The sequence below is a fragment of the Schistocerca nitens genome, chromosome 9 (genome assembly GCF_023898315.1).
Source record: "Schistocerca nitens isolate TAMUIC-IGC-003100 chromosome 9, iqSchNite1.1, whole genome shotgun sequence".
Classification (NCBI taxonomy): domain Eukaryota; kingdom Metazoa; phylum Arthropoda; class Insecta; order Orthoptera; family Acrididae; genus Schistocerca; species Schistocerca nitens.
In genome coordinates, this window is record NC_064622.1 from 248,938,742 (window position 1) to 249,227,099 (window position 288,358).

Here is a 288,358-nt window from a genome sequence, read left to right on the forward strand (position 1 = left end):
AGAGAGCGCCACTACTGCCAGCTAAATAAAAGATTCAAACTATGGAAGGCACTAACTACTGATAGGCATAGTTAGCAAATGAAAGATTTTAATAGAGAACAAACAATGTATTTAGCTTAATAGTCATAATATATATAACAGTTCATGACATCCAGTCTTACAAATTTCAAAACTCCGCCATCTCTCTCCCCACATCCACCAATGCTGGCGGCTCACCTCCAACTGCGCAACGCTACGCACTGTTAACATCCAGCTGCCCAACACTACAATGGCGAGTATTACAACAATGGCGACCAGCTACAGACTGCACACAGCACAGCCAGTGATTTTCATACAGAGCGCTACGTGGCGGCGGCGTTACCAATATAAGAACCTAAACAGCCTACTTACAAGGTAAGATTTTTCAATTTATTCAGCACTGCTGACGTCCTAAATTTACCAGTTTAAATTCACAGTCATTATTGAAAGGTTATAAGTGAGCGACAATTTTATTGAGAGGTTAGTCACATTGTATTATTGGTAGGTTACGGAATTTATCTGATGGTAGGTTAGGCTAAATGTCAATGTTATGGTTATATTTTTTATTGCTGGGAGGTTTCGGAACTTTTACTGTTGAGAGGTTACACAAAATGTGAATATTATTTATATTATTTTATTTTGTGAGGAGGTTACAACCTGCACCAAGGCGGCCAATGACGCCAATGACGCCAAACGCTCATTTCCATTTTTTCTTACACCCTTTTTAATCCGAACACTTCGTTGTTGGTTTCTAAGGCTTATTGTTCCATCTTGTACATATTGTATATTAGCCGTCTTTCATCATATATTACACTTGTTTGTTTCTGATTATTATGAAAATCTTGTACCACTTTGCATATGTCAAACGTTTCTTCTCCTTCAACAAATCCTCTGAATGTGTCTTGATTTTTTGTTAAGGCTTTTTTCCATTATCAGGTGGGACGTCATTACTGTCTCTCTAGTGCCTTTAACTTTCCTAAAACCAAAATGACCGTCACCCACCAGAATGTCAACTTTCTTTTCCATTCTACTATGTATTTCTCTTGTGAGTAAGTTTCATGGATAAGTTTTTAAGACGATTGTTCGATAGTTTTTACATTTACCTGCCCTTCATATCTTCTGGATTGTATGGATGACATTTTTCCGAAAGCCGGACGCTATATCTCCAATCTGATACATTCTACCCACCAACTTGAATAGTCGTTTGGGTGCCATCTCTCCCAATTATTTCAGAAATTCCGAAGGTGCGTTATTTATACCTTTCGCCTTATTTGAACGCAAGACTTTCTAACCTCTGTTAAACTCTGAGTATAACCTTGAATCATGTGTAATCACATCGACTGCCAGTTCTTCTAATATCATATCATCAGGCAGTTCCTCTCTCTTCTAGAGGCCATGAAGTGGACTTTTTCCACTTATCAGTTCTCTTCTCTGCGCTCAACAGTTGAATTCCACTTGCAATTTTAATGGAATCCGCTATTATGGAGTCTTACTGTTTATTAGTCCTACATCGACAGAAAGTCCATATGCCTACTAATAATTTTTTAAGGCTGTACTGTGTACCAAAAAAAAAAAAAAATACTGGTTGGATAGGGCTCTACATCTTGTATAAAATGAAGAATGTCAAGCAGTAGAGAATAAATGCTATAAACGAGCTGTTATACCATTTATGCAGAGCATAGATCTTAAATTACAGCTACAGCACGGTTGTTGTAGTATTAGTAATAAGTAAGTCTCTGTAAAAGAATGTTTTAGTAGAATGTGCAATTCTCGTTAGTACGTAAACACCCACTTACGAGTTAACACGATAAGAAACGCATTTCGCCATCTGAGTTGAGCAAGTGAGCGAGCTCAGGCCTATCCTCGTGAAGTACGCGCCGCGGCTTGTCTTTCTCGTAGGCCTTGTTCAACATTCTCTCGTCTCCCTTATTGTCTGCCTGCTTCTCCCGTGTATTTCGTTTGGTGATCGCTGTTATAACCTGTGAGGTACTATCGATAGTTGAAATTCTTTCATCGCGATATCTCGAAAAACATTCTTGCAATAAACGATACTTTTCTCGATTACTGTCTGTGTCAGCAATCGAAACAGATGAACGTTAGCGCCAAATGTTTCGGTTTGTGCTAACTTCTTGGTTTTCCGTAATACCTACTGCGATGTATTCGAGTATACAGTATTTTCATTTGGTTTTTTAACGAATGGGTTTTCGTTATGTGCTCTCTCCGTGAAAATGAAGATGTGAAAACTCCACGAAGCAAGAAAATGAAGTACTTGTGTGTTTACTTGAAGAAATGGGAGGAACAATATTCTTGGTTAAATCCCAAATCGAGCTTACTGTGTGCTATGTAAGCGTGACTTAAGCATCGCTCATGGTGGTAAAGCTGACTGCAGCCAACCTTCTTCTAGAGAACTACATAATCGGAACGAAAGAGACGTAAAGGCGAATTCAAATTTGTTTATTATTTTGGTAACACCAGTAAGGACATGAAAAACGTTGCAGGTGCGCTAGCAACAATTTTTCATACAGTCAAGCATAATATCAGCTACAGAAGTATGGATTGTGCAAATAAATTATCGAATGACATTTTTCATGACTATAATTTGGCCAATATGATGTCATGTGGTCGATCTAAGGCAGAAGCAATTGTGAAAAACGTTTTGGTACCGAGAAGTTTTCAGACGTTCACTGGTGTGTTAAAAAAGATCCAGCTAAATCAAGTCACTTTTTTTCTATTGCAACTGATGCTTCGAACCACAAAAACAGAAAGATGTTTCCTATTGTTGTAAGATATTTTGATGCTGAAAGCGGATTAAAAAATAGACTTCTGGACTTCATTGAACAGGCTAATGAGGCAGCTAATGCCGTTCACAGTCTGATCAATTCTTCATTGAGTTTACATAATTTAGATGTAAAGTACATCACTGCATACTGTGCCTATAATGCAAATGTGAATTATGGGAAGCACAATTCTGTATTGAAACTGCTTAGAGAAAACATTTGGGGAAAGCAAATTGCTCAAATCACTTGCTACATAATGCCACAAAACATGCTTGTGATGCTTTAGATTTAGGTACTGAAATGCTTGTTATGAAAATATGTGGCCATTTCTCTGTATCTGCAAAGAGAATAGAAGAGTTGCAAACATTCTTCAATTTTGTTGATGCTGAGTGGCTAGAAATTGTTCGGCATGTTTCTACCTGTTGGCTTTCGTTAACATCTGCTGTGGACAGAGTTATGCAGAACTGGTTACTAATTAAGACTTATTTCAAGAGTTTGGATGAAGAACCAAAAAATATTAACAAAGTTTTTTTTGTGAAGAAGATCCAGATCTTTCCCAGCATAGGTGCTTTACTTGTTCAGTCTTGAAAAATTTTTGAAACTTTAAATTTGTGCATCATGGAGTGCTATGAACTGATGAAAGATGTGTGTAATAAGATTCAGCAAAGGATTAAAGACAGTTTTTTTGGTTCTGCGACTGAACATTTATTGAACAGTTTAAGTCCATCCATGGAAAAATGTGTCAAAGATGATATTATTAACTTCTACCATTGCTTAAATAATTACATTACAAAAAATTTGATGTATCAAATGCAAATCCAGTTCACTGTCTTGTACCACTAAAGTTGGAAACTCAACTTTCTTTCAGAGAGTTACAAGCCATAGTTAAAGAATTTGCTCTTGATTTTGTAAATGAGGATGCTCTGTATGAGGTGAAAACAGGAGCAACAGCAGAAAGTTGGGTAAAAATTTTTAAAGGTTTAAAATTCAAACAAATTGTTGTCCCAAACCTTAGCAAAATCATAGGCTTTGTATTAAGCATTCCAGGATAAAATGCTCACACAGAAAGAGTTTTTTCTCTAATGAACAATAAGTGGACAGATCAAAGAAACAGCTGCAGCTTAGAACTTATTAAGGCAGAGCTTATGATTGAAATTAATTTTGATTATAACTGCAAAGAGTTTTTAAATTTGCTCAGGAAGATAAAAAACTGAAGAGTTGTGCTGCTTCTGTAAATAAGTATTGTTAATTTGTTACATCTTACTGTGGTTATTTTTTAGCATTTTATGCCACGGAAAAAATAAATTGTTTTGTTTAAATTTCTTTTTGATTGCAAGGACCAAAAAATGAGTGGATCCTTGTAGGTGTGAAACATAATAGAAAACATAACAAACATACTTAGAACACATCTGTGTAACACATTTTCAGTGCACTTTTAATATATTGAATTTACTCCACAAATGAGTCTTATTAATTTCATGGCACTCTTAAAAACCTACCCTCAGCTTGAAGAGCTACCCCAAAAATGATATATGAGTAAAAGTAAGCAAAGTATGTCTTACATTTTTATGTTTACATCCCCATTGTCATCCAGTTCAAGGAAATGCGTATAATTGAGTAGCTGAAATTCGCTATGACTAAAGCTCCTATATAATCATGGTCAGATTGTGGTCATTTCCCTTAAACCCGTGATGAAAAGTTGTTCGCCCTACTGTTATTACAACATAATTATTGTGCTTCGTAATACATGGACTGCAAGTAAGGGAACGCGTTATAACAGTTCTGCCAACAGCCGAAGAGGCCGCGCACCATATGCCGCCTTGGTCTGCCACAAACTGGGTAGGCCGCTCACCTCTTACCTCCCGGGTCATCTTCGCATCGGAGTACTATGCGGTCGCGTCCCCATTCTTCATTAGTGATTCTGCACAGTCCTTGAGACCAGATTCCGTACAAAAACGTATACCACTACAGTACTAAACACAATGCATAAAACCCTCTCCATCATAGCATTACACGTAGAAATTTATGCACGGAGTAATTTGATCACATACAAAATAAACTGTTCCTAAATATCATTATGGATATAAGTGCCTCTTGTCTGAATTGATTATTACTGGTATATGTACCTTTACCTACTATACTCGTAATGTAATTGACCGTCAGTTCCTCTTATAGTAACACCATCTTATTTTGTAAATGTTTATTTTATACGTGATGTGATTAGTACAAGGTTAGTGAATTTGTTAACTGGTTAGTATTAATCTACATCTCCTGTTCATGTCATTCCTCAAGACCTATCAACCTTGAGTATTTACGGATCCACCATATACAGTTAGTAACATAAATCATGCAACTAATACTGTGAAATTAAGAAGGTCAACGTCCATGATTGCTGTGTACAAGCTCACGTGTGCCCTTGAGCCAACGTATTTTGTCTGTGCGTGACGTAAATGTCTACTCCTCCTTCCCATTCTGTTCCGTTTTTGCAAGTGCTTCCCAGAAAAATGCGTTATCTGCGACAAAAAATCTCACAACACATAAAAAACTTCTTGCAACACACAAAATCCGTCAACTGTCCATCGCTATTAGAATCTTAGCTGAAGTGGATCAGAGTTGCTCACTATGTTATTCTGCATACCAAATTATATACGTACCTCTCTAAAAGTGTACTCACTTTTTTTTACTTAACTTACCCTTATTATTTAATAATCCAGCGTGTCCAATAGTTTACGTCTGTCATCCCTCTTTTTCTCATAATTTGTCATCTATTGTACCTTCTTACTCTGTTGAATGCTGTCAAACAACAAAAGACCTATGACTCAATCGTCATTTATTATCTCACGTAATACCCACGTATATTACACTTTATCTGATTGCACGCTCACAGACTCTTGGAATGGCGCACTTATCCAACGAAGAACTGGCCGCTCTACTAGACATTGCATCCTACAGAGATGTGCTCAGTGCCAACGTCCATGTCATAGTCTCTGCCAGAATCGAGCAGCATGCTCTTTCCTTCCCCTCCAAGTCAACGTGACCACCAATCTTTTTTCAAGCACTCTGTGTCCACCAACAGAGCAGCAGAAATCACCCGAAGAAAATTTCTTCCACCTGCCCCCTTCTCTAAACATTTTACCACTATGTGATGTAGCCTCATGACATTACTTGTATTTTTACCAAACGGTGTTTTTAGCTCCCAGCATCTAGTCTTGTTTTCCATGTTCTGAGAAAGTTAGAAACTCTGCCTGAGACTCGTTCCTAACTCTGCAACCTCTTCATGATTTTTGCAGAATGCTGAGAATATCTGCTGAAAGCATTCTTATGAACAAGCCAGAGTGTTGATCGTCTGCTGATACAAGTTTTTTTCTCCCACCCACAACTCTGTCTCCCGGTCGGAGTGGAAAAATGCAATGTAGCCAAAGCAGCGATAAGCTGGGTGTTGCCTGGCGATGCAGCTTTCACTCTGACAAGACGATTCCTAAAGAATACGTTGGAGCTACCGAATATTATGTAGGGTCTGCTATGACATCATAAGATACAAGGGCGACCTGAAAAGTAGTGCCTTCGAATTTATGGGAGAGCTTTATAAATAAAAGGAACATTATTAACATTCGACATCCTTTCTTTCATGTATACATAATTACAACCTTCTGCTGCTAGAAAGTTCCTAATTGTTGGGTGTAACATGGCAGTGTGTTATGTAACCAAATCGGTGAGTGGTGAGAAGCAGTGAGCTGCTATCAAATTTCGTATTTGAACCAAAAAATGGTTCAATTGGCTCTAAGCACTATGGGACTTAACTTCTGAGGTCATCAGTCCCCTAGAACTTAGAACTACTTAAACTTAACTAACCTAAGGACATCACACACATCCATGCTCAAGGCAAGATTCGAACCTGCAACCGTAGCGGTCGCGCGGTTCCAGACTATAGCACCTAGAACCGCTCGGCCACTCCGGCCGGCCGTATTTGAACAGTTCGTCCACACTTGGTCACCCTCTTCTACAGCATGACAATACCAGCCGCACACGAACGCAGCGACATCGGCAACAATCGAGTGCCTCGGGTTCACTGTCCCCAATCATCCTCCATACAGTCGCGATATGCGGCCATCAGAATTTCATATGTTTCCAGAACGTTAAGAATATCTTTCAGGACTTCATTTTAAAATTGTTCAAATGGCTCTGAGCACTATGGGACTTAACATATGAGGTTATCAGTCTCCTACAACTTAGAACTACTTAAACCTAACTAACCTAAGGACATCACACACATCCATGCCCGAGGCAGGATCCGAATCTGCGACCGTAGCGGTCACGCGGTTCCAGACTGAAGCGCCTAGTACCGCTCGGCCACTTCACTTTAATAATTATGAAGCTGTTCAAGCAGAGGTGAAGTAATGGCAATGCCAACAGAGTTAAAAATTCTATTGGGACAGTTTCAATGAGTTGGTCTCTCATTGGGAGTAATATGTTCATCTTCAGGGTGTCTATGTTGAGGAATAAATACACACATCAAAAAAAGGTCTTGCATCACCTCGGTTCCGACAGTTGCGGAACTTGTACAGAAAACTGGAATAAAGATCAACATAAGCACCATGTCCGCCCTTTTTATTGCCCATGAAAACCATACATTGCATGTTGTACCAACACACAGCAAGATCCTCACAGGTGGTGGTCCAGACTGCTGTACACACCGCTACCTCTAATACCCAGTAGCACGTTCTCATGCGTTGATGCATGCCTGTATTCGCCGTGGCATAGTATCCACAAATTGATCAAGGCACTGTTGGTACAGATTGTTCCACTCCTCGACGGCGATTCGTCGTAGATCCCTCAGAGTGGTTGGTGGGTCACGTTGTCCATAAACAGCCCTTTTCAACCTATCCCAGGCATGATCGATAGGGTTCAGGTGTCGAGAACATGCTGGCCACTCCAGTCGAGCGATGTCGTAACCCTGAAGGAAGTCATTCACAAGATGTGCACAATGGGGGCGCGAATTGTCGTCCATGAAGACGAATACCTCGCCAATATGCTGCCGATATGGTTACACTATCGGTCAGAGGATGGCATTCACGTATCGTAAAGCCGTTACGGTGCCTTCCATGACCAGCAGCGGCGTACGTCGGCCCCATATAATGCCACCCCTTAACAGCAGAGAACCTCCACCTTGCTGTACTCTCTGGACAGTGTGTCTAAGGCGTTCAGCCTGAGCAGGTTGCCTTCAAACGCGTCTCCTACGATTGTCTGGTTGAAGGTAAATGCGACCCTCATTGGTGATGAGAATGTGATGCCAATTCTCAGTAGTCCATTCGGCATGTTTTTGGGCACATCTGTACCGCGCTGCATGGTTGTCGTGGTTGCAAAGATGATCCTCGCCATGGACGTCGGAAGTGAAGTTGCGCATCAAGCAGCCTATTGCGCACAGTTTGAGTCGTAACACGACGTACTGTGGCTGCACAAAAAACATTATTCAACATGGTGGCGTTGCTGTCAGGGTTCCTCCGAGCCATAATCCGCAGGTAGCGGTCATTCACTGCAGTAGCCCTTGGGCGGCCTGAGCGAGGCACATCAATGTCATCGACAGTTCCTGTCTCTTTGTTTCTCCTCCATGTCCGAACAACATCGCTTTGGTCCACTCCGAGGTGCCTGGACACTTCCCTTGTTGAGGGCTCTTTCTGGGACAAAGTAGCAATGCGGACGCGATCAAACCGCGGTATTGACCGTCTAGTCATGGTTGAACTACAGACAACATGAGCTGTGTACCTCCTTCCTGATGGAATGAATGGAACTGATCGGCTGTCGGACCCCTCCGTCTAATAGGCGCTGCTCATGCATGGTTGTTTACATCTTTTGGTTCAAATGGTTCAAACGGCTCTGAGCACTATGGGACTTAACATCTATGGTCATCAGTCCCCTAGAACTTAGAACTACTTAAACCTAACTAACGTAAGGACGGCACACAACACCCAGTCATCACGAAGCAGAGAAAATCCCTGACCCCACCGGGAATCGAACCCGGGCGTGGGAAGCGAGAACGCTACCGCACGACCACGAGCTGCGGACATCTTTTGGGGGTTTAGTGACATCTGTGAACAGTCAAAGGGACTGTGTCTATGATACAATATCCACAGTCAACGTCTATCTTCAGGAGTTCTGGGAACTGGGGTGATGCAAAACTTTTTTTGGTGTGTGTATATATACATAAAGAATAAAGATGTAGATTGTAAATAACGTTTGTTTTAATTAAAAGGCTTTATGAGTTTTCATGTAAAAAATTCAGAGGCATTACTTTTCAGCAAGCCCTCAGAACAATAATTCAACCACGCACTGTAACGTCCATCAATATTTACCGCCATTTTTGCGGAATATAATATGATATCATTAATTTACACACATACACACAGGTAGGTCGAAGCGTCTTACCTTGTAAATTATGATAATTCCTGCTGGTTACATTTCCTCAGTCGGTAATTCTGATACATGTTGTGGCAACCACAATAGTTTTTTTATGCAACATAATGTAGATTGTCTCACGTAGATGCCCACTTATACTGTGTGACAATTTAGAAACAGAGGAGATGTTTGACCGTTGAACATTACACATATGACTGAGAAATACGGAAGTAATACACGCCATCGTTGTGCGAAAATATGACATACATTGTACAGTACAAAATCACCATAACAGGTGAGACTCGCCGTGGTTGCACTCTAACAAGTAGTGCTAATAATGGTGGTAATGCAAATTCAATGCCTGGGAACAGTTGCTGCACATCATACAGCCCACTACTGTGCCAATACTCGTGGTGTCCATACGCTGACTGTATTTGCTAACCCCATAACTGAGGTATCTGCTGTGACTGTGGTGGTACTGAAATACTCTGATAAATCTTAAAGACCATCTGTGGACTGCTGTTGCTGTGATGACACAGACCGTTGTACTCTTATGCCATGGGAGTGATCTAGTCCAGCGTTGCAGCTACTACTAGGTCAGGCACCTGTTGAGCTGCTGGAAAAAAGAACGTAGGTGATATGCCCTGCTTAACCGGCAGGAAAGGACAGATAGAATAAATTGTGGAAAGGGGCCAAAATAAGGGGCTGTCAGTTACACTCGAACATACAACTTTATTATTTGATCAAACATTACAAGAGCCCAATAAAAATTTTTTAACATACAGTTTTAATCCTTGAGACTTAATTACCGGCTGAAAAAAAAATGGTTCAAATGGCTCTGAGCACTATGGGACTCAACATCTTAGGTCATAAGTCCCCTAGAACTTAGAACTACTTAAACCTAACTAACCTAAGGACAGCACACACACCCATGCCCGAGGCAGGATTCGAACCTGCGACCGTAGCAGTCCCGCGTTACCGGCTGAAAGTCACTTTAATTTAAAAACGGCTGAAGGCTAATAACTTAAAATGCAAGCATAATCAGAAATTTAAAAGGAAAGCTTTATCTTAAAACAGTTCCTTAGTTAGGCTGAAGTAAACAAGTTAAATTCACATCGGCTTAAGGCCGAAGACTTAAAAATTCAAATTTTTTTAAAAAATGCCACAGGGCTTACGTGAAACAGTACTTTAAACTAGGCTGAAGGCCTTAAGAGTAAAACAACTCTTATTTAAAACACAAAACCCGCTAGAAGCCATACAAGTACCAACAACAAGAACAATTTTTTAAAAAAGGCAGTCCACTCAAGGGCGCCCAGATGTTCGAGAGTCGGCCTGTAATTCAAACACTAATGCTCGCTTACGTGAGACAGGCAGTCGGGCCAACCATTCACGATCCGACGACAACCCAACCGACTGACAGTCAGCGGACCCACCGACAAGACAAATTCCACTTCACCAGACCAGGGCGCAACAGGGAGTTCAACGGAACAACATAGAAGATATTGGCGCCCACAACCACTCATACACGGAGCAGTCAAACTACACACCGTGCGCCCGCATCTCGTGGTCGTGCGGTAGCGTTCTCGCTTCCCACGCCCGGGTCCCCGGGTTCGATTCCCGGCGGGGTCAGGGATTTTCTCTGCCTCGTGATGGCTGGGTGTTGTGTGACGTCCTTAGGTTAGTTAGGTTTAAGTAGTTCTAAGTTCTAGGGGACTGATGACCATAGATGTTAAGTCCCATAGTGCTCAGAGCCATTTGAACCATTTTTACACACCGTGCTGGACAGCAACAACACGATGAGGAAACTACACTGCCTAAAATTTACGTCAATTCCCAGGGCAGGTAACCGGAACGATAACGGCCATAAGGCAGAAGATTCCACTGGTGCACTTCAATTCAAATAACCAAATACAGTGAAACTCCATCGGAGGGTGGCTAGAATTTTCCAACTTAAAAACCTTGTTGTTGCTCGTGGGAATATCCCAGCAGCCGACAACGAACTCCAAACGACACAATGTGAACAGTTTCGACTTACTGGAAGGTTAAATCAAAACTCAAATTTCGTGTCCAGGGTTGGTGAGCCACGGACCTCGTAGCAATGGGAACAACGCCACACACTCCGACACCGCGTAGAGACCGCCAGCGGGCCCCGGCCAAACTACGTCCCGCCAAGAATTCCCCACTGCTCTACGCCAACCGACCGACTCCTCACACAGAGCACCGATGTAGAACTAATATAACTGAGCAGTCGACATCACAAGCTACACACAGTTTCACGAACACTTGCACGAAGGACTAAACAATACTAACGGCAGCGACTGTGCAATAACAAGGACGAATTACGCGTCGGCACATGCAGGAATCCCGTAAGGGATCACCGGCCAACATACACGTCGTCTGACAAGACGACCGACCGACAACCAACCAAAGTGGTCCGCGCTCAAGTGATACGTATCGGCAACCGTCGTGCGAGTTATGGCTGTCCGGACCTCACTGCAGCCGCGCCCCGACTGAACTGCCGTGTCGTAAGTCAAACACTGCCAGGTCCGAACTGCATTGCTAGCGCCTCCCAACTCACTGGCAGATGCGAACTAACTCGGAACACACTTCAACTGGGAAGTAATAGCAGGCAGCAAAGATAATAAGCCAGGGCTTATATCTATAAGCGCCGCTGCTGCCGCTCACGGGCAGGCAAGGCGGCAACTCAGTGACACCAGTAATTGAAATTAACATAACGAGGTGGTAGCATAGTAAAAACAGGATATCAAATGAGATATGGCACGAACACGAGCCACGCACGGCTCAGTAGGTATAATCGAATATATCAATAAATTAATAACGCTAATAATAATGTAATAATAATAACAACATGAGTAAATACGTACAGACAGCCTTCTCCTACTTTTTGCAGGCAGTGGCCGATCTCTGCCGATGGCACTTCCTGACAGTCCTTTCGCCACAGGGTATAGACCTCGAGTGATCCCTACTGTGCGAGAGCAGCGTGATAGAACAACTCCTGCTCCCCTGCCCTCCCAAACTCTCCCTTCCCCACTGCTCCCTGCCCTCTCCCTCTCCTTGTAACCTTGTGCATAATCTGCCGTCTAGAACTGCTACTAGGTAAGGTGTATTTGATGTATGGGTGAACGCTAGCGGGCCTGGGGCTCGGGTCAGGCCGCAGCGGATGCTCCGGGCCAGCCGGGGGTGAGACAAGGAGCACGTGACCGGAAACAGGGAAAAATCTCTAAGCTGGGGAACTTAGGCGGCTGTTACTCGCCTTTATGCAGGAGATTCTCCAAGAAAGGGTGGAGTGTCAGATTATCTTAAAGATGACTAAGTTACAGCTCTCTGTGATTCAACAATAACTCACATCAAATATTAATGCAAATCTGAATACATCTGCGATCTCAGAAAAGTGAGGCGCATCCAATAACACAACAACATCTCAATACCTTCGAAAATACAGAAGTTAAGATCTCACACCAAATAAACATTTTCGCAGTAACCCTTTGAATTAACTTTTAATCAGTTCTTGTGATTTCAACAAACGTTCTCTCCGACGATAGCACTGCACGAGTGTTATCAGCTCTGAAAGCTACTTATTTGTACCTATTTCATTTATTGACTTACGATGTCTTTTATATATTTTTCATGACGTAAACGTTTGTCAGAATGTTGTATTCCCCATATTTACACAGAAAATGAACACAGCATCAATACCTCACATTTTTCCGTACCTGTGTTCTTATTCAATGAGCAGTACACTATTTTACCAGTAGCTTTATTCAGATGGTAATTGCAAATGCTATTAAAAAAGTGTGCTAATTTAAAACTGGTCAGTCGCATGTATTAGCGGACATCACGATTTAAAATAGATCCAAAAAACGCTTTGTAGTGGGACGCGAAATTGAAGCGTCACCCCTCCACCAGTGTCAGCCCAGTTTGCAGGTGAATATAAGTTTAATTTAGTGTTTTGTTTATGTATTTTGTAATATTTGTAATGTTTGTGAATTATCTAATGTTTTGCATTTATTTTTATGTTTCATGTACGGAGAGGGCGGCGCAACGAACGGAGACAGCATCTTCACTGCCGGGACCAGAGAGAAAATTGCTGGCCACTATACGTCGCGGGTCGACAGCCAAAGAGCAACAGAAGATCCTGAAACCGAGTTGTTGCGTCGTGCTTCTAAAAACTGAAAAAATAAGAATTTGTAATGTTTCTACAACAATGACGTCATAGAAAGTTTAATCATGTTGTAAATGTTCAGTCCTATCTTGTCAAGGCTCAGGTTCACGTCTATATGTCGTATATAGGAAGATAATAAACTAGTGTATACTACAAAAGTTTAAATACGTGTTTCGAGAATTTATTTATGAAGAATTATATTAAGGAAGAAGGATGACTGATTTATTTGACAAGATTATTAATTTTTGACAACATGACAACATTCATCGCGAGTTTGAGTCTTAAAAGTTTGTTCAATGTGGTTTTAATATTTATTAAAGGAGATAACTTGCATTAATATAATTTCTGAGAAGAAACAAACGACATCTAATTTGAAAAAAGTTTGCGCAAACCAATTGGACTGAGTGACGTAATTCTGCGCATACGACTCAAATGTTGATGTTTTAATTACAGTTTCGTTCAAGAACCATTCAGAGACAACTTTAAAAAGAATTTAAATAATTTTGAAGTGTTTTGTAACTGACGTAGGGGACGAAGTCTGCACATGGTCAAATGTCAAAAGAAAATCATTTATACAAAACTTACGTCGTTACACTACAGCTCCTTTAGCGATGATTTGTAAACATTTAATGTGAGGGCACTTGCTCAAGAATACTGGCTTATTTATTTATGAACCAACTATTACTTACGTTTATTGTAAATGATCTGAATCTAACCGAATATTTATAACATTTCTTTTGTTTAAATATTGTTATAATATATTAGTTTAGTGCGGGAAAGTGATAAATAAGAGTCATATCACGTATGTAGAACCTGCGAATGATGTCTTTTTGGTGGGGACGACTTTCAGTTAACGAGAGTTGGACTGTTGAGGAACATTGTTGGTTGGTTGATTTGGGAGAGGGGACCAAACTGCGAGGTCATAGGTCTTATTGGATTAGGGAAGGATGGGGAACGAAATCGGCCATGCCCTTTCAAAGAAACCATCCCAGCATTTGCCTGAAGCCGTTAAGGGAAATCACGGTGAGCTATGGCTGGCTCATGCTATGCACTGGATTAAATCTTCGTTGCGATTCTGTGTTTAGTCTCCCACGGTTATCACGATTATGCTGTTATCCTCTCCTTCCGCGGGTGGCAGCAGAGGTGTGTATCGATAATCGTACCTTGGACTATCTTTGACCTGGCGTTCATAGTTTCCGGCTGGGCGGTGTGCGACCAGTCGGTCGGTTGGCATGGAGCAGCGAGGAATTCTCAGCAGGACGTAGTTCGGCCGGGACCGCTGACGGTCTCGATGCAGTGTCAGATTGTGTGGGGCTGTTCCCATTGCTACGAGATCCATGGCTCACCGACCTTGGTCACGAAAGTTGAGTTTTGATTTAATCTACCAGCAGGTCAAAACTGTTCACATTGTGTCGTTTGGATTTCGTTGTCGGCTGTTGGGATATTCCCGCGAGCAACAACGTGGTTTTCAAGTTGGAAAATTCTAGCTACTCTCCGGCGGAGTTTCACTGTATTTGGTTATTTGAATTGAAATATACCTGTGGAATCTTGTGCCTTGTGGCCGTTAACGTCCCGGTTATCTGCCCTGGCCGTTGACGTAAATTCAGGCAGTGTAGTTTCTTCATCGTGTTGTTTCTGTGCAGCACGATGTGTAGTTTTACAGCTCCATGTATGATTGGTTGTGGGCGCCAATATCTTCTACCTTTCCGTTGAACTCCCTGCTGTGCCCTGGTCGGGTGAAGTAGAAGTTATCTTGTCGGTGGGTCCGTTGACTTTGAGTCAGTTGGGTTGTAGTCAGATCGTGAATGGTTGGCCCGACTGCCTGTCTCACCTAAGCGAGCGTTAGTGTTTGAATTCCAGGCCGACCCTCGAACATTTGAGCGCCCTTGGGAATACTGCCTTTATTTGTTCTTGTTGTTTGTACTTGTATGGCTTCTAGCCGATTTTTTAAAATTAAGGTTGTTTTGCCCTTAAGGCGTAAGATTCTTTAGGCCTTCAGCCTAATTCAAAGAACTGTTTCACGTAAGACCTTTGGCATTTAAAGGTTTTAATGTTGTTGAATTTTAATTGTTGGGCCTTCAGCTGATTTTGAGTTTCAGTTGTTTTGCTCTTGAGGCCCTTAGCCTAAATTAAAGAACTGTTTCACGTAAGGCCTTTTGCATTTAAAAAAAAATTAATGTTATGGAGTTTTAAGTGTTAGGCTTTAAGCGGATTTGAATTTAACTTGTTTGATCTTGAAGTGTGTGATTCTTTGGGCCTTCAGCCTAACTAAAGAACTGTTTTAAGATAAGACTTTGCCTTTTAAATTTGTTTTGGTTGAGTTTTGCCTAATGAAGAACTGTTTTACGTAAGACCTTAGTTTTCTTTAAATTAATATTGTTTAGCCTTAAGTGTTAGGCTTTCAGCCGATTTTGAATTCAAATTGTTTGCTCAGAAAATCTCTGATTCTTTAGGCCTTCAGCCTAAATAAAGAACTGGTGTAAGATAAGGCTTGCCTTTTAAATTTCTGTTTATGTTTGCTTTTTAAGTTATTGGCCTTAAACCGTTTTTAAATTTAAGTGGCTTTCAGCCGGTAATTAAGTCCCAAAGATTAAAGCTGTGTGTTTAAAAAAAAAAGGTTTTTTGCGCTCTTGTAATGTTTGATCAAATAATAAAATTGTATGTTCGAGTGTAACTGACAGCGCTTATTTTGGCTCCTTTCCACAATTTAAACTACCTGCCCTGTCCTGCGGGTTTAGTAGGGCGTTTCACAAGGAAAACCTGAATCAGGATGCCTGGACGCGGGTTTGAATCGTTGTTCCCACGAATGTGAGTCCAGTGTGCTAATCGGTGCGGAACATGCTTAAGTCAAGTGGGGACCGGGACTTCTCTAGTGAAGGGCTAAAGAGAGCGATTGTGGACACTTTTACGCACGTTCTCGAAGAAGGCAGACCTGCATGTGGTAACGAGTAGTATTCTGGGCGCTAAACGGCCGCTATCATCAGGGACTTTACATTTCGAGAAGCCTAAATGTGCTGCAGAGTAGGACTGTATTTCCGCTTCATTTACGGAACTGAGAATAGGCAGAGTAAGAGTTACTATTCTTTGCGTGGCATATGTTAATTTGTGAACCACCGTGTTGAACTCTGAACTTTTTGAACTGGTGAATGTTCGTGTATTGTGATTACGAAATGGACTTAGTTTTCATGTATCTTTGATGACTATTTAGTTTGGGGATTCCACTAGCTTTTTCATAACGCTGTCAACGTAGCATTACTGCATTTCATAAGAGTTGGTTGGTTGTTTTGGGGAAGGATGGTTCAAATGGCTCTGAGCACTATGGGACTCAACTTCTGAGGTCATTAGTCCCCTAGAACTTAGAACTAGTTAAACCTAAGGACATCACAAACATCCATGCCCGAGGCAGGATTCGAACCTGCGACCGTAGCGGTCTTGCGGTTCCAGACTGCAGCGCCTTTAACCGCACGGCCACTTCGGCCGGCATTTGGGGAAGGAGACGAGACAGCGAGATCATCGGTCTCATCGGTCTCATCGGATTAGGGAAGGACGGGGAAGGAAGTCGGCCGTGGCCTTTGAAAGGAACCATCCCGGCATTTGCCTGGAGCGATTTAGGGAAATCATGGAAAACCTAAATCAGGATGGCCGGACGCGGGATTGAACCGTCGTCCTCCCGAATGCGAGTCCAGTGTCTAACCACTGCGCCACCTCGCTTGGTTTTGATAAGAGTATTTTCTGTCAGTATTTTAACCGACTAGCATAGGACGGCTTACCATTTATTTGAGATGTCCTTTCTTGAATAAACATTATTTAACAAAAATCTGTCAGCCGCATGAATTGCAGACATTAGAGTAGAACCCTTGTTATTAACCATTAATCTTTCATTTTGCTGGCAGCTGTGGCCGTGCGGTTCTAGGCGCTTCAGTCCGGAACCGCGCTGCTGCTACAGTCGCAGGTTCGAATCCTGCCTCGGGCATGGATGAGTGTGAAGTCCTTAGGTTAGTTAGGTTTAAGTAGTTCTAAGTTCTAGGGGACTGATGATCTCAGATGTTGGGTCCCATAGTGCTTAGAGCCATTTGAACCATCTTTCATTTTGTATTTCTGTGTAATTTATTAACTCGCAGTTCTAGCGAATGCATAGACTATTTGACTGCAGGATCGCAGCCACAGGCTACTATCTGCAGCGAGTTAGCTGCGGGGCCTGAAAGCAGACGTGTGCGGCTGGACCCTATGACAACAAGAAAAGGAGCTACTCTTTTTCAATCAGAGCCACGCACAGCCTAAGACCTAACGTGTGAGCAATATCACGCAAACTCTCAACTGATTCACTCGTGTGGGATGCTGTTTAGGAGAGAAACTACACCTACAGTAACCGTTAGGTATCGTCACATCCTTGGGCGTGACCTTGAATATCACATCCACAATTGCACCATGGGTAATACGCCATTGGGTGTAGAAGTGCTGACTGATGCAGAGTCAGCGTTTTTGGCCAGAACCAACAGTGCTTATCTCCTTTCAGCAGATTGTTCGCCGTAAGTCGTCTACGAAATCGGGACAAATTACCGAAAACGGTGCGTCATTCTTCATTTTGATGTTGTAATCTGCCGCACACCACTACAAACAAGTGATATTCCGATAGACAAAAGCATGGGCGTAATTATGCAATATTATCAAATATTGACCGATTTATATAAACATATATATGTATTGTGTAAAGTCTGAAGAATAGTTTGACGTAATTCTATTTTATGACACCACATTGCATAGTGTGTTAACTTTTAAGTAGTAAGGTAGAAGTCGGAAAAATCGGACGGTAGGTGCTTTTTTTATTTTTATTTTTTTAAATTTTTTCCATGAAATCAGCCAACCTTACAGCTGGCAAAACGCTGTATGGGGTCGCCGCTTTTGTCTGCTGTTATTTGTTGTACTATTCTTATTTCCTTTTCTTGTGGTCAGTACACTTAATTGTTGCAGTCAGGGTCTTTCTTACACATGTCAGTACAGTATTTAAGCGATGTTTATCTTCAAGCAAGGCTCCTGCTTCCACATAAGCATGACGCACAGGTTAAGATGCCTGTCTTCAGAGGCAGACAGGGTTTACTCCCGTCCCCATTCCGCCCCACGATCATCTAACCATCGTCACCCTGTGGCGATTTTGTGGAGGCCGGGTTTACTTTGTGCGCTCCCCGTAACCCCCCTGGCAGTTTACCAATTTGCAGGTAGCACACTGTACAATTCAGTTTTATGTAGAAGCTCGTATCCGTTATAATCTGCTGTACATTGTTACTCGTTTGCGTCATTATATTATCGATAAAGATTACTTACTTTACATCGTAACACACTTCGCCTAGAAATCGTTGGTTGACATACCTTCAGATCAGAAGACGTAGGTCGATCAGCAAAACAGTCGAACAACCTGAATACCCCCAAATTCCAATAGCTGTTTGTTTGAATGAAGGTTATTATCTAGATGAGACAGTGCTAATTTTGCGATCGTGTTTAACATTCCTTTCATGCATCATTGAATGTTTGATCTAACCAGATACACCAGTGTTCATATCCTTGTTCACCAAATGTTTCAGTGCTAAGTTTCCAGATACCACCACTAATCACAACTTAGACTGGACTTTCACAAGCACTGTGTCGCGACGTTTTACTGTTTCGCACAGAACTATGAAGTACAAATGTAACGTACTGCGCACAGATAGGCGGAAACAATAATTATTGTATGATTACACAATTCCAGAATAATTACTGGAAGACCGTTTGCGAAAGTTTGTTCAACACAGTGTTGTAAACTTTTCAATTATATAATTCGATGCCTTTTACTTTTTAATGTGTTGTAAAATAATTTCAATCGATTTAGAAACATTCCGCAGAAGTCAATACCTGTGTTCGCTCTGTAACTAACTGGTAGTACTGCAGTTCGAGCTGTAGAGTACAGTCACATAGAATATGATGACAGTTTGTAACGTTTTATGTGGATTCATTCCTGATGTAATTGTGGAATATGAAGTCTGCTTTTATCTGTTTAAAGTAAAATAACCTGATAATTGCAATGTATAATATGTAATAACAAACAGGTGCTTGATAATGACTTATTGTGGAAATCAGGTAATCACACGATTTACTTTTACTTCGCAGCTTACTATGGTTGATATCTTTTGTAAGAAGACAATATGTCATTCATTTTGGAGAGATATCATCAAGCGTACTTCGGGTGTGTCCCAAGAGTTCTGATACCCCTGCCAGTACACACCGTCTACTGCAAATTCTTTGCTTTCATTATTCTGGAAGGAGGTAGTACAGCCTAAAACAAGGAAAACTGTCTAGTAAACATGGGCTTTAAAATGCATATCTCAGGAGCTATGTGCACTAGAAGAGTTTCACAGTAGAACAGAAGAGATGCTATTCAGGTAAGCATTTTAGAGCCCATGGTTACTGACAATTTTTCTAACCGTCTCCCAAATATAGAAGGCAAAGAATGTGCAGTAGAAGAGATATCAAAACGATTTTAGCTTATAGCTTGCAACTTGACCGTCTCCGGACCAGGGTCACTTACGTCAATGGATACATTAACCCCTCTCCATCGTTCGTGAAAGTTTATAACACCGTCGTGGAACCACCCTGTGTATAAATGATTTACTAGATAACCTCGGAAATTCCACGGGGCTGTTCGCGGGATGCTATGCACCGAAAAGTCGCAACGCTGGAAAATTGTAGCGAAGAGGAGGAAGCTTTGCAGAGGGTCGACGCATAGTGCAGCGACCGGTCGTTGCCCTCATCACAAGCAAGCGTAACGTACTGTGCATAAACACAGGTAGACCGAAATACTCACTGTTGTATGGTTATGTGTAAGGAGCGTTTCTAACGGCAACGATTTCATAAAAATCCACACAAATGGGGCAGTTCGACCGATTCTTGAATATTGCTCTTCAGTCTGCGATCCGCGTAAGGCAGAAATGACAAAGGAAATAAAGAAAATCCAAAGAAGAGCCGCGCGTTTCATCTCACGTTCGTTAACCAAGCGCGGATGTGTTACGAAGATGCGCACTACATATCAATAACAAATGATTACGCGTAATATAAACTTAATACAAAATAGTTTAATTTGCTTTTTTTCTGGATACCTCGCTCATTAGTTGCATCTCAAAAGAGTAAAAAATCACCAGAAATATTTTACTCAATTTACATTATTTCCAGTTTTACACAAGTTTTGAAAGTTATTTTGAATTCTTTTCTTTTAGCCCATTTTTTGCCACTCCAGTACGATTTTGAGCATGTTTGTACAGGCTTGAAGTGCCCATCATACAGAAAGAGCACGTCATGAAAATTTGTTGGCAAAAAATGATGACTAGAGACGCAGGTTGGGTGACCTCGAAACCATTTAATGATCCTAGAACCCTAGGTACGGTATGTATTTCCTATGTCTGTTAAAATTACATTTACGCCTGAGACCAGATATTACGCATATATTTCACGTGCATAAGTAAGGTAACTTTGAACCTCTGGATCTCGGTAACGGATAACGATATCGAAAAAAGTTTCAAGACTGGCCGAGAACAGCGTCTTAAGAACACACGGTAAAAGCTTCGACGTTTGCCATGAACAGAAATCATAGATGTGGTCAACCCCACAAATGGTACTTTTAGTAATAAAAAATCATAGTTTTTCGGGGTTTTCTCAGGAACCACCCACGACGAAACTGTGCTTTTAAAATCCGCCGAAGAGTCACCCCAGGTCTCATCTAATGCAAAAGAACCAACTGATTTGCTCAGTTTACCTGGACTGGAGGAATTGCGCAATGTTTAAATTTTGACCATGTGCTATAGGATAGCTACAGTATGTACACTCTTCCAATTGATATAGAAATGGTCTCTTGTTCAAAAGAACTCGAGTTATGACCCCCTAAAAAATCGCATTTTCGGGCGTGGCTTTTTGGAATAGTAATGGTATCGTCCACTGTTGTACACTGATCGATAAGTTGAACTTTGTTCCGACGTTCTGATCAGTACGTATCGCCTTTCGTTTACGGCTGCCAGCAACTTCTGCTATCTAGTACTATGGCGACGTCTAGTGTTGTGCGTGTCAATGGAAAATAAATAACGTAAATAGTGTTTGAATATAAGCGTTTGCAAAACGTGCTTTCTGGAAATCTTTTTTATTCCATGTCGTAATTTTTGTAATAGCTACTGATTAACTGTACGCATGGGTAAAGGTCGACAGCCTTCCGAGCCGATACCAGAATATCCTTACCCTCAAGTCCTCTTTGCCCGTGGCGCTGAATATCTTTTCCTTTTTCCCTACCTTGGAAACATAGATCGACGCTCAACTTTGGAAAATCGAAACCTGATTTTTATGGCTGAGAGTGGAGAGGGGGGAAACTGTATGGCTGAACAGGTGTGTTGCGCCACCTAAAATTAAGCAATGTTCCCGCAAAAGTGCAGGCACAGTGGAGACAAAAGCTTATGGGGGAAAAACATGAAACAAAGACGGATTTAGATCTTACTTTCTTCTGCCTACAAGAATAAACCTTTCCCTTGAATCGTGACTGTAAACACACTCCGTTTGTCACACAATCTTTGACGGTGTTATTTCGTCCAAGCGCTTTCATAAATAAACGACTACTGCCGAACAGACGTCTATCGCTAACACGGTATATGTGACAGCAGTTCAAAAATGGTTCAAATGGCTCGAAGCGCTATGAAACTTAACATCTGAGGTCATCAGTCCCCTAGACTTAGAACTACTTAAACCTAACTAACCTAAGGACATCACACACATCCATGCCCAAGGCAGGATTCTAACCTGCGACCGTAGTAGCAGCGCAATTCCGGACTGAAGCGCCTAGAACCGCTCGGCCACAGCGGCCGGCTGTCACAGCAGTCCATTTGGTCCATCTCATCTGCCACCTACATAACTCGATCATGTCGGAGCTCTTACTGCTTCTTTGCTATAGGATTGTAGAGTCTCAAAAGTCGGTGAGCCAGTGCTGAAGCAATTAATATCCTGTTTGACCGAATGCTTCCGACTTTTTCCGAGTGAGGAGTGGAGCGACTCTGTTGAGAAAGTTGAGAGGGTTGAAGGGTATGTCAATTCACTTGTACGTCCAACCAGTACTTTGGCTTCTTCCAAGTTCCACATGATACGATCTGCTGTGTAAATAAAAAAATAATTCAAGACTATGTCTGATGTGGTTGTGCCACTATAGACAGCTATACTTTCATAATCTAAGTTGAATCCTCGTGTAAACAAACGTATGCTCTGTCACTGGCGAGTGGCTGCATTGCTCAACCATCTGGACCGCTGGAAGTAAAACTCACCTGCGTGTTAGATTTGAGTAAACAGGCAGCTCGGTTGCAGTGTTTAATTCTTTTAATTATTTTTTATGAAGCGTTACACTTTTATTTAGGCGTCTTTATTAGAAAATCTTCGGGTTGGCCAAATAAATCTTCTGATTGGCTGATATTTGGTAGATAGGTACATGGTAAATGCCCCTTATCAAGGCTTTAAAAAAACTGGGCGGTGTCATTATGACATGCGGTGCAGTCCAATGTAAACCATTAGGGATCAGGCCTACAGTAAAGCTTTACATCATGAACATGCATGAAGTGTCGTGCATATTCTGAAGGCACTACACCACCTCCATGTTTATGATACAAAGCTTTACCGTAGATCTGATCCATTTTTAAAGCCTTGACAAGGGGCATTTTCTTGTTGGGATATGTTACGCGCGGTATCCCATGAACCCATCGCATCCAAATTGTTGGTGCTCGTATGGCACCTGCTTTCATAACCAAGGGAAACGCAAATTTATACCGCATACAGGGAAAACGGAAAAAGATCATCTGCTAAGTCAAAACACGGACAAAAGTGTGTGTTGAGTGATGGTGACAAACGGTCATTGAAGAGATATGTGAGAAAAATAAGGGGACGAGAGCTGTAAAATTCACTGCAAAAGTAAATGTAGGAGCTCTATAAGCTGGGAATTGCAAGGGAAAGCAGGAATTCCAAAACCACACATCGGTGATGCAAATGCACGTAACGAGAAAACATGGTCCCAACACCAGGACTACGGAGCAGTGGAAGAAAATCATTTGGTCGCATGAGTCTTGTTTCAATATGTTTCCAGCTTCTGGCCGAGATCACGTCCCCAGAGTGAAACACATCGATGGTTCGATGAGAATTTGGCAAGTCTTATCGTTGTGGTATTCCATGGGCCCCATTGTTACTCTGCAGGGTTTCATTACTGCCAAGTATTATGTGATCATTTTGGCTGACCAAATCTGTCCCATGGTATAATATTTATTCCCCAATAGCGATGCTGTGTTCCAAGACGACAGGGCCCCTGTTTACGCAGTTTGTGTCGTCCAGGACTGGTTTTGTGACCACAAGAATGAATTATCGCACCTCCCCTACCCACCTCAGTCACCGTCCGCCCCGATAAATGAGTGGTCAGCTTGACGGATTGTCGTCCTACGGGCCCGGGTTCGATTCCCGGCTGGGTCGTGGATTTTCTCTGCTCAGGGACTGGGTGTTGTGCTGTCTTAATCATTTCATCCCCATACGGCGCGCAAGTCGCCAATGTGGATTCGAATGTAATAAGGTCTTCCTGCACCGAGGCGGCTGGAACTGCCCCGCAAGGGGCCTCCCGGCCTATGACTTCAAACGCTCAAGTTCCATTTTTACCTCAGTCAGCAGGTCTCAGTATCATTGAGTCTTTGTGGTCTGCTTTTGAGTGAAAGCTGCGTGATCGCTATCCGTCTACCTGAAGGAGAAACTGTTTTGCAGGAAGAAGATTCCATTGAAAACCATACAGGACCTGTATTTATTCATTCCAAAGCGACTGGAAGCTGTTTCGAATGCCAACGCGTTTCCTACACCGTATTAGGGATGGTAACGTGTTGTACCTGTGGTATTTCCGTGTTTTTGATGGCCCTCTGTAATTGTACGCGACTGTACACGAGAAGGAGAAAATGTTTGAATTAGAGTGGTTCAAGTATTTTACAGAACAGGTAATACTGAATACGAAATACAAATAATTGCACCACTTCATTTCAGTTTAATTTCTTATCAGAAAACGCTTAAATAAAATCTCTGCTCTCTTCTTGAAAAATTTTCAGCTGGTTTTGATACGATATTTAACAGAGGTACTGTTACGGTGGATCTAGTTGTGTAACAGCTGTTTTCAAGTTCCAAGTGAAAGTGCTGACGAAGAGCATTGCGGGGATTCGCATTTAGATATTTGGAAGATTTTGTTTTCAAGGTATGGGCTAACAGATGCTTTGCCAAACTTCAAAACAGCTGGCTTGCATTGACTTTGCGTAGTCATACGTTACTGGGTTTTTGAAATTTATTCATGTGGGACACTAGGCAACAGTATTTCATGAAAGCACTGCTTATTTGTTCAGTTTCACAATTTGGTTGTAACTCATGGATGTTAATGTGAATATATGATTATTTTTTATGCATTTTGTAAGTGTATGGCTATGCAAAGTTACGTGGTCCGTCGAAGGGCTCTTGCATGTAATGCATCAGATTTTGTATCAGTATCTGCAGAATGTTTATTCAGTATTCATATAATTTCCGACTCTTACGATGTTGTTTTTCACATCTCTGATTTTTCTTCAAATCTTCAGAAGTGCCAAATTAAGAATTTCGTTCACAAGAAAATTACGTCCGGTCTCATTATATCCAAAGACGAAAGGTAACCAACTGTCTTTAGTAGAGAGAATACTCTTACTTTTGAGGCATATTTCTGCAGTGTCAAAAACGCCGCTATTTAGTTAACTTTTTTTTGAATCAACAGTTTTCTGACTGGTATGATGCAGCCCGCCACGAATTCCTCTCCAGTGCCAACCTCTTCATCTCAGATTAGCACTTGCAACCTACGTCCTCAATTATTTGCTGGATGTATTCCAGAGACTGGAATTCCTCTGCAATTTTTACCCTCTACAGCTTCCTCTAGTACCTTGGGAGTAATTTCCGGATGTCTTAACAAATGTTCTATCATCCTGTGCTTCTCCTTGTCAGTGTCATTCACATATTCTTTTCTCTCTGATTCTGCGGAGAATGGTTCAAATGGCTCTCAACACTATGGGACTTAACTTCTCAAGTCATCAGCCCCCTAGAACTGAGAACTACTTAAACCTAACTAACCGATGCCCGAGGCAGGATGCGAACCTGCGACCGTAGTAGTCGCGCGGTTCCAGACTGTAGCGCCTTAACCGCTCGGCCACCAAGGCCGGCTTCTGCGGAGAACCTCATCATTCGTTACCTTATCAGTCTACCTAATTTTCAACATTCGTCTGTAGCATCACATCTCAAATGCTTCGATTCTCTTCTGTTAAAGTTTTCACATTGCTCATGTTTCACTACCGTACATTGCTGTGCTCCAAAGGGAACGGTGATGGACCTTAGGAACAGAAGAGACTGGAACAGCACATTACGTCCACATGCTAACACATTTTTATTGGTCTTTTTCACTGACGCACATGTACATTACCATGAGGGGTGAGGTACACGTACATACGTGGTTTCCGTTTTCAATTACGGAGTGGAATAGAGTGTGTCCCGACATGTCAGGCCAATTGATGTTCAATGTGGTGGCCATCATTTGCTGCACACAATTGCAATCTCTGGCGTAATGAATGTCGTACACGTCGCAGTACGTCTGGTGTAATGTCGCCGCAGGCTGCCACAATACGTTGTTTCATATCCTCTGGGGTTGTAGGCACATCACGGTACACATTCTCCTTTAACGTACCCCACAGAAAGAAGTCCAGAGGTGTAAGATCAGGAGAACGGGCTGGCCAATTTATACGTCCTCCACGTCCTATGAAACGCCCGTCGAACATCCTGTCAAGGGTCAGCCTAGTGTTAATTGCGGAATGTGCAGGTGCACCATCATGCTGATACCACATACGTCGACGCGTTTTCAGTGGGACATTTTCGAGCAACGTTGGCAGATCATTCTATAGAAACGCGATGTATGTTGCAGCTGTTTGGGCCCCTGCAATGAAGTGCAATTGTGTGCAGCAATTGATGGCCACCACATTGAACATCTATTGGCCTGACATGTCGGGACACACTCTATTCCACTCCGTAATTCAAAACGGAAACCACGTGTGTACGTGTACCTCACCCCTCATGATAATGTACATGTGCGTCAGTGAAAAAGACCAATAAAAATGTGTTAGCATGTGGACGTAATGTGCTGTTCCAATCTCTTCTGTACCTAAGGTCCATCACCGTTCCCTTTGGATCCCTACGTAATTCGGTGCTCTCCGATACACACGATCGAACAGCGGAGGAGTGGTACTCAAGCGTCAACTTTAGGTTACAATATCTCCAGATGTAATTAACATTTTACAATGCAACAAACGGCACTGATTACGTATTTGTTTATATGTTCAGATGTGCTAACAAAACTAACGTGGTTCCATTTTAAAAAACGTAGGTTTGTGTTAAAAAACATACTTCCGTGCATTTTTTTATGGTTTGTATTAACCAATTACACTAGCCTCTCCCCACGTTCGGTCTGTGGAATCGGTTCGTCAGTATTTGATGTGGTTTACGAAATATATTCAGCGGTAATGTTAGGTGACTCACCCTGTATATTACCCGTCTCTCCCTATAGTTTACCCCAATTTTTCTCATCATTCCGAAAACCTTGTACCATTTTACATTGTCGACCGCTTTTTCCAGGTCGACAAATCCTATGAACGTATCTTGATTTTACTTTAGTCTTGCTTCCATTATCAACCGCAAACTCAGAATTGCCTTTCTCGTGCTTTTATCTTTTCTAAAGGCAAACTGACCGTCATCTAGCACATCCTCAATTTTCTTTTCCATTCTTCTGTACATTATTCTTGGCAGCAACTTGGATGTATGAGCTGTTAAGCTGATTGTGCGATAATTCTCGAACTTGTCAACTCTTGCAGTCTTCGGAATGGAGTGGATGTTATTTTTCCGAAAGTCAGATGTACGTCGCCCGACTCTTACATTCTACACATCAACGTACATAGTCGAATTGTAGTCACTTCTCCCAATGATTTTAAAAATTCAGATGGAATTTTATATCCCATCCTGCTTGTTTGATCTTAAGTTCTGTAAAGCTCACTTAAATTCTGATTCTAATACTGGATTCCCTATCTCTTCTAAATCTACATCTGTTTCTTCTTGTATCATGTCAGACAAATCTTCCCCCCCCCCCCCCCACCATCACAGAGGCCTGAAAAGTACTTTCCACCTATCCGCTCTCTCCTCTTCATTTAACAGTGGAATTCCCATCGTACTTTCAATGTTACTGCCCTTGCTTATAATTTCATCAAAGGTCGTTTTGACTTTCCTACATCATGAGTCAGTCCTTCCGACACTCATTTCTTTTCATATTTCTTCACATTTTATGTGCAAATATTTCGTCTTAGTTTCACTACCATTCCTATATATATTTTTTTCATTCCTCAGCGACTTGTAATTCTGTATTCCTGAATTTCCCTGAACATTTTTGTTTTTCCCTTCTTCATCGCTCAAGTGAACTATTTCTTCTGTTTTCTGTTACCCATGGTTTCTTCGCAGTTACCTTCTTTGTACTTATGTTTTTCTTTCCAATTCCTGTGGTTGCCCTTTTCAGAGATGTCCATTCCTCCTCAATTTTCTGCCTACTGATCTCTCAAACTACAGCCTACTCTTCATCACTACTACATTGATCTGAGTCTATATCTGCTCCTTACAATCCGGTATCTGATTCTGAAATCTCTCCCTGACCATGATGCAATCTAATTGAAACTTTCCCGTATCACCTGGCCTTTTCCATGTATACCTCCTTCTCTTGTGATTATTGAATATAGCATTCGATATTACTAGCTTAAATTTATTACAAAACTCAGTCTTCCACCTCTCTCGTTTCATGTCCCAACCCCACATTCTTCTGTAACCTATTCTTCTTCCCCTACAATTGCATTCCATTCCCCCATGATGATTAGATTTTCATATCCCTTTCCACGTCACCACAATGACCCCTACTATATCTAGATTGAGCCTTTGCGTTTCCCTTTTCAGATTTTCTAGCTTCCCTACCACATTCAAGTTTGACATTCTACACCCCGACTCACGGAACGTTATGCTTTCGTTAGTTATTCAATCTTTTCCTCATGGTTACCTCCACCTTGGCTGTCTCCTCTGAGATCCGAATAGGGGAATATTCCGGAATCTTTTGCCAATGGGGAGTTCACCATAACACGTTTTCAATTCCGGGCCACATGTCACGTATATACAAGTTATGTGTCTTTAATGCAGTGATTTCCGTTGCCTTCTGCGTCCTGATGCCGTAGATCATTGCCGATTCTTCCACCTTTAGAGGCAGATTCCCACCCCAAGGACAAGAGAGTGCCCTGAATCTCTGTCCGCTCCTCCACCCTTTTGACAAGGCCTTTGGCAGAATGAAGGTGAATCCTTATGTCAGAAGTCTTCGGCCGCCAATGCTGATTATTAATCAAAATTTAAGCAGTGGTAGTTTTCGGACCCAGGACCCAGGACGTTTTGATTACTAATCAAAAAGCTAAGCTTTTCTTCTCCCTTAGATCTCTTCCACTTCAGGCGTTGGCTCCTATCAGCCATAGTACCCTCCAAAACCTTTGAAAGGTAAAAACAAAAACAAAGCTAGTGCAACCGTCGATGGTTGTTTGTCACCACTTCAGTCTCCACCCACAAACAAAAATTATATTCGCCTCTGAATGTTTTATTAAAAATAGAAAAGGATAAAGGAAAGGGTACAATACTTGTATTATATTTTTTCTTTTTTGTTTTCATGTTTTTATTTGAAATTTTTAATCGTTTTTTTTTTTTCAATCTTCTTCCGGTGGTGTCCACAGCAGCCAGACTTCGGGATGTCTAGGGCGTCTTCTCGTTCAGCGTGGGTGAAACTCCCTATAATTACCGTTGATGTCTCTCATCAGTCCATCATGTGCTATATCTCAATGTCTTCTCACACCTGGTACACCTCAGTGGCCTGGAGGGCGCGTAAACCACGTCCCCAAGTAATTTGCAAAGACAGAACCTTAAGACACCTTGTGTCGTAAAACCGTGTAGTAAATCGTTAAATAGTGCCAAAATTCTAACAACCCGGCAAGGCCCTCATTAATAAAACATGACAGTGCCATACCCTTAACCCACGCCGTGGCGTCATGACGAGTAGCAGGGTTGTTAGTGACATCAGGATGGATCAGTTCGGTGGGCTCAACGGACTGAAAGTGTCCGTCGCAGCAACAACGCCAACATCCGCCGTGTGAGGAGCCAACAGTTGGCAGCCATACCACAAAACCGAAACGGTGCATGACAGTGTCGACAGCGCCGCGTCTGGGGCAGAGAGGATCTTCGGCAAGATGTACGAGGGCGGTTCAGAAAGTAACCTCCGATTGGTCACAGTGCGGGTTGTGGGGGGAGTAGCGACGCCATCTGTGCGTTCACGCACTCAACAGGTCAGTCGGCATCAAGCCGTGGTCGAGTGAACGTCGTACCTGCGCTAGTTTACTTTTTGTGGCAGTTTGAAATGTGTGCTGCAATAGAAAACCCCGCCAAATGTGAAGTGCGTGCTGTCATAAGGTTTTTTACAGCCAAAGGATATTCTGCAGCAGCTATTCATCGTGAGCTTTGTGCTGTGTACGGACCAAGAGTTATGAGTGAAGGAGTTGTCCGTGAATGGGTACGTTTATTTAAAAGTGGACGAGAAAACGTTCATGATGAAGAGAGGAGTGGTAGACCATCATTGGTGACTGACGAACTCGTTCAGACAGTTGATGCAAAAGTTCGTGAAAATCGACGTTTCTCAATGTCGGAGTTGTCTACTGGTTTTCCACAGATTTCTAAGACTCTCTTGTACGAGATAGTGACAGCAAGATTGGGTTACCGTAAGTTCTGTGCACGATGGGTGCCCAAAATTCTTACCGACCACCACAAAACTCAAAGAATGGCCTCTGCATTAGACTTTCTGTCACGTTATGAGGACGAAGGAGAACCATTGTTAAACAGAATCGTAACCGGTGACGAAACCTGGATTAAGAACGTGAACCCTGAGACAAAAGAACAATCAAAGATGTGGGCACATTCAAATTCGCCTACCAAACCAAGAAAAGCCTCGCAAGATTTTTCTGCCAGATAACTGATGGCAACGGTGTTTTGGGATGCCAAAGGGGTGTTGGTTGAATTCATGGAACGTGGTACGACCATTAATCAAGACGTGTACTGTGAAACAATAAAAAAGTTACGACGGGCTATACAGAACAAACGCCGTGGTATGCTGACTTCCGGTATCGTTTTTTTGCACGATAACGCCCGTCCTCACTCTGCTCGCAGAACAACGGCCCTTCTTGAGTCCTTCAAGTGGGACGTTATCAACCATCCACCTTACAGCCCAGACCTGGCGCCAAGTGATTATCACCTCTTCATGCATTTGAAGAAATGGCTCGGGTCACAGCGGTTTGATGACGACGAAGAGCTCAAAGATGCGGTCACAGGCTGGCTCCAGGCACAAGCGGGTGATTTTTATGCAGAAGGAATTTCAAAGCTTGTGAAGAGATACGATAAGTGCCTCAATCGCTATGGAGACTATGTAGAAAAATAGTGCAAAGATGTAGTTGTAAGATGTATATATTAAAATATTTTTATTTAACTTGGTGTATTTTTTTAAATCAACCGGAGGTTACTTTCTGAACGGCCCTCATATAACGTATAAACGTGGTCGGGTGGTGAATATTTCAGTCGTTATCACATACCACAGTGCCCTCACCACGGTAGTAGTAGGGAACTGGCGGTCTTGGTGCAATTTTGATATCAAATTGATATGAAAATTAATTAAATTGATCAATTAATCACCCCACAACCGTCCACCCCCACCCCCCACCAATCCCACTCCCCCCCCCCTGGATAACGCCACCTGTTTTCTCAATTGCACATGTGCCCCAGTCCCCTCCTCCCACTCACCCACCTCCACTCCCCTTACCCCCAACTTAACCTATTGGTGGGAATTTCGAATTTTGGCAGCAATTTCGAATTTTTTCGGGTATTTCTTTGTTCCAGGGCTGTGCTGACAACCCACCCTACCTCCTACCCGCAGAAAGCCCAAGTGTACCTCCCTAACACAATTAAACCACCAGAGGAGAATGGAAATGATGGGAAATTGCAATTGACTGTGCCCTTTCCGGGGCTCTAAGCCTGATTCTACTGGGTGGAAAGCCCAAGTGCACTCCCTAACACATGAAAACTGTCCAGATGTGGGAGAGGAAAGTTAGGTTAGTGTACTTTATTTACTTTTGGTCAGAAAACTGACGCAAAGATCGATAGTAGTTACTAATTAATCACAAAGATCGGGCCTAATTACACAACTATATTTATATAGCGTTAAACAAGGATGGCATAAGAGCGCAATAAAACTCAAAAACTGATGGTACCATACAACTGGTGTTATCTTGCTGGGAAAAAATTTCGCAATACCACTCGAAACTAGCGACAGACACACTCAAACATTACTCCACACCTACAAGCTGGCGGGAAAAAGGCAGGGGTGTAAGGCTATCTTTATTCTTTTTGGTGGGAAATACGTTCAAATGACAAGATGCTGGTGTTGGACAGAGGAGTTTAAAAATTGTATTACCTGTAAGCATACAGTGTCTACGCTGTTTGATGTTAGAGTTCGCTACAGATACCTGCTCCAAAACCATCTTGCAGCCCAAGTAATCGAAGTCAATATACGATACCACAACTGATGGAAAAGAAATGCGTCACAGTTCTAATTACACTTCGAATTGTCGTGAACAAACCAGCAGTCTTAATGAACGGGTCATAATGCAGCACTTGTAGTGGGGGAAAATCGTCATTCTAAAAGACTACAGAATGCGGAGGGGGTGGTAGCTGAATGTGCGTTCTTCTCGATGTACAATCACAAACTGACGAAGACCAAGGCATTTTCACTTCCCCTCAAGCCTTCCTCTTCCCCCCCCCCCCACCCATCTCTACGAGCATCTCGCGTCCGCACTACCACCATCTAAGCCACTCGACTCTCAACCATCTGGGGGCCACCTTAAGGCAATGCTCCAACGCCTGCACCTAATCAACTAAACACTAGAAGATAAAAGTACGACCGCCTCAAGTGCCACTTGTTTGTCTAAAATATAGCGACAGAGCCACCACATGCCGCCCCCCCCCCCCCTCGGACAAAGAGCGGCTGTGTCAGACGACAAGCACAGCAGACATGCTCCTCTCTCCCCTCACCCACAGCACCCACCATTCGGCGATGGAAAACAATTGTATTTGATGTCAACGCATCTATAATCAAGCATCTATTAAAAAAAAGCAAATCACATTGGCGACCATAATAAATGTCCTTGTTACACTAATACAGGTAAAGTGCATGTTCGTTCAGTTTTATCAGCAAAATCGGTATAGTTTTTACGTTCGACTGCAGTCGTATCACATTTTTTTGTGACCTCCAGCGAAGTGTATCGCCACCAATCACAAACGATCAGCAGAGACTTGCCCACCCTGTGTAAAATCAGGAAAAAAACTTAAACTATTTTGATGTGAATACTACCGATCACCGCAGAATGTCTTCTTTATTTCGAGACCATCATTGGAGTAAAGAAGAAGCGAGAATTTAAAATCCAAAGAAAAAAGTCTATATTAAGCAATTTCTTCCAGCTTGTTGAACAAATTACACGACCCGAGAATGTCTCTCGTGTTCAGTGTCTGTAAATAAACTGTCACGCAGGTGTGTATAACGATTGGCACACATGTCGCAAATAAATAAACACATTCATTTAACGTTTGACAGCAAGCAGCTGTAATTCAAGAGAACGTAGCTGTTTTGTACACCATTACAGGTTCACCTTTACCCATGCGATGCGGTATCATACCAGCGCTTACGAAACAACTCGTGAGAGGCTGTCTCGCCTTTTATAGGTGGGAGATTGAAATTTTGTTGAAAGATACTACCGCAACGAAAAAAAAAAAAAGAAAAGAAACCCTTGTCGACAACCATTTCGTGGCGCCCTAGCAATCTCTTCCACTTGCCAGGTGGCACGTCACTGATATCAGTTTGATAGGCTAATTAATTAAATTGATCAGCCGCGCGGGATTAGCCGAGCGGTCTCGGGCGCTTCAGTCGTGGACTGTGCGGCTGGTCCCGTCGGAGGTTCGAGTCCTCCCTCGGGCATGGGTGTGTGTGTTTGTCCTTAGGATAATTTAGGTAGAGTAGTGTGTAAGCTTAGGGACTGATGACCTTAGCAGTTAAGTCCCATAAGATTTCACACACATTTGAACATTTAATTAAATTGATCATGAGACACTTTGTATAGCGAGTAACCTTTTTTTTTTTTTCCAGCAGTCGGATTACACTCGCCAAGTAGAACAAAGAATCCATGGAGGGAACATGATGTTCCTTTTGAGGGATACCATTGAGAGATGGCATTTGAAGCTGACTATAGAGGGATTCTACAGCCCAAAACATACATTTTGCATCAGAACTATGCTACGAAAACGCGATCATAACGTCTATGTTACAGCCACCCTGCATAAAAAGCGGTCTTGAGTCTACAGGCATAGACTTCCCTCCTGTTTCGACACAGTCCTCTAGACGAACGAAGATTTAGGCGACGTACTCCATTCCCTTGCCGCATCTTGGGCATAAAATCGAGTCTTAAGTTTCATAATTACAGTGATTCTACGTTAGCAACAGGTGTTTGTGAGGTACTACAATCTTCGTGCAGACATCTCCTTGACAGATGTCCTGTTTACGGGGTTAGTGGTGGAATGACGTGTAATTTCACATGTCAAACACCGCTGCTATGCGTTTGTCCCTTTCTTTGTAAGAGATATTCCCCGTTACTAACGATAATTTTATACAGGACTAATGTGAGCGTAGTACAATTTCTGAACCGTGATCGGATGTGAATAGTGGTGGGCTGTACACCTCTGGAAAGCTATATTGTACGTGTATCCCAAGAAATAGATGTTTTAAGGAAGTAGTTTAAAAAAAAATGGTTCAAATGGCTCTGAGCACTATGGGACTCAACATCTGTGGTCATAAGTCCCCTAGAACTTAGAACTACTTAAGCCTAACTAACCTAAGTACATCACGCACATCCATGCGCGAGGCAGGATTCGAACCTGCGACCGTAGCGGTCGCGCGGTTCCGGACTGAGCGCCTAGAACCGCTAGACCACCGCGGCCTGCAGTAGTTTTTCATTTTATAGTTTATCACCATAGTCTATCGTAGGGAAACCTGCTAGGATAATGTATGTCATGCGCTGGAAATATATGTCTGTCACTGGGATAGTAACAGCGTTACATCCCATACGACTAATAGGTCGGAAAACGCAGCGATAACATTATAGCGTGTTTTAACTGCAGAACATTGTAGCCTGAGGAGTACATGTGTTTATGTTCTCTCTTACCAATACCTTCTTGGCACTGTCCCCAGACACTAGAACAATACTTTAGAATTGCTAACGCAGTTGATTTACGTAAAACGCAGCAAATTCCGTCCCTCTGGAGCTCCAAGATGCATAAAACCACCCGTTTCTTGTTCTTAACCGTCTGTTATATCAACACAAAAGTTTCATATCTATTGTACAGCAATAAGGGGTGCTGACTTCCTCGACATTCGCGCATCTGGAGGAATCTTGTGCTCTTGGATAGGTGCTGGACAGCAGTGACAGCCTCAGTTCACACTGTTCCCACACAAAACGTGGAATCTAGCGGTCTACTTCTGGTCAGCTGCAGGGAGTGTTGGTCAAAGACAATGCGAGGAGATTTTTCGGTCTCTAACTTTATCCTAAGAATGCGAGAATGCTCTGTGACTCCCATCCACATGGAGAAAGATCGTAAGTTATGCACTATGGTCGAAGTGCTTGAGATATGTAGGTCGCTGTCTGGTATACTTTGGTGCATATGTTCGAGAATTAATAATGAATGAACAGAGTCATCTACTTACATGCGTGATGGTACACGCAAAGTAGCGGAGGGGCTGTTAGCAATTATACAGAAACTGATAAGCATGCTGCCACGTCATTGATCGGTGTTCAAATTACGATAAAATTTCTGAAATTAATCGCACTAGCAACTATGATGCTTATTATTACAGTACATCTATTGAGGCGATCACATAGACTAAGCTGCAGGGAGGAGCAGTTACAAGATGTTGAGGGACTGTCTAAAAACAACGCTGGAGTTCTTGGGTATGGGATCCTTAGCAGACAGGTTCGAAAAACAAAAGGATGACTCGTTTCGAGATACGAGAGTGGCACGAATATGATTCACCAGCGGCTGCAATCATTAAAAGACCTATCTACTGGATTCAATGCAGATATGTGGTTGAATGGATAAACTTGATTCCAAATTGCATTTCTACCTGAAAGCGTAACACTTTCAGCGACTCGTGTGTATGCCTGTAGACTCACGGCCGCTTTTTATGCAGGGTGACTGTAACATAGGTGTTTTGATCGCGTTTTAATAGCGCAGTTCTTACGCGAAATGTATGTTGTGGGCTGTATAATCCCTCTGTAGTCAGCTTCAAATGTCATTTCTCAATAGTGTTCCTCGAAAGGAACATCATGTTCCCTCCATGGATTCCCTGTTGTCCTACTTGGCGAGTGTAATCCAACTGCTGAAAAAAAAATCATAAATTACTCGCCCTACATAGTCACTCCCATGATCAATTTAATTAATTAGCCTAATAAATTGGTATCAGTGACGTTCCACCTGGCGGATGGCACAGGTCGGCCGAAGTGGCCGTGCGGTTCTAGGCGCTGCAGTCTGGAACCGCGAGACAGCTACGGTCGCAGGTTCGAATCCTGCCTCGGGGCATGGGTGTGTGTGATGTCCTTAGGTTAGTTAGGTTTAACTAGTTCTAAGTTCTAGGGGACTAATGACCTCAGCAGTTGAGTCCCATAGTGCTCAGAGCCATTTTTCGGATGGCACAGATGCCTGGGGCACCGCGGAATGATTCTTGACAAACATTCCTTTTTTATCCGTTGCAGTGATATACACTCCTGGAAATGGAAAAAAGAACACATTGACACCGGTGTGTCAGACCCACCATACTTGCTCCGGACACTGCGAGAGGGCTGTACAAGCAATGATCACACGCACGGCACAGCGGACACACCAGGAACCGCGGTGTTGGCCGTCGAATGGCGCTAGCTGCGCAGCATTTGTGCACCGCCGCCGTCAGTGTCAGCCAGTTTGCCGTGGCATACGGAGCTCCATCGCAGTCTTTAACACTGGTAGCATGCCGCGACACCGTGGACGTGAACCGTATGTGCAGTTGACGGACTTTGAGCGAGGGCGTGTAGTGGGCATGCGGGAGGCCGGGTGGACGTACCGCCGAATTGCTCAACACGTGGGGCGTGAGGTCTCCACAGTACATCGATGTTGTCGCCAGTGGTCGGCGGAAGGTGCACGTGCCCGTCGACCTGGGACCGGACCGTAGCGACGCACGGATGCACGCCAAGACCGTAGGATCCTACGCAGTGCCGTAGGGGACCGCACCGCCACTTCCCAGCAAATTAGGGACACTGTTGCTCCTGGGGTATCGTCGAGGACCATTCGCAACCGTCTCCATGAAGCTGGGCTACGGTCCCGCACACCGTTAGGCCGTCTTCCACTCACGCCCCAACATCGTGCAGCCCGCCTCCAGTGGTGTCGCGACAGGCGTGAATGGAGGGACGAATGGAGACGTGTCGTCTTCAGCGATGAGAGTCGCTTCTGCCTTGGTGCCAATGATGGTCGTATGCGTGTTTGGCGCCGTGCAGGTGAGCGCCACAATCAGGACTGCATACGACCTAGGCACACAGGGCCAACACCCGGCATCATGGTGTGGGGAGCGATCTCCTACACTGGCCGTACACCACTGGTGATCGTCGAGGGGACACTGAATAGTGCACGGTACATCCAAACCGTCATCGAACCCATCGTTCTATCATTCCTAGACCGGCAAGGGAACTTGCTGTTCCAACAGGACAATGCACGTCCGCATGTATCCCGTGCCACCCAACGTGCTCTAGAAGGTGTAAGTCAACTATCCTGGCCAGCAAGATCTCCGGATCTGTCCCCCATTGAGCATGTTTGGGACTGGATGAAGCGTCGTCTCACGCGGTCTGCACGTCCAGCACGAACGCTGGTCCAACTGAGGCGCCAGGTGGAATTGGTATGGCAAGCCGTTCCACAGGACTACATCCAGCATCTCTACGATCGTCTCCATGGGAAAATAGCAGCCTGCATTGATGCGAAAGGTGGATATACACTGTACTAGTGCCGACATTGTGCATGCTCTGTTGCCCGTGTCTAGGTGCCTGTGGTTCTGTCAGTGTGATCATGTGATGTATCTGACCCCAGGAATGTGTCAATAAAGTTTCCCCTTCCTGGGACAATGAATTCACGGTGTTCTTATTTCAATTTCCAGGAGTGTATTTTAACGAAATCTCCGACCTACACAAGGCGAGACAGGCTCTCAAGATTTGTTTTGTAAACGCTAATACCATACAGAATCGCACTGGTAAAACTGGACCGGTCATAGTGTACAAAACGGCTACGTGAAACGTCCCCTTAGAAAAATCAGTGAATTACTGTGCTGATAAACCCCTTACGTTATTTGATTTTCAAACAGCTCAGCAAAACTGGACGTACTCAGACATTTCTCTCCTTACTTATTCTGATCATCACTAAACTGACACACAATATTTTTAGTGCAACGCAATTTGACTCTCAATAATCCCTAAAAAAGAAAGGCCCTGACTAACAATAACCTATACCTTTCATGAATCACTTACCCCACAAAAATCTTCATTACTCGAACTACTGCAATACAGCGAGCGCCTATACTGCCAACTAAATAAAAGATTCTAACTACTGAAGTCGATAACTACTGATAAGCATAGTTATCAAATGAAAGATTTTGATAGAGGACAAACAATATATTTACCTTAATAGTGTTCAAAAGTCATTATATATATATATATATATATATATATATATATATATATATATATATATCAGTTCATGACATCCAGTCTTACAAATTTAGTCTCTCTGATGGACACACATCCAGATCATCCGCTCTCAAAACTCCACCATCTCTCTTCCCACATCCACCACTGCTGGCGGTTCACCTCCAACTACGCAACGATACACGCTGTTCACATCTAACTGCCCAACACTACAATGGCGAATATTCCAACAATACCTGCTAGCCACAGACTGCACACAGCACTGCCAGTGACTTTCATACGGAGCGCTAGGTGACGTTACCAACATAAAAATCTAAACAGCCTACTTACATAGCCCCCATGCGCCCCACAAAAAATTTTACAAATTGTTTTGGGCTGTGGCCAATAATGATTTGATAAAATTTTTCATAATTGCATTAACAAATAAAAGCAGATGCACACACTTATTGATGCACTGTTGGTCAAAAGCTAAAATTATTCTCATAAAGACAGTCCTGATAATTTATTACAATAGTGATTGCATTGCACAAAGTCCAACCAGAAAAAAAAATGCACACAAAAGTAGTGGATTTTCAAGCAGTCTTGAAGTAGTGTTGTCCTTCCTACGGAAAGACAATGCTGACTCTTGACATGCAGACAGGTAACGGGCCACAACAGAGCAAACCCACAGCAGAGTCAGTCGAAGTTGAAGAATATTGGTATGTAGGTCATCACAGAGCCGATCACTGCAGTTCTGTTAGAGATTACGGTATTGGTGGGCCACCAGAGGTGCAGACCCACTGCAGTCCCTGTAGAAATAATGCTATTGGTGGGCCATCAAAGATGGAGACCCACTGTAGTCCTTGTAGAGATGGCCAGCAGCCATCTCTTGCGACTGTGCAGGTGCACAATCACCATAGAAGAGTCTTGCAGACAATATAGCAAGTCAATAAACCGCCACTAGTGCACTCACAAAGTTCTTGGAATTGTCCTTAGAACCAGCAATGCTGTTAACCAGTCCCTTGCTGAATTATTAACACCCGTGCAAACACTAACAGTCCCAACTTCTCGCATACTGTGCATATACTATGACCAACATAAATGTGTGCAGTGAAATGAATGCTTACAAGTTACTTAATTTGATGAACTGGTGTCCATTACAATTTTATAACATAAGAATACAATTACAAAGATACAGAAAACATCATTAAAACATAATAATACAGACAACATTTGTAGTAATACAGGCTTTACAAAAGAATACAAATAGACATATACATCAGTGTTACAGGAATTATGACATAAGTAAATAAATAAAAGATCAGTATAGCTTTCGAAAATAGTGTCTAAACATCTTTACAAAGTAAATAACATATTATTAATGCAAATTATATCTGAGGATAACATTATTCCTCATCATAGTGAATGTATCTTAGTATTAGAAATATTCTACAACATAAATCTTATATGCTAAATACATAAAGACAGGAAAAACACAAATACTCAAGGGTACACAAACACAGAGCGGAATAACACAAAAGGAAAGGACAGGGTTCGTTTTCAGTGTAACATTTGGTACTGCAGTCCAACCCAAAACTTCATTCCATAGATCTTTCCTTTCATTTCAACATTTGCAGCTGCAAAAAAAAAAAAGAAAATCCTATCTAACCCTGCTGTCCCTAAACCCTACTGTTTTGTTCGTATCCTTTTTCAAAATAAATATTTCTCACTGAACAATACTCATTTCTGCCCAAATCTTTTTCACATAACTTCTCAATGAATTTTTTGCCTATTCTTCATAGTTAGTTTCTTATATATCTTAAGCTAACTTAAATCTACTGAGCTCAGATATATATACTAAGGGGAGAGATAATGCAGCAGCACGTAACAAATTAACACAAACAGCAATGACAAAAAAATGCAAATTGGCAAAGCAAGTAGCAGTATATCTAAATTAGCAAAGCAATTGCAATATTACAACTAATATAAGGCAATGTGCAGCAAACAAGAAAAATCAGTAGTAATACTCGCTTAACAGTGTAATACAAAGTGAAATTCAGTATTACTATGCCTGTCAATCAGCAGCAGCAAATGCAATAACTTATATCTAAACATGACAAACCCACAAGCAGAAAAAATAGTACACTAAAGACAACAGTGCAGATAAGGGAAATGTCTATTCACATCTTAATGTCTGTCATTAGAGTGGTGCACCACAACAACTTATTCTACAAAAACAATTACCAAGTACTTGAAAAGAAAACTATGTATTCAGTTACTGTTATTAGTCCCTTCTTATTGTTATTTCCTTTCCAAGTGCTCCTTTTTCGAAGAATGTGGATCCTAAAATTATTATTTAATAGATCTGTTGACAGAAAGTGTTCACATTAGCAAATGCCTTTAAATTTATTTTATAAAACCAATGCTGCAACACAGCTGGAAACCAGATATCAAATGAAATTAAAAACATCATTCAATAGCCATGTGGCATTTCATAAGACAGTAGAAATTCTCTCAATTCTCGCAGAAATACACTTGTCATAATCAGGTGTGCAGGTGTAAGAATATTTCCCATCAATTCATAAGCATTTCAGCAAGTAGTACAAAGTACGTGCTCCACAGTATAATCATATGTTTCGAAGTAATAGTGTGTCATATTTGCGATGTTTTCTATAAAGGAATGTCAATAGCGAGGTTAATAGCCTCTTTTTTCTCCACCTAATGGCTTTTTCTTCAGGCAGCTAGCGCATTTTGCCGCCCACAACGCATTACGTCAAGGTCACTTAGCTTTTTACCGAAATATTTATGACAGCAGTTTGCACCATAGTGACAATCTCACATAAAAAATTTCACATATCGAAAACTTACAGTAGAAATGCGTAGAAACGAAATCTTATGAAAAGCAGTGTTGTGATACATTCACACATGGACACACATATCATAACTCTTGAAGTACAATTATTGGTTTCAAACATCCTTTTTCACAAACCAGAGTCCCTAACCACTACTCATTATTCCTTACCGTACTACACATATACATATTCGTCGACACTTCTTCAATATTTCATCATAATAAATACATAGCATAATCAAATTCCTCATATAGCATCAGCTTATTGATCATAAACATGCCTCAACAGCATAATACACATCGTCGTCGTAATAATATCATAACACCTCAGTCAAATCTCAAAAACGTGGTAGCTTTCTGCAATAATTCCAAAACCTAAAAAAAATTCTCTGTTCATTTCAATAGTGTCATCTACCTCAAATGTACTTTAAAAATCATGATTCCATATCAAATGCATCATTCAAAGCCCTCATGGTATCACAATGGTTCCGAAAAAATATAAAGAGTTCACAAAGTACAGACAAAATACAATTTCATAAGTGTGAAGTTATCCAACTGTGTAATTACGTAAACATGTGTCACTGATGTAGTAAAAATACATGTTTGTCTCTCTCAGTTGAATGATCAGATAGCTGTGTAATTTATGTGTTAGAGAAATATGGTACCGATGTGTAATGTTGTATAAGCAAATACCATATTAGCTAGGGCTCCTAGAACTCGCTACACACTTAGTACACAAAGTAGGCGTGTACCCCCCTGAGGATTAATGTAATTATACCCTCAGGTGTTACAGATTACAGCAATAGAATGAAATATATCATGGAAAACCTTTGTATCTTTGTAATTCAAAAATCTTTAAAAATAAATGTTTTAAGTACAAAATTTATCACTCAAATACGTGTACTGCAGCGCTAAACTGTGCGTCTTGTTGTAAGATAATCTCTGTCATTACTTAAGGGTAAAAAAATGTGCCAAGTGTCGTAATTATCGTCGTCCATAAGCAAAGTTCTGTAGAAGTCAATATACTTACCTCGTAATAAACAAAAGCGAAATGCTATGGGTATAGATATATTTATTACGTACAATACTGTGATCAAGAAAGAATTATACTGTAATGTATTGTTGTGCTACAAAAAAGGCTGTCTTATTGTAGCTATATCACAAACGTTACTACTAAAACGTGTTTTCCTTTCCAGAAGAATTCATAAAAACTGGGCAGATATAAAACAGATACACCGCAAAAGCAGCAATGTAAACTATGTCACACATTAGTAGCGTCGTGATATAATCGTGTAGCTGTCAAATAAACTAACCACTGTGTCATCTGGTATCTCTCAGAAAGTACTTTAAATCCAGAATGTATTTCCAAGTAAACCAAAATGTTGCATTAAAATCTCATTAGCAGTAGCGGTAAATGTTCTAAGTATGTGAGCCTTATGGTCGTTACGTAATCGTGCAACTAACAACTAAGAATGTACACAAACAATAACACTGTGTCGTCTGTTCACTATAACAATGCATTCGTAATTACTGTCTAAATATGCTCCCTAGGTTCTAGACTGGTTAGTTAACTTCAAAACATTGTTGGATGTTAACAGTTTCTAAGTGTGACAAAGCATACTAGTAACGTGAAGTGAAAAATTTTATAGCAAAGACTAAGTTAAAAAGCAGATTATCTCTCAATAAATGGTTTTACATGTGAAATGTGGTGCAATCCTTTACTCTTCCTAGTACGCAGTTTCAACTTCAACGCAATTATCATGTGGTATACGTCGGTAAAGAATACAGGAATTTTTCTCAATCTTAGCGTCTATGTTATTTTTCTCTGAGCCAGCCGGCGCACGTGGCTGCCTGTGGTGAGAGTCATTGTCTGTCTCTTTGTCGGCGCGCGTCGTTACTGGGACTAGGAGACCTAACTTCTACAAATTCACCTTGTCGAGAGGGCCCTGCCCTGTTTGAATCCCGCCAGTTCTGATGAAATTCAGGTCTGCCGTTTTGTCGGTAGTTTACATTGTTTCTTTTTTGTCGGTCATGTGGTGGAGAATTTCTCCCTGAATCGTAACTGCGCGGTGGACCATTGCATCTGAAGATATTCTGTCTCCCATGATAATAATTATTTTGGTTCCCATATAGTCTGTTTCTCTGATTGTCGCTGTGATAGTCATTACGGCGGAGAGGTGATCTTTCCCTGTAATTATTACTATTCAGCCACTGGTTGTCATACGGGTGGTGTCTCTTTTGGTCACGATTTATGTTGTAACAGTAGCCTTGTCGCGTCCAGTTATTATTTCTGTCATCGTGGAATTATGACAGATGTGACCTGTAATTGTTGTGCTCCTGTTTTCGCGTTCTGCGATTGTCCAATTCTTGTAACAGTCCATGAAAAGCTTCAATATCGTCTTTGCAACGTCCTGCCAAAATAATATGTCGTAAATATTCAGGCAATTTTATTAAGCAAATGCGGATGAGTTCTGAGGAGCTGTATGGGTTTGAAAGATACTAATTCTTATGTTATATGTCTTCGAAATACACTCCTGGAAATGGAAAAAAGAACACATTGACACCGGTGTGTCAGACCGACCATACTTGCTCCGGACACTGCGAGAGGGCTGTACAAGCAATGATCACACGCACGGCACAGCGGACACACCAGGAACCGCGGTGTTGGCCGTCGAATGGCGCTAGCTGCGCGGCATTTGTGCACCGCCGCCGTCAGTGTCAGCCAGTTTGCCGTGGCATACGGAGCTCCATCGCAGTCTTTAACACTGGTAGCATGCCGCGACAGCGTGGACGTGAACCGTATGTGCAGTTGACGGACTTTGAGCGAGGGCGTATAGTGGGCATGCGGGAGGCCGGGTGGACGTACCGCCGAATTGCTCAACACGTGGGGCGTGAGGTCTCCACAGTACATCGATGTTGTCGCCAGTGGTCGGCGGAACGTGCACGTGCCCGTTGACCTGGGACCGGACCGCAGCGACGCACGGATGCACGCCAAGACCGTAGGATCCTACGCAGTGCCGTAGGGGACCGCACCGCCACTTCCCAGCAAATTAAGGACACTGTTGCTCCTGGGGTATCGACGAGGACCATTCGCAACCGTCTCCATGAAGCTGGGCTACGGTCCCGCACACCGTTAGGCCGTCTTCCGCTCACGCCCCAACATCGTGCAGCCCACCTCCAGTGGTGTCGCGACAGGCGTGAATGGAGGGACGAATGGAGACGTGTCGTCTTCAGCGATGAGAGTCGCTTCTGCCTTGGTGCCAATGATGGTCGTATGCGTGTTTGGCGCCGTGCAGGTGAGCGCCACAATCAGGACTGCATACGACCGAGGCACACAGGGCCAACACCCGGCATCATGGTGTGGGGAGCGATCTCCTACACTGGCCGTACACCACTGGTGATCGTCGAGGGAACACTGAATAGTGCACGGTACATCCAAACCGTCATCGAACCCATCGTTCTACCATTCCTAGACCGGCAAGGGAACTTGCTGTTCCAACAGGACAATGCACGTCCGCATGTATCCCGTGCCACCCTACGTGCTCTAGAAGGTGTAAGTCAACTACCCTGGCCAGCAAGATCTCCGGATCTGTCCCCCATTGAGCATGTTTGGGACTGGATGAATCGTCGTCTCACGCGGTCTGCACGTCCAGCACGAACGCTGGTCCAACTGAGGCGCCAGGTGGAAATGGCATGGCAAGCCGTTCCACAGGACTACATCCAGCATCTCTACGATCGTCTCCATGGGAGAATAGCAGCCTGCATTGCTGCGAAAGGTGGATATACACTGTACTAGTGCCGACATTGTGCATGCTCTGTTGCCTGTATCTATGTGCCTGTGGTTCTGTCAGTGTGATCATGTGATGTATCTGACCCCAGGAATGTGTCAATAAAGTTTCCCCTTCCTGGGACAATGAATTCACGGTGTTCTTATTTCAATTTCCAGGAGTGTATTTGACAAGACTGTAAATTCAGATTGTTCGAAATGTTTCATCATTATGATGCTATTTTTTACTCAGTCTTGAGCAGCTTGAGACCAATATGCTGAGAGAAAGGCATGATAAAATTTTCCTTCACTGTGACAATCGTGAATGACCGATTGCATTTTTACAGCTGGTTCATTCTCTAAGTAGCCACACACAAATTCAAACTTGTGCTCCAATGACCAGTTGGAAGGAAAACAATGAGAGAATTGATGAAGCCATGCTTGTCGATGAATCTCGTTGCCAGAATTCTTAAATGTTTTGAATTTACGTGTAGTAATGAACAGCTAATAGTCAAAATCATCATGTTGGCGAGTCGCAATCGGTCATTGTTACTTTGTTTCGGCGGTTCCATCTAAAAATTCAGTGCGCCTTGCCAATTTCTTTCATAATTTCAGAAATGCCGTGCATTATTATTTTGTGACTTTTCCGTATTTCTAAGAGCCTCCCCCCATGAACCATGGACCTTGCCGTTGGTGGGGAGGCTTGCGTGCCTCAACGATACAGATAGCCGTACCGTAGGTGCAACCACAACGGAGGGGTATCTGTTGAGAGGCCAGACAAATGTGTGGTTCCTGAAGAGGGACAGCAGCCTTTTCAGTAGTTATAGGGGCAACAGTCTGAATGATTGACTGATCTGGCCTTATAACACTAACCAAAACGGCCTTGCTGTTGTGGTACTTCGAACGGCTGACAGCAAGGGGAAACTACAGCCGTAATTTTTCCCGAGGGCATGCAGCTTTTCAGTATGGTTAAATGATGATGACGTCCTCTTGTGTAAAATATTCCGGAGGTAAAATAGTCCCCCATTCGGATCTCCAGGCGGGGACTACTCAAGAGGATGGCGTTATCAGGGGAAAGGAAACTTGCATTCTACAGTTCAGAGCGTGGAATGTCAGATCCCTTAATCGGGCAGGTAGGTTAGGAAATTTAAAACGGGAAATGAATTGTTTAAAGTCAGATATAGTGGGAATTAGTGAAGTTCGGTGGCAGGAGGAACAAGAGTTCTGGGCAGGTGAATACAGGGTTATAAATACAAAATCAAATAGGGGTAATGCAGGAGTAGGTTTAACAATGAATAAAAAAATAGTAGTGTGGGTAAGCTACTACAAACAGCATAGTGAACGTATTATAGTGGCCAAGATAGACACGAGGCCCATGCCTACTACAGTAGTACAAGTTTATATGTCAACTAGCTCTGCAGATGACGAAGAAATTGAAGAAATATATGATGAGATAAAAGAAATTTTTCAGGTGGTGAAGGGAGACGAAAATTTAATAGTCATAGGTGACTGGAATTCGAGAGTAGGAAAAGGGGGAGAAGGAAACATAGTAAGTGAATATGGATTGGGGTTAACAAATGAAAGAGGAAGCCGTCTAGTAGAATTTTGCACAGAGAAGAACTTAATCATAGCTAACACTTGGTTCAAGAATCATAAAAGAAGGTTGTATACATGGAAGAATCCTGGAGATACTAAAAGGTATCAGGTAGATTTTATAACGGTAAGACAGAGATTTAGGAACCAGGTTTTAAATTGTAGGACATTTCCAGGGGCAGCTGTGGACTCTGACCACAATCTATTGGTTATGAACTGTAGGTTAAAACTGAAGAAATTGCAAAATGGTGCGAATTTAAGGAGATGGGACCTGGATACACTGACTAAACCAGAGGTTGTACAGAGTTTCAAGGACAGCATAAGGGAACAATTGACAGGAATGGGGGAAAGAAATCAAGTAGAAGAAGAAAGGGTAGCTTTGAGGAAGGACATAGTGAAGGCAGCAGAGGATCAAGTAGGTAAAAAGGCGAGGGCTAGTAGAAATCCTTGGGTAACAGAAGAAATATTGAATTTAATTGATGAAAAAATGGTTCAAATGGCTCTGAGCACTATGGGACTCAACTGCTGTGGTCATAAGTCCCCTAGACCTAAGAACTACTTAAACCTAACTAACCTAAGGACAGCACACAACACCCAGCCATCACGAGGCAGAGAAAATCCCTGACCCCGCCGGGAATCGAACCCGGGAATCCGGGCGTGGGAAGCGAGAACGCTACCGCACGACCACGAGATGCGGGCAAATTGATGAAAGGAGAAAATATAAAAATGCAGTAAATGAAGCAGGCAAAAAGAAATACAAATGTCTCAAAAATGAGATTGACAGGAAGTGTAAACTGGCTAAGCAGGCATGGCTAGAGGACAAATGTAAGGATGTAGAGGCTTATCTCACTAGGGGTAAGATAGATACAGCCTACAGGAAAATTAAAGAGACCTTTGGAGAAAAGAGAGCCACTTGTATGAATATCAAGAGCTCAGATGGCAACCCAGTTCTAAGCAAAGAGGGAAAGCAGAAAGGTGGAAGGAGTATATAGAGTGTCTATACATGGGCGATGTACTTGAGGACAATATTATTGAATTGGAAGAGGATGTAGATGAAGATGAAATGGGAGATACGATACTGCGTGAAGAGTTTGACAGAGCACTAAAAGACCTGAGTCGAAACAAGGCCCCGGGAGTAGACAACATTCCATTAGAACTACTGATGGCCTTGGGAGAGCCAGTCCTGACTAAACTCTACCATCTGGTGAGCAAGATGTACAAGACATGTGAAATACCCTCAGACTTCAAGAAGAATATAATAATGCCAATCCCAAAGAAAGCAGGTGTTGACAGATGAGAAAATTCCAGAATGAGATTTTCACTCTGCAGCGGAGTGTGCGCTGATATGAAACTTCCTGGCAGATTAAAACTGTGTGCCCGACACACAGTTTTAATCTGCCAGGAAGTTTCGTATCAGCGCACACTCCGCTGCAGAGTGAAAATCTCATTCTGGAAACATCCCCCAGGCTGTGGCTAAGCCATGTCTCCGCAATATCCTTTCTTTCAGGAGTGCTAGTTCTGCTAGTTTCGCAGGAGAGCTTCTGTAAAGTTTGGAAGGTAGGAGACGAGGTACTGGCAGAAGTAAAGCTGTGAGTACCGAGCGTGAGTCGTGCTTCGGTAGCTCAGTTGGTAGAGCACTTGTCCGCGAAAGGCAAAGGTCCCGAGTTTGAGTCTCGGTCGGACACACAGTTTTAATCTGCCAGGAAGTTTCATATCAGTGCACACTCCGCTGCAGAGTGAAAATCTCATTCTGGAAACATACCCCAGGCTGTGGCTAAGCCATGTCTCCGCAGTATCCTTTCTTTCAGTAGTGCTAGTTCTGCTAGGTTCGCACGAGAGCTTCTGTAAAGTTTGGAAGGTAGGAGACGAGGTACTGGCAGAAGTAAAGCTGTGAGTACCGAGCGTGAGTCGTGCTTCGGTAGCTCAGTTGGTAGAGCACTTGCCCGCGAAACGCAAAGGTCCCGAGTTCGAGTCTCGGTCGGGCACACAGTTTTAATCTGCCTGGAAGTTTCATATCAGCGCACACTCCGCTGCAGAGTGATAATCTCATTCTGGAAACATCCCCCAGGCTGTGGCTAAGCCATGTGTCCGCAATATCCTTTCTTTCAGGAGTGCTAGTTCTGCTAGGTTCGCAGGAGAGCTTCTGTAAAGTTTGGAAGGTAGGACACGAGGTAGTGGCAGAAGTAAAGCTGTGAGTACCGAGCTTGAGTCGTGCTTCGGTAGCTCAGTTGGTAGAGCACTTGCCCGCGAAAGGCAAAGGTCCTGAGTTCGAGTCTCGGTCGGGCACACAGTTTTAATCTGCCAGGAAGTTTCGGATGTGAAAGTTACCGAACTATCAGTCAAATAAGCCACAGCGGCAAAATACTAACGCGACTTCTTTACAGACGAATGGAAAAACTGGTAGAAGCCGACCTCGGGGAAGATCAGTTTGCATTCCGTAGAAATGTTGGAACACGTGAGGCTGTACTGACCTTACGACGTATCTTAGAAGTAAGATTAAGGAAAGGCAAACCTACGTTTCTAGCATTTGTAGACTTAGAGAAAGCATTTGACAATGTTGACTGGAATACTCTCTCTCAAATTCTAAAGGTGGCAGGGGTAAAATACAGGGAGCGAAAGGCCATTTACAATTTGTACAGAAACCAGATGGCAGTTATAAGAGTCGAGGGGCATGAAAGGGAAGCAGTGGTTGGGAAGGGAGTGAGACAGGATTGTAGCCTCTCCCCGATGTTATTCAATCTGTATACTGAGCAAGCAGTAAAGGAAACAAAAAAAAGGGAGAAGAAATAAAAACTTTGAGGTTCGCCGATGACATTGTAATTCTGTCAGACACAGCAAAGGACTTGGAAGAGCAGTTGAACGGAATGGACAGTGTCTTCAAAGGAGGATATAAGATGAACATCAACAAAAGTAAAACGAGGATAATGGAATGTAGTCGAATTAAGTCGGGTGATGCTGAGGGAATTAGATTAGGAAATGAGACACTGAAAGTAGTAAAGGAGTTTTGCTATTTGGGGAGCAAAATAACTGATGATGGTCGAAGTAGCGAGGATATAAAATGAAGACTGGCAATGGCAAGGAAAGCGATTCTGACGAAGAGAAATTTGTTAACATCGAGTATAGATTTAAATGTCAGGAAGTCATTTCTGAAAGTATTTGTATGGAGTGTAGCCATGTATGGAAGTGAAACATGGACAATAAAGAGTTTGGACAAGAAGAGAATAGAAGCTTTCGAAATGTGGCGCTACAGAAGAATGTTGAAGATTAGGTGGGTTGATCACATAACTAATGAGGAGGTATTGAATAGGATTGGGGAGAAGAGAAGTTTGTGGCACAACTTGACTAGAAGAAGGGATCGGTTGGTAGGACATGTCCTGAGGAATCAAGGGATCACAAATTTAGCATAGGAGGGCAGTGTGGAGGGTAACAATCGTAGAGGGAGACCAAGAGATGAATAAACTAAGCAGATTCAGAAGGCTGTAGGTTGCAGTAGGTACTGGAAGATGAAGGAGCTTGCACAGGATAGATTAACATGGAGAGCTGCATCAAACCAGTCTCAGGACTGAAGACAACAACAACAAGAACAAGACCCTCTTCCCGTGTTGGAGCGTGAGTCTCCTCTGAAATATGTAATTCTTGTATTACCTGTGTCAACTGATCTTGTACTTCCCGGATTTCTCTTTAGTACTGTGTATTGATTTGATTTTGATTTTGTTCAAATTTTCTAATTTGTTCATACTATTCTGTGTCAGCGAAGGCTACGGGTCTTGTGTCATTCAGATCATCATCTACCTTTGTAGATAAGTTAGTGAACTGATCCGAAAGTTCGGCTACTTTCTCCGATAATGAACTGATTTCCTCGGTGTGTTTTTCTGAACCAAGTTTCAGAGTGTCCATTCGTGTTGAAATCGTATCTACTTTGTCGTTGAAGTTTTGCTGAGTTTTTGCAAGTTGCGTAACCGAATCGGTAGATGCAACTGAGTCAATTTTAGCTTGCAAGGTGTCGTGATTTTCATGTACAATAGTTTGCAGTTCTTTTATGGCTGCTTCGTGATTCTGTAATGCATTTTCATGACGCGAAATATAGGTTGAAAATGCTCACAAATTTGTGTTTTTACGTCAATGCAGACTTTTTGACATTTCGATTCGATTTTAAGTAACTCATCAGTTAAACCTTTGCGTGTTTGTTCAAGCATTTGTTCCATTGAGTCTAGCTTTTGAAGCTGTTGTGTTTCTCTGATTTTGTTCCATCGTGTCTAACAGTTGCTGTGTTTGTCTTTGATTTTGTTCCATTGTGTCTAACTTTTGAAGCTTTTGTCCCATTTGTTTCTGATTTTGTTCAAGCATTGTGTCTAACTTTTGTAGCCTTTGTCCCATTTGTTGCATTAACTGTAATAACAATGCACTGGTGTCTGAAACATGTTCCTCAGTGGTATTCGGCAGTGCAATTTGAACCGGCAATATTCGCATTTTGAAAAGCAGAAAATGTGTCTTGACTTATTTGAGAAAAGAGTGTGCACGCAAAACCTGAATCTACAGTATTTGTAGGATTGTGTCCTGTCATTTCGGAATCTTGAGGCGAGCTGTTGGAGACTGATCGATCGATAATGCTTCCCTGTTCACTAATTGTTTCACTGTCTACACCATTATTTGCAGCCCGCTCCATTTCTCTATGCACAATTACCAAATTACTACTTTGAACATTATTTAATTTATTACACGGTGGCGCTAACACACTGCTTTCGTCTTCACTGTCATTTCTCAGTTTACTTTGGAGCCTAGTATTAAGCTTTTCATACGCCATTTTTGTCACAATATTTCACACGATAACACAGAAAAGCACAATTTGAAGAGTAAAATAAGAAAACAGATTAACATAGCATTGAAAATAATACCTCGTTGCCGGCCGCGGTGGTCTCGCGGTTCTAGGCGCGCAGTCCGGAACCGTGCGACTGCTACGGTCGCAGTTTCGAATCCTGCCTCGGGCATGGATGTGTGTGATGTCCTTAGGCTAGTTAGGTTTAAGTAGTTCTAAGTTCTACGGGACTAATGCCCACAGCAGTTGAGTCCCATAGTGCTCAGAGCCATTTGAACCAATACCTCGTTAATTGCAAGCGCAGCTGCGAAATACTTGGTGCAAATGTACCAACTGTTTTACTGTGCAACAAGGAAAAACTACAACTACAACGGAAATTCTCTCTATAATTACGCGCTAGCAATAAACAATAGCTACACTAATTACACAAACTACAAGAAAAAATCAGAAGATTCCAGTGAGGTATCCTCTGCTAAGGGTCGACATATGAAACGTCCCCTTAGAAAAATCAGTGAATTACTGTGCTGATAAACCCCTTACGTTATTTGATTTTCAAACAGCTCAGCAAAACTGGACGTACTCAGACATTTCTCTCCTTACTTATTCTGATCATCACTAAACTGACACACAATATTTTTAGTGCAACGCAATTTGACTTTCAATAATCCCTACAAAAGAATGGTCCTGACTAACAATAAACTATACCTTTCATGATCACTTACCTCACAAAAATCTTCATTAATCGAACTACTGAAATACAGCGAGCGCCAATACTGCCAGCTAAATAAAAGATTCTAACTACTGAAGTCGCTAACTACTGATAGGCATATTTAGCAAATGAACGATTCTGATAGAGAACAAACAATGCATTTACCTTAATAGTGTTCAAAAGTCATTATATATATATATATATATATATATATATATATATATATATATATATATATATATATATATATATATATATCAGTTCATGACATCCAGTCTTACAAATTTAGTCTCTCTGATGGACACGCGTCCAGATCATCCGCTCTCAAAACTCCGCCATCTCTCTTCCCACATCCACCACTGCTGGCGGATCACCTCCAACTGCGCAACGCTAAGCGCTATTCACATCCAACTGCCCAACACTACAATGGCGAATATTCCAACAATGCCAACCAGCCACAGACTGCACACAGCACAGCCAGTGATTTTCATACAGAGCGCTAGGTGACGTTACCAACATAAAAACCTAAACAGCCTACTTACATACGTTCTCTAGAATTATAGCTTCGTTGTCAAACGTTAAATGAACATGTCTTTTTTGCGGCATGTGTGCCAATGGCGTGGAAGATTGTCTGAAATGTGTGTAATACATACATGCATTACAGTTTCTTTACAGACACTGAATGCGAGAGACACTCTCGGGTCGTGTAATTTGTTCAACAAGATGGACGAAATTGCTGAATACAATTTTTTTCCTTGTAGTTTAAATTCTCGTTTTTTCTTTACTCTGGTGACGATTTCGAAATAACGCAGGCATTATGTGGTGATCCGTAGCTCTCGCATAGCAATAGTCGAAGATTCATTTTCCCTAATTTTATGCAGAGTGGGCAAGTCTCTGGTGATCATTTGTGATCGGTGGCGGTACACTTCGATGGACATCACAAAATACTGAGATGCGGCTGCAGTCGAATTAAAAAACTATAACGATTTGCTCATAAAGCTAAAAGAAAATGGACTTTACCTATTTTCGTGGAAAGAGGACATTTATTATGGTCGCCAATGTGTTTTGCTTTTTTTTTTTAATAGATACTTGGTTATAGATGTGTTGACATCAAATACTGTTGTTCTCCATCGCCGAACGGTGGGGTGCTGTGAGTGAGGAGGGAGAGTAGCATGTCTGCTGTGGTTGTCGCCTGACACAGCCACTCTTTGCTTTGTTCGGTGGGGGGAGGGCCGGCGGCATGTGGTGGCCCTAGAGCTGAATTCGCGTATGAGCAGTGCCTTCCTCCCGCTTCTGGCTACTTGAAGCGTGGCTGTTTTGCCGTATGAGCAGTAGCAGCAAGTAGCCAGACTCTACCCGGAAAAATTTTTCCGGCGCGCCCAAGCTGCCAGATTCGCGCATGCGCAGAGAAAGCTGAGTTATTGTGGGGAGGGGGGGTGGTCCTTCCCCACATGACCCGTGTATATGTTTCGTGTCTTCGTAATATTGCTGGTCTCTTCGTTTACAGCTCCCACGTCAGATGAAATCAGAACAGATTTCTGTGGCCGGGAGCCATCAAGTGAATTAATATACATTCTCATAACCATGAAAGACCAAAATAAGTTAGTAGTTTAAATTTTCTGATTTTATATTCTTTCCTCGTTATTAGCAATCAACCACTAATAACTTAATGGCGCTATTTCTGTTTGTAGAGAAATTTGCTTCAATTATTTTTTTATGCTGAGACAGTTAGTTTATTTGAAACGAAGTGTTTCATTCCGCACTATTGGCTTCAACTACGTTCAATTTCAACTGCAAATTTTCATTTTCTGGACGAATGACATTATACCTTAATGAAGAACCAAACATGAGAATACAGTACTGGACCTCCAAGTAAATTGGTATCGTGAAAACGACATGAAAAGCTGATTATCAGGTACTTCAGAGTACATCTGGACCTAGAAATGTGCAATTAGAGCGGAACGAAGCATTTTAGTATGGGTTATGGAATTCCGATGCTGCTAGAGTAGTCTCTGATATCCTGTTCCTTTTATGACATTGTGAGATCCCTTAATCTACATACGTACGAACATACGTAGACATTTACTTGAAGCTAAGTGGGCAAATTTGGTCACTAGTTTTGAACTAAATATTTTGTTTCAGATATAATGACAGCTGTAGCAGAATTTTACAAATCTGCCTTCTGTGAAAGTGTTTTTCGATCACAATGCACTTGTCTAGTAATTCCTCTAGGCCTGAAGTTATTTCTAAATTTGTCTTTACGTCTTAAATTTACAGAATGCCATTCTATGCTAAATTTTAGACTGGCAGCATACCGTGTTTTATCGTTTTAACTCCCCACATGGCTTCATACTTACTCCTAGAGTAGAACATAGACTGTCAGTTGTACAGTTTCTTTGCTCACAGACAACCTTGTCAATTTTTTACACATTTTGAAATAGTCATGAAATGTATAGTCCTTTATTCCGGTGCAAGCTACACAAGAAACTGTTGCAATTTTTTAAATTTTTTTTGCAAGAAATTTATATTCCGTCCTACTAGCTTTTTGCACTGCTGTGTAGATGTAAACCTGTTGGAAATGCTACATAACTAAAAACAAAAAACATCTGTCAAAGTCACCCCATAGCAAAATGTTATGGTACTTCGAGCTGTGAAGTCTAATTTTGAAATGATATTTTGCCAAGAACTGCTTTCTTATTTGCATCCTTTATCTGGGTGGGATATGATAAAACAATTGCTCTAAGTAAAACTCCATAGGTCATCTCAACAACATGCCGCAGGGCTGCACATGGTCACGTGATGCCCCCCACGCTCGAAATTCTACCAGAAATGCGACGAAAAGCGTATGAGCAGAGCAAGCACCAAGCACGGGCTGTCTACGTCATCGTAGCTGCGCATGTGCAGTACAGCCTGTTGTCTGGCGCTATCTGGTAACTGCTCAAACGAACCTTCTGTCGCCTTAAGACGACCCTCAGATGATTGAAAGCCGAGTGCCTTAGAGGGTGGTAGTGGGGGCGCGAAATGCTCGACGGAGCATCGTAGAGGGGGTAAGGGAAGGCGTGAGGGGAAGTGAGAAGGCCTTGGTTTTCGTCAGTTTGTGATTGTACATCGAGAAAAACGCACACTCAACTACCACCCCTTCTGCGTTCTGCAGTCTTTTAGGACGACGATTTTCCCCCAGTACATGTGCTGAATTTTGACCCATTCTTAATGACTGCTGGTTTTTTCACGACAATTTCGAAATGTAATTAGAACTGTGACGCAATTCATTTCCATCAGTTATGGTAGTGTGTATTGGCTTCAATCAACTGGGGTGCAGGATTGTTTTTGAGCAGGTATGCGTAGCAAACGCCAACGACCTTTCCGTAGTGGTAACACCAGTTCCTGTCGGATCACCGATGTTAAGCACTGTTGGGCTGGGCTGGCACTCGAATGGGTGACCATCAAGTCTGCCTCGTGCGATTGGCAAATGGGTGCACTCAGCCCGTATGAGGCAAACTGAGGAGCTACTTCATTTAGAAGTAGCGACTCCAGTCTCGTAAACTGACATACTGTCGGGAGAGCAGTGTGCTGACCACATGCCCCTCCATATCCACATCCAGTGAAGCCTCTAGGCTGAGGATGGCACACGGCCAGTCAGTACTGTGTGGCCTTCATGGCCTGTCCAGACGGACTTTAGTTTAGTTTTAATCTGTAGCTAACTCGGACGTCAAACAGTGATAGACACTGTATGGTTACAGGTAATACCATTTATAAACTCCTCTCTGTCCAACAAGAGCATCTTGTCAGTTGAACGTATTTCCCACCAAAAAGAATATAGGTAGTACATTACACCCTTGCCTTTTTCCCGCCAGCTTGTAGGTGTAGGGTAAATTTTGAGTGTGTCTCTCGCTAATTTCGAGGGGTATTACGAAATTTTGCTCACCAGGATAACACCAGTTGTGTGGTATCGTCCGTTTTTGAGCTGTATTGCGCTTTTATGCCATCCTTGTGTAGCGCTCTTCATATAATTGTGTAATTAGGTCCGATCTTTGTGATTAATTACATAATTAGGATAGATCTTTGTGTCAGTTTCCTCACCAAAAATAAACAAAGTACACTAACCTAACCTTCCTCTCCCACATCTGGACAGTTTCCATGTGTTAGGGAACGCACTTGGGCTTTCCATCCAGTAGAATCCGGCTTCGAATCCCAGAAAGGGCACAGCCATTTTTAATTTCCCATCAATTCCAAGCGCCTCTGGTGGTTTGTGTTAGGGGGGGGGGGAGGGGTACACTTGGGCTTTTTGTCCAGGAGGACCACGGTTCGAGTCCCAGAATGGGTACTGCTAATTTTCATTTGCCTTCACTTCTTTTTGGGTTGTTAGCACAGCCCTGGGACAAAGAAATTCTCACCAAAATTTGAAATTCCCACCAAAATTCGAAATTCCCGCCAATACGGTAATTTGGGTTGAGGGGGATGGGGAGGGGGGAGGGAGAGGAGGGGGCTGGGGAACACGTGCAGCTGAGAAAACACATGATGTCACCTGGGGGTGGGGGTGGGTGAGGGTGGGGGAGATTAATTGATCAATTTAATTAATTTGCATGTCATTTTGATGTCAAAACTGCACCGAGACTGTCAGTTCCCTACCACTCGTGGTGGGAAGGAAAGGCGAGTGTATGTTACTCCACACCCGCCTCCAGCCAACCGCCGGATGTCGGCATTCAGTCACATTAGCAGGCAGTGTCCGCTGAAAGTAGCAGCAGAAGTCCTTGGTTCTAGGAGCCTACATTGTAGGTAGGACATTCAACAGATAATTCATGTCGACCAGATAGGTGCGAATGTGACATGGTGCTGGAGTAATATGTACAACAGGAATCGGCAGCCTGAGGCTTTGAGGCGCCACCACCTTAATCAGTGTACAAGGGAGGGTGTCCTTATCCGAAGTACGTAGCCGATGCAACATCCGCTGACAGAGAGCGCGCGCAATCTTCTGCACGTTTATCCTTCCAATGCCGCCTGCATGTGTGGTCAACGTTACTGGATCGTAACAGTTCTTGAACTTCCTACCGTCGCTGACGAAATGACCGAAGCCCTCCTGGAACTTGGCAGCTACTGTAGCGACCTTCGGGAGAACGTGTGTGTGCAACTATTAAATTTCGGAGCGAGATAGACGTTGACAAAATGTACCCACATGATCAAGTGTTCGAAAACTATGGAGACGAATAATACATATCCGCTGCTGTATGCTGTACTTTCCCACGGAAGGTCACTCCCAAACATTTCATCACCGTGACCTTGGCAATGGGCAATGGGGTACTCATATTCAATCCATAACCCCATATAGTGCGACTTCCGCAGGTTGATACGTCTCCCGAACACCTAGCCGTATCGCAGAAGCCACGCGATCGCCGTACATATATCTTCTGCTGACCTCACCAAGAAAACTACACCGTCCGCGTAGGCACAACATTTAAAATGCACATTGCGGAGGTGAATGCCCTCCAAACGTTGTCGTAGGCCATGAAGTGCAGGCTCGATAGTGACAGCAAAGAGAGAGGCTGACAGAGGGCATCCTTGTCGCACTGAGTGCTCAATAATGAAGGGGGGGGGGGGGGGGGAGCGGTAGCCATTGACCAGGACGTGGGAAGGGCTCCATGGATGAGACGGAGAACCACACCTGCCGATCCTGGGGACAGTCCCATCTTCTCTAAGACAGCCTGCAAGAAATGGTGCTCAACTCGGTCAAATGCGTGGTCTACGTCAACTGACACGAGGGTGCCTTCTAACAAGGGAACCTCCCCATCGCACCCCCCTCAGATTTAGTTATAAGTTGGCACAGGGATAGGCCTTGAAAAACTGAACACAGATCAATCGAGAAAACAGGAAGAAGTTGTGTGGAACTATGAAAAAAATAAGCAACATATACAAACTGAGTAGTCCATGCGCAAGATAGGCAACATAAAGGAGAGTGTGAGCTGACGAGCGCCGTGGTCCCGTGATTAGCGTGAGCAGCTACGGAACGAGAGGTCCTTGGTTCAAATCTTCTCTCGGGAGAAAGTTTTAATTTTTTATTTTCAGATAATTATCAAAGTTCAGGCACTCACACATAATCAACTTCGCTCTCCAAAATTCCAGGACATGTTCAGATTTGCTTGGACATATACAGAATTTGACGGTCTACGCACGGAAACATTTGAAAACGTAAAGAACATATGTTTTGACAGAGCACAGAGAAAACTGTGAGACTCTGAAACTGTTGCATTCATTTGATGCAGTTTATGTGACAAACTCTTATGTTTTCATCACTTTTTTTGGAGTGATTATCACATCCACAAGAAAACCTAAATCGGGCAAGGTAGAAGAATCTTTTTACCCATTCGCCAAGTGTGCAAGTTAGGTGGGTCGACAACATATTCCTGTCATGTGACGCACATGCCGTCACCAGTGTCGTAAAGAATATATCAGACGTGTTTTCCTGTGGAGGAATCGGTTGACCTATGACCTTGCGATCAAATGTTCTCGGTTCCTATTGGAGAGGTACGTCCTTTCGTCTACTAATCGCACGGTTTTGCGGTGCGGTCGCAAAACACAGACACTAAACTTATTACAGTGAACAGAGACGTCAATGAATGAACGGACAGATCGTAACTTTGCGAAAATAAAGAAAGTAAAATTTTCACTCGAACCAAGGACCTTTCGCTCCGTAGTTGCTGACTCTAATCACGAGACCACGGCGCTCATTAGCTATTGCTGTCCTTGATGTTGCTTATCTTGCGCATGGACTACTCAGTTTGTATATTTTGCTTATTTTTTCATAGTTCCACACAACTTCTTCCTGTTTTCTCGTTTGATCTGTGTTCAGTTTTTCAAGACCTATCCACTGTGTCAATTTATAACCAAATCTGAGGGGGGTGCGATGGGGAGGTTCCCTTGTAAGCGGCATGCCGACATGAGCCCTACCACATCTCTTAACGCCGTGTGTATGTTGCTGCCACCACCTAGACATGTTTGATTGGCATGAACGGGAGAGAAGCGAGAAGGCGAGCACGAAGTATGCGGGCGAACAGCTTGTAATCCGAATTAACTAATGTCAATGGCAAGAGGTTTTGCGGTCTGTACCCTCCGCCCCTCGTATGGTTTAGGCACAGGGTCATGCCCTCCAAAAATCCCGGAGTATGCGAAAGTCTGGATCTAGGCGTTCGCAGCGCATCTGCCACCAACTTCTCTCATCGGGTTAGAAAAGGTCCTGTAAAATTTAAGCGGAAGACCATTAGGTCCAGGGGATTTGTTTCTCGCTTCGCACGTGACGGCCTCCAAGAATGTGGCATCGCCTTTTGCCCTACCCGAAGGTGACAGCATGTGCAGGACGTCGTCAACGTCATTGTCAGGCCTTTGAACTGCTAGATAGAGAGTGCGCTGATAATCTGTGACGACAAGTTTCCGAATCCGGGAACCAGGCTGTTTTGACTACTAATCAAAAACCCTAGACCACGAGTGCTAACGTAAGAGCTCTTTTAATTTATTAGGTATTGTAGGATACACTGTGCAAATCCATTTACATTGTACGAATATATCCTACAAGGAATGTTTCATTAAAACAGAAAGGAAGTAGCTAATAGGGAGTGCCTATGATTTTTTATGAGAAAATTCTTAAATCTATCTAAATAAAACAAACGCTATTAACACTCTTCATCTCCATCATTCATGACTACACATTTGCGGACCTCTGCCGCTACAGGTCTCCGAACTGTAGCGCATAACATGACGGTGCGTAATGTCATTATGACGATGCATGAGAAACAGCTTACTGTAATCGAGTTTCGAATTCGAAGAGTTCGTCCACACAGGGGGCATCTTCTGCTTCAGCATGACAATGCCAGACCACATACGAGCGCTGCGAGATCTGCAACAATCCGACGCGTCGAATTCACTCTCATCGATCATCCTCCTTACAGTACCGACTTGGCTCCATCGGATTTTCATTCGCTTCCAAAACCTAAAGAACCCCTCACCCAAGGACTTCCCTCTGACAATTGTGAAGCGGTGCAAAGAGAGGTGAGGTTGTGGTTCCGTCAACAAAATCAAACACTATACACTGATAGTATCAGAAAATTGATCCCTCGTTTGCTGATATGTGTTCGTCGCCAGGGTGATTATGTTGAGAAATAAATGAGATCAGTTGTAAATTTCAGTTTATTTTGGTTTAGCTTGTGTTAAATCGTCTTTTCATTATTTCCTTGCGCTATGAAAAATTCCTGGTCACTTTGGCATGCAAGGTAAAGCTAGTCAGATCACGAATCATTCACTTATGACTGAGATTTCGTATAAAAGGGTATGTTTTCAGGACTTTAAAAACAGTCACAGTGTATTATCCAGTGACAAGTTAGAACTTAAGGTAGTGACGGGCTTTCAACCAGGTATAGTGTTTCACATTACAAAAGGGGTACAAGGAAGACACTACGCTACAGGACTACATGCCACTTGGATAGGACGAGCACTTACGTATTCTCCCCGAGCTGTTGTTCCAGACCTCTTTTCGCGCCATTTGCAGTCATGGAAGGTGGCGAACTCTTCGTCCGGTGCTCGTATTTGCATCAGGAGGGGAAATCGGCAGCTAGCAGTGGCACCCTTTCGCGGTGCGCTAAATGCCTCCACGTGTCGGCGTGCGCTGAAGCGGACCAGTACAGTGGCCGGCTACGGAGACGGGAGCAGCAGGCACGGCGCTTCGTTAGCGGATACACCGGCCTAATTAAATTTGGCCGTTGTAAAACTTTCTAAGCGCGTAACAACCGCGGAAATTGCCTGGCGGCTAGCTTCCAAGTAACAGCCCACCGAACGTGCGGCCTCCGATACCGGGTAAACTGCAATGTATCGACGTGTAGATAGGGCACGATATGAAATTAACTCTACAGGTGACCTACCTTCTTGGAAATGAAAGTGGTTGAGGTCTCCATTGAATTAAACTCATCTCCGATCAGGTTTTGTTTCTGTTGTACATTCCAGTAACCGTGAGGCCGACTCCCTTGATTCATCGGCTCGATCGGGTAGGTCTGGAAAATGCTCTTTGAATGCTTCAAAAGTCGTTGTGCCAGCATCATTTATTTGTCACCCAGACAGGTGATAGGGACATATGATATCGTTCACCCACTACCATTCACTATCGACTTAGGTCCATTGGGCGATCTTCTAACATCTTATATTTATTTATTATAGCAACGTTAGGGCGATGGGGCCCTCTCTTTCATCTAAAAACATATTTTACATACTAGCTAAGTACCCTGTATTGCTCTGCTATGTCTTTACTCCAATTTTCTATTAGTCCATCTCCTCTTTCCCCTTCTATCCCGCCCCCTCCTGTGTATCTCCTTTACCCCTTCTCTCTGTCCATCACCTTCACAACCCGTTCTCTGCCATCTCCTCGTGCTAGTCTCACAGTCTAACTCTTTCTAACCCTCTTTCCATTCTCTCAATCCCTCTTTACCATCTCCTCATTCCCCCTCTATCCTTCTCCTTCTCTTCTTCTGTAATTCCAATTCCTCCTCACTCCTCTCATTGTCCATCTCCCCCTCGTTCCTTCCTTGTCCATCTCCTCGTCTGCCCCTCCCTCCAACTGCTGCTCTTCCCTTTCTCTGCTCATTTCTTCTTCCTTCCTCTATCCAAATCCTTCTCCTTTCTCTCAGTGCCCATCTCTTCCTCCCTCATGTCTCTCTCCTCCTTTTTCTGTCCACCTCTTTCTCTCCCCTCCCTCTGTCCATTTCCCTTTTCAAGGAGGACGACGGTCCAAATCCGCGTCCAGCCACAATGATTTAGGTTTTCCATTATTCCCCTAAATCGCTTCAGGCAAATGCCAAGATGGTTCCTTTGAAATGGCACCGGTGATTTGCTTCGCCATCATTCCCAAACCCGAGGTTCTGCTCCAACGATATCCTTGTTGACGGGATGTTAAACATTAATCTCCTCCTCCTCCATTTCCCGTTCCCCTCTGTGCCGACCGCTGTGGGCGAGCTGTTCTAGGCGCTTCAGTCCGGAACCACGCGGCTGCTGTGGTCGCACGTTCGAATCCTGCCTCGGGCATGGATGTGTGTGATGCCCTTAGGTTAGTTAGGTTTAAGTAGTTCTAAGTCTAGGGGACTGATGATCTCAGATGTGAAGTCCCATAGTGCTCAGAACCATTTGAACACTCTCTCTGTCAATTTCGTTCTCCCCCTATCTGTGTGCACCTCATCTTTCCCTCTCTCTGTCTGTCCATCTCTTCCGTCCCCTTCTCCTTCCGCAGTACCACCTCCACCCTCTGATGCTTGTTAACGTCAGTATTTCTTTTCAGCTTGTAACTATGAAGGTGTTCTGAAAAGTAGTGGCTCCAAATTGTTAATCCAAAACCCTTAAAGCTTTTTAAATAACACAAACGTTATTAACATTCTATGTACATCTTTATTCTTCAAGTCTACAAGTCTGCAGTCCTGTGACCAGAAAGTAACGGCAATTTTTTAAATTCGTAGACCATTTTATGCAATTTTCAATTATTTTTATCGTGCTGGTACACAAGTTCCTGATGTATGTTTGCATTTTTAGCTTTTATATTAAATTTATTGTTAACATTCGAGAAGATTATACGTGTTTTCGAGTATTCAGCGAATTTTTACTTTCGAAAAACGTAGCTCAAAGAAATTACATTAAATTTTGATTGAGAAATGGAATTACGGGCAGCACAGTATTCGAAAAGCGGACAGTGTCTTATGGCGAATATAAAAATGAATAACAAGAGTTTATGAGTTCTATAAACGTTTCAAAGAGGGTCGAGAAGACGTTGAAGATGATGACCGCACTGGACGCCCTAGCACATCAATTAATGGCGATACTGTGGAAGAAGTAAAGAAAATGGTTCTGGAAAATCGCCGAATCACTTTTTTTTTTTTTTTTTTTTTTTTTTTTTTTGTCATCAGTCTACTGACTGGTTTGATGCGGCCCGCCACGAATTCCTTTCCTGTGCTAACCTCTTCATCTCAGAGTAGCACTTGCAACCTACGTCCTCAATTATTTGCTTGACGTATTCCAATCTCTGTCTTCCTCTACAGTTTTTGCCCTCTACAGCTCCCTCTAGTACCATGGAAGTCATTCCCTCAAGTCTTAGCAGATGTCCTATCATCCTGTCCCTTCTCCTTATCAGTGTTTTCCACATATTCCTTTCCTCTCCGATTCTGCATAGAACCTCCTCGTTCCTTACCTTATCAGTCCACCTAATTTTCAACATTCGTCTATAGCACCACATCTCAAATGCTTCGATTCTCTTCTCTTCCGGTTTTCCTACAGGTCATGTTTCACTACCATACAATGCTGTACTCCAGACGTACATCCTCAGAAATTTCTTCCTCAAATTAAGGCCGGTATTTGATATTAGTAGACTTCTCTTGGCCAGAAATGCCTTTTTTGCCATAGCGAGTCTGCCTTTGATGTCCTCCTTGCTCCGTCCGTCATTGGTTATTTTACTGCAGAATTCCTTTACTTCATTTACGTCGTGACCATCAATCCTGATGTTAAGTTTCTCGCTGTTCTCATTTCTACTACTTCTCATTACCTTCGTCTTTCTCCGATTTACTCTCAAACCGTACTGTGTTCTCATTAGACTGTTCATTCCGTTCAGCAGATCATTTAATTCTTCTTCACTTTCACTCAGGATAGCAATGTCATCAGCGAATCGTATCATTGATATCCTTTCACCTTGTATTTTAATTCCACTCCTGAACCTTTCTTTTATTTCCATCATTGCTTCCTCGATGTACAGATTGAAGAGTAAGGGCGAAGGGCTACAGCCTTGTCTTACACCCTTCTTAACACGAGCACTTCGTTCTTGATCGTCCACTCTTATTATTCCCTCTTGGTTGTTGTACATATTGTATATGACCCGTCTCTCCCTATAGCTTACCCCTACTTTTTTCAGAATCTCGAACAGCTTGCACCATTTTATATTGTCGAACGCTTTTTCCAGGTCGACAAATCCTATGAAAGTGTCTTGATTTTTCTATAGCCTTGCTTCCATTATTAGCCGTAACGTCAGAATTGCCTCTCTCGTCCCTTTACTTTTCCTAAAGCCAAACTCATCGTCACCTAGCGCATTCTCAATTTTCTTTTCCATTCTTCTGTATATTATTCTTGTAAGCAGCTTCGATGCATGAGCTGTTAAGCTAATTGTGCGATAATTCTCGCACTTGTCAGCTCTTGCCGTCTTCGGAATTGTGTGGATGATGCTTTTCCGAAAGTCAGATGGTATGTCGCCAGACTCATATATTCTACACACCAACGTGAATAGTCGTTTTGTTGCCACTTCCCCTAATGATTTTAGAAATTCTGATGGAATGTTATCTATCCCTTCTGCCTTATTTGACCGTAAGTTCTCCAAAGCTCTTTTAAATTCTGATTCTAATACTAGATGCCCTATCTCTTCTAAATCGACTCCTGTTACTTCTTCTATCACATCAGACAAATCTTCACCCTCATAGAGGCCTTCAATGTATTCTTTCCACCTAACTGCTCTCTCCTCTGCATTTCACAGTGGAATTCCCGTTGCACTCTTAATGTTACCACCGTTGCTTTTAATGTCACCAAAGATTGTTTTGACTTTCCTGTATGCTGAGTCTGTCCTTCCGACAATCATATCTTTTTCGATGTCTTCACATTTTTCCTGCAGCCATTTCGTCTTAGCTTCCCTGCACTTCCTATTTATTTCATTCCTCAGCGACTTGTATTTCTGTATTCCTGATTTTTCCCGGAACATGTTTGTACTTCCTCTTTTCTTCAATCAACTGAAGTATTTCTTCTGTTACCCATGGTTTCTTCGCAGCTACCTTCTTTGTACCTATGTTTTCCTTCCCAACTTCTGTGATGGCCCTTTTTAGAGATGTCCATTCCTCTTCAACTGTGCTGCCTACTGCGCTATTCCTTATTGCTGTATCTATAGCGTTAGAGAACTTCAAACGTATCTCGTCATTCCTTAGTACTTCCGTATCCCACTTCTTTGCGTATTGATTCTTCCTGACTAATGTCTTGAACTTCAGCCTACTCCTCATCACTACTATATTGTGATCTGAGTCTATATCTGCTCCTGGGTACGCCTTACAGTCCAGTATCTGATTTCGGAATCTCTGTCTGACCATGACGTAATCTAATTGAAATCTTCCCGTACCTCCCGGCCTTTTCCAAGTATACCTCCTCCTCTTGTGATTCTTGAACAGGGTATTCGCTATTACCAGCTGAAACTTGTTACAGAACTCAATTACTCTTTCTCCTCTTTCATTCCTCGTCCCAAGCCCATATTCTCCTGTAACCTTTTCTTCTACTCCTTCCCCTACAACTGCATTCCAGTCGCCCATGACTATTAGATTTTCGGTCCCCTTAACATACTGCATTACCCTTTCAATATCCCCATACACTTTCTCTATCTGTTCATCTTCAGCTTGCGACGTCGGCATGTATACCTGAACTATCGTTGTCGGTGTTGGTCTGCTGTCGATTCTGATTAGAACAACCCGGTCACTGAACTGTTCACAGTAACACACCCTCTGCCCTACCTTCCTATTCATAACGAATCCTACACCTGTTATACCATTTTCTGCTGCTGTTGATATTACCCGATACTCATATGACCAGAAATCCTTGTCTTCCTTCCACTTCACTTCACTGATCCCTACTATATCTAGATTGAGCCTTTGCATTTCCCTTTTAAGATTTTCCAGTTTCCCTACCAAGTTCAAACTTCTGACATTCCACGCCCCGACTCGTAGAACGTTATCCTTTCGTTGATTATTCAATCTTTTTCTTATGGTAACCTCCCCCTTGGCAGTCCCCTCCCGGAGATCCGAATGGGGGACTATTCCGGAATCTTTTGACAATGGAGAAATCATCATGGCACTTCTTCAATTACAGGCCACATGTCCTGTGGATACACGTTACGTGTCTTTAATGCAGTGGTTTCCATTGCCTTCTGCATCCTCATGTCGTTGATCATTGCTGATTCTTCCCTTTAGGGGCAATTTCCCACCCATAGGACAAGAGAGTGGCCTGAACCTCTATCCGCTCCTCCGCCCTCTTTGACAAGGCCGTTGGCAGAATGAGGCTGACTTTGTAAGTAGGCTGTTTAGGTTTTTTTATTGGTAACGCCACCTCAGTATGAAAATCACTGGCTGTGCCGTGTGCAGTCTGTGGCTGCTTTGCATTGTTGTAATACTCGCCATTGTAGTGTTAGGCAGCTGGCTGCGAACAGCGCGTAGCGTTGCGCAGTTGGAGGTGAGCCGCCAGCAGTGGTGGATGTGGGGGAGAGATGGCGGAGTTTTGAAATTTGTCATGAACTGCTATATTTATATATGATGATATCAAGGTAAATACATTGTTTGTTCTCTATTAATATCTTTCATTTGCTAACTATCCTTATCAGTAGTTAGTGCCTTCCATAGTTTGAATCTTTTATTTAGCTAGCAGTAGTGGCGCTCGCTGTATTGCAGTAGTGGGAGTAACCAAGATTTTTGTGAGGTAAGTGATTTGTGAAAAGTACAGGTTAATGTTAGTCAGGGCCATTCTCTTGTAGACATTATTGAAAGTCAGATTGCGTTGCGCTAAAAATATTGTGCGTCAGGTTAAGCACAGTCTCGAGTAAAATTGATAAAAGGGGACGTTTCATATGTCGACCCTTAGCCGAGGATACCTCACTGGAATCTTCTGATTTTTTTTCTTGTAGTTTGTGTAATTAGTGTAGCTTTTGTTTATTGCTAGCGCGTAATTGTAGAGAAAATCTCCTTTGTAGTTGCAGTCTTTCATTGTTGTACAGTAGAACAGTTGTGGTATGCATGTAGATTTGCACCAAGTATTTCGCAGCTGCAATTAACTAGATATTATTTTCAGTGCTATGTTAATGTGTTCCCCTATTTTTGCTCTTCAAATTGTGTTTTTCTGTGTTGTTGTGTGAAATATTGTGACAATAATGGCGTGTGAAAAACGTAATACTAGGCTCCAAAGTAAACTGAGAAATGACAGTGAAGACGAAAGCAGTGTGTTAGCGCCGCAGAGTAATGAATTAAAATAAGTCAAAACACATTTTCTGCTTGTTAAAATGTGAATGTTGCCGGTGCAAATGCACTGCCGAAAAGCGTAGAGAAACAGATTCCAGACACTAATACATTATTATTGCAATTAATGCAACAAATGGAACAAAATCAGAAACTAATGGGACAAAAGCTTCAAAAGTTAGACATAATGGAACAAAATCTTCAAAAGTTAGACACAGTGGAACAAAATCTTAAAAAGTTAGACACCACACTTGAACAAACACGTGAGGATTTAACTAATGAGTTACATCACATTGAATCGAAATGTCAAAAAGTCTGTAACGACGTAAAAACACAAATTTGTGAGCATTTCCAACCTATTTTTTCGGGTCATGAAAATGCACTACAGAATCACGAAGCAGCCATAAAAGAAATGCAAACTACTGTTCATGAAAATCATGAGACCTTACAAGCTAAATTTGACTCAGTTGCATCTACCGATTCGGTTACCCAACTTGCAAAAACTCAGGAAAACTTGAAGGACACAGTAGATTCGATTTCAACACAAATGGACAATCTGAAACTTGATTCAGAAAAACACACTGAGGAAATGTGTTCACTATCGGAGAAATTAGCCGAACTTTCGGATCAGTTCACTAACTTATCTACGAAGGTAGATGATAATCTGAACGACACAAAACCGGTAGTCTTTAATGACACAGAAGAGAGCGAACAAATTAGGAAACTGAAACAAAATCTGAATCAAATTAATACGCAACACCAAAGAGAAATCCGCGAAGTACAAGATCAGCTGACACAGGTAATACAAGAATTACGTATTTCAGAGGACAATCGCGCCCCAATACGGGAAGAGGGACATAGAAATACGGATCAACCACAAAATAATAACACAGGACACTTCGGAAATTATGAAAGAAATTGGCAAGGTGCACCGAATTTTGAGATAGAACCGCCGACACGACATAACAATGACCGATATGCTACTCGCCGACACGATGATTTTGACTATAAGCTGTTTATTACAACACGTAAATTCAAAACGTTTAAGAATTCTGCCAACGACATTCATCCACAAGCGTGGCTCCATCAATTCTCTCATTGTTTTCCTCCCAACTGGTCATTGGAGCACAGGTTAGAATTTATGTGTGGCTACTTAGAGAATGAACCAGCTGTAAGAATGTGATCGGTCATTCACGATTGCCACAGTGAAGGAGAATTTTACCATGCCTTCCTCTCAGCATATTGGTCTCAAGCTACACAAGACCGAGTAAAACATAGCATCATAATGATGAAACATTTCGAACAATCTGAATTTTCCAGTCTTGTGAAATATTTTGAAGACATGTTACACAAGAATCAGTATCTTTCAAACCCATACAGCCCCTCAGAACTCATCCGCATTTGCTTAATCAAACTGCCTGAACATTTACGACATATTATTTTGGCAGGACGTTGCAAAGACGACATTGAAGCATTTCAAGGACTCTTACAAGAACTGGAAATTGACACTGACAATCGCGGAACGCACGAGCATAACAATTACAGATCACATCCGTCGCAATTCCGCGATGAAAGAAATAATAACTGGACGCGACAAGGCTATTCTCACAACACAAATCGTGACCAAAACAGACACCACCCGTATGACAACCGTTGGCAGAGTAAAAATAATTACAGAGAAAGATCGCATTTCTATAGTAATGACTATCACAGAGACTACCAGAGAAACAGACAATATGGTAACCAGAACTATTATTATCAAGGGAGACAGAATACTTTCAGACGCAACAGTTCAGCGTGCAGTTACGATTCAGGGAGAAATTCTCCACCACATGACCGACAAGAAAGAAATTATGAAATCTACCGACATGACGACAGACGAGATATTCGTAACGACAGACCTGAATTGCATCAGAACTGGCGGGATTCTAACAGAGCTGGGCCCTCTCGGCAAGGCGAATTTGTAGAAGTTAGGTCTCCTAATCCCAATAACGACGCACGCCAACAAAGAGACAGACAATGACTCGCACCGCAGGCAGCCGCTTGCGCCGGCTGGCTCAGAGAAAAATAACATAGACGCTAACCTTGAGAAAAATTACAGTATTCTTTAACGACGTATACCGCATGATAATTGCATTGTTCAAACTCTGAGTACTATGAAGAGTAACGGATTGCACCACCCTTCACATGTAAAACCGTTTATTGAAAGATAATCTGCTTCTTAACTTTGTCTTTGCCATATAACTTTTCACTTTACATTGCTAGTAAGCTTTGTCAGACTTAAGAAACTGTTAACATGCAACAATGTTTTGAAGTTAAATATCCAGTCAAGAATCAAGAGAACTTATTTAAACAGAAATTAAGAATGCATTGTTATAGTGAACAGACGACACAGTGTTGTATTTGTACATTCTTGCTTGTTAGCTGCACGATTACGTAACGACTATCGGGCTTACATACTTAGAACATTTACCAGTACTGCTAATGAGGTTTTAAAGCAACATTTTGGTTTATTTGAAAATACATTCTGAATTTAAAGTGCTTTCTGAGAGATACCAGATGACACAGAGGTTAGTTTATGTGACAGCTACACGATGTTATCACGACGCTACTAATGAGTGACAATTTACAATGTTGCTTTTGCAGTGTATCTGTTTTATATCTGCACAATTTTTCTGAATTCTTCTGGAAAGTAAAACATGTTTTAGTATTTAACTTTTGTGGTATAGCTACAATGAGACAGCCTTTTCCGTGGCACAACAATACATCACAGCACAGTACTTTCTTCATCACAACAATAAGCGTAATAACTAAGATATCTATACGCAAAGCATTTCACTTTTGTTTATCATGAGGTAAGTACATTGACTTCTGCAGAACTTAGCTTTCGGAGGACGATAACTACGACACTTCCACAGAATTATCTTACAGCAAGACGCACATTTAGCGCTACAGGACACGCATTTGAGAGATTGATTTTGTACTTAAAATATTTATTTTTAAAGATATTTGGAGTACAATGATACAAAGGTTTTCCGTGATACATTTCATTCCATTGCTGTAATCTGTAACACCTGAGGGTATAATTACATTAATCCTCAGGGGGGTACACGCTTACTTTGTGTACCATGTGTGTGGCAACCACAAGGAACCCTAGCTAATATGGTATTTGCTTATACAACTTTACACATCGGTACCATATTTCTGCAACACATAAATTACACAGCTATCTGATTATTTGACAGAGAAATAAACATTCTTTTTACTACGTCAGTGACAGATGTTTACGCAATTACACAGTTGGATAACTTCACACTTACGAAATTGTATGTTGTTTGTACTTTGTGAACTGTTCATATTTTTTCAGAACCATTGTGATACTATGAGAGCTTTGAATGATATATTTGGTAAGGGAGCATGATTTTAAAGTAAGTTTGAGGTAGATGACACTTTTGACATGAGCAGAGAATTTTTTTAGGTTTTGAAATTATTGGAGGAAGCTACGACGATTTTGAGAGTTGACTGAGGTATTATGATGTTATTTTTACGACGACGATGTGTATTATGCTGTTGAGCTATGTTTATGATCAACAATTTGATGCTATATGGGGAATTTGATTATGCTATGTATTTATTACGATGAAATAGTGAAGTGTCGTCGCAAGATTGACGTGTCGACGAATATGTATATGTGTAATAAGGTAAGGAGTAATGAAAAGTGATTAGGGACTCTGACTTGTGGAAAAGGTTGTTGGAACCCAAGAATCGTACTTTAAGAGTTATGAAATGTGTGTAAATGCGTGAATGTATCACAATGCCGACGAAAATCTTTTTGAACACTGTTATATTCATAGGATTTTTGTTTCTACAGATTTGTAACCCAATTCTTGACCTGTGAAATATTTTTATATAAGACTGCCACTGTAGCGGAAACTGCTGTCGTAAATATTTCCGTAAGAAAGTTAAGTGACCACCTGCACGTAATACGTCGTGGGCACCCAGATGGGCGACAGCCGCCCGAGAAAAAAAGCCATTAGGGTGTGCCTTTCCGGAAGCACAGGTAGAAAAAAAAAAAAAGGGAGGCCATTATCCTCGCTATTGACATTCGTTTGTAGAAAGAATCGTAAATACGACACGCTAATAATAACTTGGAAACATTCTTACATCTGCACACCTGATTAGGACAAGTGTCTATCTACGAGAATTGAGAGAAATGCCATATGGCTTGCTTTATGTATTTATTTACTCATTTTGTTTAATATCTACTTTCTAGCTGCACTGGTTAAAATAAAATTTTATAGATGTACTAATATAAATATTTTCTGTCTCCAGATCCAGTAAATAATAGTTTTGTGATATATTTCCAAAAAATGAGGGAGCATAAAAAGACATTTCCCTTCACAGGAATTGCATAAACAATTTCTTTACGATTTGGTATCCTATCTGCTAGTGTAAGTTCTCGTGATGCATCACTCTAGTGTTAAGATGTGACGTAAGTTTTAAACATGGCCATTTTTACTGTAATATTTTTTCTGCTTGAGCTATGTCATGTTTAGGTATAAGTTGCTGCTGTTTGCCAGGCATAATGTTACTGAATTTGACTTTGTATTACGTTGTTCAGCCAGTTTTACTACTGATTTATTTTTCTTGTTTGCTGCGCATTGCCTCATATTAGTTGTAATGTTGAATTGCTTGGTAATTTAGATTTACTGTAGCTTGCTTTGCCAGCTTGAAATTTTTGTCATTGATGTTTGTGTTACTTGATTTGTTCTGCTGCATTGCCTCGTCCCTTAGTTTAGCATCTGAGCTCAGTAGATTTAAGTTAGCTTAAGAGGGGGGTAGACTATATAAGAGAACAAGTTGTGATGAATTGGAAGAAATACATTGAAAATCTATAAGAAAATGGTTTGGCCAAAACAGTATTTTGAAAGAGGATATGAACCAAAAAAAGTAGGGTTTAGGGACAACAGGTTTAGGTAGGATTTTCTTGGAAATAAATGATGAAGTAAGATAATGGAAAATAAATAATGAGGTAAGAAATATGTGAACATATATATACAGAAAGCATGCTTGAATAGGATTTTTTTGGTGGAAACAAATGTGGAAATAAGACGAAAGATCTATGGAATGAAGTCTTGGGTTGGACTGCAGTACCAAAAGTTACACTGAAAACGAACCCTGTCCTTTCCATTGTGTTATCCCACTATGTGTTTGTGTACCCTTGTGTATTTGTTTTCTTCCTGTCTCTGTGTAGTTTCATAGAATTTTTCTTCTTCTAATACTAAGCTACATTCACTATGATGAGGAATACTGTTATCCTCAAATATAATTGGCATTAATAATATGTTATTTAACTTGTAAATATGCTTAGACTTTATTTATTCTATTTTGTTTTAATGCTCAATTATGTATCTACTTATGTCATAATTCCTGTAACACTGTTGTATATGTTATTTTGATTCTTTTGTAAAGCCTGTACTACAAATGTTATCTGTATTGTTATGTTCTTTAATGATGTATTTTGTACCTTTGTAATTGTATTCTTATGTTATAAAATTGTAATTGACACCAGTTCATCATATTATTAACTTGTAAGTTACATTTCACTGCACACGTTTCTGTTGGTCATAGTATATGGACAATATGTGAGAAGTAGGGACTGTTAGTGTTTGTATGTGTGTTAATAATTCAGCAAGGGACTGGATAACAGCATTGCTGGTTCTAAGGACAATTCCAAAAACTTTGTGAGTGCACAAGTGGTGGTTATGCACTTGCTATATTATCCGCAAGACTCTTCAATTGTGATTGTGCACCTGCACAGTCACAACGGATGGCTGCTGGCCGTCTCTACGAGGACTACAGTGGGTCTACGTCGTTGCTGACTCACCAGTACCATAATCTCTACAAGGACTACAGTGGGTCTACATCTTTGATGATCCATCAGTACCATTATTTCTACAAGGACTGCAGTGGGTCTGCGCCTCTGGTGGCCCCCCATTACCGTAATCTCTACCAGGACTACAGTGGGTCTGCTCTGTGATGACCTACCCACCAATACTCTTCAAAACTTCGACTGACTCTGTGGTGGGTTTGCTCTGTTGTGGCCCATTACCTGTCAGCATGTCAAGAGTCAGCACTGTCTTTCCGTTGGAAGGACAACGCCACTTCTTCAAGACTGCATGGAAATCCACTACTTCCGTGTGCATTTTCTTTTACTGCTCAGACTTTGAGAAAAACACTGCTATTTTACCGTCATGGACGATCAGGACTGTCTTTATGGACTGTGAGAAAATTTGAGCTTTTGACCAACATTGTATCAATAAGTGTGTGCATTTGATTTCTTTGTTATTGTAATTGTGAAAAAAAATTTTAACAAATATGTATTGGCCAGTGCCCAAAAAAATTTTGTAAAATTTTTTGTGGGTAGCGTGGGGGCTATGTAAGTAGGCTGTTTAGGTTTTTTTATTGGTAACGCCACCTCAGTATGAAAATCACTGGCTGTGCCGTGTGCAGTCTGTGGCTGCTTTGCATTGTTGTAATACTCGCCATTGTAGTGCTAGGCAGCTGGCTGTGAACAGCGCGTAGCGTTGCGCAGTTGGAGGTGAGCCGCCAGCAGTGGTGGATGTGGGGAGAGAGATGGCGGAGTTTTGAAATTTGTCATGAACTGCTATATTTATATATGATGATATCAAGGTAAATACATTGTTTGTTCTCTATTAATATCTTTCATTTGCTAACTATCCTTATCAGTAGTTAGTGCCTTCCATAGTTTGAATCTTTTATTTAGCTAGCAGTAGTGGCGCTCGTTGTATTGCAGTAGTGGGAGTAACCAAGATTTTTGTGAGGTAAGTGATTTGTGAAAAGTACAGGTTAATGTTAGTCAGGGCCATTCTCTTGTAGAGATTATTGAAAGTCAGACTGCGTTGCGCTAAAAATATTGTGCGTCAGGTTAAGCACAGTCTAGTAAAATTGATAAAAGGGGACGTTTCAACTTCTTATGCCGGAAGTCTTCGGCCGCCAATGCTGATTATTTATCAAAATTTAGGCAGTGGCGGGGATCGAACCTGGGACGGAAGACGTTTCGATTATGAATCAAAGACGCTACACCTAGACCACGGGCGCTTTACTAAATTAAAAATTTTACGAAATTATTTCTTTGCTTCTCTGGATGTTCTGGAAAACTACTTCAGATACACGTCAGGGACATGTTTCATTAGATTCACCAGACCAATAACAACAAAAGAAACGGAAATAGTGCTACATTTACCTCGTACAGTTTTGCGATGGCTACAATTAGCGAAGTTGCTAAATTTAAGGCAAAATCTTTTATTAGCCTAACTCCGTAATAAAACATTCGCGGACCTACGTTTATAGGAACATTATTCTTTCGTTTTACTTGTAGAATAAGTTATTCACTGATGTCAACAGATGCCCGACCTTCCTGTTCCGTCTTCTTGTCAGTGTTTTCCACACACTCCTCTCCTTGTCGATTCTCCGGAGAACCTCCTCATTCCTTACCTTATCTGCCTACGTAATTTTAGAAGCATCTTCTGCAGCACCATGTCCCAAATGCTTCGATAGTCTTCTTTTCCGGTTTTCCCGCAGTCCATGTTTCACAACCATACAATACTGTCCTCTAAACGTACATTCTCAGAAATTTCTTCTTCAAATTATCGCTTATGTTCGATATTGGTAGAATGCCATTTTCCCGGGTACTAGTATGCTTTTTATGTTCTCCTTGATCCATCCGTCATGGGTTATTTGCTACCTAGGTAGAAGAACCCCTTAGCTTCATCTAGTTCGTGATCACCAATCCTGATGTTAAATTTCTCGCTGTTCTCATTTCCGCATTTCTTTTTTCGATTTACTTACAGTCCATGTGGTACTCATTCGACTATTCATTCCACTCAGCAGAGCACGTAATTCTTCTTCACTTTCACTTAAGATAGCAATGTCATCAGCGAATCATCTCCCTCATATCCTTTCTCCTTGAATATTAATTCCACTCCTGAAACTTTCTTTTATTTGCTTCATTGCTTCTTCGATGTATAGATTGAACAGAAGGGGCGGAAGACTACATCCCTGTCTTGCACCCTTATTAATCCGAGCTTTTCGTTCTTGTTCGTCCACTCTTACTATTCCCTCTTGTCTCTTGTACATATTGTATATTACCCGGCTCTCCCTATAGCTTACCCCTATTTTTCTCAGAATTTCGAACATCTTGCACCATTTTACATCGTCGAACGCTTTGTCCAGGTCGAGAAGTCCTATAAACGTGTCTTGATTTTTCTTAAGTCTTGCTCCCATTATCAACCGTAACGTCAGCACTGCCTCTCTCGTGCCTCTACCATTTCTAAAGCCAAAATAATCGATATGTAGCACATCCTCAATTTTATTTTCCATTCTTATGGATATTATTCTTCTCAGCAACTTGGATCATGAGCTGTTAAGCTGAATGTGCGATAATTCTCACACTCGTCAGCTCTTGCAATTTTTGGAATGGAGTGGATGTTATTTTTCCGAAAGTATGTGACCAGACTCATACATTCTACACACCAACGTTAGTAGTCGTTTTGTTGCCATTTCCCCCAATGATTTTAGAAATTCTGAGGAAATGTTATCTATCCCTTCTACCGTATTTGATCTTGAGTCCTCCAAAGCTCTTTTAAATTCTGATTCTAATAATCTATATCTTCTGAAACGACTCCTGTTTCTTCTCCTATCACGTAAACAGAAAAGTCTTCCCCCTCACAGAATCCTTCTATGTACTCTTTCCAGCTATCCGCTCCGTACTCTGCATTTAACAGTGGAATCACCATTGCACTCTTAATGTTACCATCCTTGCATTTGATTTCATCGAATGTAGTTTTGATTTTTCTATATGCTGAGTCAGTTCTTACAACAATCATTTCTTTTTCGATTTCTTCACATTTTCATGCAGTCTTTTGCCTTTGCTCCCTGTATTTCCTGTTTATTTCATTCGTCAGCGACTTGTATACCTGTATTCCTAAATTTCCAAATAGATCTTTCTACTTCCTTTTCTCGTCGATCAATTGAAGTATTTTTCCTGTTACCCGTGGCTTTTTCGCTGTTACCTTTCTTGTACTTCTGTGGTTGTTCTTTTTAGAGGTTTCCGTTTATCTTCAACTAAACTGCCTACCGCGCTATTGATTGTCGCACTAGCTACAGCCTCAGAGAACTTCAAGCGTATTCCTTCATTCCGTAGCACATTCGTATCCCACTTCATTGCGCATTGATTTTTCCTGACTAGTCTCTTACCCTGCAGCCCACTTTTCATCACTACTAAATTGTGGTCTGAGTCTGTATCTGCTCCTGGGTACACCTCACAGTTTAGTATATGATTTTGAAATCTCTGCCTGACCATGATGTAATGTAACTGATATCTTCCCGTATCGCCAGATCTTTTCCAAGTGTATCTCCTTCTCTTGTAATTCTTGAACAGAGTGCTCACTATTACTGACTGAAATTTATTGCAGAGCTCAATTAGTCTTTCTCCTCTCTCATCCCTGGTACTAAGCCAACATTCTTCTGTAAGCACTTCTTCTGCTCATTCCCCTACTATCGCATTCCAATAATCCCATGACTATTAGATTTTCATCTCTCGTTACGGACTGAATTACCCTCTCAATATCCTCATACGGTTTCTCTCTCTCTTCATCTTCGGCTTGCGACGTCGACATGTATATTGAATTATTGTTGACAGCGTTGGTTCGCTGTCCATTGTCCAACCCTGTCGCTGAATTGTTCCCAATAACTCATTCTCTGCCCTGTCTTCCTGTTCGAAACGAAACCCTCTCTTGCTATACTATTTTCCGCTGTTCTTAAATTGTCCTATACTCATCTGCCCAGAAATTCTTGTCTTATTTCCGTTTCACTTCACTGATCCCCACTACATCTCGATTGAGCCTTAGCATTTCCCTTTTCAGATTTTCTACTTTCCCTGCCATGCTCAAACTTCTGATATTGTACGCCCCGTACCTTAGAATGTTATCCTTACGTTGGTTATTCAATCTCTTTTTCGTAGTCACCTCCCTCTTGGCAGTCCTCTCCCGGAGATTCGAATGGAGAGACTAATCCGGACTCTTTTGTCGATAGAGAGACCGTTATGACACTTTTTTAATGACAGGCCACATGTTCTGTGGATACACCTTCTGTCGTTACTGCAGTGGCTTCCGAGGCAGGATAGTAAGGTAAACCTCTGATCGCTCCTTCGGCCTCTTTGACTGAGGGTGACTTGTTACGCCGGAAGCCTTTGGCCGGCATGACTGACGCTTTGTATTCAAATTTAAACTGTGGCGGGGTTTGAAACTGGAACTCAAGACGCCTCGATTAACAATCAAAGACGGTACTCCTAGTCCACAAGTCGCTTTCGGTGAATAAATATTCTTTAAGAAAAACAAAAATTACCGTTACTTTCTGATCAAACCTCATATGTCGGTGCGTGAGAAACAGCGTGCTGTTATCTACTTTCGAATTTGAAGAGTTAGTCCAACCATGGAGCACCGTCTCCACCAGCATGACAATTCTAGACACATAGGAGCCCTGCGGCACCTGCAGCTATTGTATTCTTGGGTTCACTATCACTGATCACCCTCCATACAGTCCTGATTTCGCCCATCCAATTCTGATCTGTTTCCAAAACTTAAAGAACACCTTAGAGGACATCACTTTGATAGTGATGGGGCGGTGCAAGCAGAGATGAGGTTGTGGCTCTGTCACCTAAGTCAACCATTCTACATGACGGTCTGAACAAACAGCTCTCTCTTCCGAAGAAATATGTTCGACGGCAGGAAGAGAGAGTTGAGAAATAAACCTGAAGAATATAGATGTGGAATGTTTATTTTATTTAAAAAAAACTTTGTGTTTTCTCATAAAATATTCGGAGACGTTACTTTCCAGCTCTCCCTCTTAATATGTGTACCACATTCGGCTGAAATTGTTCCAGGTATTTAGAACGAGCTTTTAACCAATGGCTTTGTCCGCGAATGCACATGTCAAATACATTTCACATACATTATACATATTTCACGTGTGTATAAGGTGAATTCCACCGAATTTTCACGTAGCTCCACGTTTATGACGCCGTATCTACTGAACTATGTGCTGTAAAATGTTATAATTTTGCAGGTATATCCAGAGGTATAAATGGATAGTCTGGGAATTTTTTGTGGATACAGTCAGTAACAAAGAAGTAATAAAGTAAAATGTCATGAATGAAGCGACAGTTTTTCACAAGGTTCGCTGTTTATGACGCCATTTCTCCTGAACTATATGTCATACAATGATATATTTTTCTACGCACGTTTTGCGACGTGTGTGGGTACTGTCTGCGAAATGAGTTGCGAATATAGATAATAGCAAAAAAAAAATACCTTAAAACGTCTTGCCTGATGCGTCAGTTTTACCTCATGAACACCAGTAATATAGTCAGTGGTACACATTTGTTTCCTTTCATCATTTTGTGGGGTTGTTGCGGAAAAACCTTTCGTAGAGGTTTGAAATCATGCATAAAGTTTTTTGCAAGTCACTAAGTGCCCTCATTCTCGTATGCGGCAAGAATAAAGTATGGGTATTCGTGGGCTACGATACTTTTTCACTCGCACCCCCGCCTTTGATAAGTAGGTGTTTTCACTCACCCAGAGATTATTTCCGGACAGTGGTATGTGTGTCAAGTTTGGTTGAAATCAGTCCAGTGGTTTAGGAGGAGATGAGGAACATACATACACTTCTGTAATTTGTACGGATTTTACATTACATTCATTTCAACCCATATGTATTGAATGGTTTTACATCTAACAACGAATTCAACGATTAGAAATAACTGATATAAACACTAGGAAGAGTGATATCTATAACAAATGTAAAGAAAGCCACTGCTCAAAGTAGAGCAAGAAAGACACACCACAAGAATATAAATTTAAACCATGGACGCCATCAGCAACGGACCCGACAGGAATATCGGATAGGTAGAGAGAGAAACGCAACGGAACGGAAGTGATGAAGAGAGAGAGAGAGAAAGAAAGAAAGAAATCAGTGTGACTGATTGAGAAACGAAGAAGGAACTGGGAGAAGTTGCATTTGTTTTTCTGTTTGGCAGAGAACTCGCCTTATCTATCAAATGTTCAAAGAATATCTAAGAGTTATACAAAAAGAAGTGATTCAGATTTTAATAGAGCGTCATAGGGCGTTGTATCGTTAGCATAGCGCAGAGTAGGGTGTTCCAGAAACGGACGGCAGCAACAGACAATGAGTTCGCAAATGTTTTGTTTTTTGGTTAGGTACCGCTAGGATACTACGTAAGTGAGACGTGCTGCCATTGTGATGAGATGGCACATACTTGATCTGCGACAAACTAGTGCACGCACACTGAGGAGCCGATAAGTAGAATCGTGTATGGTATTCACGTAACTTGTCATGCCGTTGTGGGAAGGGTACAGGCTCTAAAATGGAAACGAGCAGAACATACTGCACGAAGTACTAGTGTGGAGTCCCCGGGAAAGACGAAGCCCAAGCACACCACATCAGGGATGGGACAAAGAAACGAAGAAATACGCATGTTTCAACTGACAGAGGTCAGCAGGGGTCAGAGAGGCGTAGAAACAGCGATTTCTTTTGACCCGTTAAAGAGATTTGTAACCTGTTTTTGAGTAGACGAAAAGTGATAAGGACCTCACGAAACAACAGTAATGAGTTTCCACATCTTAATTAATAACCGAGATACAAGATATGAATATTGATTTCTTACATAGAACTATGCTATTTTTTCCGCCAGGATGGCATTCCTTGATTAGAAATATCCAGTATACAACAAGAAATCACGGAATAAAAAACATTTAACATTTTGAGTTGTTGTTCAAATGGCTCTGAGCACTATGGGACTTAACATCTGTGGTCATCAGTCCCCTAGAACTTAAAACTACTTAAACCTAACTAACCTAAGGACATCACACAACACCCAGTCATCACGAGGCAGAGAAAATCCCGACCCCGCCGGGAATCGAACCCGGGAACCCGGGCGCGGGAAGCGAGAACGCTACCACACGACCACGAGATGCGGACTGAGTTGTTTTTGCGGTCGTTAACTGGCCCATCATCTGGAACTTTACGTCACTCTCCAAGGAAACTTACGCCACTGACGCAACACACATATGAACATTACGCTAGTATCGGGCAAAATCCGTGCCATCAAGACAAGAAACACGTCGTCAGTCGTGTATGGAACCACTGTCTAAGTAGATCACGTTGGGTACGAGGAATGTTGTAGTTCTTTCACAGTGCATTGCTTGTAAGACATCCACATACTCGGACTGTTATTAAAGCATAACAAATATAATGTTATTTACTAATGAAGACTTGATCGATATGGTCCAGCTTTACGCCGAGTTCCACCAAAATGCATCAGAAGCAGCAGAACCGTAGGCAAAACTGGTCCTAAGTAGACAATGTCGTCAGTACCATCAAAATACTTCAAGTGACTGGAAGTTTTGGCGCCAAGACAATGTATACGAAGACAGACTGCTACCGAGGAAGTCGCACTAATAGCGGTTTTTGCACTTGCTAGAATAAATCTGCATGCCATTTCTAGTCAAATACAAAGCTACCAGCCAAATAGGCGTTCTACTCATTCTTCGAATACATAAATATAATTCGTTCCATTTTTTTATATCAGTAGCTACACGTTAGTGATTTTCGGTATCGTTTTGAATATTGTCAGTGCGTATTGCAGCAGGACAATAATTTCTTGAGGAAAATATTATTTACTGATGAGGCCACGTTCACAAACCACGGGAATGTGAATTTGAAACACAAGCAGTACTAGTCAATGGAGAAACCACATTTGCTGCCTTCGAAAGGTGTTCACAAACGACAGTGGAGTGTGAATGTGTGGTGTGGCATAATCGGACGCCACGTGGTTAGTCCCTATTTCGTTGATGGTGCGTTGAACGGGGAAAACCACAGACGTTTAATGTAACTATTTTACCCTTTTTACCAGAAACTAGGTCCTTGAGAACTAGTTAGATGTTGAGGCTCCAACTTGATGGATGTCCTTGCTATAAATCTTCAGGAGCAGGAGTTGCACCAATCCGCTTATTTCCAAACCGACGAGTGGGAAAAGGCAGTCGTTTTCAGAGGTATCCAGCACGGTCGCCTGACCAGACGACGAGAGAGCCGTTCCTCTGTGGTAACGTAAAGCATGTGTTCTAGAAGGAGTTTCCAACGGCCGTGGACGACTTACCGCTACGTGTAAAGTGATTACTAAGGATATGCTATAGCAGTGAGTCCCCGCAGTGATGTGACGTGTACGAAAGTATCGTAATGCAAATCCTCTTTGAAAATCCTCTTTAAAAATTCACCAGCACAAATTTGACGGCACATTCTTAATCGTTCGCAATCCGTGGAGAGCTAACATTTCCTCTCAGAGAGGTCACTGTTCGTAGTGATAGACGGTAAATCATCGAGTTAAACGGAAGTGATGGCTAAAATGACTCTGAGCACTATGGGACTTAACATCTCTGGTCATCAGTCCCCTAGAACTTAGAACTACTTAAACCTAACTAACCTACGGACATCACACACATCCAAGCCCGAGGCAGGATTCGAACCTGCGAACGTAGCGGTCTCGCGGTTCCAGACTGAAGCGCCTAGAGCCGCTCGACCACAACGGCCGGCGGACGGAAGTGATATCTGGCGTTCCGCGAGGTAGTGTCATAGGCCCTCTGCTGTTCCTGATTTGCATAAATGATCTAGTTGATAATCTGAGCAGCCCCCTTTGATTGTTTGCAGATGACACTGTGATTTACCGTCTAGTAAAACCATCAGACGATCAATTCCAATTACAACATGATCTAGAGAGAATTTCTGTATTGTGCGAAAAGTGGCAATTGCCACTAAACAAAGAAAAGTGCGATGTCATCCACAGGGGTACTAAAAGAAATCCGATAGATTTTGGGTATACGATAAATCGCACAAATCTAAGGGCTGTCAATTCGACTAAATACCTAGGAATTACAATTACGAGCAACTTAAATTGGAAAGACCACATAGATGATATTGTGGGGAAGGTGAAACAAAGACTGCGCTTTGTTGGCAGAACACTTAGAAGATGCGGCAAACCCACTAAAGAGACAGCCTACATTACAAATGCCCGTCCTCTGTTTAAATGTTGCTGCGCGGTGTGGGATCCTTACCAGGTAGGATTGATAGAGGACATCGAAAAAGTGCAAAGAAGGGCAGCTCGTTTCGTGTTTTCGCGCAACAGGGTGACAGTGTCACTGATATGATACGCGAATTGGGGTGGCAATCACTGAAACAAAGGTGGTTTTCTTTGCGGCGAGATCTATTTAGGAAATTTCAATCACCAACTTTCTCTTCCGAATGCGAAAATATTTTGTTCACACTCACCTACGTAGAGAGAAATGATCATCATAATAAAATAAGAAAAATCAGAGCTCGAACGGAAAGATTTAGGTGTTCCTTTTTCCCACACCCCACTCGAGAGTGGAATGGTAGAGAAGTAGCATGAAAATGGTTCGATGAACCCTCTGCCAGGCACTTAAGTGTGAATTGCAGAGTAACGATGTAGATGTAGATTTCATTTATTATTCCAATGTATGATTTTTTTACCAGTGTGCAAATCACATAGCATACGCAAAATAAACATGAACATTTAAAGAAATAAATTTTATTCTCCTAATTCTAAAAATTTTATACCTGGTAAACAGTGTTTTTCGATGATCAAGATATTCTCATGGATATCTATTTGTTGACTACTGTGGGAGGTAAAACTGGTTAATTGTGTCATTTTAGCGCCGCCTAGGTGACGTTCCAGTGATATAACCCTTTATTTGGTTACTAAACATGTTTAAACCTTTGTAAAGTCCATCGGTCAGACAGGCATTGCGTCGTAAACCGTAGGTGTAAGTTTCCTTGGAGAGTGACGCAGACTTCTGGGTCATGGGCCATCGATGGCCGCAGTAACGGCACAGAAGTCCGTACAGTGAGTATGCGAGGGCGAGCTGAAAATTGATGCCTCCGTATTTTCTGTGCGAAAATTCTTAAAGTTTTTTTCAAATAATGCAAACGTCAATAGTATTCTATATCTTCATAATTCATCTCCACATATTTGTAGCCCTCTATCGCTGTGTTCAAGTTTCAAATTCGAAGTGTTTGTCCATGCATAGAGCACCCTCTTCTTCAGCACGACAATGCCAGAACACATACGAGCGCTATGACATCTGTAACAATGCGACTTGGTTTCACCGCCATCGACCATCCTCGTACAATCACGACTAGGTTCCATTCGATTTTCATCTGTTTCCAAAACTTAAAAAACACCTCCGAGGATTCATTTCGTAAGAGATGAAGCGGTGCAAGCAGATATGAGGTTGCGGTTCTGTCAACAGTGTCAAATATCCTACAGTGGCGGTATCAACAAACTGGTCTCTCGCTGGGAGAAATGTGTTCGTCGCCAGGGTGACTATCGTGAGAAATAAATATGTAGATATGAAGAATAAAGACGTAAAATGTTAATAAAATCTGTTTTCTTTAAAAAGCTGAGATTTCGATAAAAAAATCGGACGAATTACTTTTTAGCATGCCCTGGTAGTTTTACTTATTGATTTCTTGTTACTGTACAAAAAAGTGATATAACTGAATTTGTCTCATGGATATATGCTGTCCTGTCGGGAAAAAAAATCATAGCACTGTTGAAAAAGAGACGAAGTTGATGCCTGTATTTCGGTTATTAATAAAGTTGCGATAATGTATTGTTGTTTTGTTTCATGACCCCTGGTCACTGTTGAGCTAGGTGAAGGCCGACTACAAATGTCATAACAGGACAAAAATTTGAGGATAAATATTTAGGTGCCTCGCTTTATATATTCAAAGTGATGTAAGTAAGCTGTTCACCTCAGAAATTTCCGTGCACTTTAAAATTCGTAATTCTGCGCTCACTCAAAGACATTGCGAAAAAGTTTTTAATAAATGACATATAGTCTTAAGAACTTACATTCATATATGAAGACACAAACTATTCTACATTTGTATACTGTTAAAAAATTTAAACCTTAAATTTGCTAATGAAGACTCCAACTTTATTGAATAGTGTATTCGGTATTAAACAATTTTCAGAATAGACTTGTATATAATTAAATCTGCTTTGTATATAGTACTATTAACAGTGTCGGCAGCTCGTGGTCTTGCGGTAGCGCGGCGTCCCGGGTTCGATTCCCGGCGGGGTCAGGGATTTTCCCTGCTTCGACATGTCGACTTCATCATCATCATTCATCCTCATTACGGTCGGAGGAAGGCAATGACAAACCATCTCCATTACGACCTTGCCTAGTACAGCGGTGCAGGTCTCCCGCATCGTCCCCTACGCTCCTCGAAGCATGGGACCTCATCATCACTATCCACAGTGCTCAACTTATTCTATTAGCTTCCTTTAACGCACTATGGCACTGTGCAGATGCTACTTTTGCTGAGTGTATGATCGATATTCCCTGAAATCAAAACAAACAAACCAAAATTCATGCGTTTGACACACTTCTCCCGAGCCCTTTCTAAATCGCTGTAAGTTACATTGCATTCAATTTACAACAATCTTAGCTCTGTATCTGTTTCGCTTGAACTAGGGCCATGAGTAATTACATCTCATCTTAGCAGCGATGGCCTATCTCGTTGCTGTGTTTACCGAAAGAACCTTGCGTGAAAGACTCATTTAGCACTTCTTAGACAGCAAGGCCACGCGGAGATGAGTGGTTGTTGTTGTGTCGTCTTCATCATCATTCATCCCCATTACGGTCGGAGGAAGGCAATGGCAAACCACCTTAGAGGGATGTCACGGATTGCGCGGCCCCTCCCGCCGGAGGTTCGAATCCTCCCTCGGGCATGGGCGTATGTGTTGTTCTTGGCATGCGCCTTGCCTTTCGATTGTTGCAAATTTCTCGGACACTTCAGGAGAAACCGAACTACAGCATTATCACTGCAATGGTCTTTGGGTGAAGAGCTTTCGAATGTCTAGGCACAGGGCAACTACTAATAATTCACTCGTTTTTAATTTCTACACTTCGCAAGGTATTACATGTACTCGTGTATATGATTGATGCATGAATAGATCCAGAAATGGACTGAGTTTTCATTGTGCCCACAGCTGGCGTTACGAGTGTAGTACCTTGACAAAATGACGACATAGGAAGTAAAGAGCTTTTTGCTTCCAAGCTGACATTCAGCGACGAAGCAATCTTCCATTTATCTGGAAAAGTTAATCGCCACAATGTAAGAGTGTGTGGCAGTGAAAATCCTCATAAAATTGTGGCGCTTGAACGACATTCGCCGATGGTTAAGTTTCCTGTGCAGTGTCTCGGACGAAGCTCTGCGGGTCGTTTCTCTTCCGTGAGAAAACCGTGACGGGCAGTTCTTACCTTGACGTGTTGCAGTTGAGTGTTTCCACAACTGACTGCTTATTACGAGAATTTCATCTTCCAACAAGACAGTGCACCCACTCGTTGGAGCATCGATGTTCGTCGCTAACTAAACGACGAACTTCCGCATCGCTGTATCTGGCGTAATGGTGAAGATGATACGGCTCTCTTCCCTTTGCCACCGATGCCGCCTCACCTAACGCCTTGTGACATTTTCCTTTGGGGGTAGGTACTTCAAGGACCGTGATTACGTACCCACACTGTCAAGAACACTGGAACAGCTCAGCGAACGCGTCAGTACTGGATTGATGACCAGTGACAGCATGTTGTGATGTAAGGTATGGAGTAAGTTTGACTACCGCTACGACGTGTGTGTGAAATGTGTGTGAAATCTTATGGGACTTAACTGCTAAGGTCATCAGTCCCTAAGCTTACACACTACTTAACCTAAATTATCCTAAGGACAAACACACACACCTATGCCCGAGGGAGGTCTCGTACCTCCGCCGGGACCAGCCGCACAGTCCGTGACTGCAGAGCCTCAGACCGCTCGGCTAATCCCGCGCGGCCGCTACGACGTGTTTCGTGTGACAGGAGGGATGCCCATAGAACATATGTAGTGTGCAAAACGCCAATTTGGTGAGTTTACGCTTCTGTTCATGAATCAGACATATTTCTACATGTAATACTTTAGAACACAGAGTTTTGAAAACGAATGATTCATTTATAGTACCCCGTATAATGTTCCATTTAAACAATAACATTTCCTTCGGCAACTCGTTTGACACAAGAATTCAAGTGATTAAATGCGCAACAAATTATGTGCGCATCTGCGTACTGTCATTTGCCGAATACTTCGTTTCTATGTCTTCAACCGATCACGGGAAAAAGTGGTGTTACGTCCTATGCGAGTTATCCGCCGCAGTGCTGTTAAACCTGTTCGCACAGCGCCGCGAGGTGCCCTGTTACACGGTGAGGTGAGCAGGACCGGATCGGGTTCTAGCTGCGGATGAACGACCGTGTCCCTGGTCAGCCAAACCCTTCGCGTCTGGTTTGGAGTCGGTTTCCCACACATGTTTCGGTAGATTCCCGGCAGGTACCCAGTTTTTACTCCACTACGTCTCAGGCACACAACACACAAGCAGAAAACGCAACACGACCCGTAATGATTAACAGAATAATTGCATGCATGCGACAAACTTACATAATTTAAGTGAAACTGAAACTGGGGTTTGCATAGCTATCATTTGACATATATATATATATATATATATATATATATATATATATATATATATATATATATATATATATATATAATTCCCGGCAATCTGTTGCAACAATTATGCATATAATAAGTTGTTGAAAGTCGTTTGTCGTGGAAAAACTGGCGACTTCGAACATCATTATGTTTTCCGCAAACAAAGTTGTATTTCATAAATGTTATTAATTGTCCTCATAATGTTAACCACGTATAGTTAACGGAAGACGTAGAAACGATATTCCGAAACGAATACGTATAGCGTAAGTCAAACGTTCGAATTAGAATACAGACCCCACGAACACAAATTTGCTGCGGCAGGTATGAAATATAAACCCCGTTACTCGCTCGTTACACTTGAAGGACAGATGTTGAATGGGCCGAAACGAGCCGCCGCATAACAGCGTAGTTGCCTGCTAACTTCGAAAGAAGGTAGATGCGGTCCCTAGCGCAACTTATAACATAGTCGAAAATCGATGCGGACGTGAGAGCTTTGGTACACCCTGTTAAACAAACGGAAAAATGGAGGCGGTACAATTGGAGAGCGATCCGCCTTCACCAACATGCATAAGCAATTCATTAATAATATTTGAATTACAAAAAACTAATAATAAAAAATTGCATGGCGCGAGATTCTATCCGGCGACCTTCGGATTACGAACCCGAGCGCTTACCGCTGCGCCACGACGCTGAAGAAAATTATTATTCGTAGAGAGTACTTCACCGCAGCGGTTTCTTTTAACTGTCGATTTTCTTGAGAACGGCTGAGAAGTGCATCTTGGTCCTTTGCCACATTGCACCTCTGGGCATGAGTTTTTATTTTGCGCAGTATGAATCGAATCTGAATTTCACAATTGGCGGCCTCCCCTTGTAAGGATCAGTCGCCGTAACCGCTGCCGTCAACCTACGCTTCTGCATCTGAAACCTAATTTCGTACTAAAAGAGAAAACTTATTTTTAATGTGTTATAGTTGCAAAATTATTTCAGTGAGTGGCCTCTGACGTGTAAGAATATTCTCGGACCGTGAATAGAACCAACAAGTGAAGGCAATATGACATCACGTACAATTAACAAAGAAATTACTTTCATTAAGTTAATGAATAAATATGTTACCGAAATTATATAATTGATTTACAAACACTTCGATCCTCAAAGCCATACAACGTGCGCGAATATCACAATAAGCATCGGAATGCTAAGTTCAAAAATGTTCAAATGTGTGTGAAATCTTATGGGACTTAACTGGTAAGGTCAGCAGTCCCTAAGCTTACACACTACTTAACCTAAATTATCCTAAGGACAAACACACACACCCATGCCCGAGGGGCGACTCGAACCTCCACCGGGACCAGCCGCACAGTCCATGACTACAGCGGCTTAGACCGCTCGGCTGATCCCGCGCGGCGGAATGCAAGTCCTCAGCACCTAACGTTTAGAGGGCAACAGCTCTTTTATAATACAGGAGAGAATGATGACTTTGAATCTAGCGCACTATGGTAAGAAACGATAACGTTCGTCCCTATGATCAGCTGCGAATTAATCGAAATTGAGCATACTACGTCGCAGGTTCGAATCCTGCTTCGGGCATGGTTGTGTGTGATGTCCTTAGATTAGTTAGGTTTAAGTAGTTCTAAGTTCTAGGGGACTGATGACCTCAGATGTCAAGTCCCATAGTGCTCAGAGCCATTTTTTGAGCACACTACGAATTTCCATTTCAACACGTGGAAGAATACTGCGTCGAAGCGGAACTGCCGAGCTGGCGAGGTGAGCGCATCGCTGCCGTTGCGCGCTTCGCTTACTCGGCCGTTGAGAGCTCGTGAAGAGGTTTTCTGTGCTGTGGGCGCCGCGGAGAGCAAATTGTCGTGCGTTGTTTTCACAACGCGTGCAAATTGTCGTGTTCCGCGCCTCGCAGCATGGGGAAGAAGGGTGCGCAGAGGAAACCTGCCGCTACGAAGGGTCCTTCGGTTGTGCAACTCACTGAGTCTGCCGACCGTGCAAGGAACTCCCGAGAAGACGAGTCGCGGCCTGTCCCCCCTTTGTACGTCAAGTGCAAAGGCGGGTGGACAGCGCTGTCCGACACCATGACGAATTGCGCTCGGAATGAGGTGGTCTACGAGTCTGTCGATACAGACTCGCTGATCTGCGTTCGAGCCGCAAACGTAGCCGACCACAGGGCGATCAAGGTCGCAGTGGCCGACCACATCGTCGACGCGCCGCCGGTGCGTGAGAAGGCACCTTCCGTAGGAAGGATGAAGACGACTAAGGCACTCCTCAGGGGGTTACCTTGGTGCTGTGATGAGGCAGCGGTACGGGAAGGGCTGCTCCGAGCCGGGTTTGGTAATGCAGCGGCAAGGTTGCACAACCGGACCAACAGGAAGAGGGCGCCGCTCTATGCCGTGACCGTCCAAACGGTCGACGGCGGGAGCGACATCTTCGACTTGCGGAAGTTGCTGGGCTTCCCGGTTACGACGGAGGCTCTCCCGACCGCCACGGACCCTCAGCCCCAGTGCTTCAGGTGCCAGGGCGAGGGCCATGTTGCGAAGTATTGCCGCAACGCGGCGCGGTGCGTCAAGTGCTCAGGTGGGCACGACAGCCGCGCCTGCGACCGCGGCAGCAACGCTCTGCCGACTTGTGTCCGGTGTGGCGGCCCGCACGTCGCCAGTTGGCGCGGTTTTGCAGCTTTCTCAAGCCGCAACCGTGTCGGGGGCGGCGAAGCGGCCGCGGCCGCACCGACGCAGCAGCAGAAGAGAAGACGACGTCGGAAACGGCGTAGGGCGCAGAACAGCCCGGTGCAGCTGAGGGACGGCGCAGCAGCAGATCCACCTGCCAGGGGCGGGGACGGCCGCTCGGAAACGGGCAGCCAGGACGCAGCTCGCTCTCCCGTGAAGAGATGTGACCTCGAACTCGGCACCGCCATGAAGGAGGCCACAGCAACCCTCAAAGCCGTCATGGCGGCGGAGAGGGCTGCCTTCGCAGCCGCCGTGGCTGCAGAGAAGGAAGAGGCCTCGAGGCAACTGCGAGCAGTCTTCGCCCAAGGCCTCAGCGCAGTCGAACCCGCGAACACTCCTGCGACCTCGCAGAAGGACGTTCGCGCGCCTATCCCAGTGGCTGCCCCAGCAGCACAGCAGGTGAAGGGTGCAGAGAAGAAAACCGCCGCCCCAGCGAAACCGGTGGCGACGCCGACCGCTGCGGGGGCGGCCCCCCCGAGGGAGACAGAGGCCAGAAAGGCAGCCCTCATCGCGCAAGCGCGAGCGAACGGCGTGCATTTCTCCGATGCTCAAGCGGCGCTGCTCACTGAACAAGCGGAGCTGCTCGAAGCTACGCTGCAGAAGGGCTGCGCCGTGCAGTAGAGGAGGACGCCGAACGATAGCCGATCGCCGCCGTTCTGCATCAGCCAGATGAAGCTGCACCAAGTCACTGACGACAAGGCGCAGCAGAGGGCCTAACAGCAGCGCATGCGTTGCCGCGCTGAACTCTTATGTTACAGGGGGGAAGCCACTGCGGCCGGCCCAGGAGACTACAAGCGAGCCCAGCCGCAGCACCGGACTGACCCAGCTAACGACCATGCAGCACATAGGTAACGTTGCACGATACCTCACGCTAACCCTCCCTCACCTTGCATGCTCTGTCGCAGCTAGCAAGCCGCTACTGCCCTTACTACCCGTCCTACTGTCGCAGAGGTTTTTTTTTCCCTTGGCGCTGGCCTTGGCACTTTTTTTCCTCTGCCCTTACAACCGCTACCCTTCAATCGTTTTCGACCACTTCTATCTCCTGATGGACCATGTTAATGAGTAATCTTACCCAGACGCATGGATAACATCACAGTCCGCATCCTGTGACGCCTGATTCAAAAACTAACATGTTTACGGAGGTGACAGTAGAACTTTTGGTTTGGTCACCAGGTTGGTGTGGGCGTGGAGGGGCCCCATCCTTTCAAAAAAAAAGAAGCGGAACGTGGGGCAATCGAGAGGTAACAGTACAGACACTTAGCGAACGGTTCCGAAATAACCCAACAGTTTCACTTCATCTTCACCACGGTAAGTAACTCACCCAGTTCCTTGAGCACTGCACAATCTCCAAAGCAGCTCAGGCTGACACCAGACAAATCCAGTGTTGCTCGCAAAGTAGAATCTTCACTAGTACAAGAACAGAACACGCAAGGCACATAATCGGAATCGTAGAAGCACGTTCAAACAAGGAACAGCATTTGGACTCCAAATTACGAAAGTTCCCCCATTGGCTGCAGAAGAAGTCATCCCAAAGATGCGAAGGTGTCTTAGTGGATAAACAAAGAGGTTGATCAAAGGGCCTATCTCGATCAATCTAAGCTGAATATTGTAGAGATACGCAAAGTATTAAAAAGACAGCTGACGCGATCTACTAAAAGCAAAATACAGCGCGTAAATATTTAACTGCAGAATGAACAGACAACTTTCGATATGATTACAAATCACTTATTTTCTCAAATATTTGCGGTTATCACGTAAAACCTTTGTGGTTGAAGACATAAAAACCTGATTATATTGTAATGATTAATGAAAACCACCTCAGCTGTATATTCAAACATTTACTGTTCTACGATCGACTTCGCTCTTAGAACATCTTCAGGTTGCCGAGTTGTGCTAAAGTAATAAGTGGTCTGACTGTCTTATATAAAAGACATACGGCAAGGGGTTATAGTGTTAGTGATTCATTATCCGCGGTCATCGGCGATTAGAAGACGCTCAGAAGACCTGTCTGTGGGCTCTCTGTTTTGATTCTGCAGGCAGTGACTGTGCTGAGTTTAGAGGTGAACAGTGTTAGCAAAATTCGTTCTATTTATTGGTACAACCATGCCTCGCTGACGAAAACGTACTCCTGTTATACAATCTCAGCCATTTGAATGACGTCGCATTCTGGACCTGCGGGAAACCGGACGGACGTATCGACGGATTGCTGCACATTTTAGGAGTGACATACCGGTGTTGTGCCACTGCTTTCAGCTGTGGTGTGTGGATCATTCCGACACCCGTACAGCAGGATCTGGATGTCGCCGTAGTACAGACACACGTCAAGGTCGGCGCATTGTGCGAGCTGCGGTGAACGACCCTACATCGTGCAAGGAAACAACTCCGGTCTTGTGTTACACTTTGTGTGTGACGAAGAACCATTGGGAAATATCTGCTTGCCAGGCTACCACTAATACCTCGACACCGCCAAGTTCACCTTCTCTGGTTGTCTTGAAAGAATACGCATGCGAGTGAAATGGCGCTCTGTTGTCTTCTGTGACGAGAATAGGTTTCCTGTGTTTGTGAATCACGAATACACACGTGTACGACGTAGGCCTGGTGAGCTGCATTCGTAAACGACACGGAGACCCCATCCCAAGCTTCATGCCGTGGGAGCCTATGAGTTACAACTCGTGGTCGTATCTGGTGTTTCTGACGGGTAAAGTCACCAGTGCCCGCTACGTTGCACAGATTGTCATCTCGGTGCTACCGTCATTTCTTCGACAGTAAGAGGATGTGTTCTTTTTTTTTTCAGCAGGACAGTTCACGTCCACATATAGCTGCTGTGAGGCAACGCGCTCTACCGAGAGAGGGGACGTAGTGTGTAGCACACTGGACTCGCATTCGGGAGGACGACGTTTCCAACCCGCGTCCGGCCATTCTGATTTAGATTTTCCGTGATTTCGCTAAATCACTTCAGGCAAATGCCGGGATGTTCTTTTGATATGGCACGGCCGATTTGCTTCCCTATCCTCTCCTAAATCGATGGGACGAACCACCTCGTTGTTTGATCCCCTCCCCCAAATCAACCAATCAACCAACGTGTTCTTCGTGGTGCGTAACTGCACTAGCGAACAATGTCAGGAGATCTCTCGCCAAACGATCACGTATCGGACATGATGAAAGGGAGACTTACTCGTTCTCCAGAGCCTGTAAGGACTATTACCTATTTGCAACATACGGTGGTAGATACTGCGGACAGTTCATCACCGGATACTATTCGGCAACTATTTAATAGTTTGCACGCGAGAATATACGCCTCTTGCGTTGCCATAGGAGGATATACTGTACACTGATGCGACTGTTTGGGTACCCTTTACTATGACCTGTGTGTTTCATTTGCTCCGAATTTGTTACCATATACTCCTACAATGATGAACTATCTGTCACCTCATTTGTTATTAAAAGGGCCTTGTCCTTCAGGGTGTTACATTTCATTTCTGACAGTGTGCAGGACGTTAGAAAGAGAGAAGTTGTAAGTAGGCTGTTTATGTTTTCTTATTGGCAACGTTACGTAGCGCTCTGTATGAAAATTACTGGCAGTGCTAGTAGGCTGTTTATGTTTTCTTATTGGCAACGTTACGTAGCGCTCTGTATGAAAATCACAGGCTGTGCTGTGTGCAGTCTGTGGCTAGTTTGCATTGTTGTCTGCCATTGTAGTGTTGGGCAGCTGGATGCGAACAGCGCATAGCGCTGCGCAGTTGGAGGTGAGCCGACAGCAACGGTGGATGTGGGGAGAAAAATGGCGGAGTTTTGAAATTTGTAAGACTGGATGTCATGAACTGCTATGTATATTATGATTTTTCAACACTATAAAAACATTGTTTGTTCTCTATTAAAATCTTTCATTTGCTAAGTATGCCTATCAGTAGTTAGTGCCTTCCGTAGTTTGAATCTTTTATTTAGCTGGCAGTAGTGGCGCTCGCTGTATTGTAGTAGTTCGAGTAACGAAGATTTTTGTGAGGTAAGTGATTTGTGAAAGGTATAGGTTAATGTTAGTCAGGGCCATTTTTTTGTAGGGATTATTGAAAGTCAGATTGCGTTGCGCTAAAAATATTGTGTGTCAGTTTAAGGACAGTCATGTATAATTGTTCAAAGGGGACGTTTCATATGTCGACCCTTAGCCGAGGATACCTCACTGGAATCTTCTGATTTTTTCTTGTAGTTTGTGTAATTAGTGCAGCCTTTGTTTATTGCTAGCGCGTAATTGTAGAGAGAATTTCCTTTGTAGTTGTAGTTTTTCATTCTTGCACAGTAAAACAGTTGTGGCATGCATGTAGATTTTCACGAAGTATTTCGCAGCTGCACTTGCAATTAACGAGATATTATTTTCAGTGCTATGTTAATGTGTTTTCTTATTTTGCTCTTCAAATTGTGCTTTTCTGTGTTGTCGTGTGAAATATTGTGACAATAATGGCGTGTGAAAAACGTAATACTAGGCTCCAAAATAAACTGAGAAATGACAGTGAAGACGAAAGCAGTGTGTTAGCGCCACCGTGTAATGAATTAACTAATGTTCAAACTAGTTCAAAAAAATGGTTCAAATGGCTCTGAGCACTATGGGACTCAACTGCTGTGGTCATAAGTCCCCTAGAACTTAGAACTACTTAAACCTAACTAACCTAAGGACAGCACATAACACCCAGCCATCACGAGGCAGAGAAAATCCCTGACCCCGCCGGGAATCGAACCCGGGAACCCGGGCGTGGGAAGCGAGAACGCTACCGCACGACCACGAGATGCGGGCTTCAAACTAGTGATTTGGTAATTGTGCATAGGGAAATGGAGCGGGCGGCAAATAATGGCGTAGACAGTGAAACAATTAGTGAACAGGGAAGCATTATCGATCGATCGGTCGGCAATAGCTTGCCTCAGGAATCCGAAATGACAGGACACAATCTCGCAAATACTGTAGATTCAGGTTTTGGGTCCTCACCGTTTTCTCAAATAAGTCAAGACACATTTTCTGCTTGTCAAAATGTGAATGTTACCGGTGCAAATTCACTGCCGAAAAGCACTGAGGAACATGTTTCAGACACCAATGCATTGTTATTACAGTTAATGCAACAAATGGGACAAAGGCTACAAAAGTTAGACACAATGGAACAAAATCTTCGAAAGTTAGACACCACGCTTGAACAAACACGTGAAGATTTAACTACTGAATTACGTAACATTGAATCGAAATGTCAAAAAGTTTGTAATGACGTAAAAACACAAATTTGTGAGCATTTTCAACCTATTTTTTCACGGCATGAAAATGCATTACAGAATCACGAAGCAGCCGTAAAAGAACTGCAAACTATTGTTCATAAAAATCACGGCACCTTGCAAGCTAAAACTGACTCAGTTGCATCTACCGATTCGGTTACGCAACTTGCAAAAACTCAGGAAAACTTAAAGGACACAGTAGATACTCTGAAAATTGGTTCAGAAAGACACATGGAGGAAATCAGTTCATTATCAGAGAAAGTAGTTGAACTTTCGGATCAGCTAAATAATTTATCTACGAAGGTAGATGATAATCTGAATGACACAAAAACGGTAGTCTTTAATGACACAAAAGAGTATGAACAAATTAAGAAATTCAAACAAAATCAGAATCAAATTAATACGCAACACAAAATAGAAATCCGGGAAGTACAAGATCAGTTGGCACAAGTAATAAAAGAATTACATATTTTAGAGGGCACTTGCGCTCCAATATGGGAAGAGGGACATAGAAATACGGAAACAGCCACTAAATAATAACACAGCGCATTTCGGAAATTATGAAAGAAATTGGCAATGTGCAGCGAATTTTGAAATGGAACCGCCGAAACGACGTAACAATGACCGACATGCGACTCGCCGACACGATGATTTTGACTATAAGCTGTTCATTACTACACGGAAATTCAAAACATTTAAGAATTCTGGCAACGACATTCATCCACAAGCGTGGCTCCATCAATTCTCTCATTGTTTTCCTCCCAACTGGTCATTAGAGCACAGATTAGAATTTATGTTTGGCTATTTAGAGAATGAACCAGCTGTGAGAATGCGATCGGTCATTCACGATTGTCACAGTGAAGGATAATTTTACCATGCCTTCCTCTCAGCGTATTGGTCTCAAGCTACACAAGACCGAGTAAAATATAGCATCATAATGATGAAACATTTCGAACAATCTGAATTTTCCAGTCTTGTGAAATATTTTGAAGACATGTTGCACAAGAATCAGTACCTGTCAAACCCTTACAGCCCCTCAGAACTCATCCGCATTTGCTTAATCAAATTACCTGAACATTTACGACATATTATTTTGGCAGGACGTTGCAAAGACGACATTGAAGCTTTTCAGGGACTCTTACAAGAATTAGAAACTGTCACTGACAATCGCGGAACACAACAATTACAGCTCACATCCGTCGCAATTCCGCGATGAAAGATATAATAACTGGACACGACAAGACTATTCTCACAACACAAATCGTGACCAAAACAGACACCACCCGTATGACAACCGTTGGCAGAGTAGTAATAATTACCGAGAAAGATCGCATTTCCGTAGTAATGAATATAACAGATACAATCATAGAAACAGACAATATGGCAACCAGAACTATTATTATCACGGGAGACAATAACTTCAGACGCAACGGTCCACCGTGCAGTGATAATTCAGGGAGAAATTCTCCACCACTTAACCGACAAGAAAGAAACTACAGGAACTACCGACATGACGACCGACGATATAATCGTAACGACGGTCTTGAATTGCATCAGAACTGGCGAGCTTCAAACAGAGCAGGGCACTCTCGACAAGGTGAATTTGTAGAAGTTAGGCCTCCTAATCCCAATAACGAAGCGCGCCAACAGAGAGACAGACAATGACTCGCACTGCAGGCAGCCACGTGCGCTGGCTGGCTGGGAGAAAAATACCATAACTAACCTTGAAAAAATTCCAGTATTCTTTACCGACGTATACTGCATGATAATTACGTTCAAGTTGAAGCTCTGAGTACTGTGAAGAGTAAAGGATTGCACCACCCTTCACATGTAAAACCGTTTATTGAAAGATAATCTGCTTTTTAACTTTGTCTTTGCCATAAAACTTTTCACTTCACATTTCTAGTATGCATTGTCAGACTTAGAAACTGTTACCATGCAGCAATGTTTGAAGTTAAATATCCAATCAAGAACCAAGAGAACTTATTTAAACAGAAATTACGAATGCATTGTTATAGTGAACAGACATCACAGTGTTATTGTGTGTGTACATTCTTGCTTGTCAGTTGCACGATTACGTAACGACTATAAGGCTTACATACTTAGAACATATACTGGTACTGCTAATGAGATTTTAATGCAACATTTTGGTTTACTTGAAAATACATTCTGGATTTAAAGTACTTTCAGTGAGATACCAGATGACACAGTGGTTAGTTTATGTGACAGCTACACGATTTTAGCACGACGCTACTAATGAGTGACAATTTACAATGTTGCTTTTGCAGTGTTTCTGTTTTATATCTGCACAGTTTTTCTGTATTATTCTGGAAAGTAAAACATGTTTTAGTAGTAACTTTTGTGGTATAGCTACAATGAGACTGCCTTTTCCGTAGCACAACAATATGTTACAGCACAGTACTTTCTTCATCACGGCAATAAGTGTAATAACTAAGATACCTATACGCAAAGCATTTCACTTTTGTTTACCATGAGGTAAGTACATTGGCTTCTGCAGAACTTAGCTTTCGGAGGACAATAACTACGACACTTCCACAGAGATTATCTTACAGCAAGACGCACATTTAGCGCTACAGTACACGTATTTGAGTGATTAATTTTGTACTTAAATCATTTATTTTTAAAGATATTTGAAGTACAATGATACAAAGTTTTCCGTGATATATTTCATTCCATTGCTGTAATCTGTAACACCTGAGGGTATAATTACATTAATTCTCAGGGGGGTACACGCTTACTTTGTGTACCATGTGTTTGGCAAGCACAAGGAGCCCTAGCTAATATGGTATTTGCTTATACAACTTTACACATCGGTACCATGTTTCTCTAACACAGAATTACACAGCTATCTGATTATTTAACTGAGAGAGACAAACACTTATTTTACTACATCAGTGACAGATGTTTACGTAATTGCACCGTTGGATAACTTCACACTTATGAAATTGTATTTTGTCTGTACTTTGTGCAATGTTCATATTTTTTTTCGGAACCATTGTGATACTATGAGAGCTTTGAATGATGTATTTGGTATGGGATCATGATTTTTAAAGTACATTTGAGGTAGATGACACTATTGAAATGAGCAGAGAATTTTTTTTAGGTTTTTAAATTATTGCAGAAAGCTACGACGTTTTTGAGATTTGACTGAGGTGTTATGATGTTATGATGACGATGTGTATTACGCTGTGTGATATTATTGGATTTCAGACATTTTGCATATGAGAAAAGGACAGCCACTGAGCTGTAGTTTGTAGTGATACTAAGCCTGACAACACGAGAGTAAAGAAACGAAATCTGTTTATAACGTGCGCCTACACCAAGACGCGCGGCCAGCGTTTAACAGGTACCTTTAAATACTATGACTCGCTGGGCGCAGATATTTAAAATCATTGCCACAGCGCTTGATAGCTAGAAGCTGCGAAACAAAAGAAAGAATAATTTATCATTTGTTAGGAAAATTCTAGAGTCTTTATAGTTGGTTGTACTTATGGTCGCCGATATGTTAACATGTACTTCATTACTTTTGATGTTTGGTCGCCGACTTGTTAAGACGTGTTGTGTAGCACTGCTACAAGTTATATTTATTTTAATGTGAAAAACCACGTTATCACCAAGAAAAACAAAAACGCTTTTGTAAACTTTGTGACGATAAAAAATACTTACGCGCATGCCAGGACATTTAATTTTTACAAAATATCACACATACAAAAGCAGCGATTGTTGGACTGCTCCATGTATGAGAAAAATATAAAAAAGTAAGTTTTGTATTCATTGTAAATTTGTTAATGTTTATAGTTTAACGCCTTTGTTCTTTGAGAATATATTGATGCTTCACTGTACAGAAAATCTATGCTTATTCTTTTCTTTAAATTAACCACAAATAATGTTTATGTTTAAATGAACTTTGTTACAGGTTCGCTCTTTATCGCAGTGTCTCGATTGTATTTGGGAGACCATTAATGTGTTCAATTTCCGATCTGACAACCTTTTTTACAAAATTTCACTGTTTTGCATTCATTTCTAATTTTCCTTATTATTATTCAAATAGGTCCCTCAGGTAATTTCATTCAAGAGTCTGATTGCGTGAAAGCAATCCGGGTTAAGAGGTCATTTGAGAAACTATTTTCGCGCAATCAATCTGTAAATCTTCTGAACACAATCGAGAACCGACGCATCGGCGATCATTCATTAATTTTTCTCTCTTTCCAAGTCGTACCAAAAAACGGCCAAGGAGAACTGTCGTGAGTACGCAATCTAGTGTTAAAGGTTGCATTCTTTATCTTGTTGGCAAACATTGCCATAAATTATCATCATCAATGTTATATTTGGTTAAATACGAAAAGCAAAAAACCTTTTAACGCTAGAGCTGTTGCGGTATGTTTATGATCAATAAGCTGATGCTATATGAGGAATTTGATTATGCTACATATTTATTATGATGAAATATTGAAGAAGTGTCTACGAACATGTATATGTGTAATAAAGCAAGGAATAATGAGTAGTGGTTAGGGACTCTGGTTTGTGAAAAAGGATGTTGGAAACCGAGAATCGTACTTTAAGAGTTATGAAATGTGTGTAAATGCGTGAATGTATCACAATGCCGGCGAAAATGTTTTGGACACTGTTATATTTATAGGATTTTGTTTCTACAGATTTGCAACGCAAATTCTCAACCTGTGAAATTTTTATATGAGACTGTCACTGTAGTGCAAACTGGTGTCGTAAATATTTTGGTAAGAAAGTTAAGTGACCACCTTCACGTAATGAGTTGTGGGCACCCAGCTGTGCGACAGTCGCCTGGAAAAAAGCCATTAGGGTGTGGGTTTCCGAGGCACAGGTGGAAAAAAAGGGGCCATTATCCTCGCTATTGACATTCCTTTGTAGAAAGCATCTCAAATACGTCACGCTCAAACTTGACAACATATGATAACACTGTGGAGCTCTTAATTTATGATATTTACTGAAATGCCTAATGAAATGACGAGAAATATTTTTATGTCTATACACCTGATTATGACTACTGTCTTTCTAGTTGAGAGATTTTTTTTACTACCTTATGAAATGCCATATGGCTACTGAATGATGTTTCATGCCTTCCTTTGTACATATTTGCTCATTTTGTTTAATATCTAGTTTCTAGCTGCACTGCAGCATTGTTTAAAATAAAATTTAATAGATGTACTAATATCACTATTTTCTGTCTACAGACCCAGTAAAGAATAATTTTACAGGGTGATTCAAAAAGAATACCACAACTTTAGGAATTTAAAACTCTGCAACGACAAAAGGCAGAGCTAAGCACTATCTGTCGGCGAATTAAGGGAGCTATAAAGTTTCATTTAGTTGTACATTTGTTCGCTTGAGGCGCTGTTGACTAGGCATCAGCGTCAGTTGATGCTAAGATGGCGACCGCTCAACAGAAAGCTTTTTGTGTTATTGAGTACGGCAGAAGTGAATCGACGACAGTTGTTCAGCGTGCATTTCGAACGAAGTATGGTGTTAAACCTCCTGATAGGTGGTGTATTAAACGTTGGTATAAACAGTTTACAGAGAATGGGTGTTTGTGCAAAGGGAAAAGTTCTGGACGGCTGAGAACGAGTGACGAAAATGTAGCACGCATCCAGCAAGCATTTGTTCGCAGCCCAGGAAAATCGACTCACAGAGCTAGCAGAGAGCTGCAAATTCCACAATCAACTGTATGGAGAGTCCTACGAAAAAGGTTAGTTATGAAACCTTATCGTCTGAAATTGGTTCAAGCACAGTCTGCAGCTGATAAGATTAAAAGAATCGATTCCTGTGATTTTATCCTTGCTCAAATGGAAACAGATGAATCTTTCGTTTCAAAGATTGTGTTTAATGATGAAGCAACTTTCCACACTAACGGGAAAGTCAACCGTCACAATGTCTGTATATGGGGCACTGAGAATCCGCGGGAAACAACTCAGTATGAACGTGACTCGCCTAAGGTGAACGTTTTCTGTGCCATTTCAGCCAATAAAGTTTTTGGTCCCTTTTTCTTCGAAGGTGCTCCTGTAACTGGACTACAGTATCTGGAGATGTTAGAGAATTGGCTGTTCCCTCAGCTCGAACAAGAAGCACAACAATTCATATTTCAGCAGAATGGAGCGGCACCACATTGGCACTTATCTGTCCGTAACTACCTGAACGTCAACTACCCGAGGCGATGGATCGGTCGCCAGGCAGCCCATGACAGAGCACTTCATCACTGGCCTCCAAGAAGCCCTGATCTTACCCCCTGCGATTTTTTCTTATGGGGGTATGTTAAGGATATGGTGTTTCGGCCACCTCTCCCAGCCACCTTTGATGATTTGAAACGAGAAATAACCAGCAGCTATCCAAACTGTTACGCCTGATATGCTACAGAGAGTGTGGAACGAGTTGGAGTATCGGGTTGATATTGCTCGTGTGTCTGGAGGGGGCCATATTGAACATCTCTGAACTTGTTTTTGAGTGAAAAAAAAACCTTTTTAAATTCTCTTTGTAATGATGTATAACAGAAGGTTATATTATGTTTCTTTCATTAAATACACATTTTTAAAGTTGTGGTATTCTTTTTGAATCACCCTGTACGATGTACTTTCGTATAAAAGAGAGCACAAATAGACATTTCCCTTCACAGGAATTGCATAAATAATTTTTTTTATGACTTGGTAACTTTCTTGCAGAGTAAGTTTTTGTGATGCATCACTCTAGTGTTAAGATGTGACATAGGTATTAGACATGGCCATTTTTACTGTAATATTTTTTCTGCTTGAGCTATGTCATGTTTAGGTATAAGTTATTTCATTTGCTGCTGCTGTTTGCCAGGCATAGTGTTACTGAATTTGACTTTGTGTTACTCTGTTAAGCCAGTTTTACTACTGATTTATTTTGATTGTTTGCTGCACATTGCCTTATATTAGTTGTAATATTGCAATTGCTCTGCTAATTTATTTTAGTGCTGCTTGCTTTGCCAATTTGAATTTTTTTGTCATTGCTGTTTGTGTTAATTGTTCTGTGCTGCTGCATTGCCTCGTCCCTTAGTTTAGCATCTGAGCTCAGTAGATTTAAGTTAGCTTAAGATGGGTAGGCTATATGTGAGAACGAGTTGTGATGAATTGGAAGAAATGCATTGGGAAGCTATAAGAAAATGGTTTGGCCAAAAAAGAATTTTGAAAGAGGATGTGAACAGAATACAGACAGCATATTTGGATAGGATTTTTTTTTTGGTGGAATAAAATGTTGAAATAAGGGGAAAGAGCTACAGAACGAAATTTTGGGTTGGACTGTAGTACCAAATGTCACACTGAAAACGAACCCTGTCTTTTCTTTTGTATTATTCCGCTATGTGTTTATGTACCCTTGTGTATTTGTCTTTTTCCTGTCTTTAAGTGTTTAGCTAATAAGATTTATGTTGTAAAATTTTTCAAATACTATGTTATTTACCTTGTAAAGATGCTTAAACATTATTTATTCTGCTTTATTTTAATGCTCATGTGTGAAGGTGATGTTTCAAAAGTTATTCTGATCTTTTATGTATTTACTTATGTCATAATCCCTGTAACACTGATGTATATGTTATTTCGAGTCTTCTGTAAAGCCCGCATTACCACAAATGTTATCTGTATTGTTATGTTCTTTAATGATGTATTTTGTACCTTTGTTATTGTATTCTCATGTTATAATATTGTAATTGACACCAGTTCATCAAATTAAGTAACTTGTAAGCATTCATTTCACTGCACACATTTCTGTTGGTCATAATATATGCACAATATGTGAAAAAAAGGACTGTTAGTCTTTGGACGTGTATTGATAATTCAGCAAGGGACTGGATAACAGAATTGCTGGTTCTAAGGACAATTCCAAAAACTTCATGAGTGCACAAGTGCTGGTTATGGACTTGCTATATTATCTGCAAGACTCTTCAATGGTGATTGTGCACCTGCACAATGCTGGCCGTCTCTACATGGACTACAGTGGGTCTGCATCTTTGATGGCCAACCAGTACCATTATTTCTACAAGGACTGCAGTGGGTCTGCACCTCTGGTGGCCCACCAATACCATAATCTCTGCCAGGACTACAGTGGGTCTACTATGTGATGACCTACCTACCAGTATTCTTCAAAACTTCGACTGACTCTGCTGTGGGTTTGCTCTGTTGTGGCCCATTACCTGTCTGCATGTCGAGAGTCAGCACTGTCTTTCCATTGGAAGGACAACACTACTTCTTCAAGACTGCAAGGAAATCCACTACTTCCGTGTGCATTTTCTTTTACTGTTCAGACTTTGAGAAAAAAAAATCTGCAATTTTACTGTGATTGAATGATCAGGACTGTCTTTATGGACTGTGAGAAAATTTTAGCTTTTGACCAACATTGTATCAATAAGTGTGTGCATTTGATATCTTTGTTATTGTAATTATGAAAAATTTTATCAAATCATTATTGGCCACTGCCCAAAACAATTTGTAAAATTTTTTGTGGGGAGCATGGGGGCTATGTAAGTAGGTTGTTTATGTTTTCTTATGTTACGTAGCGCTCTGTATGAAAATCACTGGCTGTGCCGTGTGCAGACTGTGGCTAGTTTGCATTGTTGTCTGCCATTGTAGTGTTGGGCAGCTGGATGCAAACAGTGCATAGCGTTGCGCAGTTGAAGGTGAGCCGCCAGCAGTGGTGGATGTGGGGAGAGAAATGGCGGAGTTTTGAAATTTGTAAGACTGGATGTCATGAACTGCTATGTGTATTATGATTTTTCAACACTATTAAGGTAAATACATTGTTTGTACTCTATTAAAATCTTTCATTTGCTAACTATGCCTAACAGTAGTTAGTGCCTTCCGTAGTTTGAATCTTTTATTTAGGTGGCAGTAGTGGCGCTCGCTGTATTGCAGTAGTTCGAGTAACGAAGATTTTTGTGAGGTAAGTGATTTGTGAAAGGTATAGGTTAATGTTAGTCAGTGCCATTTTTTTGTAGGGATTATTGAAAGTCAGATTTCGTTGCGCTAAAAATATTGTGTGTCAGTTTAAGGACAGTCATGTATAATTGTCCAAAGGGGACGTTTCAAAGTGTCAGGTCGATACTGACCAAAGAAGAAGTTAAGTAACTGAATATGGGACCGAAAATACTAAATTACGAAGAAGTGTTAAATGATACGAATGATTAAGAAAAGTGGTATTGATAACTTCATTGGTGAATACATAATGGCACTGAATCATTAAACTAAAAAATTCCGTCTATTTGTTGATAAATGGTTTATATGAAACAGGACACGTCCCACAATACTTGAGAAGTAAATGATGATGTCAAAGAAGAACAAATTGAATGAAGAACATAGGAATTGGAATTGAGCATTCTTGTTCTTCAAAAATATTATCGATTATAACCTACAGACGCAACAAGAACAAAATTTCAGCTAATTTAGCTGAAAGTTAATTCGGTTAATATAAGCTGGAGGAACAAGAAAAGCTATCCTAAGCCGTCGCAGCACAACTTAAGAAAGTTTTAGAGGTAACAGAAAACTGAATACAGCTTTCGTAGATTTCAGGAAAGTATTCGACGGAAATTTTAGAAATAATTTTGTTAGGCTAGACTCGCGTCTCTGTTTAACAACTACATAGTATGTGTAATAAATAAGTACAGCGCAGTGTCGTTTATTCAATGGACTCTAGGTAAGCACCGCTTACCCAGCATTAACTGGAAACAAACCCCTTGCGTGCGTGCGTGGGTTGACAAAAGAGATACTATACAATATTTTCGGATAAGCGCCGCAGATTTTTTTATGGTTCTGGGCTAAATTCGTACGTTCGTGCTCACTGTAAGTTACAGTACAGCCAACGAGTGAGTTCTCTGAACAGACTGTACAAGCGGCGGCAAGAGCGTAGGGAATCACCGCTAACCGTCAACCTCGGCCACCAGGTCCCATTATAGGGCTAGTGTGGGCCTTGCTTTGAGGCTGAAAGGGCTAAGGCTTGCATTTGTTTTGTAGTACCACCGAAATCATAGTCGCAGTTAAGATAAATTTTCTAGTTTCCCTACCATGTTCAAGCTTCTGACATTCCCCGCCCCGGCTCGTAGAACGTTATCCTTTGGCTGATTATTCATTCTTTTTCTCATGGTCACCTCCCCTTTGGAAGTCCTCTCCTGGAGATACGAATGGGTGACTATTCCGGAATCTTTCGCCAGTGGAGAGATTATCATGACACTTTTTCAAATACAGGCCACATGTCCTGTGGATACCCGTTACGTGCCTTTTAATGTAGTGGTTTCCATTGCCTTCTGCGTCCTCACGCTGTTGATCATTGCTGATTCTTCTGCTGTTAGGGACAGTTTCCCACCCCTAGGACAAGAGAATGCCCTGAACCTCTGTCCGCTCCTCTGTCGTCTTGACAAGGCCGTTGCAGAATGACGGTGACTCCTTACGCCGGAAATCTTTGGCAGCCAATGCTGATTAGTAATCAAAATTTAAGCAGTGGCGGGCTTCCAACCCGGTCCCAATGACGTTTTGATTACTAATCAAATACGCTACCTCTTTTTTTTCTCATTTTGTTCGTCGTCGTTTGGTGCATTTGTTCGGGGCGGGCGTCCCATGACACCCGCTCAAGTTCATCTAGTCACTCAGTTTTTTTATTACAGAGGGCAACCATCCCTCTGACCAAACACGCTGAGCTTCCGTGCCGGCGCCCCTAGAGCATGGGTTCAAAAAAATATGGTTCAAATGGCTCTGAGCACTATGGGACTTAACTGCTGAGGTCATCAGTCCCCTAGAACTTAGAACTACTTAAACCTAACCAACCTAAGGACATCACACACATCCATGCCCGAGGCAGGATTCGAACCTGCGACCGTAGAGGTCGCGCGGTTCCAGACTGTAGCGCCTAGAACCGCTCGGCCACAGCGGCCGGCCAGAGAATAGGTGCCAGTTGCGGTACTGGCGTGCAAATACCAGCCTTCGTCGCCGATGAACAGCAGTCACCATGGTTAAATGAACTAGTCGCCTGCTGCGGAGGACCATACGTAACGATTCGTTGGTCGTTGAGGAGATACTGTTGGTTGCCCACTGGTTCCTCTGGGCAGTCCGTTATTCAACGGTCGGATGGTAGCCCATTAGTTCATCTCGGCAGCAGCAGTTATTCAACAGTTGCAAATCTATTCGCCCGTATGGATCTCCGCAGCTGTCGACCACCACTGTCGTCTATGGCCCGTGGTGCACCACAGTTACCTTGGCGCCGGTTTTGAATAGCGTCATTTTGCCACGTACGGTATACTTTTACCACGGCGACACGCAAGCAGTTTACAGATATAGCAGTTTCATAAATACTTCAGCCCTCGGCCCGAAAACCAACGATCACACCCTTTTGGAAGTCAGATAAATCGCTCCGTTTCCGCATTGCGACAATCACTGCAGTGTCCCCGCAGACCCCCAGCACGCTTTTTTTATACTCTCCACTGCCACCTGCCGTTTGTGAGTTATTTCACGTTGATGTCAAACGTAGACGGTGCTCACATTAATGTGACTGGACTGTATATTAGTACTTCCTTGGTATGTACTTGTACCCATTTCCCTGCAATTTCACACTTCATTTCTCCAGTGTCCCCATTCCGTTATGCTACCTGATAGAATGGAACATCCATGCACTAATTTATATTTACGTGACAAACCCTATTTCTAGGGCTATATTTTAATTTTGACAAATGGATTTATGCCGACATTTGTAAAAACGGCGATGATACACCAGTCCATACTAATGTAAAATTGCCACCTTCTGAAGAAGACAAATTTAAATTTGTTGAAACCTAGGTAAAGAATTCTTTAACTTCACATTCAAAGGAAATATTGACTTATCTATTAACATATTATATGATCAAAGAAGAAAAGTAAACAAACACTCCAAATATTCTATGAATAGAACAAAAAAAAGTCGCAATACTCCCCAGTAACCTCCCACGGTAATCTCAGATTCTATATATTGATGAGGTGGAAGTGTATGTCGGACTACTTCGTTCACAAGTGGTCTCTTCCTTCTTCACTTTTCTACATTTCGTATTCCGCACTGCAGACGGTGATAGTACTTCTGTGAAAGCATCCACAGCTCCCTTAAATGGCTTAATTCGCTCCACATGGATAATTGAAGTTTTTGTTGGCATCTGTATGTGAAAACTGAGAGATGATATCATTTCTACCACTTGGTACGGTCAGTGGTATCAAGTCATGAATTTCTTTGCGTTACTCCTGGGGGTTTACGGGTTTGTCACCAATGCTCACTGGCCAACCCCCTATTATGGCTACCCACCATGCATTGTATGTTCAAATGTGTGTGAAATCCTATGGGACTTAACTGCTAAGGTTATCAGTCCCAAAGCTTACACACTACTTAACCTAAATTATCCCAAGGACAAACACACACACCCATGCCCGAGGGAGGACTCGAACCTCCGCCGGGACCAGCCGCACAGTCCATGACTGTAGTGCCTTTGACCGCTCGGCTAATCCTGCGCGGCCCATGCGTTGTCTTATCCACTTCTGGCACTCTCAATCTTTCGTGTTTGCCTGTTTTACTTGTTGCCAAACGTTGCACAACCTTTTCACGAATTGTTCGCCGATTGAGCGTCATTTCCAAGTATTCGTTTCATCACTTCGAAAAGTAAAGGCGTTTTTCTCCCATATATTAACCCACAATGCCACAGACTGATACCCGTATGAATTTTGGAACTATATGCAGTGGTCGCATAACTTAGGTACATATCTCAGTTGTCGTGATCACTATTAACAGAATAGCTCATAGTCTTTGAAATCGTTTTGTTCTCACATTGACTTGATAATGAAAAAGGGCTTGTCCACAACTTGCGAATGTGGGGCAGTCTACAAAACTGCTTCATCAGGCCTGACATAAAATTACTACACTGATCTATCATTGTATGTTTCCAAGTACAAGAGCCTGATGATGACGCTTTTTGGCGACGAAATAGGTAGCATGCTTTGAATAGATGACGTTGGTATACAGTACAGCTGTTGGTTTCAATTATTATTTTTTCATGTACTTCTTTTTCGGCTGCTGTCCCACTGACCTCCATAGACTGCCACAGAAATATCCTCTCGTTCCAAGTGCTGCTCCTCCTGCACTGTTCGATACTGTCGCATCCATAAAAACGTTGTCAGGGGCTAATGCGCCCCTGGAAAGACGCGCATGGGGAAAAAGTACAGTGTGACAATAACGCTGGCCGGTGAGTGCTCTGTACTCAAAGATTTAGAAATCAGTACGTCCATGCAACATTACGCCTGCCCAAGTCGTAACACCTGGACCACCAAAACGAATACGCACGTTAATGTGCCTGTGTGCATTATGTGTTTCCACCTCTCGCCATCTCGCCATATGAGGATACGTCCAGTACTGTCGAATATGATCGTTTTAGTGCTCTAGATCTTATGTTAGAGGAGGCATAATGTTGAAATAGCTTACTGACTAGAAATCTTTGAACATGGTACTTTCACCAGTCAACGTATTTTGACACTTCCTCATATGCATCTATCCAGGAGTGCATTCGGCTCTGACTTCATTTTTATTGATGACAATGCGCGACTGCATCTAACTGCGCAGGTGCTGGAGCTCTTGGAACGAGAGGTTAAACGGCGATTGGACTGGCCAGCTCATGCACTCAACTTAAATCCCTTTGAGAAATGGTTCAAATGGCTCTGAGCAATATAGGACTTAACATCTGAGATCCCCTACAACTTAAAATTACTTAAACATAACTAACCTAAGGACATCACACATATCCATGCCCGAGGCAGGATTCGAACCTGCGACCCTAGCGGTCCCGCGGTTCCAGACAGTAGTGCCTAGAACCGCTTGGCCACACCGGCCGACCCCTTTGAGAAGATGTGGAATTTGAATGAAGGTATTTATGTAAACTGAATTCAGGATAGCCATGTGAGGATTCGAGTTCTGTTGCTTCGCGAAACAAACCCAGTACCCCAACGATAGCGGCTTGCCTACTGACGGGATGGTTCCCTTGAAAAAGCCAAGATCGATTTCCTCTCCCACACTGCCCAGTCCAAGATGGTGCTCACTCTCTAACGACGTCGTCGGCAACAGGACGTTGAATCCTAATCATTCTTCCTTGCACTACATATTTCATAATTTACCCAGGAATTCAGACTCTGGACACACGAGCTAGTAACAGACGTGAAAATCCTGTAATGCAATGTTATCTGACACTGAGATTTTTGGAATGACAACTGGGCACTTCTCTAGGTGCCATCAATGTACAAGTCACACAGAGAGAGTAACAGGGACCGCACTCCCTCCGTAGCCGAGGCACGTTTTTGCGGTAGCGCTCGACTTGCAGGTAGTCGTTTCAGGTCCTGGTGGTTCAGATCCTGGAGGTGAAAGAACTTTCCACCACCATTATTCAACAGGCAAGGTGACTAGGGGTGTATCGTATAGTTCCCTAACAGCACGCTTCGCACCAAGGCCCTGGGTTAAATTACAAACCTCTCCACAGCGTCTGATTCGAACGCGAACTAGGAGCTCAACATTTCCCTTTTCGTTATTAACAACACAAGCAAGATACTAGAACTCCACATACATTATCACAAACATTTACAGTGAACAGATATTTTAAGACACTATTGTGCGCGAAGAAGGGAAATCTTTATCACTAGTACCTTTCAGCCAACGATGTTAATTTTTAATGATGAAAACACCTGATTCTCTGAGTTTGTTTCACAGCTCATCTCATAAATAGATATAATAAGCACACTGTACGTCTACGGCAGAAAACCTCTGCTCACTGGTAATTCCTGGTAAAAACGGCTCAGTACAAAATCAATCTTGAACAGACAATAAGATCATTCAAATTCAATGCCGGACAAGGAAAGTAAAGCACTTGGAAGAGAAAATCGAATGTGAATGTAACTTCGTACACATACACATACACATCAACAGCGGTTATGTGAGCGATTCTCTGTGACAGATAAAACGGCCACCACAGAGCATTTACGTTGTTCGTTTTTACTGTTGTTACTAGACCTGAGAGGCAATTTCATTTTTATTACGGTCATAATCTCTCTCTCTCTCTCTCTCTCTCTCTCTCTCTCTCTCTCTCTCTCTGTCTCGCTCTCTCTCTCCAGTAAAAGGTCCTCAAATGAGTCTGCACACTGAAAACAGGTAACGAAAGTCTGCAGAGCATACGGAATACGTTCTCAGATTTGTGAGTGGCTGGCAAACTTCTTAAGTAACGTAATGAAGTTCGCGTCTTGGAAGGCGAGTGTTTATCAGAGAAAAGGGTATCGTCAGGACCCTGCCATGGAAATGTGAAACTTCACTGACGACACTATAATGTATGGGAAAGTATCATCGTTCACTGATTGTAGATAGACATAGGATGACGTGGACATAATTTCTATTTGGTGTGAAGAAGGGGAGCTTTTTCTAAATGTATAAAAATGTAAATTAACAGAGATGAGTAGCAAAAACAATCCTGTAATATTCGAATAAGGTATTAGTGGTGCGCTGCTTGACACAGTTATGTCGATTAACTATGTAGGCTGTGCGGCTGGTCCCGGCGGAGGTTCGAGTCCTCCCTCGGGCATGGGTGTGTGTGTTTGTCCTTGGGATAATTTAGGTTAAGTAGTGTGTAAGCTTAGGGACTGATGACCTTAGCAGTTAAGTCCTTAAGATTTGACACGCATTTGAACGCAACTATGTAGGCGTAACGTCGCAAGGAGGTATGAAATGGAATGAGCAAGTAAGGACGGTAACAGGGAAGACCAACGCTTGGCTTCGGTTGACTGGGGGAGTTTAGGAATGTTTAGTCCATGTACAAAGGAGACCCAGTATAGAATAATTGTGGCACCCATTCTTGAGTACCGCTCGAGTCTGTGGGCTCCCTACTATGTGAGATTAATGGAATACATCGAAGCAATTCAGAGGCTAGCTGCTAGATTTGTTACGCTATTGAGTAAATTTAGAGAAAAGGCTTTTGAAGCTGACTGTAGAAAAATTCTACTACCGCCAAAGTACATTTCTGATAAAGACTGAGAAGAGGAGGTAAAAGAAATTAGGGCACCTAATGAGGCATATAGGCTGTCGTTTTTACCTCGCTCTATTTGAGCGTGGAAGAGGAAAGGAAATGACTAGTAGTGGTACAAGGTACCCTCCGCCAGGCACTATATTGTGGTTTGCGGATTACGTATGTAGACATAGATGTAGAGTAACACCACTGTTCCTCTCTAAAACATTGGAAGGATGGGCTATCTCCCTTGGTCGCCACCATATCTGTCAGCGAGCCGCGCGGGGTAGCCGCGAGGTCGATGCGCCTTGCCACGGTTCGCGCTGCTTCCCCCGTCAGAGATTCGATTCCTCCCTCGGGCATGAGTGTTTCTGTTTCCCTCAGCGTAAGTTAGTTTAAGTTAGATTAAATAGTGCGTAAGCCTAGGGACCGATGAAAAAAAAAGGTTCAAATGTGTGCGAAACCTTATGGGACTTAACTGCTAAGGTCATCAGTCCCTAAGCTTACACATTACTTAACCTAAATTATTCTAAGGACAGACACTCACACACCTATGCCCGAGGGAGGACTCGAACGTCCGCCGGGACCAGCCGCACAGTCCATGACTGCAGCGCCCCAGACCGCTCGGCTAATCCCGCGCGTCTAGGGGCCGATGACCAAGGCAGTTCAGTCCCATAGGAAGTTACCACAAATTTCCAAATTTCCTTGAGTGACCAGAGCAGTGCAGAACATTGATTCATCGGCGAACACAATGCGACGCCATACATCAGCTATTATTTCTTCCCAGTCGTGACACCAGTCCAAAGGCATTTGTTTGTGTCGTGGAGTTAACGGTAGGCTACACGTGGGACGGTAATTGTCTAGCCCGCCTGCTCCATAGTCTCCGGCCAATGGTGTGGGATAAGACATAATGTTTCTGGAAATCCATTACTCGTGCTCGTATGGCAAGTACAGATGTGAAGACGTTATGATTTGGTTGGTGCAAAATACAGCATGCGGTAATCATAACGATCGACAGCAGTCTTTACGGAGAATATGCCTGCTCTCCCTTTCTTGTGCAGTCCAACATTGGGCCACTGTCCCATCGGAATTCCCCACAAATTAAGGTATTTCACAAGTCAATCACGCAGCCAAATGAAGATCAATAGTACTGCTTCGCACGGGTACACGCCATCTCTGTCTTTCACAATATTCACTGGACATCTGATGCTGTTGATACCAGTTATATACCCTACCAGGGCTGGTAAAGCCACTAATCATGACAATACTAAAGCACTATGGTGCCTGTTCTACCTGTCACAGGGAATTGCAACTCTAATAATTTACATATTCGCCGAAGGTGTGCCCTTGTACCAAGAACCATTGACAACCGACTAGGTGCTTCACGTTGTGTCAGGCAGTGTATTTCGTGTAGCTTCTTGTTGAAGTTGTTAGGAATACCATGAACTACATTCCTTCTCCCTCACAGTGACAGGTGAGCGTAAGGACATATACCCACAAACCGACACAGAAACTGACATCTTCATGAAGTGAAGTCTGCAGCTGTGTTGCCCGATAGGGCACTGGCACAGCGAACGACCGCAGCCTTATTCTCTGCTTAAGCAGCCTATAACACTCCCTGTCTGCTACCGCTACACGATAACCTTAAAGCTGGAAACAGGTTTTGAAATAAAACTATTTTGTTATAGCAATTATGGTATAAAGCAACAGAGCAGTGTTACCCTCTGAGAGGAATTTTGTTATGTTGACCGTGTTATTCCTAATGGGGGTGGCTTATCGGAAGTGAAAGTCAGAATTACGTAAATAATTAAACGGTGATAAACAAAATATTGCCTATCTGCACTGTTTAATTGATAATGGAAAACGGTCGCCAGCCTAACTAGGCAAGAGAATGGTTAACATTCTCGTTCAAGAAAATAGTTATTAGTAACTCTAATGGCTAAACACAACCTATACTTGACCACAAGCGAGTGCAATGAACTCCGACACACTCATATGTTTACGGTGAGAGTGAAACTAACAGTTGGAGCAGCACGAACTATTTGCAAAGTTATAACAGGTACAGAAAAACACTATCACTTTCAGGGCTTACACAAACTGAGTGGTCTTTATACTGTTAATATGAACACAAGAGAGACAAACACTTAGCAAACAAGAGTGTATAACGTTTCACAACAGTAGCTTTCTCACTTTTACTACATAGAAACACAATGTTAACAAAATTGCAAGAAACTGGCTCACCTTTTAGAATTTACTACAGATATCAAGGTGATCATTAGCTAAGCAAAACTTTAGAAGCCTCAGTCTTAAGAACTTTTAATTTTGCAGTTGGCAACAGCACTTTAATAAACAGTTTTAATAGGAAAATTATTTCCAGCAAACAACATTTACTTTAACTCACTCTCTTGCCACAGTAACTTTAACTTTCTTTTTACTAAGTTCAAGAGGCATTAATTAGCATAACATTGGTCATAAAAGTTCTTTCAGTAGGGACACTCGGTGATTACTTTAGTTCAAACGGAAAGGAACCTGAGAGGTGTTATGATGAGGAGAAAAATCAAGGTTGGTACATAAATTCAGATATAAATTACCTTATATTTGAGCACAATAACACCTCCATTAAGCTGATCCTTCACTGTACATCATTATAGTATTACGTTACAGTGATTGCGCAACGTGGTGGCAACTGCATGTTGTTAGGTGGATTCGCAGACCGAATTGCTGGACTCTGTCATTTCTTGGTGGTGACGACAGATACAAATTCCAGAATAGTTCCAGCTATTTATCCATCCATCCGAGGCATTGGAAAGTAGCAGAAAAAGCCTCTCTCGGAACCAGCACCATATGCACCTTTTACATGGCAGTGCACGGACTCGTAGCTCGTCTCCGACTGCTGGCTCGTCCCCGACTGACTATCAGTTCCAAATTTTCCACCTAAGCCAACCACAATTTGCGCGCGCTACACAGTTCCGTTCCCGAGGGGAACCACTACAACTTTTACATACAGAATAACTAAGAGCCCTAAGTGAGGATCAGCAATTTACATAACAGCAACCAATCATTTTAAATAAAACAAAACATTTACACATATAGACATTTCTACAAAAAATTATTCACACAAAATTACAATTATATACAGTAAGTTTTGTTCCCTCCAAATGGGTCAAAGCATTTAAACGAGAGATATGCTACACAGCATACAATCAAATCATGACATCAAAGTTTTAACAAAGAAAGGAGTATACGGTTTTGTGTTACCTATTCAAACAAACACATTTACAGAAGCACAGCAATGTAACATTAAATGAAACAAAAGCAAAATAAATCAGTACAGCTTAAGAGCTATGGTGTTACAAGCCTCTGGATATGAGTAGCGCAGAGAAGACACGGAGATCCGCAGCTGTCTTCCAAACTGCATTAAGACTAATCCAGTAACTTGGATCGAGCCTTCAGCAGCCTCATACGTTGTCTACTATATAAATGTTGCAAATTACCTTATTTGGCGTAAGTAATCATCGGTTTTCTGACAGGTTTTATGTGAAACTTCCCGGTAGATTAAAACGGTGTGCCGGACTGAGACTCGAACTCGGGACCTTCACCTTTCGCGGTCAAGTGCTCTACCATCTGAGCTACCCAAGCACGTCTCACGACCCGTCCTCACAGCTTTAATTCCGCCAGTACCTCGTCTCCTTCCTTCCAAACTTCACAGAAGCTCTTCTCCAAACCTTGCAGAACTAGCACTCCTAGAAGAAAGCATATTACGGAGACATGGCTTAGCCACAGCCTGGGGAATGTTTCCAGAATGTTTCATTCTGGTTTTATGTGACCCGCCACTTGCGACAGGGCACTTTTCTTGTAGATACACGTTATGCATCTTTAATCCTGTGGTCTCCATTGCTTTTTGCATCGATATATGGTAAAATATTCCTAATTATCCTCTCTTTTAGGGATAGTTTCCCATATGTTGGACAATAGAGTTACCTGAAACTCTTTCACATTCTCCTCCCTCTTTGACAGGGATGTTGGCAGAATGTTGACCATGTCTGTACCGAAAGTCTAGCTTCGTAAGAAATGATTCAAATGGCTCTGAGCACTATGGGACTTAACTTCGGAGGTCATCAGTCTCCTAGAACTTAGAGCTACTTTAACCTAACTAACCTAAGGACATCACACACATTCATGCCCGAGGCAGGATTCGAACCTGCGACCGTAGCGGTCGCGCGGTTGCAGACACTAGCGCCTAGAAGCGCTCGGCCACTCCGGCCGGCGCTTCGTAACAATTAGTTAAAATAAAGAAGAGCAAACTAGGAACTCTGCCGGCCGCGGTGGTCTAGCGGTTCTGGCGCTGCAGTCCGGAACCGCGGGACTGCTACGGTCGCAGGTTCGAATCCTGCCTCGGACATGGGTGTGTGTGATGTCCTTAGGTTAGTTAGGTTTAAGTAGTTCTAAGTTCTAGGGGACTTATGACCTAAGATGTTGAGTCCCATAGTGCTCAGAGCCATTTTTGAAACTAGGAACTCTATATCTCTTTGCCAACAAAATCACAAGAGGGCAATGTTATGCTAGGAAAGGGTTGTGGGGAACCACGAAATAAAAATATACACACGACCATCGGGAGAGTCCAGCGTAATATCATTCGCATACCACTCTGGTGCCTTATGAACTGTTCCACACCTGTCTCTAATGTTAAAAGTACGTAATACTGACTATTGCGCTTATAGGAACCCCTGTTAAAAGCTCGGAACACACTGATACAATTCCAGATAGCTTAAGGAGATCAAAAAATGCAATGTACGGATAGCAGGATAGTATTGGTACTGTGGACTAAAACACCAAGTTTTCAGTCTAGACGTCCAACAGACTCAGTGGATGAGCCGTTGTGCATTTCCCCGCTTCGTCTTTCACGAATAGTTGTGTAACAGCGGAAGATCCATGTTCAATTGTAACGAACAATGGGCGAAGAAATGACGTCTGAACACATTTCCACGGAAACCACGCTTAGCATTGTTATGAATCTATATAAGTAGAGCCGCTGGGAGGCTGAGGCAGTGCTTCAGAGACAGGTAGCTGCGAGCAGACAGCATGCTGCAGAAGCGAACGTATTTGGACGGCGCCGCCGCCATGTGCGTGTCGCTGGAAGCACGAAAGCTGAGGAGGCGGCGGCGTCGATGCTGTTTGCGAACTCTGCGGAGGTATGGCGTGGTGTCTGAGCACATACGAGGTCCCACGAGTCTCGGCAGACTTATGCTCATGTAATATCTTTCTTTTTTTTCAGAGGCATGGATTTATTTGATTACGACGACGACGACGACGACGACGTCGAGGAAAAGTTGATGGAGGCGTAACAGCTGAATAGGTGGCGGCGTCCATGTTTGCGAACTATACGAAGGTATGCCTTGACGTCTGAGCACATACGACCTCCCATGTCTCGTAGTAAACTTTTGTTCATGTACACTATCTTTTTTTCCAGAGGCTTGGATTCGTTTGAGTGCGTCGACGATTACGCAAAATCTGAGGAGGTGGAGCGCCGATGCTGTTTGCGAACTAAGATTCGCAGCAAACTATTGCCATGGTGCCTCAGCATGTAAGACCTCCCACAATTCGCAACAAACATTTGTTCATGCACTCTTTTTTTTTTCAGACGCTTTGACAACGACAACGCTATCGCTGGAAGCGCAAAGGCGGAGGAGGCTGCGGTACCGTCGATGCTGTTAGGAAGGTATGCCATGGTGTCTCAGCATGTACGAACTCCCACGATTCGCAGAAAACTTTTGCTCATGTACTGTCTTATATATTTTTTTTTTCAGACGCTTATATTTGAGTACGACGACGAACGCCGTCTATAAGTCGCTGGAAGCGCAAAGGCTGTGGAGGTGACGGCGTCGATGCTGTTTCCGAACCATACGAAGATGTGCCATGGTGTCTGAGCACATGCGAACTCCAACGACTCGCTCATGTACTCTTTTCTTTTTTCTTTCAGACCCTTGAATTTGAGTAAGACGCCGACGACGACGACAACGACAACGACAACGACGCTGTGTACAAGTCACTGGAAGCGCAAAAACTGACGAGCCGACGGCGGCGTTTCTGGAAATGACTAACGCACACTGGGGTGTTTGACGGCGGAGGAGCAACCTAATCGAGCTGCATCTGGCGGGCGTAGAAAATAGCACGTGCGCACTAAATAACTGGAACCCAATATTAACTTACTTCTGCATAAAATAAAATAAGAAACTGAAATAAACTTATAATTTCTAACTGCTATAGCGGCAGACTTATGAAAGATATACTGTTTTAAGTCTTCATAATTTTCACCACAGACGCAAAAGTGTTTTCTCTCGGGCTTTAAACACACACAGCCTGTATAAGCGGTTGATGAATGTGGAGCACACCAGTTTGAGACTAGAATTTTCACTAAAGAAGCAAAAAAAAAAAAAAAATACATCCCATGCGATCACTGACACTGGAGCACACCAATTTGAGACTAGAATGTTCACTAAAGAAGGGAAAAAAATTGGCAATCCTCCAAAATTTACAGCCCATGCGACCACTGACACTGTATTTGGAACTTAACTACTGCTGAACCTTCTATGTGGATGGGAACAGGCATTCCGCCTCTTTACTTGTGGGTCACGCAAAAAGTCATCAAAATCTAGGTTACTAACTGTTTGTGAAATTTATCAAGAAAAAAAGTTCCACAGTGGAAGTAAGAAGAAAAGCTCGAAATTGTGAATTTCTAATAATATCACACGAAGAAAATAGATTCTTTGTGATGTTGGTGTGAAAATGTTAAGCTTCTAAGTCAATGCATTCAAAAGATACGCCCATTTATGTCGTGTTTTGAAACTCGCAACCTCACTCTTTAACCTATAGGGTACTTCCATTGACATGGAATCATGAAATTTGCTAGGAAGAAAAGTTTCACAGTACAAAAAAAAGAAAATTTTCGATTTGGAATTATGTCACACGAAAAACTATTTTGTTGCTACCTAACTTCAAAGTTGAATGAAATTAAAACGTTCTCGAAAGCTTTGGAATCCGTGGGACTGATATCTTGTTGATAAGAGGCAAAAGTCGTCGAGGTGTTAGATTCCCAGAATGGATAACCTGTCTATACTGTATACATAATTGAGTTTGTACGGAATCCTCGGTGCATGAGTCCTGCTCATATCTGGCCAAGTTTTTATGTAGAATGGAGCTCGCTTTCTCAGTCGCTTACAGCGTGGCTGCTGACGCAGAGTCTTGTAGTCGGTGGAAGCACCTAGTAGAACGGATTGCAGAATTATGGCTGATGAGAGCTCTATGGTTTCCGTCGTTATTTGATAAGTGGCACTCCCTCAGCTTTTTTTGTACATATTGCGCCCTAGTTTTAACTGTCCGCCACTTGCTGACGGAATACCCATTTTTGAAGCGTTTACGTTCCCGCTTGGGTTTGCCGTCTGAGTTATCGGCCGTTTTAGGAAATGACGCGTGGGCTGTCGACCACGTTTTACTTTTTATCCACCAAAGCAATATGGCGAAGGCCATTTAATTTTTAGTCTCGGAGGTCCGTTTCTGTATGGTGTCTTTTTTAGCCCTTGCTCCACTTTCCTTTTCTGTCAATTGGGACTGATGTACAGTCGTTTTTTGACTCCTCTCTGTCTTCCTGTTCTATAGTTTTGACTGGGTGCGTATGATTCCAGTTGTTTTTGCGCCATAAAACAAAAAATAAACACACACACAATAACGTATGACCATGTTCCATAAACAGAAATTCTTGACGATGAAATGACCATGATCAATGAACATAACTTATGTATGACGGTGCGTATGTGCGTATGTATGACTATGTATGTATATGTGCGCGTGCTTGCGCGCGCGTGTGCGTGTGTGTTTGTGCGCGCGTGTGTACGCGTGTGCGCGTGTGTGCGTGTGTGTGCGCGCATGTGTGCGTGCGTGACCGCGCGCGCGCGTGTCTGTGGGCGCGCGGGTGTGTGCGTGCGTGTGTGTGTGTGTGTGTGTGTGTGTGTGTGTGTGTGTGTGTTTATGCGTGTGCTTGTGCATGTATAGCTTGAGACTAACGCAGAACACTCTCCTTAAGATTTAAACCGAGCTCAGAAGATTGATATCAAATTGATTCGAACCTGCGACCGTAGCAGTCGCGCGGTTCCAGCCTGGTTCAAATGGCTCTGAGCACTATGGGACTCAACTGCTGAGGTCATTAGTCCCCTAGAACTTAGAACTAGTTAAACCTAACTAACCTAAGGACATCACAAACATCCATGCCCGAGGCAGGATTCGAACCTGCGACCGTAGCGGTCCTGCGGTTCCAGACTGCAGCGCCTTTAACCGCACGGCCACTTCGGCCGGCGATGTCAGGTGATGTCAGGTTGCATGTGATCCCCAATGCGCTCTGGCGAGCACACTGCCAGGCCTGTCAGTGTTATCGATGCCTAAAAAGCTACACGTACAACAGAGTGCAATACCAGTATCCCTCAGAACAAAACCGTGATAAATGAGGGCTATCCTGACTGCGGGTTGGTTCTCTAAAGGACCAGACGCAACCTCTTTATGGAACTGCCACCACGCCGTTGCGAGCACTGGAATGTAACATCAACGCAACTCCTATAACAAAGCAACTATTATGAAAGGAAAACACAATCATAACGATAATAAATGTCCTCTTTTGACGAAAATAGGCATAGTCTATTTTCATTCAGTTTTATGAGAAAAATCGGTATAGTTGTTACGTTCGATTGCAGGATGCAATTAACATCTCACTATTTTGCGTGCACAGACACAAACATACAGAAAACAGAGAAAAAGTGCTGCAACTGTTGAATATATGGTTGGAGGTGACTGGATGCATTCGAACACAGTGCTACACTATGCCACCCGACGAGAAAAATAGCACTGCATGTTGGCATCTGTACTGTCTATACAAACCATTTTAGAACGTGGATCGAGAAGTGTTGTTACAATCGCATGGATAGAAATGGCATAAAATCAATAAAATTACGAAAAAATGATGGAAAATACGTATAAATGAGGTAAAATACATTAAAATGCAGGGAAATTGAGGGAGTACTTGCATGTCTTCCTGGAAAAAAAGACAACTACCTGTCTATAAACTTACTTGTTAATGCGTTAAAGTATGACAGAGAGTGTATGGAGTGGTCGGTTGAGATGGAGTCGTAGCGAGGTGGGATTTAATGGTAGACTGATGATACATTCTAGAGAGAGAGAGAGGGAGGGATATGTGGCTGCAGGTCATTTCACCATTTTGTTCCGTTGCTCTGACGGGATTCTTCAGCTGTGTGACATAGCCTGCGTTCGACTCGCATACAACTGCGTGTTCTTTGTGTGACTTAGAGCACTGTCTACTTACGATCTTTAAGAGCAAACCTCTCGGCCATCAGAGGACTTCCGTCCTGTTTAGACACATACCTCTAGACGAAGATTTATGCGACATACTCCATTCCCCTGTCACATCTTGGGCATAAAATCGAGTCTTCAGTGTCATAACTACTGTGATTCTAAGTTAGCGACACGCGTTTGTGAGGTACTACAATCCCCATGTATAGATGTGCTGTTTACGTAGCTAGTGGCGGCATGACGTGTATTTTCACATCTCAAACACCGCTGCTATGCGCTTGTCTCTTTCATTGTAAGAGACATTCTCCGTTACTAAAGATCATTTCACATAGCACTGATGCGAGCATAGTATAATTTTTGAACAATGATCGGATGTGAACAGTGGGGTCTATACACCTATGGAAAGCTAAATTGTACATGTATCACAAGGAATCGATGTTTTAAGGAAGTAGTCTTTCATTTTATAGATTGTCATCATAGTTTATCGAACAGAAAACTGATAAGAAAATGTATGTCATGCGCTGGAAATGTATTTCTTTCACTGGGATATGTTTCTTACATTGGGATAGTAACAGCACTTCCATATGACTAATAGATTGAAAACCGCAACGATCTAACGTTATAGCGTCTTTTAAATGCAGAATGTTGTAGCCTTTGGACTGCATGTGTTAACAATACCTTCTTGGTAATGATCCCAGAAACTAGAACTATACTTTAGAATTGATAGCGCAGTTGATTTACGTAAAGTACTGCAAACTCCGTCCATCTGGAGCTCCATCATGCTGAAAAACCACCCGTTTCTTCTTCTTAACCATCTATCATCGCAACAGTTTCATGTCTACTATACACCGATAAGTGGAGCCAACGTCCTCGACCTTCGCATATCTGGAGAAATCTTGTGCTCTTGGATGGGTGTAGGAAAGCAATCACAGCCTCGCTTCGCACTGTTCCTCTATGAAACATGGAAAGAAGCGATCTACTTCTGGTCAGATGCAGATGAAATTGGTGCCAGTGCTGCAAGGAGCGTTGGTCAAAGATTATGCGAGGAGATCTTTTGCTATCTAACTTTATCCTAAGAATACAAGAATGTCCTGTGTCTCCCATCCCCATAAAGAAAAACTGCAGAGTATGCACTATGATCGAAGTGCTAGAGATATGTACGTCGTTGTTTGGTAAAGTTTGGTGTATATTTTCCAGGATTAACGATGAATGAACATACTGCACAGTCATCTATTTACATCCGCAATGGCACCCGCAAAGTAATGGAGGGGCTGTTTAGCGATGATACAGAATTTGGTAAGCATGCTGCGGTGTCACTGGTCCGTGTTGAAATTACGATAAAATTGCTAAAATTGATCGCACTATCAACTATGATGCTTATTATTACGGAACATCGACGGTGACTTTTCCATTACATCCATCCACTGGTACGCTGTTGATTACCATATAATGAATGAGTGACATCGCTTTTTTGAGATGGAGAAAGAGTCTTTTGTGGCGGAGGCAACACCTTCCAAGGATGGGTAACACCGAAACAGTGATTGCGTACAAGGCAGCAATATGAGGAATCGATCAAATGGAACACGGCGCCATCAGCTATACTGTCACTGTCAATGATGACTTTAAATGTAGAGGTCGTCAGTCACATACGGACAGCAGTTTGGAAATGCTCCACAATGCCTCTGAACTCTTCCCTTACGTTGTGAATGCCTCTGAACTCTTCCCTTATGTTGTGACTGTCTTTTGTTTCAATCATTGTGTGTATCTGTGTGTGTGTGTGTTTTGTGGAATCAGCATTAACAACGTGATTTACACCATGTGATGATCCAAAGGACCAAAACATGTTAATGTCAGTTTAGAACCTGACGCAGACCTCGAAGTCGTGGCAGAAAAAAAAAAAAAACAAAATGCATGGCAGTGTACAAAGCACGTTACAGCAGAAACAGCGCTGTATCAAACAACAAAACAGGGATCCTCCCTTGCAACTAATAATATGTGGCAGATGGTCCTTGCACAATCTAAGCGATGAAATTTTACACTGATCTGTGCAATTGACGTCAATCACTGGCCACCAGCTCCAATGGATCAATACCTGTATATTTAATAGGACCGCCATATACGCTCAATGCCGGCGCTAAGACGGTATTTGTTTTCAATATATCCGAAGAGAGAGATGCAGTAAAAATCTATCGGATGCAGTTAGCGGAGCTTTAATAGCTCGTAATTTTTTTTTTCTGTTGAATGGTACAGAATATCGATGATAGAGTGTTTGGGTGATAGATGTGAATGGACCCTGAGGGACGCGGATCTGCTTCAGACTGCAGTACTTGTATAATGTTGAGTCTTCCTAATTTTCCCGATAAGAAACACCACCGTAACTGTTCGTACTCTCTTTTATACTATCTTGTATTGCATGACCACTCTTCGTTTGGCGCTGACCTTACACTCCGTACACAGGTGGCAGAGCTACGACAACACATGCTCATTTCCACTGAGTGGTCAAAATGCGCTCCTGTTGCATTAATTCAGCTTGTCCTGTTTCTCCATGAGATGCAGAAGGTCTTAGATATAGCGCTCTCTGACTACTGTTCAGGTCCAACTTACATTGGGATGATCACATGGACGAAGCTGCTGGGATGGCAGGGCAGAGACTGAGGAGCAGTTACATGATGCAGAGATTGTCAAACAAAATAAATAAATAAATAAAACAGTGCTGGAGTTTTTGCTGTATGGGATCCTTAGCAGACAGATCCGAAAAATGTGACTCGTTTCGAGATATGAGAGTGGCACGAATATGATTCATCAGTTGCTGTAATCATTGAAAGCTATCTCTACAGGATTAACGCAAGTATGTGATAGAATGGATAGACTTGATTCGAATTCACAGACAGCATTTCTACCCGAAAGCATAATGCTATGAATGACTCCTGTGTGTGCCTGTAGACTCAAGACCACTTTCTGTGCAGGGTGACGGTAACGTAGCCGCTACAAAATGTATGCCGTAAAAACCTTCGGCCGTCAGCTTCAGATGCCGGATCTCAATAGTGTTCCCCAAAAAGAACATCATCTTCCATCCACGGATTTCCATTTGACCTATGTGGTTAGTGTAATCCGATATGCAAACTGACTCTGATGATCAGTTTAATTATTCAGCCTATCAAATTCATATCAACGACATGCCACCTGTGGGTGGAGAAGATGGCTAGGGCACCACGGGATGATTCTCGATGGGCGTTTCTGTTTCCTTTTTTTTTTCCGTTGCGGCGATATCTTCCAACTAAATTTCAATGTCCCGTCTAGTGGACAGAAAAATGGATGCACCTGCTAACTTTAGAAAAACACTGTTCAGTCTGAGACAGATGGATAGTCTGACACGCCCAGTGGCAGCTGCATCCCTCGAAATATATGTTCCCGTTCTTCTTAGGACAGAGCTGTGGGGGAAGACGCTAACTTTCTAAATCTGTAATGACCAACAAAGCGCACCTTGAGAGTGGGACTGTATACCGATTCCAACTTCCAGCTGCTGTCTGCCGCCCCCCCCCCCCCCCCCCCTGATGGTGGCCGACAAGTGATCATCAGTAGACTGCCAGATACGTGGCCGAGCAGCGCATGTGTCGCAGTTGTGTCATTAGGCGACTTGGGAGTTAAGAGCTCACGTGGCGTGGTGCCTTTCATGCCAAAAGGCCCACAGCTGGTCATGGAGCGGATGGCAGTGGGCCGCCTCCCGCGCCTGAAAGGGACTGCTACCTGATTTTGGGGGGGGGGGGGGGGGAGTGGGGGAGCGGTGATGACTAATTGATCAATTTAATTAATTTGCATATCAGTTTGATATCAAAAGAGCAGTGAAGCCGCCACTACCCTACTGCTTGTCTGACGCATTAACTGGACGATAGCAGTGCAGTCTCCTCCTAAAATAACCAATAATTACTTTCTGACACAGTGCGTTTGTAAGTTATAAGAACTCATGCCATATGACATCTGACCTTTGTATTAAACCAAGGGTAACCAAATAACTAGTGAAAGGTGGCTACACTGAGCCACAGCGCCAGAGATCGCGCTAGAGAGTATTGTTCCGCTGCCTCCACTGGCAGTGATTCTTGAGATGTCGTGGTAGGCGGAGCAATACTCTCTAGCGCGATCTCTGGCGCTGTGGCTCAGTGTAGCCACCTTTCACTAGATACCATTATAATCAGTGGCTAGTATCTGCACATGACAATGTATTTTCCAAATACAGCTACATTTGATCTACTTCAGTAGCTACTAGCATTACTGAAAACTCTCCCCTTGAGATCACGCAAATCTGTGCACTGCACAGGTGAATGAGTTGCCTAAACACAGGCGCTTATATCCTTTCCGATTCGTCATGCAAAGAACATCGGCCACAGACACATCTCTCCCTCCCTCCCGCCCTCCCTTCCTTCCTCCCTCCCTCCCTCCCTCCCTCCTCCCTCCCTCCCTACCTCCTGTCATGATGCAAATGCGTGATGCCCTGCGTCGTCACTTTCAGGCCCGACGACGGTTCATGCGGCGTGCAACGTTGATACCAAATTACACCACAACTCTGCCAACGCCATCACGGACGCGGCACACGGCAGAAAGGTCGCCACACACTTTCTTACCCACATTTCATTCCTTTTGATGCCTGTGTCACTGAGGTCAGAATGGCTACACCCAGGTTTGAAATCACACGGCTTTCTTTTCGATGGGCTGAGAAAAGATTTTAGACTCCCCACCGCTCAAAACTGACACAAAAAAGCCTAGGGGGTGGCATAAAGGGCGTCACTGAAATCACTGCTTTCATTGCGGTGTTGATTCCCGGACATCTCACAATCAAAACTGCAGTTCTCAGTGCTATGAGCAATAGGATGACGTTCTTGACAACCTTTGATGCTACTGGCGTTGTGGGACATGAAAGTGATCGCACTCCTCTGGATTGCAGTGCGACCGCAAGTTTTGCTATTCTGTAGATGGTTGGAAACGCTAAGAACATTCGAAACTATTCGACGAAATTTGAACGTGATCCAATGCAGAAAAGGACGCTTAGTGCATGATGGGAGTGGCGACCTCCCCAGTCGTTGCTTCCATCATGCACTGGTGCTTCTGCACGCAATGTGGCTTCAGTTTCCAGAGACTGCACTCATTTGTGTGTGAGTTGTGATTGCGTGAGTGAGTGTGTGTCTGTCGTCTATTTTTGACGTAGCCCCTGCTATATTGTGACAGTCTTTTTGTTGGCCGGCGGATGTGGCCGAGCGGCTCTGCGCCCTTCAGTCCGGAACCGCGCTGCTGCTACAATCGCATTTTCGAATCCTGCCTCAGGCATGGATGTGTGTGACGTGCTTAGGTTAGTTAGGTTTAAGTAGTTTGAAGTCTAGGGGGTCTGATGACCTCAGATGTTAAGTCCCATAGTGTTTAGAGCCATTTGAACCATCTTTTTGTTGTGCCTATCTTTGAGTCAGCATCTCCACTATATGCTGGGTAGCAACTTTCGCAGTTTTATATCTCTGATAATTAGAGAAATTTTTCAATCTTTGCTGCACTTTGAAATCTTATCGAGATCTGTCTGAATACCTAAGCATGTTTTTTCAGGCAGTAATTCATTATAGATACCTGCACCATCTTCGAAAGGTTTGAGGAGTATTAATATTGCCTGCCATGTAAATATACGAGTCCAACGTGATCAAGAAGGGTCCCAACACACTTTCATGTTTTTTAAAGATGTACAGGCGGTGGACAAAACTATGGGTATACTGTGGTGGTCCTCTCGGAACGAGAAACATTTATTTATGGTTGACATGAAACGTTTGCGTAATAAAAAGAACTGTTATTCTCTGTACAAGAGAGTACGTAAAAATTTTAATTATCTCACTGTGATGTATGTGAAAAGCGGTATCGATATTTCCTGATAATTTATTTTGTGTAGTAAAGATAATGAGAACAACAAGAACAATATAAATAGATTTTCATAATTTTTTTGTTCTGGTTCGAATCTTCCTACGAGAAAGACGTGGTTGGAGACATGTATTTTTAACGTATTTGTGGTGAATATATGCTGTTATTTATAACCAAACCACATATTTCAGTAGCGTTAGCGTCCCTACATATATGAAATATTAATTGTACATTTTTCAGATATCAATAACTTGCAATACAGTATGAGTTTTAATAAGTATTGGTGGCCGCAATTTACAAGAGAGCAGATTCATCAAATTGCTCCTTTATTACGTGGCGTAAAACCAAAAGAAGATCGGTTACAATTAATTTCTTGAATAAACAAATCTGAAGTCATGTAAATTTCATACATTTTGCAAAGAGTAGTGTCGATATCAAAACAGACTCCTGTGGTTGCCACTTCATGGCTATCTTTGTACCAAAACGTGCACGAAAGTCAAGGAAATTATGGATGTAATAATACAAACATTTCCACTGGGAACCCCTTTAAGAACGGGAGCAACAGTTTTAATAGAAAGAGGAGAAATGAAGGGGACTATAATACCTCATTTCGACCCAAGAATATGAGGCAGATGAATGAACAAGAACAAAAGGCAGGGCCAGAAACCTGGCTTTCAAACCAAACACCACAGGGTGTTATACCAATGCCAGCTCCTAATCAACAACCGCAGTAGCTACAGCCACAGAATGAGGTGCCTCAACACATGCGGCAATCTCACTGAGCCAGAATAGCACAAATTGTGGACGATCTACAACCAAGTACATCGCAAGCGTCGAACTCCACACCACTAATGTAAGCCTTCCACAGGTGATTGTGGGAGCACGAATGGAGGGCAATCGTAATGCATCCGCACTCATATACAGCGAAGTGTTGGATCTGAAAGAACTGTGTGCAGGTCCGAGAACGAGAGGTCAGCGAAATACTGAGTTGGTAGAAGCCGCAGTCAAAGAAAACACACACGGCATGCCAGCGAATTATTAATAGCGGCACCAGTGTATCCGTTATGGACTACGACCTTTTCGAGTGCATCAGTCAGATAAATTAAGTTGCGACCATTGCCAGGTCAAGATTGTAGAATTTTAGGAGTCATACGTGGATGTACGCAGCAAATTCAGTCAGCTTCAAGATGCAATTCAAATAGGAAACGACGCGTTAAGATGCTCATTCCTCGTTGAGAAAAATTTAATAGTTCTCTGCGTTCTAGGCTGGGAATTATTTAAGAGAAAGGGACACGACGAACGACCTTACTCGAGCTGTATGCTCACTTACGAATGAAGGAAGATTAGTCGAACTGGAAATGATAAAAACAACTGCTTTACATTGACAGCACTGCAGAAGGTTGAACGTAATTTATATGAAACGCTAACTATTGCACATAGCCAGTGACTATACTCGGCAAATCTACTTGTGTATAATTGAAAACGGCGAAAGTGAGGTCGACTCCATAAGAAAAACCATAGACGTAAACGTCACTGAATCGAGTTATCACGATGATAAACAGCGGCAACAACTTGCACAGTTATTGAAACATTATGCAATGGTATTCTCCAAAAAACAGGGACAGTTAAGAGATACATTTACGATGTACAGGTAAAACCTCATGAGACCTATTGTCATGCTACATATACGGTACCGTGGAGTAAAAAGCAGGCAGTGTCTGTGGAATACAGCGTAAGTCCGTTAGTCGCTGCCCCTAAATGTGATGGTAACACGCCTCGTGCTTGATTTTTGCGATTTCAACAAGATAGTCATACCAGTGCGAAACCGACCTGAAAATGTGGAAGAGCAGATACGAAAATTTCAAGAAATACGATTTTAACTAGCTTCGACTTAAAAGCCTCTAGCATACAGAAAATTAATAAAAAGTGGCGACTTTTGTATACAGGGCGACATCTAATTGCCAAAATACCTCATGAAGATTGTTACCTTCCAGATAATCCATAATTGCCTCTGATTAGGCTGATATTAAAGGTTTGACAGCAAGAAAAGTAAGGCTTATTTTTTGTGAATGCCATATATAACCATTAGGAGTCGTTGTTAAAAGTCACAGATGATTTGTCTACTTTATATATTCCAAGATGCTACTCCAGGCGGGTGTAAAATGAATGTGCGCAACGAAAAATAATAAACGCTAAAATGAAGATTTGGCCCTGTCTGACTACCCCCTGAAGCAGATCTTAGTATCTCTTAATTCTATAAATTACAATCTAAACATAAATGAATGAGGAAGGCAACTAATCATACTAAATGATAAACGTTGTTCCCGCTTATAGATATATTGTAGATTTAAAAAAAAAACTTTATATTATAAAGTTTACATTTCCTAAGTAAAATTGCTAATCAGTTGCCCAACTCTGCCATTATGATCACTGCGCAATCTAATATCAACAACGCGAAATGACTGACATCATCTACGTACCAAACACTAGAAGACACTACTTTCAATGATGATCTACAGTGGTGTGGAACCTCAGTGGAAATATACTAACGTGATCACGGCTGTTTAGCTTTATAGCCCTAATAAGCCAAAGCAATTTGCGGTATCACCGTACGTACTGCCTCCGGTTCGTCCAAGTGACGGTTCTCGAACTCGACTGTGACAATGGAAGCACTCCAGCCACAAATAAACTATTTCAAACACTAGGACGCCAGAAGGCGGTTTTCTCACTAATATACTCTAATACTGTCTTCTCCTCTCTGTGTTCTACAGACGAGAAACGCTAACTCCCAGCCACAAGGACGGCGTTCAGATAACGTCTCTACGTAAGTATAGGCAGAGGAGGTGCTCTAGATTGCTGAACGCTGCGTACTAAACGACGACATCCAGCCGGGATGTGAAGTCCAGAATCGTATAGGTTCGCAACAGTACAGTGCCTAACTGTTCTAACTATAAGCTATCCTGAGGGGAAAGACTACAAGTCCGTCTGTACCAACGAAGGTGATACCGAGCGACCGTCACACACGGGCGCTGACAACGGAAGACCTCGCCTCTCCACCGCTGGCCTCCCAGCAAGGCTCAGCTCCCCACCATCGTAATTCCGAAAACGAATCATATTCCCGAAACCAAGGAATGTTCTCCCTCTCTACAGATTCGTCTGAACGCCGACCAACCATATTTTAGTCTCTTGTCATCCAGAGCGGAAAGTTTGCGAAGAAAAACCTATACCTGTACAATAGTACGCTTCTGAGCAAAAATCCGCAAAAATAACCGAGCCTGCGTGTTCCGAGGTGCCGCTTCTTCGTTCCTCACGCCTGAGTCCAACATCTCCAGAAGGCTCGGAAGTATTATCCGTTATCCTTCCGGCCCTACTACAATAGCGACTGATAGCGGCCTGTCAGCTCTGTATTGTGTCTTCACACTCAGGCGTCCAGACTGTCCATCATGGGACTTCCTGTGTGGAGCTAAACCACCACACCTGTGTGTGCCTTCCACCAAGGACTTGAGTTCTACCTCCCGTTTCATTTAGACTGTCGTTTCAACCTCTACTAGTACAGGCAATCATTCATTACACCGTTCTGATAATAAAGAAACTCCGTCAACTTTCATGCAATAAGCGTTAACAATTATTTACAAGGCGTGCGAGACAATGTCAGTTGCCTTTATATATTCATATATACAATGTATAACCTATCACATGATATCTAATTGTACCTAGTTGTGTTTGTAGATCACGGTAAAGTATGTGGATGGGTGCTTGTAAGGTGCGAATTATAGCCACCTTAAAATATATAATGATGGTGTAGGAACTGTTAGCAATTTTGAATCCCCTTCAGTTAGTCCTCAGTAAGCACATATTGCATGCAATAGGCGGGGGAGGGGGGGGGGCAGTTATGACTTATTTCCAGTTTTGAACTTCTGATGAGATCACTCTGATTTCTTGTTTTGCTATTAACTGTACCCCATCCGGGATAATATATGTCCTAATCTTGGACATCTCAACACAATCGTGTTTCATAACTGTTAGATTCATTCTAGATTAAGCTTTCTTCATGTTATGGTGACGCTTGACACGATGCGACCGTGTCCTGTATTTAAACATCATGCTATAACATTAGATTAAGGAATGAATCTGTAAGAATTATTATAAAACCACAAGAATTATTTAGCCCAGATGACCTAATGTTCAGCCTTTCGAAATGGAGGCCTGCTTAGCTACTTTCTGAAGTAGTCAAAAGTGACGGTAAGCAACATATTGTAAATGAAGAATGTGACGCTCAGGTGTAAGTTACATTCGTGCATGCAAACGAACTTCAAACAACAAAATAATTACAGCGTTTCTCTTCATCACGTATGATGTACGAACTTGATGCTGTAAGAAAAAAAACTGTGAGCATGAAACTTTGCTACGTCTATAAGAAAGCACTGTGAGCGTTATTAGACTGTGAGTGACGCTAAGGAACATAAACGCCATTATTACCAGCAAGCGAGTGACTGATGCTTCAATCAGTAATATTCAGTTTGAAATTCATTTGTTTCTTTAGTTTAAACGTGCCGTTCAACTTCTATAGATATGTACTGTGTAAACACTCGCTCCTGTGAACGGGAACGCGTTATGCAGGTCTTGGAGTCGCGTCCATCTAGAAAAGTTTTTACTGAGTTTAACAAAGGCGATGTTGGCCCGATGTATTCGACGATGCCCTTTGGCTACACTGTTTAAAGGATCGGTCTAAGAAATACCAAATTAAGATCAACTTGAAGATGCCTAAATAAGGCGAAACGAGTACATGAAAAATAAAAAACTAAAATTGCAACCAAGACTATTTTTAACCAATACTATTCTGTTACTAGTAAAACTTGTATTTGTAAAGCTAGTCATCTGTATGTACCTCCTTATATACATGCACTTATTGAATGCACTCACTCAACAGTAATTGGTTTCTGTATTTTATCGATATAGTAACGTATATTGACTGATGTTAGGTTGGTGTTTGCCGTGTCTTCTGCGGTCTGCTTGTGTTCCAGTTCTTGCGAGTTGGGGTACGTAGGTAGGGCGCCACGTCCCCCTTCGGTGTACAGAAGCCGTGACGTGTCGTCTAATGGCAAGTGACACCCGGTTGGGCCCCGGCGTTTAGGTGTTGTTTGGACGGCTGGTCTGCTGCTTCTAGCATTTAAGTCACCTTCGCCCAGGGCAGCCTGGGGTCACTGCCCGTTTCATAAACGTAACGTATTTCATGTACTGTTGGTTTTTTAAGTTTTAAATTCATTGAGTATGAATTGTAATTATAGTAACGTGTTGCGCTGGTTGGGTTTTTGGGGGTTCTAAACGAACTGATGCTTTTCGTAAATCAGCTTCATATTATAAATTATTTAAAAAAAACTAGTGCCATTTCTTTAAATCAGCTCCAGACTGTTATTTATTTGAAATCTCTGTGAGTCGCCTCTTGAAGTCTGTTGGTAATTGTTATCTGCTGTCTTGCTTGAGAAGCAAGATATCTGTAATATTTTATAAAATATACCCACGTTGTCTCTTACCTGTTTTGAATAAAAAATGAAACTAGTAGTTGTTGTTTAAGGAGTGGCATTAAAGAGGCCTCGACCATCCATCGTAAGTGTACCCCTCATCCCCACTTCCAGAGTCACACTATATTTACTCACCAAGCAGCCAGTGACAGCTAGAATCGTGACATCTGAAAGTTGCGGTGCCAGTTGTGAATTGGGAAATCACTAAAAACCCGTTACGCCTGTAATGAACGCTAACCATAGTGTATGCAGACAGTGCGGGCTAGTGAAGTACAGTGACAGATAAGAAAGCAATGCTCTCTGTAGGTCAGTTAACTCAATTAAAGCCAACAAACCAAAAATGTACGAAATGCTCGACTAACTGCTTCATACTACATTCTACATACTACATTACATACACACAATTGTCTAGTGAGTGGAATCTAACTATGACTCTATTCAGCTAAATCAACAACTGTGATAAGTGTATTTTCGCTGTTTTGGTAACATTTCACGATCTCCCGGAATAAATACCGGCGACAAGATGGGCGAGCGCCGTACAAACAGCTGATTGACCCCAGGGAGCGGAGCCAGCCGCAGCAGCTGACCACCGATGGGGCGTGGCCCTGTACCTGTTTCATCGCAGCTCACCGGCCAATCCACGAGACTCTTTTCACGTGCCCTGAATCAACACTGCCGACATAGATACTCGAAGAAGAAACTCTTTGTTGTTCGCTGCAAGGTTGGAAAAACCAATTCTCCAATATACTTCGTTAACACATGAACAGGTAGCCCATACTTTCTCAAAGACTATTGCACTCATTTGCAGTCTTGAGTTCCAAAGATCAATACAATGAAAACTGATGCAACGACTTCTTTTAACAAATATTTTTACTGATATTTTTTTAAAAAAATCTGCAAAGTCTATACAGGGTGTTTCAGAACTAACGGTCAGTATTCAAGGATATGACAGGAATGATTAGTCGAAGCAAAAACGTAAAGTAAACCTGGGCTCTAGAACTTATACCTTAAGAGCTACGACCAATTATTGATCTTCGATACTGTGAGACAAATCTCCTCGACTGCAAACTCTTTGCTTTCCATATTTTGGGAAGTGGTAGTATGGACCAAAACAAGAAAAAGTCAAGGAAACATGTGCTCTACAATGCATCCCTTAAGAGCTACGAGCACTTGTTCGTCTTCGCTGCTTTTAAACACAACTGCTTTAATGAACAAGTGCTCGTAACTTTTAACATATGCATTTTAGAGCACATCTTTCCCGAACATTTTTTCTTCTTTTGGTACGTACTAACACTTCCCAAAATGTGGAAAGCAAATAGCTTGCAGAGACATGTTTCACATATCGAAGATCAAGAATTGCTCATCGCTCTTTAAGTGCGCGTTTTAGAACTCAGGTTTGACTTTTTTGTTTCTAATGATCATTCGTGTCATTCGCCTGAATATTGACGACTAAAAATGTAATATGCACGAGTAAAAATTACGTCATTTTTGTGTGAGATCTAAAACATAAGTACTCTCAAGAGAAATTGTAACAAAAGTTCTTAAAATCTACAAATTTCTTATTACTAATGAGGAAAAGAAAACATTCATTTAAATTTATAACGAAAGAAAAGAAAAAAATAAAAGAAAAAGGTATGATACTGGGAGCTAGTTATTTAGGTATTACACATTCTCGATTTGTATGTAGTCGTTTCAGATCCTGGTGGTTCAGATCGCGGAGGTGAAAGAACTTTCCACCAGCAGTATTTGACAGGCAAGGCGATAAGAGGTTCCCCATCAGAACGCATAGTACCAAGGCCCTGGATTAAATTACCAACCTCTCCACAGCGTCTCATTCGAACCTGGACTTTGAGCTAAGCTTCTCACTTTCCGTTATGAACAACACAAGCACGATACTAGAACTCCACACTCATTCATCACAGACATTTACAGTGAACAGTTGTTTTAAGACACCACTGTGCGCGAAAAAGAGATATCTTTATTATTGGCATCTTTCAGACAACGATGTTACTTTTAATGATGAAAAAATTGAATCCCTGAGTTTGTTTCAAAGCTCTTCTCGTAAATGGATATAATAGACACGCCCACTACGTCTACGGCGGAAATCCTTTGCTGAGACGCAATTCCTGGTAAAAACGACTCAGTACGAAATCAATCTTGAACAGACAATAAGATCATTCAAATTCAATGCCTGACAAGGAAAGTGCAGCACCTGGAAGACAAAATCGGTTGTGAATGTAGCTTCGTACACGTACACATCACCAGCGGTTATGTGAACGATTCTCTGTGGCAGGTAAAACGACCACATGAGAGCATAAGCGTTGTTCATTTTTACTGTTGTTACCAGACCTAAGAGGAAATTCCATTTTCAGTACGGTCATAATTTCTCTCTCTCTATCTCTATCAAATGTATGTGACACACTGCAAACAGTTAACGAAAGTCTGCAGAGCATACGGAATGGTTTCTCAGATTTGTGAGTGGCTGGAAGACTTCCTAAGTAATACAATGAAGTTCGCGTCCTGGGAGGCGAGTGTTTATCAGAGAAAGGATATCGTCAGGACCCTCCCATGGAAATGTGATACTTCACTGGCGACACTGTAATGTATAGGAAATTGCCGTCGTTGAGTTATTGTAGATAGAGATAGGATGATTTATGCATAATTTCTATTTGGTATAAAAATGTAGATTAATAGGGATGAGTAGGAAAAACAATCCTGTAATATTCGAATGAGGTACTAGGAATGTGCTGCTTGACATAGTCACGTCCATTAACTATGTAGGCGTAACGTCGCAAAGCCGTATGAAGTGAAACGAGCAAGTAAGGCCGGTAACAGGAGAAACGAATGGTTAACTCCGGTTGGCTGGGATAGTTCAGGAAAGTGTAGCCTACGTACAAAGGAGACCCGAGTAGAATATTTGTGGTACCCAATCTTCAGTGACGCTCAAGTGTATGGGCTCCCTACCATGTCGGATTAATGGAAGACGTCGGAGCAATTCAGAGGCTAGCTGCCAGATTTTTTACGTTATTGAGTAAAGTTAGAGAAAGGCTTTTGAAGCTCACTGTAGAACAATTCTGCTGGCACCAAAGTACATTTCTCATAAGGACTGCGAAGGGGAGATAAAAGAAATTAGGACTCCCTCGGAGGCATATAGCCAGTCATATTTCCCTCGCTCTATTAGCGAGTGGAAGAGGAGAGGGAATGTCTAGTAGTGGTACAAGGTACCTTCCGCCAGGCACCATATGGTGGTTTGCGGAGCGTATATGTAGATTCAGATGTAGAGTAACTCCACTGTGCCTCTCTAAAATATTGGGAGGATGGTACGTCTCGCTTGGTCGCCACCATACTTGTCAGAAATCGTCGTCAGGGGCAGTGCAGAACATTTGATTCGCTGAACACAGTGCGATGCCATTATATCAGCAGTTAATTCTTCTCGGACGCGGTACCACTCCAGACACATGTCTTTGTATCATGGTGTTAACGATAGGCGACGCGTGGGACGGTAATTTTCTAACCTGCGTGATACTTAGCCACCGGCCAATGGTCTGGGATAACTCATAATGTTGCTGGAAGCCCATTACTCCTTATCGTATGGCTGGTACAGATGTGAACATGTTATGATTTGCTTGGTGCAAAATACGGCAACTTCCCTTGTGGTAATCATACACGATCGACAGGAATCTTGACGGCGAGTATGGCTGCTCTCCCTTTGCCATACAGTCCAACATTGGGCCACTGCCACATCCGAATGCCCCACGAATCAAGATATTTAGCAGTTCAACCAGCCAGCCAACTGGAGACCAACAACACTGTTTCAAACGACTACACGGCATCTCCATGTTCCTCACAGTAATCACTCAACATCTCCCGCTGTTCACACCACTTATATGCCTTACCAGGGCTGGTAAAGTCACTAAACAGTAAAGTCACTAAACACGAGAGTATTAAGCACTACGGTACCTGTTCTACGGTAAACTTACGCTCATCTACTCTCTTTTTTTTCAGAAGCTTGGATTTATTTGATTATGACGACAACGACGACGACGTCGTGCTTAAGTTGCTGGAAGCGTAACAGCTGAAGAGGAGGCGGCGTCCATATTTACGAACTATACGAAGGTACGACATGGCGTCTGAGCACATACGACGTCCCATGTATCCCAGTAAACTTTTGCTCATGTACTCTATCTTTTTTTTTTCAGAGGCTTGGATTTATTTGAGTGCGTCGATGATAACGCAAGGTCTGTGGAGGTGACGGCGTCGATGCTGTTTCCGAACCATACGAAGATGTGCCATGGTGTCTGTGCACATGCGAACTCCAATGACTAGCAGTAAACTTTTTCTCATGTACTCTTTTTTTTTTCAGAGCCTTGGATTTGAGGAAGACGACGCCGACGAGGACGCCGCTGTGTACAAGTCACTGGAAGCGCAAAACCTGAGGAGCTGACATCGTCGAATCTGCAAATGACACGAAGGTAGACCGTGGTGTTTGACGGCGGAGGAGCAACCTAATCGAGCTGCACCTGACGGTCATACAAAATAGCACATGCGCACTAAGTAACTGGACCCAATATTATCACGCTTTTGAATAAAATAAAATAAGACTGAAAAAACTTATCATTTCTAACTGCTATAGTGGCAGACATATGGAAGATTTACTGGTCTAAGTCTTCATAATTTTCAACAGAGATGCAAAAGTGTTTCGGGCTTTTAACACATACAGCCCGTATAAATGTTTTAAGAGGAAATATGAAAATATATTTGTTCTATCAGGAATAGCGTTAGATGAATGCGGAGTACACCAGGTTGAGAATTTTTACTAAAGAAGCAAAAAACAAGTCAATCATAATAATTTACAGCCCATGCGATCACTGACACATTGTACTTGGATCTTAACTACTGCTGAACGCTCCATGTGGATGGGAACAGGCATTCCGCTTATTATGAGTCACGCGAACAGTCATCAAAATCTATAGGTTACTACATATTGGTGAGAAAAGATTACAGTGTAAATAAGGAGAAAAGCTCTAAATTGTGAATTTGTAATTATATCACACGAATATTGGTGTGAAAATGTTATGCTTCTAAGTCAACGCATTCAAAAGATACGCCCATTTATGTCATGTATTTTGATACTCGTAACCTCATTCATTAACCTATAGGGTACTTCCATTGACATAGAATCATGAAATTTTGTAAGAAGAATGGTTTCACAGTACAAAAAAAAGAAAATTTTCAATTTACAATAAATTACGCCACACTAAAAACTATTCAGCTTCAAAGTTAAAATTAGAAACGTTCTTGAAAGCTTTGGAATCCGTGGGACTGATATCTTGTTGATAACAGGCAAAAATCGTCGAGGTTTTCGATTCCCAGAATGGATGAACTGTCTATACTATATACGTAACCGAGTTTGTACGGAACCCTCGGTGCGCGAGACCTGCTCACACCTGGATAAGTTTTTACGTAGAGTGGAGCTCGCTGTCTCACTCGCTTCCAGCGTTGCCGCTGACGCAGAGTCGTGTAGTCGGTGGAAGCAGCTAGTAGAACGGACTGCAGAATTATGGCTGATGGGGCACTGTGGTTGCCATCGTCAATTGATAAGTGGCGCTCCCCCACCGCTTTGTACACACTGCATCCAAGTTTTAACTGTCCGACACTTCCTGACGGAATGCCCATTTTTTAACCGTTTACGTTGCCGCTTGGGTTTGCCGTCTCAGTTATCGGCCGTTTTAGCAAATGATACACGGGCTGTCGACTACGTTTTACTTTTTATCCGCAAACAATATGGCGAAGGTCATTTAGTTTTTAATCTTGGACCTCCGTTTTCTGTATGACGTCCTTTTTACTCCTTTCTCCACGTTCCTCTTCTCTGAATTGGGACTGGCTTATAGTCGTTTTTTGACTCCTCTCTCTGTCTCCATGTCCTATAGTTTTGACTTGGTTGCGTATAACCCCAGTTGTTTTTGCGCCCTAAAGAAAAAAAAATCAAAACAAAAATACGCAATAACGTATGACCATGTCCCATAAACAGAAATTCTTGACGGTGACATATGACCATGTTCAGAGTGTGTGTGTGTGTGTGTGTGTGTGTGTGTGTGTGTGTGTGTATGCGTGCGCGTGCGCGTGTAGCTTGAGACTAACAAAGAACACGACGTCATGTGTTTCTCTCAGGTTGGTCAAATGGTTCAAATGGCTCTGAGCACTATGGGACTTAACATCTGTGGTCATCAGTCCCCTAGAACTTAGAACTAATTAAACCTAACTAACCTAAGGACATCACAAACATCCATGCCCGAGGCAGGATTCGAATCTGCGAGCGTAGTGGTCGTAGACTCAAGCGCCTAGAACCGCACGGCCACACCGGCCGGCTCTCAGGTTGCATGTGAGCCCCAATGCGCTCTGGCGAGCTCACTGCCAGGCCTGTAAGTGTTATCGATGCCTGAAAGAGCTACACGTACAACAGAGTGCAATGCCGGCATCCGTCAGAACAAAACCGTGGTAAATGAGGGCTATCCTGACTGCGGGTTGTTTGTCTAAAGGGCCATACGAACCTCCCAGGGAGCTCCCACCACTCTGTTTCGAGAACTGTACTGTAACTTCAACACAACTCCTATATCAAAGCAACTATTATGAAAGGAAAACACAATCATGATGATAATAAATGTCCTCTTTCCACGAAAATAGGCATAGTCATTTTCTTTCAGTTTTATGAGCAAAATCGGTATAGTTTTTACGTTCGATTGCAGGATGGAATTCACATCTCATTATTTTGTGTACACTGACACAAACATACAGAAAACAGAGCAAACGTGCTGCATCTGTTGAATATATGGATGGAGGTGACGGGATGCATTCGAATACAGTGGATAGAAATGACATAAAATAGATAAAATTACGAAAAAATAATGGAAAATACGTATAAATGAGGGGAAATACACCAGAATGCGGGGAATTGGAGGGAGTACTTACATGTCTCTTGATTGGTGCAGAACAATACTTTGATACACGCGAGTTCACTGGTGTCTTTGATACTTTCCTGGAAAAAAAGAGAACCATCTGTCTCTAAACTTAATTGCATCCGCGTTAAAGGATGACAGAGAGTGGATGGAGTGATCGGTTGAGATGGACTTGTAACGAGGTAGGATTTAATGGTAGACTGATGATACATATTAGAGAGAGAGAGAGGGAGGGATATGTTGCTGCAGGTCATTTGACCATTTTTTTCCGTTGTTCTGTTGGGATGCATCAGCTGTGTGACATAACCTGCGTAACCTGCGTTCGACTCGCATACAACTGTGTGTTCTGCATCTGACTTAGAGCACTGTCTACTTGCGATCGTTAACAGCAAACCTCTCGGTCATCAGAGAACTTCCGTCCTGTTTAGACACATTCTTCTAGACGAACGAAGATTTATACGACGTACTCCATTCCCCTGCCACATCTTGGGCATAAAATCGAGTCTTCAGTTTCACAACTACGGTGGTTCTAACATAGCGACAGGTGTCTCTGAGGTACTACAATCCCCGTGTATATATTTGCTTGGCAGATATCCTGTTTACGGAGCTAGTGGCGGCATGACGTGTAATTTTACATGTCAAACACCACTGCTATGTACTAGTCTCTTTCATTGTAAGAGGCATTCCCCGTTACTAAAGATCATTTCACTTAGGACTGATGCGAGCATAGTATAATTTTTGAACAATGATCGGATGTGAACAGTGGGGTCTGTACACCTATGGAAAGCTAAATTGTACATGTATCATAAGGAATCGATGTTTTAAGGATGTGTGTGTGTGTGTGTGTGTGTGTGTGTGTGTGTGCGTGTGTGTTGCGGGAGTAGCAGCAACAACATGATTTACACTGTGCAATGTCTGCGGAAAAAAACTAAATGTATGGCAGTGTACAAAGCATGTTATAGCAGGAAAAGCGCTGTATCAAACAACAAAATACGGACTCTCCGTTGCGATTGATAATCTGTGCAACTGATAATCTGTGGGAGATGGTCCTCGTGCAGTGTAGGCGGGAGCGCAGGTTAGCCGCGTGGTCTACGGGCGTCTTCTCTCCTCTGCCCTTACAACCGCTACCCTTCAATCGTTCTCGACCACTTCTATCACCTGATGGACTATGTTAATGAGTAATCTTACCCAGACGCATGGACAACATCACAGCCCGCATCCTGTGACGCCTGATTCAAAAACTAACATGTTTACGGAGGTGACAGTAGAACTTTTGGTTTGGTCACCACGTTGGTGTGGGCGTGAAGGGGCCCCATCCTTTGTTTGGGCGTCTTGTCACGGTCCGCGCGGCTCGGCTCCCCCCTGCCGCTACCCTGCTGATGGGGAAGATTTTCAGCTTTCTGTGAGAGCCGGAGGATTGAAATGTGTTAATGTTGGTTCAGCAGCAGCTGACACTGGCCTCTGAGCCATGGTAGAAAAAACAAAGTGTATGGTGGTGTGTTACAATCGACAAAACAATGGTAATGCATCAAATTAAAGGTGCTAGAAGGTGCGAGAGCGCCTAGAGACTAGCATCACGGAGGGGGCGAGTATGACCGTGACTACTAGTTTTCGGTTTGAAGAGACAAAGAAGAAGACCCTGTTTTTGTGTAGTTGGAAAGAGGCGCACTTTTATTTTTTCTCGTATGACGCCGTTTCAATAGAATATGCAAGGGACGACAATATTTATCTTGTGTAATAACCAAAATCCTCTCTTCGTTCATCCTATATCCAAGAATTATTTCTGAAAGTATGAATATGAGGGCGTATGGAACCAAATCTGCCGGCGAGGGAAACAGACTTTCTTATGCTCTCTGACAGTGTAGTAGCAACCTTCGAAAGAAGTCTAGCAAAGTAGCTTCTTTGTGACTCAGAGTTTCCCTATTTTTCTCTTCAAACTATTGGCTATGATATCTTCACCTAAACCCTTAAAATACGACCCTTTGAGGTAAGTGCCGCTCGGTGCCTGTTTTGAACAACACTCTGGGTTCCGTCGCCGAGCTGGTAAGCATGAATGTTTCTTGAAACAAATTTTCACGCGATCTATTTCTCTTAATGAGAGCAGACACTTCTGTTGGAAACAGCATCATTATCATTAAATGCTCGGGAGTTTTTCCTACTTTGAATCGTGTAGTGTGAACTTGAGTTCTTCCTTTGTTCATACCGGCAGCAACCATATACCATGAGCACTGGTGTTTCTTTAATTGAGAATCTATCCTCATTTATTTAAAACTAGTCTTTTCTTCAATTTGTTAGCATAATGATGCACATGTAAATTAATTTCTTGCAACATAAACAGATTGATAATTTTGTATGAAGTAACTCAGTGAATTTGATCGCGTAATTTGAACTTATTCCTCTATTTCTGGCCTAAGAAATTTTGTGTGTCCCAACCAACACATCTCAAAAAAGTGAAGATATCGTGAGAAAAGGCTTTCCTGCTTTATAGAATGACTGATTCCATTCAAAATATGTACCAATTTGCACAACTTTTTTTTTCAAATTAATGGTAGATATGGAATTTATCAATTTTAGTGGGAAGGCTCTGATTTCAACTTGGTCACTCTGTGGCTCAGTCTCTATCACTTTAGTAGTTGAGGAGGAACTGTGTGTGGTTATTCTGATGGCAGTGCACATCGTTCTCTTTTTTTATATGGTTTCGTTGTTTTCATTCCATGCCTCTGAAGTCATTCATGCCTGTAATTTTATTGAAGCATAATTATCATGCAACTGTATAATTTTAACATTGGTTTGATATTGCACTACTAACCATTAAAATTGCTACACCAAACAGAAATGCAGATGATAAACGGGTATTCATTGGACAGATTTATTATACTAGAACTGACATTTGATTACATTTTTACGCAATTTGGGTTCATAGATCCTGAGAAAGCAGTACCCAGAACAACCACCTCTGGCCGTAATGACGCCCTTGATACGTCTGGGCATTGAGTCAAACAGAGCTTGGATGGCGTGTACAACTACAGCTGCCCATGCAGCTTCAACACGATACCGCAGTTCATCAAGGGTAGTGACTGGCGTATTGTGACGAGCCACTTGCTCGGCCACCACTGATCAGACGTTTTCAATTGGGAAGAGATCTGGATAATGTGCTGGCCAGGGCAGCAGTCGAACATTTCCTGTATCCAGAAAGGCCCATACAGGACCTGCAAAATGTGATCGTGCATTACTCTGCTGAAATGTAGGGTTTCACAGGGATCGAATGAAGGGTAGAGCCACGGGTCGCAACACATCTGAAATGTAATGTCCACTGTTCAAAGTACCGTCAATTCGAACAAGAGGCGACCGAGACGTGTCACCAATGGCACCCCATACCATCACGCCGGGTGATACGCCAGTATGGCGATGACGAATACACGCTTCCAATGTGTGTTCACCACAACGTCGCCAAACACGGATGCGACCATCATGATGCTGTAAACAGAACCTGGATTCATCGGAAAAAATAACGTTTGGCCATTCGTGCACCCAGGTTCGTCGTTGAGTACACCATCGCAGGCGCTCCTGTCTGTGATGCAGCGTCAAGGTCAACCGCAGCCATGGTCTCAGAGCTGATAGTCTATGCTGCTGCAAACGTTGTCGAACTGTGTCGTGCAGACGGTTGTTGTCTTGCAAACGTCCCCACCTGTTGACTCATGGATCGAGACGTGGCTGCACAATCCCTTACAGCCATGCGGATAAGATGCCTGTCATCTAGACTGCTAGTGATCCGAAACCGTTGGGATCCAGCACGGCGTTTCGTAATACCCTCCTGAACGCACCTATTCCATGTCTTGCTAACAGTCATTGGATCTCGACCAACGCGAGCAGCAATGTCGCGATACAATAAACCGCAATCCCGATAGGCTACAATCCGACCTTTATCAAAATCGGAAACGTGATGGTACGCATTTCTCCTCCTTACACGAGGCATCACAACAACGTTTCACCAGGCAACGCCAATCAACTGCTGTTTGTGTATGAGAAATCGGTTGGAAACTTTCGTCATCTTAGCACGTTGTAGGTGTCGCCACCGGCGCCAACCTTGTGTGAATGCTCTGAAAAGCTAATCATTTTGCATATCACAGCATCTTCTTCCTGTCGGTTAAATGTCGCGTCTGTAGCACGTCATCTTCGTGGTGTAGCAGTTTTAATGGCCAGTAGTGTAGTTCAAAGTTTCACAAGGGTCGTTCATCATTATAATAAATCACCATCTTAATCAGAGTTACTCTCCAAACACTCATCCTCGTGGTGCACTCTTATATGCTACAGTTGCTACTCTGAAAGATAAAAAATGTATTAATAAAGAAAGATAAATAAGATAAAGTTCTCTAGTTTCAACATTCCATCCAATTTCATATGTAATGGGCGTTTATGTATCGGGCACTACGTCTCCGTCTAATCAACGTATGACAGGGACTTAATCGCTGCGCACAAAATATCAGGGTTTGTAAATCGTCCTGAAAGGTCAACATCGCACGCACGGAGGACAAGAGTGAAAGAAAATTTACACAAATTACTTACTTCCTCCCTTCATTGCTCTAGGGCAAGTATAAAAGTCCAGGCTATGTGGCAGCTAGTGAAACTACTCACGCACAATAAATGCTGTCTCCAAGGATTCGTTACTTCAAAATGGCTCTGAGCAATATGGGACTTAACATCTGTGGTCATCAGTCCCCTAGACTTAGAACTACTTAAACCTAACTAATGACACTACACACATCCCTGCCCGAGGCAGGATTCGAACCTGCGACCGTAGCAGCAGCGCGGTTCTGGACTGAAGCGCCTAGAACCGATCGACCACAGTGGCCGGAGACGGCGCAGGCTAAGAAGAAATGCCGTTCAGCAACAGAGAACTGGTAAAGAGACACGTTAGGAAAGTGAAAGAAATTCCGAATATGAAAACTGAAACTAGATATCTCCTCATAGAACACCAGTTCAAGAAAACGAAAGTTCAATCAGTCTGTTGCCCAACATACGTGCCTCTAGCGGCTCTTTCGGTTCTTATCGACTGACGATCTGTTCTCATAAATTTATGGATTATAACGTTCGTGCCAATATATCAAGGCTGACAAGTTTCTGAACACATTTATTAATTTTCCAGCGTCTGCGCAACGTCCATATGCTGTGCGCCCAAAATAGAAAAAGTCCAACCTATTTCGCGCGACGAATTCCTGTGCTGCTCTATATGGGTGCGCAGAAAGCGTGCTGTGACCCGGCATGTGTAATTAGGCCCTGCGCGGCTTACCAAAGCTCGGAAGCACGCCTCGGTGGTTTTGCGAAGCACAGCTGTCGACTCGTTGCTCGCCTTATATTAGAGTGTTCTTGCGTGCGGGCGTTGTCGCTAGTTTTTCATACTCGGGGATAAGGGAAAGTAGTTCGTACCTTCTGGAGGTAGACATAGAAGTCACTTTCTTCACTTAGACACTGTTTGACAAGGTCCGTAGGCCGCAGAATTGGATCTTGTAATGTAATCTTTATATTAAAGATGAATATTCCATGTAAATATACAACCATACAGTCGAGTGCAGATTAGCGACGGAATCATATACAGCGTGGCCCAGGAGAAAGGTCAACATGCAAGAATGTGTCAGGAATCTTCATTTGAAGCAAAAATACTCGTATGAACTCATGCTCTATTCTGAATAGTTTCCGAGACGGAACACATTTAATGTACATTTGTTTTTGAACTGGGGGCGCGCATGTATATCTCTTACGCACCCAACCACTTTGACGTATCCCACTGCTGTCAACCTCTTTGCCCGGGATGTCTTCCTGCCATTAAACTAGCCCGTTGAGCGGGCAGTTGTCCACGGCGTGTTGTCAGTGAAGTAGAGAGAAGGTTGAGAATGTTTCAGAGAGAAACGACGGTTAATAGCGTTTGTACACAGGCAAACTAAAATGTCACACATCTACGCTAATGAAGTGTCTTCAATGGTGCTAGTGTTCCTGCTACGGTCGAAGAATACTGTCGACGCTTTCCGACACGTCATCTTCTTGAGCGTAGAGTGTTTACCAGACTCTTCAGCACATTGTGTGAAACACATACTTCCAATAACCTATTACCACCAAACGGTGACTTTCTGCACTTACCAACGTCCCATAAAAATGTGTACGGCGAACATTACTTGCGGGAAACTTGTACCCATTTTCATACAACGTATCCACAATGGTGACAGTGCAACACGACTTGAATTTTGTCACTGGTTAAATGACAATCGTCATTCGTTTCTGTTAATATTATTCACTGACGAAGCCACGTGTACAAGGAATGGAATCAACAAGACACCTAATAATCATCGGTGGTCTCAGGAAAATCCACACGTTACAGTGGAAATCAATTTCCAAGTTCGTTTTTAGATAAATGTTCGTTTTTAGATAAATGTTTGATACTGCATAATCGGTAACGTGTTGATAGGTCCATTAATTTTAGAAGAGCAAATGACGGAACAGGATTACTTAAACTATGTTTGAAAATTATTTTGTTGAACACCGTGAGGACGGTCATTTGGCCACGTGGACTGCAATAGACTTCCGCTATGACGAAGCCCCTCAGAATTTGACCAGACGTGTGAGGTCCCAGCCGCTCTTATCCTAATCGGTAGTACAACTAACTGGCCACCAACATCACCAGACCTTACGCCATCAGATTTTTGTTTATGGGGTTGGACGAAGTCTGAAGTGCACAAACGAAAGGTGAATACGGGAGATGAACTGTTTTGTCGCATCATGGCTGCTACTGCCTTCATTAGGGAATGTGCAGAGGTACTCGCGCAAGCAAAATAGTTTGTTCTCCCAAGAATGCACAAACGCATTAAAGTTGACGGTATGATATTCGAACATTTATTGCGAACTGTACAACAGCTGTAATGTAGTGAGCACGAGAATGCTCGTACGAAAGATAGAGGTGTTCGAGAGTGGAATAGCAGAGGATTATTGTGAAGGTGATTCGATGAACCCTCTGTTAGGCAATTAAGTGTGATTTTCAGAATAGCCATGTAGACGTAAATGTAGATGTTCTTGGCATGCCGAGATTTTGTTTTCATCTCGTACTGTTGCAGTTATTATTGTTGTCCATAGTATATTGTAGTTGATACTGAACAGTGTCAGAAGCTAGTTACTTAGATGTTATTCAGTGGAAGAGTTCGAGGTTTCTCTCATGGCCAGGTGATTACCGTACGAGCTCAGTCGAGAAAAAATACTTTGCGAGTCAAACATTGTCCTTGACAATGCTCTCATCATTCTGTTGTGATTGAGAAAATGGTTGCCACGCTGAAGCGAAAGAAGGAAATGACTGGTCAGCTCCACTGTCGGAACGTCGAAGTAAGAGACAATCTTTGATAATCTTAAAAAAGGCGAAATTATTCTCAAAACCACCGTACTCCAGTTCCAAAATCGATGGTCTGACAGAAACTTTAAACTGCCACCTTATCACAGCCATTTCACGTCAATATTAAAGTTTAAATTTTTGAATGAAATCTCCACCTTTTGATTGCATATAAACATTCACTTATTTCATACAGTGGCAACGGCCTTGCCGCAGTGGATACACCGGTTCCCGTGAGATCACCGAAGTTAAGCATTGTCGGGCGTGGCCGGCGCTTGGATGGGTGACCATCCAGCCGCCATGCGCTGTTGCCATTTTTCGGGGTGCACTCAGCCTCGTGAAGCCAATTGAGGAGCTACTCGACCGAATAGTAGCGGCTCCGGTCAAAGAAAACCATCATAACGACCGGGAGAGCGGTGTGCTGACCACACGCCCCTGCTATCCGCATCCTCACCTGAGGATGACACGGCGGTTGGATGGTCCCGATGGGCCACTTGTGGCCTGAAGACGGAGTGCTTGCTTGCTTATTTCATACAGTATCAATTCCATGACATTCTCATGAAATGTCAAGAACCAACTTTCTCCTCAAAGTGAAAATATTTGGTTGGCGCTCACCTCTATAGGAAGCAATGATCATCGTAATAAAATAAAAGACAATAGAGCTGGCACGGAAAGATTTAAGTGTTCGTTTTTGCCGCGCGCTCTTCGAGAGTCGAACGATAGAGAAGCAGCTTCAAGTGGGAATCCTCTGGCAGATACTTAACTGTGAATTGCAGAGTGATAATGTAGATGTTAATGTAGCCATTATCAAGTGCAAGGCGAACTGAAATTCAATAAAACATACAGATCATACCGTGCAGGGAATAATGTGAAGAACATAAAAGTCGTTACATATTTGAATCACAAAATGTACGAGATGTCTGAATAACATATATGAAGATGGTATCTGTTCTTTCGGACATGTCCGAAAGAACAGATACCATTGGTGTTCTTGCAGGTCTCAAAGAATGAAATTACAATGAAATCCAGACCACTAGCTGCTTGCAGGTGTTGATAAATATCAACGGGGACAGTTGAAAATGTGTGCCTCGACGGGGACTCGAACCCGGGATCTCCTGCTTACATGGCAGACATTCTATCCTACTGAGCCTTCGAGGACACAGAGGATAAGGCGGCTGCAGCGACTTATCTCTGGTATGCTCCCTGTGAGACCCACATTTCCAATTTACTGTCCACACACTACAATCGTAGTGCCCCTGCCCACTGTCATTACTTGCGGCAGTCAATCAACCGATTCCCGTAAGAGTGTGAGCAATGTGAGTGCACCCGCACTGAAAAAGATCATTGGCCTGTAAGCCTTATCTACATCTTTCGGAAATGGTCTTCTTCAGTGCCGATGCATTCAGATTGCTCACACTATTACGGGAATCGGTAGACTGACTGCCGCGAGTAATGATAGTAGGCAGGGGCACTACAAATGTAGTGTGTGGACAGTAATCTGGAAATGTGGGTCCCACGGGGAGCGTGCCAGAGATAAGTCCCTGCAGTCACAGTACACTCTGTGTCCCCGATGGTTCAGTCGGATAGAGCGTCTCTCATGTAAGCGGGAGATCCTCCTTTCAAGAGACTTTCCATTCCGTTTAACTGCTCTTCCAAGTCCTTTGCTATCTCTGGCAGAATTAAAATGTCATCGGCAAACCTCAAAGTTTTTATTTCTTTTCCCTACGTCCCTCCAGCCAAACCAGATCCTAGTCATCCTCTGCCAACCGAAAAGGCTCGAAGAAGTCCACTAAAGGCAAATGGTCTTCTCCTTCGACGACTCGAAGATCCTCTTCGACGGTGTTACCACGTGATACCTTAGCCCAGCCGGCCTCCGTGTCGTCGGTGCACATCACCAACCGTCTTTCAGCGTTGGACTCCACAGACTGACAGCATAAACTAGCCGATGCTTGTGTGGACCCCATGGAGCAGGCTCCTCCTGTTTCTGTACCCTGTAGTAGCGACTCTTCACAGGCTGGCACTCGGCAGCCGCCGAGGTTACACCCCTTCATTTCCTCCTCATCATTGTTCTCCTCGAATGGAACGTTCGCGGCCTTCGGACCCACATAGAGGATTTACGTCTGCTTTTAGCATCGCAGCGCTCCCTTGTACTCTGCCTTCAGGAAACGAAATCGCGCCCTCACGACCGCTTTGAGCTTTCACATTTATTTCCGGTTCGTTTTGATCTTCCCCCTGAAGTCGGCATTCCATCTCATGGGGGCGTCATGCTGCTCATATGGGATGACATTCATAGTCAACCCATCTCTCTGACTACCCATCTTCAAACTATTGCAGTTCGTCTTTTCCTTCCCCACCTGACTTTTTCCTCTGTACTATATATGTCCGTCATTCGATGTCACCAGGGCAGACTTCCTTCAGCTTATTGGGCAGCTACCTCCCATTTCTGCTACTTGGTGACTTTAATGGGCATCATCCTCTTTGAAGTTCTCCCAGAAACTGTTAGAGAGGTGCCCTCTTGGCTGATCTTCTTAATCAACTCAACCTCTTTTGCCTTAACACTGGAGCAGTTTCCTTTCTGGCTCTTCGCACACCTATTCCCACTTGGACCTATCCTTCTGCACTGCCCAGCTTGCAAATCGTCTTGAGTAGTTCTTTCTTTCTGACGCCCACTCGAGCGACCATTTCCCATCTGTTATCTGTTTGCTGATTCCTACCCCACCTGCATGCACACCCAAATAGCAGCTTACTAAGGCTGACTGGCGGCATTACTCTTCCCTGGAGACCGTCGAAGACCAAGGTTGCCCCAGTTGTGATGACCATATGGAGTATCTCACAAAAGTTATCCTTACTGCTGCAGAACGTTCCACTCCTAGCACTTCCTCTTTACCATACCGTGTCTCAGCCCTTGGTGGACTGAGGCGTGCCGCGATGCAATTCGCGCACGGAGACGTGCTCTCCACGTTTTTAACCGCTACGATGGCAAACTGCGTTCGCTATAAACAGATGCGTGCAAAGTGTTGTTGCGTTCTTCGGGGTAGCAAAAAGCTAGCTGTACTTCATTCACTAGTTCTTTTAACAGTTCCACCCCTTCCTCTGTCGTGTGGGCCAACTACCAACGCCTGTCTGGAACCAAGATCCATTCGCCAATTTCCGTACTGGCAGTAGCAGTCGATGTTATCGTGGACTCTATTGCTATCTCCAACACCTTGGGCCGCCATTTTGCGGATGTTTCGAGCTCTTGCCACTATCACCCCTTCCTCCATTGGAAAGGAGCAGAGGAGGCTCGGGCGATACCCTTCTCTTCTCATAATCATGAGTGCTACAATGCCGCCTTTACTATGAGTGAGCTAAATCATGCTCTCAGTTCATCCCAGTCCTCCACCCCAAGGCCAGACGCTGTCTACGTTCAGATGTTGGAGCACCTTTCTCTTGTGGACAGGCACTTTCTGCTTAACATGTTCAACCGTATTTGGGCAGAGGACACATTTCCCGGACTTTGGCGGGAAGCCACCGTCATACCCATACCTAAGCCCGGTAAGGGCAAAAACCTTCCTTCCAGCTACGGCCCTATCTCTCTCATCAGCTGCGTTTGCAAGGTGATGGAATGTATGATTGATGCCCGGCTGGTGTGGTAGCTCGAGTCTCGCGATTCAATAACGAATGCACAATGTGGATTTAGAGCGCGGCGTTCTAAAGTTGACCATCTCGTTACTTTGACCACCCATGACATGAATGGTTTTCTGCGGAAATCCCAGACTGTGGCTGTGTTTTTCGATTTGGAGGAGGCCTACGACGCCTGCTAGAGAACTGGTATCTGCCGTACTCTTTACACGTGGGGCTTCCGTGGCCGCCTGCCCCGTTTCCTTCAGGAATTTTTAAGAGACCGAGTTTTCAAGGTGAATGTGGGCTCTGCCTTGTCGGACATCTTTATCCAGAAAAACGGTGTGCCTCAGGGTTCCGTCCTGAGCGTCGTCCTCTTTGCTATCGCCATTAAATCTGTAACGGCCTGTCTCCTGCCGGGCATCTCCGGCTGCCTTTTTGGAGACGACTTTGCCATCTATTGCAGTTCTCACGAACTTGTCTCACTGAGCGTCGTGTTCAGCGATGTCTTGATCGCCTTTTCTCCTGGAACATCGACAATGGCTTTAGTTTTTCTAATGACAAAACCGTCTGTGTGAATTTCTGGCGGCGCAAATGGTTTCTCCCATCCTTACATCTTGGACTTGTTGCCCTTCCGTTGGTTGACACTACGATAATTCTGGAGCTCATGCTCGATAGCTGTCCAATAAGCTGAAGGAAGTCTGCCCTGGTGACATCGAATGACGGACTACTAGCCTGGTTGAGAGTCTGTATGCTGAAGCTGCTGAACTATGCTGAACTACCACTGTCCTACCGCCATGACTTTCTCCTCAGCAGGTATGCATGCCATTTTTCTGCCATGCGTGGCAATTCATCCTATGCCTCCTTCTTCGATGATTCCTTTAATCGCCAGTATGTGGCGCCTTCCTCTTCTCTGTTACCTCCTGGAGTCTGCTTTCGGCACCTGCCACTTTCCTGGTGGGTGTGAACCATTCACTGCCTTGGCTTCGTGAAGCGGCCCTTGTTAACCTTGGTCTTCATTCGCTTCGTAAGGACATTACTCCAGCCTCGCTCTATCGCCTTCAGTTTCACGACGTTCGCATGGAACTTCGCGATAGTACCTTTGTGTACACTGATGGTTCTCGGACTGACCATGGGGTCGGGTGTGCCTTCGTCATTGGCTCCAGTGTCTTTCACTATCGGCTTCTGGCACACTGTTCAGTATTTACAGCCGAGCTCTTCGCCCTGTATCAGGCCATAGAGTACATCTGACGACACAGACTTTTCAGTTGTGGCCTCTGCTCAGACTCACTCAGCGCTCTTGAAAGTCTATGTGCGCTGTACACCGCCCATCCCTTAGTGCAAAGAGTCCAGGAAAACTGTCACTTGCTCACTCTTGGTGGAGCCAGTGTAATGTTTCTGTGGGTTCCTGGTCGTGACGGTCTGCCAGGAAATGAGGCTGCTGACGCTGCTGCCAAGGCTGCAGTCCTCGTATCTCAGCTCACTAGCTCCTATATTCCCTCCGATGATCTCTGTGCTGCAGTCTGTCAGGAGGTGGTGTCCCTTTGGCATCGGCAATGGCGCTCCCTTCACCGGAATAAGTTCCGGCTTATTAAGCCTCTCCCAGCGGATTGAACAACCTCTCATCGGCTCTCCCGCACGAGTAAGGTCATTTTAACTAGGCTGCGTATTGGGCACTGCCTTTTTAGTCATCGTCATTTGATAAGTGGCGTTACCCCACCACTTTGTACACATTGCGTCCGCTACTTCCTGACGGAATGCCCATTTTTTTAACTTTTTACGTTCCCGCTTGGGCTTGCCGTCTGGGTTATCAGCCGTTTTAGCAAATGACGCTCTGGCTGTCGACCGCATTTTCTTTCTAGCCGCCAAAACAATATAGCGAAGGCCATTTAATTTTTAGTCTTGGACCTCCGTTTCTGTATCGTGACAGGCTACACCAATGTCTCACTCCCTTCTCAAATCACTGCATCACTTTAATCTTCCTTGGCTCCTACAACTGCCATCTGGTTGTTCTTCAACATGTAAATAGCATTTCGCCCCCTGTATTTTGTCCCTGTCACTTCCAGAAAGTCAGAGAGAGTATTCCAGTCAACATTGTTAAAAGCTGTACTATCAACGTCTGTTTGCTTTTGTTCAACATATCTTCTTAGATAAGTCATAGGGCCAGCATCCACTCGCGTGTCCCTACATTTCCCCGGAACCCAAATTGAGCTTCCCCAAGATCGGCTTCTACCAGCTGTTCTGTTCTATAAATAATACCTGTCAGTATTTCGCAACTATGGCCATAGTATTCACCTGCTTTCTTTGGAATTGGAATTATTACATTCAGTTTCGCTTTGTACAACAGGTAGAACATTCAAAACTTCTGGTATCATTTTTGGAAAAACAGTGATATTATAATCTGTATAAAATCAATGAAAAAACAGTCTTGATGGCAGTGGCTATTTTATTAAAGTTTACGATACGTTGAACAGTCGTTGACCTCAGCCGCTAATGGTGCTATCAGATAATGCCATAAGCCTAGGCCGAAAACGATCATTTCAATAAAATAACCCTCGCGATTAAGACTGTTTTTTCACTGATTTTATCCAGGTGGAGCAGCTTTGTCATGGATGGCTTTTCCAAGTATGTCAAAAATTATGACGGAACTTGGCCCACTCGAGGAGCCTTGTTTCAATTTAGGTATCTCAGTGCTGCGCACAGTTGTTCTCGCAGTATCATATCTCCTATCTCATCTCCATTTACTTCCTCCTTCATTTCTGACTTGCCTTCATTTGCCTGGTTCCACAATGGAAAACTTAATCCAAACCGATGAAGGCTTTATCTCTGTAGTTTGTGATGCTGTAGGTATTCTCAATAAGACATTATTTCGTGTACTGTTGTATGTTTCTGTTTTTAGACACCTGCCTTCCGCGGAAGTATCCGCCAGGACTTTCGGCGTGTCCGCGTTGGGTAACAATGTGTTTAGGTCAGCACGACAAATGCTTGAAGTTCCGCACAGAGTAAGGAGAAGTGTCAATGAACGTGAAACAATGATAATGAGCGCTGATTATGAGGAACGAATCGGCAAAGAGAGTCAGCTGGGAGCTGAGGCAACGGAGTCTCAGAGGAGTGTGCGTGACGAGCGATCCTTCAGCACGTTCTAAGCTAAAATAAAACGACGAAAAAAAATTCAGCACCAAGAAAGAGTTGTGCGATGTAAACGGAAGTTGGTAGACGAGTTTCTACACTTGAAAAACGATGTCTATTCAAATTTCGCGCCACTCGCGTAAGAGTTGCGATAGTAACGCCACTATGAGGATGGAAATCAGGTTTACTTTAAATGCACTCTTTAATGGTCGTGAGAGTTAGTTACCTTTCAGATTGGACGTGGTGAGCTGATGTTAGTCAAGAATGTCTTTAAAGTCGACAAATACGCCACTATCAAACCTCATGAGTTTGAACGAGGTCGTATAATAAAGCTACAAGAAACTGGATGTTCCTTCTGCTGCATTGCAGGACTCAGCAGTAACGCAGCCGCTGTACATGATTACAGGCAGCTGTGCTTACGGGAATGTACGGCCGCAAGACGACCGGACTCCGGACGGTCACGTGGCACTACCGATAGGAAGACAGTCTTGTTCGGTATGTACCTCTAGCACATCGTACTGCATCTGCAGCAGTAATTTGAGCACAAGTTCGCGCCACTGTGACACAATGAACTGTTACAAATCGTTTACTTTAAGGACAGTTCTATGCCAGACGCCCTATAAAGCGCATTCCACTGACCTCGACATGCTACTTCAATGGTGTCAAGCGAGAGATCTTTGGTGGGCAAGGTAGAGACCCTTTGAGTTTTCTGATGAAAGCTGGTTCTGCCTCGGTGCCAGTGATAGCCGATTATTGGTTAGGAGGAGGCAAGCTGAGGGCCTGCAACCAACCTGCCTGCATGATAGATACACTGGACCCTGCTACCAACTTGTCTGCGTGCTAGACACACTGGACCAACACCTGGACTTATGGTCTGGGGTGGGATCGTATGACATCAGGTGCATTCTCGTGGCTATCCCACGCAACGCGACTGCAAACGTGTACGTCAGTCTGGTGATTCGACGTGTCGTGCTGCCATTCATGAACAGCATTCCAGGGGGTGTTTTCCAACAGAATAACGTCGCCCACATACCACTGTTGCAACCCAACATGCTGCACGGAATGGTAACGTGTTGCCTTGGCCTTCTCGATCACTAAATCTGTCTCCAATCGAGCACATGTGGAACATCATCGGATGGCAACTCCAGTGTCATCCACGAACAGCATTAATCGTCCCTTTATTGACCGACTAAGTACAACAGGCATGGAACTCCATCCCACAAACTGTAACCCGGTACATGTACAACATAATACATGCACGTTTGCATGCTGGCATTCAGCATTCTGGCGGTTACGCCGGTTATTAATGTACCAGCATTTCACATTTGCCATGGCTCATCGCACACTTACATTAACCAGTATGAGCCATGTTGCGGCTCGCGTCAGTGTCATTGGTAGGTTGGCATCGTGTAATAGGGATAGTTGCGTCTCGTTTTCTTCTCGTGTTTACTGGCGCCACTACATTTGCTAGCGTTGACTGTCCGCGAGTGACTATCTTTGGAAGGGTGTCAAATGTTTTCCGGATCGGAGTGTGTCGGGGAGATGGGTTGGACGGAGCAGTAGTGAGGTTCGGCAGCGCGGACACATGCCGGGACCGCTAGCGGCACGCAGGTACTGTTGGATCGAGGTGCTGTAGTTGCGAGGGCCACAAACTTGTCCACCAGACCAGGTCGTTTGAGATGAGTGAACATTAACCCAGTAGTGAAACCTCCACTATTTTGAGATCACGCTGTTTGTTCGCCCGTTGCTGCTCACAGGGTCGCTGAGACGAAGAGCAACGAGTGGAGTGTTTGGAGCTGGCGAAACTAATTAGCCGTCCTCCACTTCTTATTATTAATCATTGAATTCCTTGTGTTTATTGACGAAGTTCAACCAGTGGTACTTTTCTGCCTAGTGGCCGGTAACGCCCCAGTTACCAGCCCTGAAGGTTAGCGTATTTTCGCGGCAGTGTACCTCTCCTCGCCTTGCCGCTGCTGTCAGGTAAGGCGTGTAGTTCGACAGCCTCCTTGATTGTGGTTCAGATATTTTGTTCTTTTGGATTACCTTGCCCGCAGTGATTCCTTCTGCTTCTGGATGTTCTAAACACCGGATTCTGAAGACGCAGTACTCTCCGCCAGTTCCGCCTTGCCTGGGTTATTCCATCGTTGTGTTGGTTACCAGACGTCATGTAGATTTTGCAAGAGTGTTGGTCTGCGTTGAAACTGTCACTAGTTTGAGTTGCCATCCGGTCAAGTGAATACAACTCTTGGCTGCCTGTCTCATCGGTTGCGAAGTTGAGTGACTTTCACAGGCCGATCCTTGGACCACTGTCTGAGGCCCACTTCTCTCTTCGTTTGATCAGATGGTGATGATTGTTGTCTTTTTAAATTAATTTGTGTTATTTCTATTAGGGCCTTCACGCGACAAGTAATTTGAATTGTTGGTCAATAAGGCCTTCAGCCGTGAATGCAATTTGTTCTTTCTTCTTCTTCTTCTTCGCGGATGGATCACTTAGGACCACGCATAATCAACATTTGTTGGCCTTCCTTTTCGCCCAGTATTCCTTCATAAACAACGAGTGGGCTAGCTTTCGTTGCGTAGACCACGTATGTCGGTTAGTTTTTCTCTCTTCTTCCTCAAAACCCCGTGTGTTTGTGATTTTTCTGATTTCATTTCTATCATGTAGATTTGGAGACCCTAATTCTCTCAGGTCTTGTTCCGTCTGTTTGTACCAGTTCGGTCTTGTAGTTTTGTTCTTTAAAAATGCATGGATTTTGTACGTTAACCTGTTTGAGTCCATTCTTTCTAAGTGCTCCATGAATTGGATTCTTCTCATGCGCATTGTGTCTGTTATTTTGGAGATATTTTTATATATTTCTGCATTGGGTTTTGGATAATGTACCCCATCTTTAGTTCTTGGTCCTAGGATTTTCCTCATTATCTTACGTTCTTTCACTTCTAATTCCTCTTTTAGTGTTCTGTGTTGAAGGTTTAGTGTCTCAGATGCGTAGAGAGCCTCGGGTTTAATTACTGTTGTATAGTGTCGTATTTTGCAGTTCCACGAGAGACTCTTTTTGTTGTAAATGTTTTTTGTTAACTGAAACGCCGTCTCCATTTTCTGGACTCTTGATCTGACAGATTTCTTTTCATTACAATTTTCTGTAATCCATTCACCTAAATATTTAAATTCTTTTACTGGAGAGATGTAGTTATTACCAATTTAGAGATCAGAAGGTGCATCTTTGATGTCAGTCATAAATTTTGTTTTTGCAAATGAAATTTGTAGTCCTGTTTTAGCTGCCTGTTCTTGTAATAATTCTAGCTGTTTCTGTGCATCGGTAATGTCTTATGCGATCAGTGCCATGTCATCAGCAAATGCCAAACAGTCTAATTCTATGCCCTTATGTCTTGGTCCCAGTCTGTGTGCTGGTGCACCTGCTTTTCTCCATTCTCTAACAACTTTTTCAAGAGCACAATTGAGGAGCACTGGGGACAGTACATCCCCTTGTCGTACTCCTGTGTCCATTTCAAATTCTGTGCTCAATTCTCCCATAAATTTTAGTTTGGATTTGGTCTCCGTGAGTGTTTCTTTTATGATGTTTGTTGTCTTTTGATCTAGTCCAAATTCTGCTAATACTTCAAAAATGGATTCTCGGTCTATACTGTCATATGTTTTTTTAAAGTCGACAAACGTGATGACATAACTTTTGTCTGAAGTACTATGTAAATATTTCACTGAGTTTTTCAAGTTAAGGATTTGTTCTACGCATGATCGACCTTTTCTGAACTCACCTTGGTATTCGCCTAGTTTTGAATCCAGCTGAGGTTCTGCGCGGTTTAGTAGGGCTTTAGACAGAATTTTGTATGTTATTGACAATAAAGAGATTCCACGATAGTTGTTGGGGTCTGTTTTACTTCCTTTTTTGTACAGAGGATGTATGATTGCAGTCTTCCAATCTGTGGGGATTTTTTCAGTTTTCCAGATTTCATGTATAATTTCTTTGAGTTTTGCAATAAGATTTTCTCCTGCATTTTTCCATAATTCTGCGATTATTTGGTCTTCTCCTGATGCTTTGTTATTTTTCAGTGACTGAATTATCTCCTTAATCTCTTGTAAACTTGGTGGCTTTGAGTCTGGGTTTCGTTGTGTACGATGGAACTCAAATTTTTCTGCAGGCTTTTCACAATTCAGTAATTTAGAAAAGTATTTTGCAAGAATTTCACAGTTTTCGGTGTTGGTATGAGCAATTTCCCCATGGTCATTTTTGAACTGGGGTGATGGAGGAGAGTACTTTGTTAATTTTTGTTTGAATACTCTGTAGAAATTTCGGGAATTGTTTTTCTTGAAATCATTCTCTATGTCTTGCAATTTTTTGTCTTCGTGTTGTTTACGGACTGTTCGTATTGCTTTTGTGACTGTTTTCCTGGTATCTTTGAGATCTTCCAGGGTCTTTTGATTTTTGTTGCACAACCAATTTTGTTCTAGTAATTGTTAATTAGATATTTTCTCTTAATGGTGAAATTTTTATGATTGTCTTTTCTTAAAAAAATTAACTTTGAGTCATTACTATTGAAGCCTTCAGCCGACAAATAATTGGAATTTCTGGTCAATACGACCCTCAGCCGTGAGTGCAACTTGCTTACGAATTTTTTTATTTAGAGATTGTGTCTTAGCAGTCAAATTTGATGATTGTTTCTTATTGTCAACCTCATTTGCAATTGGTTCCAAATAAAGTGTACGTGATTTTTTTAAAGAAAACTGAGCAACCAACGGTAACTGATTAACGCCCCATCCACACCGAATCCTGCCTTTCCCTAAGTCCCACGTTTCTTTGTAATTCTGCAATGTTAATCACTTAAACATATTACCCTAGAGGAATGTATAGGCGTAATTTCATTACTCTACATTACTTATTTTTTGGTGTTTCGATTTCTTTTCATCAGTGTCTAGTGAGTATCCTAGAATGAGAATAGTTGCTGTCCACAAATCAGTGTGGATTTAGGAATCCTCACTCGTACACGAGACATGTAGTGAACTATGGATCCAGATCTACAGGCAGTTTCTGCTAGCGTATTCTTAGATTTCCAGGAAGTATTCGACGCTGTACCACACTAAAGATGGGTAACAAAGGCACGAGTATATAAAATGCGTTCTCTGATACGTGGCTTGGTCTAACGCTTTTCCGTGACAGTATCCAGTGAGTTGTCATGAACCTCATGTGTTCATCACTCGTTGTTAATGGTGTGCTCCTGTCCTCCAAGTGCATAAATGATCTGTCCGATAGGACAGGGAACAGTAGGAGTCTGTTTAATGGTGCCTATGTGTAGCAAGTGCGGTCGACGCGGTGAGAGAGGAAGGGGGCACAGCGAGAGAAATCAGGATGACTTGGGGAAATTTCTGTCTGATGCGTTGAATAGTAGTTTGCTTTATACGTGGGTATATTTGAATTCGTTAGAATGCAAAGAGGAAATAATCATGTAATTGTTTTGATCATCTTGTGCTCCTCAGTTGAGTAATCTAAGTGTCAAGAACCATAAGACATGTATTACAGGTGCGTTAATTTTGTCACAACCGGTTTCCTTCTAAATGATCATCTTCAGGTGACCTGCAGTTCACCAATAATCTTTGTAACTAATTCTCATAAAATGTCAGAAATATTGCGGGTCATAACTGAAAAATGTCTGGTCACCACGCATAAATTAGTTACGGAAGCCATTGGTAAACTTATCGTCATCTTGAGATGTTGGTTTAGAACGAAACCGATTGCAGCATAATAAACGTGATCGAAAGACAGCTGTTTTGACTGTTATTAACATTTAAATCCTGTACAATTCGAATACAGTATTAATGACGACGTGCTTGACTCGGTAATTTCTTAAATGTCAGTGGCCGCCCCACAATAAAGGAACAACTAAACGGGCATGGGAAAGGTGCAGGCCATTTATCACAAGTCATTTATTACCTCACAAGAAGCCAGCAATCTTTTATTGCACCGATATCAAAAACACTACTAAAATACAAATAGTAATATCTGATTGCAATAAAATTAATTAAGAAGGCGCAACTAATAAATGACAATAATTAGCGCCACTAACAGATTTAAAATTTGGCAGCAGCTCAAATTTGAGCGGAAAATTAGATAAAACAATTAAGAAAATACGTTCAGGCAGTTACTCAAAAATTTCTTCAGTTAAATCAGTTAATGATTAATTAGTTCATTTAAACAAATAAGATGTACCAATTTAGGAAGAACTAACAAGCAAGTAATACAATCAAATATAACTCAAACACGCGCGTTGCGCTGAGCAAACAGTGACAGCAATGATGCTAAAACTTACAAAAAATGGTTCAAATGGCTCTGAGCACTATGGGACTTAACATCTGAGGTCATCAGTCCCCTAGAACTTAGAACTACTTAAACCTGACTAAGCTAAGGACATCGCACACATCCATGCCCGAGGCAGGATTCGAACCTGCGACCGTAGCAGTCTCGCGGTTCCGGACCGAAGCGCCTAGAACCGCACGGCCACCGCGGCCGGCGCTAAAACTTACAATTCCAACATTTGGTTGGTCTAAGAGTGTGCTTCATATTACTGAATATACCTTACAAGAAGTGTAGTAACATGAAATTTCAAAAGTGTGGTATCTGACGAGCTGAGGCCCATTAAGTACTAATATTTTATGCGACGAGCACAGGAACAATTCTCAACGCAAGTACCCAATACTTGACCAATCAGTTACTGATGTGGAAAAATAATAGCATACCATTTAACAAATTGAGCATTACACCAATATTAAAACTGTTGCGTTAAAACCAAACTTCAGACAGGGACAACTTGGAAGGGACAGGAGCGTCCGGCCAGTCTGAGTAAGATGGCTTATGATAACGGGCACTTCAGGTTAAATGAACGCCCGACTGCTGCGAGATATAAACTCAACTTACGAGGCATCCCGTAGTAAGTCAGGAGGCCTCAACTTCTCAGAGGCTACGGCGAGACGAGAAGCCGCTCGCCGCCCGCAGTAGGTACACAGCCGACGCGTACAGACCACGCCCGATGGACCGGTGAGTAACAGATATCACACGGGGACAGCGCCTCCAAACGCAGATATATAATTAATGCGTAATAATCATAGAACATATGAAAATGCTCAAACCACGACAAGAAACTGATTGTGAGCGTAATCCCAAGCCCCAACCAAACCTTACGTATTACAACAAGACTATTGCACTAAGAATTACTAAGACGATTAACCAGTTAATCTTACAATAAAATATAACAAGTTAATGTAATAATCAAGAAATCACAGGGCTACTCAAACACATTAACTTTGGTGACTTAAAAGGTGAAAGGCAAGTCTTGGAGGCTAACACTCAAGTAACTACATTAGTAATTGCATTTGGCACAATAAATATTAAGTTTTTCTTTTCGAAGGGGCAAAATTTTATCAGAGTTATGGAAGTAAATTACTCAAATAAGCCAAGATTCACTGGGCCGCTAGCGTTTGCTTACCACGACAGTAGGCAATTTTACGGTCGTTACATCAGTCACGGAAGCAATAACTTCCAATACAAATAAGACTCAGTTTCGATCTCAGTGGACACTAATGCACATGGCGGCCTAGAAAATATGACACGATTAATATCAGGCCCGATTGATAAGGTAAGCAGGCATTAAACAAGTTGCAGTTAAATTGAAATTCATGGCATGTTTTCATATGAGACGTGGCCATATTTATGAAATGACAGATGTAATGTTGTGGCTTAAACTGTTGTAACCCTAATCAGTGAGGATGTTCTGTGAAAAACTGGTCGATATTTGGGTTTTAAATTTTAAACAAATCAGCTAATGGTGAAACATGCACTTTATACATTATTTGAGAGCTGTTAACAGTCACCTTCCAAAAATTTGCTATTAAAAGAAATTTTAAAGCACATCAAATATGGCACTCAGATAATTTAAAACAGAGGCACAAGAAAGCAAATTTAACACTTGAGACAGAGTAACGGAGAACCACAGGAAATCCAGCGTAGAAGGAGCAAATTCAACACGGGAGCACAAATATCAATTAAGTAACGAGTACCTTAACCCAAAGAGCAGAACAGACGGCACCCGAAAGTGAACAGCACTCCAACACCCACATCAACAACTATGCCTTGTTAATACAGGGTAAACCGGCTGCGTCGACATTAGGCCCAAATACTGCCGACCAACACAACTCTACCGACCACAGGCCGCTTAGACAAACGTGCCCTGTAAACTCCGTGAAGGCGAATGGTCGACGTCGGTTTTCACGGAGAATTCTAGTGTAGCTAGTCTCTCAAGGCGCTTATAGAACACAAGTGTAACTGTTTCTTGCGTACCGCTCGAGTATTGGGGACTTCCTCTAGGTAGAAAGATTTCGGAGTAATTAAGATGTATGCTACTTGATTTGCCATCAGTCTGTTCGAGAAGTACGAGAATGCTATAGAGATACTCCGTGAACCCGAATGGGAATCCCTAGAAGAAAGATCTTTTCGCGAAACGCTGTTAACACTCTGCCGTCGGGCGACACCACAGTGGTATCGTGTGCGAAATATCGGTCAACGGCCGGCGACACCAAAGTGGTGCATGGTATCGCTCAGTGGCCATCAACACCACTTTCGTATCTTTTGCATTCTGTTCGTGTTTTGTTTATGTAACAATAAGTTGCACACATCAACAAGTTTTTTGTTTTTATAACTACTTGTGCCATTTCATCATGACAGACGAAAGAGACGATACGATTATTTGCGATGAATGCGCGTACGTTTGTCTGACGTTCCGGACGACTTGGCCGATTTGGAAAAAGACACTGAATATCACGCAAATGAAAGTGAAGCAGAATCGTCGGAAGGTAGTGAAATACGTCCGAGAAGAATTCGGCGAACACTACGGTCGCTAACTGATTCGGATGAATCAGATAAGGAAGACAGTGCACAGTAGTCAGACTTTGATTTACCGCGGACCAATAATAAATTTGAAGGATCTCCGGGTCCGGACATATTTCTCAAAGATACACAGAGCGTCGAAGATATCGTAGAATTATATATTGGTAACGATCTATTTCAATATATTAGCAATGAAATCAACAAGTACTACAGTCAAAATTGCAATGGAAGGAAACTGGATAAAAAATGCCAAATTTGTCGACGTTACAGGACTCGAACTTAGAAAATGGTCTGAGCTAGCTATCCTTATGGGAATTGTAGAAAAAAGCAAGTATCGGTGATTATTGGTCAATGAATCCGCTGATAGACACACCGATACTTCGCAAAAAGATGTCCCGCAACAGATTCAGACAAATATTATCATTTTTACATTTTTCCGACAACAACAGTTAACCGGATAATGCCGACCGGCTTTTCAAAGTGCAACTCGTAATTACGTATTTTTCCAAAAAGTTTAAAGAAACGTTTAATCTAAGTCAAAACATCTCAATTGATGTAGGAATGATACCGTGGTGTAAATAGTTAAATTTTAAAGTTTAAAATCCGTCGAAAATTACGAAATACGGCATACTCATTCGGATGCTGCGTCATTCGAGTACGGAATACATTTCCTCATTCAAGATATAATCCGGTGCTGGACAGCCTTTAGGTAAAACAGTGATGGAACTATTGACACCTTCTTATGGAAAGTGGCATCACCTCTACATGGGTAATTATTATAACAGTGTAGAACTTGCACATAAGTTTCTTGAAAAGAAAATTAGAGTTTGTGAAACGATACGGCAAAATAGAGGATTTCCGGAAAAATCTGATGGCAAATTAAAGCTCGCAAAACTCAATGTGTTTGAAGCTTGTCATCAACGGAAAGGTGATAAGCGGCCGGCGACAAGCCAAGTAATCCTAATTAGCCGGCGCCACGCCAATAAATTTGTACGAGACGTGCGGACCGCCAAGTGTTAAGAAAGTTAAGGAAATTACCATTTGCTACAGATTGCCTCCAATGCTCTGTTTGCTTAAGGATAAAATAAGCTCTTCAGTAAAGACATAGGGACGATTACGAGCAAACTTCAAAAACTAAGTTACACATGCCGTCCCGCGCTAAGACGATTGCGCAACAAGCGTTGCGCTTTGTGAGAAGAGAGTACATGTACTGGTTTTCCTGCAGATTCAGTTCGGCTCGGGTATGAATAACAGGTGCATCACTGTCTGCGAGTTAGATGACTCAGCAGCTAGAATCGTACTCCGAAGATGAGGTGCAGGGGACAGTACCATTTTTGTGAGCAAAACGTCTAAACTGCACACAGATTGTGGCGGTGTATGGACCACATACAGTTCAGCATTCAGCCGTACTGAAATGGTGCCAACAATTCGATCAAGGCCGTACACACACGGCTGATGCTGATCGGCAAGTGCAGATCTTGTACCATGTGATTTCCATCCTTTCGGCAGTTGAAAGAAGAATATCTTGGGAGTTGGGTGGTGGGGGTCCCCAACTACGAGGACGTCCACACAGCGGTTCTCGAATGGCTCCGTAATCAAGGAGCGGATTTCTATCGTCTAGGAATTAAACGATAGGTAGGACGTTCTGACCGTTTTTACCGAGAGCAGACATTGTCTGAAGGGAAAACAGCGACTGTTAAAATTAAATTTTTCAGGACACCATATTGAAATTTGTCCAATGTAGAAATGGCATGTCTGTATACACTCACATAAAAGCGGCGACTCAAATATAAATTTCTATTTCCTGCAGTAACACGAATTTCGTAACAAATGGTAGCAGTTTACCATATTTCGAAGTTAGTGTAGTAATTGAAAGCATTGTTTTTCCTTTATTTGAACCGATGAGCTGGAGCTAGTGTGTCCGACTTGTATCGCTGATATCGATATGCGGCTGTCCTGCTATCTTTGACTGCTCCCCCGGTGGGTTTACCGGGTGAACGTGTGACGAGTATGTACGGTGCCGATCATTGGGCGCCTTGACGTGCAAAATTGTGGTGGGTTCGTCGTCTCACGCTGAACAGCTTCCCAGCTCATAATTTGCAAGCTCCAAGCTACGTATGACTTTTATTCTGTGTTTAACTAAGAAGATTGTTGAAACTTATTGTGGCATGGGTAGCTGCCGGAGGTGATTCTGAACTTGGTTCCACAGTGGCTATTTTAAGGAGGCATTCGTGGAGTGTGTGTTTTAAGTGGTTTTCATGCAAATTTTAACTTGTTTTGGGACATATTGTCCGCTTTGGGACTGGCTTCGGTTCTGTACGTGCCCGGCAGCCGTTTGGTTTAATCATTTGCCACCGCAGCATTTGGTATGTTTATTTAATGTTGAAAGTGCCTTAAGTTTCCTGCTAATTTACTGGGAGACGGGTAATGTTATAGTATTGCTCCTTAAGAATTTGGGGGGCGTGCTTATTATATATTCCAGTGTGGCTGTGATTTGACCTTGTTTTCATTGCCATCTATTTGTGCAGCAGGACATTTCTTCCCTGACGTCGACGAGGTTATGGATTCTTGTCAGGACCGCTCGTTGTCGGGTCGGTCGTATTGTATATAAATATATACCGCCTGCTATATGACCCTGTGGCGAGTGAACGCTCGTATTGGCTGCCGGCCGTAGCGTTATTGCTTCCAAACACCGCTATGGGCCTTAACGCTGTTCTCTAAAGTTAAGTGCAATTTGGGAATCATTCTGAGTCATTATGTCCGTTAATTAAGAGAGGCCACCTTGTTAATATTGGCGTTTCTGTAAGTCATTTTATTGGTTGAGTTATTACTAGCCCTTCTTATTTAACACTTCCGTTAATCATTTGTGTGTCTTTAATGAACGTGCAACTTGTTATTATTTCTGTGTGCAAGTTTTGCGACCTTCGTTGGTCCACTTTGTATTTTTAGTATAAGAGTGTTTCGCTGTGGACCTTTATGTGGGCATTTCAGTTTTATTAAGCTTTCTTTGTTCTTTATGAAGTTGTGGTATTATGTGGCTGTGTAAGTTTAGTTGGAAGTATATAATGTTATTAGTCTCTTGAGACATGGTTAAACAAAAACGACTGTTTGTGGTTGATTTTTCACCGTGCCTACTATCAATGATTTTGGTTTCGGACGCAAAATAATATGATTTTTATTCGAGTTTATGTAATTCAGTCAAAGTGAAGATTTGTATATTGCATCAGTAAGAGGTCAAATGTCCGATTTGAAGTTTATAATAAAGTCTGTTTTGAGCCAAATTAAAATAGTAAAACGATCACAAGCTTGTCCATCACCAGTGATACCGAGCTTCCTATTTCCTTCAAATAACTGTGGTGAGATTGTAAATTTGATTTTCTAAAGAATTGAGTAGTACCACGGTGCAACACTCTAAACAAAAAAATAACGGCACACCAAAAAGGAATCATCCGAATGGGACGGAAATCGGTAGATGTGGTTTATATTTACAGACGAACAAATGGTTCCACTTTCAGAAAAACCGGACTATTTATTCAAGAGAAAGGGCTTCACAAATTGAACAACGCAGTGGACATGAATGTCCTCTTGAGGGATATCGTGCCAAATTCTGTTCAATTGGCCCACTAGATTATAAATATCCCGAGCTGGTTGGAAAGTCCAGGCCATAATGCTCCAAAAGTTCTCAATTTGTGAAATATCCGGCGATCTTTCTGGCCAAGGTAAGTTTTCCAAGCACGAAGACAAGCAGTAGAAACCCTTCCCCGTGTGCGGGCGGGCGTTATCTTGTTGAAACGTAAGCCCAGGATGGCTTACTATGAAAGAGAACAAAACAGGGCGTAGATAATCATCGACCTACCATTGTGCTGTAAGGGCACAACGGATGACAACTAAGAGGATCCTGATGCGAAAACAAATGGCACCCTAGACCGTGCCTCCTGGTTATCGAGCCGTATGGTGGGTGACAGTCAGTTTTGTATCCCACCGCTATCTGGGACGCGTCTTCAGCCTGGAATCTCATTCACTGGGGTAGAACTGTCTTCAGGGAAGAGTCCTGCTTCGAAGTGAGCCCCAATGACATGCGAAGGCGTCTGTGGAGACGCCCCGGAACTGTGGTTTGATACCAACCTGTCCGTCGATCTTATACGGCTCGAAAACCGGGAATGATGGTCTGTAGCGCTATTTCTTTTCATACCAGGACACCTCTGGTTGTCATTCTCGACACACGTACAGCACAGTATAATGTCGATGATATTCTACACCCTGTTTTGGTGCCCTTCATGGCAAGCCATCCTGGACTTACGTTTCAGTTAGATAATGCCCGCCTGCACAGGCAGAGAGTTTCTGCTGCTTGTCTCCGTGTTTTCCAAACGATACCTTGGCCAGCAAGGTCGCTTGATCTCTCCCCAATTGAGCATGTCTGGGACAATATGGGTAGGGCCCGACAACCAGCTCCGAATTTTGCCGATGTAACACGCCACTTGGGCGGAATTTGGCACGATATCCTCAGGAGGACATACAACAACTCTGTCAATCAATTGTCAAGCCGAATGATGGCTTGCGTAAGGGTCAGAGATGGACCAACGCGCTTCTGATTTGCTCATTTGTGAAGCTCTTTCTCTTGAATAAATCATCCAATTTATCTGTAACTGTGATCATTTGTTTTTCTGCGCATGTGCATCACATCCACCGACTTCCATCCTATTCGAATGATTTATTCGTGGTGCGTCTCTTCTTTTCTTCGAGTGTCATATATATATATATATATATATATATATATATATATATATATATATATATCGCTCAATAACAATACTACAATATCAGTTGATGCAAATTACCATGGACATTGCAAACCCTGTTGTAGAGCCAACTTAATCTCTGGCATGGGAAAATGTTATCAGCCTATTACTGCACTTTAAACAAGTTACCACATTGTAAATAGAATGTGTTCCTTAATGTCAATGTAAGATTTCATATTGTCACACATTGTTTTTAATTTCTCGATGTAAATTAGAGAGAGTCTGAGGACGATTTTGTAAAATTACAGAGCGAAACCAGTCAATAAAATATAGGCGTGCGATTTGTTCCTATCCCGGCAAACTATGGTTCCGACCGTTGTTTTCAGAGGCTTGTTGACCTGTTCTGAAAAATAGTGTTTTGTATTCGACTCGTTTGGAAGTGGAGTGCAGTGTTCAATAAAAGTTACATGGCTCGCCGTGATAATATGTGACTTACTTTTTTAAGTTACCTCGTATTTTCCCTCGCTCAGTTTACGAGTAGAACAGGTAAAGACGACTAGCCTTGGTACAATGTACTCTCCTCCATGAGCTGTACAAAGATTTTCTGAGTGTCTACATGGACTTAGATACTGATATAGACACCTGGGCTCCTAAGTGCTGTATGATATCCTATTTTAGAGATCACATTAGCCAAGATCATTTGACTGGCAACAGGTTCGTCTCCACAACATACGTCCTATTTGTCATAAGACTGCAACTGAGCATACGTTTGTTGTTTGTAACAAAAATCGCCAACGGATTGACCTTTTTTATGAGCTTGCTACCTTTAGATACCTTCTCAGCTGTGATTTTCACTGAAACGTAAATAGTCCCAGATTAACTGGCAGATGCTTAGCAGTAATGTGCGGTACGCGTTACACGGTAATACCTTCTCAGCTGTGATTTTCACGGAGACGTAAATAGTCCCAGATTAACTGGCAGATGCTTAGCACTGTATTAAGTGAACTAGCAACAGGCAGAACTGCGCTCAGTGCACGTGCAGAGTGATTTTGTGTTTGTATTACTGTGGATCACTGCGTACCTACATGAAAGAAACGAAACGCTTAAAACCAAGTCAGCATCTAGCTTACGCATTTTCACAGCGTCTAAGGGACTTCAGTCTGGATCGGAGTTTCAGACTGAGGACGTACAGCAACCACTCAAATACTTTATTATTTACTTCCTTGAAAGATCCTTCTATTCCTGTGGCGGTGCTTCCAGACTTCCACGTGCACATTCTTAAAAAGCAACGTGTTTCAAGTTACGTATAACTCTGATGTGATAAACTCAGTGTAAGGAATTTTGTCGGGTTCTGAGAAACACTTCCAAGCCTACTGCAACCCATCCGTCTCCGTAACGTAACAAACTTTCAAAGAAAATAATTTCCATAATTTCAGGAAATTTTTACCGGGTGGTACAAATTGGCCTGGTTTGATGTTGCTCTCCCGCATTCCTCTCCTGTGCCAAATTCTTCAACTTAGAGTAGAACTTGCACCCAATGTTCCCAATTATTTTCTGGTTGTATTCCAATCTCTGTCTTCTTCTACGGCTTTTACCCTCTACAGCTCCCTCTAGCACTAAGCTTACACACCACTTAACCTAAATTATCCTAAGAACAAACACACACACCCATGCCCGAGGAAGGACTTGAACCTCCGCCAGGACCACATGCTCTCCCTATGTTCAACTTCGAGATATTTTTACCCTCGCCGATTCTAAACGGCCTTGCTGTGCTGGTACTGCGAACGGCTGAAAGCAAGGGAAAACTACAGCCGTAATTTTTCCCGAGGACATGCAGCTTTACTGTATGATTAAATGATGATGGCGTCCTCTTGGGTAAAATATTCCGGAGGTAAAATAGTCCCCCATTCGGATCTCCGGGCGGGGACTACTCAAGAGGACGTCGTTATCAGGAGAAAGAAAACTGGCATTCTACGGATCGGAGCGTGGAATGTCAGATCCCTTAATCGGGCAGGTAGGTTAGAAAATTTAAAAAGGGAAATGGATAGGTTAAAGTTAGATATAGTGGGAATTAGTGAAGTTCGGTGGCAGGAGGAACAAGACTTTTGGTCAGGTGATTACAGATTTATAAATACAAAATCAAATAGGGGCAATGCAGGAGTAGGTTTAATAATGAATAGGAAAATAGGAATGCGGGTAAGCTACTACAAACAGCATAGTGAACGCATTATTGTGGCCAAGATAGATACGAAGCCCACACCTACTACAGTATTACAAATTTATATGCCAACTAGCTCTGCAGATGACGAAGAAATGAAGAAATGTATGATGAAATAAAAGAAACTATTCAGATTGTGAAGGGAGACGAAAATTTAATAGTCATGGGTGAGTGGAATTCGAGTGTAGGAGAAGGGAGAGAAGGAAACATAGTAGGTGAATATGGATTGGGGGGAAGAAATGAAAGAGGAAGCCGCCTGGTAGAATTTTGCACAGAGCGTAACTTAATCATAGCTAACACTTGGTTCAAGAATCTTAAAAGAAGGTTGTATACCTGGAAGAATCCTGGAGATACTAAAAGGTATCAGACAGATTATATAATGGTAAGACAGAGATTTAGGAACCAGGTTTTAAATTGTAAGACATTTCCAGGGGCAGATGTGGATTCTGACCACAATCTATTGGTTATGAACTGCAGAATGAAACTGAAGAAACTGCAAAAAGGTGGGAATTTAAGGAGATGGGACCTGGATAAACTGAAAGAACCAGAGGTTTTAGAGAGTTTCAGGGAGAGCATAAGGGAACAATTGACAGGAATGGGGGAAAGAAATACAGTAGAAGAAGAATGGGTAGCTCTGACGGATGAAGTAGTGAAGGCAGCAGAGGATCAAGTAGGTAAAAGACGAGGGCTAATAGAAATCCTTGGGTAACAGAAGAAATATTGAATTTAATTGATGAAAGGAGAAAATATAAAAATGCAGTAAATGAAGCAGGCAAAAAGGAATACAAACGTCTCAAAAATGAGATCGACAGGAAGTGCAAAATGGCTAAGCAGGGATGGCTAGAGGACAAATGTAAGGATGTAGAGGCTTCTCTCACTAGGGGTAAGATAGATACTGCCTACAGGAAAATTAAAGAGACCTTTGGAGATAAGAGAACCACTTGTATGAATATCAAGAGCTCAGATGGAAACCCAGTTCTAAGCAAAGAAGGGAAGGCAGAAAGGTGGAAGGAGTATATAGAGGGTTTATACAAGGGCGATGTACTTGAGGACAATATTATGGAAATGGAAGAGGATGTAGATGAAGATGAAATGGGAGATAAGATACTGCGTGAAGAGTTTGACAGAGCACTGAAAGACCTGAGTCGAAACAAGGCCCCGGGAGTAGACAACATTCCATTAGAACTACTGATGGCCTTGGGAGAGCCAGTCCTGACAAAACTCTACCATCTGGTGAGCAAGATGTATGGAGACAGGCGAAATACCCACAGACTTCAAGAAGAATATAATAATTCCAATCCCAAAGAAAGCAGGTGTTGACCGATACGAAAATTACCGAACTATCAGTTTAATAAGTCACAGCTGCAAAATACTAACGCGAATTCTTTACAGACGAATGGAAAAACTGGTAGAAGCGGACCTCGGGGAAGATCAGTTTGGATTCCGTAGAAATGTTGGAACACGTGAGGCAATACTAACCTTACGACTTATCTTAGAAGAAAGATTAAGAAAAGGCAAACCTACGTTTCTAGCATTTGTAGACTTAGAGAAAGCTTTTGACAACGTTAACTGGAATACTCTCTTTCAAATTCTATAGGTGGCAGGGGTAAAATACAAGGAGCGAAAGGCTATTTACAATTTGTACAGAAACCAGATGGCAGTTATAAGAGTCGAGGGGCATGAAAGGGAAGCAGTGGTTGGGAAAGGAGTGAGACAGGGTTGTAGCCTCTTCCCGATGTTATTCAATCTGTATATTGAGCAAGCAGTAAAGGAAACAAAAGAAAAATTCGGAGTAGGTATTAAAATTCATGGAGAAGAAGAAGAAACTTTGATGTTCGCCGAAGACATTGTGGTTCTGTCAGAGACGGCAAAGGAAGAGCAGTTGAACGGAATGGAGAGTGTCTTGAAGGGAGGATATAAGATGAACATCAACAAAAGCAAAACGAGGATAATGGAATGTAGTCAAATTAAATCGGGTGATGCTGAGGGGATTAGATTAGGAAATGAGACACTTAAAGTAGTAAGGGAGTTTTGCTATTTAGGGAGTAAAATAACTGATAATGGTCGAAGTAGGGAGGATATAAAATGTAGACGCAATGGCAAGGAAGTCGTTTCTGAAGAAGAGAAATTTGTTAACATCGAGTATAGATTTAAATGTCAGGAAATCATTTCTGAAAGTATTTGTATGGAGTGTAGCCATGTATGGAAGTGAAACATGGACGATAAATAGTTTGGACAAGAAGAGAATAGAAGCTTCCGAAATGTGGTGCTACAGAAGAATGCTGAAGATAAGGTGGGTAGATCACGTAACTAATGAGGAGGTATTGAATAGGATTGGGGAGAAGAGAAGTTTGTGGCACAACTTGACTAGAAGAAGGGATCGGTTGGTAGGACATGTTTTGAGGCATCAAGGGATCACAAATTTAGCATTGGAGGCCAGCGTGGAGGGTAAAAATCGTAGAGGGAGACCAAGAGATCAATACACTAAGCAGTTTCAGAAGTATGTAGGTTGCAGTAGGTACTGGGAGATGAAGAAGCTTGTACAGGATAGAGTAGCATGGAGAGCTGCATCAAACCAGTCTCAGGACTGAAGACCACAACAACAACAACAACAACAACAACAACAACAGCTGTCTATGATTAACTTTCAAGCAATGCTATGCTCAGAACACACATTTATGGAAATTTCGTCCTCAAATTAAGACCAATGTTTGATACTAATACTCTTCTTTTGAGCAGGGATATCCTCATAGCCTGTGATAGTTTGTTTTTCACTTCCTCCTTGCTCTCTCCATCTTGTATTGCTTTGCTTCCTTCACATTGTCTAATTCGTGACCGTCAATTTCTAGATGTTTATTGCGGATCTCGTTCCTGCAACTCCGCATTGCGTTACCTTTCCTTACTATAAGTCCATAATGTGTTCTCATTAGACTCTTCGTTCCACTGATAGGTTCCATTACTTACACCACTTGCCCCAAGCTGATGAGCACCAAATCGTGGGCAGTGTTCGGTACTGTTTATTACGACATCTCGATAATCTGGCGTTACTTCAAAGTTACCTTCCACCATTCGTTAGATGAGTTGTGTCTTAGGAAACACGCCATAAAATTCTTTCTTATATTGAATGAACTACTTACCTACATCTTTCCCTAGAAACCTATTAATCAAATTTCCAACATAGTTTTTGTCATCGCAGCATCCTCATGTACCAAAGTCTAGAAATACCTGTCTACTTAATACCTAGTGCTATTTTCAAGTTTAGGAGTGGTCTGATAACTACCCCTTAACTCTTGTTCATTCCTCTTTTCAGCAGTTCAGTGACAGAAAACACAGGAGCGTGAAATCAAAATCCCTAGTCACTGAAAAATTGTCGTCTCCAGTATTTTTCCAGTCTGGCTTAAAATATCACGCACGTTCATCTTCGGTCAGCTCTACGAGTTTACGACGTTCGTAACTCATTACCCCTCTAGATGACACAAATCACTGCTCTGAGCAGTTCATGCGTCTCAGTATTATATTTGTGCCTTGTGTTCAAAAGCCTTATCCACAGGTAATACATAGAAGCAATCTGCAATGTTTCGTTTTTGTACGCTTTCAGTGAAAATCGCAGACATTTGTTTTTTGCAAAAATTCTTATTCTTTTATATGATTTGATTACAACCATATTAGAAATTACAGAGAGAAGAGCTCTCTGTCTTTTGGAGTCAAGAAACGGCATTTTAGTTAAATGAAAAGTTACGCCATCTCATGTGGCATTACTGCAGTACTGGTTCGCACCCTTAATGTGCGTATACACGTTTTATGTTCAACTGTGCGGTGGAAAAGAACTCTTCTCTTTGGTGCCTGCATGTTTAGTACGTGGTGGCTTCAAAAGTAAATTACACATTATCATCGCAGGCAAGTAACTTCTATTGAATGCTGCACTACATATCAAATTACACAGATACATAACATTATTTTAGCCACCAAGCCATGATGAACCATGGATCTGGCCTTGGTGGGGTGGACTGCGTGTCTGAGCGAAACAGATAGCTGCACCACAGGTGCAACCACAAAGGAGGTGTATCTTTCGAGACGCCAGACAAGCTGTACTTCGTGATCAGGGGCAGCAGCCTTTTCAGTATTTGCAGGGGCACAGTCTGGATGATTGATTGATCTGGCCTTGTAACATCGACCAAGCCGGCGTTGCTGTGCTGATAATGCCAACGGCTGAAAGCAAGGGGAAACTACAGCCGCAATTTTTCCCGGGGTCATGTAGTTGTACTGTACGGTTAAATGATGATGGTATACCCTTGGATAAAATATTCCTGAGGCGAAATAATCTACCATTCGGATTTCCGGGCCCGAACTACCCAGAAATATGTCGTCATCAGGAGAAACAATAGTGTCGCTCTACGGATCAGAGCGTGGAATTTTAGATCCCTTAATCGGGCAGCTAGGTTAGAAAATTTAAAAAGGGTAACGGATAAAGTTAGATATAGTGAGAATTAGTGAAGTTCAGGGGCGGTATGAAGATGACTTTTTATCCCCTAAGTACAGGTTTATAAATACAAAACCAAATAAGATTAGCGCAGGAGTAGATCTAATAATGAATAATAAAATAAGAATGCAGGTAATCTACTATGATCAGTACAGTGAAGACATTATCGTAGCGAAGACACACGAAGCCAACACCGACCACAGAAATACAAGTTTATATGCCAACCAGCACCACAGATGATGAACATGTCGAAGAATTGTGTGATGAAATGAAATAAACTATTTACATAGTTAAGGGAGACGAAGGTTTAACTGTGATGAGGGGACTGGAATTGGATAGCAGGAAAAGAAGAGAAGGGAAAATAGCAGATGAATGTGGAGTGGGGGAAAGGAATGACAGAGGAAACCACCTGGTAGAATTTTGGACAGAGCATAATTTGGTCGTCACTAGCCCTTGGTACAAGAATCATGATATAAAGCTGTATACAATGAAGTTTCTTGGAGACACAGGAAGGTTTAAAATTGATTATACAATCGTAAGACAGAGATTTCTGAACCAGATTTTAAATTGTAAAACATTTCCAGGGGCAGATGTGAATTCTGACCACAATTTATTGGTTATTAAGTGTTGATTTAAACTGAATAGATTGCAAAATGTAGGAAATTAAGGAGATGGGGACAAGAGAGAAGTAGTTGTATGATATCAAGAGCTCAGGTGGGAAACCAGTACTGTGCAGAGAAGAGAAAATTGATAGATATAATGTTAATAACTCCTATTCCAAAGAAATCTGGTGCTGACAGGTGTGTATATTAACTATCAGTTTAATATGTCATGGTTGCAAAATACTAAGACGAATTCCTTACAGAAGAATAGAAAAACCTCGGGGAAGATCAATTTTCGTTCCGGAGAAGTGTGGGCTACGCGAGACAATACTGACCCAACGACTTCTCTCAGCAAATAGTTAAAGGAAAGGCCAAACTACGTTCATAGCATTTTTGGACCTTGGGGTACGCAGTTGAAAATGTTAACTGGGATACAACCTTTGAAATTCTGGAGGTAACTGGGGCAAAAGACATGGAGGCAAAGACTGTTTACAACTTGTACAGAAATCATACGGGAGATGTAAGAGACGAGGGGCATCTAGGGGAAGCACTAGCTGAGAGGGAAGTGAGACAGGGTAGCAGCCTATGCCCGATGTTATGCAGTCTGTACATTGCGCAAGCGGAACAGGAAATCTGTGATGCACTTGTTATCGGTAGCGCAGCAGAATGCCTCCGCAAAACTCGTAACATGTACTCTAATCTTAGCCGAGTGGTAACGTGTTTGCTTATCATGCGCTGGGCCAAGGTTCGATTCACGGCCGAGTTGGAGATTTTCTCCGCTCGTGGACTGGGTGTTGTATTGTTCTCCAGATCATTTAATTGTCACTGACACAAAATTCACCCAATGTGGCGTCACCTGCAGTAAGATTTGCAACTCGGAGGCTAAACTTCCCCGGATGGGACCTCCCGACCATCAGTGCCACATGATCATTTTATTTCATTCCTTTTCTGACAATGTTCCCCTTCTGTTGCGCAACTGTCGTATCGTGGCACGCCATTTCTAACTTACTTTGTGAAGTCCTTACGTAGCATATGAAGAGTGCTTTTCATAGGGCATAGCTTCGAGAGAATTTTATGCGCTATTTGACCGCAACAGCAGTGCGTAAGCAGTCTGCTTAAGAGCAACAAGTGCGTTTCAAAGTGCGTTTTCTCTTGTATTTGTGAGCGTGAGGTTTCTAACAGAAAGCATGCTCCAAGTAAGGTATCTGAGAATACTCTGGACCACAATTTGCCCGTTTTTATGGAGCCTGTTGTCAGAATTCTTACATATTCAGTACAATTACCTGTGACAAGTAAGTTAATAAGTGATCAAATATTTCGTATGTATCTCAAAACATATTCATATTTTTATTTGTAAATATTTACAAATGACTCTGAGCACTATGGGACTTAACATCTGTGCTCATCAGTCCCCTAGAACTTAGAACTACTTAAACCTAACTAACCTAAGGACATCACACACATCCATGCCCGAGGCAGAATTCGAACCTGCGACCGTAGCAGTCGCGCGGTTCCGGACTGAGCGCCTAGAACTGCTAGACCACCGCGGCCGGCGTAAATATTTACAACAAAATACGTTTACCACATTACATAACAACTACAACAACATTATTCGATTAACGTTCCCATAGTCACTCTTTTACAGTTTCACGAATATACAAAATATTTTGTTTGAAATACTGAACTGCTCGATCTTGCTTGTGAATCTCTCATTTGGAAGTTACGAAGCTTTATTGCCCCGTTATATGTGCAGGTGTTGCATTACATATAACCGTATCTTATTCAGAGATAAGTGTTATTGGGTTTCAGTCAGAATATAAAATTCTTTCGAGATGTTCTTGGTACATGTTAAACCAAATGTGACCATCACTTGGCATACTTTTGTTGTTGAGATATCACTTTAGGCATAGTCACATATGTTTCTTCTTGTTGGTACAATGAATATGACACAAACAGAGTTCTCAGACAAAGCAGGAATACAGGACCACATGCCTAAAATCCATGCACCTAGCAGAATCTGATACTGCGCCTTTCTTCCTTTGTACCTGCGTTTGTGCACGAGAAAACAAGTTGATGGCTATCGAACGTCCGGTCGTTAACACCATTGGCACTGGAGAGCGCCTCAAAAGTATGAAGACTTAGACGTTAACAGATTGTACCTTCTTACTGCGACGTCGAACTATTTTCTTGATCGTTTGGTCATTGTTCAGGCGCTTCGGTTTTATTTTCACGATAATTCAAAATTTTCTAGTAACTTTCAGAGGAAAACAATGGAAGGTCAGATGGCTCTGTGCAGGATACAGTTCTTTCTTTGTTTGTGGGGGTGGTGGTGGGGGGGGGGGGGAGGGGAGGGAGAGATACGACATGGGGGCCAATTGGGGAGTAGGAGATCATCAGTCTTCTGACAGTTTGATGCTTCCCACCACGACTTCCTGTCCTGTGCCAACCTGTTCGCCCCAGAGTAGCGCATGTTCCGAAAATCCTCAAGACAAAAAAAAAGGACACGTTACGAAGAATTACCTGAATGACACGGAAATCAGCAGATGTATATGTACAGACAAACAAATGATTACCATGTTATATAAATTTGATTGATTTTTTCAAGAGGAAGAGCTTTTGAAATTGAGCAAATGAGTAATGCTTTGGTCCACCTCTGTCACGCATGCAAGAAATTGATTGCTGTTAGATGTCCGTCTCAGGGATGTCGTGCCAAATTCTGTCCAATTGGTGCGTCAGATCGTCGAGATCCCGAGTTGGCGGGAGGGTTCTGCCCATAATGGTCCAAACATTCTCAGTTGGGGAGAGATATGACGATATGCCGGACAGGTAGAGTGTCGTAAACACGAAGACAAGCAGTAGAAATTCTCGCTGTGTGCGGGCAAGCATTATCTTACTGAAATGGAAGCCCAGGACGCCTTGAGATGAAGGGCAACAGAATATCGTCGATGTGTCGCTGTGCTGTAGGGATGACCGGGGTGACAACAACTCCTGGTTATTGGGCCGTATGGTGGGAGACAGTCAGGTTGGTTCTCACTGCTGCCAGACAGTCTCCAGACATGTGTTCCACTTGTCATTTCATTAACTGGAGTAGAATTATCTTCATTGGTAAGTCCCTCTTCGGACTGAGCCATGATGACCAGAACAAAAACTGAAACCCGATGACCAGCAAAGACGTGTCTGAACACGGACATCACATCTACCGAATGCCGTCGCGTTCGAATGATTCCTTTGTAGTACGTCGTTTTTTTTTCTTAAAATTTTTTTCTTAGGTCTATTTCAATCTCTACCTTCCCCTGAAGTTTCTAGCCTCCACAGCCCCAGCCAACATCACTGAAACTATTCTGCTACATCACCTTGTCCCTATGGCGAACTTTCTCATTTCTTAAAATACGTCTGCATTTTCCATCTTACTTGTATTATAATCACTAATTTATTTCCCACGCTTAGCCAAAATCGGCGACGCACTATTTTCAACAGCTTACTCATATCCTCGTAACTTTACGTGGTCACGCTTAGCAGGTGTACATTAAGTATGCCTTCAGTTCAAATATATAACAGCTGCCGTAATAGATTCTAGCAACGTAACACACTCAGCAACAATTTAAGTTACATTACTGTCACAGCCGGCAGCTGTGGCAGAGCGGTTCTAGGCGCTTCAGTCTGGAACTACGCGACCGCTACGGTCGCAGGTTCGAATCCTGCCTCGGGCATGGATGTGTCTGATGTCCTTAGTTTAGTTAGGCTTAAGTAGTTCTACGTTCTAGGAGACTGATGACCTCAGATGTTAAGTCCCATAGTGTTGAGAGCCATTTGAACCATTACTGTCACAAAAGCATACGTAGGTAAACATAATGCTCACTACATATTGCACAGAAAATATCTCTCCAGAGCCTGATTTCACGTCCCTCAATTATTTTATCAGTCCATCTAATTTTCAACATCCTTTATAGACCCATTACTCAAAAGCTTCAACTTCTTACTTTCCCGGTTTTCCCACAGTACATAATTGACTTTCATGCAATGCTATGCCCCAGACGAAAGTTCACAGTAACTTGTTCCTCCAATTGAGGCAGACATTTAGTATGTAGGTCTCTCGACTAGGAATAACCTCCTGGCCTGTACAGTTCTGGTTTTTATACCCTCCTTGCATCAAAAGTTATGTGTTACCTTGCTTCGATGGTATCGGAATGCCATCACGTACTGCACTTCGTCGTCTCCAATTTTGCTACACTTCTTTACTTTTTTCGGCTCATTCTTAGTCTACATTCTGTACTCATTAAACCATTCATTCCATTCAAACAGGACTCTAATTCTTCCTGACTTTCACTGACGATAGCAGTGTCGACAGCAGATCTTATCTTTGATATCCTTTCACTCTGAATTTTGATACCCTTACCGCACCTTCTTTTTTAATTTTCTTCATCGCTTCTTCAATTTATAGATCGAACGGTAGATCCGCAAGACTACATTATTGTTTTCCTTCCCTTTTAATCCAAGTTACTTGTTCGTGATCTTCCGTTCTTATTGTTCCCTCTTGGTTTCTGTACATATTGTAAATAAACCGTCTTTCCCTATAGTTTGCCCATATTTTCTCAGAATTTCAAACGTCTTGCATTATGAGACATTGTGATCGCTTTTTCCAGGGCGATAAATCGTATGACCGTTTCTTGAATTTTCTTAAACCTTGATTCCATTATCAATCGCAACGTCATAACTGCCCTCTCGTTCCTTTACCTTTCCTAAAGCCAAACTCATCGTCATCTAAGAAATCCTCAGTTTCACTTTCCATTCTTCTGTACATTATTCTCGTCAGCAATTTGGATGCATGGGTTGCTGAGCTGATTGTGCAGTAATTCTCGCACTTGTCGGCTCTTGCTTTCTTCGGAATGTGTATATGAAGTTTTTCGAAAGTCTGATTGTATATTGTCAGTCTTATAGAGTCTGCACACCGATGTGAATAGTCGTTTTGTTGCCACTTCCCACAATGATTTTACAAATTCTGTGCAGTGTTATCTATCCGTCCTGCCTTATTTGATCTTAAGTCGTGCAAAGTTATTATAAATTTTTACTCTCATACTGCATCCCCTACCTGTTCCCTGTCGGGTCCTGCTTCTTCTTCTTCTAACAGACCAATCTTCCCCCCCTCGTACAGGCTCCTAATGTGCTCTTTCCACCTATCTGCTATATCCTCTGCATTTCACAGTGGATTTCCCATTGCACTCTTAAAGTTATCACCCTTGCTTTTAATTTCAGCGACGGTTGTTTTGACTTTTCTATATTCTGAGTCAGTCCTTCCCACAATCATTCCACTTTCGATTTCTTCACATTTTTCATGCAGCTATTTCGCCTTAACTTCCCTGCACTTCCTGTTCATTTCATTTCTAAGTTATTTGTATTTCTGTATTCCTGAATTTCCCTGGCCGTTTTTGTGCGTCATTCTTTCAAAATGAACACACTTCGTAGGCCCTGGTTGCAATATACTCGTAGAAACTTTTATTGCTCCAAGATGACCAGTTGCGACAGTCTTATGCTGTCATCGTCCGATCTTCTGTAACTTGCTATAAAACAGCCATGTTAATTTCATGAAGTCAAAACATAAAAGGCACTCTCCACGTATACATGTCTTGATAAAGGTCTAGCTGATAAAATACACGCAGCTGGTAAAATCCACACAAATTTAAAAAAATCGTCATCGACCAAATGAAGTATTTCTTCTGTAGTCATGGTATCTTCGCAATTACCTTCTTTGTATCTACGATTTTCTTTCGAACTTCTGTAATTATTCTTTTGAGAGATTTCCATTCCTCTTCAGCTGAACTGCCTACTGAGTTATTCACAATCGCAGTATCTATAGCCTCGCGTAACTTCGAGCGTATTTCTTCGTTCCTTAGTACCTCCACATTCCACTTCTTTGCAAATTGATTCTTCCTGACTAGTCTCTTAAATTTCAGCCTACTCTTTATTATTTCTAAATTGTGATCTGAGTGTATATCTGCTCCTAGGTGCGCATTACAATCCAGTTTCTGATTTCGGTACCTCTGTCTGACCATGATGTAATCTAATTGAAATCTTCCCATATCTGCCGGCCATTTCCAAGCACACCTCCTGCTCTTGTCATTCCTGAATAGAGTATTAGCTGAAATTTATTGCAGAACTCAATTAATCTTCCTCCTCCCTCGTTCCTAGTACCAATGTCATATTCTCCCGTAACCCGTTCTTCTACTCCTTTCCCTACAACCGCATTCCAGTATTCCGAGACTATCCTGATATACTTTCAGCTCGCTACGTCGGGATGTATAAATGAACTATCATTGTCGTTGTTGTTTGCTGTCGATCTTGATAAGAACAAACCGATCAATGAACTGTTCCCAGTAACTCACTCTAGCCCTACCTTCCTATTCATAACGAATCTGTTGTGTCTAGACCATACAGCCTAGACACAATGCTGTAGCAGATAGGGCACGCAAGGCTAACGCAGACGGGCGTGAAGTCTGGAACATGAGACCTATAAATGAATAAGAAGAAAAGTACGTAGATGCTTGTTACTTAACCTTTAATTAGTCCTTGGAATACATCTCTCTTGAATATTAGTAAGCTATAGGCACTGATACAAATGGCGCCTTGCTAGGTGGTCCATTTAACTTAGCAGAGGGCTATTCTACTGTCTATCTCTCGGCAAATGAGAGCCAGGCTTAGCACGTCCAATCGCTAGCTATGTTGTCCGTACAACTGGGGACGAGGTCTCCTCAGTCTCTCGAGACCTGCCTTGTGGTGGCGCTAGGTTTGCGATCCCACAGTGGCGACACGCGGGTCCGACATGTACTACAGGACCGCGGCCGATTTAAGTTACCACCTAGTAAGTGTGGTGTCTAGCGGTGACACCACATTCCTCCCCCGCAAATCGGCGAACGGTCGTGAGATAAGGCTTCCGCCCGCCGTGGGGAGGACCGCATGTTGACGTATGCGATGAGGTGGGGAGCCTAACAACAGGCGAGGCTGTGCCACCCGCACCCGGCCATTCGGTCCGAGGGGAGCTAGGAAACGCCTGAAAACCTAGTCCAGGGTGCACGTCAACATGCGGTGTATGCGCCCGTAATGAGACAGGAGGGGCCGAAGGGTCAACCTCCATTGCGTCGGGGAATCCGACGCGCGATGACGACATCTGGTCCGGAGCGGGCAAGAGGTCCATGGCGGAGGACGGCTGGTCACGGGAAGCGAGCGGCGGCGCGAGACCCTGGGAGGCGCCGGGCGGTTGCAGCGAAGCGTCCACTGCGGGCGGCGCCGGCGGCGGCTGCGGCGGCGGCGCGACGCCATGAGGCAAAAGGGAAGGCAGCGTCGGTAACACCTGGGGATGAGACGAGCCAGTAGATGGGTCCCCAAGGCGCTGACCGGACGGCTCCGTCGCTGAAAGCAGACGGGGAGCGGCAGAACCCAGGCGACGACAGAGGCGCAGCTGATTGAGATGCCGACGCACCTCACCAGAGGCCCCCAAAACCAAATACATCGCGCGGCCGAGGCAGCGAAGAATGCGCCCTGCGAGCCAACGCCGTGAACCGCGATAGGTGCGATAATAGACAACGTCGCCAGGAGCAAAAGCAGGAGTCTGCCGCTGCACAGGAACCTGATGTGGCGGATGCAGCAAAGACATCAAGGTGCGATGAGAACGACCATGGAGCAATTCAGCCGGCGAGCGACCATCGCGGGGCTGAGAGCGATACGAAGACAAAAAGAGCAACAAAGCGTCCTCCCGAGAATGCGACTCTTTCAATTTCAACATCTGTGACTTGAAAGTCCGGACCAATCGTTCAGCGGCACCGTTTGACTGAGGCGAAAACGGCGCGGATGTCAGACGTTGAATACCATTGGCCTGGCAGAATGACTGAAATTCTGCGGACATGAATTGTGGGCCATTGTCGGAAACAATAGTCTGCGGAAGACCTTCAATGCAAAAGATAGCAGACAAGGCTTGGACTGTGGCAGAAGACGTCGTGGAAGACATCCGGACAACAAAAGGAAAATTACTGAAAGCATCGACCACAACCAACCATCGAGCATTCCAGAATGGACCAGCAAAATCAATATGCAAGCGTTGCCAAGGGGAAGTGGCTTTCGGCCATGCAAAGAATTTCCGCGGCGGTGCGGATTGTTGTTCGGCACACGCCACGCAAGAGGAGCACATATTTGTAATCGCAGCATCGATTCCGAACCAAGTACAGTGCTGACGAGCAAGTTGTTTCGTACGCACTATACCCCAATGTCCTTGGTGAAGAAGCTTTAAGACAGAGGACTGTAACGAACGTGGGACTACGACTCGGGATTGATCATTATCGGAACGCAACAACAAAACACCACGTCGGACAAAAAGTCTCTCCTTGTGAGCAAAAAAACGGCGAACCAAAGGATCCGCGATCCGGGACTTTGACAAGGGCCATTGCGTAGCAACAAAACGCAAAACAGTAGCAAGGACAGGGTCAGCAGCCGTGGCTGTAGCGACACGACGAAAATCAATCGGAAACGATTCGACCACGTCATCGGTTTCCGAATCAATGAACATGCAAGCAAGTTCGGAAGAATCGAATGCTTTATCCTAAGCAACAGGCAAACGGGACAACGCATCAGCGTTTCCGTGCTTAGCAGTGGACCGATACAAGATATCGTAGCGGTACTGCGAGAGAAAAAGTGACCAGCGAATGAATTTCTGCGCTGTACGTGGAGGTACAGGCTTGTTTGGATGAAAAAGCGATGTCAAAGGTTTGTGGTCTGTGATGATGGTAAAGTGACGACCATACAAGAAGTCGTGAAACTTGGTAACACCAAACACAAGAGCTAAAGCTTCTTTCTCTATCTGTGAATAATTTCTTTGCGCAGATGAGAGCAATTTTGACGCAAAGGCAATAGGGCGATCATGCGAGCCATCTTTGTGCGCAAGCACAGCACCGATCCCGAAATCCGATGCATCTACCATCAACAAAAGGGGTTGTCGGGGATCGAATGGCGTAAGGCAAGTATTTGAAAGTAACGCCGATTTCAACTGGCGAAAGGCGCGTTCGCATTCCGTCGTCCAGACGAACGGAACACCTTTACGGCGTAAGCGATGAAGCGGAGCTGAAATGGAAGAAGCATTGCGCACAAACTTTGCATAATAATTAATTTTACCCAGCACACTCTGTAGTTGTTTAACATCCCGTGGCGAAGGCAACTCCTGTATGGCACGGAGGTGCTCTGGACTCGGATGTATACCTTGGGCATTTATGACATGCCCCAGGTAGGGTAAGTCCCGAGCAAAAAACACACATTTGTCCTTCCTCAAGCGAAGACCATTCTGACGCAAGACCTGAAATAATGTTCGGAGATTTTGCAAATGTTCGGCTTCTGTCTTTCCTGAGATCACAATATCGTCCAGATAGTTCGCAGCAGTAGGGACCGACGCACACACAGTTTGTAAATATTGCTGAAACAAAGCAGGGGCGGATGCACACCCGAACGGTAGTCTTTTGAAGCGATACAAGCCAAGATGCGTGTTAACCACTAAGACGCGCTGGGATTCTTCATCCACAGGTATTTGCAAGTACGCATCTGCTAGGTCCAATTTGGAAAAATATTTTCCCGGGCACAGTTTGTCAAAAAGATCTTCCGGGCGGGGCAAAGGAAAAGCTGCAGTCACAAGTTGTGGATTCACTGTTGCCTTGAAGTCCACACAAAGTCTCAGTTTTCCGGAAGGTTTTGGTAAAATTACTAAGGGTGAGGCCCAGAGAGAAGCCTGCACACGTTCAATTACACCTTGTGATACTAAATCGTGTAATGTTCTTGCGACCTCATCACGCAATGCGTGGGGAACATTGCGCGCTCTGAAAAATTTCGGTTGTGCGTTTTCTTTCAGTTCCAAATGCGCTTCATAGTCCTTAGCGCAACCAAGGCCCGGTGCAAAAATGTCTGCAAATTCTTCACAAAGACTAGAAACACTGGCGGAAGGCACAGTCTGATTCACTGATAGGACCTGATTTACTATAGACAAATTAAACAATTGAAACAAATCTAAACCAAACAAGTTCACTGCAGAAGTAGAACGAAGAACGTAAAATGATACAAGTTTTGTCTGTCCCTTGTATGTGGCAAGAAGGCTGCACTGTCCTAACACAGGTATATGCTGTCCAGAGTAACTATGTAACTTAACATTTGCGGCACGCAATGGCGGTTTGCCCAGTTGTTTGTACGTGTCGTGATTGAGCAATGAAACTGCAGCTCCGGTATCGAGCTGGAATGGTATCACTGTGCCTTCAAAGTCTAAGTCTACAAAAAGTTTATTGTCCTGTTGACGACAAGAGCGACTGTCACGTGCAATTTGAACTGATACAGGTACAGAAGCACTGGCGACTTTACGGGATTTTCGGCGACGTCGACGCACTCTGTTTGTGGGACTAACACAGTCACTGGTAGCTAAAGTGTCACTGGACGGGTGGGAATGAACTACATGAATGTCCATGGGCGAAGGTCCACGAGCCTGATTATCCTGGGTTCGATTCCGGCGCGAAGCAAATGGCCTGGAATTATGGTGATTGTCTGATCTAAGCCTTTTCTGGCAAACACTTTGAACATGTCCTTTCTTTTGACAGTAAAAGCAAATAGCTTGGCGTGACGGGCAATTTTCACGCGAATGTCTAGCTGCACACCGCGGGCATGATTTCACTACAGTTGCTTGCTTACGCGGCGCACGTGTTTGCAAGGTAGGCTGCCGCTGCTGTGACGGGCGCGAGGGCCGCGTAGCGTCCCATGCAGCGGGCCCGGCGGGCCGGTTAATGTGACACACTGCTGGCGAAGTTTCAAATGAGTCCTGAGCAGAGTCAAGTGTGTCTTGCCTATCCAATATGTCTATCACTTGTTGAAGGGAGGGATTAACGAGTTTCAAAATCTGTTCCCGTATGCGAACATCAGAAACGTTCTGTGCTATTGCATCACGCACCATAGTGTCTGAATAAGGAAGGCCACAGTCACATTCAAAGGCACACTCCCTAGTAAGTCCTTGCAAAGTTGCAACCCACTCCCTATTAGTCTGACCGGCCGTACGTTTTGTACGAAAGAACGTATACCTTTTTGCAACAACATTTACTGTTTCCTTGAAATAGGCATCTAAAGCAGACAAAATTTCTTCGTAGGTCAGAGTTGCTACGTCGCGTCGGGGAAACAATTTCACTATCACAGGGTAGGTAGACACACCGACACAAGAAAGCAAAAACGGCTGCCGCTCGTTACCTTGAATTCTGTAGGCTGTTAGATGAAACTGGAACTGGCGGGACCATTCTTGCCATGTTTCTTTGGCCGCCACGTATGGCCTAAAGGGAGGTGCAACAGCGTTTTGTGGCAGCGGTAGCGAAGAAGCGGCGGCTGCCGCATCGGGTTGCAGCGCACGTTGACCCTGGACGAGCTGTCCAAGTGCATCCAATAACGCCTGCGTCTGCTGAGTCTGCAAGCGATAAAATTCGGACAGTACATCCGGAGAATGTGGCGAAGCCATGACACAAACGAATTAATACAAACTCTTTTTCTCGTCGCCAATAATGTTGTGTCTAGACCATACAGCCTAGACACAATGCTGTTGCCGATAGGGCACGCAAGGCTAACGCAGACGGGCGTGAAGTCTGGAACATAGACCTATAAATGAATAAGAAGAAAAGTACGTAGATGCTTGTTACTTAACTTTTAATTAGTCCTTGGAATACATCTCTCTTGAATATTAGTAAGCTATAGGCACTGATACAAATGGCGCCTTGCTAGGTGGTCCATTTAACTTAGCAGAGGGCTATTCTACTGTCTATCTCTCGGCAAATGAGAGCCAGGCTTAGCACGTCCAATCGCTAGCTATGTTGTCCGTACAACTGGGGACGAGGTCTCCTCAGTCTCTCGAGACCTGCCTTGTGGTGGCGCTAGGTTTGCGATCCCACAGTGGCGACACGCGGGTCCGACATGTACTACAGGACCGCGGCCGATTTAAGTTACCACCTAGTAAGCGTGGTGTCTAGCGGTGACACCACAGAATCCTACTCTCGTTACACAATTTTACGCTCTTGTCGATGTTACCTTATAGTTGTGTGGCCAAAAATCGTTGTTTCCTTTCTATTTTACTTCACTGACCCCTACTAATCGAGATTGAGCCTTAACATTTCTTTTTTCAGTTTTTCTAGCTGCCATACCACGCTCCAACTACTGACATTCCATACCCCGACTAATAGAGCGTTACCCCTTCGTTAGTTATTCAATATTTTCTCATGTTCACCTTCCCCTAAGCAAAACCCTCCTGAAGATGCTAATAGGAGGCTAGCACGGTACCTTTTGCAAATACAGATATCATCATAACACTTTTAAGTTACAGGACGCATGACCTGTGTCTTTAATGCAGTGGTTTCCATTGTCTTCTTCAGCCTCATGCCGTTGATCATCGCTGATTCTTCCACCTTTTAGGGGCAGTTTCTCAACCGAAGGGCAAGAGAGTGCCCTGAACCTCCGTCCGCTCCTCCGCCCTCAATGACAAGGACATTGGTAGACCGAGAGTGACGTCTTATGTCTGAAGTCTTCGGGCGTCACTGCAGATGATTTTTATTCAAAACTTAAACGGTGGCTGGGTTTGAAATTGGGAAGTTTTGAATAGTAGTAAAAGTCGTTGACTGTGGACCGTATAAGAATGCTGTAAATTTAAAGCCTGTAATTTACCAATATTCCTAATTGTTCGTTATGGAATGGTAAAATAGCATTTTGACTTCTATCTCATCGAGGCTGAGTTTCGTAAACAATTTTAAAATAACAGTGTCTTTTCCGCATAGCAAACTCTGATGAGACAAGGAAAAGAGCAACAATGTGGCAGCTATAAATGCTGCCATTTTGGCACAAAATAACACTGAATTTGCTAAAAACACTGAAATTCGAGGAAAAACACGGTATTTGGCAAAAAAACACCGTATTTGGTTAAAAGTAACACCGAAATTATCAAAAACAATGGGACAATTTGTTCTTGTTTTGATCCATGCTACCACTTCTCAAAATGTGGAAAGCAAAGAGCTTGCAGCGGGACAGATTTGTTTCGCAGTATCGAAGATGGAGAAGTGCCTATAGCTCTTAAAGTGTACATTTTAGATGCCATTTTTACCGCGCTTTTTTGCTTCGAGTAATCGTTTCCGTCATATCGTTGAATACTGACCGTTCCTCCTGGGATACTCTGTATAGAAACAATCAGGCTACTCGACGGCTTAGAAGATTTGGAGAGCTTCAGTGCAAAAAGGAAGGACTTACACAGATTGCTTAGTGAGCAAACTTAATTTGCTATTAATCCCCACTTTAACTTCACGATGATCTGATTCAGTGAGCCAGGCGCAGCGGTTTATTCCTGTTGACTGGTGCCCGCAGTGAGGTGTTGGCCGTCCTGTCCGAGCCTCTCGACGCCGGATGCTGTATTAAATTTTGCAAGCCGCTCCCGAAAACGCTCTGGAGTTGTGGGTCCACCTGACAACGACTCATGAGGCGTTCCGCCACCATGCATTGTACCGCACACGACTATCGAACTATTTACGCGCATTATTCGATGATCCTCCTGCGCATTGGGGCGTTCCGAGTACTAGAAGGCACACTCAAAAATGATTCACAGCAAACGATTGATCCTCAGAGCAAACGGTTAGAGGGAATCCCCCTTACATTCATTACGCGAAGACGACTCGGATGCTTCTGGTGGCGGTAGTAGGATCCCGTTATAACTTATTAATAAGTGAATTTGGCCCAATAGAGTTCTCTAGATCCTATCGAACCCCTTTCCTTTCCTTGGCGCTGGGAGGGCGGGAACGGGACATTGAGGCCAGGCCCCGGGAGACGAACCCTGCTCTCTTTGCTCCCGACCCTTCTCTCAGGCCCTTATAAAAAAATGTGTATGAAAAAAGCTGCAGGTGACTAGCAATATAAAAATACAGCTTCCGGGAGACGGGCGTACCAATGGCCGACATAGCATTACACGATATACCGTCTTTTAGCCTCATACTGCACTAGTTCTAGATGTTTAAATCTTGTTTTTCCCTCTTGTATGATGCATACTCTGTCCTTGTTATATGAAAAATCGTTTAATTCACCGTAACCTTAAATTTTTGTTGTTAGGTAACTACTTTTTAAAGTACATCTTACATAATATACAGTTTTACAACGCTAATAAATGTTGCACTTGGCAATACTGACAATGGTATGCGGCCTTTTTTCCTTTTATTTTGCAGGTTACTTGCTGACGAAAATGGCTAGCCCCCAGCCAATGGCAGAGTGTGTGGAATATCTAATACTGACCAATTCTGACACCTAGGTCCAATGGAACTTCTGGATACATTACAATACCACACCACCGTCACGTCCGACCATCAGGTTCAAGGAAGCCAGAAGTGTGATGAAGTGGTAGAGTTCTGGGCATCGGAGCACGAGTGATGCAGATGTGCAACAGGTGCAACAGGCATTTATCCGGAGCCCAACCATAGCAATCCGTCAATCGCCGCGGCTGTTGCAGCTGCCACCAACCACAGCGCGAAGGTCGTTGTTCAAGACACTGAAGCTTCGTGCCTACGAGGACCAGCTGCTGCAACCTTCTGAGCCGCATTGGCGATGACCCAGACTATTGAATTTCACTGAAGAAGCTCCCTTTCATGCATCTGGAAAGGTAAACCGACACAGTGTGACGATATGCGTCTACGAAAATCCCCTACTTTGGCAGTAGAAAGGTAAACGTGTGATGTATTCTGTCTGATCAACACGTGTTGGAACCGGTTTTCTGTGAAGAGGCGTTAATTACCTTGGCTGCGTATCTGGACGTGTTGGAACAGGTTGCATTTCCACAGGTCGCAGGACTTCAAGCTGACATCATGCTGCAGCAGGATGGTGCCTCTCCTCACTGGGACTCGGTCGCTAAGCCATCCTCACACAGGACGAGTAAGCTAACGTGTACATGGAACTGTAAGAGTTTTGTGACGCCCCCTTCCGTTATATCACGTTGAGCAGCCATTGTCTGGAATGAAACACAGACAAGTTCTGCGATATTTCGGCAACGTACAACGTCAGGTTGAGCCAATAAGAAGCAAGATCGAATACAGCATTAAATATCTAAACGTAACGTTGCAAATCAATATGAAATGGAACGAGCTTATAGGAATTGTGGTAAAGAAGGCATATGGTTGACTTCGCTTTCTTGGGAGAATTTTAGGAAAATGTGGTTCATCTGTAAAGGAGACCACGCATAGGATATTGGTACGAGTGTTTGTGATCCATACCAGGTCGGATTGCAGAAGAACATCGAGGCAATTCAGATGCGAACCGCTAATATTGTTACCAATAGGTTCGCACAACATGCAGGTATTACCGGGATGCTCTGGTATCTCAAATGGGAATCCCTAGAGAGAAGGTGTCGTTCTTTTTGAGGAATACTGTTGAGACAATTTAAAGAACCGTCAGTTGTAGCTGAATGCAGAACGATTCTACTGCCGTCAATATACATTTCGCATAAGGACCACAAAGATAAGAGAACTTAAGGGGTCTTGTGGAGGCATATAGATAGTCGTTTTCCCCCGCTCTATTTGTGAGTGAAACAGGAAAGGAAGTGATTAGTGGTGGTACAAGATACCCTCCGCCATGCACCATACGGTGTCTTGCGGAGTATATAAGTAGATGTAGATGTAGAAGAACGCTCTCTATGTCACGAGCAGAACTTATGAGATGCCGTATTGGTTTTCTTCATTTTCAGTTGAAGCCCGTATTATAACGCATACACTGTTTCCAAGCACCAGTACATTGAGGATTTCTTGAAAACGCGATGCTGTTGGTACGACTTTTTGTAATAAACTGACGCAAGACATCATACTGATGGTTAAAGTCTTTTCGTGTTTAGTCATTTTGTACATCAACTTGCGTGTTATGAAAGTATGCCTTTTTAAGCCATACTTTCTCAAAAACGTGTTCTTCTTGGTAGGATTTGTTGAATTAAATGTCAGTTAATAACATATCGACGGTTAAAGTCTTTAAGGGATCGTAATATAAAACACAAGCATGGATGTAACACAAGTTCAGCACAGCGTAGTGGATTGATGTGCCGAGTTGTGAGATCATGGGTAACGTGTTCACGTTTTGCTGCATCCAAAAACTTTTTTATTCACTTTCGCGTTTTGTAAAATGTTGTGGCACTTTCTTATTCATTTAACGGAGACATTGCCTCTAATATTCGATGGTATGTGAACATAAATGCATTGTCTCTCAGGACAGGATAATGACTGGAAATGATGCTGTAATTTTTGTCTTATTACATGTTCATGAATATTGAAGTTTTTACCAGGTCGTTATAATTAAAGTTTAGCTATTCACAGATATCAAGTGTGGGATGTAATTATCGTATGACAGCGAAATTCGGTAGATACGTCAATGTGATAATTCGAAACCGATATACGCGAGAAAAAATTATTCCAATTTTGCCCAACCGATGCAAATCTGGCACTGTACAGAATCTCGTCCACGTGTGCCAAATGAACCAACCGTGTAAGCGGCAGTTACTAATAAAATCAATACTACGCCTTTCTCACTTGTTTAGCCATTTTTGTCCATTACATACCGAAACATTTCTATACGTCCTTCCTACTTTCACGGCTCCATAGCTGCCGGAACTATTTTTTATTTTTCCCCAGCATAAATCGGTTCTGCATTAACGCGTTAGAAGGTCTACCAAGTTTTGCTGCTGTACGTTAATTACATCCCACCCTGCACCTCTCCCAGTAGTTTCATTTAAATTATAACCACCCAGTATTTATGTGTACTACAGCATATGGAGATGCGCGTTTTACAGATATAACGTAATAATTTTACGAGCGTCTATTTTCCTAAACAATCTATGTCGTGTTGGAGCCAGAGACAGCCGACAGCAGTTGCCGGAGAGCGCTACAGTCGCAAATCAAGTGAACCAGCACCCCGCATGTGATAGCGACGCTGTGTTCTGTGCAGCTGAATTTCCTGCTCTTGTCGACGTCACTGGCGGCTGCTTCGTCCCGTGTGAGGACGGCTTTAGAAGGGCTTTGAGCGACATATTTCACGGTAACTGGGTTGGCAGAGGACGACTCATTCCCTGGAGCCCAGTGTCTCGAGACATAACCCCACTAGAAATTTCTCTTTGGGATTTGAGAAGGATGTTTGTTCCGCACACCCCAGTGTGGGACCTGCAGGAGCTGCAAGCATGCACGTGTTAATGAAGACTTGATAGTCCAGACATGTGAGGAACTGGAATATCTCTTAGATATCCTGTGTGTTTCAGATAACACACACATGTAATTCTGTTGAACAGTTACTAATCCTTTAGGTTTGTTTGAATATTATGCCACAAACCGCAGTATTCTACCTAACCACACCTCTGGAATTATATCTTGAAAGTTGTAATGATGAGTTTGGAGCACCCTCTACTTTATGTTTACTTTAAAGTAAGCTTTGTCAAGCAGTCTACAAAATTTCGTTTTTATACTTATATGTTTGTGGAGTTTTCCATTGTACTAGGTGGTTATAATTAAAGTACAGCTACTCAGCGAGGTCAAGCAAGGGCGCCCATACTCAAGGCCAATGGGAGGCCGCCGCTCCCCCCACCCTTCCCCCTTCTCACTGCCGTCCCCGCCACCCTCACACTGCTAGCGCTCACGAAAAGGAAAAAATATAGGGTAGTCTGTTGTTTCTTTCTTTCAGGAAAATCATTTCAGGTTTCTAACAGGGTTGGAACTGCAATTTTTTATAGCTACGTATAATCTGTGGTGTCACCGCCAGACACCACACTTGCTAGGTGGTAGCCTTTAAATCGGCCGCGGTCCGTTAGTACACGTCGGACCCGCGTGTCGCCACTATCAGTGATTGCAGACCGAGCGCCGCCACACGGCGGGTCTAGAGAGACTTCCTAGCACTCGCTCCAGTTGTACAGCCGACTTTGCTAGCGATGGTTCACTGACAAATTACGCTCTCATTTGCCGAGACGATAGTTAGCACAGCCTTCAGCTACGTCATTTGCTATGACCTATTAAGGCGCCATTACCAGTTACTATTGATGCTGTAAAACATGTACCGTCAAGAGCGATGTTCACCAATTATGGATTAAAGTTAAGTATTCCAGAAGATACGTACGTTTTTTGCTAGTCTCAATTCCTTGTCCTGTTCCAGACCTCACGCCAGCCTGCGTGAGTTTAAACGCGTGCCTTTCGGCTTCCTTCTAGTGGGTTGGCTGTCTTGCCAATCCACAACACAATCCGCCATTCGTCTTCCAAAATATTACTAATACTCTGGACCTCTGCGTATAAGCCCTCCCCCCCCCCCCCCCCTACAAACTATCATTATGGCGCCCCTGAGGTCCAGTGTGAGCTGTAATTTTCGTATGACAGCGAAACTTGGTAAATATGCTAATGTGTTAATGCAAAACCGTTTTATGCTGGGAAAAAACTAGTTCCAGTTTTGGCCAGAACGTGAAAATCTAGTGCTGTGAAGCAGCTCGTCGACGTATCTGGCACTTATAATAAACCACTTGTGTAAGCGGCAATTGATAATAAAATCAGCATTACGGTTTTCTCGCTTGTGTGACCGCTTCTGCCAGTGTTACGTTCCTAATCCATTGCATACTGAAACATTTCTGTACGTCTTTATGCATTCACAGCGCCAGAACTACATCTGGTGGCCAAAATTAGAACTAATTTTTTCCGGCGTAAATCGGTTCAGCATTAACGCATTAGAACAGCTAGCAAGTTTTGCTGCCGTATGGTAATTAGAGACCTCATTGGACCTCTATGAGTAGTTGTATTTCAATTATAACCACCTGGTACCTCCTAAAGATTCTGTCATTAAAAAAAAGTGAGAGTGTCTCAGACAGAAAATGCTTTTCTAATGTAAAATATTTGATATTATCTTTCTTATTCGAGCATTTCCATTCCTTTTCAACAGCAGTAAAACATCACTCTCCTTCCCGCCGGACAAATTGAAAATCTCCGACAGGGGGATAGCGGACATTTCCTTGCCTTTTCTGAGCGCAAATTTCACTGATTGCACTACACAGGACGCCAGTTTCAGCAGGACAATGCCAGATGTTTCGCTCTTTGGTTGTACAGAAGTGGCTTCGTGAACGCTCTCGTGAAATTCCTACCCGAACCCCTCTCCCCCAACCACCCCACCAGTAGAATATTTATGAAATACTGTCAATACCCAACGGCTGTGGTTGTTAGTGCAAGATGCATGGAGCAGTATCTCTCCAAAACGATAGCAACACCTCCATTACTCGACTTTTGAGGGGTCACAGAGAAGCGATTCGCTGTTAACGTCACATCCAGTGCCTTCCCATGACTTTTGGCCACTCAGTGTATAATCATTAATACAGCACATATATTCGCAAACTGCGATTTACGCCGGAAAAAAATTAGTTCTAATTTTGGCCACCAGATGTAGCTCTGGCGCTGTGAATGCATAAAGACGTACAGAAATGTTTCAGTATGTAATGGATTAGGAATGTAATACTGGCAGAAGCGGTCACACAAGTGAGAAAGCCATAATGCTGATTCTATTATTAATTGCCGCTTACACAAGTGGTTTAATATAAGGAGGAGGAGGAGATTAGTGTTTAACGTCCCGTCGACAACGAGGTCATTAGAGACGGAGCACAAGCTCGGATTAGGGAAGGATGTGGAAAGAAATCGGCCGTGCCCTTTCGAAGGATCCATCCCGGCATTTGCCTGAAGTGATCTAGGGAAATCACGGAAAACCTAAGTCAGGATGGCCGGACGCGGGATTGAACCGTCGTCCTCCCGAATGCGAGTCCAGTGTGCTAACCACTGCGCCACCTCGCTCGGTCAATATAAGTACCAGGTTGATAGAAGAGATAGAGAAGATCCAACGGAGAGCAGCGCGCTTCGTTACAGGATCATTTAGTAATCGCGAAAGCGTTACGGAGATGATAGATAATCTCCAGTGGAAGACTCTGCAGGAGAGACGCTCAGTAGCTCGGTACAAGCTTTTGTTGAAGTTTCAAGAACATACCTTCACCGAGGAGTCAAGCAGCATATTGCTCCCTCCTACGTATATCTCGCGAAGAGACCATGAGGATACAATCAGAGAGATTAGAGCCCACACAGAGGCATACCGACAATCCTTCTTTCCACGAACAATACGAGACTGGAATAGAAGGAAGAACCGATAGAGGTACTCAAGGTACCCTCCGCCACACACCGTCAGGTGGCTTGCGGAGTATGGAGGTAGATGTAGATGTAGATGTAGAATATGGACAACCGTCAGCTGTAGAATGGAATGACGGCAATGAAAATTTGTGCCGGACCGGGACTCGAAACCGGATTTCCCGCTCATCGGGAGCGGTCGCCTGACCATTTATTTGGTTACCCGTGCACGACTCGCTACCAGATCAAAAGTTCCATATGTCGTCTACCATGTGTCTATGATCTGTACTCGTACATCCGTTGCGTGTATTCCGCAGTTAGCTAACTGTTTTCCTTATTCGAAATTTTGAATACATTTAACGTACACTGCTGGCCACCGTAAATGCAACACCCTGAAGAAAGCATCCGAATCAAGTGAAATTTACACCATGAGTTTGCGGTGATGAGATATGCAACTGATTAGAATTTCAGCGCAGACGCACATCACGCGCGCCTGTGGCGCCACCTCATAGCGCCATTTAAGGCTTGGCGATTTCGACGAGTGTACGTTCGGCACGTGTGTTTACCTTGTGGTTGTTTCACAAGACGATCAGTTATGCCTCGTAGACAACAGCGATCATCTTTTGATCAAGTATCCGAGTTCGACAGAGGAAGGATAGTGGCTTACCGAGATTGTGGATTATCATATAGAGAAATCGCTAGTCGTGTTGGACGAAACCAAACAACTGTAATGCGGATATGCGACCGTTGGATGCAGGAGGGTACGACGGACCGACGTGGTCGATCGCATTCACCTCGGTGCACCACTGCACGTGCTGATAGGCAAATTGTGCGCATGGCAGTGACGGATCGCTCAGTGACATCCCGAACCATAGCACAGCACATTGCGTCTGTAACGCATCATCCAGTGTCTGCGCGTACCATTCGACGCCGTTTACAGCAGAGTGGTCTGTCCGCAAGACGTCCATTGCTTCGTCTACCATTGACGCAGAACCACAGACGTCTCCGTCGCCAATGGTGTGATGACAGACGGGTGTGGACGGCAGAATGGAATGGCGTTGTCTTTGCTGACGAGGCACGCTTCTGTCTGCAGCACCACGATGGTCGGATTCGAGTGTGGAGACACCGTGGAGAGAGGATGCTGGACAGCTGCATTATGCACCGCCACACTGGTCTTGCACCGGGTATTATGGTATGGGGCGGTATTGGATATTACTCTCGCACGCCTCTAGTACGCATTGCCGGTACTTTAAATAGCCGGCGCTACATATCCGAGGTGCTGGAGCCAGTTGTCCTTCCTTACCTTCAGGGCTCGGCCACAGCCATATTTCAACAGGATAATGCACGACCACACGTGGCACGCATTGTCCAAAGGTTCTTCGTCAATAACCAGATTGAATTGCCTCCCTGGCCGGCTCGCTCTCCGGATCATTCGCCGATAGAAAACATGTGGTCCATGGTTGCTAAACGAGTGACCCAGATTACATCCCCAGCTGCCACACCAGATGATCTTTGGCAACGTGTGGAAGCTGCTTGGGCTGCTGTACCCCAGGAACACATCCAACGTCTCTTTGACTCAATGCCGAGACGTGTGGCAGCGGTGATCTCCAACAATGGCGGCTACTCTGGCTACTGATTATGGCAGGAACCACATGTCACAGACGTCTGTAAACGTAATCATTTGATACTTGGTCAACATGTTATCTACAAAATAAATTTTGTTGTGCTACCTCTTGTCTTTCTTGGTGTTGCATTTACGGTGGCCAGCAGTGTATTTCATAACGGCTGTAGTCACCGCAGTGCCTCTTCCTTAGGACGTGCATGCATGTCCAAACGAACTTTGCATCGCAGTTCGGAATAACACAGACACTGCACCATCGCATTTATCCGCCGACACCGAACAAGCGACTTTCAAGTAAAATGTCTCACGTGTACAGGAATATATATAATGGATGTACGAGTACAGGTTTTAGACCCATGGTTGACGACATATAACAGTTTGGGTCTATCCGTGAATCGTTCACAGATAGCAAAATGGCAAGGCGACCGTTCGCGATGAGCGGGAAAGCCTTTATGAAACACATTAAATGTATTCACAACTGCGAATGTGGATGACCATCAGCTGTAGAATATACGTAATGGATGTAACAGTACAGCTTGTACACACGTGCATGCATGTCCAAAGGAACTCCACATCGCAATTCAGAATAGTATAGTCACTGAAATATCGCAGCGTAGAGTCTGTGGAGTGTCCCTTTTACGTCCCATGGGACTGTGGCCACAACCGTCCCAGCAGATGGAGTCATCTTTCTTGTGCTGGACCACCTACTTCCACCTTCTGCTCTGATTGCTCCTCCGTTTCTCGCATGCAGATCCACGTCTGATCCACAGCAACTAGCCAGCGTGAAAACGGTAGATAATTCGTGTTCGTTTTTACTTTCGGAATGCGTTAAAAGCAAAAGCCTGACTTATTTTGTCCAAAATTTTCTCGTAGTTATTTCTTCATTAAAGTGCACCAAACCCTTTCGTCTGATAAACGTAGGGTGCCTGCTATTTCGTACACCTTCAATTGGTGATTCGACCCAACTCTCGAAACGGCAAACCATTTCTTAATTAAGTGGTGATACCCCACCACTTTTGTGGTCATTACCCTCAACTTTTGACGGTCCGCCACTTCCTGACGGAATGCCCTTTCTTAACCACTTATTTTCTCATTTGTGTTTGCCGTCTGAGTTATCGGACGTTTTAGCGAACAACGCACGGGCTGTCGACCGCGTTTTACTTTTTATCCGTCGTACCAGTATAGCGAAGGACATTTAATCTTTAGTTCAGGACTACCATTTCTCTGTGGCGTATCTTATAGACCTTTCTCCACGTCCCTGTTTTTAGCTGTCTTCTATTCTTTCGATTGGGATTAACGTGTAGTCGCTTTTAACTCCGCTCTTTGGCTTCGTGTTCTACAGTCCTGACATGGGCGCGTATGATTCTAGTTGTTTCTGCACCCTACAACAAAACAGACAAACAAACTCTTAATTATAGATGCTGGGAAATCATTCCCAACATATAATTCGGCATCTCGATTTGTGAATACACAAAACAAAAACAGTCAAGTTACATACAAAAATATTCCGCAAAGCAAGTTGCGATATAAGTTAAGTTTCTATGACACCCTTCAAAAGAGGACAAGAGCAATCTTTCGTAGCTATCAGAGTCATCTCTGACAGGTCGATGTTTCACCTACGAGGGGATCTCAAAAAAATAAGTTACAGGTTATTATGCCAGGTCAAGTGACTTTACTGAATGCTGCACTACAAAACGACACAGGTACATAGCATCAACTCCATGTAAACAACGATCTCAGTTACTCGAGGACAGAAATTCTCTCCATGGTGACGGAGCCACTCTGTGAACGTCTCCACCGTTGGAAAATCTGCGTCTGCTGCGAATCTATCCCTTACTGATTGGACTGTGTCATCTGTGGTCCATGGCGATGACTTTCCTATTCGATCTGCATAACCCATGAATAAGCGGCCTTGGTCAAATTGTTAGCACCATTTCGTCACGTTTGGACCCGATATTTTATTTGGTTCATATGTTACCGGAATTTCACGGTGAAAATGTGTACAACGTAGACGTATTTTAACTGTAGAGTACGTCTCCACCTGTCGCGCCAATTCGTTGGCGTACTGTAATGCACCTGCTAACCGTGCCGCAGCAGAACCGCGTTTGTAGCAAACCACTTTCGTTACGCAATAGTAGTAGCGTAGGACGACATGTGACCTTACTTCCCGAAGTCCCCTCGTCGTTCTCTTACACTCCATGCGCCGTCTGGGCGAAAATGGCACTTGAACGTTAAGCTAAGACACTGCTCAGAAATGTAAAAAGTGCATGAAGAATAGTGATGCAAAATATAAAGAAAAACTCAGAATTCAAAGCAGTAACAGCAGTAACATATTCAAATACAAGCAATAACAGAATCAAACACCTGTAAGAAGAATTAATTGTAGTTCGTCAAAATACTTATCTTTTTGTAATTTCGAAGTCTACGTTTCTTTAGGAAATGTGGTAGACGCAAGATGCTGACGAAAAACGCAACTGGAAACATGTAGTCTTGAAGCAATTCCACCTCAAAGGCAGCTGATGCTCTTCATAATTAGTAATATCTCTTGGTGATTAACGTTAAGAATACCAAACTTTGCAAAGCGTGACGAAGAAGAAGAAGAACCATTATTTCAGAGAACATTAAAGTGAGGGTCATACATATGTGTTCATACTACTTTCAAACCAATCTTAGGATGTGAAGAATACGTTTGAATGCCTCCACAATGTTGTGCTCGAAAGGACTTGCAGGTGAAGATAAATATGCTTTACACCTTTTCACGTATATTTTACAAATAATTTTTTATTTAAAAAAGAAGCAAATATTCTAGAATGCTTCCTTCCGCATCTAACATACCTAATAATTTCCGAAATTGCTATCTGGGTGTGTCTTTCGCAGTAAAAACGTGTGAGAAGTACTCATTATATAACGTACTTAATTCCAGTTCCACAGGACCTACCGGTTGCGTGAATTACGTAGGAAGCTAACGCGAAGCCTGACCTTTAACCAAGTTTCCTTATAAGTCGTTCAATAATTACACGTGGCAATGGAGAGGAACTTCTCAAACATGAACAATTCCTTTCCACTTGCAGAGGTAGCACTTGCATGGTACGCATGTAAAAATGTTTTTAAAAAAAGCATCTGGTGAATAATGATTCTTACAGAACTCTTGAAATGAAATAGCCCTAAAACCTTTAAAGAAATTACGCTAATCTTTCAGAACGTTTATCAAACAGATAAAATTCCGAATCACTGGGAATCTGCATTGATACATCCACTATATAAGAAGAGAGACAGAACACATGTAACTAATGAAGGATTCCTTTCCTCCTGTTCCATAAAAGGTTGTAACTCAACGTCTCCGGGACGGAGCACAAAATCATCTTGAATGCAAAACAGACGAACATCAAGCAGGTTTCGGACAAGATTTGTTTTGTCTGAAATCTGCTTGATATTCGCCGGTTTTGCATTCAAGATGTTTTGGTGCTCGGTCCAGGAGACATTGAGTTACAACTTTTTATGGAACAGGAAGAAAGAAACAGACTTTGGTTCTGAAACTATTTGTCAGCAATCAAAAAATTTATAAAGAGAATGTAGTTTATACCCTTGTAAATTTTAGCAAGGCCGGTAGCTCTCCCTCCCAAAATCTTATAAAATCTAAGCTAAAATTCAGGAAAGAAATTTCGGAAAATTTTGAAATTCAGTCAGGACTGAGACAGGGTGACGAACTCTCTTCATTACTCTTCAATTGTGTCTTATATATATACGGCACTATAAGCAGTTGTCAAAAATGCATATCGTGTAATTATACCAGACAAGTGAAAATACAAAATTAACAAAATTATCATCACTCAATGCAGAACCACATGCAGAGTTCAATGAGCCTACAAAAGAGACTCTAAAGTGGTTTCCGTGCTGTTTTAACCAAACAATCCATCTTTTCAACAATGCTTTACAAATTTTGTCGCAACTTTTGCTGTGCTATAAATATTCTATTCTTACTGGATTTGTTCCTTCAAATTCATCACGAATCTTGACAGAATAAATCTCACTTTTTAGTAAAGTGTATTTCATGGCTGTGATATCTGGAACCGTCGAGTTCGTTCAGTAGTTGTATGTTGTATGTTAAAACGACGGAGAGGCTCCGTTCCCGCCGCAGCCGCAGTGGTCCACAACCCCACGACGACTACAGCAATCAACTTCATCCCTCCGCCGCCCCACACCGAATCCAGGGTTACTGTGCGGTTCGGCCCCCGGTGGAACCCCCCTCCCCTCACCCCCCAGGGAACGTCTCACACCAGACGAGTGTAACCCCTATGTTTGCGTGGTGGGGTAATGGTGGTACGCGTACGTGGAGAACTTGTTTGCGCAGCAATCGCCGACATAGTGTACCTGAGGCGGAATAAGGGGAACCAGCCCGCATTCGCCGTGGCAGATGGAAAACCGCCTAAAAACCATCCACAGACTGGCCGGCTCACCGGACTTCGAGACAAGTCCACCGGGTCGATTCGTGCCGGGGACCAGGCGCTCCTACCCGCCCGGAAAGCCGTGCGTTAGACCGCACGGCTAACCGGACGGGCTCCGTTGAGTAGTACCCGACCTGTCGATCCATTCATCACAGTTTCCGTTTAGAAAGTCTCTCACAGGAACTCCTTACTATGGGGGTGCTCCATCTTGTTATCATATCAACTTTTCCTTAACCAGAGCCCGCATCTCGTGGTCGTGCGGTAGCGTTCTCGCTTCCCACGCCCGGGTTCCCGGGTTCGATTCCCGGCGGGTTCAGGGATTTTCTCTGCCTCGTGATGGCTGGGTGTTGTGTGCTGTCCTTAGGTTAGTTAGGTTTAAGTAGTTCTAAGTTCTAGGGGACTGATGACCATAGATGTTAAGTCCCATAGTGCTCAGAGCCATTTGAACCATTTTTGAACCTTAACCAGATGGAGATATCCCAAAGGCGAATATTTTCCATTCATAAAAACACTCCTTGAAGCAAATTTAGGTAATTTACATAAATAATAGTAACGTTAAACGATGAGGCCTAATAAGCCTACCGGTGAAAATTCCTGCCAATACACTCACTCCAGAACAACTTCTCTTCATCGCCACAATAGTTTTCGTAGAATCTCAGTAGCCACACCAGTGTCTGTTCATCTGCCATTCACGTTAAAAGTCTCTTCGTCGCTCCATAGAATGCCTTTGCAAAACTGGGGATCGGCTTCTTGCAGGATTGCTTACAACTCACATAATCCCCTTGAACATTATGCACTCGTTCCAAATGGCTACATGCTTTTTCATTCCGGTTGCAAAGGACTCTTTATCTTGATGTTTGAACCAATTTCCCACAAACTTCTTCACGTCCTCATTGTCCTGGAACCTCTTCCCCAGTGCTCCTTCAGTGCACCAAATAAATGGAAATCACTAGGTGGTAAATCATGACTGTAAGGGGGATGAGGCAATACTTCCCAGCCCAATTTGTCGATGGTTTCACGGGTTAGTTGAACAATATGAGGATGTATGTTGTCTTGCTGGAGAATCACACCTCTCCTCTGAGATCCACGACGCCTCTCTCTCACGGCTGGCTTCACCTTGTTTAAAAGCAAATCCGAGTAGTATCGGCTGTTCATTGTACGCTGCTCTTCGAGATAATAATAAAAAACTTTCAGCATCCCAAAACGCCGTCAACATGATTTGTTCCTGTTGATGCTTAGGTTTGAATTTTTTCTTGACATGTGAATTGGTGTGGTTCCACTCCATGCTTTGTCTTTTTCAAAAAAAAAAAAAAATGGCTCTGAGCACTATGGGACTCAAATGCTGTGGTCATAAGTCCCCTAGAACTTAGAACTACTTAAACCTAACCAACCTAAGGACATCACACACATCCATGCCCGAGGCAGGATTCGAACCTGCGACCGTAGTGGTCGTGCGGTTTCATGTCTTTTTCATTCTGGCTCATAACAGTAAACCCAAGTTTCATCACAAGTTAAAATTTTGTTGAGGAAATGGTCACCTTCTCTTTCACAGCATTCCTTTAGTTCTGTGCACACTCTCAACATTGTTTCCTTGTGTAGCCGCGCCAACTCCTTTGGGACCCATCTTGCACTTGTTTTGCAGTTCAAAAATGGCTCTGAGCAGTATGGGACTTAACGTCTGAGGTCATCAGTCCCCTAGAACTTAGAGCTACTTAAACCTAACTAACCTAAGAACATCACACACACATCCATGTCCGAAGCAGGATTCGAACCTGCGACCGTAGCGGTCGCGCGGTTCCAGACTGTAGCGCCTAGAACCGCTCGGTCACTACGGCCGGCTGTTTTGCAGTACTTCACCTTGTTACAGATAATGATATGAACTATACCAGTTCCAACTTGAACCTTATCAACTATCATGTCCACATTCATACGTCAGTCGGCACGAATAACGTCATCAATTCGACTTTCAAGTGAGGGAGTTGAAATTGCAACTGGTCGGCCAGAACGGTGTTCGTCACTCACTGAGTCGCGACCATTTTTGAACTGCTCTACCCACTTGTAAAAATTTGCACGATTCATACAACCTTCACCATAAACTTTAGACATTCTACAGTATATATTCACTGGTTTCTCGCCTTCAGCATGTAAATAACGAATAACAGAAAGTTGTTCAACTAATGTCGACGTTTCAATCCGACTCGCCATCTTGAAATGTATTTTTGAGGTTATAAACAAAACAATGTTGATACATCAGCTGATCAGGGCTCACCCCAGTGATGCCGACTTAAAGCCGTAAAAGTACCAAACTTGCCCTACTAACAGTTTTTTCCCCAGACCAATTTGTCTCGTTAATTATTGAATGACCCTCGTACGTGGACAGAAATATCGTTATTGTGTGATTACACGACTGCAGAACAATCACTGGAAGCTGCTACTTCCATAAAATGTCTAGGAATATGCACATAGAGCGATCTGAAGTGGAATGATGACATAAAATTAATTGCGGGTAAGGCGGATGCCAGACTGAGATTAACTGCATGAATCTTCAGGAAATGTAGTCCATCAGCAAAAGAAGTGACTTACAAAACATTCCTTCGACCATTACTTGAACATTGCTCGCCAGTGTGGATCCGTAGCAGACAGGATTGAAACAGAAAATGGAGAAGATCCTGAGAATAGCAGCGCGTTTCGTTACGGGATCATTTAGTAACCACGAAAGCGTGACTGGGATGATCAACGAACTCCAGTGGCTGACGTTGCAATAGAGAGGCGTACTGCATCTAGGTATGGTTTATTGTTGAAGTTCCGAGAGCGTACGTTCCTAGAAAAGTCAACAAATATCTTGCTTTCTCCTACGCGTATCTCGCGAAAAGACCGTAAAGATAAAATTACAGGGTTGAGTCCTCTGAGGCTTATCGGCAATCGTTCTTATCACGAACTAATCGCAACTGAAACAGGAAATGGGGAATGACACTGGTGCACACTGGTGACTCTGACACACTGCAAGGTGGTTTGCGGAGTGTACATCTAGATGTAGATGTAGATTTTATTTGCAAAATCAGCAGAAAATCGGTGAACTTGCAGTAAGTCACAAAATATTACTGTTGAGATGGCAGAAGAGCCAACACCGTGTTACTAGAGGAGGCCGAAATGCATGTGTTTTAGCTCACGCAGGCTGGCGTGAGGAGGGAAAGACTATACTGACGTGAGGTCTGGAACATGACAAGGAATTAGAATTCAGAAAGCGGACATAACTAGTTTGATACTTAACTTTAATCCATTATTGATGAACGTCGCTCTTGACGGTACATGAGTCACAATATTATCTGTTCAGAAGACATAGTAACGGAATATGGCGCCTTGCTAGGTCGTAGCAAATCACGTAGCTGAAGGCTATGTTAAACTGTCGTCTCGGCGTATGTAGCCAGTGAACCATCGCTAGCAAAGTCGGTTGTACAACTGGGGCGAGTGCTAGGGAGTCTCTCTAGACTAGACCTGCCGTGTGGCGGCGCTCGGTCTGCAATCACTGATAGTGGCGACACGCGGGTCCGACGTATACTAGCGGACCGCGGCCGTTTTAAAGGCTACCACCTAGCAAGTGCGATGTCTGGCGGTGACACCACAATTACCTTATATCTTCTTGATAATTTTGGACTATAAAATCATTTTACAATAAATGTTACTTTTTCAGAAACGAGAACCGGTCTGTTACGTAAAGTGGCTGAATAAGCCGCGTACACGAGAGTTCTGTTTTAATGTACGCCGCCAGTATTTCCAGTGTCTACACCGCCAATATCTTCAACGGCTTTGTGACCCATCAAAAGGTATACGGAGACGTAATACGCTTGGTGATTAGTTAACAGAGAGAAGGGGCCTATTCTGACACAGAAGACAGTGAAGGGACGAGCTCTGCACATGTGGCCAGGCTGCGCCAAGCGGTGGGCTGCAGAACGAGTCTGTTACGTGCCCCGTACAACTGACCTTGTAGCAGCGGGAACCGGTTACTTGGCCGCGGGGCCTCCGCCGCTGCAGGTTTTTGACTGCAAGGGCCGGTGTAATAGTCAGCCAGCCCTGTATCCTGACCGGCGCGATCTGCTGTCGAGGTCGCATCGCCTACTCGAGCTCAGCGAGCATGCGACGCACAAGTCGGCAGCCGACCGAGCCACAGCTCTCTGCCAGTACTTTGGAGCCTTCGCCATACATTCCATCCATGTTTGGATTACCACACATCACAATTCACGATACCCAATTATTATTTCGGCAGTGTAGCTCACGCATATGAAGTAAAGCCAGTGTACCTGTTGTTGTTGTTGTTGTGGTCTTCAGTCCTGAGACTGGTTTGATGCAGCTCTCCATGCAACTCTATCCTGTGCAAGCTTCTTCATCTCCCAGTACCTACTGCAACCTACATCCTTCTGAATCTGCTTAGTGTATTCATCTCTTGGTCTCCCCCTACGATTTTTACCCTCCACGCTGCCCTCCAATACTAAATTGGTGATCCCTCGATGCCTCAGAACATGTCCTACCAATCGATCCCTTCTTCTGGTCAAGTTGTGCCACAAACTCCTCTTCTCCCCAATCCTATTCAGTACCTCCTCATTAGTTATGTGATCTACCCATCTAATCTTCAGCATTCTTCTGTAGCACCACATTTCGAAAGCTTCTATTCTCTTCTTGTCCAAACTATTTACCGTCCATGTTTCACTTCCATACGTGGCTACACTCCATATAAATACTTTCAGAACTGACTTCCTGACAAATCTATACTCGATGTTAACAAATTCCTCTTCTTCAGAAACGCTTTCCTTGCCATTGCCAGTCTACATTTTATATCCTCTCTACTTCGACCATCATCAGTTATTTTGCTCCCCAAATAGCAAAACTCCTTTACTACTTTAAGTGTCTCATTTCCTAATCTAATACCCTCAACATCACCCGACTTAATTCGACTACATTCCATTATCCTCGTTTTGCTTTTGTTGATGTTCATCTTATATCCTCCCTTCAAGACACCATCCATTCCGTTCAACTGCTCTTCCAAGTCCTTTGCTGTCTCTGACAGAATAACAATGTCATCGGCGAACCTCAAAGTTTTTATTTCTTCTCCATGGATTTTAATACCTACTCCGACTTTTTCTTTTGTTTTCTTTACTGCTTGCTCAATGTACAGATTGAGTAACATCGGGGAGAGGCTACAACCCTGTCTTACTCCCTTCCCAACCACAGCTTCCCTTTCATGCCCCTCGACTCTTATAACTGCCATCTGGTTTCTGTACAAATTGTAAATAGCCTTTCGCTCCCTATATTTTACCCCTGCCACCTTTAGAATTTGAAAGAGAGTATTACAGTCAACATTGTCAAAAGCTTTCTCTAAGTCTACAAATGCTAGAAACGTAGGTTTGTCTTTCCTTAATCTTTCTTCTAAGATAAGTCGTAAGGTCAGTATTGCCTCACGTGTTCCAGTATTTCTACGGAATTCAAACTGATCTTCCCCGAGGTCGGCTTCTACTAGTTTTTCCATTCGTCAGTAAAGAATTCGCGTTAGTATTTTGCAGCCGTGGCTTATTAAATTGATAGTTCGGTAATTTTCACATCTGTCAACACCTGCTTTCTTTGGGATTGGAATTATTATATTCTTCTTGAAGTCTGAGGGTATTTCGCCTGTTTCATACATCTTGCTCACCAGATGGTAAAGTTTTGTCAGGACTGGCTCTCCCAAGGCCGCCAGTAGTTCCAATGGAATGTTGTCTACTCCCGGGGCCTTGTTTCGATTCAGGTCTTTCAGTGCTCTGTCAAACTCTTCACGCAGTATCGTATCTCCCATTTCATCTTCATCTACATCCTCTTCCATTTCCATAATATTGTCCTCAAGTACATCGCCCTTGTATAGACCCTCTATATACTCTTTCCACCTTTCTGCTTTCCCTTCTTTGCTTAGAACTGGGTTTCCAACTGAGCTCTTGATATTCATACAAGTGGTTCTCTTATCTCCAAAGATCTCTTTAATTTTCCTGTAGGCAGTATCTATCTTACCCCTAGTAAGATAAGCCTCTACATCCTTACATTTGTCCTCTAGCCATCCCTGCTTAGCCATTTTGCACTTCCTGTCGATCTCATTTTTGAGACGTTTGTATTCCTTTTTGTCTGCTTCATTTATGGCATTTTTATATTTTCTCCTTTCATCAATTAAATTCAATATTTCTTCTGTTACCCAAGGATTTCTACTAGCCCTCGTCTTTTTACCTATTTGATCCTCTGCTGCCTTCACTACTTCATCCCTCAAAGCTACCCATTCTTCTTCTACTGTATTTCTTTCCCCCATTCCTGTCAATTGTTCCCTTATGCTCTCCCTGAAACTCTGTACAACCTCTGGTTCTTTCAGTTTATCCAGGTCCCATCTCCTTAAATTCCCACCTTTTTGCAGTTTCTTCAGTTTTAATCTACAGGTCATAACCAATAGATTGTGGTCAGAGTCCACATCTGCCCCTGGAAATGTCTTACAATTTAAAACCTGGTTCCTAAATCTCTGTCTTACCATTACATAATCTGTCTGATACCTTTTAGTATCTCCAGGGTTCTTCCATGTATACAACCTTCTTTCATGATTCTTAAACCAAGTGTTAGCTATGATTAAGTTGTGCTCTGTGCAAAATTCTACCAGGCGGCTTCCTCTTTCATTTCTTAGCCCCAATCCATATTCACCTACTACGTTTCCTTCTCTCCCTTTTCCTACACTCGAATTCCAGTCACCCATGACTATTAAATTTTCGTCTCCCTTCACTATCTGAATAATTTCTTTTATTTCATCATACATTTCTTCAATTTCTTCGTCATCTGCAGAGCTAGTTGGCATATAAACTTGTACTGCTGTAGTAGGTGTGGGCTTCGTATCTATCTTGGCCACAATAATGCGTTCACTAAGCTGTTTGTAGTAGCTTACCCGCGTTCCTATTTTCCTATTCATTATTAAACCTACTCCTGCATTACCCCTATTTGACTTTGTGTTTATAACCCTGTTGTCACCTGACCAGAAGTCTTGTTCCTCCTGCCACCGAACTTCACTAATTCCCACTATATCTAACTTTAACCTATCCATTTCCCTTTTCAAATTTTCTAACCTACCTGCCAGATTAAGGGACCTGACATTCCACGCTCCGATCCGTAGAACGCCAGTTTTCTTTCTCCTGATAACGACATCCTCTTGAGTAGTCCCCGCCCGGAGATCCGAATGGGGGACTATTTTACCTCCGGAATATTTTACCCAAGAGGACGCCATCATCATTTGATCATACAGTAAAGCTGCATGCCCTCGGGAAAAATTACGGCCGTAGTTTCCCCTTGCTTTCAGCCGTTCGCAGTACCAGCACAGCAAGGCCGTTTTGGTTATTGTTACAAGGCCAGATCAGTCAATCATCCGGACTGATGCCCTTGCAACTACTGTAAAGGCTGCTGCCCCTCTTCAGGAACCACACGTTTGTCTGGCCTCTCAACAGATACCCCTCTGTTGTGGTTGTACCTACGGTACGGCTATCTGTATCGCTGAGGCACGCAAGCCTCCCCACCAACGGCAAGGTCCATGGTTCATGGGGGGGGGGGGGGGGCAGTGTACCTATCATGTGTTAAAAACTCCAATTAATTTACTATTTCTCTGTATCTGGGCCATTTCTCACTTAGGCTAAATATTTCAGTACATACTCCGCAAGCTATGCGTGGTGAGCCGTACCCTTTACCATTACTGGTCATTTCCTTTCCTGTTCCACTCACAAACAGAGCACTGGTGAAAAACTATTGTCTGTATGCCTCCGAACGACGCCTATTTGTAGATGAAGTGGTGGTGGTATACAATACAAAGACTAATTTGATGCAGCCCTCCACGTTAGTCTTTCCTCTACAATCTCCATATCCTAATAACCACTGCAATCGACATCCATCTGAACTTCCCTACTGTAGTCGTGGCTTGGCTCCTTCTACAATCTGTACTCGATCTCCCCCCCCCCCTCTCCCCCCCCCCCCCCCCAAACATCGCTCATTTCCGAATTCACTATTTCTTGGTGCCTCAGGATGTGCCCTATCAACAAAACTCTTCTTTCGGGCAAATTGTGTCATCAATTTCTTTTTTGTCGTCAATTCGATTCAAGACCTTCTCATTAGTTATCTCATCTAACCATCTAATTCTAAGCCTTCTTCTGTAAAGCCACTTTCAACAGCTTCTATTTCTGTCGAAACTACTTATCAATACGTTTCATTTCCATACAAAGCTTTCCTCCAGACAAATACATCTACATACATACCCAACAAACTATCGTGTGGTGCGTGAATAACCGTATCCTGTACCACTATCATTTCCTTTCCTGTTCCTCTCGCAAACAGAGCAGTGGGGGAAAATTACAGTCTCTATGCCTCCAAACGAGCCCTATTTTCTCTTTTCTTAGTGGTCCTTACGCGAAATGTACGTTGGCGGCAGCAGAACCGTTTTGCAGTCAGCTTCAAATACCAGTTCTTCAAATCTGATCAATAGTGTTGCCCGAAGAAAATATCGCCTTCCCTACAGGGATTCCAGTCTGAATTCACGAAGCACCTCCGTAATACTTGTGTGTTGTTCGAAACTACCAGTAACAAATATAGAAGCCTGTCTCTGAATTGCTTCGATGTCTTCCCAAACACTCCAGCAGTAATCAAGAAGGGGTCGCGCTAGTTACAAATGAACCATACTTTTCTAAAATTCTTCCAGTAAACCGAAGTCGAACACTTGCCTTCCCTACTACAATCCTTACATACTAGTTCTGTTTCACATCGCTTTGCAACGTTACGCCTAGATATTTAAGTAGCACACTACTAATAGTGTTTTCGAACTTCACAGGTTTGTTTTCCCTACTCGACTGCTTTAATTTACATTCTTCTTAATTCAGTACACCAACTTGAAATTTTGTCTGTCAGTTTGTATCCTCCTACAGGCCACTCAACTTCGCCACCTTCCCGTACACCACAGCATCACAAACAAACATCACAAACAAACAGCCACAGATTGCTGCTCAGCCTTCCCACCAGATTATTTATATTTATAGACAATAATAGCGGTCTTATCACACTTCCCTGTGGCACCCATGACGCTACCGTTGTGTCTGACGAACACTCGCCGTCGAGGACAACGTACTGGGTTCTGTCACTTAAGAAGTCTTCTTGCCACTCGCATATCTGGGAACGTACTCCGTATGCTCGTACTTTCGTCAACAGTCTGTAGTGGGGCAACACGCCGAACGCTCTTCGGAAATCTAGGACTATGGAATCTACTTGATGTCATTCATCCACAGTTCGCAGGATATCACGTTAGAAAAGGCATACCAGTTTCGCACGAGCGATGCTTTCTAAAACCGTGCTGCTTAGCGTGCAGAAACTTTTATGTCTCAAGGAAATTTATTCTTTTCAAACTGAGAAAACGTTCAAGAATTCTACAGGAAATCGATGTTCTGATATTGATCTATAATTTTGCGAGTCGGTTCTTTTATCCTTTTTATATTCATGGAAACGCTGCTGGCAACAAAACTGTTCCCCACAATGCATGAAGCTGCCTTACACCCAGAAGAAACCTCCTGGATTCAACCAGCCTCGGACAGTTTGGACTGTCTTGAACCGCAACCGAACGGGCCATGGACGATGTGCAGGTACTCTCTACAAGTGGGGCAAATCTTCATCACCATCGTGTGACTGTGGGACCGAACGACTGGCAGTTGGTCATGTTTTATCGACATGTCCCGCACCTGTCTACAAGGGTCCTTCCGAAGACTTCGTGTCCGTGCGGTTCTAGTCGCTTCAGTCCGGAACCGCGCTGCTGCTACGGTCGCAGGTTCGAATCTTGCCTAGCGCATGGATGTGTGTGATGTCCTTAGGTTAGTTAGGTTTAAGTAGTTCTAAGTTGTAGGAGACTGATGACCTCAGATGTTAAGTCCCATAGTGCTCAGAGTCATTTGAACCATTTGAACCGAAGATTTCCTCACAACGACGAGTGATGTTATAAAATACATAAAAGACCTTAATATCCATCTATAGTTGTTGTTAATTGTGGCATTTTATGCTGGAGAGCTGTGCTTAAATGTTCGCGTGTAGTAAGTTGTAGTCTTTGTATATGTGCTGCTATATCATAAATACGAGGCCTGTTCAGAAAGTAAGCTCCGATTGATTGCCAAATTGAAACCACAGTGAACATCAGAAATGTTTTACTTGTAACAATTAGCTACACCTTTCAGCTAGTTCTCTACGTAGTCGCCGTTCTGACTTAGACTTTTGTCATAGCGTTGTACCAACTTTTCAATAGCCTCATCATAGAAGGCAGCCGCCAATGCTTTCCGCCAATTCTCCACGCTGGCCTACACCTCGTTGTCTGTGTCAAAATGTTGTCTTCAAAGACAACGGTTCATGTGACCAGAGATGAAACTCAGGGGGAGACAATTGCGAACTGTATTGTGGGTAATCTCACATTTCCATTTGAAAACGATGCAGGAGCATCTTCATTGCCCCTGCAGAATACGGCTGAGAATTGTCTTGAAGAAGAAATAGCACGACAGTTATGTAATGTTAGCTGCATAGCTTCAGGCGAAATTTCTCACCAGGCCCTCCTACTTGGCGGCAGACACTATTTTCTAGACATCTTTACGCACTCACTGCGAGCTCAGAAATGAGAAGAGCGACGTGATGCTAACTGGGGTTATACTAGAGACACTACCCAACACATCTGTGCAAAGCTTTATCGGATTTTCATAGTCGTTTCCATTTCGCGACCGATCGGAGCTTACTTTCTGAACGCCCCTCGTAATATATACAGAGTCACCAACCTTTGTAGAAGACTACCTAATACTTAAATTTGTATTCGATACTAACAAATTTCGTTTTTCAGAAACGCCTTTCTTGCTATTGTCACTGTATTTTGTATCCTCTTTACTTCGGCTGTCATCTGTCATTTTGCTGCTCAAATAGCAAAACTCATCTATCATTTTTAGTGTCCTATTGCCAAATATTGGCTAATCTAATTCCGACAGCATCAGCTAATTTAACTTGAGTACATTCATGACTTGTCTTGCTTTTCTTGATGTTCACCTTGTAATCTCTTCAAGACACTATCCAATCTGAGCGGCTGCTCTTCCAAGCACATTGCCGCCTCTGACAATAGTAACAATGTAATCGGCGAAGCTCGAAGCGTTTATTTCTCCTTCCTGTACTTTATTTCCCTTTCCAAATTTCTCCTTCATTTCCTTTACAGCTTGCTCCACGTAGAGATTAAACGACAGCCTGTGACACTCCTTTCGCATCCACTGTTTCCCTTTCATATCCGGCTCTTAGAACGGCTGTCTGGTTCCTGCAAAAGTTGAAAATTACCTTGCACTCCCTGCATTTTATCCTTGCTTTCTTCAAGATTTTGAATAATGTAGTCCAGTCAAAATTATCGTAAGTAACTAATTATAAATGAGATTCATTGTAAAAAATTGGGAGCCACGCTGTCGACAAAATGAACTGATTTCATACTTTGGAAGCAAAGAAACGCATACCAGATGAAGCAAGGAGAGCATAAGAAGCAGCTTAATATAGTCAAAGAGAGCCTTTCTCGCGAAAACAACTCTACTTCTATCAACAAAAGACCTTGCGAAAGAAGTTTCTTACCTCGTAAGCCTGGAACACACAATCACATGGAAATGAGTCATGGGCTGTGGAACACAGCAGCGTGGCGTTATCTACTCTCTGAAACCAGTGCTACTATTAGTATTAATACTGTTGAAGCACGGCTCGACAGTAACGACTATTAGTGGGAGGCAGTGATCGTCAAAATCGTAGAAATCAGATTCAAAGCTCAGGCAAAGCTGCACAAAAATGTTAACGTGTTATGATGTCTACTTGCTTCACATGTTGTCAATAAGCAATATGTTTCAATATGAGAGAAGGAAGACTTTGTTAGCAGGTCGGAAGTCATACGTATTTTAAAAACTTTTTGTGCGATCTGTAATCAACGTAAAATAGCTTAGTTATTTGTGGAATGCAAGGGTCCCGGTCCAACATACACTATTTCATTGCCCTTTGCAATTCTCTTAAGAATCAAATCATTCCATCCTAATTTCTGTTGCTGATACACTCACGATCAGGAAAAAAAATAGAACACCTTAAACGACTAGAGGCAGGACGTTCATATTCACAGAACATATACATTAGTATGTTCTGCGGAAATGATTAGCATTTCAGTCACCTCGGTTAAGCATGTAACCTGCTTCCTAGCAGGAACAGGGTCCGCCATGGTCCCTGATAACTTACTCCACGCGTGATGGCACCGACGCGTATAAGGCGTGAACGGCGTCCTGTGGTATAGCCAACCATGTTGCATTCACCTGGTTCCAAACCTCATCTGTAGTCGTCGGCGTTGCGTCACAGCGCTGCACCCGTCGTTTCACCACAACCACATTAAAAGAGAGATGGGGCCCCTCCACGCCCGCACCAAGGTGGTGACCAAACCTCAACTTCTGCTGTCACCTCCGTCAACATGTTAGTTATCTAATAGGTGGATCACAGGATGCTGGGCTGTGATGTTATCCGTGCGTCTGGGTAAGACTACGCATTAACACGGTACACCAGGTGATAGCGGACGAAACGCGAATGAGTGTAGCAATTTGAAGAGCAGAGGGAAAAAAGTGCCAAGATTCGTGCCGTGTTAAAAAAAAATCCTCTGCGACAGTGAGATGGGTAGTAAGAGCAGTAGTGGCTTACTAGCTGCGATAGTTCATGCAAGGTTGGGTTTGTTAGTATGGGTATCATGCATCATTACCGTGGCAAGCGATGGCGATGTATCCGAGTTTGCTGCAGCCGCTGTATTCCTGGAACAATCAAGATCGTTATATATTAGTGGGAGATCGGCCATAGATCATCTCACTGCGTGGGGGGGGGGGGGGGGGTGGTGGAGCTTGTCTGCATGTAGTGTACGGTACGGCTTCCCTGCGTGGTGCCAGTTATTCGGCAGTGTCCGCCCTGATATATGCCGGCACGCTAGCTCAGCGTGTTCGGTCAGGGAGCCGGTTGGCCTCTGTAGTAAAACACTGAGTGGATGTCATGTGACGTCCGCAACGACCAAACACAACGATCAACAACGAACAAAATGTAAAAAAAAAGTAGCTCAATGGTCAGTGTGACGGAATGCCGTCCTAAGGGGCACGGGTTCGTTTCCCAGTTGGGTCGGGGATTTTCTCAGCTCAGGGGCTGGATGTTGTGTTGTCTTCATCATCATTTCATCCCCATCTGGCGCGCAGGTCGTCCAATGTGGCGTCGAATGTAATAAGACCTGCACCAAGGCGGCCGGACCTGCCCCGTGAGGGGCCTCCCGGCCAATGACGCCAAACGCTCATTTCCTTTTACCATAACCACACAGTTTCGATTGGCGGCAAGTCTGGTGATCTGGCTGGCCAGGGCAAGGCTGACATCCTGTGAGACCGAGAAGCCACGTATTCGTGAGGTAATACGTGGTCGTAGCCGAAATATGGTGCCGGCCGGTGTGGCCGTGCGGTTCTAGGCGCTTCAGTTTGGAACCGCGTGACCGCTACGGTCGCGGGTTCGAATACTGCCTCGGGCACGGATGTGTGTGATGTCCTTAGGTTAGTTAGGTTTAAGTAGTTCTAAGTTCTAGGCGACTGATGACCTCAGGTGTTAAGTCCCATAGTGCTCAGAGCCATTTTGAACCGAAAAATGGTGTCTGGTGTGATGCACAGAAAGCGCCCAGGACAGGCACCAACTGTGATTTGTGGTTGTACTCAACAGCACACCACATCATAAGGCCTTGAGTTGGTGCTGTATGTCTTGTGCGAATGTAGTGACTGTGACGCTGCCCTGCTGTCTGCGGGGAACCAAAATGCGGCCATCATTTACAAACAAACATAACCTGGATCTATCTACATCTCTACACCTACATGGATACTCTGCAAATCACACTTAAGCGCCTGGCATAGGATTCATCGAAACATTTTCACAATAATTCTCTATTATTCCACTCTCGAACAGCGCGCGGAACAAACGAACACCTGTATTTTTCGGTGCAAGCTCTCATTTCCCTCATTTTACTGTGATGATCGTTTCTCACTATGTTGTCGGAGTCAACAAAATATTTTCGCAATCGGCGGAGAAAGTTATTGAAATGTCGTGAGAAGATTCCGCCGCAACGAAACCCGTCTTTTTTTAGTTATATTCATCACAAATCCTGTATCATGTCTGTGACACTCTCTCCCCTATTACGCTATAATACAAAACGTGCTGCTCTTCTTTGAACTTTCTCGGCGTATTCCGTTAATTCTCTCTGGTAAGGACCCCAAAAGTGGACTGACAAGCGTAGTGTAGGGAGTTCTTTAGTAGATGTGTTACATTTTGTAAGTTTTCTGCCAATAATTTACAGTATTTGGTTTGCCTTCCCCACAACATTTTCTATGTGTTCTTTCCAATTTAAATTGTTCGTGATTGTAATTTCTTACGGTCTTTAGTTTAGACTGATTTATAGTCTAACCGAAGTTACTTTCCTTTTAGCACTCATGTGGATGACCACACACTTTTAATTATTTAGGGTTAATTGCCAATTTTCGTACCACTCAAGTATCTGCTCTAAATTGTTTTGCAATTTGTTTTGATCTTCTGATGAGTTTACTAGACGATAAATGACAACATCTTCTGCAAACAACCTAATGCGGCTGCTCAGATTCGACCGAAAACACTATCTGACGCTATTACTGTGCCCAGTGACGTCGTTTCATACACCACTGCTGTCTAACATGTTTCTGCACATTCGTTAAAGGTAGGCGGAGAAATAGACGACACGCACGTAACCCGTGCCGTAATAAACGGCGACGGACTGTCAGCGCTGATAGTGTGTTATACGGTTCCACTGTTGCGCCAGGGCCGAGGAGGACGCAAATCTGTCCTGCAATGCCATTCGAATGAGGTGTCGATCTTGTCGGGGGGGGGGGGGGTGGGGGTGGGGGGGGGGTTTGGGTGGTGGGGCCTGACCCATCTCGTTGTGTTCTACGGCCTCCCATGAACTATTCTGGATACACCCGTGGCATTGCCGAAACACTTCGTCCGAGACGAGCAGCAATTTCCCGGATGGTTGAATCACTTTCTCTCGTGCCAATAAATGCGCCCTCTTCCAAACTAACTGATTTGACGGTGCGGTACAGTCGGCCGGTGTGGCCGAGCGGTTCTAGGCTCTTAAGTCCAGAACCGCACGACTGCTACAGTCACAGGTTCGAATCCTGCCTTGGGCATGGATGTGTGTGATGTCCTTAGGTTATTTAGGTTTAAGTAGTTCTAAGTTCTAGGGGACTGATGACGCCAGATGTTAAGTCCCATAGTGCTCAGAGCCATTTGAACCATTTGACGGTGCGGTTCGCGCATACGTCTGCGAGGCATTCTGCGCGCCTGCTCAAGTCACACTGATCCATTAGCTCCATTTCACAGCGACAACGAGAGCCTCAGGCACATTTTACCAGAAGACGGTGTTCCGCAGCGACATCGATGTTCAGCTTGAATCCGCGGGCCGACGTGATTCAAATGCTAATCGTATCTGCAGAACATACTAATACACGTGTCCTGTGAATATGAACGGTCTAGCTCCAGTCGTTCAAGGAGTTCTGTTACTTCTAAACATTAGTGTAAGTCTAAGTTTCCTTTTTTAGATTCTGGAGCATAGTCCCTGCACCAAGACGAGACAGATTGTAAGATATGAACATGAACTGGCAGTACGAGGTTATGAACATAGACTGCTCAAACTTCTGGAACTCTGCTCGAGAAAGAGATGTGCACTGGTTCAAGCCCCAGTAGAACGCACCCAGCTGGAACACTCTGTGCACGCTTTCACGACCGTTTCACATGCTACGGCTATCTGCATTTAGGACTTGAAATTTGGTATAATTTTCTGACGTTGAAGAGACATACGCCGTGTATTCTTGTAGAGAATAGAGGCTCTCTTAGGTCTAAATTTTTTTGGGCTATTAATTGCAACCTACAGTCAATAATGGGAATTTTTTTTCATTATAAACATTGACAGAAATTTAAGAACTGACGTTCACAGTAAAGCTTTCAAGACCGATGAATACCTGCACAAAACGTCAGTTATAATCCTAGGTCGGAGAGACGGGGGAGTCTACTTATGGCTGATTAGGCTGAAAGAATCAGCGTACAAAGGTTCAAGAAGTACGATTTAATCAGAAGAAAAGACATTAGACATTTGATTTAAGAAACAAAAGCTACGGACAAATCGCCAGAAGCAGATCATTCACTTTTTGCAGAAGATCATCAAAAAATATTCTCTGGAACTAAAGCTTTGTGCAGGTCTAACCAACAATGTATAGAGAAGCAACAGAAAGTCATAATTTCTGTTCGTTTCTTTCAAACGACTTAGAGGCTATGTCAGATTGTCCTTGGGACTGTTCTCCAGAAGAGGTAAGGTGAAACAGAGTTAACCATGGCCTCAGTGAACGACTCAATTTGGACAGATTTAGGATTTGGCTAAAATAAATAATGCAGCGAACTTTGAAATTAAAGACTCTATTCAGCTCAACTTCTCAGTGTGTCGCAAAGCGTTGTAAGTAGCCTGTTTATATGTTTGTATGTTGGCAGCGCTTTCGCTATTGACTGCATTAATATCACTGACAGCGCTCTGCGCCCTCGCTAAGAGACTCTGTGGCTGGAAGGACTCGCAGTAGGCAGTTAATAGTTAACAGTGATGGAGGTGAGAAGTGTTAGCGCGAGCCGACGGTTTGGACATGTATCTTTCATGGAGATTTATTATTCGTTGGAAAAGGATTGAAAAATGATGATTGATGTATCTGCTAATATTTGGGAAATGGAATTACTGATGATTATATTATTTTGGAACTGGATGTCACATGATTAATGTAAAATCTCCTAAATACGTTGTTTGCTCTGCAACAAAATCTTACATTTTCTAACCATATTCCTGCTAGTAGTTAGACCCTACAGCAGTTAGAATCTTTTTATTTAGCTAGCTGTAGCTGCTGCTTGCCGTATTTGCTGTAGCTCGTGTCATGAAGATTTTCTGTGAGGTAAGTGACATTTGAAATGTATGGGTTATTGTTAGGATTTCTTCTAACTCAGGGCCAGTCTTTTGTGTTCATTATTTGTAGTCATACTGCGTTGCGTTTGTATATTGTAGGTAATAAATGAATAGGTTAAATTTGAGTTGTACTTGTAAGGGAAAACTCTGTAGGTCAGTGAAATGAAATGATAAAAACAAGTAAAGATACAGCAGGTTCAGTTTCACTCAGCAGCATTCAGCACTCAGCAGCACTCAGTAGCATTCAGCAGTTCAAGAAGGTTCAGTTGCATTCAGCAGTTTCAGTAAAATACTAAGAACTTTCACTCAGTTATCGAAGTTTAAGTAAAAACGTAGTAGTTTCAACGTCACAACACTGCGACTTTGCAGGGATGAGAGCGACAGTTCGTTTTCTCTTGATGTCGCTATCACTACGGAGGAGCTTAGTTCTCGTTTTAGAATTTAAACACCTGTCTATTTAGGTAGTGACGTTATTTCCGGCAGAAGAGGAAACGTTAGGAAGCAAATTCCGTCCAAGACCAGGGTTGATGTCCCAGAAATTATGGGAGAATAAGACGATGTTATAGCTTGTCACAAATGTAAGAATCTATTACACAGATCAGATATTTACTGTTTTCGATGACGCTCCAGACAACGTGGTCAATCTAATAGTCTTGTAAAAAGATACATTCTTGGAAACAAATTGTTGGAATCCAAATTGATGTAGAAGTTTTGATAAAGATGCGGTCCGCACACCTGAAAAGTATTTTTCTATGCCTGACCTGCGTCTCTGGCTTTGGGAGGAAACTGCTTGTAGCTCGTTTCAGCCAGTCAGCGAACCATGAGACTGGTAGTTAGTTAAACAAGCAGGTCCACGGTTGGACTCACAAGACCGACTCACTCGCCTTGATCACGTCGTGAATCTGAGAGTATCTGGGGAACGTATCTCAGTTACCCTTACATAAAGCAGCTGCGAATATCAGGCTACTATACTGTCAGTGCTGGAAAAGCCGTTTTCTTCTTAATTCATTGAACTGTTGTTGGCCGGCCGTGGTGACCGAGCGGTTCTAGGCGCTACAATCTGGAACCGCGTGACCGCTACGTCGCAGGTTCGAATCCTGCCTCGGGCATCGATGTGTGTGATGTCCTTAAGTTAGTTAGGTTTAAGTAGTTCTACGTTCTAGGGGACTGATGACCTCAGATGTTAAGTCCCATAGTGCTCAGAACCATTTGAACCATTTTTTGAGCTGTTGTTGTGACCGATGCAATTATTTATCGTGATGTATGACATCAATATAACAGGCCATTTTTTAATATATGGAGTTTTAGTATAGCGAAATTTCGGTCGTATCTCTGTTCAAACCTCTCGAAGGTCATTGCAGAGAGAAATACTCACTCTCTAAACGATCGAAGCACACCACGTCACATGTTTTTGTTGTTGTTGTTGTTGTTGGTGGTGGTGGTGTGGTCTTCAATCCAGAGACTGGTTTGATGCAGCTCTCCATGCTACTCTACCCTGTGAAAGCTTCTTCATCTCCAAGTACCTACTGCAACCTACATCCTTCTGAATCTGCTTAGTGTATTCATCTCTTGGTCTCCCGCTACGATTTTTACCCTCTACGCTGCCCTCCAATACTAAATTGGTGATCCCTTGATGCCTCAGAACATGTCCTATCACCCGATACCTTCTTCTCGTCAAGTTGTGCCACAAATTCCTCTTCTCCCCAATTCTATTCAGTACCTCCTCATCAGTTACGTAATCTAGCTATCTAATCTTCAGCATTCGTCTGTAGCACTACGTTACTGCTTCCTATCACGTCACATAAAGTCACTAATTCCATAAGTGTAGTAGATCTGCTATAACCACGGAGGTATAGTAAGAGGAGGCGGTGCTACAGCTTACGCTGTACATCTATTTGAAGCTGGCGTCGCCATGTTACTAACTCTCTCAACTTCTTTCGTGTCCACGCGAAAGGTTTTTTTAAATACCAGATGTTACGGTGCTTTCGTGAATAACATAGTGTCAGGAAGGCATTTTCAGACGTTTTCCTGGTCTTACAGCCTATTTGATCCAGTAATACCAGGCATTTGGCCTCGCTGATATAACTTTCCTTTCGATACACATACCGAACAACCAAGAAGGAAAGTATGTGTTGTGAGCGCCTGCTACCGTAATCCAGCATTTTCCTCGATACGGAATGACGAAACTGATGTTCCGTCTACGTCTTCTTACCCAAAATACTGAGAACATATTTTTCAATGACTGGACGGTCTGCAATATTTCCTTCTCACAGCATTCAACCAGAGCCCTCTACGAGTTGTGCTGATACGAAATCTTAAGTCAAATTACGGTAATAAAACTATTACAGTAAAAGTAACCAGCCCAACTGAAATTCATGTTCATAAAACAAAATACCGCGTGAACGAGTCCACTTACGATTGATATATGATTCCTTTACCCATTAGGCTATAATCAAAACGACTGCTATATCTGTAAATGGTTCAAGGTGCGATTATTTATTAGAACATTTCCAACAGAATCTGATGTATGAGGCTACTTACATGAAGGATTTTTTTTTGGTCATCAGTCTACTGACTGGTTTGATGCGGCCCGCCACGAATTCCTTTCCTGTGCTAACCTCTTCATCTCAGAGTATCACTTGCAACCTACGTCCTCAATTATTTGCTTGACGTATTCCAAGCTCTGTCTTCCTCTACAGTTTTTGCCCTCTACAGCTCCCTCTAGTACCATGGAAGTCATTCCCTCATGTCTTAGCAGCTGTCCTATCATCCTGTCCCTTCTCCTTATCAGTGTTTTCCACATATTCCTTTCCTCTCCGATTCTGCGTAGAACCTCATCATTCCTTACCTTATCAGTCCACCTAATTTTCAACATTCGTCTATAGCACCACATCTCAAATGCTTCGATTCTCTTCTGTTCCGGTTTTCCCACAGTCCAGACGTACATCTTCAGAAATTTCTTCCTCAAATTAAGGCCGGTATTTGATATTAGTAGACTTCTCTTGGCCAGAAATGCCTTTTTTGCCATAGCGAGTCTGCTTTTGATGTCCTCCTTGCTCCGTCCGTCATTGGTTATTTTACTGCCTAGGTTAGCAGAATTCCTTAACTTCATTGACTTCGTGCTCATCAATCCTGATGTTAAGTTTCTCGCTGTTCTCATTTCTACTACTTCTCATTACCTTCGTCTTTCTCCGATTTACTCTCAAACCATACTGTGTACTCATTAGACTGTTCATTCCGTTCAGCAGATCATTTAATTCTTCTTCACTTTCACTCAGGATAGCAATGTCATCAGCGAATCGTATCATTGATATCCTTTCACCTTGTATTTTAATTCCACTCCTGAACCTTTCTTTTATTTCCATCATTGCTTCCTCGATGTACAGATTGAAGAGTAGGGGCGAAAGGCTACAGCCTTGTCTTACACCCTTCTTAACACGAGCACTTCGTTCTTGATCGTCCACTCTTATTATTCCCTCTTGGTTGTTGTACATATTGTATAAGACCCGTCTCTCCCTATAGCTTACCCCTACTTTTTTCAGAATCTCGAACAGCTTGCACCATTTTATATTGTCGAACGCTTTTTCCTGTGAAAGTGTCTTGATTTTTCTTTAGCCTTGCTTCCATTATTAGCCGTAACGTCAGAATTGCCTCTCTCGTCCCTTTACTTTTCCTAAAGCCAAACTGATCGTCACCTAGCGCATTCTCAATTTTCTTTTCCATTCTTCTGTATATTATTCTTGTAAGCAGCTTCGATGCATGAGCTGCTAAGCTGATTGTGTGATAATTATCGCACTTATCAGCTCTTGCCGTCTTCGGAATTGTGTGGATGATGCTTTTCCGAAAGTCAGATGGTATGTCGCCAGACTCATATATTCTACACACCAACGTGAATAGTCGTTTTGTTGCCACTTCCCCCAATGATTTTAGAAATTCTGATGGAATGTTATCTATCCCTTCTGCCTTATTTGACCGTAAGTGCCGGCCGCTGGTGGCCGAGCGGTTCTGGCGCTACAGTCTGGAACCGCGCGACCGCTACGGTCGCAGGTTCGAATCCTGCCTCGGGCATGGATGTGTGTGTTGTCCTTAGGTTAGTTAGGTTTAAGTAGTTCTAAGTTCTAGGGGACTTATGACCTCAGCAGTTGAGTCCCATAGTGCTCAGAGCCATTTGAACCATTTGACCGTAAGTCCTCCAAAGCTCTTTTAAATTCCGATTCTAATATTGGATCCCCTATCTCTTCTAAATCGACTCATGTTTCTTCTTCTATCACATCAGACAAATCTTCACCCTCATAGAGGCTTTCAATGTATTCTTTCCATTTATCTGCTCTCTCCTCTGCATTTAACAGTGGAATTCTCGTTGCACTCTTAATGTTACCACCGTTGCTTTTAATGTCACCAAAGGTTGTTTTGACTTTCCTGTATGCTGAGTCTGTCCTTCCGACAATCATATCTTTTTCGATGTCTTCACATTTTTCCTGCAGCCATTTCGTCTTAGCTTCCCTGCAATACCTATTTATTTCATTCCTCAGCGACTTGTATTTCTGTATTCTTGATTTTTCCGGAACATGTTTGTACTTCCTCCTTTCATCAATCAACTGAAGTATTTCTTCTGTTACCCATGGTTTCTTCGCAGCTACCTTCTTTGTACCTATGTTTTCCTTCCCAGCTTCTGTGATGGCCCTTTTTAGAGATGTCCATTCCTCTTCAACTGTACTGCCTACTGCGCTATTCCTTATTGCTGTATCTATAGCGTTAGAGAACTTCAAACGTATCTCGTCATTCCTTAGTACTTCCGTATCCCACTTCTTTGTGTATTGACTCTTCCTGACTAATGTCTTGAACTTCAGCCTACTGTTCATCACTACTATATTGTGATCTGAGTCTAGATCTGCTCCTGGGTGCGCCTTACAATCCAGTATCTGATTTCGGAATCTCTGTCTGACCATGATGTAATCTAATTGAAATCTTCCCGTATCTCCCGGCCTTTTCCAAGTATACCTCCTCCTCTTGTGATTCTTGAACAGGGTACTCGCTATTACTAGCTGAAACTTGTTACAGAACTCAATTAGTCTTTCTCCTCTTTCATTCCTTGTCCCAAGCCCATATTCTCCTGTAACCTTTTCTTCTACTCCTTCCCCTACAACTCATTCCAGTCGTCCATGACTATTAGATTTTCGTCCCCCTTTACATACTGCATTACCCTTTCAATATCCTCATACACTTTCTCTATCTGTTCATCTTCAGCTTGCGACGTCGGCATGTATACCTGAACTATCGTTGTCGGTGTTGGTCTGCTGTCGATTCTGATTAGAACAACCCGGTCACTGAACTGTTCACAGTAACACACCCTCTGCCCTACCTTCCTATTCATAACGAATCCTACACCTGTTATACATGTCCGCAGCTCGTGGTCGTGCGGTAGCGTTCTCGCTTCCCACGCCCGGGTTCCCGGCTTCGATTCCCGGCGGGGTCAGGGATTTTCTCTGCCTCGTGATGACTGGGTGTTGTGTGCTGTCCTTAGGTTAGTTAGGTTTAAGTAGTTCTAAGTTCTAGGGGACTGATGACCATAGATGTTAAGTCCCATAGTGCTCAGAGCCATTTGAACCTGTTATACCATTTTCTGCTGCTGTTGATATTACACGATACTCATCTGACCAGAAATCCTTGTCTTCCTTCCACTTCACTTCACTAACCCCCACTATATCTAGATTGAGCCTTTGCATTTCCCTTTTCAGATTTTCTAGTTTTCCTACCACGTTAAGCTTCTGACATTCCACGCCCCGACTCGTAGAACGTTATCCTTTCGTTGATTATTCAATCTTTTTCACATGGTAACCTCCCCCTTGGCAGTCCCCTCGCGGAGATCCGAATGGGGGACTATTCCGGAATCTTTTGCCAATGGAGAGATCGTCATGACATTTCTTCAATTACAGCCCACATGTCCTGTGGATACGCGTTACGTGTCTTTAATGCAGTGGTTTCCATTGCCTTCTGCATCCTCATGTCGTTGGTTATTGCTGATTCTTCCGCCATTAGGGGCAATTTCCCACCCCTAGGACAAGAGAGTGCCCTGAACCTCTATCCGCTCCACCGCCCTCTTTGACAAGGCCGTTGGCAGAATGAGGCTGACTTCTTATGCCGGAAGTCTTCGGCTGCCAATGCTGATTATTTATCAAAATTTAGGCAGTGGCGGGGATCGAACCCGGGACCGAAGACGTTTTGATTATGAATCAAAGACGCTACCCCTATGGCCTCAATATTGTGACGTCTTGACAACTATCCTCATTGTACCTCCATAGCGGTAACCGGTTTTTATGATTTATTAAGCTAATAATTTATTCTGCACGTGTTGTCCGCTTGACCCGGTGTCCTTCGGACTGCCAAGGCCATCCAACGTAGAGCGAGTTACCTCCCGCGCTCGCAAGTCCTTTCCAAGGAACTAGACGGGAAATTTGTTCAGCATTGTTAATAAAGTACACGAGGACGTGCTCAAAAGCGATGAAACCGAAATTTTATGGGAAACTCTTCAAGCATTTTACATCAAACAAACGTTCATAACATTCTACATACCTGTTCTTCATTTCTATATATGTGCAGCCTTCTGCCGCTACAAGGTTCCGAATTGTAGCGTGTAACATGGCCGTGTAACGTAACCGCGTCGGTGTGTTAGAAACAGCGTGCTGTAATCGAGTTTCGAATTCGAAGAGTTCGTCCACACATACAGCACCCGTGCACACACGAGCGATGCGACATCTGTCACAATCCGACGCATTGTGTTCACTGTCGTCGGTCATTTTCCACAGAGTCCCATTTGGCCCCATCCGATTTGCATCTGTTGCCAAATTTTAAAAAATACCTTCAAGGACTTCATTTTGATAGTGATGAAGCGGTGCAAGCAGAGCTGAGGCTGTAGCTCAAAAATGGCTCTGAGCACTATGGGACTTAACATTTGAGGCCATGAGTCCCCTAGACTTAGAAACTACTTAAACCTAACTAACCTAAGGACATCACACACATCCATGCCCGAGGCAGGATTCGAACCGGCGACCGTAGCAGCAGCGCCGTTCCGGATTGAAGCGCCTAGAACCGCTCGGCCCCAACAACCGGGTAGGCTGTAGTTCCGTGAACAAAGTCAAACATGTAACTCTTCAGGCTTTCCCGGCGATCTAATGACATCTTGGGTTGTCGGGTGTTCTGCCGGATATCAGCGTCGTACTTGCACGATATTTCGGTCACGTAGCTCGTAACCTTCATCAGGTGCGACCTGAGACTGCTCCTCGAGTGTTTTTTTTTTTTTTTCCAGATGGAGAAGGGCGGGCTGTTATAGAGCGTGCGTTGAGCTCTTTTCAGCCATGGGGTGTTAAGGTTGTTCTGCTTTGGCACTGTTTATTTTTTGCTGGGGTGCAAGGAAGGGAGGGGTGGGATTTCTCCCAATTGGGAATTTAGGCTCCTCGAGTGGACCTGGTCCAGTATTTATGCCTGTGGCCTTCCCCCTCCACCAACGGCTGGAGGCGCTTCCTCTGTGGTCTGCGCCCATTCCCTGCGACCTGCTGGAGCGTTGCTGCTCCCTTTTCCGTCCTCTGCGGTTCTAGGTGTTCCCTCTGCGGTCCGCGCCCACCAAACCCGCTCCTGGGGGTTTCATCTACGGTCTGGGGTACCAAGCGTTCCCCCTGCTGTCCGCGCCCGCTCACCACGACCTGTTGGAGCGTTGCCGCTCCGTTCGCACTCGAGTAAGCGATGCAGTGCAAGCAGGACCATGCTACTCAAGCGAAGGGTGTGGCGGATCGCCGCCAGGCGGGACGGGCTCGGGCGACCGAGTCCGCCCCATCTGCGGCCCCATCCGGCCCCCCACGTACGACGACGCAGCAAACGACAATGGACCACGAGACGGCATACTCTAGGGAAACAGGCCCGCTTACAGCGGCGCAATTGTACGTCATCCTGCACCGAATGTCACAGGATACTGATTACCGGGAACGAGCAGCCGGCGAACGAGCTCTCCACTTGTTCCACCAGTACCTCAAGTCACTCGGTTGCGTGGTCAATGAAGAGGAACGAGTACCGTCGGGAGCCCTGACAGGCGTGCTGAATACAGACGACACTGTTCCGATGAGTGTTGCGCCACCAGTCCCAGTTCCAGAAGATACTGGTGCACTGCTGGCTGCCACTCTGGTCGCTTCCAGTGAAGAGGCCACAGATATACCGGAAACTGTACCGCCAGGCGTGACGAGAGAAGACGTCACCGTCCTGCCACGTGACGACACTATCGTAGAGGCAACCTTGGCGACCTGCTCGAGGCGGAAGCCATGGCAACACCGCAGCCCTCCAGGAAGAGGCCGGCAGCAATAGAGGAGGACGACTCCTCCACATTCCCTCAGTCTGCTTGCAGGAGAAGCCAGAAGCAGAAGATGGCAGACGACCCTGCCCCCACTGAGGCAGACCAGACACCAGACGACGGGTTCACCGTCTTGAAGCAGCGGCACACTGCTCGGGCCAAACGGCTCCAAACAGTGCAGCCGCTCCCGACGACGAACTCATTCATCGATGTCGACGAGCCAGGGCCATGGAGGCCACTGAGCCACCCAAGAGGCGGGCACCCGCCCCACCACCGATAACTGTCTCATGGACGGGCACTTACAAGTCCTTCCTTGATAAATTTGAGACAGTTCCGTCCGCTGCCAAGGTCAAATGTGTCAAATGTGAGACCTATACCGGGTTTCGACCGCCACCATGGATGACTACCGCGCAGCCATGAAGATCATTGAGACCGACAAGCTACACTGCTTTACACATAATGCGGAGCCCGTGAAGCAGCTGAAGGTGGTTTTCCGCCGCCTCCCGCTGAAAATGGAGCCCTCGCACCTCAAAGAAGAACTGGCGGGGCTGGGCTACATGGCCAGCTCCGTGACCATCATGAAATCGCCCAGGACGAGGCGAGACATACCTCTTTTCCTAGTTGTCCTCCCAGACAACTTCGAAAACCGAAAAATCTTCCAGCTGCAGATGGTGGCCCGAATTGGGGTGGAAGTGGAGACGCTCAAGGCCAAGGGGAGGCGCGCCCAGTGCTTCTCCTGCCAGGGCCTTGACCACGTGGCTCGCTACTGCTCCATGACGGCCCGCTGTGTCAAGTGCGCCAACTCCCACCAGAGTCGGGACTGTATGAAGAAGCGAGAGGAGGCGCCAAAGTGCTGCAACTGTAGCGAGCCACATGTGGCGAGCTACAGAGGCTGCGCTGCATTCCGCCACCACCCACGGCAGAACGGACGATCAGCACCTGCCAGGAAGGTGCAACCTGGCACCAGCTACGCCTCCGCCGCCAAGGGAGATCCGCTAACGCCACCACGAGACGACAAGCGGCCTTCCCGCCACTTCCGCCACGGGACTCGAACGAGGCCGCACCATCCACCGCGCCTGGCTCGTCAGCCCCACGGGCTGCCTCCCAGGCTGACCACCACCAGGGTGGACGACGCACTGCCCGTCCACTCAACACTCTCGCGCCGCAGGCTGCTGGGCGCGCGGTCCAGCGAACGGACGCGACGGCGACGCCTCGCCTGGCCGCCCCCGCGCCCGCCACTGCGGCTGTACCTGCACCATCAACAGGACCAGGAGCTGCAGACCTGGGAGCCCTTCTGGGCTCTCTCTCTGCCCTGCTCCAACAACTGCCCGTGCTAGTCACGGCAGTCACGGAGGCCCTCCAGGTTGCTACCATCACCATGAAGCCGCACCATGGAAAATTCACTCATCCATGGACTGACCGTTTGCGGCTTCAACGCAAACAGCCTGTTCCCCCAACAAGGTGAGTTTCGCCAATTCATGCAGGACGAGGCCATTGACCTCTGCCTGGTCGGTGAAACTCACCTTAAACCTGGGGTCCACGTGCGTGTAGCAAACTATGTTTGCTACCGCAATGACAGGCCAACAGCCGGCGGTGGCACCGCCATCTATGTACGTGCATCACTCAGGCACCACCAGGTGCAACTTCCGGACCTGGCAACCCTGGAAGCCACTGGGGTGACGGTCACCACGGCAGCCGGGCAGATCACGTTCGTGGCAGTATACAGGCCACCACGCGGACACCTCCAGGAGGTGGACGTCGACGCGCTGCTGACAGTTGGGGAGAGGGTGTTCATTGCGGGTCTTCAATGCGAAGCACCTGGAATGGAACTCCCGCCTCACGAATGTCAGTGGCCGCCGACTTTCCCGCGCTGCCGTGAGGAACGGCGCCCTGATCCTCGGCCCACAGGAGCCCACAATCTACCCAGCCAGGGGACGGCCGGACGTGCTCGATGTCGCAGTCATAAAAGGCATCGGGCACCATACGACCGCCTCCACACGGTGTGCACTGTCGTCAGATCACCTGCCGGTGGTCTTCGACATAGATGTCGCCGAAGCCACGCTGCCACCACGCCGACAGACGTACCGGCGCATGGACTGCGAGCGCTTCCAGGAGATAGTCCTGGAATCGATCGCCGACACACCCGATCCAGACGCAGTGGGCGCGGACGCCACTCTGCGTGTCCTCTCCCGCCAGCTACTGCACGCAGCCGACGCAGCCACCCCCCCCCCCACCCCAGCCACAGGGGCCCAGGGACTTCTCCCGCAACCTACCGCCTCCGATACGGGAAGCAATCAGGGAGAAGAACAGGCTGTTCCGGGAGTGGCAGCTCACCCGCCAACCCGCGACGAAGCGACGCCTCAACTGCCTGCGGAGAGACATCAAAGCAGCGGCTGAGGTGCACAGGAACAGCGTGTGTTCGGCCTTCGTCGCCTCCCTCAACCCAGAGGACGGCAGCATCTGGCGCACGGTGAAGTCGTTCCTGCGCCGACGACAGCGCATACCACCAATACTGGTTGGGCAAGACGTCGTCTGCAGCCCAGACGGAAAAGCAGGTGTCCTGGCGGACCAATTCCAATCGTCATTCACCCCGGTGGACGACAATCTGGATGAAGACCACATCCAGCGGGTAGCCGAGCAACTCCCAGTGTTCCTGGAGGCAAGGGACGACGGGGACGTCATCGAAGCCATCTCCGAGGCAGAGGTGGCCACACAGCTGAAGGCGCTCAATACTAGGAAGGTCTGAGGCGCTGATGGGGTCACCAACCACCTGCTGAGGAACCTTCCAGCAGGGGCCCATCCGCTGCTGGCGGGTATCTTCAACCAGGTCCTTCGCTCGGGTGTCTACCCTTCTGTGTGGAAACATGCAGAGGTGGTGGCCATCCCCAAAGCAAACAAGGGCCCGTGTGACGCTGCCAATTACAGACCCATAAGTCTGCTAGCAGCCCTCTCCAAAGTGTTCGAGCGCCTCTACGCCAGGCGCCTGCTTCGCCACCTGACAGCAGAAGGAGTGATACCGGATGAGCAGTTCGGCTTCCGGAGGGGTCACTCCACGGTCCATCAGCTGATGCGGCTGGTGGAAGAGGCCAAGCGCGCCCTGGAGACGCGGGAATACCTTGGAGCGGTGTTCCTCGACGTCTCCAGGGCATTCGATTCCGTGTGGCACGACGGCCTCGTGTACAAACTTTTTGTGCACGGGGTCCCGACGTCGCACGGGGTCCTACTCCGGTCGTATCTGGCCGACAGGACTTTCCACGTCCGCCTGGACGAGGGGATGTCCACGCACCGACCCATCCGTGCTGGAGTGCCGCAGGGGTCCGTTCTCGGCACCCTGCTCTACTCCTTATTCACGGCCGACGCTCCGCGCGTGGCGCCGGTGAAGTTGGCACTCTACGCCGACGACACGGCGCTATTCGTGCGGGGTATGAAGGCAGTCGAGATGCGCCGCCTGTTCCAGCGTGGATGTGAGGCCCTTGGTGCGTGGTCGACCAAGTGGCGCCTGAAACAGAATGCGGCGAAGAGCCAGGCAGTGGTGTTCACATGAAGACCACTGCCACCAGATCTTCCGCCAGTCACCGACATGGGAAGCCCCGTCCCATGGAGCAGTACTGGCCGCTACCTGGGAGTCATTCTCGACCAGAAGCTAACGTGGAAAGCCCACATTGAGGACGTCAGGGGCAGAGCAGCAGGGCGCCTACACGTTCTGTACCCTCTGCTCAACCCGTCGTCTGCCTTGCCTCCCCACCACGGCATCACGCTGTACCTGGCGCTGGTTCGTCCAGTGCTGGAATATGTGGCCGTGGTCTGGGGCAACGCAGCCGACACACACATCAACAAGCTGCAGAGGGTGCAGAACAGGGCGCTTAAGCTCACTCTGCGCCTACCGAGGCTCTATTCGACCGCTCGGCTACACCGCCAAACCGGCATCCCTTTCCTCCGCGACCGATTTAAACAATCGGCGCGGCTCTTCTATGAGCGGACTGTACAGTCCGACAATAGGCTCATTAGGGACTTGGGCCATCCTATTCACCACAGGCCAACCACGCGTTGGCCTGACCTGTTACGAGATTAATATCTCGTGGCAGAGAGAGGACAACTCCACTCCAGCAAATACCTCAGGCCAATTCGTACCGGTAGGAAGCCACTCCACAGATACAGGATTATGCAGGAACAACAGTGTATGCTTAGCCTGCTCCCAACACGGGTCAGGGCAGACCCGTATGGATAAGTGAAAGTGCCGCTCCGTTTTTCGTCCGCTGCGGCTCTGGATGTTCCCTCTGCGGTCCGCGCCCACCAGTCCCACTTCAGTCCATCCAACAAGATCGGGGGACTGCTGGGGTGTGTCAAAGACGACCTGGGGTTACGAAAACCAGGGATTTACAATATACCTTGTCATGTGGCATGTCCTACATTGGCCAGACGACAAGAACTGTGGAGATCAGGTTTAAGGAACAGCAGAGGCACACTAGATTAAGACAGGTGACTAAGTCAGCCATTGCTGAACACTGTCTAGAACTAGATCATGCCATGAAGTGTGACGATACCAAGATTCTAGCACAAACACCCAGATTTTGGGACAGTGTTATAAGAGAATCGATAGAAATTAAAATGGCTGACGGTCTTATGAACCGTGACACAGGGTACCAGCTAAGCAGAGCCTGGGATCCGGCTCTGGAATTGTTAAAGGAGCAACGGGGCCAGCTGCAACACTACACAAACAGAAGAACCAGAGACATGGAGATGGAAAACGAGCCCCTGACGGACTGCCAGGCGCACCAGACCGAAGATGGAACACCCAGAAGTGGGACTGGTGGGCGCGGACCGCAGAGGGAACATCCAGAGCCGCAGCGGACGAAAAACGGAGCGGCAACGCTCCAACAGGTCGTGGTGAGCGGGCGCGGACCGCAGGGGGAACGCTTGGTACCCCAGACCGTAGATGAAACCCCCAGGAGCGGGTTTGGTGGGCGCGGACCGCAGAGGGAACACCTAGAACCGCAGCGGACGGAAAAGGGAGCAGCAACGCTCCAGCAGGTCGCAGGGAATGGGCGCGGACCACAGAGGAAGCGCCTGCAGCCGTTGGTGGAGGGGGAAGGCCATAGGCATAAATATTGGACCAGGTCCAACTACGGACAACGAATACTAACGCAAAGACCTGACATGGAAAACCTAATTACAACAAGACCTCGTACTCAACGACTCCCCAAACACAAGTATATCTGCCCAGCGCGTACGGTAGCACAAAACACATCACACCACTTCCCAGACCTAGCCCCGACTATGGAACCGCTGACAACCCATACCACTACCCCTCCCCACCTAGACGTCAGACAATAAAACACAGACAGACATATTCCCTCTCCCTCGTTCCCTCTCCCTCACTCTCTCCCTCTCTCCCTCTCTCTCTCTCACACACACACACACACACTCAAACACACACACACACACACACAAGCAACAAAACGACAACACTCGCACAATTAAACAAGCCGGCACACTCTTCAATTACTCAATCCTGTTCTGCCACTGGAATAATATGAAAATAGAAAATAGCAGTAATTGAATAATTGTACAATGCAAGTAACAATAGTAACATCATTATACACTACTCACAGACTAACATCCAAAACCTCTTCTCATATGCTCTCTTCACCTCTGCTCCACAACCGAACACAGACGTAATTTCGGAAATATTACACACAAATCACACACAGAAACACTACACACTCCAATGTAAATAACCACAATTATATATCACCATATGTCAATGTTACACCTCAAACCCCACCAAATGACAATGCTTAAATCTCTATCTCCTACTGTCACACCCCCAAATCTCTCCCTTAACCTTTCCCCTTCCATATTCTATTATTATAAACATGTTAATTCTAGTACTATATACATTAAGAACTAAAACATAACCTTGCAAATCATATTTCGTTGTTAAATTCTTATACTATACTATTTGTTAAACCAAAATATAACCTTGTTAATTTTATTATAACCTTGTTAATTATATAAACTTGTTAATTATGTAATACTAAATGCTAATTGTTAATGACCACGTCAAAGTGCAAAAAATTGTAAAGCACCTTTCTGCAAGCACTCTAAATTGTATAAAAAAGAAAATAAATTTGTAAACCTCGCCTAAGGCTAAAAAGTGCAATGCAAGCACTAGAATAGCCCGCCCTCCCCCCCTAAGGGAAGGGAATGAAATGTGCTAAAAAAAAAAAAATAAAAAAAAAAATAAAAAAAAAACTCGAGGAGCAGTCTCAGGACGCACCTGATGAAGGTTACGAGCTACGTGACCGAAATATCGTGCAAGTACGACGCTGATATCCGGCAGAATACCCGACAACCCAAGATGTCAAAGTCAAACATTCTGCAGCGACGGTATCAATAGTCTGGTCTCTCCTAGAGAGAAATGTGTTCATCACCATGTTGAGAAATGGATATTTAGACATTAAGAATAAAGATGTAGAATGCTAATAAACCTCGTTTTATTTAAAAATCTGTATACTACATGACGGTAGCTAAGTGTGGGATTTAACCGGTGAGGCAGTATATAATGCAGGTGCTTCAGGTTTAAGAAGCTTCTCTACCTTAAAAATATGATTCTCGAAGTATACTTATCCATTCTTCGTCTAACTACTGTGAAACTTATGACTTCTAAGCAAAGTCTTTGGTGTTACAAAATATCTACAGAATTTAGAAAAAACAAATGAGGACTTATTCCTATGTTGTTTTCCATTCTGTAGAGCATGAAGTAAACACCTGCTGGAGTTGCTGATGTAAACCGTATTCACAGTTGAGTGTAATTGCAGCGCGTACATTAGTCCTAATGGAACCACTTCGTGTTTATAAAATGCTTTTACATTGTACTTTCATCTTTGTATGTACCAACATAACAGAAGTCATACACGAAACGGTAGAGCGCGATCTCTGCTGAAGAGACACTTTTCACAACCAAGATACTGTTTACAGAAGAGGCTGGTTTCACGTGAGATGGAACTGTAAATTTTCATTATCAACATGTGAGAGCTTAGTTCAGATCTACACGCAATTTAAGAATCAAGGCATGATCGCCGAGTTTCAATTAACGTGAGGGCAGGAATTATTGGCGATCGACTAACAGGCCGTTACACACTCCAAAAAGCTTGAATGGTGCAAGGTATCGTCAGTTCCTATAAAACGAACTGCCTGTCCTGCTAGAGAAGGTACCGTTCCAACAACGGCTGGAGATGTGGTTTACGCATAATGGATCACCAGCCTATTTTCTCCAAATGTCCGAAAACACCTAGCGGATTGATCGGGGAGATCCAGTACGCAGGCCAGATGAGATGGCTCTGAGCTCTATGGGACTTAACATCTGAGGTCATCAGTCTCCTAGAACGTAGAACTACTTAAACCTAACTAATCTAAGGACATCACACACATCCATGCCCAAGGCAGGATTCGAACCTGCGACCGTAGCGGTCGCGCGGTTCCAGACTGAAGCGCCTAGAACCGCTCGGCCACTCCAGCCGGCTACGCAGGCCAGCTCGTTTCTCCAGTCCTTTGTATTTTTCGTTGTGGGGACACTTGAAATCTTGATGCGTGTGTGCAAGCCCAATTAATGATTAAGGACACATGAATGTGGTGTCATCAACGCCTTCCATCGCATTAGTCACCAACGAGGAGTTTTCAGAGGGTGTGTGATTCCCGAAGACTATGAGTGGATACCATATTGAGCAGCTCCGTTAGCGATGGCTCTCAAGTATACGTCGAATGTTGTAGCAAGGAGATTACATTCGAAGAACTGCTGTTTTCAGTAACAGAATAATCTGTTCTCATTTATTTACTGCATTGTGTAGGTCGTTTGAAACAGCAAAGAGCCTGCAGTAGAAGAGATACATTTCACAGCAGCGAATATGGACAAATGCTCATAGCTCTTAAAGCGTGTATTTTAAACCCCATGCTTAGGTGGACATTTGTTTCTTGTCTCGGTCCATACTACCACCCCTCAAAGTACTAAATACATTTTATGACTCTGCACACATAACGTTCTATTTGCTCTCCATAAAGTAAGAAAGAGGAACTGAATAACACAGCTTGATAAATAGACTTTAAACTTTGTTATATACTTAGTTCTATTGTCCAGAAACACGGAGTGCAAACAGAACTCGACAAACAGATTTTAAATCTTGTTACGGACTGATTTCTGTTTGTCCATTTCATTTTTACGATGTTACGCAGACTGAGGTGGAACGTCATGTACATATTCACATTGATTCTGTAATTGAAAACTTCCTTGTGTTTGATGACCATCAGTAGCCATCGAAACACAATATAAATAAAGATTTTCTTAGTAGGTGACAGTGTGTGACCTGAATTTCAATAAATGTCAGCCACTTGTAAGGTACGAAACCAATGAAAAAAATTTACCGTGTTTTTACAGACGAGGTAGGTGGAATCCAAAAAAGCACGTGTCCTGCACAGTTCGACGGTCGACACATCATCGGCAGCGTTACCTTAGCCTTTTTAAAGAAATAATCTGATTTATAGAAATTACGGAAAACCTGAGCGTTTTGCTTTAAAAGCTCTCACTGAGTAGGCTCTTTTACCAAACAAGTCAGTTTTTCTGTATAGGTCTATTAATACGGCCAGTATAGCCAAAGAAACCATAGACCTCAGTAATCCATATTGCGTCTTGTTGACAACCAGAATCCAAGACTGAATGAAATGCTCCATTCATTAATCTGCGTAGGCGTTACCTTCAAATTCAGGAACGATCAATATCATGACGCGTGTCACACTAACATTTGTTCTCACTTTGCTACGTTCCAATGCGCGAGTTTGCTGTTCCTCCAGTTCTGTGTCCTTCGGCGAGACACACTGGTGTGTTACACAGCCCACTTCTGACAAATGCAAAAAAAAAAAAAAAAAAAAAAAAACATGGTTCGAATGGCTCTGAGCACCATGGGACTTAACATCTGAGGTCATCAGTGCCTAGAACTTAGAACTACTTAAACCTAACTAACCTAAGGACATCACACACATCCATGCCCGAGGCAGGATTCGAACCTTCGACCGTAGCGGTCGCGCGGTTTCAGACTGAAGCGCCTAGAACCGCACGGCCACTGCGTCCGGCCTGACGAATGCAGAAGAGCGCCTTACAGTGCTATCAGACAGACCATTAGTGACTCTTGCATAAAATTATCATCTCATCTTACCACCCATAGTTTCTCTGCTTCGTACAGTTACGTTGAATCGTAACTGAATATGGTAATGATTAAGCAATGGTCCTGCACTTTCTCCGGTTGTGAGTGTAACATTAAAAGGTGCACTGAAAATGCTGGATTTATACTTCTCACAGAGAGGATGGGCCTTTTTATCTCCCTCATCTCTTCTTCCTCAAAAAGTTTGAGTGAACTTCCGTCTTCATGGTCTGGTGAAATGTAACACACAGTATGTTAAAAGTCTATAAACCTTTGAACCGTGCATACAATGTTTTAAGACTTTACGATACTACCTATGTTTTATATAATTATTGTGGCTCTTCAGCATCTCAGTTTCTTTCTTTGTGTTTCTCCAAGGTCGAGCACACATTCGGTGGACTGCAGAAACAGGCTTTGCCAGTATCTGAAGGTTTCGGCAGACTTCCGTTTCAGGTTAGCTGATACAGCTGGTGGTTGTTACGTAACATCCGACCATAGCACCAGAATAAGTTGGACCTCAGCCAGTCACTGCCGTCACCGAAGTAAGTCTTACTGCGGTTAGTTTACACAGGAGTCGTAGCTCCAAAATTTACAGACAAGAATGCAATTTTTCTGTTACAAACATTAAGTCAACATCTGGCACTGACATATCAAGATTCTTTGCTTCAGATATGTTATGGAGCTTCTTTTCGTAGTTCAAAGTCAGAAAACTGTGATGTTTCCGCGGAAGAACTTAAGCGTACCAATCCAGCTATGTGCCTCCGAAATGGAAGTTGCAAGCTTCGCCAGAGATCAAAAGCTGAAACCAGAAAGGCTTCTGAGAATAGGGCGCAAATGTGACTCTCCGTCTGCAGACTTATATCGGGAACTTCATCAAACATTACACCGAAATATGTACTTTGTCGAAGTGTACTACACACAGTGATTCGGAAAATTAAGCCGTATCCGAAATAGAGGGATTCCTACTCGTCGATGCATTGGGTAGACCTCACTTGGATGCTGGCTCCATTGGAACACGACAAGCTGAGCGCATAACGTACTGTCCACAATTTATACCACCGACAAAGCTTTACGATAGTCCACGTTTGTTCTTTAAGAAGTGGCCGATATGATATCTTAGACTAAAGACCAATTAATCGGGATTCTAATTCAGTCCACATTCAGAGGAATGATCATTAGAGGAACGGCAGTTAGTGTAAGTCGGCAGGTAGTACGAGCCACTCAGTACTTTCAGGTTTGCCACAAAACAGCGTATGCGTGCAGTCCTTGGAATAATGCACAGACATCGTTCCTCTATTCGCTAGAACTTGGGTGGTGTAGCTGTTGAGTTTGTGTCAAGAGTAAATTTTATTTTAATTTGGGAACCATGCTTTTAATAGTTTACACAGCGAAACTCTTTCCCGAAATCCTCCAAACAATCTAAATAGATACAGGTCGTACGTAAAGTACACCAGCTGCAAGACACAATATCTCCAATGCGCGATGGCAATGGTAATGTTGCCGATGGCAGTGCCGCTTTCGGCAAAGAAGACCAAATCAATATTCCAGAATACGAATCAACAACCACTGTCGATATGAGAAGCTTAGGAGTAGATATCCTCGGTGAAGCGAAGCAGCTTAAATCACTTAACAAAGGCAAGACCTCCGGTCCAGATTGTATAGCAGTCAGGTTGCTTTCAAAGTAATCTGATACTACAGCTCCATACATAGCAAAAATATATAACCGGTCGCTCGTGGAAAGATCCGAAGACTGGAAAATTGCATAGGTCACACCAGTGCTGAAGAAAATAAATAGGAGTAATTCGGTAAATTACAGACTCATATCATTGACCTCGATTTGCAGTCAGATTCTGGAACATATACTGTGTTCGAACATTATGAATTACCTCCAAGAAAACGGTTTATTAACAAATAGCCAGCATGTATTCAGAAGATGGAAATGGAAATGAGCGTTTGGCGTCAAAGGCCGGGAGGCCCCTTGCGGGGCAGGTCCGGCCGCCTTGGTGCAGGTCTTATTATATTCGACGCCACACTGGGCGACCTGCGCGCCGGATGGGGATGAAATGATGAAGACAACACAACACCCAGTCCCTGAGCGGAAAAAATCCCCGACCCAGCCGGGAATAGAACCCAGGTCCGTAGGACGGCAATTCGTCACGCTGACCTCTCAGCTATCGGAGCAGACTATTCAGAAGATGAAACGTAATTAGCTCTTTATTCACATGAAGCAGTGGGTGCTATCGACATGGGATCTCGATTGCACACTTTTGACACCGTTTCTCACACGGGACTCAATATCAACTTGCGTATCTACAAAGTATCGTGCCAGTTGTGCTACTGGATTCGTGTTTTTCTGTCAGAAGAAACTCAGTTCGTAGCAACCGACGGAAAGTCATCGAGTGAAACAGAACTCATAAACGGCGATTACCAAGGAACTGTTACACGCCCTGTGCCGTTCCTGAACTATATAAACCATATAGGAGACCCTCTCTTAGATTGTTTCCAGATTATGCTGTGACTTGCGGCCTCGTAAAGTCATCAAATGATTTAGATATCACTATGGTGCGAAAAGCGGCAATTGACTCTAAATAATTAAAAATGCCAAGGAATTCACAAGAGTAGTAAAAGGAATCCGCAAAATTTTGGTTACACAATAAATCACAACTATATAAAGGCTGTGAATTCAACTAAATACTTGCTGTTGTTGTCTTCAGTCCTGAGACTGGTTTGATGCAGCTCTCCATGCTACTCTATCCTGTGAAAGCTTCTTCATCTCCTAGTACCTACTGCAACCTACATCCTTCTGAATCTGTTTAGTGTATTCATCTCTTGGTCTCCCTCTACGATTTTTACCCTCCACGCTGCCCTCCAATGCTAAATTGGTGATCCCTTGATGCCTCAGAACGTGTCCTACTAACCGATCCCTTCTTCTAGTCAAGTTGTGCCACAAACTCCTCTTCTCCCCAATTCTATTCAATACCTCCTCATTAGTTATGTGATCTACCCATCTAATCTTCAGCATTCTTCTGTAGCACCACATTTCGAAAGCTTCTATTCTTGTCTAAACTAGTAATCGTCCATTTTTCACTTCCATTCATAGGTACACACAATACAAATAGTTTCAGAAACGACTTCCTGACCCTTAAATCAATACTCGATGTTAATTTCTCTTCTTCAGAAACGCTTTCCTTGCCATTGCCAGTCTATATTTTATATCCTCTCTACTTCGACCATCATCAGTTATTTTGCTCCCCAAATAGCAAAACTCCTTTAGTGCTTTAAGTGTCTCATTTCCTAATCTAATTCCCTCAGCATCACCCGACTTAATTCGACTACAATCCATTATCCTCGTTTTGCATTTGTTGAGGTTCATCTTATACCCACCTTTCAAGACACTGTCCATTCCGTTAAACCGCTCTTCCAAGTCCTTTGTTGTCTCTGACGGAATTACAATGTCATCGGCGAACCTCAAAGTTTTTATTTCTTCTCCATGGATTTTAATGACTACTCCGAACTTTTCTTTTGTTTCCTTTACTGCTTGCTCGATATACAGATTGAATAGCATCGGGGAGAGGCTACAACCCTGTCTCTCTCCCTTCCCAACCACTGCTTCCCTTTCATGTCCCTCGACTCTTACAACTGCCACCTGCTTTCTGTACAAATTGTAAATAGCCTTTCGCTCCCTGTATTTTACCCCTGCCACCTTCAGAATTTGAAAGAGAGTATTCCAGTCAACATTGTCAAAAGCTTTCTCTAAGTCTACAAATGCTAGAAATGTAGGTTTGCCTTTCCTTAATCTTTCTTCTAAGATAAGTCGTCGGGTCAGTATTGCCTCACGTGTTCCAACAGTTCTACGGAATCCAAACTGATCTTCCCCGAGGTTGACTTCTACCAGTTTTTCCATTCGTCTGTAAAGGATTCGCGTTAGTATTTTGCACCTGTGACTTATTAAACTGATAGTTCGGTAATTTTCACATCTGTCAACACCAGCTTTCTTTGGGATTGGAATTATTATATTCTTCTTGAAGTGTGAGGGAATTTCGCCTGCCTCATACATCTTGCTCACCAGATGGTAGAGTTTTGTCAGGACTGGCTCTCCCAAGGCTGTCAGTAGTTCTAATGGTATGTTGTCTACTCCCGGGGCCTTGTTTCGACTTAGGTCTTTCAGTGCTCTGTCAAAGTCTTCTCGCAGTATCATATCTCCCATTTCATCTTCATCTACATCCTCTTCCATTTCCATAATATTGTCCTCAAGAACATCGCCCCTGTATAGACCCTCTATATACTCCTTCCACCTTTCTGCCTTCCCTTCTTTGCTTAGAACTGGGTTTCCATCTGAGCTCTTGATATTCATACAAGTGCTTCTCTTTTCTCCAAAGGTCTCTTTAATTTTCCTGTAGGCAATATCTATCTTACCCCTAGTGAGATAAGCCTCTACATCCTGACATTTGTCCTGTAGCCATCCCTGCTTAGCCATTTTGCACTTCCTGTCGATTTCATTTTTGACACATTTGTATTCCTTTTTGCCTGCTTCACTTACTGCATTTTGTATTTTCTCCTTTCATCAATTAAATTCAGTATCTCTTCTGCTACCCAAGGATTTCTACTAGCCCTCGTCTTTTAACCTAATTGATCCTCTGCTGCCTTCACTGTTTCATTCCTCAAAGCTACCCATTCTTCTTCTATTGTATTTCTGTCCCCCATTCCCGTCAATTGTTCCCTTATGCTCTCCCTGAAACTCTGGACAACCTCTGGTTCTTTCAGTTTATCCAGGTCCCATCTCCTTAAATTCCCACCTTTTTGCAGTTTCTTCAGTTTTAATCTACAGTTCATAACCCATAGATTTTGGTCAGAGTCCACATCTGCCCCTGGAAATGTCTTACAATTTAAAACCTGGTTACTAAATCTCTGTCTTACCATTATATAATCTATCTGAGACCTTCTAGTATCTAAATACTTAGGGATTACAATAAAGAATAACTTATATTGGAATGTTCACATAGATAATGTTGTGGGGAAAGCGAATCAAAGACCGTATTTTATTAGCAGAACACTGAGTAGATACAAGTCTCCCCGTGGAAAGGTCCATACCTAAAGACTGGAAAGTTGCATAGGTCACACCAGTACTGAAGAAAGTAAATAGGAGTAATTCGGTAAATTACATAGTCATATCATTGACGTCGATTTCCAGTCGATCTGCCTACACCAGGCTTGTCCGACCTCATCTTGATTATTACTGCGCAGTTTGAGATTCGCATCAGATAGGAGTGACAGAAGACACCGAAAAATTTCAAAGAAGGACAGCTGGTTTTGTACGTATTATCGCGAAACAGGGGAGAGAGTACGAGACATAAGATACATCGATTGGGATGGCATTCGTTAAAATATAGGCATTTTTCGTTGCGGTAGGATCTCCTCTTGAAATTTCAATCTCCAGTGTTCTTCTCCGAATGTGAAAAATTTTTGTTGTATATACATACGTAGAAATAATCAGTGTAAGAAAATAAGAGAAAACAGAGCTCGCACGGAAAGATTCAAGTTTTCCTTTTTCCTGCACGCTGTTCGAGAATGGAACGGTGGAGAATTGCTTGAAGATAGTTCGATTAACCCTCTGACAGGCATTTAATTGTGAACTGCAGAATGGTCATGTAGATGTAGATGAGTGTTAGCTACTGAACGGTGCCATTTTCATCATTAACCATGGGACAAGAACATTTATTTACACAGATGATACAACAACAACAGTTCAATACAAAATTTTGAGGAAGTTGAGATGAAGCTGACAGCAGCTCTCGCAGATCTCGGCAAGTATTATAATGATAACCAACTCAAACCAAATCCCGGAAGGACACCGGTCTGTGCCCTTCATCTCAGAAACCGGGAAACAAGGACGACGTTAAATAGTACCCTGAGAAGACAACAACACGCCACTCCGGTACTCCAAGTAAAGTTGAACCGTAGTCTCACATTCAGAGGTCACAGCGGAGAAAAAAAGTAAAAGTATCTGCCCTGATCAACATTATACGTAAAATTACTGGTACCTCAGCCAAAAGTGCTCTGTACATCTGCTCTGGCATTATACTTCTCTACAGCAGAATACGCAGCACCAGTCTGACGGAACTCCACACTTACCAGACAGGTGGATAAAGCGTTGAATGGAACTGAACACCTATGATCCACTCCTGTCACCAAAATCGATCAAATTACAGATATAGTGCCACCTGACATTAGCAGAAGAACAGCCGCACAAATGGAGAAAAAGAAGCAGGAAATTGATCCCAGACACTCCCTTTTCGGACATGAATCAGAAAAAGCTTGGCTGAGGTCAAGTAGGAGCTTCATACGCACAAAATCAGCAATTCCGTGAGCACTTGGAACTCGCTGAACAGAGTTACGGCGAAATTAATTAACCGAAAGGGTTAGGGCAACGTCAGAGAGGAACCTGCCGTCATATTTCACCTGCCGGTAAGTGACTTGGAAGGCACTAAACTGACTGAGGGCGGGAGTGTCACGATGCAGGACAAGCCTTAGCTAGAGGGGCCTCATGAGTGAAGACGAGTTCTGTAAATGTGATGACCTTCAGGGCCGATAACATCGAACAACTTTCTGGGGAGAGAAACCACAGCTAGAAGACATTGCAACAATAGAAAAAACGCTCAACACGCAATAACCGCTCAAATTATCACAAAAACATACCAATTAACAAGTCAAGAATGCTGAGGTATTTCCAAAAGCAGCGTAGCTGTATGAAGGTGCTCTATTCGCAGCTACCGGTTTCAAGTCAGTACAGACGTATCTTCATGATTACAATGGGAATATATCCATTATACTGGGTGAAGATCAGTTTGGATTCCGTAGAAATGTTGGAACACGTGAGGCAATACTGACCCTAAGATTTATCTTAGAAAATAGATTAAGGAAAGAAAAACCCACGTTTCTAGCATTCGTAGACTTAGAGAAAGTTTTTGACAATGTTGATTGGAATACTCTCTTTCGAATTCTGAAGGTGGCAGGGCTAAAACACAAGGAGCGAAAGGCTATTTACAATTAGAACAGAAACCAGATGGCAGTTATAAGAGTCGAGGGACATGAAAGGGAAGTAGTTGTTGGGAACGGAGTAAGACAAGGTTGTAGCCTATCCCAGATGTTATTCAATCTCTATATTGAGCAAGCAGTAAAGGAAACAAAAGAAAAATTCGGAGTAGGTATCAAAATCCATGGAGAAGAAATAAAAACTTTGAGGTTCGCCGATGACATTGTAATTCCGTCAGAGACAGCAAAGGACCTGGAAGAGCAGTTGAACGGAATGGACAGTGTCTTGAAAGGAGGATATAAGATGAACATTAACAAAAGCAAAACGAGGATAATGGAATGTAGTCGAATTAAGTAAGGCGATTCTGAGGGTATTAGATTAGGAAATTAGACACTTAAAGTAGTAAAGGAGTTTTGCTATTTGGGGAGCAAAATAACTGATGATGGTCGAAGTAGAGAGGTTATAAAATGTAGACTGGCAATGGCAAGGAAAGCGTTTCTGAAGAAGAGAAATTTGTTAACATCGAGTATAGATTTAAGTGTCAGGAAGTCGTTTCTGAAACTATTTGTATGGAGTGTAGGCGTGTATGGAAGTGAAACATGGACGATAAATAGTTTAGACAAGAAAAGAATAGAAGCTTTCGACATGTGGTACTACAGAAGATTGCTGAAGATTAGATGGGTAGATCACATAACTAATGAGGAGGTATTGACTAGAATTGGGGAGAAGAGGAGTTTGTGGCACAACTTGACTAGAAGAAGGGATTGGTTAGTTGGACATGTTCTGAGGCATCAAGGGGTCACCAATTTAGTATTGGAGGGCAGCGTGGAGGGTAAAAATCGTAGAGGGAGACTAAGAGATGAATACACTAAGGAGATTCAGAAGGATGTAGGTTGCAGTAGGTACAGGGAGATGAAGAAGCTTGCACAGGATAGAGTAGCATGGAGAGCTGCATCAAACCAGTCTCTGGACTGAAGACCAGAACAACAACATCCATTACAAAGCTGAAGATGCGTCTGTATTGACGTGAAACCGGTAGTTACGAATAAAGCACCTTCATCCAGCTATGCAGCTTTTGGAAACATCTCAGCATTGTTGCCTTTTTAATTTTTGTAATTGTTATGATAATTTTAATGGTTATTGAGTGTTGAATGTTTTTTATTGGTTACTCGTAACATCTCCTGATTTGCAGAAACCTGCCCATTCCTTGCACCATTCCCCGGTATCGGCTGAAGACGGAGGAATTCTGGAGCTCACGGTTGATTTAATGGAAATTTAGTAGTGTCTTGCAGAATTTTGCTATTATTTTGTATTACTGTATTGTATTTTATTTATTGTGTTGTATTTTTATTATTTTGTGTCATCTACTGTAAGTCCGCGACACGTATGTTTTAATACGCGGTATCAGTAGGGTAGTGTGGGCCACAACAACGTTTGGTGGTAAGGGCCATATAAACAATTTTGTGCTTAGGACACGATACCAAACATGAAAAGAAGCGTGTGGGTGACGATCGGGGGAGTGGTTGAAGTGGTCTGGGAGTGTAGGAGCACTTCTCTGCGGGATTGGCTCATGGTGGTGTACTGGGTCGAGGGAGCAGGCTGCTGGTAGCTAAGGCAAACAGTATCAAAACCCAGAACACTTTATTACCATCCACGTGACTACTCGTAGCGTCTCGGTGGAGGTGAGGGCCACGCCCTCTTACAGCACGTGGAGAGAACGACGCTTGGTGGTGGCGAGCTGAAGGCTACGAGCCGTTATGCTGGTGCCCGGGAATGCTGATTCCAGAAGTTTATACAGCCCCAGTCAGCGAGACACGTCTGTTTGCAGACGGAACCAGCGGTACTGAAGGCTGTCCTGTAATGGGAAACCAGTCCCCGGTATCGGCTGTCGCCCCTGTGAGTGACAGAACATAGCGTGTAGGCACCCACCTCAGCACGGAAAGTTGGGCGACTATACCTCCCTAGTCTCATTTCGCTATCCCCAGTACAGGAATCTGACTACTGCGGTAGTGGGCCGGGAGGCAGCCCGCCGGTGGAGAAGTTCCAAGAAGGAGGACTTGGCACTAATAGGAGTTGCGGCAGTGGAGGGCCGAATTTGCAGCGCCTGCGTGCTGTCCCATATCACCCAACCGTCTGTCGTGGTCACAGTAGGCGCTCGTGGATTGCGCTCCACTTTGCTAAAATTAACGGTTCCCGGCCCACTTGTCGGGCCTATATTCTGTTTCCCGTTATGCATGGGACTTCAATTCCACGGGCTGGTGGCATGGAAACGGCTTAGTTCGTCGTGCAAGTGCTCATTTTACGGCCGCGTTGCACTATTGCTCTGCTTGGCGTAATCGACATCATGCTGTATGAACATTCTCATTGCTGCCGACACTTGAACGGCCTGCGACGGCCTATAGCCGCTGCGGTTAGGTTACTAGTTCTGTAGTTTTCTGAGTCATCGGCCCGCCACGAATTCCTCTCCTGTGCTAAACTCTTCATCTCAGAGTAGCACTTGCAGCCTACGTTCTCAATTACTTGCTGGGTGTATTCCAATCTCTGTCTTCCTCTATAGTTTTTGCCCTCTACAGCTTCGTCTAGTACCATGGAAATCAATCCCTGAAGTCTTAACATGTATCCTACAATACTGTCCCTTCTTCTTGTCATTGTTTTCACATATTCCTTTCCTTTCCGATTCTGCGCAGTACATCCTCATTCCTTACTTGCAACATTCACGTACAGCACCACATTTCAAATGCTTCGAATCTCTTCTGTTCCGGTTTTCCTATGGTCCATGTTAATTACCATACAATATTGTGCTCCAAACGTATATTCTCAGAAATTTCTTCCTCAAGTGACATTCTTTACTCATTAGACCATTCCATTCAGCAGATCATGTAATTCTTCTTCACTTTCACTCAGGATAGCAATGTCATCAACGAATCTTATCATTGGTATCCTTTCACGTTGAATTTTAATCCCACTCCTGAACCTTTCTTTTATTTCCATCATTGCTTCTTCGATGTACAGATTGAACAGTAGGGGCGAAAGTCTACAACCCTGTCTTATCCCCATTTTAATCCGAGCACTTTGTTCTTGAACGTCCACTATTATTATTGCCTCTTTGCTCTTGTATGTATTGTATATTATCCGTCTCTCCCTACAGCTTTCCCCTATTTTTATCAGAATTTCGAACATGTTGCACCATTTTACTTTGTTGAAAGCTTTTTCCAGGTCGACAAATCCTATGAACGTGTCTTGATTTTTCTTGAGTCTAGCTTCCTCTATAAACCGCAACGTCAGAATTGCCTCTATGTTGCCTTCACCTTTCCTAAAGCCAAACCTATCGTCATCCAACACATCGTCCAAAAACTGGTGGTAGCGCTACAGTACGTCCCCTTTCTGGAAAGCCCAGACTCCAAGTCTCTACCGTTGACTTATCTACTACAGAACTCGGCATGCATGAACACAATCTACAATATTTACAAGTTTTTCTTCGTTAGTACTAGGCGGCTTGAACCACAAGGTTCAGAAGCTACGAATTGCCCTAAAAGATTCCATCTTTATTACACTAATTAACGGTTCACTAGTTATCGTGACAACTGTCAACACAAGGTGCAACTAATAGCGTCCTTCCAGTCATGTCATCTTGACAACTTTCTGTATACTGCTTACCTGCTCGCCTCGTTCCTCCTAAAAATCTTACAACTTACTACGACTAATGTGCTCTTACACTAGACATGTCTTCATGCATTCTATCCATGTGTCGCTCAACATCTCCCACATCTCTCAACGGCACCATGGCCCGCTCTTTAGTGTTTCACAACATCTTACGTACTAGGAAACATACTTCTTCACATGCCTTCCACCGTAATTCCCACATAGGCAACAATTATCTCTTACTTTCCCCTTTTCACATATAAACTACAAATGATACTGAATATCCCTTTCTCTCTTAATAAGTTATCCTTTACAAATCTTTAACAGCGCATAATCTGGTTCCATTAAACTCTTATGAATCTCTTTAGTCCATCGGAACTTTGTGATAACAGACACCCTTATACTTTCCTAGAAAATATATTCCCGAACCCATCCTCATTCTGTTTTATTACACACAATACGTCGACAGGTAGTCCCACTTATATCTCTTATAGCAGTGCTACTTGCAGACTGAATTCCTCTCGAAGTACTCGGCTTTCTGGTATGCCTGCTCACCCAGAGCAACTTCCTGGTGCCTTGTGGCATTATATCATACGAATTATGCCCCAGTGGTTTTGTTTACGGTTTAGCTGAAGGTGAGCGAATATTGTGACAGCAATATACAGGGTGCAGTTTCCCGTAACTGGAGTTTCGCCGCTCGAAGTTCCACCGTCAGTTTTTGCATGATGTTTGAAAAGAAAATTTAACCTCAGGTGCACATCAGGCTGTGTTGTAAACAGCGCGCAATAGCGGCTTCGATCATTAACCTTATGAACACATCTCCTCTCCCCTTTCTTTTGCACATCCTAATTCTGAGCAAATACATGCCTCTGTGCCGTTTCTTCTACAACACCTGCAGCACAGCTATAAACATCAGCAGTTTGCTGTGCATTCATTGGACTACCTACAGTAACCTCATCGGCTGCAGTGACACTCTATGCGAAGTAAAAATCAGTCGCACATGCACTTCCCTATGGGTCTGGGCCAGGCTCCAGAGCCTCAAAACAACAACCACTATAATCTAGTGGACCAAATACCGTTGCACCTGACTCACCCACGCTGCCACCCACACAACTATTTACTTTGATACTGCCTACACTCTGTCTTAAATGGTTCAAATGGCTCTGAGCACTATGGGACTTAACATCTGAGGTCATCAGTCTCCTAGAACGTAGAACTACTTATACCTAACTAATCTAAGGACATCACACACAACCATGCCCGAGGCAGGATGCGAACCTGCGACCGTAGCGATCACGCGGTTCCAAACTGAAGCGCCTATAACAGCACGGCCACACCGGCCGGCACTCTGTCTTATTCTACAGCTATCTCAGATTGCACAATTCCACGTGATACCGGAGCTGATAATTTCACGATATTTGTTTCAATACCTTCAGTATTTTTACTCTGCGTATTGCGTAAACAGCACAACGGTAGCATCTTCTTCATTAACGATCATAATTTTCCCACTTAGAAGACCATCCCACCAGTTGTCAAGTTTCATCCCACTCTTCACAGGATGGGTAGTCATAATAATACCAATGGTAGTTGGATTTCTTGCAGAAACATGCAAACTAGACACAAGCCTCACTTTCAGCTTTCTCCTTCTTCCTTCTTTTTGCTTCCTCTCTTTTCCATCTCCACCCTTGCTACAATCCTCCTATCCCTCACATCATGAGGGCCACTTTTTAATCCATCAGTTGTCGAGTCTTCTTTGTACCTCCTCTGCATGAACTGGGCAATAGTGAGAAGCTCTTTCCTTCTCCTCAGGCCGGACTGCTTCCATTTCTTGAGACAACTTTGCATTGTTCGCTTGCTTCCATTTCTTAAGGCAACTTTGCATTGTTCGCTTGTAACTAATCTACTTCGCAGAGGTTGAAAATACCCCTTCAGTTGTAGAGTTCTTTTCACTTAAAACAATCCAGAGTTTTCTAAATAAAAAGAACCTTACAACTGAAACAGTATTTTCAACCTTTACTATAACGATCAGTTGCAGATGTTTCTCCGACAGGATTGTTTGTAATCTACTTCGGCTGCTACAACTTTTAACGCCTCCTCCGTGGTAACCCCTTATGATGTTGAAAATCCGCTCTGGCGTGACCCCATTATCAGTTACTCAAACACAAACGACAAAGATACTTAAACGTACTATTATCCAAAGACTTGTCACCACTTTACATGTTGTAACGTCTCCTGGAAAAATTTAATGCAAAATATAACTGAACTGTGTCAAAACGACGTAAAAAACAGGAACAGGGATCATAGAAATTTTATCGGCTTGCAGATGGATATACAAGTTGCATCTACTCGTATGATGCGTCCAAACCAAAGAATACCTGAGAGGTAGGGCAAAACTAAGAAAAAATTCGAATTTTTTATTGCGTAATTTATTAGATTGATCCTTTAAGAATAACATCCCAAAGTTTCATAATCGAATTCTAGCTAGAAATGTGTGTTAAAAAAGTTTGTTAGGACATCTGCGCCTGCAATGCCACCCTCTTTCTATGCTGTGATCCACTCCTTCTCTACGTTAGAAATTTTGTGTGTGTTAATTTTTCGTTCATACAATCGAAACGAACTGCAGATGAGTACAGAAGGCTGTGAGACATATTGTCTTTGATTTTGCCTTTGTTTACAACGTGGTTTTATGAGTAGTAAGTGCTACAAACTTATTTCAGTTTTGCGTTTATCAACCTGCTTTGCTCGAAATGGGTCGTAACAGAGGACGCATATTCAAAAAAGTGAGGAAATGTCGAATTTCACGTGCAAAAGATACAGGAAATTTAAGTAACAGTGTTAACAGATGTTGCTCCTAAGTGTGAAGAACAATTTTTTACTAAGTCACTGATTTCATCGAAACAGAAAATTAATGACTGATGATGTTGTCTGCAGTGCCAAAGAATAGTTTTCCAGTGGATTTAGGTTAACTGACTTTCTATCCTTGCCCAAATGGTTCATGTTTCATGTCCATGTGGTAATTGTGGGTCAAAGCGCTGTATGATGACAGTGACAGAACTGGCATTGTAAGTAATACCCAAGTACATGTTTTGTGTAAGGTTTGTGATTATGATGTTCAGTTCAAGACTTCTGCTCTCTGTGGGAAGGTGTGTATGAGGCGAATACGCCACGAGATGCTTAGGTGTAAATACAGAAGGCACAAATTTGTTTTGTGGCTTCATGAACAGGCCTGTACCAGTGACTAGGAGCAGTAATTACAACAGAACACTCCTCAGCGTTCTTGAAGTTGAGTGCAAGGAGGAAATGAAAGCAGCTGTTCAGGAAGCTGTAGAAATTGACAATAAAGGGGAAGAAGGAGACCATGTAGTGAAGACAGATCTGTGTACATACCGCTTAGTGGTGTATCATCTGTCATTAGTGTCGACGCAGGGAAAATCATAGACTTCCAACTAATGAGCAAATATTGCTCTCGGTGTGACAGAAGAAAGAACAACGATGGCTGTGAAGAAGAAAGGTGGAAGCAGGAACGCAAGAAAGTATGCAGCAACAATTACCAAGTATCAAGTGGTGGGAGGGAAGCAGCTGGAATAAAACAAATATACCAAAGGTCAGTTGAACAATATGCTGTTAGGTACCGTGTGTGAAATACCTAGGCGACGGAGATTCCAGTGCTTTTAAGACAGTTTTAGAGAGCAATTCTAAAATTGAAAAACTTGAACATGTGGGGCACATTCAAAAGCAAATGGGAGGTAGACTTCCCAGACTGAAGAAAGAAATGGAATGCAAGAAATTAGAAGATGGAAAGCCACTAGGGGGTGTTAACAGACTGACAGACGAGGAAATTCACACTTTACGTATATATTATGGAAAAGCTATTAGGGATAACTTATATAGTGTGAAAACAATGCAGCAGGTTGTGTGGGCAACATTGTTGCACAAACTTTGCACCGATGATAATCCTCAACATTCTCTTTGACACATATCGTGGTGAAAATATCTTCAGGCAGAAGCCAGTGAAAAGCCATACATGCACACTTGCTGTTTTAGATTTTATAAAACTAAGTTTCACGTAACTAGTCAATACTGAACTGCTGAAAAAATGTGTACGTGGGAAAACACAGATTACAATTGAGAGCTAAAATCACCTTGTATGGATGCTTTGTCCATAAAAAGTATATATGTCCTCAATTGGTGTGAAGATACTTGCATGTGATGCCTGTCTAGTGATCAGTAGTAGAAATGTAGCTCGGGTTAAGTACCTGCAGACACTAGGCTTCGATCCAGGTGCATTAACACTGAAGATACAATCAGAAGCAAAGATGAAGGGCGACTGGACAAAGCTCAGGCAGGAGAAGAAAAAATGCAAAAGGTGGCTAGGCAAATGGGGCAGGGGAAGAAATTACTCCGAGAAGATGAGGAAGAGAATAAATATAATGACTATGGATAGCGTTACTCACTGGAGGTAAAGCAGTATTGTCAAAAACTGAAAATTTTAAATGCGAATTGCCATAAACTGACTGTTTTGAGTTATGATGTACGGTTTCTCAGGAACTATAAAAGCTAACATCCCGAAATTTGGCATAGTTCTTAAGAACTACTTTCTGAATAATCCTTTGAGGTACTTTTCCGTTATCTTTTCTCCGAGAAAAGTTCTCCTTTAAAACTTGAGAAAAATAGAACAGTCCCGGGTAACACAATACTGAGAAGTTAATTTCAAAACATCTATGACCTTGAACTAAAATCTATTTCGGGCATTTTATTAGCCTCTTATGCAGAAATAAACTGTGAAATTCCAGTTTTATTGCTTGATTAGTTTACGAGCGAAGGTGCATTATAGAAACAATGGTAATTAAAAATTCAAATCCTTATAAAATATATGTCGATGTGCATTTTCAAACAAAAGAGCATTATGTTGTACATAATAGTCTCAAGTTTTACGATTTTAGCTCTAATTCTTTTAGGGATACATACGTTTAAGTACAAGAAAGCATTTTCCTCTATGTCTGTCCTTGTAATGTAAAGATTACGATCTTCTTTGTGGTCTTTCTGCTTTATGTCTTATCACTGCACTGATTGTAATATCTGGATGCTCTTATTTGGTTCGGTTGGTAAAAGGTCTGTGCTGCTGGAAATTATGAATTTGTTATCTTGAAAATATACATTATGTTTGTTACAGTGATATATGATTTTTATTTACATAAAAATTAATATCCTTTCTCGGAGAAACTGCATAATTAATTTCAGATGGGGATTTTCATTGTTAGCAGCCATTAGTGTCTGGATTACGTTTTTATTTACTTGTTTTTTTTTTCAGTCCTCAGTCTTCTGACTGGTTTGATGCAGCCCACGATGAATTCCTCAACTGCCCATCCTCTTCATCTCACAGTAGCGCTTGCAACCTACCTCCTCAGTTATTTGGTAAATGTATTCCATTCCCGGTTTTCCACTACAATTTTTACTCTCTGCAACTCCCTCTAGTTCCATAGTAGTTATTCCCTGGTGTCTTAACAGATGTCCTATCTTTCTGTCTCTTCTTCTTGTCAGTGTTTATTATATTTTCTTTTCCTCTCTGATTCTGTGCAGAACCTCCTCATTCCTTCCCTTATCACTCCATCCTATTTTCAACAGTCGTCTGTTGCACCACATAGCAGATACTTCGATTCTCTTCTGTTCCGATTTTCCCACTGTCCATATAATGCTATGCTCCAAATGTACATTATCAGAAATTTCTTCCTCAAATTAAGGCCTATACTCGATTCTAGTGGAATTCTCTTGGCCAGGAATGCCCTTTTTGCCTGTACTAGTCTGCTTTCGATGTCCTCCTTGCCCCGTCAGTCATAGGTTATTTTGCTGCCTAGGCTGTAGAATTCCCAAACTTCATCTATTTCGTGATCATCAATCCTGATGTTAAGTTTCTCATTGTTGTGATTTTTGCTACTACCCTCATTACTTCCGTCATTCTTCTATTTACTCTCAGTCCATATTCTGTACTCGTTAGACTGTTCATCCCATTCAGCAGATCCTGTAATTGTTCTTCACTTTCTCTTAGGACAGCAATATCACCAGCTAATCTTATCATAGATATCCTTTCATCTTGGATTTTAATTCCACTGTTGAATATGTCTTTTATTTCCATCGTTGTTTCTTCGATGTATAGACTGAACAGTAAGGGTGAAAGACTACATCACTGTCTTACAACCTTTTTAATCCGAGTACTAATTTGTTTAAATACGGCTGCAGTGGCCAGCTTATTCAGAGAAAAACTGCATCATCACCCAAGTACTCTCTTAAGGTTTCCCAGAATTTCAGCAGGTTTTAGATGCACCAGAATGCAGACTGCCAAGTATGTTCCAGCATTGACGCAGCTAACACTTTTATCTTCCGTGAAAAGTGTTAAACTTTCTCTTTAGGTCGAAGCAAAAGCAACATTACATCGGCAACACATATAAAGGACCATATTTTCCCTGTAAATAAGAGAATAGGAAAGCATCATACTCTTGACTGAAAAACAGCTGCTATGTGAAGGGCGCCTTTTTTTTTTTTTTTTTTAAGGAAATCCTCCTTGCTGGAAGACGAACAATATTACAATATGAATTCCTATAACACCGTTACAATAGTATTTCTCTTATGACCACGAGGGCATGAACTATTGGCAATTCGTGTATAAAAAGACCGCAACTGCAAATAACTTTAAGTAGTACAATGAATATCATTTCATATTAATACATTAGTAAAACTCTTTTCAGAATTACAGTACTTACATACAGAGCCACATTCCTTGCTCAGTGACATTGCGCGTTCTAAACTGCGAAAATTAACAAACATTTCCTACACTTCTCAAACTCTGGTGTCGTGCCATATCTATTCGATACATACACCAACACAGCGAAAGAAAGTCATTTTATGATAAAGACACTTGACCGTGACACTATCACCACACTTCCTACTGCAACTTAAGTATAGCTCGCGCAGGATATAGGGGCCAATGTGCAGTGACGAGTTTTCATTCAAGGCGCTGGGCGAACTCATTCGTTTGTTCGGAAGGGGAAGCGTTAAGTGTTTTCCACCTTTCGGGCGGTCGACGATGTAAGAATCGATGCGCACGTCCTGCGATCTTTCTCATACGATTTTACAGGAACCGTTCGATAGTAAAAAAAGTAATTTTTCCGTTACTTACAGATTTATATGTCGGTTTCATTATGACTTGCCCATCATTTCATTACTGGTCATAGTTACTGTGATACTGACATGGAAGTAAGACATTGCGCGAAATTCGGAAAAGTGTGCAAAGAAAAATAGAGGTCGCTATGATTTTGTATTTGGTGCATATTACATAACATGTCGTTGCACATGAAATTTAGCTAACATACTGAGTTTTACTTTAGGCTTAGGTAGAAGTATCTATCTGTCACCAATCTCGAGAAAACTTATCTGATGTAGCACACTTATTTGCGATCGCGCCACGCCACGGATAAAGCCAGATTGAAATATCCACAATATTCTACATATTTCATAAACGGTTTCAGATATCGAAATGAGATTTTGGCCAATTATATCACACAAAGAGGAGAGCATTTTGCCATATCGTTATTATGTAAAACTTCATTATCTACCGTGTTATCCCAATAACTACAGACTTTTTTGGTGAAAGAATGTAATTTTCAAGGGCCAACAATGGCTGGTTAAACGAGATACGCTATGGGTTTTGGAACAACATATGCAAAGACATTACACTTTTTTTGTAGCGAAGGTGTGCTTTTTCATAAGCTACTGACTTTACTTTACTCAGTCCCTCACTTAATAAACATAATAAACCACTGAAACTTCCTGGCAGCTTAAAACTGTGTGCCAGACCAAGACTCGAACTCGGGACCTTTGCCTTTCGCGGGGAAGTGCTCTACTTCAGCGCACACTCCGCTGCAGAGTGAAAATCTCATTCTAATCATAAACCACTGTTACAGAATTCTCTCGCAATTGTGTCTGCACAACGTGTTAATGAAGTGAGACAGTTTACACTCCACTGTGTTTTGGCAAAAGAAGAAAAATTTTGATATTGTCAACCAGAGAAATGTGTAGGTTTTATTCAAAATTCGCCACTCATGACACTTCTCTAAACGTTACAAAGGGTTAACAAGCCAGGCGAAAATAAATCGCTCCATTATCGGATTAATTCTTTTTAGATACTAACCAAAGCAGAGGTCCCCAAGAAAATGTGCGTCTGGAGGGGCCTCAAGATTTACAAAAAATGTGAGCATAGACTTCAGTTTAGAACGGCACTTTCCCTCTAGCACTCAGCATTTCCCCAACAGTGCTCTGAGCGAGCCCCCCCCCCCCCTCCCCCGCCGCTCTCCTCATGGCATTTTGCACGCAGTATTCTCTGAATGCCTATTGGCTCGAGCATGCCAGTGTAACTGGTGCGCGGGTCATTATCGACCCCACTTCGTTTTGATACCTACTTTGTGAGCTAATGTTTGGCGAAACCGCGGAGCCTGCTGCGGGCAGGAAAGCCCTTGGGAAAGTGTATTAAGACGTGCGTGCACTCTGGCAGAGAAGTTCTTGTTCCCATATGAGCAAAGTGTTAATGTCAAGCAGGCACCCATCGTTAGGGGACAAAGTGCCACTCTGCTGCAGAAGGATGAAGTTTGCCACTGGCGCAACCATTGAAAACAGGAGCTGCCACATGTACCGGAATTAGCAGGAAGAGTTGGATTTCTTATTGTGCTAGAGCACTAACCACTTCATTTCTGAACTTTTCTACTGTATTTTTTGGCCTGTGGTTAGGAAGTACTAAATCCTTTAGTCATAAGTAGCCGCGCAGTCTGAGACGCCTTGTCACGGTCCACGTGACTCCCTCCGTTAGAGGTTCAAGTCCTCCCTCGGACTGAGGTGTGTGTGTGTGTGTGTGTGTGTGTGTTGTCCTTAGCGTAAGTTAGTTTAAGAAGTATGTGTAAGCTTAAGGACCGATGACCTCAGCAGTTTGGTCCCGTAAGATCTTACCACAAAATTTCTGAATTTCATTTCTTGAATTTTTGCTAACCTTGGGTGGGCTGATCATACTTTTAGAACTAGCCTGTCAGTGCCATTTTTCTGTTTAATTGGTAATTCTGCTGTACCTTGTTTATATTTGTTTGCTGTCATGTGCCTTTAATAAATTGTGTGGCAAGTTCAAATGGTTCAAATGGCTCTGAGCACTATGGGACTCAACTGCTGAGGTCATAAGTCCCCTAGAACTTAGAACTACTTAAACCTAACTAACCTAAGGACAACACACACATCCATGCCCGAGGCAGGATTCGAACCTGCGACCGTAGCAGTCGCACGGTTCCGGACTGCGCGCCTAGAACCGCGAGACCACCGCGGCCGGCGTGTGTGGCAAGTCATAAGGCCGCTTTGGATAACTACTTTCTACCTCTGACTTGTCAGACCTAAACAGGGGGGACTGTGTACATGTTTTCACATACTTTATTGGTTTTGCACGCGATTCTAATGTACCTTGTGCCAACGTCTTATTTAAAGTTGTTTACGGTCGTATATCTTAAGTAAATTGTTTGGCAAGTCATATGGCAGAGTGTTCGCAATTGAACAGCGAGCAGCTGTGTACCTTTTTTTCTGGATACTTAACTGGCTTTATACACGTGTGTCGCTGTTGTTTTACGGTACGATTGGCGGAAGGCTCATGACTGCGTGACATTGACATCTTCTGTTTAAACGGCGCGACCGACGCACGTTACTGGCTAAAGAAATTTGAGGAACTGTCTTGAGAAAGGGCGGCCACAGCACACTAGGTATTTTCTGTTTGAAATTATATTGGTCATCCTGTTGGGAAATGGCTAGCCTCTCGAGGCTAAGGGTTTTTCTACTAAGTATTTGGTTTTGCCAAATTTATGTTGTAGGTTTTGATTTACCGGTGTGTAACTTGATATTGTTTATGTTTGTTTCTTCGGTGTATGTGTAATGATGTTGCTAAGGTCGAAGTCTTGTTGTGGCTTCAACACGTGTTAGTAAAGAAGGGGCACTGAGTGAAGGCAACCGAGTGAGTTAACTTCTACATCTACTGCAATTCACACTTAAGTGCCCGACAGAGGGTTCATCGATTACTCTTGTGATTACTCTGTTTCTGAACATGACTTGCTGTATACAGATTAGTATGTCATTCTGCCTAGATATTGGTTCGCTGCCGGAGTGCTTCCCTTAAACTAGTACATATTTTTCGCTGTCTTAACGACGCCGTGTTAAGCGTGTGGACGCTTGTTACTTCTTGTTTTGAAACGTGGTAAAATTCCGTTATTAGATTGCTGTTAATGTGCCTTGAAATTTTCTCTCTCTCTCTCTCTCTCTCTGTGTGTGTGTGTGTGTGTGTGTGTGTGTGTGTGTGTGTGTGTGTGTGTGTACGCAGCGATGTATAGTTCTTGGTTTGCCTTCTTAAGATTGTTGTTTTATGCGCCGTCTTACCGCTAGGTATTAGTCTTGATGCCTGTATAAATTCTTTCAGAATTTTCTAGTTTCTGAAGTCCCGGCTTGTACTGCCATTCGAAAGACGCTTTATGCGTATAATCAAGAGCAGTTTCTTATAAGCACCTTGTTGAATGCAAACTCGACCAAGAATGTTGTTATCTCAAGGCCTGTGCTGTTCAGATAAATACTTTAAAAAATACGATATTTCAGTGCCTGTGTTATTCTGATTACGATGCAAAGTTTCTTTGGACATGCATGCATTATGGCGATTTCAGCCGTTGTCAAATCCATTAAATGAATTCGCACTTGCGAATAAGGACAACCATCTGCATCGGCTGCAGAATGGAAAGACGACAATGAACATTTGTGCCGGGCCGGGACTCGAACCTGGATTTCTCACTCATCGCGAGCGGTCGCCTTACCCTTTGGCTATCCGTGCAAGACTCACAGCCGTCAATAATCCGTCTACGACCTGTACCCGTACATACATTTATATATTCCCGCACAGATCAGACTTTGTACTTGAAAGTCGCTTGCCCAGTATCGGCAGATAAATACGATATTGCAGTACCTGTGTTATTCGGAGTACAGGTCATAGACGCATGGTTTGACGGTATATGGAGGTTTGGGTGTGGCCATGAGTCCTGCACGGATAGCCAGATGTAAGGCGACCGCTCGCGATGAGTGAGAAATCCGGGTTCGAGTCCCGGTCCGGCATAAATGTTCATTGTCGTCTTTCCATTTTGCAACCAATAATTGTCCTCATTCGCAATTGCGAATTCATTTAATATGCTTTAAAAATTCTCATACTGAAATTCTTGTTAAACTGTCGCCAACCTGACGTAATTGTTAATGTACTATGTTTTGCTTATACTGTGACTTGTTGTTTTGTGTTTCAGATCAGGAATATTTCGGACTTGCGTTAGCCGCCCTTGACCACCGCAAAGAGCCCGTTCTTCCTTGTTGTACTTTATGTGGTAATTACTGTTGTTTGGCTTGTGTCATTCAATCTTTGTGTCTAAATTTGGACAGCCGCTAATTATTGTAGTGAGGATCCATTATTTAAAATTTTCTATTTCAGACAATTTATCAAAAAACTTTGATGGATGCATGGTAAAGTTGAACTGAGATTTACTTTGGCTGTCATTTTCTTTTATTGGGTAAAAAGTTTGTGATCCGAAGTTTGTAGACCACTAGAAAGAAATTTTTTTCTGAAATTGATGATAAATTTGTTAGTCTTAGACTGAGTTTATTTCGGTACCAGCACCTTCCCACTCCAAACTTAGTTCCCTATCGTCTAACCCATACCTTCACAGACCGAAAACAATGCATAACCCCTAACCAAAGTCCGACTCCCCTCCTCAGTCGCTACACATGGCTATTATCCTAAATACTCCTAGACAATGAGCCACACCCTTTGCTCGTGATAAGACGTATTGTGTGAGAACACACGAGCTTGTCTATTATTAATGATCTGTCCGCTACAGCTGTGTTATCAGATCGGTCCTCAGGAGCCAGTGGTGAGTAATGAAATACCACAATGGAGTGTAAGGAAAGTGTTTAGTTGTGGGGACCCCTAACAACTGTATCCTCAATGCGTCTCAGCTAACATTCTATTGATTTTGCCTAAGAATGGAGTTTGGTTAAATAACGACTCGAATGAAAGGAAAATCAAGGATTACATTATATTCACGACTTATCTTATAAGTAGCACAGCAAAAATTAAAGCAATTTAGCATTCATTACTAACAGTTTGCTGAAATCAAATACTGAATAGGTGATCAAAATTATTTGTCATACCTAATTGTTGGCAAGGTTCTGAGGAGGATCAGAACAGTAAACTGATCACGCCGGTTCTTGGCCATTGTTATCCTGTCACAGAGATAAATACCGAGTAAAGCAGTGCTTGAAAGGTGAAAGGATGATACCTGTGAAGTATTGAAACAGTGATCCCACATCCCTGTCCACCTATCAAACACTGGGTGGGTGTGATCTGAATAATTTGCGCTCCGTAGAAGAAAAGCTAGTGTATCACGCATCTTAATGTTTATGAAGTCATATCTCCTAAACTAGTCGTACATCGACATAATTTTGCAGGTACAATCAGTGGTTTGTGTGGATACTGTCTGCAATCTGTGTTGCGAATAGCTTCGTTAGCAAAGAATTCATAAATTAAAACGTCATCCCTGATTCTGAAGTTAAGTGATAAATATTTTGTGGGGAGTGTCGGGAGGAAAAGTTAGGAAATGCTTAAAATTATGTGTGAAGTTTGTTGATAGTCGATAAGTGTTTTCGTTCTCAAATACTGATTAATGTAGTCAGGGTAATTTGCCCGCCGTGAGTTATGCTGCCTCAAAGCATATACACAGTTCCTAACTTTAATACTTGACTTAAATATTCCGGGCTGACAGGCCGTGGTAGATGTATAAAACTCTCCCGTGACGTTTCGTCTCCGACTGCGGGAGACATCCTCCTAGGTAAAGCGGCGAACAGAGTTTTAAGCGAAGACAATACCGGCCGTGAAAGCCTACATTGTATGAATTAATACTTGAATTATTGTGTTAAGCCGTTAACTTCAAGTTATACCGCTTAATAAGTAGATTATGGCGTTATTTAAATTTTTAAATTCGGGCAGTAATTGTATGAAATACTGAAAATATAATTTTTTTCCCCTAGAAGCTGCTACATAAGTAACTCGAAACTTGGACTTGGTGGCCAGGTGAATATTTTAACCAATTAGTAATATACTAGATACGATATCTCTATTGAAATAAATGATATTGCCAAGAATTTTGCGAATACTAAAGCTCGGAATGTCGAGTTACTGTAAATATTTTTCTCCTTTTTGAAGTTGAAGAACCATGTCTATATTTTACTGTTGCATGTGTGATACAAATTGAAGATCCTGCAAAAATGTTTTTGTGTAAGTCCTAAAACAAAATTAATATCTCAATAAAATTTTAACACTAACAGTGGATTAGGTAAATGTAAGTTCAGTATGATCAGGAGCTACTAAGGTGGTGCCTACGGTTATGGATAGACTAGGAGGCTCTCTCATCCGAAACTACTATAACTCCACAGCTCTATATAACCAGACGTGGTTTTATTGGGGTGATGTGCCCCTGTCTTTCTCGGAGCTGAGATCTGATTCACCCAATGAGTTACTGGGGAACCAGCAGTCAAATATGCAGTACACATCACGATACCATTTTTATACACGTTACCCGCCAGAAGAAAAAAGAAAAACGCGCACTGACGAGGCCGCAAACGCCAGACGTTTCGACGTGTAGTCATACAGACGCGACCTAGTATAAAGTACGTAAGTGGTGATGCGAGCAGATTATAATGGCAAAAACGGTTAATATACACATCAAAAAACGTTTTGCATTACCTCAGGTCCCAGAACTCCTGAATATAGATGTTGACTGTAGATATTGTATCACAGATACAGTCCCTTTGACTGTTCAGAGATGTCACTAAGCCGGCCGCGGTGGTCTAGCGGTTGTAGGCGCTCAGTCCGGAACCGAACGACTGCTACGGTCGCAGGTTCGAATCCTGCCTCGGGTATGAATGTGTGTGATGTCCTTATGTTAGTTAGGTTTAAGTAGTTCTAAGTTCTGGGGGACTGATGACCACAGATGTTAAGTCCCATAGTGCTCAGAGCCATTTGAACCATTTGATGTCACTAAACCCGCCCAAATATGTAAACAACCATGCATGAGCAGCGCCTATTAGACGGAGGGAGTCCGACAACGGATCAGTTCCAGTCATTCCACCAGGCACGTGTTGTCTGTAGTTCAACCATGCCAAGACGGTCAATACCGCGGTTCAATCGCGTTCGCATTTTTACTTTGTGCCAGGAAGGGCTGTCAACAAGAGAAGAGTCCAGGCGTCTCGGGGTGAACCAAAGCAATGTTGTTCGGACGTGGAGGAGATACAGAAAGACAGGAACTGTCGATGACATGCCTCGCTCAGGCCGCCCAAGGGCTACTAGTGTAGTGGATGACCGCTACCTAGGGATTATGGCTCGGAGGAACCCTGACAGCAAAGCCACCAAGTTGAATAATGCTTTTCGTGCAGCCACAGGACGTCGTGTTACGACTCAAACTGTGTGCAATAGGTTTCATGATGAGCAACTTCACTCCCGACTTCCATAGCGAAGTGCATTTTTGCAACCACGACACTGTGTCTCATGCAGCGCGGTACAGATGGGCCCAACAAGGTGCCGAATGGGCCGCTCAGGATTGGCATCACGTTCTCTTCACTGATGGGGCATATGCCTTCAACCAGACAATCGTCGGAGACGTGTTTCGAGGCAACCCGGTCAGGCTGAACGCATTAGACACACTGTCCAGCGAGTGCAGCAAGGTGGAGGTTCCCTGCTGTTTTGGGGTGGCATTATGTGAGGCCGACGTACGCTACTAGTGGTCATGTAAGGCACCGTAAAGGTTGTACGATACGTGAATGGCATCCTCCGACCGATAGTGCAACCATATCGTCAGCATATTGGTGAGGCATTCGTCTTCATGTACGACAATTCGCACTCCTATCGTGCACATCTTGTGAATGACTTCCTTCAGGATAACTACATCGCTCAACTAGAGTGGCCAGCATGTTCTCCAGACATGAATACTGTGGAACATGCCTGGGATGCATTAAAAGGGCTGTTTATGGATGACGTGACCCACCAACAACTGTGAGGAATCTGCGCCGAATCGCCGTTGAAGAGTGGGAAAAACTGGACCAACAGTGCCTTGATGAACTTGTGGATAGTATGCCACGACGAATACAGGCATGCATCAATGCAAGAGAATTTGCTACTGCGTCTTAGAGGTACCGGTGTGTGCAGCAATCTGGACCACAAACTCTGAAGGTGTTGTCGTATGGTGGAACAACATGCAATGTGTGGTTTTAATGAGCAATAAAAAGGGGGGAAATGATGTTTATGTTGATCTCTATCCCAGTTTTCTCTACAGTTTCCGAAACTCTCGGAATCGAGGTGATGCAAAACTTTTTTTGATGTGTATATGTGCTGTCGAGGCACATTAATGTCACCATGCGTCAAAAGCCGGAATAATCACCTTTTACAGCCCCGACCGCTGCGAAACGTGCAGGAAGAGAGTCGATGACTTTCTGGAAAGGACCGACGGGGATGTGAAGCCATGCCGACTCCACTGCCATGACCAGTTACACCATGTTTCTCGGCTGAGGCTCTATGACGCCAGCAACCCGATCGAGGTGATCCCACAGATGCCCGACTGGGTTTAAATCCGGAGAGCTTGGTCATCAGGAGAGTACGATAAACTGATCCTAGTGCTCTTCGATCCACACACGTACACTGTGAGCTGTGTGAACGTTGCATTGTCCTGCTGGTAGACGCCTTCGTACCGAGGTAAAAATCAACTGCATGTAGGAGTGTTAATCGTCCTCAAGGGTAGATGAATACTTGTGCTGATCCAGTGTGCCTTCCAGAATGACGACATCACCCATGAAATGTCCCGAAAACATCCCCAGACCATAAGGCTCCGTCCTCTGGCATGCACCCATCCGACGATTGTTGCAGTGTGTCTGATTTCAGACGTCTCATGCCGTACATGCCAACGGCCGAAGGGGCTTAATGCGGTATTCATGACGTCTAGTACGGTATTCGTGTGCAAATTGCAGCCTTCGTTGCAGATGAACAGCAATCAGCATCGGTGTGTGAACCAGGCTATTGCTGAGGAGACTAACACATAGTAACGTTCGCTTGGAGGTCGTTGAGGAGACACTGTTGGTATTTCTTGGTTCATCTACTCAACAGCTGCATGTCTATTCGCCCGCACACGTAGCCGCGACCGTCGTTCGCCCCTATCATGTATGGCCCGTGGTGCAGCACATTTCCCTCGGCGCCGGTTTTTGAAAGTGTCATTTCACCCTGTACGGTATACTTCAACCACGACGGGACGCGAACAGTTTACTAACTTTGCCGTTTCGGAAACGCTTAGAGATAAATCACTCCGTTTGCGCATTACATCAACGACTGCACTGTTTTCTTTGTGTCCCCCGAAGATCTTTACATACCCTCCACTGCTAGCGCTGCCACTGCCGTTGGTGAGCGGTTACTGCACGTTACCGTCGAACATAGGTGGTAGTCACATTGATGTGACTGGACCGTGTATTTACAGCTATGTACGTATTCCGCATGCAACTATACGGCGCATGGTACAGGGGATGCCTTGTACTACCGCTAATCATTCCCTTTCCTTTTCCACTCGCAAAGGGAGCATGAGAAAAAACTACTGTCTGTATACTCAAGGGCGAACCCTGACTTTTTTTGTCTTGTCTAGTGGCCCTTACACGAGATGTACGACGGTGTCAATAAAACCGATCTGAAATCTGTCTTTGCCGGTTCTCTGAAACTGCTCGATTGTGTTCCGCAAAAATAATGTTTTTTTTTTCATCCCAGAGATTCCCATTTGAGTTGACGGTACATTCTCGTAAGGCTCGCGTGTTGATCGAATCTGCCTCTGATAAATCTAGCAGCACGCCTTTGAACTACTTCGACGTCTCCCTTTAATGTGAGTTGGTGGAGATCCCAACCATTCGGACAGTATTATGAAATGGGTCGCACAAGTGTTCTGTACGCGGTCTCGTTTAGAGATGAGCTACACTCCCCAAACATTTTGTCGAGACACCGAAGTCCACCATTCGCCTTCTCTACTACCGATCTTCCGTGCTCGTTCCACTTCATATGGCTTTATGACGTCACACCTAGATATTTAATTCGCGTGACTGTGTCAAGCAGCGCACCTCTAGCACCGTATTCCGATCTCAGGATTATTTTTTTCCTATTCATCTGCCGTAGCTTACATTCTTCCACATTATAACAAGCTGTAACTCATTTTATCAAACAGAAATTCTACTCAAGTCATGCTTTATCCCCCTGCACCCATCCACTACTGCATCAGCAGCAAACAGTCGTAGATTGCTTCTCATCCTATCCTTCAGACAGTTTATGTAGATAGGGGACACGAAAGTTACTACTACACTTCCATGAGGCAGTCTTGACAATACTCTTGTCCTTAATGAACACTCATCTTCCAGGACGTTGTACTGGATTCTATTAACTGAAATAATCTTCGAACTGGTTACGTATCTGAGAATCTATTCCATAAGGTCAGGTCTTCGCCAACAGTCTGCAGCGTGGCACTGTGTCAAACCCTTTCAGGAAATCTAGGAATATGGAATCTGTCTGTTGTCTTTCATCCATGACTCGTTCGATATCATTCGAGGAAAGCGCAAGCAGAGCTTTTGTCAATCGAAAATTTTCTGTATGAGAAAGATTACTTGAAACCGTCCCGAAATTGAAAGATGCAGGTAACAGCATGTCACTAGATCACTGAAAGTTGCGTTTATTGACATTTCTCTTCACAATTAGTACTCAGACTTATCACTGCGATTTACAATCTATTTTGCATTTCATGAACACAGATGCTGTGTTGGCAATTTGAGGTGGTGTCTATTTGTATTGTACCGCACACATTTCTGAAAATTTCAAATGGCTGTAACTCAGAAAAAATTGTGGATAGGGTAAATTGTAATTGGGACGGTTTCTCGTTGACAAGTAACTATACCAGTCACTCTTAACGTACACTTGACAGCAAAAAAAGTGGGTCACGCCTAAATTCCAACATGTAGGCTGCACCTGAATTTCATGGAACGAACATAGCATATCTGTGTTGCACATCGTCGCAACCTTCCGCAGTATAGTCGTTGTAAGATACACAATGGGTACCGCTAGAGACTACTAGACATCACCAATCTTTATGACAGTCCATCCAGATGTAAAGTAACACCACGATGGTACAGAAGAGATCAGACAGTCCTTAACGTTTGTAAACTAAGCTTAATTACAATAAGTGACATTTCAAACGTTATGGGACAACTAATTTTGTCACATAAATCGTTCAGTAATCCTTAGGCACAATTAAATATTTGAGACAGTATATGGATTTATAAAGTTGTATGGCAACTGTAAACAAGTTCTTTGCTGTCTAAAAGGTTTACCCAACACATGCTGAACGTCGTTCAACGTTCAATGGGGAGTGGTTTCACATCAACTTTATGTAATACTAAGCAGTTAAAAGAAAACGTGATTAACGGTGGCAAGCACTCTACGGAAATCCCAACATTAACAGCGAATCACAAGTAATATCATTGTTCACATTACTCATCCACAGTTACTTGTACACAAAGTTTTACTTTAAATGACATGACCAACATCTTCGTTCTGGATCCAGATGCAAATCCAGAACGTAAAGTCATTGTTAACCAAGCAAAGCTTTGTGCCTTATCGAGACTCGATCACTAGGCAGAAAGAGACGTCAAATATTGACGATTGCACCAGTATCGGTTATCAGTTCTCAACGTGAACGTAAATGACGATAATATTTGTATGAGACCAGGAACCCAAACATGACAATTACCTTCTTAGTAATTAACGTCGAAAGACGTTGTATATTGTTGCATTGTCAAGGAACAAAGGATGCACATGTTTAAAATTGAAATGCCATCATGTAATGCTGGTGACAAGGATGTGAAACCAGCACCCAATCGGATTGTTGTGTCACTCGGCTGAAGAGCGGCGAATTGTGCCGCTGACAGCTCTCCCCTGCCCATATGGGGCAGGGGAATGAAATCACAATAAGGGAAAAAAAAATACACATCAGGCTAACTGCCGTAATGGCTCACTGGGAGAGGTCTATTCGAGATAGAGTCGTCTCTCTCACTGAAGAAGGAGGATGTTCCATCAGAGACGCTGGCAGACGGTATGGCATACCACATACTACTGCAACGAGATGGTGGAGGATCTGCCTTGAAAGAGGCACCACCAACAGGGCTCCTGGCTCAGGCAGGAAGAGAGTGAGCTCACAGCAGGAAGACAGGTACCTAGTGTCTAGGAGCAGAGAAAATCCCATTCTGAATGCAAAGCAGTTGCGGCGGGAGACCAACTTCCCCGGCTCCAGAGACACGATTCGCCGAAGGCTGAGAGACGCTGGACTGCATGCACGACGATCCGCTGAGAAACAAGCGAAGACAACGTTTTATACCAGCTAGCATTTGCGGAGCTCCATCTGAGGGCGTCGGGGGACAACGTCATTTTCACTGATGAGAAGGTGTTTTCCACCAGTAACGACGGTCCACGAATCGTTTACAGGCAGCAAGGGACTCGCCATTGACGAGAATATGTAACCACGACGAGAAGAAGTGGCCGGCTACTTGTTACCTGCTGGGGTTGAAATTCTGCGAGAGGGGCGGGAATTCTTCACAGGATAGAAGGAACTCTGGACAGCGTGCAGTACGCCCACATATTGGAAAATGTGATGCTTCCGTCAGTGCGAATGCTGTCCTCAGAAGGGGACGTGACATTGCAAGAGGACCCTTCTCCCATTCACAAGTCTGCATTTGTTCAGCAGCGGCTCTCACGATTGGCGTCAACGTCATGGGCTGGCCGCCACGCGCGTCTGATATGAACCCCATGGAAAACATGTGGGCTGAGGTCGCCAGAACATTAACAGAGAACTGGCCATGAAACCAACTACTGCGGACGCTCTTTGGGACTGCGTTCTGGAAGCCTGGGAGGAAGTTGCTTCTTCAGGCTGTTACGTCCGACGGCATGATAGAAGTACAAAGTAATGGAGGATTCTGGATAAAATATTAGAGTCCTTAAAATGTTTTGTTATGTCTTCTTTTTCGTCATTTTTCCTCATTGGGAGCTAGTGGAAGAGCGCGTGGCAACAGAAAAGATACAATATGGGTTAGTTTTCCTTTGAGTTGCCTTTTTAATTCAAGTGGGTTTCTTTTGAATATACAGTTTGTTAAATATTCTATTTTCATTTCATTTATACCCTGTCTAGATACTTACAAACTAATCAGCGTAGATGGACTCTGCCACAGTAGTTTTTCTTATTTCAAATACATCTCTCTCTTTCCCTCTATCCATGGATACACCCTCCGTCCTCCACACAATACGCAAACGTTTTCATATTATGTTTACTCGTTGTTAATATCTCCTCTATTCTCTCTCACACACACTCTCTCTCTCTGACACTATCGCCGCAAGTGCCCTTCTATTCCATTCCCCTAAAACTTTATAAACAAATCTAGCGGTTTCCATTGAGGCTAAATTTTCTCTTTTAATTGCTGCTGTCTTTGCTCTCTATCATTCCTCTCAACACCTATGAAACCGTATTCTTTTATCTCCCCTTCCGTATAACCCATTCTTCGTTCTGAAAACAGTCCTTCCTTATCTCTCGGTCCTAAGATAAAACGAACTGTGGCACAAATCTAAGTAAGCAATAATTTGCAAGCATGTCACGCTTATATTTTGTACTTCTGCACTTCTATCCATTCCCAGATCCCGCCCTCCTTCCTGTTACCCGTCCCTTGGCATCTGCTTCTACATCCAAATGAATACTCCGCAATTCATAATTATGTGCTTGGCGGGGGTTCTGTGGTCTGGTGGATTAATCTTGTATTGATGTGTAAAACGTGTAAGTTCACATCTCACGTCAGGAGTAGATTTTTAACACACACAAGTAACCCTCCTTCACCCCTAGTAACGCCAAGTGCAGAACGCCAGTAAGCTCCGTAGTTCAATATCCGCAGTAAAGATAACATCCCTTCGCTGCCGACTGGGCCAGAGTGGCATTCGTTTGAGCTGTGAAAGGTGGAGGAACCCCGGAAGGCAGAGACTCTGTCACCAAGAAGCCGTCGTAAACTAGAAAACGTATTTCATTTAATGAACCAATGTCCTTCACAAGGCTCTTATTGTTTGAAACTGAGGCGTTGAAAATGGTGGTGCTGGACTGGGATTCGAATTCGATTTCACTGTGTTCCCCAAGATTGCAAACTCTTCTAGGCCTCCTCGAAAGGCACCTATCTGGTTTCGAATCCTGATCAGCACAAAATATTCATTATTTCATTTCAAGCCCTAGCATGTGCACTCCGAACTACTAGTGAAAAATAGTGGCATTTTCAACGTCTCTTCGTGCGTTGACAGCTGTAACGTGTTCGTTTCAACTCACAACCACATGATCACAACAGCATTACAAGATCAAACGTTTCCTTACATCTTTTCAAGTTCAAACATTCATCTCCATCCTACTGGCGAAAACAGATTTGGGTTTGACGTTGTGTTCGTTGTGATCACTGTGGTGTCACCGCCAGACACCACACTTGCTAAGTGGTAGCCTTTAAATCGGCCGCGGTCCGTTAGTATGCGTCGGACCCGCGTGTCGCCACTATCAGTGATTGCAGACCGAGCGCCGCCACACGGCAGGTCTAGAAACACTTCCTAGCACTCGCCCCAGTTGTACAGCCGACGTTGCTAGCGATGGTTCACTAACAAATTACGCTCTCATTTGCCGAGACGATAGTCAGCATAGCCTTCAGCTATGTCATTTGCTACTACCTAGCAAGGCGCCATAACCAGTCACTATTGATGCTGTAAAACATGTACCGTCAAGAGCGATGTTCACCAATTATGGATTAAAGTTAAGTATTCCAGAAGCTACGTACGTTTTTGGCTATTCTCATTTCAGTGTCCTGTTCCAGACCTCACGCCAGCCTGCATGAGCTTAAACACGTGCCAAATCGGCTTCCTCCTAGTGGATTGGCTGTCTTGCCAATCCACAACAAGTGGCGACGAGGCCACACCGCGTTCGTAACTATACTGCCCTGATTTACTTGTGTAATGGCTTCGCCACAATCTCCAGATGTACTGTCCGAATTTTATCGCTTACAGAATCAGCAGACGCAGGCCTTACTGGATGCCCTTGGACAGCTCGTCCAGGGTCAATGTGCAATGCAAAACGATGCGGCAGCCGCCGCTCCACCGCTCACGCAGCCACAACACGCTGTTGCACCACCTTTTCATCCTTTTGATGCGGCACTGGAAAGCTGGACGGAGTGGTCATTCCAATTTGGATTCCATCTCGCCGCCTACAGAATTCAAGGTAATGAGCGGCAGCCTTATCTCCTTTCGTCCATCGGCGTCCACACGTACCATGTGATAGTGAAATTATTTCCCCGACGCGACGTAGCAACTCTGTCCTACGACGAAATTTTGTCTGCATTAGATGCATATTTCAAAGAATCAGTCAAGATAGTTGCCAAATGGTATACGTTCTTTCGTACAAAACGTACGGCAGGTCAGACTAATCGGGAGTGGGTTGCAACCTTGCAAGGCCTTACTAGGGATTGTGCTTTTGAGTGTCAATGTGGACTCCCTTATTCAGATACTATGGTTCGTGATGCAATTGCACAGAACGTTTCTGATGTTCATATACGGGAACAGATTTTGAAACTAGTTAAAAAAAATGGTTCAAATGGCTCTGAGCACTATGGGACTTAACATCTATGGTCATCAGTCCCCTAGAACTTAGAACTACTTAAACCTAACTAACCTAAGAACATCACACAACACCCAGCCATCACGAGGCAGAGAAAATCACTGACCCCGCCGGGAATCGAACCCGGGAACCCGGGCGTAGGAAGCGAGAACGCTACCGCACGACCACGAGATGCGGGCGAAACTAGTCAATCCCTCCCTTCAACAAGTGATGGACGTATTGGATCGGCAGGACACACTTGACTTTGCTCAGGAATCATTTGAAACTTCGCCACCCGTGTGTTAGGTTAACCTGCCCGCCGGGCGCGCTGCACGGAACAGTAAACAGTCCTCGCACCCGGCCGCGCCAAAGCCGCCTGGCTCTCAGCCACGTGTACCGCGCCATCAAGCAAATGCAGTGAAATCATGCCCGCGGTGTGCTACTAGACATTTGCGTGAGAATTGCCTGTCCCGCCAGACTATTTGCTTTTTCTGTAATAAGAAAGGACATGTTCAAAGTGTTTGCCAGAAAAAGCTCCGATCGGAAGCTCAAAACCATTCCAGGCCCTTTGCTTCGCGCCAGAATCGGAATCGAACCAAGAATACTTAGGCTCGTGAACCTTCGCCCATGGAAATTCATGTCGTTCATTCCACTCCGCCCAGTGCCACTCTCTCTAACAGTGACTGTGTTCGTCCCACAAAAAGTGTGCGTCGACATCGCCGGAAATCCCGTCAAGTCGCAAGTTATTCTGTAGCAGTGTCAGTTCACGTTGCATGAGAGTCGCTCTTGTCGTCAAAAGGACAATAAACTTTTTGTAGACTTGGACATTAACGGCAAAGTGATACCATTCCAGCTCGATACCGGAGCTGCAGTTTCACTGATCAATCAAGACACGTACAAACAGCTGGGCACACCTCCGTTGTGTGCCGCAAATGTTAAGCTAACTACATATTCAGGTCACAGGCTCCCTGTGTTAGGACAGTGCAGCCTTCTTGCAACATACAAGGGACAAACAAAATTTGTGTCATTTTACGTCCTTCGTTCTTCTTCTGCAGTGAACTTGTTTGGTTTCGATTTATTTCAGTTGTTTAACTTGTCTATAGTCAATCAGGTCGTATCAGTGAACCAGACTGTGGTGTCCCCGCCAGACACCACACTTGCTAGGTGGTAGCCTTTAAATCGGCCGCGGTCCGTTAGTATACGTCGGACCCGCGTGTCGCCACTGTCAGTGATTGCAAACCGAGCGCCGCCACACGACAGGTCTAGAGAGACTTCCTAGCACTCGCCCCAGTGGTACAGCAGACTTTGCTAAGAATGGATCACTGACAAAAACGCTCTCATTTGCCGAGACGATAGTTAGCATAGCCTTCAGCTACGTCATTTGCTACGGCCTAGCAAGGCGCCATTACCAGTTTATATTGAGATTGTAATTATGTATCATCAAGAGCGATGTTCTCCAATTATGGATTAAAGTTAAGTATTCAATGAACTACGTTCTTTTCTTCATAGGATAATTACTTTACCTGGTTCCAGACCTCACGCCAGTCTGCGTGAGCTTAAACGCATGCATTTCGGCCTCCTCTAGCAACACGGTGTTGGCTCTTCTGCCAACACATCACAGACTGTGCCCTCAGACAGTGTTTCTCGTCTCTGTGAAGAATTTGCAGACATTTTTGCACCGGGCCTTGGTTGCGCTAAGAACTGTACCGCACATTTGGAACTGCAAGTCAACGCGCAACCGAAATTTTTCAGAGCGCGCAATGTTCCCCACGCATTGCGTGATGAGTTCGCAAAAACATTACACGATTTTGAATCACAAGGCGTCATTGAACGTGTGCAGGCTTCTCTCTGGGCATCACCCTTAGTAATTTTGCAAAAACCTTCCGGAAAATTGAGACTTTGTGTGGACTTCAAGGCAACAGTGAATCCACAACTAGTGACTGCAACTTTTCCTTTACCCCGCCCAGAAGATCTTTTTGACAAACTGTGCCCGGGTAGATATTTTTCGAAGTTGGACCTAGCAGATGCGTACTTGCAAATACCGGTGGACGAAGAATCCCAGCCGGCCGCGGTGGTCTCGCGGTTCTAGGCGCGCAGTCCGGAACCGTGCGACTGCTACGTTCGCAGGTTCGAATCCTGCCTCGGGCATGGATGTGTGTGATGTCCTTAGGTTAGTTAGGTTTAAGTAGTTCTAAGTTCTAGGGGACTGATGACCACAGCAGTTGAGTCCCATAGTGCTCAGAGCCATTTGAACCATTTGAAGAATCCCAGCGCGTTTTGGTGGTTAACACGCATCTTGGTTTGTACCGATTCAAACGACTGTCATTCGGGTGTGCATCCACCCCTGCATTGTTTCAGCAATATCTCCAAACTGTTTGTGCGTCGGTCCCTACTGCAGCGAACTATCTGGACGATATTGTGATCTCCGGAAAGACGGAAGAAGAACATTTAGCCAATCTCAGAACATTATTTCAGGTCTTGCGACAAAATGGTCTTCGCTTGCGGAAGGACAAATGTGTGTTTTTTGCTCGTGACTTACCCTATCTGGGACATGTCCTCAATGCCCAAGGCATACATCCCAGTCCGGAGCACCTCCGTGCCATACAAGACTTGACTTCGCCGCAGAATTTGAAGCAGCTACAGTGTGTGCTGGGAAAAATTAATTATTATCATCGCTATGTGCGCCACGCCTCTTCCATTTCAGCTCCACTTCATCGCTTACGCCGTAAAGGTGTTCCGTTCGTCTGGACGACGGAATGCGAACGCGCCTTTCGCCAGTTGAAATCGGCGTTGCTTTCCAATACTTGCCTTACGCCATTCGATCCCCGGAAGCCCCTTTTGTTGATGGTGGATGCATCGGATTTCGGGATCGGTGCTGTGCTTGCGCACAAAGATGGTTCGCACGATCGCCCTATTGCCTTTGCGTCCAAATTGCTCTCGTCTGCGCAAAGACATTATTCACAGATCGAGAAAGAAGCATTGGCTCTCGTATTTGGTGTTACTAAGTTTCATGATTTCTTGTATGGTCGTCACTTTATCATCATCACAGACCACAAACCTTTGACATCGCTTTTTCTTCTGAACAAGCCTGTACCTCCACGTACAGCGCAGAAATTCATTCGCTGGTCTATTTTCCTCTCGCAGTACCGCTACGATATCTTGTATCGGTCCACTGCTAAGCACGAAAACGACAATGCGTTGTCCCGTTTGCCTGTTGCTGAGGATAGAGCATTCGATTCCTCCGAACTTGCTTGCATGTTCATTGATGCGGAAACCGATGACGTGGTCGAATCGTTTCTGATTGATTTTCGTCGTGTAGGTACAGCCACAGCTGCTGATCCTGTCCTTGCTACCGTTCTGCGTTTTGTTGCTACGCAATGGCCCTTGTCCAAGTCACGGATCGGGGACCCGTTGGTTCGCCGATTTTTTGCTCACAAGGAGAGACTTTTTGTTCGACGTGGTGTTTTGCTGTTGCGTTCTGATAATGATCAGTCCAGGGTCGTGGTTCCACGTTCGTTACAGTCCTCTGTCTTACGGCTTCTCCACCAAGGACATTGGGGTATAGTGCGAACGCAACAACTTGCTCGTCAGCACTGTACTGCGATTACGAATATGTGTTCTTCTTGCATGGCGTGTGCTGAACAACAATCCGCACCACCGCGGAAATGCTTTGCATGGCCAAAAGCCACTTCCTCTTGGCAACGCTTACACATCGATTTTGCTGGCCCATTCTGGAATGCTCGATGGTTGGTTCTGGTCGATTCATTCAGTAATTTTCCTTTTGTTGTCCGGATGTCTTCCACGACGTCTTCTGCCACCGTCCAAGCGTTATCCGCTATCTTTTGCATTGAAGGTCTTCCACAGACTATTGTTTCCGACAATGGCCCACAATTCATGTCCGCAGAATTTCAGTCATTCTGCAAGGCCAATGGTATTCAACATCTGACATCCGCGCCGTTTTCGCCTCAGTCAAACGGTGCCGCTGAACGATTGGTCCGGACTTTCAAGTCACAGATGTTGAAGTTGAAAGAGTCGCATTCTCAGGAGGACGCATTATTGCTCTTTTTGTCCTCGTATCGCTCTCAGCCCCGAGATGGTCGCTCGCCGGCTGAGTTGGTCCACGGTCGCCCTCATCGAACCTTGGTGTCTTTGCTACATCCGCCGCATCAGGTTCCTGTGCAGCGGCAGACACCTGCTTTTGCTCCAGGCGACGTTGTCTACTACCGCAACTATCGAGGTTCACGGCGTTGGCTCGCAGGGTGCATTCTTCGCTGCCTCAGCCGCGCTATGTATTTGGTTTTGGGGGCCTCTGGTGAGGTGCGTCGGCATCTCAATCAGCTGCGCCTCTGTCGTCGCACGGGATCTGCCGCTCCCCGTCTGCTTTCACCGACGGTGCCGTTCGGTCAGCGCCCTGGGGACCCATCTACTGGCTCACCTCAGCCCCAGGTGTTACCGACGATGCCTTTCATTTTGCCCCATGGCGACGCGCCGCCGCCGCCTGTTCTCCCGCCGGCGCCGCCCGCAGTGGACGCGTCGCTGCAACCGCCAGGCGCCTCCCTGGGTCACGCGCCGCCGATCGCTTCCCGTGACCAGTTGTCCTCCGCCATGGAACTCTTGCCCGCTCCGGACCATATGTCGTCTCTCTACGGGCGCATACACAGCATGTTGGCGTGCACCCTGGAGCTGGTTTTCAGGCGTTTCCTACCTCCCCTCGGTGCGAATGGCAGAGTGCGGGTGGCACAGCCTCGCCTGTTGTTAGGCTCCCCACCTCGTCGCATACGTCAACATGGGGTCCTTCCCCCGGCGGACGGAAGCCTTATGCCACAACCGTCGGCCGATTTGCGGGGGAGGAATGTGGTGTCACCGCCAGACACCACACTTGCTAGGTGGTAGCCTTTAAATCGGCCGCGGTCCGTTAGTATACGTCGGACCCGCGTGTCGCCACTATCAGTGATTGCAAACCGAGCGCCGCCACACGGCAGGTCTAGCGACACTTCCTAGCACTCGCCCCAGTTGTACAGCCGACGTTGCTAGCGATGGTTCACTGACAAATTACGATCTCATTTGCCGAGACGATAGTTAGCATAGCCTTCAGCTACGTCATTTGCTACTACCTAGCAAGGCGCCATAACCAGTCACTATTGATGCTGTAAAACATGTACCGTCAAGAGCGATGTTCACCAATTATGGATTAAAGTTAAGTATTCCAGAAGCTACGTACGTTTTTGGCTATTCTCATTGCAGTGTCCTGTTCCGGACCTCACGCCAGCCTGCGTGAGCTTAAACGCGTGCCAAATCGGCTTCCTCCTAGTGGATTGGCTGTCTTGCCAATCCACAACAATCACCAAGGACTATATGTTGTGGATTCAACTTCTAGCCAGCAGAGTATTTTCCATCACTCTGAAGAACTCTGTCTCCAATTTCTTCTGAATTGTGAAAACTATGCGTAAAATGGCTGGTGGATTTCTTCTTTGAGGCTATGATACATGATATAGTCCCAAATCATAGCAGTACTCAAACCTGCTGAGTCCCCAGACCAGTCACAGAACTATCACCCAGTCACGCCATCGAGAAAGAATTCTGTACAATCAGAATACTCCAGTGATCGTTCAGGACCTTCCTGTTGAGCAAGATGGACTTCATCCAGGTCAGTGCTGCACTTGTATTGCCATTAACAACGTTTATTGAAGCGTGACACCAAATGAAAGAGAAAACACCAGTTGCTGTCGTTGATTTGAGTACAACATATGATTAAGTTTGGAGGAATGGGCTGATTTTTAAATTATTACAACTTTCCAAGCAGGTAGACAACAAAAATAATTCACAGCATGTTAGCTGCAAGGGTATTGACTGCAGTTACATGAAACGAAACTACCTGTCAGAGTATTCATTACAATAATGGCTTACTGCAGGTTGCCGTCTTCGCTGCTCTCTTGTTTAATTAATATATCGGGTGCCGAGAAATGTTGTGACAGACTTCGAGAGGTAGAAAGTGACTTGAGGAACAACTTGAGGGTACGAACCCACATCTGGAAACGCCATCCAGAGACGCTACAGAGCAACGAAGTTACACGCGCCGGCGCCTGCCAGAAGGCCACCCCTTCGGCAGTAAACGTGACTTTGTGCGCTGAGTCGCTGACGGACCGTCGGCGGAACGCCTTGCAATGGTGTTTGTTATTCTGCAATCGAGACTCGACGGCAGAGATGATGGCACTAGCTACTGCATAGAAAGGTCTTGTATCTTATGAAGTAATGCGATGTTCTGTTGCCTCGGTGGATGACGGTTTAGGACATGAGTTTCCCGACACCGACATCGACGACAGCGCCCTCTAGCAGGCGTTGTGCAGCTCTACGAGCGCCGCTGCAGATTCAACCGATTTGATCAAGAGCAGAAGGCCGGGACACTTCGCTTCATATAGAGACTTTGCACTACCTACGACGAGTCTAAGGCTTCGCACCTACGTGCTCCTCAGAGGAAAGTTAGGTATTCAGTTAATATTGTGATATAGTAAAACCATTTCTAAGAGCGGTACCGAGAGATTTTTACCTTTTCCTGCTCCTACTCACTTCCTACATTCGGCCTACCCATTCAGTTTACAGGAGCAGACCCACGCGCCGCCTTCCAGGCTGGGTTCAAAATGCAGTTTATTTTTCTCCCATGTATTTAAAAACATTGGAGATTTTAGAGGGTACCAGGAGATAAATACGCTGCAGATGGAAACCATGTAATAGAACATTGTTAAAAAGAATCCACAGTCTCCCAAGACCTGAGATGATGTGGAAACAGTCACTGCTTTGCGGTATTTTCGTTATTTTTTTGTTTTACAAGAACTCATAGGTGTAGCTCAGTTTTTCTTGTACCACTTACTTCGTGCCACCCTCCCGACAACAGGAAAAGCAGGAGGTGATTCTCTTATTCGATGTATAACTTACATTAATTACATATTACCCAAAGCTGAATTACTTTTGTTTAACATTACTAATATTTCTTGTCCTAACCTTCTTTTTGAAAAGTGTTTCACGGTTGTAATCGGTGAGCGAAAAAAAGATTTTGCTATTACTAATATGGTGATGCTATTTATCCTCCACGATTGTTGCAGAATAAAATGCATATTGCGCGATCAATAAAAGAAGCTGCATTTATCCCAAAAATTACTATTATGAACACCAGTGTATTTAAAAGAAACATTGCTATTCAACGAAATTCTAGTCTTCTTGTAGAAATAACAAACAACGCATCAGTTGCAAAATGGAAAGTTTGTTAAAACCCCTTTCAACGTTTATAAACACGTCTTCTTGAGAGGGAAATATTGACAACAGGATTACATGTTGTGGCAGAGATACGTTAAAATGTAGCTAGAAGGCGTCAGTCAAATATAAAATTTCACCTTCATAATAATTAAAAAATGCACAACATGGTTGTTGTCATTTGGTATTTCCTCACCAATAAATAGCCTTCCGACTTTATTTTAATGTACCTCTGCCACAACATGTAATCCAGTAGTCAACATTTCCTAATGAAGAAGGCATTTTTAAATGTGGTGATGAAATCGTCTCGGGCTTCCATCCGGGTAGCTGCGTCGAAAAACCCGCGACGTTTCGATGAGTGTCATTCTCATCATCTTGTGGCAGTATACACCGGGAAAGCCTACATTGACTTATTTTTAAATGTTTAAACGATGGTAAAGAGGATTTAATAAACCTTTCATTTTGCAACGGATTGGCTGTTTACTGTTTCTACAAGAAGATTTCATCCTATGGTTGCTACTCCAGACGTGTATAAAACTTTTTAAAAATATTGGTGTTGAAATACTCATATTTCTTCCCATGGTCACTAATCATTCTGTTAGTAGCGGTGAACAATCACTGAGAGTGCCGATTTTTAAAACCGATCCTATTATTAAGATAACCCTGTCTTCTCTTGTCGCTAATAATATAAAACAAATAACATCTAACTGCTCACTAAAGGGAAGGAAGATTTATGACCAATGTCTGAAACCTGAAGAAATTAACGCGTGCAATTCAGGCCGCGTTGATGCTGCATCCTCGCTGCTGGCACATCGCACCCCGCTGCTACCCTCTCTGCTCGCTGGCCACCGGGAGTAATTACCGTGCTTCTGCTCACATATGGAGAAGACACGGCGATGGTCGGTCGGCCGGCCGGGGTGGTCGAGCGGTTCTAGGCGCTTCAGTCTGGAACAGCGCGACCGCTACGGTCCCAGGTTCGAATCCTGCCTCGGGCATGGATGTGTGTGATGTCGTTAGGTTAGTTAGGTTTAAGTAGGTCTAAGTTCTAGGGGACTGATGACCTCAGATGTTAAGTCCCATAGCGCGCAGAGCCATTTGAACCATTTTTGGTGGTCGGTCGCAGCGTGAAACACAGAGTACCTTGATATGGTCGCCTGGCGACGATCGTAGCGACTAGCGAGTAGCGTAACGAGCAGCGATGTTGTACGTTAAATGGGCGAGCAGCGAGCGATGTGGCAGCATAGTCGTACCCTGAGGCAGGACGTCCAAGACAACTATGACAAGGAGTGCTGGTGCTTCATGATGAGTAACAGTAACTACCTGAGCCACCATCTTACTGTTACTCACTCCTGTGAACGGGAACGCGTTATGCAGACCTTGGTGCCTCTCGCGTCCATCTAGAAAAGATAACCTGAAGATGCCTAAATAAGGCGAAACGCGTCGTTGAAAAATAAAAATGTAAAATTGCAACTAAGACTGTTTTTAACCAATACTGTTAAGCACTGGTTTGCTGTTATGCCACATATGGACTGGAAGAATTGCTGTTGTAGGTATTTGTGGCACATAAAAATTGAGGGAGGGGGCAATTTATGTTGGAGGTTGGGAGGGATATAACAAAATGCGACCCTTCCCCTCGTCCCCCTCTCCCTAGATAGAACCATGTATCGGCGCCCGTGCTGCTATATACTTGAAGCTTTTTTTGGTGTTCCCTGTTCCACACATTCTCCATATGCAGCCACATTTGCCTGTTTCCTGATCGAATGCCATCTGCGAAATAAAATCGAGTTCATGGTAGTGGTTGGGACTGAAAAGGTTCCCTCCTACCAAAAGCTCTTCACCCGGCAGATTCTCGTAATTTATGTTGCTGAGACTCCGCGTCATCTTAAGTCTTTTAGAGAGGTGCAATAGAACCTACCACGACTACTGCTTGAGTTCCAGTAAATGATTAATTACCGCTTTTCTTGTGGTAGTATCGAGTGGTCGTCTTCCAAACTCTTCCAAACAAAATCATATTTCGCAAAATGTATCAGGCTTTCTTGACTGACTGCCTTACGGTTCGAACCAATATAATTTTCAAGACGGGAAAGGTTCTGCGTGTTAGTTTGTGCAACTAGAGTAACTTCCATTTTACAATTTGCTGACTATCGTTATCCAGCCTTGACTTCAGAATGCATTACTTAGAATGCTCATTAGTGGCGGTGAGGCAACATCTGTCGCATGTGCCTGCCTGCAGAACTGCTGCCTTTCTCTTCCACAGTTGGCGAACCAGACTTGCATTGCAAAGAAGGCTTTCAGTACATAATGGCAACGACAGTAGACTATCAAATAGTTCACAGATGTGAAACACAAACCACGAAGAATATCGGAAAGAATTTGAAATGTTTGTTGACGCTCTATATGTGCTGCCGAACCACTGAGGGCTACGACGGCACGAAGCCTCTCTGTCGTTTCTAGGTCGCGGTTTAAATACACAATACACAAATGTGCTACCTGTACTGGTGGCTAAGTGCTCTAGCTAGGAACCAAAAAGACTGGCCTAAAGGTATTCGGAATTTATTAACGAAGGATACACACAGCACCTGTCTCTGGGTGCTGTTAACATCCGCTGACACCAGTCTAATAGCCCCAACGCCGATGCAGTTACTGCTTGACAATAGTGTTTATCTTGCTTGAGCTCGATACGTAGGTATTCTGTCTGATCTACAGGTTCTGTGATCTCACGAATTCTTGTGCCTGAAACAGCAATCTTTCCCGCCTGAGAAACAACAGCTGAAAACCAAGATTAAGGAATATTTGTAATGGACGCTGTATGCTGTCTTATTTCCTTACAAAGTCAGAAATTATAAAGTCACGCAAGGCTAAAGAAGAGGTGGGTACCGTTACAGGAAAAGGCTTAATACTTTGGAAGATGTTCATTTTAAAGTTGCCTTCCAAATCATTTACTTTTACGCGAGTTGTGAATCGATAAAGTAGAGCCAATACTGCCGTATCCACATGTTCGGCTGCTAATCGTACTACAGCCTTTAGCTGTAGACCGATCAGTTATGGGTCTGCTTGGCATAGTTCGGTTGAAGCATGCCTCGGTGAACGTGAGACAAAGGCACTCTGTTCTGTTTCCTATTTCTGGTCGGGTGGGAACTTCACGCTTTTCGAGGGTGACCACCGAGTAAACTATAAGACCAGTGATGAGGTCGGCAACACTTTCAGGGCTATAGATGAAATTTAACTCATCTCTAGACTTAATATCCATTTTTCAGAGAGAGAGATATATACATTTTTCCTACATGTTCACGGAACAATATCGTTGTCCATCCGTGAGGTTAAAGTACATTACTCATTACTTTCCCACTACGATATTGCTGTCAGTATTCTAGAGCGTATGGACTTTCTTTTCGATCTGTTTCTTGTGTTTCGTGGAATTGTACGTACGTGGTCCATCATACGACAAATGTAACTTGGTGCCTGTCACTTTTATTGAGCTAATGATTAGTAATAAGGAACTATCCCAAAGTACTTCCGATGTATTCACATCCGCCAGTCTTTCAGAAAACTCATTCGAGTTCTAAGCTTTTTCTATGTGCTCTTACACTTTTACGTGGGACAGTATTTTATATGATAATAAGTTATCACGTACTTTCAGCTTTCAATGAAATTAATACTCAAAAAAGAGCTGCCGTCAGCAGAAATATTTTGAATTCTTTGCGTGCATATTGTAGCCAGTAAAATAAGCCAATGTTGGCGATAATTCGAGACTTCATGCTGTTCCAAACGATGTTCTGTGTAACAGTTGCATTCCATGTTCTTTTTATAAATAGGAGTTAACCTTTCAAGGTGAGGGTTCACATCGTCAATCCACATGATCTGCCTGTAAAATAGGACACAATCACGTACATCGTACCAGGGAGTTAGAGGGTGTAATCGTGATCTTGAATTCATTAAAATATTCGTTCGATCCCCCTTTCTTCCCCGCTGCGGAACGAAAGCAAATCCTACTTGTGAATATTATAATTAAACCGATGTCAGTTAGCATTTTTAATTATTCCAGGGTCAAAATACTGCTTAAAAACTGAAATATTTTCAGGTCACTGTACTGAAGACACATCTCTTACGTACTTAGTTTATTTCAAAATGGAATTTGCAGGCTTTAAACCCCAAGGGCAGTAGAAAAAGAAGAAGATTATTAACAGATTTATGATCGTTCAATTCCAGCTCGTCGGTGCGGACATTTTAATGCAGCGGCAGAATCTTCAGGGTTGCAGAGAGTTAAAGAAGCTGAGCGGCTCATCGCAGGTACGATAAGAAAGCAATAACCTCTTTGTCAAGACGACCTGCACAGAATACTAGGTGCTTCAGTCCGGAACCGCGCTGCTGCTACGGTCGCAGGTTCGAATCCTGCCTCGAGCATGGATGTGTGTGATGTCCTTAGGTTAGTTAGGTTTAAGTATTTCTAAGTCTAAGGGACTGATGACCTCAGATGTTAAGTCCCATAGTGCTTAGAGCCATTTGAGCCATTTTTTGAACAGAATACTAATAATAATAATTATAGTAAATATTAAACTTCCTGGCAGATTAAAACTGTGTGCCCGACCGAGACTCGAACTCGGGACCTTTGCCTTTCCCGGTCGGGCACACAGTTTTAATCTGCCAGGAAGTTTCATATCAGCGCATACACCGCTGTAGAGTGAAAATCTCATTCTATAGTAAATATTATTTGAAAAACCACACATATAAAAATGTATTGAAACAAATTGGTTCTTGTTTACCTGTGCTGCTGTAAACTGCCATACGCTATGCCCACTTCTTCTACATCTATATCTATATCTATATATATATATATATATATATATATATATATATATATATATATATATATATATACCGTACTCCGCAAGCCGTCTCATGGTGTGGCGGAGGGTACTTTTGTATCACTAACTGAAACCCACCAATCCGGTTTCACTCGAATAGCGTTTGGGAAGAATGATCGCCGATAAGCCTCAATATTGGCTCTAATTTCTGGAATTTTCTCCTCATGGTTTCTACGCGAGACGTATGTAGGGGGAAGTAATATGTCCGACTCTTCCCGGAAAGTGCTCTCTCGAAGTTTCTGTAGTAAATCTCTCCGTGAAGCACAACGCCTCTCTTGTAACGTTGGCCAATGGAGTTTATTAAGCGTGTCCATAACGCTCTCGTCCGACTAAACGATGCCGTGGCGAAACGTGCCGCTCTTCGTTGGATCTTTTCTGCCTCTTCTATCAGTGCTATCTGGTGGGGATCCCAGATAGATGAACAGTACTTAAGAATGGGTCGAACAAGACACTTCCTTCGTGGATGAGTTACATTTCCGTACGATTCTTTCTATGAATCTGAGTCTGGCATCTGCTTCTCCCACTATTTGTTTGTATGGTCGCGCCAGATTTTACGGCAGGTAGTGTTTCCAGCAGTTTGTCATCAGCGTGTAGGTATACAGTAGTGGATGTCTTTTGCAATGTCTATACAATATGTCACATTTACGTTCAGGGTCAACTGCCAGAGCATGCACCATTCATCAATTCTCTGGAAATCATTCTGCAAATCGTTACTATCTTCTGGAGTTGCTACTTTGTTATAGACAACCGCATCATCTGCGAACAGCCTTAGAGAGCGTCTGAAGTTTTCTACTAGACCATTTACATATATTGTGAATAGTAACGGTCCTATCACACTTCCATGTGGTGCACCGGAAATTACCTTTACATCTGTCGATTTTGTTCCGTTGAGAGCGACGTGTTGAGTTCCGTCCGCAAGGAAGTTTTGAATCCAGTCAAAAATGTGCTCCGATACTCGATAAGCTCGTTTTTTTTCGCCAAATGGCAGTGCGGGACGGTGTAAAATGCCTTATTAAAGTCAAGGGACACGGCATCTACCTGAGCGCCGATGTCCACGGCAGTGTGGATCTCATGGAGGAACGGAGCGAGCTGAGTTCCGAAGGATCTCTGTTTGCAGAATCCAAGTTGATTTTTATAGAGCAGTTTTTCCTTTCCCAAGAACGTCATAATTCTTGAATATAAAACGTGTTCCATAGTTCTAGAACAGATTGACGTCAACGATATACGCCTATAATTGTGTGCATCTGTCCTAATGCCATTCTTAAAAACGAGAATGACCTGCGGTTTCTGCCATTCGCTAGGTGCCATTCGTTGTTCAAGCGATCTACGATAAATTACTGCTAGAAGTGGAGCAAGTTGTTTAACATAATTTTTGTATGGTCTTATAGGCGTCTCATCTTGTCCTGACACCTTCCCACTATTAAACAATTGTAGTTGTTTTTCTATTGCGTGATCGGTTATCTCTATATCTGCCATTTTGACGTTCGTACGAAAATTGAAAGGAGGGACAGTGATACGATCTTCCGCGGTGAAACAAATTCGGAAGATCGAATTCAGTATTTCGGCCTTCTCTCTGCCATCTTCCGTTTCGTGCCAGTACGGTTACTGAGTGAATGAATAGATGATTTTGACCCACTTACTGATTTTCCATACGATCAAAATCTCTTACGGTTTAAGTTAGATCGATTGACAAAGTTTTACTTTGAACACCTACGCTTCTCTCATTGCTCTCCTTACGTTCATTTTCGCTTCGTTCCGCTTTTGTTCGTTAGCTGGGCCTTTACTTCCCTTGAATCTGAGGTGAAGTTCTTTTTCTTTACGTAGCAGTTTTCTAAAATGCCTATTATACCATGGTGGGTCTTTCTCATCCCTTAAGACATTACTCGGAACATTTGTCTAGGGCATATTGCACGATTCCTTTGAATTTTTTCCATTTGTTTTCCACATCTTCGTCGTCACCACCGAATATTTTATGCTGACTGTTCAGCTACTCTGAAGTTTGTATTCTGTCCCTCTTGCTATGCAAAAATATCTTCCTATCTTTCTTAATATTCTTTGTCAGACCCTTTGTCATAGATGCTACCACAGTCTTATGATCACTGATACCTTCGTCTACGTTAACTGAATCGGTAAGTTCAGTTCTGTTCGTTGCCAGGAGCACTAAGACGTTACCCTCACGAGTTGGTTCTTTAACTGTCTGCTCAAAGTAATTTTCGGACAAGACGTCCAGAACAATGTCACACGAATCCCTATCTCTGGCATCAGTTCTAATAGCATGACACTCCCAATCTATACCTGACAAGTTGAAGTCACCCCCTACTACAATGGCATGATCAGGAAAAATTTTAACGATATTCAGCAAGTTCTGTATGAAGCGCTCTAGCACTAGGGATCCTGACCCAGGCGGTCTGTAAAAGCATCCAGTTATCATTTTTGGCCGATCTTTGATACTTCTCGCAGATTAATTCCCAATCGGAATCCGTGATAACCTCGCTACATTTTATCGAATTATTTACTGCGATAAATACGCCGCCATCATTGTCGACTAACCTATTCGTAAGATAAATATTCCAATCTGAACTTAGGATTTCGTTGTCATTACCGTCTGGTTTTAACCAACTTTCTGTTCTTAATACTATCCGTGCTTTATAACCTTCAGAAAGCGATACTAATGCAGGGACCCTTCCTTGGATGCTCCAGCCGTTTACTAAAATCTTACCAAACTTTTCTGTCTCTGATCTGCGACGACGAACGTTCTCTGAGGACACTGTGGCTAATTTATCAGGCAAATCGTCTTTTATCCCAAAGGAGGGTTTCTATAGCCTAAAAAAGCCCCACCTGCACGCCACACGTGTTCTGCTACTCTAGTAGCCGCTTCCTGCGTGTAATGCAAGCCCAACCTATTAAGGGGAACCCTGCAAATCTGCACCCAGTAGCGGAGTTCGAGAAAGTTGCATCCGATACCGTGGCCGAGTCGTCTAAGCCTCTGGTTTAGACATTCCACTCTGCTCCAAACCAGAGGACCGCGATCAACCCTGAGAACGAGGCTACAAATAGACAACTTTGCCTCCAACCCGCGTGCGATGCTAGTTGCAGTCACCAAATCAGCCATCCACGGAAAGGAGACGAGGATACCCTCAGAACCCAAGCAGCAGGCGTCATTCGTGCCGACAATTGCAGCCGGTTGCAACCAGTGCACTCGATAGCTGCCGGCAGGGCCTCTTCCACATTACATCTACATCTACTACATCTGCACACATACTCCGCAATCCACCATACGGTGCGTGACGGAGGATACCTCGTACCACAACTAGCATCTTCTCTCCCTGATCCACTCCCAAACAGAACGAGGGAAAAATGACTGCCTATATGCCTCTGTACGAGCCCTAATCTCTCTTATCTTATCTTTGTGGTCTTTCCGCGAAATATAAGTTGGCGGCAGTAAAATTGTACTGCAGTCAGCTTCAAATGCTGGTTCTCTAAATTTCCTCAGTAGTGATTAACGAAAAGAACGCCTCCTTTCCTCTACAGACTCCCACCTGAGTTCCTGAAGCATTTCCGTAACACTCGCGTGATGATCAAACCTACCAGTAACAAAGCCCGCTTCTGAATTGCTTCTACGTCCTCCCTCAATCCAACCGGATAGGGATCCCAAACACTCGAACAGTACTCAAGAATAGGTCATATTAGTGTTTTATAAGCGGTCTTCTTTACAGATGAACCACATCTTCCCAAAATTCTACCAATGAACCGAAGACGACTATCCGCCTTCCCCACAACTGCCATTACATGCTTGTCCCACTTCATATCGCTCTGCAATGTTACGCCCAAATATTTAATCGACGTGACTGTGTCAAGCGCTGGCACTCTTTCCCGCCTTACCTGCTATTTCTGTGAGGAGCTCCATCACCCTCCTAGCATTGGAGCTCCCAATGAATGACAAGCAAATCCACCCTCTGCACGTATCCGGACTGGTCAGGAAAATCGGCTCCTCAGAGTGCATGCCCATCCATAAATAAAAAAAACTGTGCAAACATCTTTTCTGCAGCTTCTGTCGGCCATTGGACATTATCCACCCTGTACTCTGGGCACAGTTTAGAGCGTTGTTGCTTTTAAGAAAAAACTGAAACATTTCCTTTTGTCAGGCCAACAGCCTTGCCTCAGTGGTAAGACCAGTTCCCATCAGCTCATCGAAGTTAAGCGCTCCCGTGCTGGGCTAGCATTTGGATGGGTGACCGTCCGGTCTGCCGAGCGCTGATGGGAAGAGGGGTGCACTCAGCCCTTGTGAGGCAAAACTGAGGAGATACTTGACTGAGAAGTAGCGGCTCCCGTCTCGTAAACTGATATACGGCCGGGAGAGCGGCGTGTTGACCACATGCCCCTCCATATCCGCATCCAGTGACGCCTGTAGGCAGTGGATACACAGCGGCACGTCGGTACCGTTAGGCCCTCATGGCCTGTTCGGGTGGAGTTTAGTTTATTTTATTACCTTTTGTCAACGTCACAATTTTCCCTAAAAATTAACACGTCTGACTAGCTTTCCCTCCATAAAAAAATAAAACAAGTAACTTATTCTTCTCTCATGTATTCTTGATTTGTCAGTCAGTGACGCCGCTTTCTCTTCCTTCCTCTTCAGTATTTGTGCTTCCACCACGTTCCTCTTTCTCTTCTCCACTCCACCGATCACTATCAATGCTGCCACTGTCCTCTGTTTAAATACAGTCTCCGATTATAACAATCTGGGCACCATTATGTAATACGGAATTGATCACTAGGTGTCATGAGCAACGGACCTACCAGTGTTGTTGTTGTTGTGGTCTTCAGTCCAGAGATTGGTTTGATGCAGCTCTCCATGCTACTATATCCTGTGCAAGCTTCTTCATGTCTGAGTAACTACTGCATCCTACATCCTTCTGAATCTGCTTAGTGTATTCATCTCTTGGTCTACCTCTACTATTTTTACCCTCCAAGATACCATCCAATACTAAACTGGTGATCCCTTGGTGCCTCAGAACATATCCTACCAACCGGTCCCTTCTTTTAGTCAGGTTGTGCCACAATTTCCTCTTCTCCCCAATTCTATTCAGTACCACCTCAGTAATTACGTGATCTACCCATCTATCTTTATCATTCTTCTGTAGCACCACAGTTCGAAAGCTTCTATTCTCTTCTTGTCTAAACTATTTATCGTCCATTTTTCGCTTCCATTCATGGCCACACTCCATACAAATACTTTCAGAAAAGACTTCCTGACACTTATATCTATACTCGACGTTAACAAACTTCTCTTCTTCAGGAACGCTTTTCCTGCCATTGCCAATCTACATTTTATATCCTCTCTACTTCGATCATCATCAGCTATTTTGCTCCCCAAATAGCAAAACTCGTGTACTACTTTAAGTGTCTCATTTCCTAATCTAATCCCCTCGCATCACGTGACTTCATTCGACTACATTCCATTATCCTCGTTTTGCTTTCGTTGATGTTCATCTTATATCTTCCTTTCAAGACACTGTCCATTCCGTTCAACTGCTGTTCCAGGTCCTTTGCTGTCTCTGACAGAATTACAATGTCATCGACGAACCTCAAAGTTTTTATTTCTTCTCCATGGATTTTAATTCCTGCTCTAAATTTTTCTTTTGTTTCCTTCACTGCTTGCTCAATGCACAGATGGAATAAGATCGGGGATAAGTTATAATCCTGTCTCGCTCCATTCTGAACCACTGCTTCCCTTTCATGTCCCTCGACTCCTATAACTGCCATCTGGTTCCTGTATAAATTGTAAATAGCCTTTCGCTCCCTGTATTTTACCCCTGCCACCTTCAGAATTTGAAAGGGAGTATTCCAGTCAACATTGTCAAAAGCTTTCTCTAAGTCTACAAATGCTAGAAACGTAGGTTTACCTTTCCTTAATCTATCTTCTAAGATAAGTGGTATGGTCAGTATAACCTCGCGTGTTCCAATATTTCTACTGAATCCAAACTAATCTTCCCCGAGTTCGGCTTCTGCCAATTTTTCCATTCGTCTGTAAGGAATACGTGTTAGTATTTTGCAGCCATGACTTATTAAACTGATAGTTCGGTAATTTTCACACCAGTCGACATCTGCTTTCTTTGGGACTGGAATTATTATATTCTTCTTGTAGTCTGAGGGTATTTCGCCTGTCTCATACATCTTGCCCATCAGATGATAGAGTTTTGTCATGGTTGGCTCTCCCAAGGCTATCAGTAGCTCTGATGGAATGCTCTATATTCCCGGGGCCTTTCTTTGACTTAGGTCTTTCAGTGCTCTGTCAAATTCTTCACTCAGTATCAGATCTCCCATTTCATCTTCATCTAGGTCCTCTTCCTTTTCCACAATATTTCCCTCAAGTACATCGCCCTTGTATAGCCCCTCTATATACTCCTTCCACCTCTCTGCTTTCCCGTCTTTGCTTAGGGCTGAGCTCTTGATATTCATACAGATGGTTCTCTTTCCGCCAATGGTCTGTTTAATTTTCCTTCAGGCAGTATCTAAGTTACCCTAGTGATATATGCCTTACCTCCTTACATTTCTCTTCTAGCCATGCTTAGTCATTTTGCACTATCTGTCGATCTCATTTTTAAGACGTTTGTATTCCTTCATTTACTGCAGTTTTATATTTTCTCCTTTCCTCTATTAAATTGTCGCTCCTGGTAGCTGTGTGGTCAGCACAATCCCTAGGCCCGGGTTCGATTCCCAGCTGGGTCGGAGATTTTCTCCGCTCAGGGACTGGGTGTTGCGTTGTACTCATCATCATCATTTCATCCCCATCGACGCGCAAGTTGCCGAAGTGGCGTCAAATCGAAAGACTGGCACCCGGCGAACGGTCTATCCAACGGGAGGCCCTAGTCACACGACATTTACATTTATCTATGAAATTCAGTATCTCTTCTGTTACCCAAAGCTCTCTGCAACCTCTGATTCTTTCAGTTTATCCAGGTCCCATCTCTTTAAATTCCTACCTTTTTCCGGCCGGCCGGGGTGGCCGAGCGGTTCTAGGCGCTACAGACTGGAAACGCGCGACCGCTACGGTCGCAGGTTCGAATCCTGCCTCGGGCATGGATGTGTGTGATGTCCTTAGGTTAGTTAGGTTTAAGTAGTTCTAAGTTCTAGGGGACTGATGACCTCAGAAGTTAAGTCCCATAGTGCTCAGAGCCATTTGAACCATTTGAACCTACCTTTTTTCCAATTTCTTCAGCTTTAATCTACAGATCATAACCAATAAATTTTGGTCAGAGTCCACATCTGCCACTGGAAATGTCTTACAGTTTGAAACCTAGTTCCTAAATCTCTGTCTTATCATTATATGATCTATCTGAAATCTTCCAGTGTCTCCAGCCCTCTTCCATGTATACAACCTTCTTTCATGATTCTTAAACGAAATGTTAGCTATGATTAAGTTATGCTCTGCGCAAAATTCTACCAGGTGGCTTCCTCATTCATTCCTTACCCCAAGCCCATTTTCACCTACTACTTTTCCTTCTCTTCATTTCCCTACTATCGAATTCCAGTCACCCACGACTATTAAATTTTCAACTCCCTTAACTATCTGAATAATTTCTTTAATCACATCATATATTTCTTCACTCTCTTCATCATCTGCGGATATAGTGGTCATATAAACTTGTACTACTGTGGTAGGCGTGAGCTTCGTGTCTGTGTTGGCTGCAGTAATGCGTTCACTATGCTGTTTGTAGTAGCTAACCCGCACTCCTGTTTTTTTATCCGTTTTTAAACCTACTCCTGCATTACCCCTGTTTGATTTTGTATTTATAACCCTGTATTCACCTGACCAGAAGTCTTGTTCCTTATGCCACCGAACTTCACTAATTCACACTATATCTAGGTTTAACCTATCCATTTCTCTTTTTAAATTTTCCAACCTACCTGCCGATTAAGGGATCTGACAGTCCACGCTCCGATCCGTAGAACACCAGTTTTATTTCTCCTAATAACGATGTCCTCCTGAGTAGTCCCCGCCTGGAGAACCGAATGGGGGACTATTTTACCTCCGGAACATTTTGCCCAAGAGGATGCCATCATCATTTAACCATACAGTAAAGCTGCATGCCCTCGGGAAAAATTACAGCTGTAGTTTCCCCCTGCTTTCAGCCGTTCGCAGTACCAGCGCAGCAAGGCCGTTTTGGTTAATGTTACAAGGCCAGATCAGTCCATCATCCTGACTGTTGCCCCTGCAACTACTGAAAAGGCTGCTGCCCCTCTTCAGGAACCACACGTTTATCTCGCCTCTCAACAGATACCCCTCCGTTGTGGTT